Consider the following 287,713-nt stretch of genomic DNA (forward strand, 5'->3'; position numbering starts at 1 on the left):
ATTACTTCCTGATGCGTTACAGACAGCACACATCCCAGCCCAAGGGGAAAAAAAAAAAAAAAAAAAAAAAAAAAAAAAGAGTGAAGAGAGCCGGAGATCAGGAATACAGACAGGCAGAAAGAGCTCATCAGAGAGAAAGCTCCCAGCAATAACATAAGCCAAAATACCTCTGCACCAGAGCCAGCTTGGAAGGTTACTTCACTCGACATTGCAGCACCCCAGGCAGAAATCGGGGCGAGACTGACGTTTTACTGTCAGGCATCTCTTACTCTGACACATACCCCCAAAACCTTGCACTTGGAGACAGGCTCTTCTCATTTGTCCTGAGAAAAGGGGAGCAGAGTGGGTGGGAGCCAGCAAGTTCAATCAGATTGCCTCTGCCATCAGGAGGCTTTTGCTGTGCCAGTCTGGCACTGCCCACCCGGGTTCAGTTCACATGGCTGTCGGGTTTGGACTGGGCAGTGTCCGTGCCGCACGCCTTGCTCAGCCTTAAAGGGCCATTGCTGGTCAAAGTTTCATCAGCATTCTGCCTGCCTCCGTGCCTTGCTGCATCTCGACATGGCAAGCACAGCCCCTGCCCTGCCTCTTAGGCACCAGCTCCTTCTCGGCCACAGCACAGAGATATAGGAACCTGTCACACAGCTCAGGTGAGTCTCTGTTCAGCTCCTGTTTAGTACTCCTGCAGCAAGCTTTTCATTCTGGTTCCCTAAATCCTTGTTCCTCTCTTGAAACCCTCCTTCTCTGCATGGACACAAACTGTCCTCCAGAAGATCCCCCGTCTTGTTTAACTGCCACAGGACAGCACATTAGCATCATACTGTCCTTCCTGCATCCTGCCTTCCCCCAGGATCAGGATTTGGGGAAGAATTGCCTGCATTGCACCTGGTAAAACACCTGGAGTTTTGAGGTATTGTATAACCGATACAGACACATACATGCTGAGGCATCTGCTCCTGTTTTGACCTGTGCCATTGCATGTGCAGTTACTCAGAAGTGACACACTGCAGGCACATGGTGCTTTCTCATTCCCGGAGATTAGAAACCTGGGACGTGCTATAGGCTACACCACAGCACTGGACACAGGCCCACTTAGCTTTATGTGGTCACAGGCGCTTGCAAAGCATCTTAAATAGAGGAAACGCAGACTGCCTGCCTCAGGCTCCCAGGCCACGTATGGTACTAGGGAAATTATAGTTGCAGGTCCGTGATAAAAGTCACTGTTGGTCGCTAAATGAGGGAATCTGCAAACTCAATACTTCATTACTTTCTCTCACCCTGGCTTTGAGTGGCCTTCTGGTCCCAGACAGGACATGTCCCAAGCAGCAGCAAATCCCATCTCAGAGTGACATTAAGGGAGAGGGTGGGGAACAGGGGAGAGCAGCAGACATGCCCGCATCTTACCTGAGCCCCAACTCTTGAACAGAACCCTGCACTGCAGAAGAGAAGTATTAATGCTGTAGTGGCTGTTCCACACATGGCACTGAAAAGAAAATACTTCTCATAACCAGGGTTTCAGGAGAGGGAAATGTTTCCCTGCAATTATGGTGCACAATGGGTAAAAAGGATTCCGGGCCCAACATCACCTGAATTTATAAATACGCAACGAAAAGTCACAGAGCTCCTGTGTAAGGATGAGCCAGTGCCGCTGCCATTGCACTGCGCCAGGGATGCAAAGATGTGACAGCAGTGACCTGCAGTGAGAAAAAGCAGGTTTTCATCCTTTACTTCTTTATTTAATTTTATCTTGCAGAGACCAGGAGAGAAAAGAGGTCTCCAGCTTCAAACATCAAAAATGCAGATATTTTCTCCTCTGGAAACTTCTAGGACAAGCAAGGGACTGAGTAGTCACAGCAAACTCTTCAGAGGGAGAAGCTCCAGGGGAGGGAAAAAGCAACTTGCTTTTGGAAAGTCACCAAGAGTTCAACACAGGCAGGAGTTCTGTAACTGCTGGTGCCTGGACAAAGTAATTTATAATAACTGTGGTTACGCTAACGTTTCCTTTACATGCATACTAATCTAAATAAACTGGGGGCCTGTCTGAAGGAAAGATCAGGAGAGCAACATGACAGGTCTAAGCAACTTGCCTCTCTTCAACTGGCCAGGAAGTTTGAGATCAAAAGAATGCCATCATAAAACCCAGCCACAAGAAAAGGGTCCACCACAGGGTGGGTATGGAGAGCCAGGTCCTGCAGAAGTGCCTTCTCCAACTTCCAGGGGACAGAAATCCTTAGGGAAGCACAAGCGTACTTGGTTTTGCTGTAAGATCTTGGTGAAACCTAACAGCCTAAAAGCATTCAGACAGAGATAATCCATTCATATTAAATCTGGAAGCTCACCATTTAATGAAGGCAGGGGAAAGAGACCCGAGTATATAATACCTTAGCAGGACAATCATGTGACACCAGTGCAAAAAGAAAAACGCAGTCATAGTCTGCATTACAAGTGAAGGCAGACAGAAGCCCTTGTACCAGACCCACATGAGATCCCTTCTGTACGGTTCTGGCCAAACAGATTCCCCAGCCCTGAAGAGATGCAGAGCAGGACTCGAGGGGAGATGGCAGGTATAGCTAACCCATAGTATGGCAGGAAACTAAAAAGTACTTCACTTGTTTAAGTGAGGACAAAGTGGAAAATTTGGCTGCTGTGTAGTTTCCAGCATTCTTTTGCCTCTTAATATATTGGTAAAGGTCGATGCTTGCAATAAAACAAATGGGCCTAAACTGGCCATGAATAAATGAGAAGGTGTGTAACCATCACAGCAGGGGAGCTGTGCAATTGCCTCGCAGTGAGAGCGGCAGGGGCAAAAAGCCATTACTTGGTCGGATCCATTACACGCACAGAAACCTGGCGTGGCCGTACCTGCCAGGGACACAGACTAGGCTCACCCTCTTTCTCTGAAACATTATTCTTCCAGAATAATAGTTTAAAGATTTTAGATGGATGTTTCATTCTTGATGGCTTGTAGGAGAAACACAGCTGTATGTCCTGAAGAGAAAGCACAGGAGCTTTACACAGAAAACCTTCCTGCGGAGAATCAGGGTGCGCTGATACAGGAATTATTTTGCTGATATGTTGTCCCTATTTTTCCTACACATCAAGATGATAAAATTTTGCTCAGAAAAAACTTTTGAAGCAGACAGCAGTGCAAGCTGGCACAGAAGTAACACTCCATCATCACAGGCCACCCTCCAGCTGGAAGATGCTGTCTTTCAGTTTAAGCATGCACATACTGGCTAACCGCAGCCAGTCAGGAGGCTTGTATTTTTTTTTTAATTGAAAAGTTATACCTTTATTTTCTGGGCAGCCTTACAATAGTACTTCACGCAGAAAAGAGCAAACTAATCCTTGGGTTAGGGCCAGGAAACAGATTTGGATCAGAGCTGCTGCAGAGTTGGAAAGATTCAGATCTTGCCTTCCAGTATGGATTCCCTTTCCTCTTACAGCTTCTGATAGGCTCTGTAGCCATTTCCAACCCAGAGAACCATTAGCAATTATGGGAGGTATTAGGTACCTGGAACAATGTGGAGAAATAAAAAGAAAGTCCATCTCCAGCTTAATTTGTGATACATCATTCTTGCAAAGACAACGCGTCACATGTACCTATCAAAATTATGCTCCAGCTTCCCAGACGTACAGTTGTGCGCAGAGACCATTTTAAATAGAACATAAGTGACCACTGTCAATCCATCTCTGTAGTGTGAGACATTGACAGATCATGTTTCTTTTGCACGTGAACAATTTTTTAGTGTTACATGGGAAGTCCAAGCTGTCCCGCAGAGCTCAAAGAAAAGAGTTATTCAGCAAATGGGCATGAAAGTGAAGAACCTTTGTAGATGTACAACCCCACCTGACATCATCCTTGTAGATGCATAACTCCATCTGACATCATCCCTTGGTGAGAATCACATGGTTTCAGTGCCCTGTTCCAGACAAAGCGCTCCAACAGCCCCAGCCCTTCACACCCACCCAGATCCACGTTGGATGGCTCATGAATCATATTAATCAAACTATTAGCTGTGGAAGCACTTACAGGAAGACAGCAGACAAGATGCCAGTTTACTGAAGCAACGGGATTTGCTAGCAAGCAGCCAGCCCAATGGCCTGGACAGCAAGCACTCACAGCCTGGCTTGGGGGGGGTGGGGGGTGGAGCTTGCTCAGGGACTGACACCACAGTCAACGACCATCTCTCCGCATCTAAAGGAGATTTTTTTAAAAAATTTAAATCCTACTAAAAGAACTCTTCTGGAAGTGGACTCATTCACTCTGGTACTTCAAAAAAAAGGTTTCAGCTAAACAGACATTTTCTAGGGACTTTAGAATCCATCAGAGCAGCCAGCTACATTTGAAAAAGCTTCCTCCAGAAGACAGCCTGTAGCCTGCCTGCAATACACCAGTTTTTCCCCCCACCGAGCCTAAACACCACGAAGTGATCACATGGCTTACACAAACAGAAAACGCTAAGTACTGGGATAGTTAAAGAGGCTGCTTCCAACCAGCAGCTTGTTCAACAGCAGTAAATAAATATAACTTTGCTTTCCTGCTTTCTTTTCTTGGATCATGAGCCCACTGGCACATGCTCCCCTCCACTCCTCCCCGGGGAAAGGCAGTGGTGCCACATGCCTGCGCCAAGTGCTGCCTGGCCAGCCGCCAGGCTCGGCCAGGTCCCAGCCCCATTTCCAAGCCTCCACGCACACCGAGAGGCAAGAACAAACCTTTCCCCAAGAGGGTTTTGTGACCGTGCTCGGAGCTGGTGACCTTGCAGCTTCACACGCACGCCACCTGCACGTCTGTTTCCCTTTCCTAGAGCATTTTGTCTTATCCACGTCTCGTCCTTGCGACCAGCGTTACTCAACCCGATCCCAAACATGACAGTAGCAACAGTAGAGTTACCCAGGACGTGGTTTGACCAGGTGACACAGCTTAGCGAGCTCTGCAGCACACATTCTGCACTGAAAACATCCAAGTCAAGTGGAGGACTGCCTACGACACACGCGCAGCTGCGGCGTGAGTAACTCGGGCTACATAAAGGCAGGCCAGCTCAGCAATTTTCAAAGATTTTCTTGCCGTTTGTGCCCTGTGGTGCCAGGACACTCAGATCCAGCAAACAGTTCAGAGGCAAGGTTTAGAGCAGTTGTTCTGGGGGCCAGCACAGGGCCTCAAAGGTGCAGTTGCTTACTCAGTCCTGCTTTTGAGCACAGAAAAAGCGTTGCCTTTGTCATGAGGGCACCAAAGCAGGGTTCATTACACAGGGGCTCAGTCTCCAACCCTGGCAATGTCCCTACCTGATCTGAGCACGTATCTTGATCTCTCTCAGCCACAGTTCCTCGCCTACGACACTGGTACCAAATCCAGAACATCACAACAATACATCCACCAGTGCAGTAGTTTGGAAACAATGACCGGCCACAAAAATTCTGCAACAGAGAAGGAGGATTTGTTGGAGTGTCCTTGGAAGAGTAAGACATGGTAAAAACATAATACCTCTACATAGTAACACAGGCAAACAACTGGGGCACCATAAATATGTTTAAGATCTGACAAAACAGCCCAGCTATAAATAGCACAGCGAATGAGATCCAGGGCTGATGGCTGCCCACGCTGGAGAAGCACGCTCCTTAGCTGTTTCAACACCAGCCAGTAGATCTGAATTCTCCAAATTTCTAATATAGGGTTAGGTGCAGGAATACTTTCTGCGATGCGTTTCTCAATTGCCAAAGTTTAGATACTGATTGCAGTCCACTAATTTCTACCCACTTTGTTCCCTCTGGTCAAAAGAGGGAAGGAAGTTGTGGGCTTAACTTTTAAACCATAAATACTCATCCAGAAAACAGGATTGGCTAAACTGTGTTTTTGTCCATAAAACGCCCAGCACATGCACACAGAGACCATAACTGCCCTTGCGTACACATTCAGCATTCCCTTGACCCCTACCATTATTATGAGCATTGAAGGCAAGGCCTTAAAAAGCTGAGGACACTACAATTAAGACTTCGTTCAGGAGTGGAAACTGCAGGGATCACAGCACCGATGTTCTTCACACCCTTCACCCACACCCCTCAGCTGTAACCCCCAGCCGCCCCCCCTCCTGGTCCTGCTCACAGCCAGTCAGGGCAAGGTCAGGGCTCAGCCTCTGCACATACGCAGGGCGGGAACAAGACAGACTTCTTGCCTCCTTCCAATCCGCATTCTCCAGCGGTTATCTAAATACAGAGGCACACAGATCTACCAGTGCCACCTATCATATCAGGAGACAGGGACAGCTCTAGTACAAACCCTGTATGCCAGGAGAGCCATCAGCTAGATGAAAGATAAACTGCCTGGCAAGGAAGGACACCACTAACATTGCTCTCCACAAAATACAGCAGGCTCAGAGGGCCACCTCCTCCCCCACCCACCTCCCTTTACCCACCCGTGAGTCAAGCTGCCACACAGCTTTTGTAGATGAAGCCTCTTTCATACAGTGCAACAGCAAGTATCTCATTTAAAATGTTTCTTCAGACAGCAGAAGCCCATTAACTTCCACAGACTCCAACATATCTATGACCATATATATATCATTAAGTAATTACCACTTCAGACACTGGATGGGCATGCAGACACAGAACAAGCATTTTTCCCCTTTCTGATAATTTCACCTCACCTTTTAGATTTTCCAAATACAACATGGGTTTGGCGTCAGTCATCACCACACAGCTTACTGTTACTTAGCTCTACAAGTTTTCTGAATGAGGCATTTTTATTAAACCCCCCATACACCATAAAGGTTTGTTAATCTCTAGACACCTCAGACAAGAGGGAGAAGTGCTGGGATAAGGAGGGTGGAACGCTGTGCCATTCCACCTGCAGGGATATTTGGGTAAGGCTTGCACATATCAGTAGGAGAATGGCTCAATTTGTAAGCTGGAACAACAGATGACAGCTCATCATCTTGCTGCTGTGTTCATCCCTAATGAGTCCCCAGTAAAAATGCTGATGAAAAAATTTTTTCCTTAATAAATGAAGGAACACTCTGCAGCCATCATCCAGAAGCCTGCAACGCCACAGCTCCTCAATATTTAAGTTCTGTGTTAACCATTGTAACACAAATGAACCCAAAGCACTTCTTCACATCTGCAAAAGGATTTACAACAGACTGCAGTGGTGAAGTCTCCAGTTACCAAGACGACATTTTTATTAAACACACTAAAGAATGCTAATATACTGCATAATGCTTCAGCATTAAAACTGAATTTTACTTGCCAAAAAACCAAGAGCCTAACTGGCAAAGTACTGGCTTCCCATCCTTCCTGCCTCGCATCTGCCTGTACTAGCTATAATAGCAACACTGTCATTTGTTTCATTCTCCTACTGACTTTACATTACTCATATTCTCTTGTGATTAAGCCAGTATAAAGAGATAACAGCTTTTCCTAACCACTCAAGTCCTACGGGCTACCAAAATAACTTAGAACTAAGGAATTAGCTGAGAAGATTGTTTATTGCTTGAGTGAAATAACTAAAATACTAACTGTTAAAGTGACAGAATCCTGGATAAGTCTGTAGATAGCAACTGCAGGAGAAAAAAATAAATCCTTTTTTTATCTCCATCAAGGGCATCTCTTCAATGGATACATGAAGATTTTGGGAATGTATACATCACCCGTCCTATAACAAATATCTGAAGGGTGGGTGTCAGGAGGATGGGGCCAAGCTCTTTTCAGTGGTGCCCAGTGACAGGACAAGGGGCAATGGGCACAAACTGAGGCACAGGAAGTTCCGTCTGAACATGAGGAAGAACTTCTTCTCTCTGAGGGTGACGGAGCCCTGGAACAGGCTGCCCAGGGAGGTTGTGGAGTCTCCTTCTCTGGAGATATTCAAGACCCGCCTGGACAAGATCCTGTGCAGCCTACTGTAGGTGACCCTGCTTCGGCAGGGGGGTTGGACTAGATGACCCACAGAGGTCCCTTCCAACCCCTACTATTCTGTGATTCTGTGATTCTGTAACAGCATCATTCTCCTTTCTCTTTTCTTAAAATGAGGTCTAAAAACCAATCCTGCTTACAGGGCAGCTAGAGAGTACGGAGAGCAAGAATATCTGTCAACTGTGTCAGTTTGGCAGCTATAGGAGGGATCTCATCAACGTATACAAACACCTGAAGGGAGAGTGCAAACTGGATGGAGCCAGGCTCTTTCCAGCCATGCTCAGTGACAGGACTGAAGGCATTGGGCACACACTGAAACACAGTATGGAAGAGAAAAAGCTTTTCACTCCTGGGGTGACCAAGCACTGGCACAGGCTGCCCAGAGAAGCTGTGGAGTCTACCACCTTCGAGACACTGAAAAGCCGCCTGGACACGGTCCTGGGCAATGTCTGCAGGTGGCCGTGCCTGGGCAGGGGGCTGCTGAGCCAGATGCCCTCCGGAGGCCCCCTCCAGCCACCGCCACTCCACAATCAGCGCTTCAGGCTGCGTTCCCTGAGGGCCTTCCCACCCTGTGCTACAGAGCATAGCACACTGCCAGGTGCCATCCCCCATCAGGGAGGCAAAAGCCAGTCCTTAATTACCTGTCTGCAAGCTGCTTAAGGGGTCACCTGGCTCTCAAAGGTTGCTTCAAGCCATGAACATCTCCTGCATTGCTCCAGCCCATCGGTCAAGTGACAGAGCTGCAGACTGCTTACTTGCGGAACCCACCGATCGACATACAGATCTGAAAAGCCTCCGTGGGCGTTTCCTTAGGGACTGCCTCATGTCAGCTTCCTAGTTATTCCTCAGATATGGCGAGGATCCCAGCTCCGATTCTCATCCTGCCACTAAATCCTGGCAGCAGCCAAAGGATGCTGCAGTGGTAGTAACAACTTTCTTCTACACATCCCCAAAAGCATGCACACATCAGGACAGAAACCATAGCTTACATATGCTTTGGAAAGAGATAAGCACCCGTCTGGTTTTCACACAGCATTTGCTCCTGCAATTTAACCTTTTATTTGTGCCCTACATGTGTCTTAAAATGTTAAATCAGTCCCAGCCAAGTTTGGTAAAGTAACATTTTTAGTCAGAGGTGTCTAGCTGTGGCCATTGTTTTTAAAAAAGAGGAATACAGGGTATTACATGAAAAGTTTGCCTCTTCTACAATCACAGTAGACAATGTGCAACTCATTGCATTTTTGAGAATCTTTTAATAAAACCTGCAAACCCTAAAAATATAGCCTAACGGAAAAAAAAAACCCAACTGTCCTGCAAGTTTTTGTTCAGATAACAAAACAGAATTAATTTTCAAAGCTCTCCTCATATTGCCTGCCCGAATGCCTCAGAGAACACTACTAAAATTTAATTTCCAACTATTCTTTGCGACTCAAAAGTATGTCAGAAGCAAATAAAACCGTTCTGGAGAAATTCAGGAGCCCAAGCAGCAAGAACACAATCCGCTCTCAGTTACAATGACCACCACGACCAGCATTAGAGAAGACTCAGGTAGCTATGGCTTAACACAGGCTTGGGTTTCATCCTACACTGCAGGAAGAAGGTAAGCTGCCTGTGAGAAAAACTGTGTCAGCAGTGAAGACTGAGAGCAATACTGAAGCGCTGTGCCACAGGTAAGCGGCAGCATCACGGGCCAGTCACAAGGAAAGCCAAGCTGTGACTCGGTGCCTGAAAACAGCAAGAAGGTCAGAGGAAAAAACCCAAACTGCAGAACAGGGGCAAGAAAGATTTCACCAGCAGTTTTCCCCCACAAGAACAAAAAGCAGGCTAGGGTTTTCTTAACATCTTTGCATGTGTATTTAAAGTTGACTTTTAATCCGAATCACAGAGAGGTGTTTATACATGGCAAAGGCTACTTCGTCACAAAGCCTCCAAAAAGAACGGAGGGACTTGGTGTTTGCATTTCAGGCTTGGGGCTGACAAGACTGTTTTCAGTTCATCCTGTGCTCTCAACGTTCTTCAGCCCCAACGTGTCCTCCAGCCTTTTAGCAGCGCCCATCGTCTCCCTACAGCTATCCAAAGAGGTCTCTGCCTTGTGAGCTTCAGAGGTTTCCTCGGGGGTGCGGCGGGGGAAGAGCACACCTCAGGGCAATGCCAACTCCTGAACACTCTGTGGGAGACAGCTGTGGTCCAAAGTCCCTCCCAAGCAGAGCTGCCAAATCCCTTCTGTGCTTACACCTCTAAACCCATTCATACCCACGCCCCAGCCAACCTGCTAGCCTGCCTCCCAACATGCCATTTCACACCTGAGGTTTCCAGGAGGTGCTCAGACATTATGAAGAAAAGCAGTGAACTTACTTGTATAAAAACAAAAACGTACTGTCTGCACTGCGTGCATCCCATTTAAGACTGTCACTTCTCTGTCGGAGCTGTCACAAAACCCCATGCCGTAAATGACAAGCCAACTCCGAAGCACTGCACCTAGTAAAAATTTAATATAATAAAACAAATTGAAAACAGCAACATTATTTTAACCATTCACAATTAAAGTGGAAAAATTATAAGGCAGCCATTCATGGAATGATTTTGTGTACAAATGGTTCGGAAAAACAGATACTACAGTTCCATACATGGAGTCAGGTAAACAGCAATGACCACGCAATGTTTTTCCCTGGAAAGCCAAGGCTGCTAAGAGATGTCATAAAAGGACAGTAAGATAAAAAAAGATTTATTTTATTTTAAAAAGATGTTTGAGGTGAACAGGAATCCAAAATTCATCATAAAGAATCTGAAAGTCATCATAAACTTTGCCACCATACCACAACCACTCCTCCTCCTTCCACTCCCAAAAGAATACAAGTACACTTCCCACCTCCCTCCCCAAGTCCCAGCACAGAATGGGAAGGGAGCAGCAGCAACATGTATTCCACAGCATCTCTCTCTTCTTCTGCATAGAGCTGATAGCGCACAGAAACATCTGCTACTGTCAAAAGCTCCTTGAAGGCTCTGACCTAGTCCCCGAACAAACACAGTAGTTTTCCTGGGTCTCCTGGGTACCATTAGCCTTTTACACAATCCACCTGGAAATGGCACTCTGAAGTCCACAGTGGGCTGCTGTATTTAACAGCCAGCCACCTGACACACCACAGCCACCAAAAATTCCTATGTTTGTGTGACAGCTCTGTCATCCTCACAGAAGTTAATGTCAGTGCTTCTGCATCTGTCATCAAGCACTAAAAAAAAGAAATATTTCCCTTCTTTATACAAGGTACAATAAAAGAGAGCAGTGGCAAAGTGCCTGAACACACCGGGATCAATGGAAACAGCTTTAGTCCAATTCCTATTGCCAATTAAGAAATCATCAACTGAAAAAACAGCTGATGAGAAGACTATAGATTTTCTAGAGGGATTTACAGAACGAAAGGTGGACATGGTTACAGCACTTGGTTAAAGCATTACCTGCTAGACCTGCTGCTGCCTACTTCACAGAAGACGACACAGGCAGAAATGGCTATTACAGAGAGAGTGAGCGGCGTTTGTTCGCACCAAGATCCCCTGAGGAGTAGAAAATGATACCAGATGGCCTTGACTACATGCAGTGCTTGGATTTACTGTGACAGATGGGGAGATAGGTAAAAAAGGGGATATGATAAAATGGACCATTTTATTCAACTCATTAAAATACTCTGCCTCAGGAAAATAATCCTCCATGTGGAACTAACAATTTGGAAAGGTTTGATCATTTAGAATTTTATACTCCCCTTATCACAGAACCAAAAGCCTCCTTAGTCACTGCAGTTTCAGCTGCAGAACTGAAAATAATAGTTCAACGCAGAGATGATGGAGGCAGCCAAAGGAAAATGCTGTTGTTACTTCTAAATGGGTAGGGAACAAAAATAAATTACAGAAGTCTATCACTTAATCAAGTGTCAAAATGAAAAGTACGCGTTATCAGAATTTTTGTGCCAATTTTAAGTTGCCGATGTTTTAATTTAAAATCCCTCACCTGCTGCTATAACTTGGCCTCTATAGTTCACGAATTATTGAACTGAGTATTACCATTTCTGGTGCCTGCCCCAGAAACTGGAGACACGATCTGAGGGACAGGAGCAAAGAAAGACAACACGACCTCTCAGCAGTGGCACCTCTTACAATTACTAGGCCAGAGGTTATGTCAGTAGTGAAAAGGCTGGCTGCCACACCCTCATCGATATAATAAAGCACTATCCACATGCTCCAACACTGGAACAAAACACATGAAATGGGACTTACCTATGCCCCTCCCCAAACCACTGCCATTGCTATACACACGAGGCTGAAGTCGAACACAGCCAGGATGCCAGCTCAGCTAGGGCGGTGGGGGGCACGTGCAAGCCACAGGTGACAGTTGAAAGAGAAAAACCTACTGCTTTACAAAATGTAACCATCTGATGCTGCACTAAGCTGTCTCCTGCAGATCTTGCAAACTCTCCAATTTTGGGAAACAGTGCAGTTACGTGGAAAGATTAAGCAAGGTAGAACAGTGAGATTATCAAGGAAGAAGGTAACTGGGGGGCAAATGAGAAGAATACTGGGAACTCTGGTGTAAACATCCCTGTGTATCATTCGCATGTGTTGGTAACCTGTACTTTTTAAACAGGTACTTACTAGCTGCATATGTAAGTTGTAACCAAAAGTTTTAAGAATGTGCAGGAGCAGATCTAATCCACATCACTAATTTTGCAGTGTTTTTTCAGAACACAATTAACTTTTGAAGGTCCAATGTCAAAACGTGCTTGATTAGGCCTGATACACTAATTCTATTTGAAAGTAGTGTCCTGTGGGAAAAGATTATTTCTAATAGTTTTGCACCAATTTTTTAAATTCATCAATTATATAGTAAAACACACACATGAACAAGCACTCCTGGGGATCAATACTAGGTTCAATCCGCAGATACACCTGAATTGTTACAAAGCCAACAGACCAAGCAATCACTAGTCCAAGAGCCAGGCCATACCCGTTATGGAACTAGCAGATGAATAGGACAATGACAAAAATGCAGAGAAGTTAAGAGACATAATGGTCTGTGTAGTATAATAAATGTCATGAAAAACAGACACACTCATTCAAATGGAAACAAGAAGCACTTCAGTTAAGATGGATTTTCAAGGCTTGAAATATCTTTAAAAAAAATCAAAAGAAAAATACATTTGGCAATGTTATCTTTAAAAAGTGCAGACAGAGTACAGCTTAAAAAGGGTATGACATTAAAAAGTTTTCCCCTAAAGAATTTTATGTTGAGTCAAGCATTCCCGACTTTTCAACACACTAGTTATTAGAGTATAACATATTTTGCATAAGAGAAATGGTGCCTGACAAGGGAAGGGAGGGATCTTTCGTCACTCTTCCGCAGTGAGAGGCACCAGCAGTTCTCAATAAACCCTCCAGTAGCTTCACCAAAACTAAAGCTTGTAAGTAACAGGTAAATGCACAATTCCCATCGGAAAAACAAAATGCCTAACAGGTCCACTGGGAACCCACCAGTTTGATTTTTTGTTTGTTGGGTTTTTCTGTTTAGAACTGCTTTAGAAACACTCTATCCGCAGCATAAATATTTAAACATCTGTTTTGTTAGCCTTAATATCATTTATTTAATGAAAAAAGACCCCACACACCTGCTGATTTCAGCAGTTCACTTTTGGAAATGAGCTAGTAAAGTTCTGTGGTCCCTCAACAGCTGTCTCCATCGGATTTCTACTCTTCAGAGCTCAAAACAGCTCGATTTCAAGGGACACTATGGACATCTCTCTCGACAGCAGCAGCGTAATCAGTCCCCAACACCTAATTCCTGCTAACATTTTTGGCGCCTTTGCTTTACTGACTTGGCAGAAGACCAATTCTCAAGAAACACTGCCTTTTTAAAATTTATTAACAGTTGCATAAACAATCAAAACAATATTCTTCTTGCTTCTATCCTCCATCTTCAGTAATGGAATACACTGCAAAATTCATTTGCACTTTCTTAACCATCTGATTTCCTACTCTAATCCTACACTTTGTCTACATCATCTCTTTCCTATCAGTGACACTTCTGTGACAATAGCAGTGCTGTCCACAATTCCGGGTGTAGCCCATTTTTGCAATACAATTAGTGACAAACATTACAAGGAGCAGTCGCGTTGTCAGGACAACACAGAACCGATGGGGGAAAGGCCCCTTCTTCATTAGTAAGACTTCAGCCTCTCACAAGGCAGTCATCCTTTGATTTTGCCCTCAGCTATGCAAGCTGAATTGCAGGATACTTTGGTGATTGCAATTTCATGATGAGTCGCTATGTTCTTCCCTGCTCTCCTTTTCCAAATTCCATCTTCCCTGAGAATAGGGCCAGAAGTAACAATTAAAATAGCAAACGTCTTCAGAAAAGAAAGCTACGTAGAATTTATGTCCGGCTGCCAAAGTACATTTTGCTACACTAAAAACTTTCCCAGTATTCCTCATTTTGCAATCAGCGTTCCCTCTGAACTCCATAAAGTGGATGGGATGGATGATGGGTAAGAGACAATGATAAAGGGAGCAGCTGACATTTACTGCTCATGTCAGATCGAGGAGGAGAACGGTGAAATTCGAGCATTTAGTGATGGTGTCCAATGGACAAGACTAGAGGAATAAGGCACCCTAATACTAGGGCTGCCACCTCCAGACGACTGAGTCCCTTTCCTCCAGTTGATTCAGGTTTGTGGCTGTGAGCAATTCCTCCTACTTCTGGGAGGACATGAACTGTGGCAACGTAAAGAAAAGTCCCCGCAGAAAACAGCATAGCAACTCCGGTGGCATTGACTTCTGAAAGGGCTTCTTTGCTGCTCTGAAATGGGAAAAACAAAAACAAAAACAGAAAGAACAAAAAGTGAGGATTAGCAGAAGTTCTTCAATCAATAATTAAAAAATTCTGTAAGTGTCCAATCATAGCAGGATTTCTATCAACTCTCATTCTCTCACAATGACACACTTTAATGTGTTGGTTTCTGTCCTGCACCCTATGCATAGCAACTGGCACTCTGAAGTTGCTGTGGGGAGCAGAAAGACACCTCACATCCTAGCTAGTTCACTTCAGACTTTAGTAACCCTTACAGAAGAAAACAGTCACAGTCTGTGCAGAAGCATCTTGTCTGACTATCTCACAGCAACATATAAAGTGTCAAAATGACAAAATATGCTTAAAAGAAATAAAATTCAGATTACAAAGCCACAAATTTTAGGAAGGATACTCAAGACTGACTTTTTTATTTTTCCTTTTTCTAAACAGAGAGTTCAAGTAAGATGTTAGCCTTCAAATATCTGGTCCCCTGCTGGTCAGAGCAAGATTTGCTAGATTTAAGTCCCAAATCATCACTTTTTAAATATTTCATTTGTATGTACAAGTAAACACTCAAAACTTATCCAGAATTTCCATGCAAGCTTCATAAAGAAATGCATCTTCTGGATCAAAACTGAGCTCCTCTTCACATTCATACTAGAATGAAGATCATGCTACACATTATTAAATGTAATGAAATACAAACCCACTCATACCAGTTTCAAAACATTTCTTGAACAATTTCCAACTCAAGTATGATGTTAGTTCTCTAGTACACTCTCAGGTTTTTTCCAAAGAGCAGAGATACATCTACTCTGGAACTACACAATCACTGTGACAGCCCCTATGCATTATCAATTCTCTGTTCTTTCTGAAGTACAAAATGCAAAACCAACTCTCAGTGAGCCTACACAAAAAGAATGCTCAAACAGCATTCTCATATCTATTTACAAACCCAACCCTTACTGCTGTCTCCTGTACTGCAATATAAAATGTAAGTCCTTTCTGGCAAGTAAAGGGATTACCCCAGATGATTTAGTTAATTTTTCCTCTCACATCTTGAGTTTCATGAGATCACATTAGATTCTTTATGATACAACACCACAGTGTGTCACCAGTAAGGCCCACAGTTACAATTACAGGAGTGGCATAAGAAATACTACAAGAAGCAGAAACATTTAATTTGGACAGAGATGATAAGCTCATGTGCAGTGGCCCATTTCACAGGCCATTTGTTGTGCAGAGCCAAGACCTGTGCTTCAAGGAGTATAAGAGGCAAAAGGACTGTTCTGAGGATTCGACTTCCAACAGTGTGCAAAAGACTTTGAACATATAGGACCAATTCCGGGATGGCAGAGTAAACGAGCAAAGACTATTTTCTACCTGCATATTAAAATAAGAACACATGCAGCAACACTGAACATTACCCAGTTATACAGTCATCAGATAACAATTTACTCATATACCAGATTTTAAGTTCTCAGCGGGAAGCAGTAGAAAGGATAAAAGACAGAAATCAGCCTTCTAAAAAAAAATCTATACAAAACTCGATAAAGGAGTGGTATCACTGGTTCTGATGGAAAACATGGGTTATTTTTTGTTTCACACATTCATGTTGCTACCTTTTTATCCACTTTTTTTTTTTGATCTCCATTCTGCTAAATTTCTCAAGCTGTTTGGAATTATGTTTTATGAACCTCCTAGAATACTCTTTTCCTCAAACTCCACCACTAATTTACATTTTGGGCAGAACAAAATTGCAGACCTACCTTGCTTAGCCCTAAGTATGTCACCATGGACATAACAGGTGCTGCCAAAGCAAAGACCAGCAAGTGTTTTCTAATTCGATTCCGTTCCAGCCCAGCGTGCATCAGGAAGGAAACCAGTCCAAAGGCAGCTGGTGCCTGCAAAAAACAATATTCACTGGTAATACAATAACTTCTAAAATCTCCTGAAATCTTAGATAAAGTTGAAATAGTACTTACTACATTGAAATGCACTGAACTGGAAGAAATTCAGGGAGAGCACTAGTATGCTGCAGTTCACCCAAGTCAATAGAATTCTGCAGACTGCCCTGTCTTAATAACAGTACCTAAAGGAAATTCATGTTCTGCCTATCAGAGTGCACATATTTGTGTAGTCATTACAAATACTAAAATGCTCATTCTGACTTGAGTCATTGCTAGAATTCCTAAGTCTCCATTAACTTATGTAATTTCTTTTTACATCCTGATACTACTAGGCATCCTTAAATGGACAGTTGCTTTATCTACAGCAGAAAAATTCTACAATTAACATGGAGGGGGAAAAATTCCCAAAGATAGATAATTGTCAGCCTTCGCATGAACAAAGACTTAAGAGCTCTTCTGATTAGTTAATGATTCCGTTTCATTTCTGTTCCCACTGGGAAGCAAACAAATACTTCCTTCTTCTCCCTCTGCTGGCATCCAGTTTCTTATCCACAAGGCACAGCTGTCCTACTACTCACAGAATTCACTGTATTTTTGCTCACATAAAGACAATAGCAGTCCACCCTGACATCTGAGATAAGACATAAACTAAAATACACTGAGTGTTTTTTTTATACATAGAATCCTTTTTTTTTTTTAAACCTAGAAGGAGGAAACCATGAGTGAAGGAAAAAGATGAGAAAGACAAAAGCATCAATCAGGATCAGAAGACTAGAAAAATAAAAAACCACACCAGAGAATACATAAATTTCTTTTCAATACCAAATATTTCTTGATAATCTTTCATTGGAGAAATTTTCCTCATCCAAAATTGTACAATTTCAGAAGTCAGTTAATTTGAACACTAAGAAAAATTAAAAGCAAGTTTCACTTAGCAATAGCCATAAACTAAGCTTCACAGCAAGATGTGACATCGACATTGCCACCTTTGAACAGGGTTATGTAAAACGCAATTTATTGTACCAACAGTGAAGATCTGGATTTCCTAACATTTTGAACATGCCACTATGCAAGCAAGATTTGGATGAATGTATGACTAATTACTGTAATATATGCATGTGCTAACATAGTCAAATGTGCATCTGCACACATATGTTTAGAACCTATATAGCTAATAGATATTTTTGCACAAACATTAAAGAAAAAAGATCTTCCCATCTTCAAGAGCCATTGTTTGCTTGTTACTTACAGAAGAAAGTTTAAATTTTTTTTCCTGCAGAAACGGCATATGACTGATGTTGAAGCTACTACAATAAGAGGTAACCAGAAGCTGTAATTTAGTACTCTGATATAAAGTGTTTTCAAAAGAATAACCCTTTAAACACTAAAACCCTTTATAACAAATATCCTTCCCATTTTCTCAAGAACACCACAGAACCAAACATTTGTTGTAATCAGCATAAACCTGCTTTTCCTCCTTGAATACACTAACATGTACTTCGGTGCATCACCCTCTAGAACTTAGAATCTGAATACATCTTCTGCAGCAGTAAGAATCTTAGGGCTTTATGTTTTGTTTTTTTCTTTTTTAAAGAAAAAAAAAAAAACAAAACAGCACCACACCAGCTTCAGAAAATGTCAGTGTGAAGCTGCCACATTTCTTCACGAGCTATTCTCCTCTCCCTGCTTCTGGGAGACTTTTCCCAACCACTGCAACCAAGGTAGGCAGTCAGAATTGTCTCTCATTCGTAGCCCATTCAGACTTCGCATCCATCACTTGCTAGTCTGTCATACATCACACCAGTGATTTTTGGTCCTTGAAGCTGCACTACTAACCTGTTCATTTCAACAGCATTACATATTTCCAGATTAAATCACTAAGGAAACTTAAGATCTCTAATAATTTCTGTATGCCTTAACAGTCTTTTAAAAACCAACTAAGATTTTTTGGATGATGACTTACCTTGTGTAACATAATCGCAACAAACACTATCAACTGGACACTTGTCTGAGAAGTAGAAGCTGCTGCACCCAACGCAACACCATCAGCTGAAACGGGAATGCAAATTCATGGATTATTTGTCCACATCAGTTTCTGCTTTCCCGCCCTCTCAGTGGCTGACAGTACAAAACATATTAATTTGAGAAGTCCTGTTACTTGAAATGCCACCCACAATACCAACCCAACACATGATTCACTCCTCTTTGCTTCTGAAGCCACAACAATTTCAAGATTTCAGACAACCCTCAACAGGAGTGGCCTTGTATTTCCCAAGACCATAAAAACCATGAGAAGAATCTATTCAGTATTGACACATTCTAACAAATTAGAAACAGGTAACAACTTCAGTTATTTTAGTCTTCTGTAGCAGAAGTGGCTTCCTGTCTAAATTAAAAAATCTGCTTTAGATTCTAAGCATTAAAATAATTATAAATACTACCCTTCAAATTAATTTTGAAATACGAATACTATTGTAAATGCAATTTTTTTACCATTTAACATAAATACATTGTCTAAAAGAAATAGGAAATGGCTACTATATTAATCCCTGATATATAAACACTTCCTTTAGTGAAGAAATATCTTTTTGATCAACATCTTATGACTTATCTAGACAGTAACTTTCAGCAGGAGAGATTAAAAAGCATCATATTTATACTACACATATATAGTGAAGAATTACAACATGAACATGGGTTGACTGCACCACATGCATAACTTTTTCAGTCCTTGCAAGTCAGCTCAAATGTCTTTCAGTCAAATCTTTGCACTCCACCCTATAATGTCCTTTTTTCCACAACATATTTTTTTAAACTTCTTTTTATTTTTTGAAAACAGAGGTCATCCGACAAGCAACCCCAAAGGTGTTTCATACTATTTACAAAACGTGTTAGCACATGTTGAAATTTAGCAGATAAAGCAGACAAAGGCACTGAAGGGGCAGAGAGTGAGCATCGCACAAGTTTTCAGATCAGAAAAATAAAGGAGTGAAAATCCTGTACCCAAATAAAACTCCATGGAACATTCTGAGCACTGGAGTGTATTTGCCCAGTAAGCTTTGGGGAGGTCCTTAGTTCTCTGTGCTCTGCCCTTTCTTTTTTTGTATAAAAAGCCACCTTCAAAAACAAAACCCAAGTGTTTCTATCCCATCTAAAGATGAGCCACACAGCAATCGAAGTCCTTGTCAAGTGCTAACAATAGGTCCCACATTACCTGCAGCATGGACTACTAGTCCCAGTGTCGTGGTGATTTTGGAGTTGCCTGATCTTGCAGCTTCTGGATCTGAAATGGTCATGAGGAAAGTTAGGATGAAGAGAACAAATACGTAAATTACACTGGAAGAAAAACTGGAAGTATCACTGCATGTGTGTCTACCAGCTGCTTAGGCAGTTATATTCAAAACTATCAGCATTAGATTTACTGTAAAATAGTCTGATACCTAACACCTTCAAATCACCTCAAGTTCTGTCAACAAACAAGTGACAAAATCATAAACAATTCTTTGCAATTTAAAGGATCATTGATATAAGCAGAGGCAGTTTTTTTTCTTAACCTCCTGAAACCAAATTTTAAAGTTCTGTGCTACCAAGGGGAAGAAACAATAGTTTTGCATCCCCGGAATCCAGAGCTGCTTCAAGATTCAGGATGATTTTTCCCCACGTAGCCCAATGCTGGTCTTTTCCTTCAGGTGAAAGTCTGGGGCAGTCTCTCTTGCACTGATTCTCTGGCAATTCCAGGTAAGCAATAAATTCTGCAGTAAGCAATAAAATTGCAGTAGCAAAGATTTCCCTCCAACATTACACACTACAGAGGAGAAAGGCAGCCAGTGCTGCTTGAGATCCAGTGTTTTGACTGCAATTGTTTGACAGCTACTCTGAGGACATTTGCAGGTTAGCTCATTACACAGCACAACAGGGCACTACCACCACTGCGCAACCAGCAGTTAAGCTGTTACGAAGAATCACTGCAATGAACTGGGCAGGTAACATGTTTCTGTACTTGTGTAGGACCTACTGTTCAACTGTTTAATTCCAGACAGTTGAACAGCCATTATTTAATTATACTAGTGGTCAGTAAACTGACTGCAAGCACACCAATTAAAGCAGCTGTGCAAGTCTGCACTGCTGCCAAAATGACAAGTCCAGTCCTGTTTCCTTCCTCCTGCTCGTCCACCAGTCTCCTTCTTCGTGCCCAGCCTCCCACGTAGTTACCCAGTGAGTCAGATCAGGGAAGTGAGCTGGCTAAAAACTGATGTATTCTCTTTGGTCAGATTGATCTTCTGAATCAAGGGGAGCCTATTTGAGTAATTAATTGCACTGCATTTGGATGACTGTGATGGTATACTCATGTGAAACAGGAGGAGATATTCACAAAGAACACTTCCTTTAGATTTGTTTTGGACTGACCAGGACTAAATACACTTCAAGAGAGAGTTCACATTTGATTTCATACCTCCATTCTGGCATATAGAATTTTTCTAGTTTAGACAAAGTAAAATCTGGCCAGTTGGAAGACAACAAAACTACATTGGTTCAAACGAGAAAAATGTTTTTCTTCAGTAGCTTTAAAAAACATTACAAAAACACTACTATATTTCCTGCGACAGAAGTACAGACTAGATAAAATTTTACTTAACACTATTTTTTTAGTGTGTATCTCACACAGATCATAGTCAATTTTCTCCTGGTATTTGCTCTGATTAGAGACACGGAAAGGGTCATAACCTGTACAAACCAAGGATTCTCCTGGCAGTTGCTCACCTGCATCCTCTTGCCACACTCACTGACACTGTTTCCTTCAAATAGCTCTGAAAATCGGCTAACCATAGATGTGGCTCCATTACACTTCTCCAGGAGCACAAAGGTGACACAGTCCCTGCACTGGCCTCCCATCTGTCCCACCACACTAACCCATACAAGCATTTGCACAGCTGCACTGTAAACTGCCAAGAACCCAACCAAAACATATGCCCCCTCCTTTGTGTGTGTGTTTTCCTTCAAGATCAATTCCTTAAATTTTGAGGGCCAAATTCCACCATCAGAGGGGAATATGTGGGAGAAAAATCAGCAGCCAAAGGCAATAAAATACCTTTTCAGATGATAAAAGACTTTTGGTGTATTTCACACTACAGTCTGAGCACGAAGCCACAGGCAGGAAACACAGGCTACTGCAGGCATTTTGAGAGTCTTGCAATGAAGCTGAGAAAACTTTGGACTAAGCAGGAAGTATTTTAAAGTGATGCAGGCTCTAGACCAGTGTGGGAGCCCAGCTTCAGTCTGGTAAAGGACCAGAGCTTACATCTAGTCATTTCTGCAGTCTTACTTAAGACAACTTCTTGTTCTTTCCAAATTTTACCTATGTGTACGACAATTAAGTAGGGAAAACAAATGAAGATAAGACTACCCTGAAGTTTTTTGGAAAGTCAAAGAAATCCCCTATGGGTGACACTGTAATCAGGTAACCCTCCACCCCCACACCATACGTGCTCATACAGTTATTTCATGTTAGCAAAGCAATCTCTCAAATTATGCTGAATTCCAGGACAGACTTCCAGCAAAAACATTCCACAGACCTTGCTTTATGCTTGTAAAGCACCTACTGAAACTCTGGACATGCCTGGTCAGCTTAAATCCCAGTAGCATTCAAAAAAAATTACAGCTTTCTAATTAAAACTAATTAGAAAGTCTAATTGAAGTGAATCTTTACTCACCATCTGTAGAGTGCACATGAGAGCTGCCTATCTGATCCACCAACAGCATGAAGACAAAGCCGAGGACAAGGGATACACCAATGTAGGCATGCAATCTGGAATGGTCATGGCCATACTCATGTACAGCCGGGATTTCCGCAGCCTTCTCAGACTCAATCACACGCTGCATCTCGCTCGCCGGGTGATGCTTCCCTGTGGCAGGCAAACACATTAGGAGACAGGGGACTAAACGTGGCATGGTCACTTTTCTACTCCTTTGCTGAAAGCGTTCCTCACATTTTCTTGGACAATGCACAAAAGTCCTCATTTAAGGTCAGTCTTAGACCATTTACTGAGGGAAGCACGCATCTGTCTGGTTGGCCTCTCCCCATACATCATCAGCATCGAAAAGCAAAGGAAGCACTTGACAAGCCAGGCTACCTTGTTCAAGTGCTGCATTTTAAATACAAGTTGATTGATAAAAATTGCTGAATAATTCCTTTTTTAATTTAAGTTGCCAGCTTTGTCAGTATTCAGAGATACTGTCAAGCAGTTAAGTCATAATCTTCCTTTAAGTGAGAAAATACAGGACGAGGAGATAAAATAGGTTCCATCCACTAAGAGATCTCACGCAATCTTTAAGAAGATGAACTTCGTATCTCAAAGCATCAGTCTCTAATTAAACAAGTTAGCATTGACCTAGTCCATATCAATGGAGTGTAACAACAGCTAAGTCAGCACACTGTCCTACAAATGTCAGTACCATCCTAGAAACCCAAAGTCCAAGCCCCAGGGTTGAATGCTGTGTGGTTGTTTCCTCTCCCTACACAAGCTTTGGTTCCATGCTCACCCCAAGATATTTACTTTGTCTCAGTGAGCTACCCTGAAATTAGGTGAGCTTGGAACAACTCCAAAATCTAAGAAGGGGAAAGGAGACAGCCGGACAAATTTTTAGTCAAGTTTCCATGGCATGAAATGCTTTCTTTGGTACACAGTTCACCATTTAAAAACATTTTCAAATATTTCGTAGGTTAGTGACAAATGTCTCTACCTACAATGACTTTTAGAAAGCAGAGACATAATATAACTTTACCAACTGTTACAGGTTGCCATTTGCCCAGCACGTGTCATCTTTATCACAAGCAAATACTTGCCACACACAAAATTCCCACCAATTTCAACAGAAATTACATCAGCCTCACTCTGAATTTACACAGGCTTAAAGAGAAAGGAGCAGGTTTTCCCAGCACATGTATTTAACATTTCTACTAGTCTTAAGCATAGTGGCTCCCAAGACACATCCATGAAATCCTCCGACCTTGCTCATGACCACAGGAAATTACTGCTTCTGCAATCCCATCTGACAGAGGGCAAACAATGTCCAGAAGCACATAGCTTTTTCAGTATTGGCCAAAGGTTGGCAAGAGTTGCCTTCGTATATTTACGCATGAGATTTAACAAAGCTATTTTTTAGCAAAATTCTAGTTTTTGTTTCCAGCTGATATAAGCAAAGAATCACGTCTAAGCCTTCTCCTGCCAACAGCATACAGAAATACACTGTTAGAAAGGCAGAAGCAAAGATTAGGAATCAAGAATTTTAAATTAAGTCCTCAACTACCACACAGAGCACAGTAAACATTTGACCTCTTGGTTTCAGTCTCATTGCTCACCTGAATTGTGTTTTCTCTCTTTTTTCACATTTCCCCTTAAGGTCCATGGCAGAGACAAGATATCAGGCTAGAAAGCACTTTAGGTGATGTAGAAGAGGCATTTAATGATGCTTGGCATATTTGTTACTGTAAACAGTTGTACTTCCACAGCAGGTAAGGTGCTTTACACACAGTAAGTACTACTCAGATGTTTCCAATGGGAGAAGGCAGTAAATCTACTTCCACTTCTGCTACCTCAAGCTAAGTCAGACATTTGAGTTGCATGCTTCAGAGCTCCAGGACTCTGAACTACCTACCACGCAGTACAAACTGCTTCTAGTCCAGAACAGGGAAAATGCTTACAACCGTGTTTGGCAGGTTCAATTAGTATTTGTAAATCTCTTTAATGTTCTACTAGAAAATATTTCTTCATCTATGTTTCTCTGCTAGGCCCAACGATGGTATCAAAATCTCTAATTGTAATTATGTTCGTAAAGTCTCCTGTCCTTCCCCTATGCTTAAAAAACAGTTACTCACAAAAGCAACCTTCCTGTGTTTACACTGGAACTCCAGAGAAATTTGTTTTTTGAATAAGAAATAAAAACCAGAGAACTCATTTGCAAAGCTCTGGTGCCCTACAGAATATATGCATCACAGTTCATCATCAGGAAGCAGGAGACACATTAATTTCTATTCCCTCACAAAGCAACAGTTAGCACTGTAATACAAACCAAGAACATGAAGAGGACTCTCATGTTTAAATGCTTGATCAGGAACTATATTTTCTCTTAATATCTGACTTGACCTTAAGATCTGCACCTGGGGAGGAATAACCCCAGGTACTAGTACATGCTGGGGGCCAACAAAATCAGAAAAGCAGCTTTGCAGGAAAAGGACATTGCAGACATGCAGTTTACTGTGAGCCAGCAGCATGCCCTACAGCAAAAAAAACGGCTAACCAAGGCCTGGCTGCACTAGAAGAGTGTTGCCAGTCGGTCGAGGAAGGTGATCCTTGCACTCTGCTGTGGTGAGGCCACACCTGGAGTGCTGGGTCCAGTTCTGGACTCCCCAGTACAAGAGACACATGGACATACTGGAGAGGCACGAAGATGACTACAGGACTGGAGCATCTCTCCTGTAAAATAAGGCTGAGAGAACTGGGACTGTTCAGCCTGGAGAAGAGCAGGCTCAGAGGGATCTTATCAATGTATATAAATACTTGACCGGAGAGTGTAAAGATGACAGAGCCTTATATATTAATTGCCTGTTCCTACCTATCCCTTTTAATTCTTCCTGAAGTTTGGGAAGAGCTAACTGACCTGGCCATCAGCTGAATTCTCTCTTTTTTCTGAAAAACACTTCTCCCAAAATTACTTGAAACAATAACATGCAGAAACCCCTTCTTGGTTTCACTTTGTATTTCTTGCTATTTCACAGGACAGCAATGCTTTATAGACTAAAAACTACATAAACCAACATTGATCAAGCAAGACGTTCCCATCAGAAATTCTAAAAAAATCTTTACTAGAAACAATGTTACTGATTTTAGATTTTTTTTTTTTAAATCATATTTAATGGTAAGAGAACTAACAGGACTAGTGTATAGCACTTAAAAGAAACTAGGATGTTAACTACATTGTTTCAGGAAGTAATGTTGTCTCAGTATGAGAAAAGACAAGGCTTTTGGAGGAGTCACCATTCAGCATTGGTAAGCTTTTTGATGTCGGAACAGCTGATTCGTTCTCCATGAATCAACGTAGGGTATTCATGTCTGAACTGATTATAATAATTACAATTCAACACAGAATATCTCTCCTGTTTCAACCTTGCATTTTTAAAGTTCTCTAGATAGTTTGGGTTTGTTTTGGTTTTGTTTTTTTTTTTTAAAGTGAGCGACAGTAACTTTCATGCATCTAACTTTATAAAAAAAAAAAAATGGCAATGAACAACATGGAGCACAGCATACATTAGGGCTTTCCCAACATCTGTGGCTTAAGTGACAAAGGTAAACCTTCTCTCATTTTGGGGAGGTCTTTTGGTTGGCAACTACTCTTCAGACATTTTAGACGTTAACAGCAAAACTCGACTTACTCTTGCAAGTCATCTATTTGCTGGAGTATTCATACATCTTCTCGGATGAGACAACTGTACATCCATCCCACTACAAAATGTTGGCACAATGCCATTACTACAGACAAAGCACATCAGAACAGGCTTGGTAGCCCTTGGAAGATTTCACAAACTTATCTTTGCTGAACAAGCTCAATCAATAAAACAATTTTAGACCACGCAAGATTGTTGTCATCTATATCAAAAAGTTAACTTTGCCTCAGATCATTTCAAGCCATAAAACATAGTGGGTAACTCAGGGCAATCTTTCTGACAGCGGTTATGCAGTTTAACCAGTTAAAACACAGGACTGAAGTCGCCAACGGAATTTTATTTGCTGGTAATACTCAAATCAAGGTTTCACTACACACATATATGGGTTTATGATCAAATAATAATCTGAATCATGATATGTTATTTGCTCTCAGCCTACAAGGTCAAAAATTAGAAGTTATTTATTCTGTGGCCTGTGGAAAAATACAAAAGTAAGAGTAAATGACTTGTATCAATGACAAACACTCATTTTGATAACAAGCAACCAGTCTCTGAGGTAAATTACACTTGGAATTGGACAAACAGACACCTCTCACTCCCTTTTTTTTCAGTTATATGAATATACCTCAGTGATTCCTTAGGCGCCTTTATAGGTTTAACTACATAAATGGGTGAAGTTGCAAAAAAAAAAATACTGAAAGCTGTTAAGTTCTCAGAATCATAAGCTTAACTTTGAATATCCTAAATATTAGAAATATTTTTTGTAGTTAAATCTATAGTACCCATTAATTTTGCCTCTCTGCAATACAAAAAAAAAATCTTTACAGACAGACTGGCTTTAGTCACGATACAGTGAGTTAGGAATTGAGTCTGACTTCATTCACAGAACAAATTCTTTTTTCCTAGGTAAACACTTCACATATTACTACTGCAGTAATGGGAAGTGTCTTTTTTCTCCATATACTAAACTTCAATTTATATAGCATTTAGCTCTAAATAGCAGGCGGTAGATTTCATACATGAACAGTATGCCCCATTTAGTGAAAAAAAAAATTTAAAAATGGAAGTGTTCACAGCAATTGTATTTACTGCTAGCCATATCATTACAAAAAAATTTAATCTACTTAGAATTAAAATTGAACAGAGAGCAAACCCACAACTACAGCTCATTAGAGACATCCTACATCAGAGTGCACAAATTACAGTACACTATAAAAGCATAATCAGAGGTTCTTTCACTTCTTGATAAAGGATCATTTTATATATTATCTTCTGTTTATTTTAAATCTAAAAACAACAACATAAATTTAGTGGAAACTAAAACAGGATAAATTAAAGCATATTACTAAAAAGACGTTTAAAACAATGTAGAAACAAGAAAAAAAGGGTAGTACAAGAAAAGCAGAGTATTACTATTATCTCTCAATCCCAAATTAGCAACAACAGTACATCAGAAACTTACAAAGCTCTCTACAGCCTCAACTTTATAGTTCTTTCTCCTGTGACCACTAAGTTGTTGCTTTTTACCCTCAGATAAATTTCTGATTCTGAGCATACTGGAAAAATCTCACACGTGAAACAGTAATGTAATAGCACAAGACTCCTAGCTAAAGCAAGATTTAAAATGCACTCTGAACAGAGGTAATGAGCCCTGACTGTTTAAAATAATGTCATAACCTCAAATTAATGTTTACTAAGACTTCTGGGTATGAGGTGTGCTCCACACTCCTGTTCCTACAAGACACGTAATTGCTCTTAGCTTGGAGCTATGCATTGGAGGCCACGAGGTTTTGAAGACTGGTGACAGCAGACTAGAACCGGATGCTTGAACTTGGAACCACGTGCAGGTATCTATGTGTAACGGACATGACCACTCAAGAAAGAAATGCTTCCTACTCTGTGAATTAGCCCTATATAACCATAAATTTCAGCCATGTATATTATGGCAATTAATTCCAAGATGCTCTTCAGCTTCAAAGCAGGGAATTCTCATGAGGGCAAGTACGTATAGATCTAGAAAACACTTCCTGTGCTTGCTTTAATGAGAATCAATCTCAACTACAAAAAGAAACAGCAATAGTCCACAATTTCATTCTCTGCCAAAGGCATCCTTCACAGAATCGCACAGACATCCTTAGATATCCTTTGAAGTTCCAGTGAAAGTTAAACTCTCCCCAGAATAAGGAACAGTACACACAACCTGGCATAAACGGCTGTGGTTCCATGAACAGTAAAGTACCTGGACCCGCAAATGACTGGATCACTCAGCAAGAGTCAACTGATCCACAGCCTCATCATGTCCCTCTGTCAAACCACCATAAACATATAATACCATGCCTATGGCAGTTCTGTGATTCTGTGCTGGCTTTGTGTCATGCCGCTGTGAAACCCACCCACCAACCTCACATTAAAAGCCCTAGAAACCAGACCCAGTACATCATGATACCACAACCTAAGTTACCCTGAACAAGGCCATCTGGGTTTGACTCTTACCCTCCAAAATGTCTTCATAAAGTGCATGTACTCCTTCTGGCACAATGACAGCCAAGGCAGTTCCACACAGCAGCCCAGCACCCAGAACAGTCACCAGCTTTAATCTCTCCTGCAAGCAAGTACAAAACAAGTATCATCTTTAAGAATGAACATGCTTTCTTTACTCTCCCTCATTAACAGATGTTGGGGCAGGCGAAAGGGAGCCGGGGGGTGGGGTGGGGTGGTAAGGGAAGTAAATGATTCACAAAACCTCTTGCTGATTTCAAGAGCCCCAGTTGCATAGTCCTGTATTTCTAATGATTAACTCTGAGAAGTGAACATATCCAGTGTCCAATGAAAACAACTGAAATAGGAAATGAAAGTTAAAGATTGCCCATTTGACTGTTAACACCAGACAAGAAATGAAACGTAGCATACTTTAAAATAGTAAGAATTGTTATATTTGGCACTAATGGTTATTGGGGTCTAATTCACCCTCTAGAGCCTCAAACTGTAAGGCCTCCAGAGACAAAGAAAAATTGAAAGTGCCTGAATTTTAAAGCATGTTTGCAACTCTACATTTTATCTCATTCTGGTTTGTTTTCAAATATATCCTTCCTACTAGAAATCATACTTGAACATGCAAGTTCCCTATAATCACTGCTAGGTGTGGCACAGCACAAGATAAATTACCTGTTCCCCAAAAAATCCAATCTAAATAATAAAAGAAACTACAAGAAAGAAAACTAATTTACCGAAGCAAAACCAGAAAGAGCAGAGAACCAATAATGTAAATGCATCTACAGATACAAATACATTGGCCAAGTACGAGAATAAACTTTTAAGTCAGCTATATTTATATAACACAGAAAAGGGCTGAGAAAAGTTTTAGGACTACGGAAAAAGAAAAGGAAGATCTTAGAGGAAAAAAAAAAGCAGTAGCTCTGCTTTCACCTACAGGTTTAGAGAGACAGAAGAAATTAAGTTAAGCTGTTCTAAGACCGTTACATGATAGATGAACTACATTTCAGTCTCTAAATTAAGCAGCCACTCTTGTGCATACGCTTGTCCTTAAAACTGCCGTACTTTAATGGCCTGCTATTAACCAGGAACCACCAAAGAATAGACTACCTTTAAAAACATAGAACTGTGGATAGAAAAGTATTTTAAGAGAAAGATACTTTTTTTGTACTTGAAAGATCTGTTGATGTGTTCCATCTATTAAAAAAAAAAATAAGGTGCCAGGCAAAGTTTTAGATCTACAGTATCACAGCACTTGCAGAATGTCATCTAGTAACAAAACATAGCAGAAGGGACTGAAGCCCCAGAATAGGTCCAAAACAAGAATTACATAAAAAAAAAAAAAATCTAAAAAGCCTTACTCACACGAGAGTTTGAATGAGGGAACAGCATCAGTCAAACTGATAATAGTGCTAATACACATTTAATGACATTCTTTTTTTCTTTGTAATCTGATTAGGAGATGCATAAATGCAGACCAATGATTATTGATTTTACAATCATTTCTAAGCCTTACAGTAGCATTTTAAAAGGAGTTAAAGACTGTAAAGGCAACAGAAATTATATTCCACTCTTCACGTAATTACAGACTATGGCAGTTCCCTTTTCCCTCCGTAAAGACAGGTTCTAAAATAGATTTGTTACATAAGCAATGCAAATTTGCAATTAAACTTCAACAAAAAATACATAATGTTTTTATAGTATAGCAAAAAAAAAAAAATAGTTTAGTTCATGTTCCAGGAAGAATTTCTACAAAAACCTTAAAACACACACACATAAAGAGTTTATAAGTACTTGCTACTATGAGTAAGGGTTATCTTCCTAGTTATACTCTAATTTTGGGCAAAAAGCTTAGAGATATCACCCATCCCTCACCTCTCCCAAACTGACTAAATTCTGTTTTACCAATATCAGAACAGTTTACTACTACTTTTTGCTTCCTTGTCACTACAACATTTGACAGGCTAAAGTCAAAGCCATGTACTGAAAATCCAGTTATATAAACTTCTAATAGACTCTAACATACGGCTACTTGCAGAGACTGTTTCTAATCATCTCTGTAATAGCCCTTATCATATCACATGCAGTAATCATGAGAGTTTAGATCCTCCTAACAACTGCACAGCATACATTTTGTGGCAGAACCATCATCTTCCATGCACGACGAGATGTCTGGGTACTACCAAAATACTAACATTAACTACTGAGGACCTGGAGATAGAAGTCAGTGTTTGACTGACGGGAAACCACTTGCCACGTATCCTTATTATGCCATCCATTCTCTTTCATGCACCATAGTGACACGGGCTGTTTAATCTCACCGAAATAGGCAACACTTTCACAGAACAAATAGGAGGCTCAAGATATGCACAGCTAGCTTTCTGAAAGCAAGACAAACATGACCATATGAAAATAATTAGAGCATTACTGGGGAAAACTCAAATGTTAATATGCAAGACATGAAACCACCTGTAAAGTTTCCACAAACATGCACTGTACACTGGTATATATAACAATTATACCTGGCAATCTCCATGAAAAGGTAATCTTCAACACCCACTGTCCATAAAGTCGTTTTGCAAAAATATAGTATTTTAGAAGGAAAAACAAGATTATTTTTATACTGCAGCACTATAATCTCTTTTACATACATACATATATAAACACAGGCAAAAAAGTGTCTAAGTAATACTGGTTTATTACAACTGCAAATATAGAGTATTGCTTGCTTTCATTTGTGCATCTGTGAATTTTAAAGATCAATGAAAATAGTATACACTAACAAGTTGCTGTTTCAAGAGAAGTCTCTGTCTCCTTTTCAGCACAAAATACTTAGACACAGTAAATACAGCAATCTACTAACTGCAACCTACCCAGACAGGGAAAAGTCATCTAGTTTGATCCAAGAAATCTAGTTTGATCCAAGAAATCAAACCATTCCAATAACAAACCCACTTGTCTGTCTCTTGTTAAAAACAAGAGCAACACAGTAAGCAGTGTTAAAAAAATGCACGGGCAAAATCTTAAATTCCTCAAATCAGCAAGCTGTTCCACAGCTCAGCAATTGGTTGAAATCTGCATGGCACTGAAATTCTGACTTGCACCTAGCAAAAACTCACACGTACTTTTCAGCAGCAAGTAGTCCCACTCCAGTCAACACTGCCTGCCTCTGTTACACCAGCAAAAGAGTCAAACTGCTAGAACTTGATTTTTTTTCTCCATAATTCTTTTTTGCATTTAGGCTACAACTTCGGAGATAGCCTAAAGAAATAATATAGTGTTATTTCCAGGTCAAAGTTAGCGCAACAGAGTACTGCAAATCAGGATTAAGCTGATAATGCACACCCGCATACAGAAACAAAGGGAAGTTCTGTTCAATCTGTACCTTTTTACCATCAGTGTTTAGTCATACCTGGCTTTGCTGGAGTTTTATATTTTCATGAATATCCAAAGTTAACTAAAAGAATGGAAACCAATATGAAAACAGAACACAACCAATAGGTTCTGCAGCAAAAAAAAAATCTCATATGAAGAAATGTATTAACACTAATGAATAATTTTATTGTTCTCCAGCATCTTGGGTATGTTATGTGAAGCATTCATTTTTGTTTTCTAACCATTGTAAGTGGCCAGTGGGAGGATGCACATTTCCTCACCAAGACCATGTATAAAACTTTTTGCAAATAACAGAATGCACAGTCCAGTCATTTCAGTTTGAAATTGTCCATGTTGCAATCATTTTAAACAAAACAATTCTAACTTCTGATTACACACTTCCAGGATTAGCTAGTATCTGAACATAATTTGTAAAGAGATTCAGCTCCTCTTCTAAACCATGTGTTTAAAACAGCTAATTTAAGTGTAAGAGTGAATCAAGAATCCCTGACAGTTTAATATACCACAATAAACTTGATTGCACACATGTGTACCACTGGTAAAATACTGCACACACAGGAGGCTAATAAATGTGTGATTACCGCTTATGCAGAGTGCTAAGGTTTTGGATCCGCAACAGATCTGTTTTCCTGAAGCTGCTGGGGGGCAGGGGGGCTCCAAAAGGTTTGGGAATCCCTAATTTGACTATATAAATACAAATAAACACAGATCAAGAATTCTACCTTCAAACAACATTAAATACAAAGACAGAGACAATAGATGACTATCAAGCACATACATGAGTAAATGCAAAATTAAATAAAAAGAGAGCATGCTAGTATGCTAGGCAGTGTTCTTGACAAATTTACAAGAAAATCCTTTGCAGCCTTCAGGGCAAAAGTGAGTTTTGAAGAGTGAACTGGTGGAAACAAGAGCACTGAAGACATACAAGGGAAGCTCCACCAAAGCATCAGATGAAGCACTAGAAAAACAGAACTATGCTAATATTTATGTAAAGACTTCAGAATATATGGTCCTGTTTGAACCTGTTTCGCTCAATGGTACTGTTACCAAAACAAACAGCCTTTCCTTCCATGCTGTTCAGAGTCTGCTGCTCCCAAAACCTCCTTGTATTAATGGGACCAAAGGACAGGTGCAGCCAGCTCCGTGGCCTGACAGAAGAACAAGTCACATCTCTCTTCCAGCACGTCACTTTCCAGAAGCAGTGCTGCTACCAGCATAAATGGGAAACCTCTCCTAAGAGGGCTCTTACTCCTTTCGAACAACTAAACTCTCACTACACTAAGAGGGTACATCCAGATTAGACATAAGAAATTCTTCACTACAAGGGTGGTGAGGCACCGGAACAGGTTGCCCAGAGAAGCTGTGGATGCCCCCTCCCTGGGAGTGTTCCAGGCCAGGTTGGATGGGGCTCTGAGCAGCCTGGTCTAGTGGAAGGTGTCCCTGCTCATGGCAGGGGGATCAGAACTACTACATGATCAATAAGGCCCCTTCCAGCCCAAACCATTCTGTGATTCTATACACCACACCTGTATACAACAATCCTCATTTAGAACCCAAAAAACCCTCAGGCAACAGAGACAGAGGATTATTAGAAGGCTTCCAGAGACTGCAACAATCATTACTTCAACAACCATCTCTTAGAAGCACCCAAATACATTCATTTCTGAACTCCTGTGCTGCTCGGAAACTCATTCAATCCATGACAGGCTCCCGCTCCTGTAACAACACCTTATGCACCCAAGATACTTTCCCGAAAGAACACCTTGAGCTCCACGGGACAGTAACATAACTTGTGTTGTAATCAAATCGCTAAGGTTTAATTTTCAGCAGCACAAGCTGTGAACAAAACTGTAAAACAAAATAATGTTTTCTGAGAACGTTTTCAGAATTGTTTTTAAAAGCCCTAATTTGAGTAGCCCACAGACAGACAACAACAGTTAAACTATGAGTTCAGTAGTTTCTGACACAAGCATCTAAGAAGAACCATGTCCAGCTGCTACCACATCCTTCCACTACATGCTGAGACCTTGTTTCACCCATAGCTGAGATGGTGGATCAAATATGGCACATTTAAATGGCTTTTACACATACTGTAGAACAAGCCTAATTTTACACTGCGATTTTGAATGACAATTAATACCACAATCACAACTTCCTTAGACATTTTTTAAAGGTAAAACATCACCCCCAACAGTGTTGATGTACTTGAAAGGGGACAGCACTAACTCATCCCGGTAGAGCTCTCCATCTCATTTCTGCTATTCTTCCTTAGCAACCAACGAGCGGTTTGGTGAAGCTGTCTTACCTCGGAAAAATTTACTGCCAGGGGGATAATTCCTGCCACATAGCAGGCGACCAGCATGGCCAGAGACAGCAGGCAGATAGAGCGGAAGTCATCCATTTCGCTGCTTTCTGTCCGGTCCCTTAAAGTGAAATTCGACAGCAACTTTTCCACCTCGCCCCGCACGCCTTAACTCGTGCAGACACCGAGCTCCCAGGAAAGGCTTTCAGCCATGTCTATCTTGCCCGGCGGCTCCGGCCCCCACCCCGCCGGGGCCGCCCGACAGCGGTGAGGGGGCGGGCAGGGAGCCCCGGCGCGACCGGGGGGAGGGAGCGGCCAGGCCCCGGGGCAGGCCTGGCCCTCACCTGAGGCAGCGGGACCCTCGCCCACACCCCGCTGCCCCCGGCAGGAGACGGGGGGGGAAACGGCGGGCACCGAGGCGGCTCCTGGTAGAGCGGCAGCCCGACGCGGGCCACGTCCGCAGGGAGAAGGCGGGAGGAACCTGCAGGACCGAAGCGAGCCAGCCCCACCGCTGCCCCGGAGGCCAAGTGGCACCTCGGCGACCCAGCGCTTCCCCTTCCGGGGTACGCCCCGCCCCCGCCGCACTGTCCCCACGCGGTTCCCGGCTTCAAGATGGCGGGCGAGGCCTCGGCCGCCCAACGCCCCGCGCGGGCCGCGGCGTGAAGGGACGGCTCCCTCATCAAAGATGGCCGAGCGCCCCGCCCCCCTCCAGCCTGGCGCCACCGCCCGCTCCCGGCGTCCTCCGCGCCGCGCCGTGTGGCGCCGCGCGCCGGCCTGGGCCTTGCGCGCGTGCGCGAGCGGCTCCCTGGCGCCGCGAGCCCCACGGCCGGCCGTTAGCGCAGCGCTTCCGGCGGGCGCGGGGGGTTGTGGGGGATCGTCGCGCGCCTCTGATCCGCGGCGGTGCTGAGGAGCGGGAGCCGTGATGGTGAGCGGGGCGCGTGGCGGGGCGGGCCCGGCGCCTCCTCCGCGCTCCCCGCGGCCGCCCGGGGGAGGCCGGGGCCGCGGGGGGCCCGGGGCCGGCTGCTCTCCCGCCGCCGGGGTAGGGGGCGGCCGCGGGCGGGAAGGCGCGGCGGGTGGCGGGGAAGGCCGTGAAGGCCGCGGCGGGCCCGGGCGGGTGGCAGCACGTGCTGGCCGGGCAGCGGCCCCGCGCAGTCTCGTCCCCCCCCCCCCCCCCCCCCCCCCCCTCCGCGGCTGGGCCTCCCGGGCACGAAGCCCCGCGGCGTGCGGGGAGGGGGGAGGCTTCCGGCGAGGAGCGGCCTTGCCCGGGAGCTGCGACCCCTTCCCGGGGCGCGCCGCCCCTCCTCCCAAGCGCTGGCTCCGCGGGTCCCCCCGCCTTGGGTGGCCGCTCTGCCTGACGCGAAGCCGCGCCTGTCCCCGCCGCTCGCCCCGCGGTGCCCGGAGCAGGGAAGGGCGGCAGCTTGCGCTGGCGGGGGCCCGCTTGCACGGCTCGGTAACGCGCGGCGGGCCGCCGGTCGTCTGATACATTGGAATGTGCGAGTCGTTGCCCTGCGGTGGAAGCACAGCTGCTTCTGGGTTTGCAGCGGAGTTCTGCGTCTGCCCGGCGCCTGCTCGGAAGCAGTTAGCGGCTGCTGGGGTGAGCAGCTGCCAGCCCCGTCCCTGTTGTCCGAAGTAAAAGGCGACACTTAAACCACTTCTGGTTTAAGCGGGAGTGACTCAAAGGCCTTTAGGTCTGTGCAGTATACTACTTGTATTTACATTGCTGCACATCTTATCCTTACAATGCTAATCTTCCTTTTATTTTTTACTTTGTTGTTGAATAGACTCTGAAGTTGGTGGGAGCCTCTTTGGGTGGATGCTGCCTAGCTCCTAAGTCCTGCTGGCCTGGCTGTCAGCGCTGCCTGCACCATTTTACAGGGTGGCATCTTCAGTAATTGGAGCGCTTTCTGAAGTGCTCTCTAGAAGCTCAGAATTAGTGTAATGTAAACGATGCACTATCTCGTTCAGTGTCCTGCTTAACAGCAGCCAGTACTACTGTGCTTTTAATGAAAATGCAAAAAAACCCAATGGACATATGCATCAGAATAATACGAATCTGTATTAGACTTTTGCAGAAAACCTGATCCTAACACATGAAGGTTATTGTGGCTTCCTTTATTTTGGTTTTCTTTTTCCTAATGGTAAGATTTATACCTGTAGGAAAACATAATAGTTGCTAATCACACTGATTTTTGTGCAGTCACCGGAGCATATATTCAGTAGGGCAGGTAATAGTTGGAGAAAACTTTTCTCAGGCTTCTGAACTCACCACATTTTTGCACTCTGTAGTAGGAGAGGAGGAGCAACTTTGTCAAATAGCACGATTTTTTTTTTCCTGTTAAGGTAAAATAATGGGAAGTTCCTGAGGAAGCACTTGAGATGTAATGCATCAGCTCCACAATACAGATGTTCTCAATGCCATTAATTTCAATAAATTCCAGGCCGGTATCTGATATGGGTATTTTAAAGTGTTTGAAGTGATAAACAGTCGAAAGTCAGAAGCCCAAGTAATTTCTGCCTCAAAGTTCTGCTTTCAGAACTGGCTTACGTGTCTGGCTCACTGATATTTTCTCTACAATCTGATTATTGGGATAATTTCAGAATATATTCATTCATTTAAGACTCAAAGAATGAGAGGAATAGCCTGGGTGTTTATAGGTCAGAAAGCCTAAAATGATTCCTCAGCAAGATTCTGGGAGACTGAATACAGAATTCGCTCAATTATGATACAGTTCTGTAACTCGTAGTCAGTGCGATTTTATCTATGCTCCCTTAGGTTTTGTCAGATAGACCAAACTTTTTTAATACTGAGTTTAGTTGAAAGAGACAAATACGTGTATGTAGTTAGACACCGGAAGAGTAGCTTGCAAGGCATTCGGATGGTAAAGTAACACAGCTTGTTTTAGAACACACGGACTGAACTGGCTGATGCACCTCATCCATTGTTGTTAATAAGGGATCCTTGGTCAAATGCTCCCAGGAAATCAGAATTGCAAGTCCTGGAACCAAGCCTTGTCATCAGTGACCAGCAAATAAAAATGACAGTGCTGGAAAAAGTACTTTATAATAAAGTTTGGCAGAGTCACTTGGACTCCCTGGTGAGACAGGCCTGTTCAAGCACAATGCACATAGGAACAGCCAGAAAGCAGCCCTCCCTTGGGAAATTAATTTCAAATCTGGCGTCCTCTGGCACACATGGAAGTGGATTTAGATGTTCTAGTCTCCTTTGTACAATTTTTGTTTCAGTGTGTAGCTCTGAATTCCTCTCTTTTTCCATTTCTGATTGGGAAAAGTCTCGCTGGTTCTGCTTCTCTGTGTAAGCTGTTTTCTGGGCTTGTCTGAATCTCCTTCTACCATGTTATTTGAGACAGATTTTAAAGAGCTGAAAACTGTATTCCAGGTAAGGGAACACTATCAGTCATGGTATAAAAATTTGTACTCTTTTCTTACACGTTCCCTTTAAATCCTAATATTTGCCATTTTTCTTTTCTGTCACTGCATTTGAACACTGAACTGGTATCTTCACTGATATGTCCAAAGCATGGGTCAGAATTTTTAACAGCAGCTGATCAATTGAAGACCAATATTGTGCTTTGGTGTTTGTTTCCACTGTGTCTTACTCTGCAGTTGCCTCTGAATATTACATGTTGTGTGCTCGCCTCATATATTAGCACTGAAAGTGTTGGATCCAATTATCAGCACTGGAAATGGTGTTTGGTAGTGTGCTTGCAAACTTTCTGTGCTGTATAACCTGTTAATTAGATCACAGGTTGTGTACACTTCAAGAGTCTTGCTTGTTGTTTGCTCAAATAACTTGCTGTAGCCAAGTGAAGAATATTACAGAAATAATGCAAGCCACAGACTGTACAATCATCTAAGTCTTTCCTGCAGAAGAACGAGCATACAGACTTTGACATTTGGAACAGTTATCTGTGCCATGATTGGTGCTTCAGTAGGCTCACTGAAGGGTGAAAAATCAGTGCGAGTAACTCAGAATAGCTATTGTGGTAAAATCTCTAAGGGGGGGCTGGCAGTTAAGTTGTACTCCCTCCTTACTCTGTAATTGGAGTATTTGAAATCATACTAACAGCTTGCATTTGGAATAAGATAAGTAAATGCACTAATGGCATAGCTTTTATACATTGACTTTATTGCTTTGCTCTCCTGTTTAAATAGAAACTACTGTTTCTGTGGGGGGGTTTTTTTCAACACAATAGCTGCTTTACTGGTGATTTTACACATTTTAAACTTCTGTAAGGATTGATAGGACTAATTGGAAACAAAAAATTATTAACACAGCTCATATGAACAGTAAGTAGTATTTGGAAAATGTCTGTGTCCTTGATTGCTGGCTCAGTGTTTTAATATTATGCTTCTTTTTAGTGCTTCATTCAGATAAACAGCTTAATTCAAACAAAAAAAATAATTCAGATTGTGCAAGTAACCTGTTTTCTTTGTGTTTGTTTTGTTTTTTAGTCTCACACAATTCTACTTGTCCAGCCTACCAAGAGGCCAGAAGGCAGAACATACGCTGATTATGAATCGGTGAATGAGTGCATGGAAGGTGGGTGCAGACATGGTAGATAAAAACTGTTGTTGATACCCCATTTTTAACATACTCCCAAACTTAGTAAGAAAATAAGTTGCTGTTCACGTTTTCCCAAGGTAATTCACAAAGTAATGCAAAGGTATCTCATGCTTTTAGTTTACGAATGTTTTAGCAGACTAAGAAAATCTATTCTTCGTTTCTAAAACTTTCTTTTTATATTAAATGTCTCTTTTGGATTTAACTAGATTGAACCACATTCAGCTCATGAGAGCAGGCAATATTCTTGGTGGGGCCGTGCAGCAGTCTTGCCTGAATGCATTTCATTGCAGGATCGGAGCCTGTCTCACTAATTTTTGTGGTAGCCATGTAAAGGAAAGATAGCTCCTGGAAATACTATATAAAATAAAAGTATGTTGCAATTGATACATAATTTGCAGCCTCATGGCATGTGTGCCAGAGAAAAAATCCTGCGTGACTCTAAAAGACACGTAGTAAGCTTGGAAAGAAGCTTGAAATACCACAGCTGTATGATTTAAATGTGGAAGTTCACTTAGCATTAAAAATTCTAATTCCAGGAAGTTTTGCAAAGCAAACAAAAGCATAATAAAGACCATGTACAGCCTCCATGCTCACTTTAATATTATATTCTTCTCAAATGTATCTGAATTATTTATAGGCTAGCTTAAATAAAATTAAATTCATATACAGGTTTGTGCTGTTACTCTTACCTCAGAGATTTGAGTAGCTTTATTTGTCATTAGTTATTCTCTTTCTCAGGTGGTTGTACAGTGGGAATATGCGTTGCAATTGCCATCTTAAAATTATTAGAAGGAATTTCAGGTTTCCATTGGAGCTTACTGCATGGAAAGTTCCATCTTTGATAGAACTAAGACTTTTTCCTCCAGATGATGATAATGCTTCTTTTCATGCATCTTACCTGATTTTATAGTATTATGTTTCAATGCAAATAGCTAGAACAAAAGCATTTCAACTCTGCAAAATCTGAGTAAGAAGTTTCTGTCTCTGTTTCCATGGTGGTCATCTCTAAACTTTCCTGGTATCTGTGGTGCAATATCTGAAGAAGTTTCAGCAGATACAGGTGTTGGTTTTTTAATGTTGCATTGTTAACCTTGTTTCTCTGTAGGAGTCTGTAAAATGTATGAAGAGCATCTGAAGAGAATGAATCCCAACAGTCCGTCCATTACATATGATATCAGCCAATTGTTTGACTTCATTGATGACTTGGCAGACCTCAGCTGTCTCGTGTAAGTGCAGTTGTACAAGTCCACTTCGGTGACTTAGAGACATCAGAAGTCTTCTGTGTAAACTCTGACATTTTTTATGTGAGATCTGGCAAGGTTCTGGCCTTTTTTGCAACAGCTGTGCTAGTAGGACAGCAGTATAGCAGCTGGCATGCCATGTTGCCCACTCCAGTTAACTGGATCGGAATAAAGTATTTCTAAAGAAAGCTTAGAAACTGATGGTTCCACTTGGATTTTAGTCACATTGAAGCTCCCGGCATTTCAGATACTGAAGTCCAGCAGTTTAATACAGCTGCGCGTTTTATTAATGCTAAAATCTGTTTAAATTTGGACTGTATCTGCCTTTGTGCGGTTGGTCTGATTCTCAGGGAGGCAGAATGATCGTGGAATTTTATTCTGCTGAGGGCTGTACTAGTGGTGTGGTAGAAGTCTTTAGAAGTGCATTGCAGCCGACTGTTTATTTTAATCAAGACACAGCAAGATGGAAGTTTCTGTAAAATCCTAATGAAGTGACTGAGGAACAGATCAGCCCTCCAGAGAGCCCTAGCTAATTGTTGAAGTGTTCTTGTGAATACATTTCCAGTTCTCATCTGTGTGTTGGAAGTTGTGGGCGAGCAAAGGTGGTCTTGTGTGCTTCCATTCTGACTGCACTGTGAAATCAAGTGTTAAATTTCACTGTTCAGAACACAACTTAACATTGTAACTAAATCACTTAGTCCAGATCATGACTATTTTCTATGCTATAAATTTAAAGTTAACAGATGACAGTGGTATCAACTTTGCAGAAATTCTGTAGGAATAAGGATACGTATCTCATTCAGATAACAAAAGACAGAGTATTTGGCTTTCTAAGCTCAAAACTCCAGAAATCTTTTTAAGCTGTTGAGTACGTGGTGTGGACATTCCTGCAGCTGTACTGCTCTGTCTGAAATCCCTGTGAAAGCACTTGTGCAGTTGCACAGTGAACAACCTTTGCCAGTTAATTCCAGTTTAAAATAAACTATTTTTGAAAAAAATGAGCATCAGATTGCTTTGCTTTGCATTCTGATGTACACACAGAATCTATGTTACTGATAGTGACTTATTATAAATGCCATTTACCAAAGTTTTCAGTAGAATAAGTAAAACAGGATTACATTTTCTGCAGAGTTACCTTGTTCCTAGACATTCTGCCACATTTGATCTTCAGCTGTCGTAGTGCTGGGCTGATGCAGTTTGAGACACACTTTGTTATACCTTATCTCCCAGGCTGAAGCTAGCTGCTTGCTTTAGGAGGTAGCGACTGTTTTCTGGTACAGTCTTGTGCCTTTCTTAATTAGGCTTGTAAACTCAGTGTTGTGCCAAATTGTACTTCAGCTGACTGTTTTCCACCAGATGGCACACGTAGCCTGTAGTGTAGCAGACATGTCTCGTGTTCATGGAGATTCCTAAAGAACTTGCTGTCTGGTCTCGCAGTGCAAGGTTATGAATGGATTGGGGCGGGGACAGAAATTAGTAATTTTCCCTGAAACTAACATTTCTTATACTGCACTGGAACTACTGTTAACTACTACTATATCAATATATAGTGAAACTCTTTTGTGGCCTTGAACCAGTCATGCTGGGTTTTAAACAACAAGGCTTTCTTACATATAATATGCTTAGGGGGTTTTCCTTAGGTAAGAACTATAAATTATTCTGGATGGAGTTAACTCTGGATTTGTACTTAGCTTCTTACCAATTACCATGTCACTCTGATTAGAAATAAGTGTACCAAGATTTAAAGACTGACTGGGACTTTGGTAGTTCTTGAAGCATTCCCTGAAAGTACCATCTGTATCAGAAAAATTTACTCAACTTTAATAACTAAGGGGGGAAAGGGGGGCGTGAATCTACACCAATAACCACACAATTTGCTTTTGTTTTTCAGTCTAATTCTGCTTCAATTCAACAGTGTCTTGAGTAACTGAGTTCTCTGGCCCTAGCAAGAAATCTTGCTAGCGGACTAGTTCTATCAGCTGTCTCTGAGTAGTGAAGAAAACGTGTCTGTGGGTTCTTGTTTTCTGTTTGCTTTTTATGAAGCATCCTTGTTTGTTAGATGTGAGCTTGCCATCACTGCCAACTGGCAAGAATCCTTTGCCATCCATCTGTGAGTCTACCTTTGCTCCTGGAAAATTGAGCTTTTGTTCATTTTCTAAAAATTCCAAACAGAAGTGGAACACTTGAAAACTCACATGAGCACTTGCTTGAAGTACTGTCAAAGAAGTGTTTGGCTCATTAAGACAAATTAGATTGTTTCTTGGTGGAACTATTCTTCATTCTGAGCTTCAGAATACTAAGGTGCTCCATTTGTCGTCTCCCCTGAGTAATTACATTCATGAATTAAAATGTGAACACACTGATCCAGTCACTCAGTAGTCCTTGCAGCATCTAGTTTTATTTCAGGTTCTTATGATCTGCTGGGTAACTGGTTTTTAGGGAACAGGGGAAATCTCTTTGATAAGTGGCAGTTCCTATCTACTTCTGCTATTACCTGTGTTCTGTACACAACTTTCTGCCTCATACGCTGGAGGACACTTAATTGTTTGTGAAGCTCTTCTGGTGGACGTACTACAGGACAGACTGATGTTACATTAATTCTTTTTTTCTCTCTAGTTACCGTGCTGATACTCAGACATACCAACCATACAATAAAGACTGGATAAAGGAGAAGATCTACGTCCTCCTCCGCAGGCAGGCCCAGCAAGCAAGCAAATAATGGGGGCACCACCGTCACACAGGTTTGGGGGAGGGCTTGGACAACAGGTGTGTACAGAGTGTAGTAGTGAACGTTTTGTATTATAGTCATCCTGTTGCCATCTTGTTAAACTCTTTAGCCAGGACTGAATGTATTGTTAGAGATGCAAGGATTTTGTTGGATTTTACTTTTTTTCCCAGTGTAAATGGAGAAGAAAGTGCAACATCTTCAGCAGAGTTTTAATTTGGTTTTTTCCTCTGGTTAGTTAATGCTCCTACCTTGTTTGAACCCCCAGGGCTGTTCACATTGTACTTCACCACATTCACTGTATGTGCCCTTCTGTGGGGTTTCCAACATTTAGTTATGTCCTTGAGACTGTCTTAATGGGGAATAAAAAACTACCCTTTAGTTAAACTTGAGTGCTGAATTTTGTGGTTTTTTGCCAAACAACAATTTAAATCTTTCTTGCCCATTTGCCAGAGAACAGGGCTTGGAAGGTTGCGTGGATGAACCAACAGTTGTTCGCTGTATTACAGAGCGGCTCAAGTTCTGGCCTGCCAGGTTAACCTCTCTGGCCTAGTCTTCGTTACTGTCTGTCCTGGCGATCTTTGGGAAACACAGCAACCCTCTTGCACTTTAGACTTGATCTTTCTACCAGGCATTTATATTCAGGGAAGTGTATCTATCTGCTCTGGGATAGGTGATGGGTCAGAGCAGGCTGAACGTATCGCATCACAGACCCCCTGGAATTAGTCCGCTTCCAACCTTCGCCTGATGAGGAAATAGGCAAAGCAAATTTTTTTGATGGGAATCTGCCCCAAACTGCATTTTCCCTTTACAAAATGTAAGGACTTAACTGCTTGCACACACTGTAACATTCTGTCTGCCCCTGGATATCTTGAACGCTGACGTCTTTCTAATTTTGCTGTACTGAAAAAGTTTGGATTGGAGGGCACATTAAACCAAAAAAATATTGGGAGAGGATGTTAAACTTTCTCCAACACAAATACAGATTGGAGATCAGACCTGCCAGCTCTACAGTTGTAGTGACCAGGAATCAATTCAATCTGTTAACATGAAAAAATGCTTCCTTTATAATAAATAGTGATATTCTAAACATAGTAGGTCAGAAGTGTGTTAATCCACTTTTGGTTACTTACATCTGTGAATACTTCTGTATGGATAAAGTTTTATATTCAAATGCAGGTTGACACAGCAAGTAAAACTTTAAAAATTCCCTGTTGCCCCGTGTAGCAACATTCAAGTTTAATATAAACAGTGTTATTTAAACAGCATGTATAGCTTGTCCTCCTGTGTAGCAAGTATCAAAAATAACATGTTCATTCCTTTATTTGAGGTTGACTTCTGGTAAATGTTTACAATTTCTTTGGTAAAAATTCCAGTATTCTCATGGTGGATCATTTGAGGTGCTAAGTAGGATGCAATTTTGCGGTTTTAAAAATGAAGGCAAATAAACATCCACTCTCACATTAAAAAAAAAAAAAAAAGATTTAATGTTTTCCTCATTCTGTGAGCTTGTTTTCAATTTAAGGAAAACCAGTCATGTGGGCTCTTACTGTGAAGAGTGCCAAGAGCATGCTAAATCTATACTAATCAGGAACTTGCAACATCACACAGCTCTTCCTTCAAGAATAACCTAACGTTTGGGCTAATACAAAAAAAAAAAATATTTCTTGGTTTTGGTTCTAGCATAGTAACTGTGCAGACTAAGACCAGTAAACACATACAAAACATGAATTTCTCATTTGCTGTATTAGAGCGGAAAATGGGAAGAAGGTGCTTTAAAGCAGGCAGTAATAAATGTTTCTCCTTTATGAAAAGGATGAAAGAGACTTTGTGAAGGTATATTTTTAGGGAAGTAGAAGGTAAACAAGCTTTAAGTTCAAGCCGGACTTGGCCTTCTGCTGATGCATACATACTGCCTGTGGACCACTTTAAGAGAAGGGACCTGGGCATCATCTCTTTTTTCCCCTTGGTCACCCAACTACAAGTCTTCTCCCCACCCACCCCCCCAAATAAGCTACTGGTTAAAACTCTCCATTGCGTAGTTCTTGAGCTGCTGTTCCCCATACGCCTTTAGAGTTGCCTTGCACTTTGTTAACTACTCATGAAAACAGGTTTGTTGCCTAACTGAGCAGCTTACTGAATACACGTGAAGGAAGGAAGTGCTGCAGTGTCTACCTCATACGCAACTGGTTAGCAAGAAGAATCTGGAAAGCTGTCTCCATCTAATAGCTTCCTGCAGATGTGCAGTAAATAGAGTTCTGAGCGTTTGGAAGCTACAACGTGCTAGGAGATGTTCTGCTGGCACTCGCGTAACATAGTCTGCTCTAGCAGGCCAGGTGAAGAATTGCTCTCCCATTTTCTTCTTGGCACCTTTCCAGTAAGGGAGAGCAGTGTGTTTAGGGCTTTCTCCAGTCATACCTGTCCTTCGAGGCGCAAGACAGCATTCTACTAAGAGATACCAAACATCTGCCTGAGTTCAGGTACTTAAAGAGTGAGGTTTGTCAGCAGCGGTTTGCAAGTAAAGCCATGAACAAATTGCATGATTACAGACAGGATGTCAGACAACAATCTGTCACCGCACGTGTGCTCTGTTTGTGGCAGATTGTCTGGATACAGAGGATAGGTACAAGTCGCAGTGTTGGTACAGGCCAAAATCTTGCAGTCAGCTCGAGGACCTGGGTCTGATGTAACCCCACTAGGATCAGAACCCGAGTTGGGTTTGACGTCACAGCAGTAACAGGATCACTCTCTTGCATGAATGCCACTCCGCAGCCTCCTTCATACGCTGAACTGGATTGTGAAAAGCAAAATTGGGTTTGTAGTCCTGCTTTGAGGGTGAAATAAGCTGGGCAGTTGAAGAACTTGTCATGTTCTTCTAAAATAGACTGAAAGCATGACATCCGTCACAATACATCACAAGCACAGCAGGAAAAGTAGGATCCCCGTCGTTACATCAGCCCGTTCTGCTGAACACCACTGTGACGTACAGTGGGGAAAAAGACTAAGCAGTAGCCCAGACCACCTTGTTATCTTTGTTAGTAACTAATATACGCGCTTTAGAAAAACCTTTTTACGGTAAGAGGAGACTTCACCACTCGTCATATTTCTGAGGCTGGAAGAACCACCTGATTTTTCACTTGCATTAGGAAAGAGAGAAGGAAGTTGCGGATCTGCTGGTTGTGATCTCATGAGCAGGTGCCAAGCAGCATGCTGTTGGTGATGCACAGGAAGCGAGGGTGCTTCCAGAGATCACAGAATGGTAGGGGTGAATCCATGCTGACTAATCCCGATAACCTTTTCCTTCACTTGCTTGATGATGACCTCCAGGATAAGCTGCTCCATCACCTTTCCCGGGACGGAGGTGAGGCTGACCGGCCTGTAGTTCCCTGGGTCCTCCTTCTTGCCCTCTTTGAAGGCTGGAGTGACAATGGCCTTTCTCCAGTCCTCGGGCACCTCTCCTGTCCTCCAGGACCTTTCAAAGATGATGGAGAGTGGCTCAGCAATGACATCCGCCACCTCCCTCAGCACTCGTGGGTGCATTCCATCGGGGCCCATGGATTTGTGGGCATTCAGATTGCTTAAGCGATCCCTCACACAGTCCTCCTCGACCAAGGGAAGGTCATCCTCTCTGTAGGCTTCTTCTCTTACCTCCGGGACCTGGGATTCCTGAGTGCCTGCCTTGGCACTGAAGACTGAAGCAAAGAAGGCATTCAGTAGCTCTGCCTTCTCCGCATCCTCCGTCACCAGGACACCCGCCTCATTCAGCAGCGGCCCCACATTGTCCCTAGCCTTCCTTTTGCTGCTGATGTAGTTGAAGAAGCCCTTCTTGTTGTTTTTGACATCCCTTGCCAGCTTCAATTCCAGGTGGGCTTTGGCCTTCCTCGTTGCATCCCTGCATGCTCTCACCACATTTCTGTACTCTTCCCAAGTGGCCTGCCCCTCTTTCCATATTCCATGGACCTTTTTCTTTCACCTGAGCTCCGCTAGAAGCTCCTTGTTCAACCATGCAGGTCTCCTGCCTCCTTTGCTCGATTTCTTTCTCAGGGGGATGCACTGCTCCTGAGCATAGAGGAAATGACATTTAAACAGTGACCACCACTCTTGGACCCCCGTGCCTTCAAGAGCCCTGGCCCATGGGATTCCTCCCAGTAGCTCCTTGAAGAGGCCAAAGTTAGCCTTCTTGAGGTCCAAGGTTTTGATCCTGCTTATCATCCTGCTTCCTCCACGCAGGATCCTGAACTCCACAATGAACTCCACAGATGACTGGCTCTCAGAGGGAGGAGCGGAACGCTCCAGCTACTTTGCTCCAGAGTACATACGTGGTGATGTACATGTGCAATTCCCACTGAGTAACAGCCCGATTGTACTGAAACTCAGTCATGTTGGAAACTCAATCCATCAAGAAAGCAAATAAACAGTGAAAAACCAAGGAAAGGTGGATTACAAGCACAAAGTAATTTCAGGCTCCCGTTTTTTCAACTGCTGTAACACTGTTAAGTGTCTGCTAGACCCTGAAGAGCATTAAAACAAATAAGTTATAAATTCTCTGTCTTACCATTATGATAGGCTGGGGGCGGGGGAGGTATTTGCAGGGCCAGGGAGCAGAATTCAGCAGTTCTCCAGCAGGAGAGGGGTGTGGCCAAGGCACATAACCGAGTCTGAGATTCTCAGCCTCACTGAGCATGGGGGCCACTCGCCTTGGGTAGCCACCTTCCCTCGACATCTGGGAGTGCCGGCTTCAGTGCTTGTCTCAAGATGAAATGCTACATAACTTGTACTAGCTGTACGTAAACTGCAAGAGTAAATCTGTTGAAATAGAAAATGTTTTACAGAGCTGCCATATTAGTCAATTCTCTGGAGGTTCTCTACACTGAGCGTCTTGTCTCCTGTAATGTTACTCAGCGTTGGCAGAATAGAACGTACTATTCACGGAAACAGCCGGGGAATGAATTCACCACTGAAACGCACTGAATGGAGATGTTTGGTTTTGCACGGTACAAGGAGCTCTCTGTTCTGACCCATTAATAAATGCTTCACCCTCACTATGTCCGAGAAGGACTGAAATTAAAGTAAGCCCCATCTGGATTTGTTACAGGGAAACATCGTATTCTAGCAATTAGTTTTCTCATTACTGTAGCGTGAACTATGCCTGTTTGAACAGTTCATCTGGGTGAGGTCTGGGCACAGCTCCGATTTGTAGGTTTTATTTCTACTATTTGTGCTGAGTTCGCATATGACACACAAGTAGAACCTGCACACTGCATGTCCCAGCTCAGTGCCATCCCTGGTGGAGCATTAACAGGGGTTTTGTCGTTAGTTTTGTACACAGCCTTGTCGATCTGCTGCTGCAAGCCCTGCAGTATCTCCACAGTCCTTCCAACTAAGACCAGTACTACGCAGTCACCTTCGCACCAGCTGTCGGTGACATACATGCAGCTGCTGTGGAGCTGCTGCATGCCTTGCCTTGGTGCCATGTAAGTCAACAAGAGCTGGAGCAGAGAAAAAAATGGGCTGTGTACTTAGAGGCCATGTTTCTGGACTCTGCTACTGGCTGAATATGACACTTAATGTGGCCCTGATCCCTAACGCACCGGGACTTCCATCTGGTGTATCTTAATGCCTGTTGGGACAGCTTCTGCATTGCTCTGTTGACTGCAGGGAACAGGCTCCTAAATTTAAACTATTGCCTTCACAGTTACCTTGGGGCTTGGGTTTCACACAAACCCATTGCTCTGAGAGGCCGGGGAATGTCCATCCCTGGGGTTGTGCAAGACCTGACTGGGCACAGCACGGAACCACCTGGCCTGGTGAGACCTGTGCTGAGCGGGATTTGACTAGGTGACTTCTGGAGCTTTCTTCCAACCGAAATCAGCCATCATTCTACTGGGCTCGCTACTGGAACATCCCGTATAATGAAAAATGGGAAACCTAAGCTTTGAATCCCTATTCTGACCAGTTTCATGCAGGCATTTGAACTTGGCATTCCCCAGGCCTCCTAGGGCAGTGCTGCAGATGGCAGACTCTCAAGTACTCCTGCGTGGGATGGTGTGACACAACAGGAGTATTCACTGGGCTACAGAAAGTACAGCAAATTCCCAGTGACAAGACAGGGTGCGGAACAGTCGGATCAGGTCTTGTTCTGATATTCCCTTTGAATGAAGATTCATATGGGACACCGAGAATAACACCTTGTTGTAGAGCTTCAGGCCTGAGGGCTCGTCAGACCTGCCACCCAGGTGCAAGCCCCCACTCGCACCCCTCACACTCGCACACCCCGCAAGCCTTTCCAGCCCTCAACAAATTTAAAAAAAAAAAATCTGTAGAAGAGAAAAAAGGCCTCAGAAATCTGTGAGGTACTGATAGGGAAAGCTCCAGGACATTGCAAAATGCCAGGGGAAGGTAAGGAACAGGCCATGTGTGACCATGCAGAGACAAGCAATCGTACCCATGCCCGTGCCTCCACCCCAATACCCCCGCTAAGCTCATCGGGAGGCAAAAGCATCTTAATGCAGTAACCCAGTAATGTTTTTGTGGGAGGAAGAGGAAAGTCAATGCTACTAGGACTACAAAAAAAATCTTGCTGCACATTTCATTTTTAGCTATGCCTACTCTCAGGTTCTGAGCAGGAAGGAAATGGGGGGGGGGGTGTAATGTCTTCTCTCTCGATACATTAACTTGATCTCTGGGGGAATTCTTAGCTTGTACATCTATTCCACTATAGCACAGAGATGTAACCAGAGTGTAGCAAGCAGCGTCAGCATTCAAGTCTTCTCTTTAAAGAGGTACATTTATCAAATACAGAATTGTTTCTTCTGCATCCCCATCATGTCCAGAAGTTTAGCCCATACCAAACCAATGCAAGTTTTCTTGCCTGGTTTGTCATGCTGAACACACTTCTCAGCTCATTAGTACCCTTCTAGATTCTGGGCCAAGGGAGTTTAATTTCAATTTCTGTCCACTTTGTGCTAGTAGCATTTTTTATCTTCCTTCCTTCTCCAAGTACTTCTCCCCTCGTCTCCCAGGAAAACCATCATTCCTCATCTCAATTTTGCTAAATTAGTGACTTTGAATTGGTAGTTCCTTCTCATACAACAAGTTGCTTTGTCTCCTGCTCATCCTGGCAGTTCTCTGCAGCTTTTCCTAAGTTTGTCTTCGATTGAACATAGTTATCATTCTGGGCACCTGCAGCTCTAAATGAGGTTTACCAATCTTTCATACTGTGGTAATGATACCTCCTTAGTCTTAATCAAGAACAAATCATTTAACACCTACTAGAATTGCATGTGTTGTTTTCGTGTTTACAACAGACTTAATTGTTCAGTGATCACTTAGTGCACCCTCTATCCCTTTCTTCTGTCCTCTCCAAGTAAAAGCACTCATTATTCATACAAAAAGAAACAACTTCAGCTAGAAAACTTGAGAAAGAGACACATAAGGCTAACCAAACAGTTGATCTTAATGAAGGCACTCACCTGGGATATTCTGGAGGACTCAAATCCTGTCTGAAACAAGCAGAACGGGGCCTACATTAACCACAAAACTGCATTGCTCTGTTTCTCAGCAGAAAGGCACCCAAATCAGGTCAGCCATAGCTCCAGGAAGTATTTCACTTCTGAAAATCCCAAGAAAAAACAGGTGCTTCCCTCCATCTCATAATTAATGGACTAATCATCTTGTTAGCACATTGCATAACCGATACGGCTCTCCGCTTGGCACGCAGGCTGCTGTCTGTCTTACTCCGTAACCCCAATCTTCCCTACCTACGGGAAGACTCAGCATCTCATTTGGAGTCCCAGGTTCCTCCTGTGGAGGAACAGCAGCCAGTAGAATTTTTATCAACCCCCTCCTGCCCTACAAGACACCTCAAATAAAACATTTTAAGCTCCATAAGCCCGAGTGCCCCATTTAAACTGTTTGTGTAGAAAATTCATGACTACCTTCAGGCATGCTGTCATTAGAAGTTAGACATTACTTAAGTCTAGTTGCAGGGAGAGTGGAGGCCCAGCCTCAAAGGCGCTTGGCACGTAATTCAGATGGAAAAAAATATTTGTGTGGCTTGCTCAGGCTCTCCTCTAGCCCCTCGGGTTATGTGAAATGCAGGTGTCAGCCCAGCACCAGCTGAGCCAGCTTCATGTTGAGCACCTTCATCCAATTCCCCCTTTCCCTTCTTCACACATGCATTGACCTAACTGATATCTCTTGCCCTGCCTTCCACCAAACACTGACACTCACCCTAACTAGCAATAAGTAGTGCTAATTAGTTAATGCAGAAGATCCTCTAAGAATTGAAATACATCCCTCTTCCTACTTACTTAGACAAGCCCCATAAAGAGAAATCTATTCAATGGTTGGTGCATGCAAGGATGCCGTCCCTGGCTCAGGATGTCAGTGCATCGGAAGTTACTGAGGGCCCCAAGAGTGCTTTGGCAGAGCAGCACCACGCCATTGCCCTCTTCTTACATTTTCCCCCCAGACACTCGCTTTTGGTCACTGACAGAAACAGGTTGATGGACTAGGCAGCACTTTTATCTCACCAAATACACTTAAACAGTTTATGTTGAGGTTTTGGAGGCATTGGGTTTTTTTTTTCACTTGACTAATGTTTTCCACAGACATTTTGCAGTGTAGATGAAAGTGTCTGCACACACCAAAGGTAGACAAGGAGTTGTAATAGGCAGCATTTTTCTCCATTGTGTATTTTCCTCATTGTTTCCACTAGTTTGGTGTTTTGAGCATGCTATGATGAGAATGAGAGGACTGGAGATGACGTCACTCCAGCTGATGTAGTTACTGTTCAGGAGCTGTTTACTCCTGAGCTTCCTGAAGACCCAGAAAACACCCCAGAATGCAAGTGGAGCTACAAATTAGTTGAAATCTCTGCTTCACGCCACCAAGTGTTTTTTAAAGTGACTCTTAACATGGCAGATATAACTTTTTTTGTAAACTTAAATGCAATTAATCATACTGATTTAACCACATCCATGTTTCTTTGAAGTCTAATGCTTCAGCACTCTTGCAATTACTTCACCAGATGAGTTCTAGGGACTTTGGCAATTGCTTGCTGCTGCTATTTTGATCCTATGCCCTAGGAGTATAAAGTCAGTTACAGAAACTCCATCTGAGTCCATTTAATGAACTACATGAATCAGAGCCCTGCAATAAAGCCCAATTAGAAACGAGAGCACACAGACTATTGATCCCCTTAAAACCTTTCGCCTCTTTCACGATCTGCTTGGTCACTCATCCCTACAGCAGGTACTGAGCCCTTCCTGCCAGTTCCCTTTCATTAGCTTGCTAGGATTATGGTCAGATTAAGACATGCTTGAACAGATCAGCAGGTGGGGGCCCTGGGGTATGAGGGAGAGCCCCCAGATAACCCTTCTCACACATGCTCACAGTCCTCTGGGTCAGGTTTTATTACCGTCTAATTCAGAGGAAATTTCTACAGCAGCGCTTGCTTCTCCTCTGAGCAACACCAAAAAAAACCCTTGAGATTTTGTAATCTGGTTTACTAATGAACAATGATGTCTGGAGGCTCTGGGTTCACAGAGGCCAGACTTGACAGCATCACCATGCACAGCACACCCGTGAAAGGGTCCCATGAACTCCACTAACTCCAGACTTTCAGCCGTGTTTGCAGTATAAAGAACCCCTGTGGTAATGAAGCACACATTACCCAAACAAGACATTTGAACAAGACTTTTGGGAAGTGTGATTTAAGAGGAACACATGACATCCTAGCCAGAATATAGGGCTCAAAGACAGATGATTTCAGAATTTTTTTCAGGCCGTACCATGGATGATGTATGGTGTCCAAAAGCCCAGATCCAAAGGGTGTAGGTGGGATTTAAATCATCAGATCTCATACTGGAACCCAAAAAGCCTCTATTCAGCTGTTGTCCAAAGCTGGATTCACCTCATACATGTACATCTCAGTCTTCACAATTCAGGATCTACTTCAACACCTACCCAGAAGAGCTTTAGGCTCAGGGTTGTGAGGCCACCTCTGTGAGTAAGTGCTAAAAGAACAGATAAACAAGGTGTTCCCCCATTTCCCTTGATTTGGTAAGCCTTCTCAGAGCACAACCACTGTGAATAAACACAAAAATAAAAGAACAGTCACTGCTCTCTCCATTTCACCAAGGTGCATAGGCTTGTCTGGGGCTGGCAGGAAGGATTAGAGGGCAAGACACTGAACACCTTATGGTAAGGGTCTTTTGAAATCCTTGGTGTGGACGATCTAAGGGTGACCTGCACTGGAGGGAAAGTAGTCACAGCTTTCTGGCAGCAGCTGGGGCATTTGCATGGCAGGAAGGTCCTGCATTCCAGGCACTGCTCCAAAGGCTGTTATGAACTTGAGATTAAACAGTAACAGAATAAAAACGCGAAGTAATTCCTGAAGCAATCTCAGGCTCCAGGCCTTGCTCCAGAGATGGAAAGCTCTTGAACCACTAGGCTAGAATCATACATCCTTTGCCCAAATTAGGCTTTATTATCATGTGAGGCGTAAAGTAGAGCAGCTTCAGCATGCAGAGCTAAGAACGGCTCCAGCTTGAGCAACTCCAGTTTCCCAGAGGGCCTGTTCCTTTTTTTAATATATTGCACTGGTACAAGAGCGGGAGTGATTCCTGACAGCCATACGAGGTGCAGCGAGCAGACACCTCCTGTTCACAGCTCAGTGTGTGCTAAAAATGCTCCTGGGCAAAGGGGCTGTGTCCGTGCTGGCAGCTGCTGGTCCTGCCACGGGCTCTTGGATGCTGCAAGCAGCCACCAGTGACCCAGCTGTGTCCTGATCTGACCCGGGAAAGAGGAGCTGCAAAATGCATTAAATCCAGCTTTTCTACCACTCTGCCCCTCATGAACTCAGTGCTAAGCTCTTCTCCGACTTGGTGACCCGTTTAGTCAGGTGCCAGGCTGATGTCACTCACTGACACTGTTAATTTTCACTAAGATCAAAATTAAGCTGGGAGGGAGCAGAGAGGGAAGAGTTTCGCAGAAATCCAGGCCCCCGGTCCCTCAGGACAGAGAATTCATACAGAAGAAGAGTCCCTCAGGCTTCAGCAAAGGCTCAGCACTCGCAGACACCTGACAAACTCCTGCCAAAAAAGTTTAGAGTAAACAGCGGTGATGGGTGACAGGTTAAATGTTGGTAATGAGCATCAGGTGTTTGCAGGGGAAAATGGCTCCTCTTCTTGGATAGGGTAATTATTTTAAAGATCTATTTAGCATTTAGATTGCTTTAGGGGGAAAAGAGCTTGGAGCAGCTGATTGCCTTGAAAAATGCTCCGGTATTAAGTGGGTCTCTTTGAACATTGCTTTCTACTCAGACAGAAAGCAGAGGTTACACTTCAGCTCGGGATAATTAGAAGGACTTTGACATCATTTGGTTGTCTTTGTCAACAGCACTATAACGTGTAACCTCTCGCTAAAAAAACGCACACAACAAACCTCGCACAATAGCACTTTCGAGAGTTAAAACACAAAAGACGAAATGTGCTACACTGAAGCCTTGCGAGGAGCCACAGAAGAACCAGCCTGAACATTCATGCTCTGTAATTTAACCCCAAGCATGAGACCCTTTGGTATGCTTTTAGACTTAGCTACGTCTGTTGCATTTTTAATGCCTGTTTTCATCAACAGATATTTATGGCTGCAGCACCATCAGCTCTCACAGGCTGAGTGATTTAGACTAAAAAAAACACACCTCTTGGAGGTAAAGGCTCCGGTGAAAATCCCAGATGCGGCAGGAGGGAAGAGCAATTGCTGAGCGAGGGACCACACTGTCCCACAGCAGCTGGGTATCTCAGCCCGCAGCCAGGCTGCACTGTGCTGGCCTGTGCCCGTAAGCCTGGCCTACAGGATGGTTTAAAACTCTCCAGGGCTGGCCCAAAGGACAAAGCAGCCTGCAAGCCCAGTACACCAGGCTGAGCAAATCCAGGAATTTGGAATTAAGTCTCTGCTACAATTCGCTACTTTTTCTCAAAAACCTGAAAAATTACCTAGAAAAAACAACTTCTGCCTCAGAGAGGTCCCTCCATGCCTGAGTTGCGGAAACACCATTTACGTGCTTCCTGCTCTGCAGTATGCTCAGCAGCAGAGGCAGTCCAGATGATATTATAAAGCCCACATAGTCAAGACTTCGTCTACACTGTAGCTGTCATTAAGCTGAATTTAACACGGAGAAGTATCAGTGTATTGAGCAGTATGGCAGATGAACAACCTGAGCTGGGTAGGGTGTTTCACAGGGGAGGACTGGCGATGCTGGACACAGAGGTAGGATCTGTACAGGGCATCCCCTGAGCAGTGCCAGTAAAAAAGGCAGACCCACTGCAAGCATTACCTGTATTTCTCTCGTTCCTTGTAGCCATTTTGAGATTTAAATGTTATATTACTGGTTTGCCTGTGCCTGTTGCTGAAGAAAAACCAAGCAGGCTAATAACCGAGCTCGCCCCCAGCCCTCAGTCTCACCTGCCTTGGACCAGCTCTCCACTGCTGCAGCTGCCACAAAGCCAGCAGCTGCTGACCAGCGGCGCTCTTCCAGCCACTTGCATTTCTTAAAGCCAACAGTATCGAAACGCACGATCAGAAATTTAATCCAAGCAGGAACAATGGTTTAGAATGAGTGTTTCCCAAATCTGATAAGTGTACACACTAATGACTAACACCCCCCCACAGCCCTGCAAAAAGAGGAGAAATGCAGCAGCGAGGAGAAAGCCCACCATCAATTTCTGCTAAGAAAAATGTTTCCTTGTTCTGTCTCCTCACCCATAAAGTGTTTTAAAACCAGACAGGAGAAAAGACATTGGTCAGACATTGGAACAGGCTGCCCAGGGAGGTGGTTGAGTCCCCATCCCTGGAGGTGTTTAAAAAACGTGCAGCTGTGGCACTTCAGGAAATGGTTTAGTAGGCACGGTGGTGTTGGGCGGATGGTTGGACTTCATGATCTTAGAGGTCTTTTCCAACCTATGATTCTGTGGTTCTATGATTCTAAAAGCAGATGTAAGTGAAGATGATGGCAAAACACACAGAGACTCAATAGCGCAAGAATTTCACCCTTGTCTTCCTGCCCGGCTGGGCAGGCAAAGCAGGATGCATGGGTGCCCACACCAGCTGCAGGGCAGTCGCTGCCCTCGGTCAGCAGAGCAAGGGCATCAGCCCGGGCCAGCTGCCCCAGCGTCAGCGCGGCAGCTCAGGCAGCTTGTGCAGCCCACCCTGAGCCGGTGTCTGAGCAGGGGTTTGCCTTTCTCATGCGACACTGCGTGGGATCGATCCAGCAAAGAGAAAACTCAACAAAGAAACAACTGGCAGGAGAAGAATGATTAGGAAACATCACTAACAAAAACATTTCCTCTTTGCCATGCAGAAAGTGCTTTTCTAAGGTGGCTGAAATAAAGTTCACTTCATGTGGCAGCCAGATGGAACCGTTCCCAGTTCAGAGAAGGGAAGGGAGTACTGGGAGCTGATGTGACCAGTCTGCAGTCACTGAGAATCATGGCTGACAGCAGAACTCATCCTTTTTGCTCTGTCCCTTGGTAAGATGAGGCAAAGCTCAGAATTCACTGTCCGCGTTATGTGTTCTCCACTGAATTTCCAGCTGTAGCACTGGTGGCTCTTGTGTTTATTTTAAAAGAGAAGGAACCACTGGGATGATGAGTGGAAAAGATCTTCTCGTTCAGGCTTGGCCAGCCTTGGACTGTCTGATTCTCACTGAGATCCTGAGAAACAAGGCTCAGGAGACATGTTTCGGAGAGACCTAAGGAGAGAAGCAGGTGGGGTGCAACTGGGTCCAACATCTGGGCTGGGACATCAGCCTCCGCTCACCCTGGTGCCCCACTTTCTGCTGCAGCCTGAGACACAGACACCCTCGTACCAGTGCAGCCCTGCTGCCAGCTGCGTAACGTCCCTCTGGTGGGAGCCAGCCTTAAAAGCCACAGCGTGAGCCCCGTTTTTCCAAGTCCCACCAGCTGCCCGGCACAGGCCAAGCTGTCCCCTGACACAGAATGGGGGCAGCAGGGATTTGAAACAAGAGACAGGTCTACATTGTCCTCAGGGACCGACCCACAGTCTTCGTGTCCTAGAAACACCCCTAGCTATCACAAGAAAACTCCTGTTCCTTTCAAACCCCTTTCTTCTTCACCCTGGTGCTCTACTACTGATTAGGCTCAAAGGCACTTCCAAGCCATCTTCCCATTTTCTCTACTCTGGAAACTATGGCCGTATCTGAGTGCCCTTATACCTGTTTCAATACTCCCCCTTCCACCGCTGTTCTGCTTGCCAGAACACTGGGAACAACATTGCTTCCTTTTAGCAAGGGCAAAATTCAAACCATTGCCTTCAAAATATACCAGCATTGACACGATTTCTGGTTTGCCCTCATTATGTGTTGGGAGGTCTGGGGAACAAGGTGTTTTGGTGGGTAGAGAAATTCACAGAATCACAGAATCACAGAATGGTAGGGGTTGGAAGGGACTTCTGTGGGTCATCTGGTCCAACCCTCCTGCCAAAGCAGGGTCACCTACAGCAGGCTGCACAGGACCTTGTCCAGGCGGGTCTTGAATATCTCCAGAGAAGGAGACTCCATCACCTCCCTGGGCAGCCTGTTCCAGGGCTCCGTCACCCTCAGAGGGAAGAAGTTCTTCCTCATGGTCAGACGGAACTTCCTGTGGTTCAGTTTGTGCCCATTGCCCCTTGTCCTGTCGCTGGGCACCACTGAAAAGAGTCTGGCCCCACCCTCCTGACACCCACCCTTCAGATATTTATAAGCATTTATAAGGTCCCCTCTCAGCCTTCTCTTCTTCAGGCTGAACAAGCCCAGCTCCCTCAGCCTCTCCTCGTAGGAGAGATGCTCCAGTCCCCTCACCATCCTCGTAGCCCTAATTCACAGAGACCTCTTCAAATAAGATGTTTTCTCTACTTTGTATGCAGCTGCCCCACTTCTCTGTGGTCACTTCCAAAACACAGCTGCACTGCAGGGCCGGTTCTGGTCACTCTGTTGCCAAAGGGAAGCCAGTAACAGACAGCAGCAGGTTAGAACTAAGTAACAGTGGCAGCCCCACAGGACAGCGACCTGACATGCCAGGGTGCAAGGTGCAGAGGGATCTCCAGCGCTGAGGTGAAGCCTGTGAGAGCTCACGACTGCCCTAAGAGGCAGCAGTCACCACACTTATGGGCAGGTCAGGCTGCTGCGGAGAAGGCGACACTGGGAGCCACACATCAGCTGAGACCAAGCCGGGGAGAAGGCAAAGCAGGCCTGGGCTCTGACCACAAAATGCAGGGAGAAGAGCCCTTGGGAAAAGGAAGTCAAGACAGATCGGGAGGTGCGGAGGGACCCATGGGCAGCTTTTTGGGTCAGTGACCCCCTTTTGTTCAGTTCATGCTCGCAAATTTGAGCATCCCTCTAGTAACCGGCCAGCTCGTCACCCAGCGCAGCACGACTGTCGTTACTGCCAGGCTCAGCCCCACCGCAGGCAGTGGTGAGCAGCCTTGCTGTACTAGTTTCCATGGAAATCAAAGCCAGCGAAGCTGGTTTCCACCAAAATCACATTAAAACACAATTTTGTCCCAAGTGGATTATTTTGTTATCTTTTCTCTCATTCTTCTTTTTGCACTGTGCAGTATGGATGAAGCTGGATTTATTTGAATGATTCGGATTTGTAAAGCACAAGTTTCATCGACATGTGAAGCAGAGCCGCTATGTCCACTTGGATGGGATGCCCCCGACCCGGAGAGGCAGGTCTGAACACTCACCCAGTGGCATTTTCAGCACAGAAACTCGACCTTGTTCTGGCCTGTTTTTAATCACTGGTCAGTCACAGGTGAGATTTACGCAGCATTTCTCAAACAGATGCAGATCACTCAGAAAAGCACAAGGCTGTTCAGTTCCCCTTGTGCTCAGTCTCCCGCTGCCCAGCAGCACCTCTGCAACGTGCAACGTGCTGCAGCAGGGAAACCCTTGTCAGGCAGCTCTGGAGTGTGTCACAGGTGTTCGCAAAACGCCTCAAAGAAATGAAGCCCGCCAAATGTGGAGGACAGCCCCGCTGCCTTGCGCCCAAGCTGGGAGAGTGGCGGAGGGGCAATGCCTCCTGCCCACGCACGGGCCCAGAGCTCTCCGCTGGAGGAGCAGAGCCGGAAGCCCAGCACGCTGCAAAAACCCCGTTTATTTTCACAGCCCAACGCAGTGCTGATTTTTTGCTCCCATAGCAGCAAAACAAACACACTGAAAACAAGTTTTGTTTCAGGTAGATCTAAACTTCGAATTTCAACATTTGCAGTTCTCTGGGGCATCTTTGCTTCTGTTTAAATGCTCACAAGTCACAACCAAGCAATGAATCTTAGGCCGCCCTAAGAGGGAGGGATACAGGAGCTCTTCAGCTGTGTTGGCCAAGCAGAATAGGAGGAAAGAGAAAGGATACAAGAAGTGTATTAGGATGCTTGCCTGAGGGAAGGGCAGCAGCCAGGTTTCCAGGCGCTTCTGCAATTAGTATGTACTTCTAAAACATTGAAAATGTTCCATTAGAGGGACAGCGATACCCACTGCAACACCCCCTGCAGCCCAACAGCAGAGGGGTTTGAGAACAGACACCGTCTTTCTATCAAGCAAGTCCCTTTTAACAGACTGCAGAAAAAGATCTCCTAGCACCTCTCTTACTGAACGTAGCCTGGAGAACATCTTTGTTTCTAAGAAAATAATCTGCTATGTGAGTGCTAAAATGAACTATTTGAATATGTAAAAAAAACCCAAACCCACAACAAATCCAAACAACACTTGAGACAAAGCATTTATTGGATTTGACCCAACTGCATGACTGCTGTGGATGTGGTGCTTCTACATTTTTAATGTCCTGCAGAGAAATTACTCCCTTACAATTCTCCCCACAGTTGGTTCTAGCCCCCTTTGATGGCAACTGTTTCTACTCCAAAATCTTCTCTACTTCATTTAAGCGCCAGCTCCCTGCATGTCTGACCCTATCCTTCTCAGAGGGGAATCCATCCCTCACTTCCCTTCCTCTCCCCCAGTGCGACTCATCAGAAGATCAATATTTCATTTCCTTAGACAGGACTAATTAAAGCCTTCCCAGCCATCATTACAGCCTGAGAATCTCCTGGTTTCTAGGGCACTACAGTGGTCATTACTCAGGGCATGCACAGCAGGACTCCGGGCACACAGCCCAGCTGATGTCCTGCGACAGAAGCAGCGTGAAGAGAGAAAGCCCCAACTCTTCTCCTTTTTACTGAGTTCCACAGCACTCAAACACCAGGTACGTGACCAGGCAGCACAGGGAAGCACAGGTTCCCCCACACCAGCTAACTTCCAGCCCACCTTCACCCTCCTTCCCTAGAAAGAGGCTCTGGCACAGCTGCTTTCTGCACAGCCAGACCCAGCTGATCCTGGTTTGAAAAAGCCTCTGCAGGTGAACTAGCAGGCAGTTAAACCCTGATTTTAAACTCAAAGCCTCCAAATTGACACTGCTGGCTGAGCTTTTTTTTTTCTTTTAATAAGGTGAGATTAGGAAAGTTTACCAGCCTACCTGGGGGGGGTCACAGTATTTGAGGCCCAGCAAGGCACAGGCTAGGAGGCATCTGCAGGTGGTGATGCTTCCCTGCCCTCAAGCTAGAGGCAGAAGAAAGACCTTTGGGAGGCTCAGTAAGGAATAGGCAGGCTGATAGCCTGAAGAAAAGATCAAGGAGGGAGTTACTGGAAGAATTAATTCCCCCCCACTCCCAGCTATTACTTTCAGCATGTAAAAGCCAGTCCATTAACTGCTCTTAACTTTTGCCAGGAGGGATACCTTCCCGCCTAGCCAGCCCAGGAGGGCTGCTTCAGCTGTTTTCAACTGATAAGCCACTGTATCCTAGAAATCTCTCCGTCAGCTCCCTCAGCATCCCTCTAGAAGCAACCCAGGAACCCATGCAAAGAACTGGGGTAGGTAGGTCTGGGGGGGACAAACCCAGTGAGAGACAGAAGCAGGGATCAGGCAAGAAAGGATAGAGGCTTTTATCCGATGGGAGGTAAGGGGGAATAAGAACAGGCTGAAACACTTGTTTCAAAGTGGATTTTATTCCAGGCATTAAACAGATTCTGGCACATGCTTTCTTCAAGAAAAGGGAAAACAAATCTGGGTTCCACATAAATTACATCTGGCAAAGTGCAACTTACAACTGAGTGGGGAAAATAAACCTTTTGAAATTGATTTCTGTACAACAGTAGTTTCAGCTCCTCTTAAATAAACCCCCATTGGTTCACAGCACACAAAATTACATTGGATGATCTGATACAATAACAGCTTTCTTAGAAGGTATTACCAATGCAAAGTCTGTCTTGACAGTCTAGGGGGCTGTTTAAAGTAAACAGAAAAACAAGGGTGAGCAGCTGCTTGTTCGACTGTCAAAGAACCAAATTGTTGGGCCAAATTTGAGGGATCAGCCAGTTTGCTTTCAAAAACCCCACCGCAGTCCTGTTCCAAAACATGGCACTGTGTGGCCCTTGGGGAAAAAAGCACAGATAACACCGCTCCTCCTTCCTTTCAGTGCAAGGGAAATGGAAGGTACGCCAATAATGAATTCAGACAAGATTTTGTTTATTCTGAGCAGAAGTTGAGTTTTCCCACACTTGAAAGCAGCCTTTTGTAATGCACCTCCTTTTCAGCAATTGCTAAAATCCACTGGAAATCAATGGCTTCCGGAAGATGAGGTGGAGGAAGGACTGCACTGGGCCTACAGGAAGATCCTGTGAGCAGTGCTTTAGCTGACAGCGGAGTAAGCAGCGGGGAGAACATGTCCAAACCCGGGTAGAGTTAGGGCTCTCATAGCCCCTAACTCCAGGGGCAATTTAAGTTATTGACATCTACCACATGCCCATCTTTCCCCTTTTCTCCCCAGGCCGGGGCACCTGAACAAGAAGAGTGTCCAAGCTTCAGATGCCCGAGCTTACAGCCCCACATGGACGCCAGTTCCCCCCTGCCAGGTGGTGAGAAGCGGGAAGGAACCAACACAGCTAGTCCAGGCACCTCTGCTTCGGGAGCCATCAGCAACCTCCACCACTGGAGCCAAGCACAAAGTCAAGGGCAGCAGCCAGTGTGCTAAGAGCCCTCTGAACCAAGGCTGGCCCAAAGCTTGGAGACTGCCTGTGAGCAGGGCTCCTGTGGTCTGCAGCAGTCAGGAGAACTGTTTGTAGAGGAGCTGGGGCCTAGTCCCAGCACGGTTATGAAGCAGGAACTGCAAGAAAGCTGCACACACAGAGTGGGAGCAAGAAGGAAGGTAGCAGTACGTGGTGGAGGAGTGAACATGCTGTTAGCTGCAACCCTTAAGTTGCTGGAGAGTGAAATGGGGGAAGCTCACATGGTCCATTTAGGATACATTTTGATGAAAATACGTAATCCCTTAGCACTTCATTGTATGCAGAGCTTACATACAGTAACTGCTCAACGGCGTTTCATCTGCCTTTGCATCAACTTTTTTCAAGCCAGGTATGTGAGAGCTTGACTGTTCTTGTCTCCTACTGCCTAATGATGCTGTTCTGGTAGTAGCATCTCCCACACAATCTTGTTTATAAAAGCAGTTGCTAGTAGGATGGCATCTCTCCCCTCTGATGAGTCTGCTTGCCCTGCCCTCTTTCTGTTCCTAGGCTATTTTCTTTCCTTCTCTGCTCTCTCCTGGCCTCAGCGGTTCAGGCCCAAAGCACCTCTCTGTAGACAAAGAGAAATCTCTGCAGAGTCAGTGACCCCATTCCCACACAGAAGTGCGGCTGCTCCATGCTGCTGCAAGCTTGGGGCCAAAGGGAACGGCCTCCTGAGTTTTCACAGTGCACACGGGTCATTCATCTGGTTAATCAGTGTCAAGATGGTGAGCTGATGTCAAAGTGAAGGGGGAAACAGGAAAAGAACTCCAGCCCCCTGGCTGATTTCATTTTTTAAATAAATGAACTGAGAACAGAAAACAAATCATCTAGTTCTCACACAAGGACTCACGAGCACATGCAATGTATGAAGAACAGTATCTGTTCTTTTGTCAACTGTTTGGGCTAACACCAACATAGGAGAAAGAATTAAAAAGGGACACAAGCATGATCAACAGCAGCCAGCTGTTCAGAATCCAAACAGACATCCTGTTTCTTTTACACCATATCAGAAAGGATCCGGGTGAGCGATTGCCTGCTGAAGGTAGCCTCACCATCTGGTTTCTTGGAGAGGAAGATTGATTTACAGAACCTAGCTCCAAGAGGAAAATTTAACAGATCTATCAGGAAAAGGTAATGTTGTGGGGATTTTTTTTTATTATTATTATTTTTAAATTTCAATAGGTAAGCTTCCCCTGGCAGGTCTGAAAACCCACACTTGGCTTACAGCTGACTGGTAACGGAGCAGGACTGGGATGCTAGCTAGAGACACCAGTTGTCTTCGCTATTTCCAGAACACAGAGGAGAGATCTCTCAGGACAGGCCTGTACTGTGGCAGCATTTGTGCAGGGGGTAGTTCCAGCTTCACAAGCTAACCTCCCCAAGGTGCCCACTGCGAGGAGAGCCGGGCGTCGCAAATGGAGCAGCCCAGGCCTTTTCACTTCCTGTTTCCGAGGGGGGGGGGGAAAGCACCTAGACAGAGGGACTGGGTGGCTTGTCATGCCAGGCTGTGTTCGCAAGGGCCACGCAGAGCCGGAGAGCCAGCGAGAGGGCTGTGCTCCCGCCCAACCAGCAGCAGGAAGCCTGCGGTGACCTAGGGGCTGTCCCCTTCTGCCTCTCGCAGCAGGGAACGGGGTGGGCTCCTGCCACAGGCCTGAGCCAAGTGCGGTGGCACCATCAGCGTGCGCTGCCCACACAGCTCTGTGTATCACCTTCGGTGTGGGGTGCAGTGGGCAGTGTCCAGCAGCACCAGGAAGAGCAGCCAGAGAACCGTCCCAGCTTCCCCATCATCCCAAGGGGTCGGCCCCTGCCTCTGGGCAGCTCCGCAGGAGTGTGGTACTCTGAACCCAGGTGCAGCTGGGCTGCCTGCGACCTTGCATCGCTCATGGAGGCAGGGCTGGCCTTCCACCTGTAAACATCTGGAAGCAAGAATTCAGCAGGGAGTAGTCCCCAGAACAATCCCTGGTTATGCTGCTAAAACAGACTGTCCCTTTTCCATTTCTCTTGTCAGCATTGTGGCCTATTTCCCAACCTCAGGCCATTTGGCTGTAGGGCAGCTACTGCGGGCAGAGGAGGGAACGGGCCCACCACAAAACGGTTACAAACCTGCCCTCAAGGTCTGCTAGTTCCTTCTCAGCCCCTCCACTCACCACAATGACTCTTCTTCTGGCCAGTCCTCACTGAGAGACACACATGCATAAATGATGCACAATGTTGAGTGAAAAGCCAGGGAAGCCAAAGAGCTATCAAAGTTTGTATAAGCATCATTTAAGCTGTTGGACTGAAGGTCCTGGACTCTGGATGCAGAGAAAGGAACGGGTGGGGAGAGATGTAAGGCAGTTCCAGTCACTCTGAGTATTGGGCTGGGTCCTCCTCCTTCTCTGGGTGCAGCGGTGCACAGACATCAGCTACAAAGGAGAACTTCAGACAACAGACAACAGGAAGATTTCAATAACTCTCCTCATCTCTCTCTCACCCCCAGCTTCTTCTCTGAAAAGCTCAAAAACACCAAGTGCTCAGCTGAAATGGTGGCTTGCTGATGGGCACAATGAAAACATTTAGGGTCAGACATACAAAACCATTCCTTCCTTCCCGATCCCCCTCTGTTCCCAAAGTCTAGTGCACAAAGAAACAAGGACATCTTTGTGCTACCATCATGTTGCTTGTAGCAGCTCCCACTGTTGGCCAGGTACATCTGCCTGGCAAGGGTTGGTCACCACTCTCCCAGTCAGGTTTTCCAGGCAGAGACCGCTGACAAAGTGCTGAATGAAACTGCCTTTCATCTTCCACTTCTGTGAGAAGACAGAGAAGAAATATGCTGTTACTTCCATTACACCAGGGAACTTTGCCTCCAAGCTGAAGGGGAAAGGTTGAGCATAAACCTCAAGTAAACCCCAACAACCAGGAAGACTGAAAATCTGGGTATGGGCAGCATCTCCAAACCACCGATTGCCTGTATTAATCACACCTGGAGTTTTGAGTTTAGCTGAATTACAGGGCTAGATATTCAGAAGCATCTAGAAGGCAACCAACACAAAAATCAGCAAGTAATAGCATTTTCAAAAGCATATTATATTCACAATTTCCCTGCCATTCTTTGTCCTGCATCACCAGGCACCCAGATACCTGTCAAAACCCAAAATTCTTCTGTGGTTTCTTTCCAATCCATAGAAAGCAAAGCATTGAAAGCTCTCCCAACATGGAAAGCAATCCATACACAGAAAGCAACAATCACACTTCTTGCTGCTTGACTAGATCATAGCTCGCTCTCTTCCATGTCTCCTCATCTCTCCTCTCATCAAATTCAAGATTTTTATCAGCACTACACTGAAAGCTCTTCATAACTCTGCACACTTCTCAGCTGTCTCTTCTTCGTAATCTTATCTGTCCTGCCAACATTTCAGTTTATAAGTGTCCATTTGACAGCTTCTCGGTACATATCGCTCTGCTTTCTGCAGTGCTGTCCTCTGGGTCTGCTTCCCTCAGAGCATATCCCCAGGGTCCTATATGCAACCGTTTCCTGAAGGTCCACTTTGGTTGTGCTGCTTTCCAGGAAACAAAACATTATGTCCTAACTTTGAATCGCAAATTCTGCTGGGAAAGGGCTGTACCTTCCATCCCTGCTGGAAAGAACTGGGACCACTGTGGCCGACAGTGAAGAGGAAAAAGTAGAAACACATCTGTGGACTTGGGATCTCCCAGGTGAGGCTCTGCCATTTCCCTCCAGTGGGGCACAGCTGAGATCAGCAGGTTATTGGATTGAGTGCTCCAGGCTTCAGGGGTTTTCCCATTGCTCTCTTCAGTCACACAGATGACCCAGTTAGAATTAGGGTCTGGGTGCTCGGTAAACAGCTTAGGAATACTATGAGGACGTTTTGGCTAACCCACGAGACTGATGAATAAAAAGAAACAGCTAGACAGCACTGACGGATCTCAAGGCTGTTGCAGAAATGATATGCAATGGGAATAAAAAATTTTCTGCAATATCCAGGCAATGTCAAAACCTACCTACGGTTTAATTCTTGGGTAACACAGCAAACAGATTGCCACATGCTGTGTGGCTTCCGATAGCCAGTTATGTTCACATATTGCTGGCAGCTCTCCTCCACGTCTGCGTGCTCATTATGTTTCTTGCAGGGCAGGGCAGTAGCAAAGTCCAGAGTAATCTGTTGCTCCTGTGTCACATATTCCTTCAAGACTAAATATCAGAGGCAGGATCACTTTGCCAGCACTGCTAGCCGTGACTGACAGGATACCACTAAAGGAGAGCTGTTTGTGCAGCAGGATGAAGCTGGTTTAAACAGGCAGGGGGGCAAAGGAATGTAGTGAAGATGGAGAGGAAGATACAATACAGTCTGTGCGCCGCAATGCCCTCAGCAGCTGCTGCAACCCAGTGCCTGTGCAGGTCCCAGAGCCATCTGGCTCTCATCTGGCAGAAGCCTCCCTGCAAACAGCTGAGGAAGAGTTAATACCATAAAGCAGCAGCTGTAATGATGGAGTGGAAAGCAGGAGGTCTTTTTCCCTTGGAAAGCAGCACACTGTGCGTAGCTAGCGCAGTCTCTGCACAATGGCGTCCCCACCTCTGTTTCCCAGGGCCACAGACACCTCAGTGAAGAGCCTGTTGGCCTTCTCCAAAGCACACCTACTGTCCCTGCCCTCCATCCTCCCCCCGCATCTCTGTACTTTTGAATTCCCAGCCTCCTCCTTTGCCTTCCTTTGTGCATGTGCTAGAGAACACCCACCCCATAGCCATCTCTCGCATGCACCCCATAGCTCATAAGAAGACCCTGCTGTAAAGGAGTATGCTGTTATGAGATTTGAGACAGAGGACAAGGGCAATTACCAAGAGACATTGGTTTTCTTCTCCTCTCTGGCCATTCAGGAGAAACCCAGCCCCCCGGGGAAGCTCGCTAATGTTACTCACTGTCATCCCTCCATGCTGAGCAGGTACCCACTGTGATGTCTGCAGAGTCTACAGCAACAGACACAGCAAGACATCAGCAAACACTCACCAGAGCACATTTTCTGCTGCTACCAAACTACACCAATCAATCAGCTTCTCAGTTAACCACATCACTGGAAAGCCTAGTGTTTTAAGTCACCCCAGATCCCTATATTCAACAGAAAATGGGGCAAGGATGTGGGAGGGGGAGGAGAAACACTTAAAAGGTGACAAGAGTTGAAAAGAAGGCTCATCTGGGCTGCAGGGAGGTGCCATGCATGGAACTATTACAAAGCATACTGACAGTAAAAGCCAAAGTAGGGCTCGTCGTCTCACATGGAAGTGGTATTTTCAAAATGATGCATTCTACACTTTCTGGTTAGAAACTGTGCTCTGCTGCCCTCCATGAGATACCAGAGCAACTCCCCTGACTTCACCTGAACATTTCACAAGACCCCCCCCTGTCTGACTGCCAGACCACAGGGTTACCAAGGACAGCCCAACACCTCACCCTGTAGGGACACATCATATCTCAGACCCTCGTGGAGGGTGGGCAGTAGGAATGGGTTGGAAACAGGAGACAGGACGCTCATCTCCCACCCGTCAGCCACTTCAGAGCTGGGCAACGTACTCTAAACTAACCACCTTGTGACATACTTATGGAGGGGTCCAAGGTACAAGCATCTCCTGGGAGGGCCCAGCTTTCTCCACAGACCACAAGGGGAGCCTGGACAGCTAACTTTTAAATGACAGCAATGATGCCCATCTTTAGGAAAAAAAACCCAAAGAAACAGAGCAGACACCTCCAGCATACACAGCCAAACACCACAGGGAGTCCTCTCCCACACCCAGACATTATTACTGGCCTGTGCTTGAAAGGAAAGCTTTTGGAAGATATAAGCATTGCACAATCTGAATAATTTTGGCTTGAAAATCTTCCCTGGTCTCCCTTTCTTGTGCAGATGGAGATAACACAGTTTACTGGTCACAGCAGGTTTGGAGTGGAGATGGAAACATAAGAATCCGTATTTTCTTTTAAATATTGTGTCTTGATCCTCTTTCCCAATATTGACCAAAAATTTCCCCACTCTTTTGTAAAGCTCTCTCCCCATCTTTCTTACCTATATTGTAAAGTACTTTGAGGTGACTAGATAGAAGCACTCCATGTGCAATTACTAAGAGAAAAGTCAGAAATAGCCAGTCCTCTTCTACCCAATATATACAACAGCTGGAAGTGTTTACACTAGTGTAATATTTCAGGGTAATCAAAAGTCAGGGCCTTCAAGAACAGACAGGTTTTCACTCCTCTTTTCTGATAGTCTGTATAAAGTTGCATTTGTCTGCACTCCGGGTAATATGATACACTGAGAAGCAAGGTGGGAAAAAATTCGCAATCACGTCCAAAGGCACACAGGACTTCAAATACTGTTTGTCTCACAAGAAAACTTCGTGTCCTCATTTTCAGGCTGGGGTCACATTCCTTCAGCACATTTTAATGAAACATGGCTGTTAAATAGGATTTCTCAGCATGCTTCTTGTTCTGTTGGGAAATACTGTTCCAGTGCTTCTCATTTTCATTCTCCTGTTTTAGTGTCTGACTCTCACTTTGCCTTCTATTTGTCCTCACTATAATACAAATTAAAACACCACTCTCATCATCAGTCAGAGCCAAAACCAAAGCTAAAGGCAATAATTTATTGTGCATTCAACTAAAAAATGCTATTCTCCAAATAACATTATGGACAACATCCATCTGGTTTCAAATCTAGTTCTGATTATGCAGAATAGCTCTTGGCTGGTCTTCTGCTAGCAGTGCCAGCTGTTGCTGTTGAACGATCAACGGGATCATAATGCCAAATAAATTTTGTTCCTCGTTCCCTTCAACCCAAGGGAGAATAGTCTGACAGAACCAAAAACTATCTAAATTTTGACCATTGTCTCGTAGCCCCCTGTTTGCAAAGTTCTAGACTTACTTTGAAGTAATATTCTAGATACAGCTCATAATACCATAAAGCCTCCGCTAGAGTATTACAGGTATGTTAGCTGGACTGTTGCTAGCAATCAAAAATTACAAAAAAATTATCTGCCCTGTGGACATGCTTAATGCACTACAGCTGCATAGCATGGGCACAGATTTAGTATGGTATTGTCGTAAGGATCTAACCAATCTGCTCTGGTGACACTAAAAAACGCAGGCATCACGTGCCCCATCTTTTGTCAGAAATCTCGCTTTTGCATCACTCAGACAAAGGCATGAAGTCTAGATCCAGAAAAGACCAAATGTCTTCTGCCACAGACCTCCAATGAGAGTGACACCAGAGATGTTCAAAGCTAGGCTTTGATCATGCCACCGTCTCCTCTTAAGATATTGTGGGTGTGATGCACGTTGCCCAGGCTCACCTCTTCCCACTCAGATCACCTACTCTTGCTTGCCACCTCCACCTCTCTGAAGTAGCTCAACTCCCCTTCCTCCACTCCCACTCCGGCCTTCTGACTTTCTGAGAAGCCCACTTGAACTGAGCAGTGGCTACACCCATGTGTAGTTTGAAAACACTGCTCTGCCCCCAGCACTCACGTTTTGGGCTGGGAGTATCCATGGGGAGACGGGCAGGTTGTAGGGCAACTGGAGTTTCTTCCCTCCAGCTTTGCTCTTTCATTTCACACTTTAAAGCTTCTATAGCAGCGGCCATCTCCTTTAAACTCAACCTCCCAAATATCAGGAGCTGGGCTTGGGTGACATCCTAGGCAGTGGTTACTGCAAGCTGCCAATCCAGGAAGAACAAGACTCCCTCCTCTCTGTCCTGGCTCTCTGTTGCCAGAAACATGCCTTGTCAGCCCAGACATACACTCTCAGATGACCCCCATAAAAGTTGTTAGCTTCACTTTCCACTCTAGCTAGGACCCGGCAGAGAAAGAGTCAGTTCCCAAAGTAAGCAGAAAACGTTGCATTAGATGCAGGTGGCCCCTCTAGAAAAGAGATGGAGGAGAGAGAATGGGATAGTTTGCAAAGTTGACTGACTTCGAGCTAATTAAAATCCAATGTCAGTATTAACAATTGCCGTTGTGTTTATGGAAGGAAGGGACCATAACAACATTCCCCAAGAACACAACAAACTTGAGAAATTGCAGGCAGAACTGGCTTTATAAGTAGAAATCTGAAATGGGAGTTTGGGACTTAAAAAAACCCCCAACATTTCAGAGCATTTCAACCCAAATTAGATTAAAAATTCAAATGCACTTCTCTCGCCTCATGCCTGCCTCACCCCTTCAGCCACAAGGTGGTTTCAAATGGCAGCTGTGATTCAAATCAGTCTCTAATTATTTGCAATGCTTAAATAAAACCCTTGCTTACAGTCAGTTGGCTAAATCATCTGCTAGGTCAAGTCCTTGATTTAAGTGCAGTTTGTTCACATAAGGCAATGGAAAACAACAGCTCACATCCTTAAGCGTGTGTGCATGTCTTTATAATGAGCCTCTATATAACCAACACATCAAGGCTCAATAAATCCTGTTCCAGCAGCAGAATGAGCCTTGTTGTGTTAGTGCGGATTAATCTCTCTTCTGACTAATAGGGCTTGCACTCCACCCCCCTTCAGGGGATCCTTGTCCTTCAGTGACAGGGGAGGCGGGGAAAGACAGCTGATTTTGGCAGCTGCTAGGGTCCAATCTGCTGCTAGGGGAGAAAAATGCTGCAAGGCACCTAAGGGGAAGCTAAATGACCTAATTACACAGCAAGGGGGTGAATGGTTAACAACAAGAAAAAGGAGCAGGCAAGCACAGCCCACCTGGGATATCTTTGCAAGGGTAATCCAAACTCAGAGTTTTCCCAGCGTATTCTTGGTGACAACTCTCCAAGACATTTCTGCATTAACCAACCCTCTGGAGGAAAGTCTACACAGGCTTTCCATAAGTGGGCAAGACTGGATTTCAGTGCTTTATTTCAGGAAGAACTAAATTCAGAGAGTCATACAGCATTAAAAAGTACTGACTAAAGAAGATGCTGCTAAGGACTGGTAGCAAGCTGAGCCACCTCCTGCCTTTGGGCTATCAGAACAATAGATGTGTCAGAAAACACAAAGCCAGCATAGTCTTAGATGACAGAAAACGTGTTCTGTCTCGGTGTAGAGGGAAGCACAGGAACTAGTAATGAAACAAGCTCAGTCCACTGTCTGCCAATGCTGTGTCATCACCTGTTGTGTTTTGCCTAGTTCTGACCAAAAGCCACATCACATCTCTGTCAGGCACCCTGGCCATTGCAGAGGCCATCTCTTACCTTGTGCTGTAAGGCAAAATGACTTATGTGCCCTGACAGATCAGGGATGCACATCTCAGAAACAGCGTAAGAGTCACAGAGCTGCATTTTGCTGGGAACATCGCATTTTGCTGGGAACGCTGCTGCTGTGTATTTTTCCTCAGGGAGCAGTTTGGGTAGAACATACGTTGCTTTATGTCAGTCAGTATTTCTCAAATCAGTTGCACACAATCAGTTTTAAAGGTCTGTTCACATGTCCAAAAACATCACAAAAACCATGGTTCTCTCACTTCTGAACAAGTAAACAAATGATAGCATACACCACCCTTTCCTTGGCTATCTCAAAGCATCTGCTGCTTATCTACCCCTCTCTGATGCTGTGCTCCTTCCATTCACTGATCCAGCTGAAGATAAACATACCCAAGGAGCGAGGTCGGGGTGCTCCCGAGCTGGAGCTAACCACGCTGCCAAGGGCCCAGGCAGAGCAGACACCCAAACGCTAGTGCGGTCTGTGCTCCTCGCTTTGGTTGCGGGCAATCTCATACATCCCAGCTTATGAAACACACCAGAGAGGGAGATGCAGAAGATGGAAGGGACTTTTATACACTTTGATAGTACTAGGTTTGCGTCTGCAGGCTGCACTGATGTACGAACACTGGTATGTGGCAACGGAGGGATGAAAAACAGGCGCACAGTTACCTACCTGTCTGCCGTCTTTTTGATTGCAGGCTTCCAGTGTGATTTGAGAGCCAGTAGAGAAGGAGGTAATGGAAAGACACTTGTCCTGCTGTCTAATTAGAGGGTCACTGAATACCCACTCCTTTGGCATAAGAAAAGCAAAGGTTCGGTTAGGATCATAATGGTGATCAGACGTGGGAGAAAGAGTTTTTTCTATCAGGTATTTCAAAAACTTCTGTCCTTTGTTCAGCTCTTACCAAAGGCTCCCTGGGAAGACTATGGCAGCAGTCTTCACCTGATCAGAAGTCTTTGCTCAGGCTTGGTGCATCACGACTATTTCAAAGCCTGAAGCTGGCTCCTCTGACCATCTGAGCTGTCTGATTAACCTTGGATCCCATGCAACTCCCTGCTCTGCAGCTTTACAGACTTAGGCCTACAACGCAGGGAGGACCCTGACCCCTGATTTGCATGACATGCAACTGCTTCTGCATATTTTACAGAGCAGACATGTTCTGTAACAGGTATCTGGGACCTACAGATTGTCAGATGAAGGAAAACACATGCAAGCATATTCATGGGCTAACGTATATCACCAGCACACATAAAGCATAAGCCACTTCATTTTCCCCTCCTCTCACGAGACAGATAACCAACCCTGTCAGCTATTATTATACTCTTCCCAAGGATGAAATAAAAAATGCAGCAAGTTTCAGAGATTTCAAACGGTAATGACGTGGAACAATGAGTCAGATGAAACAGCATGTTGAATGCTAGCTGCAAACTGGTTTCCAACAGTTAACAGATGTGAATATGTATTTGCTGGCATAAAATATCTGACTGTGACCCTTAACTTTCTCAAGCTGCCTCCCTGCCGCTTTTGGTCACCAAAAGAAGAGGCTGGGTGCAGATCCTCAGCTGGTACAAACCAGCACAGCTCCACTGCAGTTAGGAGAGCTGCACCAAATTATGGCAGTTGGGGTCTTGGCTATTTAAACTCTGTTTGGGCTTTATACTGAGATGTAGCTGTAAAACAGCACAACTCAAGCCATCTGCAGCTACAGCTGAACTGGCAGACCAAGGAGTGTTTCTCATCCTGGGAAAATCTCTTACCCACATGCCAGGGTATTAGCTAAGCACATCCCAGGACCAGTTCTCATGGGTTGGACAATGAAGCAGAGCACACCCAAGCAACGGTCTGAGTGGGAACAGCTACATGACTCAAACCCTGGTTGCATGCCCACTGCACAGACTAGTCACACCCCTGAGCATTCAAGCACTACCTGTTGCCTTTCAGTGATGAAAACCTTCTGACTCTACACCTAACTGCTGGGTCTGTTAGAGCCAACAGAGCCCTAAGAGATGGGCAACAACTTCCTTTCCTGCTTACTATTAAAATAATTAACAGGGCCAAGTTCTTCCTTCATTCACCTCTGTACAAACCCACTGAGGCCAGAGATGCTTTCTCATTCATCAGTAATAAAAAGCGCAGAAGCAGGAGCAAAGCACCAAACTGAAGCTTGCCTTACCTGAGTGACAGGTGGATTGCTGACTGTTCCTTTACAGATTCCCATGCCAGCCAACGTATTCCCCGTGGTATCCTGCGCCCGAGACTCCAGGCAGTTTCCTCCTTGTTTTATTATTCCTGGAATCATCTCCTTTTCAGGGACCCTTGAAGTGAAATGATAGTTGCATGACATTTCATACACAGAAATGTCCAAAGCGCGCGCACACACACATTTAGAAGGACATAACTGGCCCCTTACTGAAACATAGTCCCCTTTATTTGGCAGAAGATGAACAATATCCTGCTAGCTATCCACCGGAAATGCCTGGAGGAGGCAAAAGCCAACGGAGAACTTGTTCAGAGGGCTGGTACCCTTTTGTTTCAGAAGGCATCAGGTGCTTTAGGTGCACTGCAAGCAGTTCAGTGTGACGTCTCTTCTGAAAGAGGCCATTGCCAGTACAATTCCATATCCACACTGATTTATCCTGCTTCTGCCTCCCCCTTTTCCAGAGTCTTCCCCCCAGTGTTAGCACATATTCACTGTCCCATTGGTAGTAATACAGGAAAGATCTCTCAAGGCCAGACGACAGCTGGATGTTTTAGCGTCGACCCATGTTAGCTACAGACTTTGCTTGACTGAGATGTAAGGATGTGTTGCCAGGGTGTGTTAGCTAGCAAGCGCCAACGACACAGCTCTCCCCAGGCTACCTCCCAGCAGAGCAGTGCCACAGCACTACTGCATCCTGACCCGGGGCAGGGGAAGCCACAGGCACAGCTGCTTCTGGCATTCACCAGGGCTTTCTCTGAACCACCCGCACCTCTGCACTGAGGCTGCCCAGCTCTACTTGGCTCAACTACCTCCAGGCAGAGCATTGGACAGGCAGAGACCAAGCCTTAACACGGAGGGATGTAGTGCTCTGGCATCTGTCTACATCCCGCACCTCTGAAAATACCACTGCTGCACATCTCTGAGGGACAGCTGTATGGGGTAGAGCAGAGGGCTCCCAGAGGCAGGAGCAACAAATGTTCTGCAGAATTGTTGCGATGATACAAGCCAGAAAATCACAGGAGGTTTCTCACCAAAAGGAAGAACAGAGGAAAACCTTTTCCAAACAGAAGTCTCAATTTTGCCCGCTGCCACCAAGGCTCAGCTTCTCACTGTGACCCACCTCCCAGATCCTTCAGAGATTTCTACAAGCAGAGAACTGACTCACTTGAGCTCGGGGTAGACATTCTCCAGATACCACCGGAAGGATTTACAGTTCAGTTTGCGTCGCTGCTCCACTCGGTCTGCAACACTGGAAACACAGGCAGGTTGTTGAGAATAAGGTAGTGAACAGGAGGGAGGGGAACAACAAAGATGACCCAGGAGGTTTGAGGGAGACTATATGACTTTTCCCCCTTACTCATTCTTCCACCTAGCTGTTGCTGAGATCAGAGCACTAGCAGTGACCTGAGATGAAAAAGAGCAGAGAGGCAGTGGCACTAGGGACTCTCTTCTTCAAGCTATACCACTACACTTGTCTGTTGGGAAGGACTTTTAACTGTATCCGTGCTCCTTGCCATGCTCAGCCCACAGAGGCCACTGTACTGCCCACACCTCAGAAGAATGTACTTAGATCCTATACTCACATCAAAATTGTGGGAAAGGAAGGTCCATTTTAGGCCCAGTTCACAGTGGTGATGTCAGAGGCATTTGCATTCTAAAATCTAGATTTAATGTAGGTTCTCAAGGCTGTTACTACAGGTCTAGAAATTGCCTGAAATCAAATCCTACAGCTCTGCTCCAGCTCTTATTTAGCCAATGCTGCCAGTAAAGCCACTAGGAAGTCTGTGTGAATAAGAACTGCAGGCTTTCACCCTAAACCATAATAGTAATATATCCATGTTCAACGTGCAATAGTCCATTTTCCTTCATAAACAGCAGGGTTACTTGCTATTTGGCCCGAGCCCAGCTGCTGTGGTCAGCTCAAAGACAGATAAATTAGGTAGGCAAAGCTATCTGTACAAAAATATGTAATGCATCAAGACAATAAAGCACAATGCACAACAAAAAACTGTGTGTGGGTCAGACCAAACCTGCTTGTCATCAAATACGCAGGAGACGCATCATTACTCAGTGCATGTAGCTATACATTTGAGATACAACCACATTTGCCAAGTCCTTAAGCTGATACAACACTAGTCACTTGTTCACAGGCAGAAGTAACCCACAGATATAACCCACACATGTACACCACTCCTGGGATTTTTTACATTTATTTGGTAGTTATAGGTGTTCATTAGCACAGAGAGCAAGCTCTCCCCTCTTCCCAGGTTTTCGTGTCCATCACTGACTTCTGGGTCACAAAGAATGCTTAAGCCCATAACAGTGAATCCCATGTGGCCTGGAGACAGCTTTAGCAAAGATGCTGTAAGGAGCACAATTCTGCAGAGAAGTGGGCTCAGCAGGTGCTGGAGATGAGTCACAACCAGATTGTTTTTCTAAATGAGATGTCTCATCACTGGCCATGCTCTCTCCTGCCCTGTAAACCAAGCAAACCACTCATTCACTCATCAGGAAACAGGGGAGTGCACCAAGTGCAACCTGCCCCATGTGCCAGCTAGCTGTGCTTGCCCCAGGATTCTGCATCCATGCAGGAACTTTGTATCAAGCTCTAGTAACTGCACAGCTCACATTTCCAGAGCAGCTGCATGCTGTGTTAGAAAATATTCTTATCTATCCGATTAAAATGTCTGGCCTTTTAATTTCATTACAGATCCCTTTGGCCTTCTGCTAACAAATGATTTATGCAGGGTTACTGGGGGAAAAATAAAGTAAATTAGAAGCAAACCTTGTTAGTCAGACACTCAAGCTGCAACCTCCCTGGCAAGCCAGCCTTCCAGAGCATCTCTTTTTCCCACACTTAGTCACAGAGAAGACCCAAAAACTACTTCTTGCTAGCAAGTGGCTTACCACAGCTCCTCTAACGAGGTTTGGGGGCAGCTTACCTTCCAAATGACTTCCCAATGGCAGATGGTCGGGCTTCATAGTAGTACTGCTTGTATTCATCCATCCACACCTCTGCTGTGCGCTTGGTGTTCCTGCATGGGGATGAGGAGATGCTTTGCTCAGCGCTGCTGGAACATGACCTCCCAGCGAGCAGTCACTGGGTGGGCAGACCCAAGGCCTGTCTGCCGAGAGGGAGTGAGGGACAATCTCAAACATGAAACACAGTGAGCAGTATGGACGGGTATAGATTGAATGTGTTGAGTCTACAAAGCCTTGCAAGGATGCTTCAGTTCAGAAGCTAAAATTTTAACAGCCATAAATCTACCATGATGTTTTCACACATGCTCCCTCTACAGAGACACCTGGACTGACTGTCATCATCACCCTGCTTTACGGTATCCCTTTCCCCAGATCAGAATAACACCATGGAATAATTCAGCTTGGAAAGCACCTCTAGGTATCACCTGGTCCAACCTCCTGCCCAAAGCAGACTAGCTTCGGGTTAGGTCATGTCGTTCAGGGTCTTGTCTGGTTGAGTTTTGAAATCTCCAAAGATGGAGATTTCAACAACTGCTCTGGGGCCCTAAGTCAGTGCTTAACCACTCTCATTATAAAGCACTTTGTCTCATCTCTTTTCTCTTCCCATCTGTCCTGCAGTGGAAGTTGTCCGCAGGGCTCATCTCAGAGCACATACAGCTCTGTAGGATCTCTGGACTCAAAAGCAGCTCAGAGACAACAGATATGACTAGGGACTGCTGATACACAGGCACATGTCATAGGGCAGTATCCACAGATGGCCAGGGCCTCTCTCTGGGGTACTGCTGCCCCCCTCCACCGAAGACTGAGGAAGAACAAGATGCACTAACACAAACAACAGAGAAGCAAACAGGTTTTGCTCACAGAAAACAGCAACTCATCCTTCCCTTGAGAACAGATGCTCAGCCACAAACTGTTCTCCTCTGTAATCAGGCAGAAAGACAACAAAGAATTCAGGCTTATTGAGACATGCCCAACACCAAGGTTACTCGGCTGCTACCAGTAACTACCCAACACCTACTTGATGTATGTCAGTGCATTGCCCTCAGGGAAGTCATAGGGATGGCGCTTCCTGAACACGTGTCCCACTCGACTGCAGGGAACGATCTCCAAGCTGCCACCGCACATCCACACTCGGAAAGAGAGCTCTGGAAGAGACCACAAGAGTCATACAGCTGCAGGCAGATTGGCAGTGTTTCCAAGAAGGGCAGCTTCAGCAGTGTGCCTGAAAACTTTGCCCCTCTGGTCTAGTCGTACTGCCTGCAACAGCAAAACCAGGAAAAGCAATGCCATGGTGAGAGTCAAAAAAAATGTCCTCCCTTTGTTAAAACGGAGGCAACCCTTGTGGTCCAGAGACTTCCTAGCCTTCTCCAGTCCTACTTCTCTTTTTGGTCGCCCGGGCATTTCAGCAAGACACCTTTCCCTTTGACCAGGTCCTTGTGCTTGCTGTCAGGCCTTCAGGATGGCGTTTGGATTCAGACCGACATCACCCCACACCCACCTCGTTTTGGACTTCCGTAACTCTCCAGCCCTGCACACGGATGGAATTAAAAACAGAAGAATTCACTGTGTAAAGCAAATCATGTGAGGAAGAAAGGGAGTTTAGGAGACAAGGAGAAAGAAGAGAGCAAGATGAGGGCATAGGAAGTGAGTCAATGTCTAGAGCAGAGTCCTCTCCTTCACATCTCCATGTTATCCATCCTACAACATCTTCTTCTCGTTCTGTTACTTTAAAAAAAGAAAGAAGTGGATGACTGGGTTACAGTTTGTCACCAGTTTCCTCTGCTGGGGGAGCAACTGAGAGAAGAAATCAGTCTAATAGGGTGACTATAAACATACAGAGAGAACCCTGCTACTTGAAGAAATCCAGCTGGTCCTGAAGCTAAATTCAAAATTTTGTTAAAGGATTAGAAGAACACGGAACTTTGATGTACAGGCACTTGTTTGCATCACAGAAGCAATGCGACCTCGCTCAAGCTTACTGTCTGTCCTCGCAAGTTTAATCACTGCCACACTGCAGGGGTTTTCCACTTGCGTTTCATGTGGTGGTGAGAAGAGAAGAAGGAAAATTAAAATTAGCTGGGTAGTTTGGTAGTTCTTACCAAAAGGGCTTCAGATTGTGTAGACTAATTACTTCAAAAACTTTACTCATTTGGGATCTCCCTCCAGTAATGCCTGAATTATGGGGCTCTGATGTTTAGAAATTAAAAAGAAATTATGTATCCAGATCTAGTGGCTGTTTCAAAGCATGTACACACATCTTCCCAACCTTCATCTTCCTCCATAGCTTTCCTCTCTCTAGCTCCTGGGAAAGGTTATTTAAATAGTGTGTTTTGCAGGGGGGAAGATGGTGTATTTAATCTAGCTTCTAAGTAAAAAACTATTTTATTAGACTAGATTTTGTGGAATTTCTTACTAGCTCTTGTCTCTCCCTGACTGTTTCCTAGAGCTTATTATTTTCAGTCTTTTCAACAGGGAGTTCCAGCTTTGAAGAGAGGAAGGGCTTTAAAAACAACAACAACAAAAAGGCCAAGACATAAGTTTCTGTCTGGTGGTGTGTCCAGCTGGCATTTGCTCTCTTGGAATGAGGTTCTGACTCACTCTGGCCTATAACAGAAACAAAACTCTCAATCTAGCATGTGTAACTTAAAGCCATGTCCATTTCCCAAGAGAGGATTCCTTGTGCCATATTGATGTCCTAGGCACACAGACAGACCGCATGTCCAGGTTTGTAAATCACAGAATTCTTTAAAGAAGGGGTGAAAGAATGCAGATTCTGGATGCAGAAGAGAAAATGGTGACCAAACATAGCTTATTAAGGACTTTCATCCATCCTCTGATGCAAAGCATAGGAGAACTTGTTGCTGTACGTTTTCCAGGATGTGACATAGTCCATATGTGTTTTAAATGACTTAATCACTATGGCTTTTCCTCATCACAGTGGAAAAAATGGGGTTTACCAGCTCACATCCAGCTGGAAGGATATTTAGGCAGCTGGTAATTGCTGCCTGATCATTTCTGTGTACGTGCTGTGTGCATAAAGCTTGTCCAGCTCTGTGTCCTTCCCATACATTCTCTTCTCCTGTTTCCTCACAGGAAAATAGTTTCAGAGAAGAAGCTAATTAAGTTGGCCTTCATGGGCAGGGAATGGCCCATCTCACCCACCCAAATTAGTCAGAACCATTCTCCCACCACCCCTGTAAATGCTGACTTTGTCCAAACAGTTCCTTTCCACTCAGAATTGTAATTTGTAGTACAAATAGCGTTTAGAACATTATCAACATTCTTCCTTGATCACAAAATCTAATTTTCAGTTAAGTACTGAAAACTTTTTCTAAGAGGGTAAATTAAACATTCTGAATACTTGAAGGAAAAGTAATACTTTTTGTTGTCAAATACAGGTTGGTTTTTAACCCTCTGCCATGCAACAGCAACAGGCTCGATACAGAAGCCACTGGTTGATTTGATGCCCTACATTATGCTGAAGAGCTGAACAAAAGTTAGCTTTAAAAAAGAAAAGTATTCTGTTTTGTTTTTAAAATACCTTCCCATTGCCACCATCACCGTGGTGGTGTGGCAATGCAGCCCAGGAACAGGCCCCATTAGACAGAGCATTGTGCACTTAGCTTTGCCCTCTTAAGTGAAGAGCGGAGGTGCAGGATAAGAGACAAGTACCACTAGGCAAAACTGGCAAGCCTTTTATACCCATCCCAGTCCCACACAGCCACTGTCTGGCTTTACAAGAGCAATTTGAAGGAGAATGGAGCAATTCTGTGGAGGTTTTGATCAGGTCTATGCGCAAGAAGGGCTGTGGGTGTGCAGGTAATTCACAGAATCATAGAAAGTTTTGGGTTGGAAGGGACCCCTAGAGGTCATCTAGTCCAACCCCCCCGCAGCAAGCAGGGACACCGCTAACTAGATCAGGTTGCTCAGAGCCCTGTCCAACCTGGTCTTGAATGTTTCCAGGGATGGGGCCTCCACTACCTCTCTGGGCAACCTGTTCCAGTGTTTCACAACCCTCATTGTAAAGAATTTCTTCCTTCTATCTAGCCTAAACCTACCCTGTTTTAGTTTAAAACCATTACCCCTCGTCCTGTCACTGCTGTCTCTACTAAAAAGATTGTCCCCATCTTTCCTATAGGCTGCCTTTAAGTACTGAAAGGCTGCAGTCAGGTCTCCCCGCAGCCTTCTCTTCTCCAGGCTGAACAAGCCCAACTCTCTCAGCCTCTCCTCATAGGAGAGGTGCTCCAGCCCTCGGATCATTTTTGTAGCCCTCCTTTGGACCCGCTCCAACAGTTCCATGTCCTTCTTGTGCTGAGGGCTCCAGAGCTGAACGCAGTACTCCAGGTGAGGTCTCATCAGAGCAGAGTAGAGGGGCAGAATCACCTCTCTCGACCTGCTGGCCACGCTTCTCTTGATGCAGCCCAGGACACGGTTGGCCCTCTGGGCTGCCAGCGCACATTGCCAGCTCATGTCCAGCCTTTCGTCTATCAGTACCCCCAAGTCCCTCTCAGCAGAGCTGCTAAGAATTGGTGGGCTGTACGAGGCCTCTCTGCCACTTATGGCAGAGAGCTCTGCTTAGCATCAAGCTACTGACATATGCAGCAAACAACAACACTGGGCTCTCAGGTGTGCAGAAGCAGACAACCAAAAGCCTAAAGAAATATTGCTTCTCCATCTTTGGGGTTTACAGCCTTCACACAGTTGCAGCTCTGAGGCTGGCAGGATGGCAAGTGTCTGGCTCTGCAGCTGGAGCAGGGCTACTGACAGCAAGGAGCTAAGCTTGGCTCTGCAGAGGAGTCCGAGGGACACAGGAGAGGGGATGCTCATGCCTAGCTAAAGGCTGTCTGTTACTTCTGCCTACAGTGCTTAGCTGATCTACCAGCACTGCTGAGATCCCAATGCAAGCCCCATTTATTATCTCTTTTTAATATCATTCATACCATAAAACTGAAGCAAGACCTCAGAAAACAGAGAACACAAGCACTCATTATTAGACACTTTGTTTTAAAAAAGTAGTACTTTTATTTTTTTTTATCAGCCAAAAATATTTCCTGGTTTCAGAGAGCATTTTAGAAAGAGGCAGCTCTACCAGCTGTGTTCAGAGAAACAAAAGTTTCCTCTTCTTGACTATTTCTTTCTTTCTAATTGATCCTCCAGGTGCTAGTAAACACCACATGAATTCTTCTTTAAAGGGATTTATTTACAAATATGTGACTTTTATGGAAACTGTAGAAATAGAATAATTTTTCTGTCAGTGTTAGCTACAGAAAAGTCTAAGTTGACTGCAAAACAGAGGAAAACTTTCATCTCTTCAACTCCATCTGCGTCATTTCTAAATGAATGCCCCAAATACTTGAGGTGTCTCTGAACCTCGTTTCAATACTCTTCTTCCTTTTGTCACTAACACCTGGTGACATTGCAGCATGACTTCACACGGGGCAAAGAAGTGTCTGGGATAGCTGTGCCACCATTAAGTGCAAGGAGATGGGTTTCAGCACCATGCCCTATAAGGTAACAGCACTCGAGTGTACAGACTACCCTGGGCCTCTGAATTCCTCAGATGTTTATGACACCCTAGTCTTCTTCTAAATGTTTGCATTATGAATCTATTTGCACCCACATTCCACTTACAAAGAGCCTTGTTTTATTAGGAAAAGTATCAAGCTGGGAGAGCAACTCGGACTTCTCTGGGCAAGAGAAGCAGGTATAAGAAGAGAGCATAGGAGTGACTGTCCACTTCAGAGCTGGGGCAACACAGACTGTCATGTGAAGGACTGGAGGAATATTCTCCAAAAACAAGCAACAAATTCAATATCAGGAGGTTCCTCTTTCTTACTTGTACTGTGGAAGCATGTGTATAATAGTACATATGACTGTAAGAGAGTGATAGCTCTGATCACAGAAAGCCTCCATTTACTTTGCACAAAGCGGATAGCGATACAATTCTGACCGACATGGGGATTACCTGACCATGTCCCTAGCCTTACATCGACATGCAGGCTAGGTCTCTCAAAAGGAGAGTTCCGGTAGGCGACGAAGACTGGGAAGTGGTTCTGCATTCGTTTGTCATTCCCCTGAAACACTCTAAACTTACCAAAATTTTCTCCTCCCCAGATGTCCATTTGAGTATCATATTTTCCCAGGTGGTTAAACCAGGACTTGTCAATCACAAAGATGCCTCCTGCTATGACAGGGGTTCTGGAAAAGAAAACACAAGCCCACACAAAATAATCATACGAATATATAGCACCTTCATCTTCATTTTAGAGGGGGGTCAATTTGTCAGGCCTGACAAATGGTATCTCATTTAAAAGAGAAAAATAATAGAGATGGGCCGTGAACCTGCAGCAGGCTTCTGAGATCCCCCTCGCTAGATCATCCTCCTGCCTTTGTTAGATGATCCTGCAAGTACTACATGAGTAATTCTGTGTCTTTTGCATTTGTACAAATAGGCACAGTGTGCAGGAATGACAGGCGCACTGTCTGATGGCTGTGTTCACCAAGTAGACATGGTGTGAGAGACTTTGCTGAATGTCCTGCTCTGCTGTTAGCAAGCTGGTTGCTTCTGGAATACAAAACAGAGGCTTACAAATTACACAGAAAAATTGAACAATCCTTTTATGTTGCAAACAGGGAGCTGTCTGCCTATACAGAAAAGCACTGTGACTTTTTACATCAGGATTTGTCACATTCTACATTCCTCAGAGCCATGTACACAGCAGCAAGGCTGGCAATAACTGTTCCAGCCAACAGTCTGTTTTGTCCACAGACACAAATATTTAGGAGAGGAGGATAATTCTGTGCCCAATTTACAAAGCAAGATTCAGTTCCCAGGTCTACTTTACACTTCCTGGGTGACTATTTAGCTGCTTCATTCCTTAATTCTTCACCTGGAAGACTGAGTAATTAAAACCCCCAGAGGAATTTCTGAGGCATTCAGAGTGTTGAGTGAGACCACAAAAACAAAGATATGGAAGAAGAGGTGACTTGTAGAGGTGGCATGCCTACCGGCCTATGATAGTATATAATTGCTATTCTTACAATATTCAGGGAGTAATACTCTCAGAATTAAGGCACAGACCTCAATGCATTCAGAAAATAAAATGAAGAGTTTGTTAGCATTAAGTGAGCACTGTGGCATTTTGTCCTCAGTGAGGCAGTCCCTGTGCACTCCTTGCCATACAGGTGAAGGCTTAGTAAAAGAATTTGGAGGACTATACACAGTCCATCAGAGACAGTTACCTTATAGACTGAGTTGGGTCTGTTCTGGACATCTTCTGCTCTATAGGAATCTGCTCCCACTTAAAATGAAGGCTCCAGTCAAACCCTGAAAAGGAAAAAAACCCACATCAAACAGGTTTTGTTACTGTTTTTCTACTAACTTCGGTGATAGCCTCCACCTTTACGTCACAGGCTATCCTGACTTCCCTTCCCTGACCTCCTTCATGGTCTACTGACAATGGCAAGAGTCTATCCTAATGTAGCTAAGAATTCACCAGCTTCTGTCTCTTCATCTTTAGCGTTACAGATCTCTGCTCGATTCCACTCCATATCTTCAGGACAGTGTTGTCAGTGTGAGATGTAATTGCATTTTGGCCAGTCTGTATTACACTTCCATGTCTGCCAACGTTAAGACGCTTTAATCAAAGCACTTTGTGGGATGTGATGTATTCAGGGAACAAAGGCCTGCAGATCATTGTAACCATCACCTCTTTCAAGACTACCATTTATTTATGGTTGGCCTGTGGTGTATAGTTGAGCACAGCACAGTCACTGACACTTATACCACTGCTAAGGGTAGCCACAGAACAAATAGCCTTTGGCAGGCAACCAGTGCAGCAGTGAATCCCAGCCACAGAAGAGGGAGAAGAGCACCAGACACTGTGGGTGACCACACGAACAGCTGCACAAGGGTTCAGCTGCCAGGAGAGAGGTGAAAATGCTCTTCAGAAGATGCATGAGATAGCCTGGCAGATAGGAGCAGACTCCAGTGTACACGTAGTGTAGGGAGGGCATGGTGATATGTTTAATCAGTTAACTAAGCCCTGAAATTGCAAAACATTGTGACAGTGATGCAAGCTCAAGAGGAAAACACTAGTTGGGTTTGTTTTAACTCTGCAAAAGATGTGCCTTTACAAGTTTCAGGAAAAAGAGGACAGAGAGACCATCAGGAAAGATCATCACTCTGTTTTCTTAGAAAGCTGAAGAGAACATCAATTATTTTTCATACACCATCCCTCAGGCCTAACTTAGACAAGCCATTCATTATACCCACCTCCCCTCAGATCTGCTGATGCTGCCAGGTAGGCAAAATTATCCAGGCTGATAACATCAATGATTGGACTCACGACTCGGGTATAATCCTGAGGGAGGGAGAGAAAGGGGGGGAGGAAAAAAGAGTCAGGCTTTTCTTGAAAGTCTGGCAAAGCTGCCAGAGATCAGCAAACACAAAGCTGCACATGTAAATCTTTGTCTGGCTTCTCCAGCACAGTTCTGGTAGCTGAACAAGGAATCTGTGGCCACTACAACCTGACATGGAGATGGTGAGTATTAGCCAGCTGCATGCCATGGGTTTGGGGAATGGAGCCTGGGACCCCAACACCCAGGCATGTTGCTAAGAAACAGCTTTTTATTTTCTGCCCAAGTCACAGGGCATGAATCACTGTCCCAAAGGTTTTGTGCTTGTTTTTGATATCTACCGACAGCATACCATCTGCTCAGCAATCCTTAAATTAACTCATTATCATCAGCCTAGAAATGATCAATCCACTAATCAAGCATTTTCCTAACAGGTACTATGAATCAAGACCCCACACTTAAGAATCATAGTGCAAACTGAAAAAAATAATAATGTTCTAATACTAAGGTATTGGGGGTACATTACTGGCATTAAGGGTTACAGATATTTACAGCTTTCCTTTGCAATTCTTTTATTAAGTAGAAGTTAAGACGATAATGATTTTTGAACATCATAAGACAGGGCATTAAAGACATTCTTGCGATAGCTGAAGTATATAATGAAACAGAGAGCTGGCAATGCCAGAAACAGCATCTTGTTATCAGACAGCTGCCAGTCTCCGTGCCTTTCCTATCAAATGTTCATTTTGTGCCTTGCAGTAGTTCCTCCTGCTGTAGTGCACCTGGCCAGGATGGCACATTCTAGGTGAGAGCTATCATTCATGTTTATTCCACTCTGTGCTGCAACAGCTACACAGCGAGAGTATGTCTGCCCAGCCTGAGTCCCCCAACACCACCCAGCAGTCTGCTCCAATCAGCCAATGCTATGACTGGGTAGGACAACACAAATTTGAACTAGGATGCACATCAGAAATGTTGGAAGTAGGTCAGAAATAGGCTGACTTGAAACCTGCTCACTAAATAATACTGGAGTCAGCACTCAAGCTTTTGCAACTCAGATCCTTCCCTGAAGAAACCAGTAAGGTCTTTTCTGCTTAGGGACCCCTATGCTGATGCTGATGCAGCTTGACTCAAACGGTAGTAGTAAAGTAAACATTTATAGGCTTCTGAGATTAAGAATTTATTGAGTAGGAGTAAAAAGCAGAAGCTTTTAAGATATCGATCCTGAAGTTTTACCTTCTGCTCCTTCATATTAAGCCCATCAGATGTGAATAGAAGGCAGCATTAGAGCCTCCACCCCTTCTCCTGGGGCCCATTACTGCATGCAATCCTCCTTTCAGAGGAGTGGATCAATCCCTGCCACTTGCAAGCATGGCTGTGACTTCTCCCATCACCTCTACCCAGTGTGCTCTTACAGCGGAGCCACATGTCTCCCCCTCCAGCCCTACATTACAGCCACGGTGACAGCTGCTAGTATTCCTGTCTCATTTTCACTCTTCCAGCCTCATGTCAATCCTTTCCCAAGTGAGCCAGCAAAGGGACAGCCCTGCACTCACAGGCAGCTCCTCCATGCTAGGAAGCCGCCTGCATGCAGGTGGTGTGCGCTGGCAGCTCAGTGGGAGCGTACATGGAAGGAAAGTTTCGGCAGTGACAAGGCAAAGGGGAGGGTCCAGCAGCAAGAAGGGAGATGGCAACCATGGAAAAGTTGCACAGCGTGTGCTGCTGAAGTGGCTGTCCTATGTACAGGTGGACAAGACTAGGAAGCACAGCACTGCAGGAGACCTAAGGTATAAGTTAGTGGTTCAAGCGTTCACCATTGCATCCCATCACTGAGCACCTCCTGCCCAGCCACATTAGCAGAACATAGGAGCCCATCAGTGATCACTTGCCCCTCTAGCTCAGGCTGTATCTTCCTCTGTGACAGCCTGCCTGAGGAGTACCTGGGAATGCTGCCCTCACTGGCAGTGCTGATGGCATGTGGAGGCAGAGGGTGCACCAGTACAAGACAGATCAGCCCCATCCATTCCAGCAGGGAAGATGGTGCTCACCTCTTTCACTCTCTGAAGCATTGGCTGCAGCCACTCGCTGTTGACTTCACAGTGACTATCCAAGAAGGTGAGGATGTCGGCAGTAGCCACTTCAGCACCTCGCACCCGAGAGCGAATCAGCCCTACAGTGAGGAAAGGACAGCAGAGGAGCAGGAAGGTTAGGAAGCAAAATATCTGAGCCTCCTTCAGAAAATAAAGTACTTTGTGTGGCCATAACAGGAGAAGAGCAGGTGGTTCTCCTATATCACACCTCCATCATGAGCAGAGCAGCTTTAGCAGGGCATCCCCTGGGGGGGACACTGCCAGCTGAGCCCTTCCAGCAGACAAAGAATGACCTCACCTGTCACTTCTGTCCACGCCACTGAGCTTTCATCTGGTTCCTGACTTGACAACGTCCCCTTCACTCCCAGCCCTCCCCGCAGGTACCTTGCTGCTGCCTGCTCAGTGTCTCTCCCATCAAAGCACCCACTGCCTCTCTTACTGCTTCCATGGGACCAAGCTCTACTCTCTGCTTGTTGCCTTTCTTACTGCTTATATGCTTTATTCCCACTTGTCCTTTACTCTGCCCTGCGGTCAGAGAGGTCAACCTGGCTCTCAGGCGTCGCCATACTTTCTTACAGACCATCCAACTACCTGGTATGCCCTTTGTGAACTGAGCAGTGACTCCTGTCTCCCCTGCCAGATCCTCGCTCCAGGCCTGCTGTGCACTGACAGGTTTAGAAATAAGCCAGCACATGTGAGTCAAACCAAAGAGCAGCTGGGAAAGCCAGCATTACCATTTATGCATGTAGGAGATAAATGAGAAATAACTTTCCTTAATTGTATATCTTTATGATAGATATATGATTGTTTTTCCCTCTCCCACGTCTCCTAAATGGCTTTTTATCCTGCACTCTGAGTTAAAAGGATATGACTTATATCTACCTCTATATTCATAAAGGTCCTAAACTGCAGTCCTTGTTCTAGCAGGGCCTCTGGACACCACTTCTCATTATTTAAAGTACGAAATGAGAGCCCTGAAGCCTGAGATAAGCTTGATAAGCCAGGTTCTCCCTCCATAGAGCCTCCAAACTAGGACACCAAACTCTTACACTGAAAAAACAAACTGTAACTATAAGAAACAACATGTAAGCAGCTGGCAAGCGAACAGGGCCATGTGGGAAAATCTGAAAAATCTTTTTACCTACAAAGCTTTACACACTCACCTTCTCTCCGGGTGTTTCGTAGACATTTGACCTTTGGGATCTTGGTAAGGAGCTGGCAGTCCTCAGCTTAGGGAAGGCAAAAAAAAACCACAACCATTTGTATGAATTATTTGGCTTCAACAGAAAGGTGTTATCCTGCTTCTCCATGGGAGGGGAAATTCTGCTTTCACTTAACATCTCATTAATCAGCCTCATGGCCTTAACCCTGTTGTCTAAAGAGCACACAGAAGAGCACTGCTTGCTTGCTGTCCTCCTCAGACAGCTAAGTCTGTGTTTCCTGACACTCCAAGCAGCCAGACCTTCACCCTCCCACACTCAGCGTTTCACAAGAACAACAGGGCATGCACTGGCAATGTGGCACCAAGCTCTGATGAAACAGAGGGACCACAGGGAGCCAGGGCTGCAAATCACCGAAGCGCCAAGGAAAAAAAGAGTCCTGTCATATGAAGCGATCTCATCTGCTCTCTTTGCCGTCAGCAGCTCGCCTGGGCATTTCCCACCATTTGTTCTCGGGGCAGTTTCTGCTTAATTTTATTTAATAAAGGCCACAGGGATGTGACCCACTTCCTTGGAGACGCCATTACATTAACTTGAGGATGCCTAACCCAGGGCTTCGCTGGCAGCTTGACAGAAGCTCATGCCATCTCTCATTTACGTTGCCCAAGGAAGAAGACAGAGAGGAACAGCTACCGGCTCCAGCCCAGCTGTACCAACAAGCACTGGGTCATTAGGTCTCTGTTATCCTCTCTCTAGTCCTGCCATAGCAGAGGTCAGAGGAATAACAATTTCTAACTTGCTCTTTTCCCCTGCCCCACCAAGTTCACCCCATTTTCCATGTTTATTGCTTGTTGCTTTTCACGTCTTGCACCTCCCCTTTCTCGCTGTCATCCTCCCAAGACTGAGTGCTCTGGGGAGAACGCAAAGGCCATTAGCCAAAAAGTGCATCTCTTGGCATATTCCTGCAGGAACATTTCCCTTCTCAAGGACACATGCAATCTGAAATACTGCTCTTGTGTGGGTACTTTGGCAGCTGCTGCATCATCCAAGCGAAGTGGCAGGTGCTCTTAATTACAGAGTACTGAGATTTTGCTGGACATCTGCTAGAAGAGAAGGCAACACTCATCTTGACCAAGTCACAACTTCAGGTAAGTAGGAGAATCCTTACCAAGTAATTCACTCTCCAGGAGTGAAGCACATCACTCTCACTGTGACTACTTGCCAGAGCTTACAAACTCTCTGTATTTTTTGAGAAACCGAGGTTGATATTAAAGCAAAGCATCAGACCTCAAACATGCACTAAAGTGCCTCCATGCAGGTGCCTCAGGGGAGAAGCTGTATCCACAGATATCCAGCTGCCAGTGAGAAAAATGAGAGCTGTCATAGGATGGGGCTTTTAAAAAATCTTTCCATTTACCTGGGAGCCTAAATGTGAGTTTCTGTCTGAGCCCTGTGCAGTACAGGTCCCAGATATCCATCAGTGTTGATCTTGTACACTTTGGCCATTGAGAATTGAATTTCTAGGTGCCAAATATGGGACATTTAGGACTGTTTGTTGGAGGTGCCTAGAAACACCCAACTCCAACAGTTGGGCACAGCTCAGCCTTTATCCAATTCACACTCTAAGGCCCTCAGAAAGTTAAATCCCTAATCCCAGCATCCACCTTTTTTTTTTTTTTTTTTTTTTTGGCTAAAGCTACATAAGTGTCTAGCTGCAAAATCAAAATAGCCAAGCTTCCTTACCTCAGCAGGCCAAGGTGGGCATTCTCAGCTCTGTAAAGTGTTCTGAAGGAGTAATTATCAATTGTTACTGGTGGCACACAACCAGATTGTCCTTGAATCTAGCAGACATCATGGAAGAAGCAAGAAGTCTTCTGTTCCCACCACCTCACCACTAATACACAAGAGCCAGGAGCAAAAGCAACTGTACAGATGGAAAGAGTCTATAGTCTTCAGTCTGCAGGTCTTGTGGGACTCATGCAGAAGACACTCCATTCCTGTGCCAAGCTGCAGGAGAAGGTGTGGTGCTGCCCACAGCAACAAGCCTTCCACGGCCTCCCACAGGGACACCTGGAATCCCAGACACGTGGAGACAGGCAGACAGTCTGCTCCGGTCTGCCTGCAGGACACCAGACAACAATTTTCTGCAGGCTCCATTGCATCCTCTTGCTCTGTCTTGGTTTGTAATTACCCACTCTGCTCATGTACACTATTGCTACATACATATCTGTGCTAAACAGCTCACAAAATGGTGCATAATGAAACGAAACAGAGATGTCTGCCAATCTGGCCAGAATTGCCAGACAGGGAAGACCCAATGGAAAGGAAAAAAAGAGGAAGAACCTCTGGCCTCTGCCATGCATGGACATAAACTAAACACAGAAAGACTCCCTCCCTTTTCTTTTTCTCTTGCATACAGACAAGAGGTAATCTCTGTGAGGGAGGGAGACTGAACAGAGCAAACAAAAAAAGGGAAATCAGAACGGAAGAAACAAGTGCAAGGGAAACAGGTCCATACTTACGATCTGAGCTGAAGTCATCTACCAAAATGATCTCCTGGATGAGGCTGGGAGGGGTGCGGTTCAGGACGCTGCAGGGACCCAGGGAGAAAAAAGACAATGGTAGGACTGATACAAATCTGCTATGCTACGCATTACAGCAGGAACACCAAACTCCAGTAATGTGAAAGCTAAACTGCAACCAGGAATATCCCAGAGAGCTATGGCATCTCAGCTGGACCTTATAAGGACCCAAAGCCAGGAAGCCGACTGCGGGACTTGCCTGGGGGCAGCTAGCAAAGGACACTGCGGCTGCTCTCTGTCTCTAAACAGAGAGGCAAAGGAGAGGGCCACCTGCCTCGAGGCAGCCAGGAGGCTGTTCCCACCTGCCAGACTCTGGGCAAAGCTCATCACCGCCGGGGAGCAGAAAAAGAGCTGCCACCTTCCCCAGCAAGCAGCTCTGTCTCAATGCCACAGATGAGGCCTGCTGGGGCTTTCCCACCAATTGCCTTCTTTGGGAGGAAGGCAATTTTCTTTGGCAATATTCCAGATTTGGGGTTTTTTTCCTCTTTTGCTTGTTACTTGTCTTTCAAACCAATCCCTGCACTTGCTGAGAGGACGTCCCTTTCCTTGGGCTGGTTGCACCAACACCCTTGGGACCACACTAGGTTTGCATCTGCAGACACAGGGTCTTTCACACACAAGGAAGGGGGATAAAAGCTTCTGCCCTCCTCAGAGACTGATGCACTCTGGTACCCTGGAGTCAGAGCAGTCTGATTCTGACCTCTTTGTCCCTCTCATTTATGTAAGATGCTTGAACTAATTTTCCATTACTTTCTTCAAGTTCCGCCCCCCCAGCTCTACTACAACCACACAGCATATTCTCCCTTCGAGCCTCCTTCTCCAATGACTCCACGCACAGGCAGGTCCTCATTGCCTTCAACAAGATTGCTCAACTGCATTTTGTCACCCCAGTGATGAGGACAGCTGTGCAAACTTTAATATTAAAAAACAGAGGTAAACACTGTCCTCTTGGTTCCAGTGGCACCCGCACTTCTGATTTTGAGCAATTCTGCAGAAAGATTGTTGGCTTTTTTCCTTTTTGGCTTTTTTGTTTTATGCAGGAAACAGAAAAGAGTAACCCCATACTCGCAAGAATGGAGCTGTAGAGAAATAAATTATCATCTTGCCAAGTAGCTTCACTGATGGCTTTGCATACAGAGCTGAAGGTTCCTCAGTTCGGGAGAGTTTTCTGCTGTCTCACCCAGGAAAATCCTGACTGGTCTGCTGTTCACTATCACATCCCACTCTCTTTCAGATTTATGCTGCTTCATAAGTCTTTGAGAGTATTTCTATTTTGAGCTTGTATGTCCCTAGATGACTGCGCTTGCATTTTTCAAAGGTGAATCTCATTTGCTTCTCTTGGTTCATACCTCTCTGGATCCTCTAGCATGGTGGGGTGGGAGGTGAGGGATGTTCCTCTTTGCATTTATAAGTGCAGCTTCTCCCAGCATAGCCATCATCTGCATATTTTACAGACGAGGTTGCCCTGTGCTGAAATTGTTATCTGTGCAAACTCAATGCAAAACATAACCAATTCAGACAGATGGCATCCTGCATCCAAGGTATTCTACACCTTCTCCCATTAGCCTGACTATTAACAATGCTCACGTTTTCTCCACAAGTTTCAGGTCTTTCAATTCAACCTAACTGGAGAAAAAAAGCAAACACTTTGTTCCCTCTTCCTCACCTGTCCACTGAATCTCCAGTAGAGACAAAATTCTCCTTGAGGAGTTCACAGCTCATTGTTCAATGCCCAGTTCTGCTCCCATCTCTGCAATAATTTGCTGTGGATCCTTGGGAAAGGCACTGCCGTGGTTTGACCCAGCAGCTGTCAACTAAGCACCAGACAGCCACTCGCTCACCACTCCCCTTCCCCGCAGCTTGACGGGGAGGAGAAATATGGACAAAAGGGGAAACTCATGGGTTGAGATACAGACAGTTTAATAAGACACCAAAATAAATACTACTACTACTAATAATAACAATGAATACGCAAAACAAATTACATACAATACCATTTTCTCACCACCCAATGACCGATCCACAGCCAGTCCCCCAGCAGTGATCATGGAACCCAGAACTTGCGAATTTCGCAAATTTCATGAAACTCCCAAAAAAGACCGAACTCCTGGACAACGAGAGGATTTGAACTCACAGAAAAGAGAATAATCCTGCCCCACCCCCATTTATAAACTGAGCATGATGCCCATGGTATGGAATATTTCCATTGGCCAGCTTGGCTAACTGGCTACGCCCCCTCCCAGCTCCAGCACACCTGCTCATTAGCCGAATACAGGAGACTAGAAGAAGTCCTTGATTTCTCAGCAACAACTAAAAACATCAGTGTTAACGACATTCTTCTTCTACTAAATGAAAACACGGCAGCCACACGGAGGAAAATTAACTCCACCCTAGCTGAAACCAGGACAGGTACTTCATCTTCTTTGCACTTTGTCTTGTCTGTCTTTTTAACAAGAAACACAGTAATCCTAGTATTTCCCTCCAACGAGGTGCAGAGACTGGCACGACAATCGGTTACTTTTAGGCACAAAATGTATTATTAGGATTCCAAAATCCAAATGACAATTGCCTTTCACAGCAGAAACACAAGACTGTTCTCCCCTGAACTCATGGATTGGCTACCTCCTTTGCCTTTTCTCACAGATTCCTTCTTTCAGTATCAGTGTCCTTACTCTGACATGACACAACATCAGCACTGCCAATGAGTTTCTCTCCTCTGCTGATCTGTCTGTCCCTCATCAGCTCACAGATAATCTCGTTTATTCCAGATGTTAGCAGAGGAGCATCTCTTTTTTTTTTCCTTTGCTCTAAAATAATCTTCTCTTTTGCCATTATTTAAATTGTCATTGTAATGAGTTGCTATACCAAACGTTCTAGCATTACATCAGCATCCTTTTAATAAGAATTTATACAGGCTCTCCACATAGGCACTCAGCCACTGACAGCTGTTCAAGTCCATTGACTTAAAGCCTGGCTATTCACCTTTACATTTGGACCAAAGACAAAAATGACCCACAACACTGACTGAAACCAGAAATAAAGAAAGGGACCAGACAACAAAGCAGTTGATTTTCCCTTCTGCAAGAACGGCCACTGCAGCAGAAGTGATGGTATCGCTTAATGACTGATCAGGCGTAGACATCAATCATGCAAAATGCCTTTTGAGTGACAGTTATTTCTGAGGGAGAACAGGATGCCAAGCAAGTAACTGGTTTGAGAGTGACAGCTATGTCCTGCCGAGGAAGAGATATCACGCAGACAAGCAGCTCTTGACTGACACACACATCCTGCAGGACTGGGGAGGCCAGTGACAAGCCATTTGAACTGGCATGTTCACAGGTTTTGATGGATAGCCCATTTCCCTTTTTTTTTTCCCTACTCCCCTTCTTAAATCTCTTTTGCTGGATATTTTTAACCAATTGTCTCCCTCTACACTGAAAAAAACAAATTAAATTTGTCTGAAGGACTCCTTGAATGGGACCAGTAGGATTTGGGGCAGCATGGCCTGTTGATGCGCTGGCCTGGTCCCTCTGGCTGCTTGCAGGCTGGACAGCAGGTCCAGAAGCCTGTTGCCTTTACCTAGGGCAGAGGAGGAAAACAGCTGGAGCCCACAGCAGCAGGCAGGCATGCAGCCCACGCTGCCTCTGGGGATCAGCAGGGACAAGCGACAGGGTCCTGGAGGGAGGAAGTTATTCCTCCCTGCAGGCACTCCTCCATTTCCTCCTTTCCCTCCCACACAAACATTTCTCCCATCCTCAAGTGGCAACAACAGCACGTCACTCCCATTGCTTCCAGCCGGCAGCAGAGATCCCAGGGGCAGCAGGGAGAGCCTAGCAACTGCCGAGCTGCCAGGGGTGCTTGTGCAAGTCCACGTGTGCACATGTGCAGATGTGGTTAGCAAGAAGGGTCTGCAGATCAGGATCTGGCCGCTACAGCTGCCATGTTTAGATCACCCTGAAATAAACTGTAGTGCAGGACTCTCATCCCTGGGTCACTTCCCAAAACCTTTTGGTACCAGCATTGCCACTCAGCTCAGTTACTTTGCACACCTGTCAGAATAACATAGTAAGGCGCTATCTGGCTCAGGGGAGCGCATTTAGGCTCCCTCTGGTTTTAATTTCAGATTAGTTCAATCCCAGTATCCCTTTCGTATATTTCTTCCTAGAATTTCCCAAAGTTTTGCAGCTGATTTTTGAGTGCCCAAACTCAGGTACTCACCACCCAGGCTTGCAAAGATCTCAGGTATGAAAACTTCAACTGGTAGTACATATTCTTGTCATCTCTAAAGATTGGGCCTCTAAACAAGTTTTCAGCCTTAGAAAATTTTGCTCTTAGTGCTGCTCATTTCCATCAGTTGTCCTCTTCCACCCCCATTTCTCTTATAGCATCCCCATAGTGTAATTATGATAACTAAACTTGGGAAAAGGCCCATAATAACAGTCAAATCATATTCAACTTGCACTAGGTGCATCTCAAATTTTTACTTCTAATTACCTAAATAACTATGCTATACCTGGCTTAAAAAAGCTCTTACGGATACAGAAACAATGACAGGCTGCAAGCCTGACTACTCAGCAGGTAAGCAGGCAGTGCAATTTTATGCCTCCTGTTGCTTAATTTCACTGTGGTCCTCTGCAGACTCTCAGGCAGGTCATAAACCAAACAGAACAGAGCAGTGCTGTCCCTTTGATGCTTGACTTACCCCAAAGTGCTGCAAAGTAACAATTACGTAGCATTTGGTGCACTGACTGTGTATGCGAATTGGGCGACAATTATACTCACAGCAGTAACTCAGCGTGGCACATTCAGACACACTTTGCTGCAAGACAGCACTCTCGGGCTACAGAAGAGGCCTTGAAGAGCACTGTGTAATCTTCAACTCCTTGTATAACATCAGCATCAATCTGCAAGCGGGACTCAGCCCCATACCTCTTCCAACCATGCAGCCACAACCTGAGCCTTCACCTCTGTGTATGGCTGTCAAACCTGCCACGCCTCAAAGACAAGGCTACTAGCCAACACTTGGCTGTGTGACACCGCAAATCCTGTAGAGCCCAAGAAGCACTCAGCCTTCACGATACCTCGTCAAACAGGGATAAATCATGGACACTTTTGACATTTGATGTAAGCAAGGAGTAAATCAATCACATGCACTGGCTGGAAACCATCTGGCAATGAAGACTCCAGCTGTAACCAGAGGTCTGTGAGGAAACACCATCCACTCCACCACCCACAGCAGAGTGCAGCCAGTCCCTCCCCACAGCACTCGTCTGGTGGCAACAGGATTGCAGGGACCACTTCGAACAGATGGGTCATCCATTTTTCAAGGTCTTTGTTGGGGGCTCTGAGTTGTAGGAGGCCACATCCGAGGGACTGATAATATCACATCTCAAGATGTCTGTCCAGTTCTGGGCTTCCCAGGACAAGAAAAAGAGGGACATGCTGAAGCAGGTCCAGTGAAGGACCACTAAGACAGTTAAGGGAGTGGAGCATCAGATGTATGAGATGAGGTTCAAAGAGCTGGGGTTGTTTAGCCTTGAGAAGAGAATGTTCAGGGAGGTTGCAGAGTTTCCACCCTTGGAGGTACTAAAAGACCAGGCACAGTCCTGAGCAACCTATTCTAGTTGACTTTGCTTTGAGCAAGCCTGGCCTCTTAATGCATCGGCAACACTCCTCTACTCATTAGCACACAACACCTCCATAGGATCTGGATATCAATTTCTCTCTCTGTGCATTACTGCTGCTCTGAATGTCATCTTCTCTTAATTTTAACTATCATGGCATCTGGTGATTTGATTGGCTACCCTGAGATTTTTCTTAAGGATCCTACTGCCACAGCTTCTGAGTGCCTAGCCATTTATTGTGTGACCTGTGATGTAACTGGCAGAAATCTCCTGCCATTGCCCTAGCAGCACCGTGGTTCCAAACAAATCTGCTCATTTTCTGAACAGTGGCTCTGTAGAACTCATTTTACGGTTCAAACGAAAAGGAAATTATAAGGGTAAAAAGGCAAAATGTGTTAATGCACTAAATGCAAGTCTCTGGAAACAGTAGCACCAAACCTGGCAGACAGAAACCAGCCTCCTAGCCACGAGATCAACTTGAAAAAGCCTGTTATTTATTCACAAAGCCATTTCTCTAAGCCCACAGGATCTGAGAGAGGAAGAAGTGATGATGATGAATAATGCATTCCTGTTAGTGATACCATCAGCTCAACCTTCTACCCAGACAATTCACTCTTCCTTCAGCCTCCACAGCCTGTTCCTGGACCGGCTTGCAGGCTTCAGAGACCCTCTGACAAATTACTTGATAAGTCAGAGAGGGCAGAGGGCAATTTTTGATAAAAACTACAAGGAAAAGAGCCTCCCTGGGTTCTGCAGGGGTGATGGGGAAGGAAAGGAGCAGCTGGAACACTGCTTTGTGGCACACATGCTCCAATCTACTTGGGGATGCTGACAGGCCCTATGCCTTCTGTTTCCTTGGTTAGATTTGGCCACTGCTGACGATACGCAGATATGAGTCAAGTGTCAGACAAGTGTCCTGTAGGTTCAGCGGGGTCTGTGCACAAAGTCCCCAGGGAAGATCTGGTGGGCCATCAGGTTCAGCAGCTGTTTATCAGCAACTGACTCTGAGCACTCGCTGAGACCACAAGGGCTCGGTCTCCACAAGACTTCGAGTTCATCACCTTCCGCTTGCAAGACCTGCGAGCTGTGCCCCCTGCCCTCACTGAGCCAGCCCCAGCTCCTCTAACACGTGCCCTAGCAGGGGGCTGGCTGCTTATTCCCATTTATGAAACCCAGTCCTTCCCAAGCTCCTTCACTCAGCTGCATCTAGCAGCCCACAGTGATCTCAGGTCCCCTCACACTCGTCCAAAACAAGCTCATACAGACTGTTCCCACATGTGGATGCAGGCCCAGCAGCCCCTTTCCTGCTTGTAACGATTCCTCCCACAGGGGCTACTCAGCAGCTAACTGCAGATATGTTCTGTCTTATGAAGATATGCCCACACTGCCAGTCCAAGCCCCTGACCTGTCCTACTGGGCCAGCTCGAGGGCAGATCGCAAGCACTTGGGGGACTGCAGCCACCCTGCTTGTCTAACTGCTGGAAAATGCCCACCCCTCCACCAGTGCCCTTCCAGGCACCATCATCTGGGCCCAGGACCCCTTCCTGAACTCACCTCTTCACCGTGCGGAGCAGGGTGGAGCGCGCCTCGTTGTGGAAGGTGATGATGAGGCTGGTAGCTGGCAAGTCTGTGTCATAGCGTACAGAAGTGCACCTGCAACATGGGAGAGCAGACTTGTAAGCCAAACATCACCCAGTCACAGCCACTGCAGCAGCATACCTAGACTTTCTAAAGGAGAAGAGAATAATATGCTAAAACCAGAAACAGCACAGCTGAGCTGCAGCGAGGGAGGCCTCAGCACCCCCTGCACCAAGGTTGGCAGAGCTTAGAAAGAACTGTGCCTGTTGAAAGGCAAAGTTTGGAGGCTGTGATAACTAAACACATGATGCTGCGATACCTGAACACATGACGCTGCATGCTGAGGAGGGCATGTAGGTTTCACAGGGAACAAAAGTTCAACACTGTGGACTCTAGTCCCTGGATTCACCTGTGATTCATGTAAAATCTTATTTATTCATGCACAGGACATGCACATGCTAAGGATGCATAGAGCTGGTACACCCAGGCATTGCTGTATAAAGCACTTCAAATTCTTTGGACATTGGGCTTTACAGAAAGGAAAGCACTAGCTAGTGCTGTGGTCTGCATCAGGGAGTCGCTGAGGTTCAACACTAATACCTCAGCTGGCAATGGAAAGCAAGTCCTCCCATCTTCTCATCTGACCTTGCAATGTTAGGTACATTCATTCTCATACTCAGAACCAAGGATTAACTCAGGATCAGCTTGCACCCAGACGGCTCATATCCTGTGGAGAACAAGGATTCTTGGAGGAGAACAACTCACAGATGTGAAACCTGGATCCAATTCTGGCAGATACTAGGAATGGCAGATTTTGGCTGATCTGCTCCTCCAGAGTGTGTGCTTTCTTAACTTCCAGCCAGTGCCAAACAGCAGTCAGTTTGCACTTATTCCCTGCCCAATGCAGAGCCCACACCTGAAATTGTGACCTAGTGTTTTTAACAACTCTAGGCCATGCATAGACTGAATCCATCCTGGGAGGGAATACAATTCAATTCTTACAGCCACTACTTGTACCTCCACATTTATTTACTTACTTATTCCTTTATGGCTATTACTAAACTGTTACTGTTTTTATCATCACATCACATTCAATCCTACCGGTTTATGACTTTTTCATTGCAATATTTTGTTAAGGGGACAGCAGCTTCTTATAGCAATTTTCAAACATATAAAGAAACCTTGATAAAGACTAAAATGGAAAACCTGAGACCAGACAGGAGACATACCACATTCATTATTGTTTCAAAGTAACTCCATGATGTAACACATACAAAATGTATTAAGGCATCAGGAAGTGGAAAAGCAGCAGAGATTGGTGTATGTGTTATTTGGGGAAATCTTCCCAAGATCTCAGCATTATTATAGCATCACAGAGGACAAGGACAAAGTTTGTGCTTCAAAGTTGGCCCTCTCTTTGCTTTGGATCAAAAAGACGCTCTGTATGCCAGGTCAAAAGGAGCGTGTAGGATGTGGAGTCAAGTACGTCCAAGCTCTGCTCGGGTGCCTGAAGAAAAAATGATGTTAGTGACCTATTGACCCCCCACACCTTAAACAGGGAGCCAGGTCCATTTGTGACACAAGGATGGGCTTTCCTCAAACCACTATCTAACTTGTATCGGCTGAAACAAGTCCTCATCCTAAGCTGCCATCCCAGAAACCACTCCAATATTGTTACAAGACAAGGTACTCAAACACAGCTACCTCATTCCCAAACTGCCACCTCTGCAAAGGGAAGGAACATGGAAATAGGTTTATCTGCTCTGATTATACACTGATTTGGACTTCCCATTGCTGAAGGGTATCCTTGCAAAACTGGGGTTAAAATGGCGGTACATTTCCAGGGAATCTCACCTATGTTGCTCTTCAGACTGAAGTGCATAGATGTGGCATTTCACAAATAGAATGTTCTGCATGCTACTACTAATCAAAATAAACAATAATTCCCCTTTGAAGTGAGCTGATTTTAGGCCAGAACATGACAGCAAATTAACAGAAAACAGCAATTCTGCATGGCAGGAAGACTTGTCAGTAACACAGGACATGGCACCGCTGCCTCTGAGTCACTAGGAAGCCAATCCTGAGCACTATGCTGGGGAACAGGAGCACAAGACTTTCACCTCACAACCAAGGTCCCAACTGCTTGCATTGACAAAGCACCCTGATGGCTGTCAGTGCTGGCAGGCTCACAAAGCTCCACGTCTCCTGACACCCCTTTCATAGTTTCAATCAAGTTAGACGCCTGGTTTCCCATTCCCAGCAGCTGTGAAGTGCTGCTTTGCAGACCTAGGTATGGTCTAGCTTCCAGCCCAGATAGACAAGCATTTCAGATATAGTTAGTTTGCTTCTATTTTTTCTTCATTGAAGTAGGCTGTTTTACACTATCCTATCACTATCAAGCCTACAGTTTTCAAGGTACAACATTACATTTTTGTACTTCAGAAACTCCAAAATACTTACTTGAGCGCTATTAGTAATTTAAAGGTGAGTTTAGTCAGCGGGATAAATTCACCCCCAGTGAAACAAAGACAGAACAATGAGCACTTTGCAAGCCATGAAACAGTCACTGTATTCACGTTAGTTTCATCCCCACCCCAGCAGCCTTCATCCAAACTGTAATGCTCAGGCTGGAAAAAAGGCACCAAACGAGCTTCAGACAGCCAGGGAACACCAGAGTAAAGCGAGGCTTCAACAATGGCGCACCTTGCAGCCGGGACACAGAATCACAGAATGGTAGGGGTTGGAAGGGACCTCTGTGGGTCACCTAGTCCAATCCCCCTGCCGAAGCAGGGTCACCTACAGCAGGCTGCACAGGACCTTGTCCAGGCGGGTCTTGAATATCTCCAGAGAAGGAGACTCCACAACCTCCCTGGGCAGCCTGTTCCAGTGCTCCGTCACCCTCAGAAGGAAGAAGTTCTTCCTCATGTTCAGACGGAACTTCCTGTGCTTCAGTTTGTGCCCATTGCCCCTTGTCCTGTCACTGGGCACCACTGAAAAGAGTTTGGCCCCATCCTCCTGACCGCCATCCTTAAGATATTTATAAGCATTTATACGGTCCCCTCTCAGCCTTCTCTTCTTCAGTGACAAAGGGCTGCTGAGAGAAGCCATGAATTTGGGGGGAGTCGTGCAGAAAACAACTGTCAGATGAGCAATTTGAGCTCCAATGGAGGGGCTGTGCTGAAACAACAAGACAAGGCTTGGACCTGGGAGAAGAAATGCTAGAAAAGCAACAAGCTAAGGCTGAATTAGTCAAGGGTCTCTGCACATTTGAGGCATTTCCAGATTACCCATGAAATACAGTGAAGTAACGGACCAACGCTGACAAAGAAAAACCCAAACCATCCTTTGTCAACACTGCGGAACATGGGAGGGCAGCGGACTCCCCACGCCAAGCAGCAGCCATGGCTTGGACCGAGGGCTGCATGGTACCTGTAGTGCCTGGTGTCCCGAATGGGCCGATCGCTGCTGAGTTTGTCGCTCTCAAGCTGATTAAAAGCATGCTGGCGGTAGGGGTCTTCTCCGGCCTTCAGCAGCTTTGAGGACAAGTAAGCCTTTTCATCAAAACCTCTCCGGCTGTTCTTCTCTCCTTGGGGAGCCCTTGTCATCTAGAGCAGAGACAAGCATCAGAGCATCAGAGAGAGCAGCCAACTCATGTTTAGACACAGGTAATAGGTTCAGACATGTGTACGCTGAGGCAGGTTGTTTGCCACACATCTGGAAGTGGCTCAGGCATGGGGGAAGGCAGGACAGGCAAGAGCTTGGAAAGGAAAGCAGGAAACCCTCACAGATATGGTGTTATAATTGCCTTCTCTGAGGAACATTGCAGGTGTCACTATCCTTACCGACTGAGCTTCGAATGAAAGCTGCTGTTCCTGATCACACAGGTAGAGCCAAATTCCCTTTAGCACTTGTTACGCAGAACACGTGAGACTGCAGGCATTTGGAAACCCTTCCAGACAATGCGAGTTTGAAAGCAGCCTCCAGCCAATGTGGCTGAAACACAGTATTTTGAGGAAAAACAGTTTCAGCCTTTTGGCAATTGCTATCACACAGAGACAGACAATTTAACAAGTTCCCCGCTGTGCCTTGCCCAGCTTTGCCCAGTCTCACAGAAGTCCATGATAAAGATGGAAGCTGCATGTGACTGTCCCCAGTCCCACGCAAGAGCTAAAACACCTGGGCCATCCCTCTCTCCTAATCTTTTCTCTGGCTTTCCTAGGCCACAGAGTCAGCGCAATGCCAGCACCTGAAGACCATTCACTAGGGCCTCTGGGAGGGAAGACAGGCACAGTTCTAGTCCATGATGAACTCTCAGGTACAAGGTTTTGGTTGGAAACCATGTAGAAACTGTAAAATATCAGCTTATAAAGTAATTGGGATTATCTATACAATTAAAAGCAGTTTAACAAACTGTCTGTGGTAGCCGTCTGATAGACTAAATCATGAAGCAGCCACAAAATGCTGCCAGCCTTGTACAAAGGAGTATTGGAGCTCCCTAAAACTGCTGGAAAAGGCAGATTCTGGCACTTCCACATCTCACCCAAAGTACTGAACAACCCCCAGATCTTGAGATCCTTCTGTGTAAAATAGTTTGGATACCCTCTAATACTAGGCTTGATCATGTTTCTGCCTCTGCTATAAGGCTCCTTTTAGGAGTTTTAGAGGGCAAAAGACCAGGAACTGGTCCCCAATATCACACAACGTTTTGGTTGAACCATCTTAGTGGACTGGGAAACAAGAGACCCAGCACGATGGCAAATTCCTTAAGCAGGAAAACGCTTAGAAGAAAAAACACCTCTGCACCTTTCTCCGAGAAGGGCTACCCTGCAGTGCAGACAGCCCTAGGAGAACCAGACGGTTGGGTAAGATGATGGCAAATGAAATTCAGCATAGACAAGTGCAAGATAATGAACATTAGGAGAAACAAATTGAACTACTCATGCACATTGATGGATTTCAAATGAACCATGACCACTCAGGTTACAGATCTGAGCATCCCCATGGACAGCTCAATGAAACCCTGCACTCAGTCCGCCGAGATGGGAAATACAGCAAATTGAGTGCACTGCAAATGGGACAGAGGAAACTGAAACCACCATGAACACTGGTACATGAAATCAGCGACAGCTCAGCAGCTGTGGCCAGAGTGTAAGTTTCGTGAAACCATTCTTGGGAAGGAAGCTACTGGAGGATGAAGAGAAATTAAAGAACTATTCCACTGGGATGCCATGTCCACCCTGCCGCGCCCACTGCCCCAGCACCAGCTGGGCCCGTTGCTGGGCCGGGGCAACGGCTCAGTTGTCTGTGGGGCTGGTCACACAGCCTGCTGCCTAGACTCTCCCTTGAAACTGTATGTGCAGTATGAGGAGGAAAATAATCACTTTAGCACCTCTAGAAATTGAAATATTTTCCTCCTTTAAGCCATACTAGGCGTTTTGTCAAGCTGAGCTTCCGTTTCTCTTTTTCCTCTTGCCCTAGAAAACAAGACTGACTTGTAGCAAAAGCCCGGCTTATAATGTGCCTTTAAATATTTTGCTGTGACTTTACTACTTATCTCTGTCCTTTACTACTTATCTCTGTCTCCCCAAGGCCTGGAAAAGCAACAGCAAGTTTTGGTCTATATTGCCGTGAACCTTGTGCAAAAAACTGGAAGAAGCAACAGCCTTCAGGAGCCATTTTGTCAGGACACTGCCGGGGCCAAGGCTCCTGGCGGAGGGACTCAGGGCAGGCCCTGGCAGCCAGGGCCCGTCCTACCCCCCAGCCAGGAGCGGGACAGTCGGGGGCACCGGGGCAGCCCTGGGCATCGGGCACCTCCTTGGGGGCAGGGACAGGCCGTGGGCCCATGGCCAGGCAGGGCAGGGCTGGGGGAGCTGGAGATCGGCTCTGCTGCAGCATCGCTGGGGCCTGGGCTGATGGCCCCGGGGGCCCTGGGCAGGGTGGAGGGAGCCCCAGGGGGCTGAAACGTGGTCCAGGGCCACAGGCAGGGTCAGGAGCCCCAGGCAGTGGGCAAGGAGGGGAAGGCCCATTAGTGCCCTCAGGGCCACGACACATTGAAACTTGAACTGTTAGGGTAATTCCTCTAGATATTACGGTTCTCACATTACTTACACATCAAATTTAAGAAGTGGTAAAAGAGCACCGGGAATGAACTATCAGTTAAGAACACTTCTAATTTTTATCTCAGCCAGCATCTCTTCACAGAGGGAAAAGGGAGGATTCGGGGATGACAGCTCAGAGGGCCCAGCTTCAGCTCCCAGACAGACAGCTAATCGACAGGTAATCAACAAGTAATCAAACAACTGACCTGTGAGCACCAAGAAGATAACAAGGTAATAAATACGAGCCAACTGAGATTTGTCAAGACTGCATCAAGTCAGACCAACCTAATTTTCTCCTGTGATGGAGTAATCAGTCTGAAATGTGTGGAGAAGCAGCAGACAGATACATCGTGACTTTGGTAAGGTTTTTGATAGGGGCTAGTAAGATGTTGTCATTAGCAAACCAATAAGAGAAGTAACAGTCTAGATGAAAGTAATGCAGAATGAGTGAAACTGTTTGGAAAGCCACAGTCAGAGTAGAATTACTAGCTGTTCACTGTCAGAGTAGAGGGGCTATGGCGAGAGCAGGTCTTACAGGTTTGTTCTGGATCCAGTGCTATTCAGTATTTTCATAAGTGCCTTGGATATTAAGATAGAGTACATTTGTCAAATGCATAGGTAATCCAGCAAAAGCGTCAGATGTATTGGGAAACAAGATTAGAATCCAAAATTATCTCAACAAATGGGAAAAATAAAAAAGTCTGAAAACAATAAACACAATTCAGCGAGGCCCCATAGACCTCTGCAGTTCATCAGGTCTGAGCTCATACAAAACATGGAAGAAACAGCAAGGTAGCAGCTCCTCAGAAAAGCCCTAGATATTACAGCTCGTTACAAAGCACACAACAGCAAAGCCCAATAAAGAGCAGAGAACAAACACCATGCTGAGTGGAGCCCAGACATCTACAAGCAAGCCTGGCAAAGTGAACACAAAGCTTATCTTTAAGGTCTGACATGCTTTATCAGATTATTTTCGTAGAATATAGATGTTTGACTACATAACATTTTTCACTGTTAATTGAAAAAGTACTTGACAGAAGCAGCACAGGTTCTCTACGAAACAGTAGTCAGTCCCCTGCCAAACCCTCTAAGGAGGGCGGACTGATGTCCACCCCCTCTTTCCTCTCCCTTCACATTAACACCTCTCACTTCAGGAAGAAGTCAATGTACGCACATACGAGCTCTGGGTATATCAAAGGCACAATATATACAGTTGAGTGCAGAGTTAAGACTTTAACCACATCAACAGGACAGTTCATACCTGTAAGTTCTCTAGATAGCTACACACCCTGTATCCCCATGCCTGAGGCTGGAACAAGTGGGAGTTATGGGAGCAGAAGAGCCCAGTTCCTTCTGACTGATGCTCTGTGACAGACAAAAAAAATTTGCTAGATGAAAGCAGAAATAAAGATGAATAGGCACTGGAAATGTGAGTGTCTAGACTAGGGATTAGCAAAGCAGTTTGCACAAATTAAGGTTTGTCCCAAACACTGCTGAGACCTCCAAAACAATTCACGTACCAAAATTTCAGGAAATACTGTAAACCTTCTGATCTCATTTTCACATACACTTTTCCCTTTCAGTGACAGAATGGACTGAGTTGCTCTTCCACTGTTGAAAGCACGTTCTTATTTGTGTTTTGACATGGTTCTAGAGACCAGAAACTATTTAAGTAGTGAAATTAACTTTGTAAGCAAGGGACTGAGGGAAAGGAACTAATGCCATGCATATCTGTGAAAACTTGAGAGGCTCATTTCTGAACTAGCACGGTGATATTCCTCTAGGCTTGATCACTTGTAAAATAGCAAGACTATAAACAGACAGTGCCACTCACCTCTGCACATTGTCATTGTCTGCTGCCAGACACAGGCAAGCCAGTTCCAACAGGGTACAAGCAGTCACTAAAGCCAGAGCAGCTGGGGACTTCAGTGTCCCAAGATATTTTTTTTGTAACAGCAAGCTTGGCCAAATTCAAAAAGGATAACCATACTCCAGGGGTCATGAGGAATCATTACTTAACTAGAGTAAGGTATGCAAAACTCTCAAAGGTAAGTGCAATTAATCATTTTACAGTTACTGTGAAGTTAGTTTAACAGCAGTTTTATATGACAGGACGTATCCTTTGCAGATTTTGCGTGTCCTTCTTGCAAGTGTTTAGCGCTAGTACAACAAACGGAGCAGGGGGCTCCTATGCTTCTCTTCTGTTTTAAGCTCATTTTCATGATTGCGTCAGCTCTGTCAAATCCCAGGACAGCAAAGCATCAATCACAAACCATCCCCAGTAAGTGTCTTTCCCTGGAAGAACTGACTGACCAGGAAGGCCTAATTGATGAATATGGACACTAAGCAAGCCAGGGAGTAACAACCTCACCAAACCTTCCTTCCTCCGGAGGCTCCCTCTTGATTTATCCCGCTCCTGCAGCCTCACATACTGCCACTGCCATGATCCCCAACCCTGCTGGCACGGCCCTCCCACCAGCCCTGCAGATCCAACATCCCCCAACAGAGGTTCCCCCTCTGAACCAGTTTAATTCCAGCTTCAACCCACTGGGTTGAGATACAGCCCTGCTGGGTGAGGAAATCCTCTTCCCTCCCAGCAAAGGCCAGGGCCAAGCCACCCCTGTAAACCACAGTGGAGCTGCTGGGGCCCACACAGTGTGAAATTTTTCTCTGCAGGCTCCCTCCACTTTCTCCATACGCTGTCCCAGTGACCTGAAGGCAAGCCTCAGAGGGGACAGGACAGCACAGCACCACCGCCACCAGCAATCGGATGCTGGGGAGCACAGCAGGGCTTGGGGATGCTACAGAGACAGGCGCTGCTCAGCTCTGTAACCCATATGCTGGCACATGGATGGGCTATGAATGGTACAGAGCACAGGCAGGGCGGGACCGAGAGCTGCAGCAACCCCCACGAAATTCTGAGGAGGTCCTGCTTCCCCAGGGAGCAAGCTACTCTGGATGGGCTGAACCTGCAAGATATCATCTCTTGAATGCTTGTTGCCAAGAGCATTTGTTTTAGAGGGTGTGTTGCATTTCCAGTTGGGTTTAGGAATCCCACTGTGCACATGGCTCTTGTTATGCCTCATGAAATAGTCCGCACACTTCTCCGAAAAATTGCTCAAAATACTTTAAGAGAAAAAACTGTGCCTGACAGCACAGGGCCTATTTTACTCATGCTTTGTTTTAATGTGTAAAGCATTTTAAATGTGGTTTAGGAACCATGCTCTTATGGAAGTTCTGTTATGAAATGTTAATAAAAATTACCACAGTTAAGTAGAACCATCTCTGTTCTTTGAGAAGTGCAAGTGCTGACAGAGGAGCTCAGAGACCGATTTGAATGTTTTGTTTGTAGCTTGCACAAACTGGAGTAACACAATGGAAGCAGTAGTGCAACCTGAATCAATCAGCTCCCACACCAGCTAATTGGTCACAAGAGGTTTTCTACTGCCATCAGTACTGGACAGTCTTGAGGCCAGTGCCAGTTCCAAACTGGGCTGGAAAGACCTGTGGTGGACCCCCAGCAGAGGTTATTTTCAATGCCCTCTGAGAAGAGGCCATGGTTGCCATCTCACGGGATTTCTCCAGGCTGTATGACAGAGCTGTAGTCACTAAGGGATGGTGGGAGTGAGAAGCAGGGAAAGTGTGCTGGGGCTTGCTTTCCAGCACTGCTGCTTGCCCAAGGTGCCCCTCTACCTCCCTATTCTTTTCCAATGTCTCCTGGCATTTATTGCCTTCTGTGCATGCAGAGGCAATTCTCTGCCAGCTCCGCAAGACTGCAACCCTGCTTTCTTCTGTTTTAGCCCTGAGAAATCCTTTTTCTCCACCCCTGCCTCATGGCTAGGAAGTCATGGGATTCCACCAAACATTTTCTATTTTGTTCTTCTCTTCTTCACTCATAGTTTTGCCAGACACTGAGCTGTTGACAAGGAAAGTGTCCTCAAGCATCTGGCCTGAGAAGGTGGAAATCCTGTATAAGGCAAGAAAGCAGAAGCAATTATTTTTCTGTGTTTGGTTTCCACAGCAATGTTCTCCCCACACCCATCAATTTTTGGATGCTACTTTCAGAGCCTCCTCCAAGAGACACAGAAGATGGCACAGTGTTTTCCATGTTATTTTTCTACAGCCTGGATAAGGTGAACATCACACTCTCCTATAATGTCTGTCTGTCACAAGCAGACATGGGTTGTTAGCATGAAGAGTTTAGAAACAGGATGTTGGTGACTTACAAGTCACAACAGCATGTTGACAGATACGGCTTGGCCATTACCTTTCAAGCAGACTTGTCACGGTTTGACAAGCTGGTCTTGTTTTGGGGAAGAAAGCAGGCAACACAAGAGAGGAAAACAGCATGGAGAAAGTTTACAGGGGAAGCAGCAAAAAAACCCCAAGAACAATTAAGTTACTAGCTCTGTCTATCACAAACAGTGGTCCTCTGGTAGTTGCACACACCACCACCCTCATCCAGCTTCTCAGCATATGGAAAGATGGTGTCTGTCCTAGCATGGTCACAACTCCTTGCTTTCATGTCTAAAAACCCGCAATCTTGCTTCTGAGGCAGCCATGAGGCCTCTGCCTAATGATCCCACTTAGCCATCTCGTTAGTGACTCAGTGGAGAAGCATCCCTCTTGTGATATTTCATCCTGATCCTGCATGTCCTTGTTTACAGAAGGCAGGGATGCTGCCAGGAAGCGCATCTGGATCACTTTGCCCAGGTCCCAAAGGTATGCAAAGCAGCATGGGTTGACAACGGGAGGACAGCCAAAAGTAAGATGCAGCGCACAACTGCCAGCACTACAGCACACATCAGTCTCACTCATTTTGCGGACTGCAGCCCTAAGGAGTGTGGGGTACGTGCTGCCACGCTGGTTATACGAGCTCAGCATCATACTGCATGCAAACAAGCATCTTCCACATGCAGTGACTGGTTTCGGCATGAAACAACCCCTCTCCGCCCTCATGTACATTAGCAGTCCATGCATAAATCATGTCTACTTGGATTCTCCTCTGAATACAGTCCTGATATATATTCATTGTAGAATGGCAACCCGAGAAGGCAGAATTTATCACACGTCTTCACATATGACAGGTGCACAATACCATCAGTTATCATGCCCCATTGCTGGTCAAGACAGATATAGCATATACAGATACAACATATAGCAGGAGATGACTTCTATAAAGTACGCCCATCTCTGACCCAGCTATGTAATCCTGGATAGACCTTGGGCTGTTAGCAAGGGCTGGATCCTGCAAAGTTTTCTGGCCCAGCTGCCCAGAGGCAGGAAGGCATTGCCCATAACTGGAGGGAGGGGACATAATGCCCTGGGGCATCCTTCTACTCCTGTTTTTAGGAGTGTTGAATAAAGCAAAGCAGTGGAAGCCAAAGGGGCTTCAAAGATAGATGCCCAAGGGCACCCTCTTCCAAACAGCTCTGAGGAAATGAGCCTGCTCAGAACCGTGGAAAAACAGACCCCAGATGAGGTGGAACAGTTGCCAAGGCCTATTTCTTCCCTCAGTTTGAAGCCTCATGCACACAGATGTCCATTATGCAAAACTGAAAAATTATATTACAATTTTTGTTTTTAACATATTTGTGACATTCACATGCATTGATTTTGTATAAACACCCACATGCACAGACACACGTACATCTGGCTTCTATGCTCATTTGATCTTCATCTCATTTCCTGGAGTAAAGCTATTTTTTCCTTATTTGTCAAATTTTGTTGTGACATGAACACTGTCATTTTTGCTGATGGAAACCTTTATGCTTTTGTATTTCTCTCCAGGAGAAAAACAATGTAGAGAAAACCCTGAAAAGTAGTGAGGGGATGGCCTTCAAAATTACTGAGTACCAGCATGAGAGAGGAGCATGAGGTCCGTGGGGTTGTTTTTCCCTGAAACAGCACTTGTTTTCCAAGCATACCTCTCTCTGTCCATAAATATCCACAACAACATCTGCTGTCAGGCAGAAGACAGGCATGGCAGCACACTCTTTGAATACCTAAGGGACTATGCAGTTCATGCTGGCACCCCCACCAAGACAGCAGCATTGTCAGAAAGAGATCCCGATGGGCACCTGGGGATACAGTGCCTCTGGGAACGAAGGTTTTGTACAGCGGAACGATGGTCACATGGACCTGAAGCTGTCTGCATTCAGACACCCGTTTAGTATCATATAACAAACTTCCTTAGCAAAAGCCATCTAGGTTATTTAATGTATATAGGAGTACTGCTCTGCTAAAGGTAATACGTACACAGTCTGTAAAAGTGTGTTTTGAGGTCCTTCAGAGCGAAAAAAAGGCACTATAAGAAGTTGCACTTGTGCTTCTGGAAAAATATCCTGGTCTCTATACACATTTACATATTTAAATATAAATCATTAAAACAAGGAAGAAAAAGGCACAACATTTCGTTATCTGTCTTGTGTTAGATACTCAGTGGCCATTTAGACATCACCTGCATCCTGATTTATAGCACCTGTATCAAGACAGATTGACATAGCATTCTGTATTAAGACAGATGATGCCCTCATGATTACCTGGCAGCACCTATGAAGCCAATAAAATAGTTCAGATGAGGGTGGTCTAGGTCTTCATTAAACATATCGGTCACGTTAACCGTGTCTCTCTACGCCCACTCCCCCACCTCCACCATCTGCACAGACACAATGTGTGTATGTGCCTCCTGTGCTGATGTACCCAGCTACTACCTCTGAACTCCAGTGACCTACATTCAGCCTTTCCCTCCCAGTAAATCCCAACTGTCTAGAGTGACAGATGCTGCCACAGATATTTTCGCAGAGGGGAAAGCAACTTTAGACCTCATCAGCTGCTGAAGTAGTTAGCAGTGAACTAATTACCTAAGAGATGAGCACAGGTCAGCTAGCACTGAGGAGCGGGCACTGCTCACCCAAAGCATTGAAATATTTAATTATATTAAGCTTGCAGCTCATTTTGCTTGCCTTCAAGGTCACGCTATAAGGGCTTTTTGCTCAGACTAGAGAAAGGAAGCTGAAGTACCTATTTAATCATTCAACCTCAAGAGTTAGGACTTTAAACAGAGATCACAGAATCACAGAATGGTAGGGGTTGGAAGGGACCTCTGTGGGTCATCTAGTCCAACCCCCCTGCCAAAGCAGGGTCACCTACAGCAGGCTGCACAGGACCTTGTCCAGGCGGGTCTTGAACATCTCCAGAGAAGGAGACTCCACAACCTCCCTGGGCAGCCTGTTCCAGTGCTCCGTCACCCTCAGAGTGAAGAAGTTCTTCCTCATGTTCAGACGGAACTTCCTGTGCCTCAGTTTGTGCCCATTGCCCCTTGTCCTGTCGCTGGGCACCACTGAAAAGAGCTTGGCCCCATCCTCCTGACACCCACCCTTCAGATATTTGTAAGTATATATTAGGTCCCCTCGCAGCCTTCTCTTCTTCAGGCTGAACAAGCCCAGATCCCTCAGCCTCTCCTCGTAGGAGAGATGTTCCAGTCCCCTCACCATCCTTGTAGCCCTCCGCTGGACTCTCTCCAGCAGCTCCTCATCTTTCTTGAAGTGGGGAGCCCAGAACTGGACCCAGTACTCCAGATGAGGCCTCACCAGAGCAGTGTAGAGGGGAAGGAGAACCTCCCTCGACCTGCTGGCCACACTCTTCTTGATGCACCCCAGGATCCCATTGGCTTTCTTGGCAGCCAGGGCACACTGCTGGCTCATGGTCAACCTGTCGTCCACCAGGACACCCAGGTCCTTCTCCACACAGCTGCTCTCCAGCAGGTCTGCCCCAAGCCTGTACTGGTGCATGGGGTTGTTCCTCCCCAGGTGCAGGACCCTGCATTTGCCTTTGTTGAACCTCATCAGGTTCCTCTCTGCCCAACTTTCCAGCCTGTCCAGGTCACGGTGAATGGCAGCACAGCCTTCTGGTGTATCTACCACACCTCCCAGTTTGGTGTCATCAGCAAACTTGCGGAGGGTACATTCTAACTCTTCATCCAGGTCGTTGATGAAGAAGTTAAACAAGACTGGGCCCAGTACTGACCCCTGGGGGACACCACTAGTTACCGGCCTCCAACTAGACTCAGCGCCACTGATGACAACCCTCTGAGTTCTGCCATTCAGCCAGTTCTCAATCCACTTCACCGACCACTCATCTAGCCCATACTTCCTGAGCTTCCCTAGGAGGATATCATGGGAGACTGTGTCGAAAGCCTTGCTGAAGTCTAGGTAGACAACATCCACGGCTCTCCCTTCGTCTACCCAGCCAGTCATGCCATCGTAGCAGGCATGATTTCCCCTTGGTGAATCCATGCTGACTACTCCTGATAACCTTCTTTTCCTCCACTTGCTTGATGATGACCTCCAGGATAAGCTGCTCCATCACCTTTCCCGGGATGCAGGTGAGGCTGACCGGCCTGTAGTTCCCTGGGTCCTCCTTCTTGCCCCTTTTGAAGATTGGAGTGACACTGGCCGTCCTCCAGTCCTCGGGCACCTCTCCTGTCCTCCAGGACCTTTCAAAGATGATGGAGAGTGGCTCAGCAATGACATCCGCCACCTCCCTCAGCACTTGGTGCATTCCATCGGGGCCCATGGATTTGTGGACGTCCAGATCGCTTAAGCAATCCCTCACACAGTCCTCCTCGACCAAGGGAAAATCGTCTTCACTGTAGGCTTCTTCTCTTACCTTCGGGCCCTGGGATTCCTGAGGGCCAGTCTTAGCACTGAAGACTGAAGCAAAGAAGGCATTCAGTAGCTCTGCCTTCTCCGCATCCTCCGTCACCAGGACACCTGCCGCATTCAGCAGCGGCCCCACGTTGTCCCTAGCCTTCCTTTTGCTGCTGATGTAGTTGAAGAAGCCCTTCTTGTTATTTTTGACATCCCTTGCCAGCTTCAATTCCAGGTGGGCTTTGGCCTTCCTCGTCGCATCCCTGCATGCTCTGACCACATTCCTGTACTCTTCCCAAGTGGCCTGCCCCTCTTTCCACATTCCATGGACCTTCCTCTTCCACCTGATCTCCGCTAGAAGCTCCTTGTTTAACCATGCAGGTCTCCTGCCTCCTTTGCTCGATTTCTTTCTCAGGGGGACGCACCGCTCCTGAGCATGGAGGAAGTGATGTTTAAAGAGCAACCAGCACTGTTGGACTCCCCTGCCTTCGAGAGCCCTGGCCCATGGGATTCCTCCCAGTAGCTCCTTGAAGAGGCCAAAGTTAGCCTTCCTGAGGTCCAAGGTTTTGATCCTGCTTATCGCCCTGCTTCCTCCACGCAGGATTCTGAACTCGACCATTTCATGGTCACTGCAGCCAAGTCTACCTCCGACCTTCACATCCTCCACCAGTCCCTCCTTGTTTGTCCATACAAGGTCCAGCAGCGCGCCTTTCCTTCTTGGTTCCTCCACCACTTGCATCAGAAAGTTATCATCGATGCTCTGTAGGAACCTCCTGGATTGCACCTGCCTAGCTGTATGGTCTTCCCGGCTGATGTCAGGGTGGTTGAAGTCCCCCATGAGAACCAGGGCCTGTGACTGTGAGGCTGCTTGCAGCTGCCTGTAGAAGGCCTCATCAATTTCCTCCTCCTGGTCAGGTGGCCTGTAGTACACACCCACTGTAATGTCACCCATGTGAGCCTGTCCCTTAATTCTAACCCACAAGCTCTCAACTCCTTCTTCATTTGCCCCCAGGCCACGCTCAATGCATTCCAGTTGCTCCCTCACATATAGAGCAACTCCCCCACCTCTCCTTGTTGGCCTGTCTTTCCTAAAGAGTCTGCAGCCATCCATGACAGCATGCCAGTCATGCGAATTGTCCCACCACGTTTCTGTGATGGCGACCAAGTTGTAGCTGTCCTGCTGTATAATGGCTTCCAGGTCCTCCTGTTTATTGCCCATGCTACGTCCATTGGTATAGACACACTTGAGCTGGGCTGTCAATCTCACCCCTGACCCTGGCACGCCAAGCCTGGGCTCATCCCTAGTGAGCTGGGCTATGTCCCCTTCCCCCTTCGAACCTAGTTTAAAGCCCTCTCAATGAGCCCCGCCAGCTCGTGGCCAAGAATTCTTTTTCCCCTTTGAGATAGCTGCGATCCACCTGTCGCCAGCAGGCCCGGTGCAGTGTACACCTCCCCATGATCAAAGAAGCCAAAATTTGACCGATGGCACCAGTCCCTGAGCCACCTGTTAACCAGGTGAGTTTTCCTGCCCCTTTCAGTGCTGTTCCCTGCCACTGAAGGGATGGAGGAAAACACCACCTGTGCCCCTGATCCCTCAACCAGTCGCCCCAGTGCCCTGAAGTCCCTTTTGATGGCCTTGGGACTTCTCTCCGCTATCTCGTCCCCGCCAACCTGCATTACCAAGAGGGGGTAATAATCAGAAGGCCGCACCAGGCCAGGGAGTTTCTTCGCAACATCCCTAACCCAGGCCCCATGGAGAATGGAAGATTAGAAGATTAAGAATAGAATAGTGTCATTTTGCAAGTAGCCAGCATTCACACTCCACAGAAATACTGTGCACACGCACAGCTCAGCCAGGAAGACAAGCAGACATTTCACACCCCCACCAGGGACAAACTCAGCCCCACAGCAGGAGGTGGGAATTCATCCCCATCTTCCAGCAAGGAAAGATTTTTCCCTAACATGTTTTTTGTTAGCGGGTTTTGCTCAAACAGTCATGATTTTGAATATTATCCAGTTTTGCACTAACCCTCTCCTCTCTCCCCGTGTTAATCACCAGATAGATCGTGCTACAGCCTCTCATGGATAGTGCCCCACACAGGCGGGAAGCACGGCACATCCTGCAGACCAAGCTGGGTGGCAGGCCGGCCCCAGCGTCCGCACCAAGCTTGTCTTCCCAGGAAACAACACCTGGGTAGGACGCGACCTTGGCAAGTCAGGTAATTTATCATGACGCTCCACACAGCTCTTCCTCACATTGGCTTTTGAACATCACACAGAAAGGCTCTTGGCAGGACCTGTTGGTTAGGAGTTAGCCAGGCCCAATACGAAAATGCAACTTGTCTGTAAACCAACAACCAAACTGGCATTTAACAGAGTCATTTAACATAGCTGCTGTTGAATCATGACCTGGTTTCTTGGCAAAGTTCAAGAATGACCTTCAGCTCACAGTGCAGACCTGTATATCAGAGGTTCGGAGCCATCAGATCTATCCCCAGGGACTGTACTGGTACTCTTTCTGTAGTGACAACAGTGATGGTGCATACGCATCCATGATTTATTACAAAAATGAGTCCTTCTGCACAAGACCTTGTTCACTCAGATATGTTCTCTGCCGTGCATTCAGCCCTGCGGCATGCAGCATTGTCTTCTAATAGTGGAAAAACTCATTGTCTATTTTTCAGTGAAGATTCGAGAATATCAGGCCCTTGGCATTTTGTTTAGGAGCCAAATGATATTCCATTTTAATTGATTAATTTTTCAGTTACTGCACTGCTCAAATTCCAGGACTCGGCAATCAATTTGAACTGACAAGACCCTCCGAGCCGCTCTCTGCTCCTGCTTGGGTCTCCATTTGCAAAGGCATTAAATTCACCTCCCCAATAGCAAATTTAATCAAGGATGGTGCATACCAATGAAGAATCATGAAATGGGCTCATATATGCCTGTCAAATATGAAAAACCCTTGTGTTACGCTATGCAGGCCTCCGTCATTCTAAGCTTCAATCGCATTATTAATAGAGGCCTCCTCAACAGCCTCTCTGCTCTGCTGTTTAATCACTGTCAACCAAGAAAGAGCTGGGCATGTAAGGAAGAGCAGAGCCACTGAGGCAGCATCACAAACACGCACGCGTCTGACAGTCCTGAAAGACACTCAGGACAGGTATTGCCAAAACCACTGCTCATGGAAACACAGTTCTCGCTATGCAGAAAGCACCACGGTCCCTCACACGGCCACTCATCGCATTCTGCAGATGCAAACTGTGGCAAAATAAAGTCAATGATTGCAATGACCAGCAAGGACCTTTAAAATCCATTACTCTGTCAAACCCCATCCAGTACAAAGGGCAGCCATCATCTGACTCTGCACACACCGTGCTTACAGTTCTGCTGCAAATCTCATATAAGATCATCTCGTAAAGATGCAACTCCAGGGTTATGTTGTTAGGAGAACTCACAGCTTTTCTTTTGAAGGGATAATTTTTTGCTTTCATCATTGTAGAAGAGAAAAAGGTGGATACCTAGAAATTCAAAACCCAGAAGGTGAAGATAAAGGGCACAAAAGTTGATTTTCAAATCAAGTAATATTTGAATGTTTGTGGTCAGCAATAACACCGCAACAGAAACCTTGGGCTACAGCTGTTTTCTGGCCTGGCTAAATCATATGTCTGATCAGGCAGATTTGGGGACCTGCTGGTTTTGAGTTCATGTATTAAAAGATACGTCTGACATTTTCCTCCACATATTCAACTAGCGAGTTTTGGGCCATATTTCATTTTCAGAAAGCTCCCAGAGCCCTGCAGTCCGGTCCCACTTTCCTCACACCACGCAAAGCCTGCACTCCTGACAGCCTCCCCCCCCCACGGCTGGCTGGCTCACAGCTCAGCCACCAGCTCAGCAGTTTCCCAGCTCTGAGCAAGTTTTCAAACGAAAAGTTCATGCAATGTGTCATAAGAAAAACGTGGGTGTCCGCTTCTGACAGCTGGGGCTGTGCCCCTGACCTTTTGCTTCCCAGAGGAGTGCAGTGACTGATGCTGTCAAGGAAGACAGTTTTCCCTTCTCAAGATCTATCAGATGCATTTTTTAAAATGCTTTTCTTCCAAAGTAGGACAGTTGAGTATAAGCAGTAGGACTGAGAGAACTCGATTCACATCTTTGGCCCAGCCACCTCCCATTGCCTAGGAGCACTGGGCAGGTACACTTCACCACACAGATTTACTTCACCAAGGAGAGAGCACAGCTCCAAAAAGCCACCAATGCTGTGATGGGCAAAGAATCTTGCCTGGGCCTTCAGCAGCCTTCCTAAATATGAACGAAACATAAAAACTAGATGCATTCAGCCCTGTCACAGCTCCACGAAAACCACAGGGTTGCTCACAAGGATGAGCTCTGCTCGGTGAGGTCTGCTTGCTCCTCTCCGCAGAGAGCAGGGTGAAGCACAGAGGCTTTGTTTGTGTTCAGAAGAACACAATGTAAAAACCTAAGTGTGCTGTAAATTACCAGTGAAATCCAGTGGCAAAATTCCCGGTGACATCAGCGGGACAGGATTTCAGCCACAACAAAAATATAAACAGAGAGAAACAAACACAGAGGACTCATCGAGGCCCCAGGTTCCCACTACCTTTCAGTCCTTCGCACTCCTGATTTTATTACGATCTATTGGAAAAATCAAACTGTTTAACACAGTGAACTTCCCCTTCCTCCAAATCCTTATTTGCCCTGGAAAATGGCTTGTGTTTAGATATGATTCTAATACGTTGTTAAATAGCCTTCATCACCCAGAAGAAAAATAATGTATCAATTTCTAGCTGGAGGTTGTGGTGGCGAGGTACAGGTTAAATGCAGTACAGCTTGTTAGAGACACGGAGTCTGTAATGCAATTTATTTTCTCCCAAATAGAAAAAGATGTTGAGACATTCTTCACATTTCTGGCTCGCTCTTGGTGAGTTTTAGCATTTCTGGCTCCAGAAGGGAACACGGAGATGAACAAACACAAAGAAAGGAAATGTGCTGACAGGTTTGTTCAAAGTAGGTTTAAAAAAATTCGTAAAACCAAAAGCAGACCTGTGGTTGCAAGCATGGGGACAGACAGCACCAAAGATATAAAAAAATAAACTTAAAAAAAACTCAAACCAGAAAACCAACCACCAAAAGACCTGAAAGAACTGTTAACGAGGGAACAAGATGCGGGAGGCCGGCCCTTAAATGACAAAAGGTGAAAGAGGAATTAACTTCTAACTTTGCAGTACACAGTCTGGAATAAGCGTTTCTTACTGTCGGTGGCTGGATGTAGAAGGTATGCTGTACAACGAGTCTGAAGGTGGCAGGACTACAGAGCGGCAGCACCCAGGCAGAGCCTTCACCCGCACGCCCTGCGTAGTGGCAGTCTGTCCCTGCCACCACTGAAGGTGGTCTGACCACCAACACACCTAACGCCAGTAAGGACAAAACTCTTCTGCTGAGCAGCACCTCCCACTGAATAAAATGCATTTAATGGTTCAAATCTCATATTTGATTAGCACAAAGGCAGCTCCCCCTGCGACCCCTGCAGCCACAGGCCGTGAGCCAGAGCATGCACAGCAGCTCTCACGTCCATTGAGCAATGTTCACTGCTCAGGATCTAGCTAATTGCCAGGACAGCATTTTTCAGTCTTTCTCTGTAATTAACAGATGCTTAAGCAACATGAGTTGCTCTGGCTCTCTGAAACCAGCGATGAGAGATGTGCCGAACTTCTACAGGAGCACATCCTTCAGGACTTTATCTACCTCAGTGGAAGGGCACTTCACCGCCTGTCAATACTTATATTACTTCATGCAGGTCTCTCCCTTGCCCTCTCCACCCCAAACCAATATTAACAGGCACATTTAAGCTTGTAGAGTCAAGGACTCAACACAGAAGGCAATCTTGAATTACAAGTGTCAGCGCAAAGCTAGTTTTACCATGCATGTCCGCTATCAGCATTGAGTGGCATGACTGCACATAACTACATTCCAATATGTGCCCTCAAGCAGAAGACTGAGCTCCCTGAAGTTCTTCCCTTGCTTCCCTACAATAACATGCAAAGTAGAACAGAAACAAGTGGCACGCCAAAAGTGTCCAGATCAAGTCCCTGGTGGTATCTCACACTCAGTATCTTCAACTAATTTGAAGCCAGAAATGGTAGTCAGGAAGAATCAGCCTGTGACTTGGTCCCAAGGGGAGCTGGAGCAGCAGCAAGCCAGAGAAATCCTTGCATTACAAGAGGCAGCTTCCTTTTCACATGCCAGGATCCTTTCAGGATCATCCCTCAAGGAGAGCTGCAGGGAAATAAGACCTCTTTTAGGAGGCAGCATTTTGAGGTCTTTTCTCCTCTTCAAAGCCAGGCCTTCTCAGGGCAGGTCATATTCTCTCCTACCATAAGCCTCCATGATTACAGCAGGATCCCCTACACCTCTATAATTGCCCTGGTGGATGTTCCTTCCCTTCTTCTCCTGCCCTATTGCCCAGTCCTGCCATATATTTCGGGAGATGCTTGTGGAGGGGAAGATGGCTATCTGAGTTACCAAGGCACCCTGTGCTTTAGGGATGCTTTGGAAGAACCTGTTCCATCTCAGCCAGAAACTCAAAGCTCTCTGCTGCTGGCACCTCCCCTCCTTCACTGATTTTAACACTGCACATAACAGAGTAAAAATGGAAAACAAGAATGAAAACAAAGCAAAACCCAGAACCACTGCACACACAACTAAACACCATGCTCAGGAAGAAGCTGAGCTCCCTTTGCCCTCTCCCAAGCAACGTGCTGCTGGAAGCTGCAAATGATACACTACTTGCAAAATAAATTTCTGTTCTCCAACTAGTAAAACCCCCCCAAAAATGCGATGAGAGGCCAAGGCATTCTTAAACTCTAAGTGCAGGATATTCCAACGCTGATCCCATCATCAGCCATTTCTGCTCAGCCATAACAGCACTGCAAAGTGCATTTAGCCCCTCATCTCATTGCCTGGATGGGTAGTGAACAGGCAATGACAGATGCATACCAACAGCATGCAACTGCTCCTAGCCTGCCTCAGAGGGAGCAGCAGGTCTCATATTTGGAAAGATCCCAAGGTATCATAAACCTGCTGCTGTTTTCCCTTTACAGCATTATTTCTGTCTCTGATTGCATATGCAACCACCAGGGCACAGGCTATAAAGCCCAAGCCTGCAGCTGATACAGAGATCTGTCTGCATTTCTAGATGTTTGTTACCATAGCAATACCATAGTAATTTTTAGTTTGTTTTGTTGCTTTTGGTGTTTTTAAAGCTAGGTTCTTATCCAGTGCAAACAAAGCCAGTTCCCAGTTATGTGAGAAGGAAACGAACGCTTGCAGCGTGCTGCGGACGTGGCAGGGCCAGCCACCTGGGAGCCGGGTGCCGACAGGAGACGCTCAGCTCCTGCCTCACGCCCCACTGCAATTGCAGGGCTCTGCCCACTTCATTCACCAAAGCCATTTCTCATGTCTGCACCCAGCGTGGCGTTGCTACCCACCCACGCTGACAAGTACCACGCTGCTGTGCCTCCTTATCTCCTCGGGGAGCTCCTGTCATTAACTTTTGTCAGAACAACCATCAGATTGTTATGAGCATCCACTTTCAGCTTCTCCCTTAAACAGCTCAGCCAAAAGCAGCTTACAAGATGAGCATAAATAATGTAAAGCCAACTTTTCCTTCAACGCTAGAGTCTACTTCCAGGGCCTGGGAGCGACCTACAGAAGCCTTAATACAGCTGTCATAAGGGTGTTTTCCAGAACTGCCATATCAACACACATTGCTCAACAGCTTGGTTTGCAGCATGTCATTCACGGGTTACTCCAAGGGGTCTGGAAAAAATAAAACAAACTGATTGCCAGACATTTACCCCCCAAATATAATTAACTGTGGTCATGTCCAGAGTCGAGGATACCCAAGGGAGAGTCCTTCCAGAAGCAGAAAGGTATCCTTTTACCAGAAGCTTTTTTTTTTTTTTTTATAAAGCGCCAGACACTTGGTACATTCAGGTAATTCAGGAACGCTGGCTCTAGCAACCAATGCCCCAACTAGGCAAAGCAGAAGAGCTTAGCAGAACACTCTTCATTAGAAACTAGTAGTTAAGTTAAACAACAGAACACTGTATCACAGCATCGTATCTTTGTAAGGTATATCCATCAAAATGAAGTAATTTTTGCAAACCTACCCTCCTGATTTGCAAGGACTGCACACTACCCATTTCTGCATGCCAGTTCGCAGAGGATAACTGCCTGCTGCTGTTCCTGCAAATGAACAAATCAGTCCTTAAACACAGGCAGCAGAGTTTTGTCCTGCGATGCTAAAGGCCTGTGGTTGATATGTATTTGTCAGTCATGTGGAACAACAGAATGAATAATTTTGTTACGGGGAAAGTAGAAAGGTATCTTGCAAAAGTCCACCAATCTTTAACCATAGATTAGGAAAAAAATCATATTTCTTTTTGTAGAAAGTAAGTGATCTTCCTCACCAAAAGTATAATTGTAGCGTGTGATGGACTGCTTCAAAAATGGCTGCCTTGGAGAGAGCCAACTGACACAGACCATGCACCGTGGCAAAGGTGATGCAATGGCAATTTATATCTCTGCGTTAACCAGTGTCACACAGTTCGAATCCTACTGTGCCAGGTCTGAGACATGATGATAGGCGGCAAGAGAAAAGAGATACCTATCTCAAGGAAGCTCCTTAACTTGGGAACACTGCAACACCTAACAAAATCTCATAGGTTGAGGTACTACAACTTCACTTAGCCATCACAAGCAAATGCTCATTTACTATGATTTTAATCAATGGAACTGAAAGTAATTCACCAGTTATTGCTGGTGGAGCCTCTGCTGCAAGGCTCAGACACCACCTCCAACTAAAGAGAGCTCTACCTGCCACAAGTCCCTGCTGCCTTGGTGCCTTCATCAGAGGATGCACACACGAGTCATCTGGTCTTGGGCAAGCTCACCCTCACACGGGAGGGGACTGTAACCTGGCTTGTCCCCAGCTCTTGGATGCCCTAAGTCCTGCTTAGGGATGTCCCAGACAAGAGAAACCTGACAGGAAGGAATGCAGCCTGGTCCTGAAGCCGCCTGCCACCAGCCCTTTCTGCAGGAAGGCTCTGGAGCTTTTAAACCAAAGGTGTCCAAGGTGGACCTTTGCTTGATGGGGACAGAAGTGCACCAGCCAAACTGATCACGTCTTGTCTCTCACTAGGCAGATATGTCAGTTCCCTTGGTACATACAGGGAGGCATCCCTCTGACCTTCAATGGTTTTGTTCAAGAGGTCAAATAGCTTGTCGCTACTTCATTGGTACCACTCAGAGCAGCAGGAGAAACATTAGATCTGAATTACTACTTTAAATAAAACAGGAAAATATGTACGGAGATGATGAAAATCCTCTGTACTGAAAAAAAGGTCTTCAGAAGTTATCACAATTAAAATATCATTACAGTATGCACTCCTAGCTGGGCTGCCACACGAACCTCAAGGATGTCAACACACACCCATGCAAATAATACATACACATCTCCCAGACAACTCAGTTCAGAAACTGTGCGCATAGCCACACCTCAGGTTTCCTAAAAAATTCTTATCCCTTTCTTCCCTCGTCTGAAAGTGAGGAAAGTCTACAGTGACGCTTAAATAGATGCTGTTCTCTGGAGTTCAGAGTGCTGAGAAAAAAGTACAAGGAAACACAGTCGGTCCTAACTTGCCACGTTGCAATGTACTTCCCCTCCAAGTTAACTTTCTTTATTCATCCTGCCTGGGCCCCTGCCAGCTCTCCCCATTCCATGTCGCTTAGATGCGCTGAGTCAGAGGCTGTGAGACTTTTCTATCTCCAGGTTAGTATCCACTCTCCGGGTTATGGAGCCAGCATTTAGGCCAGTGGCTCAAACTGCAAGGATATTTCCAGCAAGGCTGCTCCAGCAGCCTTTAGAGCTGAACTGAGGGCTACAAGTCCAAATGGCACCTTTCCTCCCAGTCCCTCCACTCAGTGCTGAACTGGAGCTGGGGGTCCAGCAACCACCTCAGCAAATGACCATCTTTCACCTGATAACATCTTAACAGATGACAGCTCATACAAGTGCTCCAGCACCCATGCCTTTTACAGTCTCTTTCTATTATAAAGAGCAATATGCCAGAAACAATTCCCAAATTACTGATAAAATTTGGAGGGAAGCAGTGAGTGGGAAAAGCATATACAGAGAACCCATCCTCTGTTTTCCCACACACATTCATCCCTTCGTTCTCTTCCCAGAGCACCGCGTTAGCCTGTGTGAAGCAAGGAGTTTTAAATCACGAGGGAAAGGAACTCCTTCAACTTCTTTTAGTTGAGAATGACTTAATGTCATCTATCACTGCACACTTCCATGATACCAGGCAAGTGACAGAGTTGTCATCCTTCTCACAGCCTCTTGTTAATACCAGGCTAGAATTCCTTTCGCAGTCAACCCATTTGAAGCAAAGCATTCCCAGAATCATAGAATCATAGGTTGGAAAAGACCTCTAAGATCATCAAATCCAACCATCCACCCAACACCACCATGTCTACTAAATGGTGTCTTCACCTCTGCCCAAATGCTTTAACTTTGCGTACAAACATCAGCAGCAACAGAGAAAAAACGCTTTTCCTCAGGGACCACAGCCAGCATCTGGTGGAGACCTACTTGGCTTTTGTTCCTCCTGTTCACCCCCAACTCCTTCCACATACGCCTCGCATCCCTCAGTGTCTCCTCAGTCCAGTTACTGGAAGATGAGCCCTCTGCCCCCAGGCCTTTTGTGACCTAGCAGAGCCCCCATGACCTGCTGCTATGGTGCTGTACTGGCTCAGTCTCTGCCCCTTTCACAGCCCAAAAGAGAGGCAGTACCCAGGGACAAGGACATACAAGCATCATTTGAGACGGATGGAGGGATGTCTTGGCAAGACTAGTTCCTTCTGTGTTTCTTGACCTCTCAAGCACTGTCCCTACTGGCAGCTAGCAAAATCTTGAGCAATGGCACAGTTGTTCATAGTAACCTGCAGAGCAAAATACGAGATTAGTGTCTTAACAGAACAAGCCAAACAGTACTAAGTGCCTGCAGGCTCTTAAATCAAATATTCTTGCTTCTTTCAGCAAGCTACCAGAACTGTCCATCCCTTCTTCCAGCTGCATGGCCCCAGAAAGATCTTTTGGAAGATACGATCAATGATGTTCACCAGACCACAGCAATGTCTTGCAGAACACTTAAGAAGTGATTAACACCTCCTTTCATTTCAGCTCAAAGGGAGAACTGCAAAGCAGGAAACAGCTTCATAAAACTCCTACTTCCTCAGTCCTCCATCTGAAAGACCTTGCAAATCTCACACCCAAACTTCTGTTCACCATAAGGATACAAAAGACTTGGATTCACTTTCCTTTTTTTTAAGGAAAATATTGTCCTATAATTAAAAGCAGATAACAATATTCTTTGCCTGGCAACAGCCACTTTAACCTCCTATTTTTATGCTTTTTGAGCCAGTAAGGCATTACTCACATCTTAAAGAATAACATTTTCTAGAGAAGAGTTTAATCAATTAATCGTCAGTGCTGTACATGGGATTTTACATGAGAAATCCAATAAGCTATGGATTGTCAGTGAATTATTATCTATTTTAACTAAATTCTTATCTGCTCTAAGGGTCTGTAACTTGTCCTCAGACATGTGACAGATCTTAAAACCACTCATGTCTGGGCCCCCAAACTGCAAGCTAGACATTCAAAAAACTGCACATAAACTAGTCTGGAGAGTTTTCTGGACAGAGAAGGCACTGTAACCACAGTGATGGAATTAGTTAATCATAAAGCACGAACAATGCTGCTATGTCCCTTGTACAGCCCTGCCCATCTGGACATTAGGTCTGGGAACAGAGGGTTTAGTCCCTAGGTAATCATTAATGTTAAACAATAATGGTGAAGGGGGATTTTTAATAGAAATAGCGTTACCAAATGATTGCAGGTGTATTTGTGGTACCTATCTATTGTGTGAATTAATTGAAGCAAAAAGTCATACATCTCTCCCCAAAGAAGTTAGTTTTAATTAAAACCAGCAGGTGCCTAGAACTGGTCAAGATGACCCGTGCCGCAGGGACAAGAGCCAGAAGAGGACTGAGTTTGCGCAGAAACTGTGATGAAGAGGATAAGCCTTCATCTTAGGACCCCCGACGACCACCACTAGGAGGCACTGCGCAAGTGCGGGTGGGAGGAGTGTATGAAAATGAACTGATTTGACTATGAAAGAAAGGGCTTATGTAATCAGATGAATATGTATATTTTGATCTATATAAACTGCACGGAAAGGGTATGGGGTATGCACGTTCGGCGGAATTATCCCCCGTGCATCCGACATCGCAATAAAGAATGCCTGCCTTTTAACACTACATTGGTGTTACGAGGTTTTATTCCCGGATTTTCGGTGACAGCACCACAGCCCACAGGTCAGTGACTCTTCAGACACCTTCACAACTCCACAACCGCCTGTTCCTCTTCCGAGAGTGACAGGCACTGCACACTTGAGAACAAGGACAGGCAGAAATGCTTACTCTACCCTCCTTCATTTTGAGATATTTCTTTATTCCAACTTAATGTCCACTTAAACTTGAAAAACCTCACACTCAAATAGATATATCTTCCAGGCAAGACCTCCCATCAGCTGATATTTGGCAGAGGAGGCACTTTCATCCCTAACTCATGACATGAGAGTACGGAAGACAAGGGGATGAAGAAAATTTCTTAACACTTTAATGCCAAAAGAAAAACACAAGAAGTTTGTAGAGCATCTGCAATAAAGCACTCACTGAAGAGCAGGTCGTAACTAAACACATGGACAAACACTTGTCTCCTCCCTAGTAACACCACGGATCTCCTTGCTTTTGTACTTAGAGGACTGAAGCAGCTGAAAATCACAACTTTTACCTTCTATGACAGCCAGAGTGGGATTTGGCCCAGTACACTGTAGGTGCGTACCCAGCTGCTACCACACTGATCTCCTCAAAACACACTTTTCCCATTCTTCCTGTAAGCCATCTTACGTGGGCTTCCATTTCTGCTTCTGCCTGCCACACTGGCATAGCTCCTCAAGGCTTCTGGTGTGAGAGCAAAGCCTTTGCCAAGTTAGAAGAGAACTCAAAACTTGTCTCCTTGAGACAGCTTCCATACGTTCACTTCCTTTCTAGGCAGGAGAAGGAACCAGTTCTCCCCAGCAATCTGCTTATACCATGACATCCATCTGGGGAGGAAGAAAGGAGACAAACCAGCTAAAAGAAAAATTCCCTGAGGAGATAGATGGGGATTATTGGCCAAAAAACCCCACCAAAACCAACTCTCCAGTGGTCTAATTGTTCCTGCTAGCTTCGGAGGTGAGTCCTGCTGCAACCCACTGGCCAGCATTTCAAAGGATGCTTACGTGCTTGGGAGCCAGCAAGCCGTTCCTGCATTGTTCTCTGCCAGAGACACAGACCCTCCAAAACTTGAATGTAAGCAATTAACCCCTGGCGCTGGAAGCCAGGTTTCATAGAGAAGAACCCAATAAGCAATTTTAATCTCCAGTTCTTGAGCTCTGCATAGTTAACAGACTTTCTCTTCGTTGGATGCTTTCAAAATGGCATCCCTTGGCCAGCTGAACTGGAGGGGGAAGGAGGACAGAGGGGAGAGAAGCAGGATGCAAGATCTATCTGTGCCCTAAACTAAGCTGTTAATTTTTAGATTACAATAGTAAGTTATCTCCTTGCACTCTATCCCTTCCTTTGCTAGAGGCAGCATGGGAAAAGAGAACATAGATATTTTAGGAGAGGGCTGCTATTAAAAATATAAACATGCCATAATTCTTCCCCTTTATCACTGCAGATTTAGAAATTTTTGAATATGCAAGTTTTAAACATCTCTTGATCAGCAGATAGCAAGCATTGTGGAGCTACCTCAACTCTAAAGTCAGTAATTCATTAAACAGTTAAAAGCATCATAGTGGCAGCAGAGTAACATCATGCGGAACCTCATCTCTCTCTGCAGACACCAAGGACTGCCACATTTCACAGAAATAGTAAACAACATCAGACACATTTCTGCTGATGTAATTAATCTCTATCCCCTGCCATATTAACAAGAGAAAGATGCACATGTTTATGATGAATTCTTCTAATTAAGAATCCTGTGCAAATGGCATGTGTCCCACCTGAGGGATTTTTATCTTAACCAGAAACCCAGTTCAGCGGCATAGCTAGGTAAGTACAGAGACACTTTCCCTTCTGCTAGGCAGGAGTCAATGAGCCATCCCTCGACAACTCATTACTGTTTGCCTCATTCCACCCACTCATTACCAGGGCCTTCACCCTGCAGCATTGCAAGATGTCACACTTGCAAACAGACAGCTGAACACTCTTGATGCTTCATCCCAAAGACACCTCAAGAGGAGAACCATCATCCTTGCGGGGCAAAGCATGCTGGCGCTGTGGATCAGCGGGGTATATTCACCTCGCTTTTCCTTCATCCTTCTCCCCTCCCTGCGAAACAGCCATAACTATTTGCACATGCACTGAAGCTCTAGCGAAACGGACGTCAGTCAAATGCCTGGTGGGAAAGACATTCAAAGAGAAAGTCAACAGAGCCTGAGCAATCAGTGTAAATCAAGACTTTAACCTTTCTGAGCCTCCCTCAGACTCTTGATCTGTAAAAGAAGATGCTTAAGCACTTACACATTTCTGAAGAGTCAAGTACAGTAGACATGTCAATGAAAAAGATATTTATCACCAAAAATACCAACTGAAGTGTCTTAATCTTATTGTCTCTGGACTGTTTCCCCTGTAAAAATCACTGGGCAGAACAGATGCCACTACAAATCTGTGTAACATAGAAATGCAGATTCACTTTCAGCCTGTACATCTTCAGTAGATCGATCCTTGGCTTGGTGCAATATTTAAGTCCTAACTAATCTGCCACTAGAAACTAAGTCATAAGTATAGCAGCTAGTACCCCAGTTTCTGGTGCATAAAAAAGCAGTTTCTGTTTATTGACCAGCAGAGAGAAATCTGGATGCCTAGCAGCTGAACCAGATGGGAGCAGCCCCTTTTCCACACAGCAAAGAAAACGTTCAAGGAAAATCATCCTCTATCCGCTGCTCTCTGCGGTAACTCCGTAGGCCATGACATACAGCCAGGTCACTTAATGTACTAGGAAAAAATCCACTGATAGCATTTCCCTTGCCTGAATGGCAGGCAGGCTCTTAAATTAGCTCTGGAGGAACAGACAGGCCTCTCTAACAGCACTCCTCTCCCCCCAAATCACACGTCTTCAAAGGAGAGGATGCGGCCGAGCTCCTATAGCAAGGAGCAGCCAGCTCCAGCCCAGTGACACTGAATCCTACTGTATAACCCCAGCATCCTTAGATAATCTTTCCTTCTGGTTTCGGACCCTGAGCATTCAATGGCTCAATACAGACTAAAACCAGCGCTGTGCATCCTGCTGATTATTATCGTCAACCTAACGGGACGGAGGGGAGGAAGACCTGTTGGATGCTTTCTGTACCTCCCCAAACAAGCAAGAGGCTCCAAGAGATAGTGTGGGCCATTACAACAGGAGGCAGTCAGCATCTGCAGGGATGCTGCCTGGATGATACAGTTATTTTAACACCTCCACTTTCTGTGACTGACATAAACACCACCATATGTGTGAAGAGGAAATAAATAAAAAAACCTTCTTCTTTCCTAATAAACTCAAATAGCTGAAGCGACAAGGTAAAAGAAAAACAATATGAAGATTGTACATTTCAGCACACATTTGAATCTTTCAAATATATTTTAATAATTCCACACCACCCCACATTAGAAGCACATACTAAAGACAAAAGTCCTTGCACCCCAAGCCTCTTCATATGCCTTTCTCATCCGTGGGGAGCACCAAGGAAGCTCCTTGAAGTTCACATAAGCTAGTTCAGCAAACCAAAGAGAATACTGCCGATCACCTTCCCACTCTCAGAAATGCGGCAAATCAATTTCACTAAAAGCTAAGAGATATTATTTTAAAACTAACAGGTTTTTGAGAAGCGCGCAGTGACAAGCTCTTTTAGATCAACACTTAACTAAGGCACAGTGTAAGTAAATGCCTTTCTCCTTACTAGGCTTGGTGTCTGTGCAGAGGACAGATAGCTGAGCTGCCCCCAAAATGACACCGAAGACATTCCCATGTGGTTGTTTTCCACATGTGCTTTGGTAATGATGGAGATACTGAACTGGCAGGAGAATTGCAAACAGTTCTTCTGGAAGCACAGCCTACAGGGAGGCTGCGCAGCCCTACCAAGCAGGTGAGGATTTTCCACTCATCCTTCTCAGGAGCAAAGGTATCTCCTTTAGACCATCAGGGTTTTCAGTCTATTTATTTTGGCCACTTTTTTTCCCCCTCAAGTAACTCTGAATAGCCCATTTCTGCTTACAGTGCAAAGCTGCTCTGAAGAACCAATTCTGTCCCAATCACAAAGTGCCGTACGAGGACAGTCAAGAAGCAATAGCAAGTGTATGTCAAACAGGACAGACTTCCCTAGGGACTTTGAGTCACTTGTGGCTGTTAGGAGCTTTCTTGAGGTGGCACATTGCTGCTGCCCCAGAAACATTGCTCCTCACCTCTCTGCTCAGGAGAGATGGTCTCCAGTGTGCCTCGCAGAGGGGGTTATCCACCTCGGGTACGGGCCGTACCCCAGGGACCTCTCGCCTTAGACTGCTAACCTTCCCCTGCCTGTATTACAGAATTAGTAGCAACAAATATTACCCAATCTCACTCACCAAAACAATGGGGGTAAAGGCCTAGTCATCCACTTCTAACTTCTCCTCATCTAGCTGATGTTTTCCAGACTGCCAGAGTCTGAACTAGTGAAGTACCTCTTCTCGTCACAAAATCGGGGTGTGCAGTAGAAGCAGTGGATGTCCTACACTCAGACTCCTGTTTGGGGGGAAACGAGTACAATCAGCTGAATTCACCTTTGTAGAAATCTGCTCCAACAACTGCAGATGCTGCTGTTTGTGCTTGCGTTTGACTATTAATAACTTCTGGCAAAAGGGCCATATACCCAGTCAGACGGCATTGCCCATTACAGCTTGCGCCACGTGCCACCGGACAAGTGTTTCAGTGTGCAGGCACCCACGTTGCTGTTACCTACCCGCTTGAAGACCTTGGGAGCAAGACAAAAAACGAGTACATACTACAAATGCCAGGAGCGGATTCCCAGATGAAAACGCTCTTTTTTCTGCAGAGAGAATGGTTAAAGTGCCTACAGTGTATTTTTCCCCCAGAAGAGCAAATCACACAGGCTACTGGTCTGAGCACAGAATTAGAATCCAGGCGCTGGTTACGGATGTCACTTGGAATTAAAAACAACATAACACAAGGAACCTCACTTTACCCTGATAAATTTGAGAATTTAACTCTCCAAAGACAGAGTTAAGACTGAAGAAGGCGCAGCAGCAGCCCCAGGGAGCCCCACTGCCATATAGGTTGCCACCACGGCCCGCTGAGGAGTGTTTAAACACCGTGCAATACTAGGGCTGAGGTGGGAGAGGCTGAAGTCCAGCTCCCAGAGCTCAGCAAACACCCTGAGATTTATTCCTGTTCAGCCTGGTGGGGCAGCTTATCATGACGAGGCACCAGATTTAACGATTAACATCTGCACATAAAGGAATCATTTAGAGGCTTTTTCTAACCTGTCTCCCCACTCGGCTCCCAGTGGCTTATCCTCAAATGCTGCTTCACGCATGCTTTCTGCTACACACAGAAAAAAATGCACACCAAAACCGGAGCTGGAACTCGGGGTAATTGAGGGGGTGGAAAGTTCCTGACCTCCTCAGACATGAGTCAGATTTACTCCCCCTAAGCTATCTCAGCCCCCACAGGTTATGCAAAGTGCCAAAGCCATTTTTAAGTGGCCAGCCCATCACTGCCCACACACAAATTACAGAGGGTGGGGAGGTGATCCAAATTACCAAGGCAAGAGAAACCCAAACAAGAATGAAGCACGGCCAGTTAAAACAGCAGCTACCACAGGACAAACCGAATTTTAATTGTCTCTGGGTGGTAGCTTGAATCCAGTACCAAGTTCTTTGAATGCATGTTGGTACACAGTTAATATCCAAGCTGTCTTAGCTTCACTGGTATTTTTATCAGAGTTAATAAGCAGAGGTTAGCAGATCTGAACAACAAACATACCTTTTTTTCTTTTTCTTTTTTCTTTTCTTCCTTTCAGCAGAGACTGAGGCTTAATCTCAGCTCTACACCAGGGAAATGGGGGGAAGAATGTTTTCTCTCCACAACCCTTTCTTACTCACCTATGGAGGTTATAAACTCCCCAGGACAGAGGCTGTCTTCTCACTTCACATTTCACCTTGCACAGAAGAGCCACAGAGTCTGGATACCCAAACACCCCGATGCGTAGCGATCTGCAGACTGCCAGGAGGGACCCAGCAGCACGGGCTGGACGTGAGGTCTGGGCTAGGAGCAAGATGTACGGGAGATCTCAGGCTGCGTAACTCTGGTGTGCAAATCACGCAGGAAAGCATGGCAAGGTGACTGGCAACTCCAGGCAGGCTTGTGGCAGCCCCTAACAGTTTATTATCCAACAAGTTGCCCCGTCTCACTCTCCCATCCCAGAAGAGCCCCAAAACAAGTCCCTCACCTACAGAAAGAGCCTGCTATGGACATACACATCCAGCTGTGAGCCGGCCTATGCACTCCCCTGGCATATGGAGTTACAGCCAGGGCAGGGGAAAGGCTGGCAGCTGCTGGGGCCGGATGAGTTTTCATAGGTAACAGCTTCTCTCCACATCTCTGCTTTTACACCTGAACCCTAAGCACATGGCCAGCACTCACCCAGCTCTCGCCAAGCAGAGCCAGGTACTGGCTGGAGCCACCCCGACCGTGACCCAGTGCGGGTCTGAACCCTGCGTTGCAGAGGTGCTGAGCCCACCCCAAGCTAAGCAGCATCTGACTTTCAAAGGCCACCAACTGACAGGCAACGACCAAAATGCATCTAAATTTAGCCACATCAGATACGGGACAATGATATGGGACAACGACATGGGAATTCACCTTGGGCAGAAAAATATTACATTGATAACTTTAAGCAAATTCTGATTTAGATACAGAAAGATCTGCCATTCAGATTCAACTCACCTACTCAAGACTGGAAAGATACGAATCGCCTTTAATGATTCAAAATAACCTTCTGGCAACATGCTTCATGTCTGTTCTTGCCACAGAGAGTGGTGTGGACCACAGTTAAAGCTTCACACAGGGTGAGCAAGTTAAATATAGCAGTAGGAGGTGTGTTTTTAGTGGAAGTAAAAAAGCACTAACAGAAAGTTCGACAAGAAAATTGATAATGTAATGTGGATCCTCAAAATTTACTTAGTCTTGATGAATCTGTCACAAGACTCAGTTTAGCAAATTCCTGGACATTTAATAAATGCTGCGTGCTACATTATTTCCCATTTTCTTAGATTCATTGCTGTATAAACCGGGGAGTTCAAACGGTCACCATTCATTTCTGCTTTCTAACACTTTGAAGTATTGGTGAATAGCACCACTCACCCACGCCTTCAAAAAAGTAAAAATATTTCATTTAAATCTTAGAAGTTACAGTTTTGGATTCTGCTGAAGCCCACCCGAAGGAACCGAGTGCATCTGCACGCTGGGTTTCCTGAGCATGTAACCCATGGGCAGCAACAAGTTCCTTTTGCACACTCATGAGCTGGGGAACTAGAACAACACCTTACAGGGCTCCTAAGGTACAGGCAGCATAGAGGAGAAACAAGGGGATCCCTTCATACACCCAGTACCCGTCAGCACTCTGCCCTCCTGCAGCTGCTGCTCCTGCCCAGCTGACTGCCTGGAGCCCCTGCTCCAGGCCATCTGGGGACACGGACTAAGACCACTGTCGGGAAGCTGCCCCAGCTCAGAAGGTCACAGAGCACCCCGTGCAGACCCTGCAAGAAGGCAGGCGCAAAAGGTTAGGGAGAATTTTCTCATCCCTTCTTCAGCGCTTGCAGTGATGCTAATAACTGTTATCCACTCCTGCCCCTGCTTTATGATGCCTGTTAGGAGATACTGGGCAGAGGCAGAAGAAAGACACAGAGCATTCCAATCCCCTCTAAGCTCAATGCGACAATTCAAATCCTCTAACTAAAAAGAAAGAGGAGGAAAAATGAGATGGGCTGTGACAGGTTGGGAGGACTAAATCCCCGTTAACTAGGGCACCAAGATTTAAAGGGCTCAGCTTTGCACACATCATATGCCCCTAACAAGGTCCCTGCGGCACACTGTCCCTGCCCGTCCCTCACTGAGAAAGTGCAAGCGAGAGTTGGTGACACCCGCTGCCCCAAGGATGCTGGCAGTGGGCGAGAGGACTCTACTGCCAGGGCATCGCCACGCTGGGACCAAGGTGTCCAAAACCGTGGGGGTGGCAGGAGCACCCCTGTAGCCCCCTTGATTCACAGGTGCAAGGGGCAGCAAAGGTCAGAGTGGTACCAAGCACACAGGGCCGAGCTGCACAATTACTGGCTGAACAGCAGCAGACAGGACAACATACCAAACAACCTACTTTTCCTGTTAGCCCCCTGAGCAGAGTCATTTTTATCAGCCCACCATGTTTCTCTTCAACTTCAGCACGTCTTTCCTGAAGGTGATGCTTTGGGTCTAAGAAAATGAATAATTAATTTACAATTAATAATTATTTTTAATAATGCTGTAAGCTAAGTGATGCAAGCAGATCAGCAGATTTTCCCTACTACCCGATGTGACTCAATCTGTATCCTGCACTGTAAGGCCAGCGTTACTTACTTTCACTGTAAACCACCTTCTCCTGGCTCGTCTAACGTAGCACGAGATTTGTGTCTGTTCAAGAACCTGACCCGAGCCAGCAGTCCATCCGCTGACTTCAAACCCTTTCACACGTGGCCAAAGGGAGCTTTCGACAGGTGCTTGGGCCATCTCTCCAAGGCCAGACCTCACCTGACCGCATCTCATCACTGCCTGACCCAACAGCCCCTCTGTGACGACCACTGCACGTTCTGAAGGAACACCAATTTCCCAGACCTTCCTAAAATTTCTTTGGGAGTGCTCAACCAATGTGGTCCAGTTTTCCCAGCACAGACAGGAAACGTCCCACAGGGCTTCTCAGGTAGCAGGCACAGCAATGGGACATCCCAATGCATGGCACTTCGACCACCCGAAAGCAGAGAGCATGCAAACAGACACAAGTTTGCCCAGGTTTGCTCCAACAGATTTTCTGAAAGTGTTACCTCATTGCAGAGCATCCATCCTTCTGCTGCCAACTCAAGCTCAGGGCAAACACCACATTGCACCCCGAGCGAGGGGAGAAACATGCCTGTGCTCACCCCAGCCTTCATCTAGGACTGTCAGGGAGCCGGCTCTGCTGTTCCCAAGCACAAAACCAAAAGCCTTAGCATCACAGAAGCAAGTGCAGTACCAGCGGGGCTGTGACGACTCAGCAGTCCTATGCTGGGGTCAGGGTTATGCCCTGCCTCTTTGCCACTGCCCCTGTCAACCTGCCCAGAGATCACTTTGGGAGGCTCTGCCCTGCCTTTAGGTGTCGAACAGGTACTTCAGCCAAACTGAGACACCCCAGAAGGTTAGGAAACACATACAGCCTACTCCATCAGCAGCCTGGTGTAGCTGGTGATTCCTACCATGCACCTAGACCCAAAATGTCTCCCAGAAAGGTACAAAGAAAAAAAAAACAAACAACAACACATACATGCTGGGAATTACGGCATGACCACATCACTGAGTGATGCAGGAGTCTGCAGTGTGCACTTGCAACAGTCACACTTCCTAACTCCGATACTTTACTATTAATTTTTACAATTCAAAATTACTTTGGAAAACTACATTGGGAGCAGAGAACTTTTTTTAACTTCATTGTGTGGATGTGATGGCTCCCATTTGTACTGCTACTGTGTCCCTGTTCCCACACTCGGAGACTACTCGCCAGTTACCCAAGAAGCTGAGCTGCTTTCTGCAGCTCTTACATGCTCTTCCTCCTTTATTCGGCTTTTTACTGCATACTTGATACCAAAGGCCACAAAGGTAGGGCACGACATTTCTAAGTGTGACACTCTCTGGCACCAAATACTTTGTTCAGGGCACTCAGCACGCGAGCAGATGGAAAGCATCAGTGTTTTCCAATTTTGTCCTGCAGGAAGACTTTTTCAGAGAACCTCTGAAGACACCTTCACTGGGTAAGAGCACTTTTCCAGCCAAGACTGAGCTGTTTCAGGATTCAGACCGTCCACAATAAAAAAGTCAAGAAAAATAGTCCTATTTTTGATTCCTCCGGGGCCCACAAAATGGCTGATGCAGGTTTTAGCACAGTTGCTTTTTCTCTCTCTGCTACTTTAAAACAAAGCCTCCTCACACGGACCACATTTCAGCTTCAAAGATGAAACATTTGGAAAGCGGGAGAAAGAAAACAAGAGGTTAAAGCAGATAATTTTCTGCAGCTTTAGCCAAATGTCATCAGTGCCCGTGCTATAACAGGCTCAGAAGCTGGCGCATCAGCCCAGCCTGACCACAGCAGCCTTGAAGCCTGGACCGCAAAGTCAGCCCTGCAGCTCCATCGTGGCAGGACGACCGACCGAGCATCACCAACCCGACTGGCTAGGACAGCCTCCTCGCCCAGGGGCAGCCCCACGCAGCCGCCTCCATGCCTTGGGGCAGCAGGGAGCTGACATGCTGGGACACCAGGACCCACGCCAACAGTGCTGCTGGACCTCCACTGGGACACCAGGACCCACGCCAACAGTGCTGCTGGACCTCCACTGGAACACCAGGACCCATGTCAACAGTGTTGCCAGACCTCCACTGGGACACCAGGACCCATGCCAACAGTGCTACCGGATCTCCACTGCCACTGAAGAAGGAGCTGGGGCAGGCCTCCGCAGGGACGATGATCCTGAAGCAGCTCCAGAGAGAGGACGCAGCTGCCTATCAAAACTCAGGCTCTGCCAACACTGAGAAATTACCCATATGCTCAAAGCACGTCACAACATGGGTAATTCCTCTGCAAAGACGAGGCCCAAGAGACCACTTTTTTCCTTTTTTTTTTTAAATGTACTCCCATATATCTCACTGTCTCCACAGCCACAAGCACAATTTGGACCTGGAAATCTGACAAGGATTGTCCTTTATCAGGACAGGACCAGCTCTTGTCCTTTATCACTTTTATTAGTTGCAAGAATACATACTTATCAAAATACAGTGAAAGACAGCAGAGGGCAGGACACAGCCTTTCCTCATAAATCCTGTCGTGCTGCGCCTTTAACGTCTTCCTCCTGCAGCAGATCGTCCCTGATCTGCTGCATTTCTGCTAATCCCGTTCTTAGTTCAAACATGTACAAAGGGTGAACTCCACCACATCTTTTGCTGAGGTTATCATCTCATCTCCAGTCCTTCACAAAACTTGCAAGCTAAGCCTCCCAAAAGCCCTGCAAAGCAGAAAAAAAATCTCTGTTTTAGACTTTGGGGAAACTGAGGCACAGAAGCCTGTCAGGAGGATGAGTTTGGAGCTCAGACAGTGAGCCAGCTTCACTCCCATGGGTCTCGCTCTAGTTAAGTCTTCACCTTAATGTAACGCATGGGACGTGTGGTAGATCACGGTCCCTGCACAAGGCGCTGCACAGGCGGAACAGCAGCGGCACCCGACACGACAAGCCCCAGAGAGCCTACAGCCCTACCACAGGAGCTGGCAGCTGGGGCTGGAGGAGCACAAGGGAGTAGTCTTCACCACTGAAACAGGGACAAGGAGACAGAGGCCCTGGGACTGTCACTGATATGCCATGGAACAGGAACCCTGGGGAGAGCCAAGGAAGAGCGAGAGATCCCGCCCAGGCATGCTCTGCGCGGAGCTTTCCCTGCAGAATGGAGGCGACGCTTGGCATGGTGAGCCAGGGTTGCCCGCTGACCCGTTGGTCCATCCCCGGCACCTTCACCTCTCTTTATTTCATTGCCTTTGTGCTACACCGTGTGTTTTTCTAACAGGAATAATTAAGTCAATTTTCAGCGCTCCAACACGGGCAGTCCCAGCCTGCTGCCACTGAAACAAAACCAGATCTTCTCCCCTCGCCTTTCAAGTGACTCCTGACCTCCCTGCCTCGGGATCAAGCGCCTGGGCCAAGTTTCACCACAGCAAAGAGCGACCTGATCTCTCAAAGGCTTCTGTTCCCAGCAAACATGGCTAAATTTTTTAGCTTTTAAATTAGGGCAGTTTTGTATATGCAAAGACAAATCTAACTGGGGAAACAGCTGCATACTGAAAGGACGCTTTAGCTGGCTAAAACTTGCAGCTGCTTCACCCACTTATTTAACAGAAAGGCTCCGGTAAAAAAAAATCATCTCCAGGAGGTCTGTGTTTCACCCTCACACACCTCTACACAGTGTCCCAGGCTGCCCAAACCGCCACGCTCCCTGAGCCCCAGCTACCTGACCGCAGCTACCTCGGCACTTTCATTAACCGCTGAGGCCAGTGCTGCCAACTGGTTCTTATTAATATTATTATTGTGAACCATTTCTTTTATTTTTATCTCATTTTTTAATGTGCCACATGGACCACTGGGACAAATTAAATATAAAATCGTTTTCTGCCATTTAGGCAAACGGCACTCATTCCCACATTTTTAAAACATAAACACCATAAATAAAACATTAAGCTGCCAAACTGTCACTGAATCTTCCTCCCGCAGTAATACCCCCGGAGAAATAGTTACGAAGTCATCCTTTCCCAGGGAGCTGGCACAGGCTTCTCATACGGCGTTTAGAAGAATCCCACAGAGATCCAAAAAAATCAGTGTCGCAGGGGTCTGGCCACAGCAGGAATGTTTGCCGCAAACCCCCAAGTGTTATGGGCCGTCCCCCGTCCCCCCCCCCCCCCCCCCCCCCCCAATTAACTGGGAAGAGCAGAGGCCATACAGGTGCAGGGAAGAGCCGGACGGGTGCTAGATTTCATCAGAGGAACGAGCCAGGCTGAACGGCACGGGCAAACCCAGCGCTTGGAGGGGGCACCTTCCCCCTGCAAAAGCATCAGCACTGAGACCTGCAGCTTCTTTTCCACCTCGTTTCCAGCACCCCAGATATTTGCAGACCCACAGAGAGCATGATGGAGAGCCCAAGTCCCCTTCACTTCTCCTTTAGCTTGCAGGGAAGATGCTTTATGAAAACAAGAGCATTTCACAAGCTGCTGAACACGGAGACTTCACCGGCTCGCTCACAGTGCCTCCACGGACTTGGGTTCCTGCTGCCTGCATCCGAGGTGGTCTGGCTTCTAGGCAGCGCGGCAGCCTCCGGGAGACCACGCAGCCTCCTGACACGTGGCTGCCCAGCATAAGAACAGAAAGAAACCTATATAGCCACACTCCTGATCTTTGCCCCAAAAGGCAGGAGACTCAAGAGTGAGCAAAAGCCCAACGGTAAGGAGGCTGCTGAAATGAGCTGTGGCATCTCATTAAATATTAAGCCTTCTCTCTCCACGGCATAGCAGGACATGAAATCAAACCTGTACTTCATAAGCCAAGCAATAGGTCAATGCAATCAATTTGTGCTCTACCCCCTCTTGTTGTTTTGTTTTGTTTTTTATTTAGGGTCCACCTCGGTTCCCAGAGTTACATCCCCAAGGCTACAAGACCTGCAGGCACACATCCAGAAGCCCCGTGGCATGCAAGTCGCTGAAAAATGGTCTCACTTATTGACCCATGAAAACTGCAGCTCGTCCCAGTTGTGAGGGAAACAGCATCCCCGGAAAGGTGTGCACAAGAGGGAAAGCGATGAAGGGATCGGAACAAAATCATTCACGAATGACCGCTGAACACCAGCCGGCACCTGCCACGCGGGATTCAGATACCCACAGCCAAAGGCACCAGAAACAAACGCAGCAGAGCGCACTGTTTGGCCAAGTTAGTTAAGCCTACCAGGGTCTGAAGAGCATACCTCAAGGCGGTCTTACACGGTGGCAAATACGAGCATGGCTAAAGTCACCAGCCCGGCTGCTCAGAGAAGGAGGTAAACCCCAGCCACCGCCAATTTTCTGGCTAAAACCATTGCCATCTTTCCCCGCCAGCTTACTCCTCCTGTTCTCAGCAGCATGTCCCCAAGGAGCCTCCCGCTCGCTGTCTCACCACAGGCAGGTGACGCCCAGTTCAGTGATGTCTGCAGAGCATTTAGAAACCCTTCGCTACAAGGGAAAAGGACACCTTGATGGTATCTCCTCAGTGCTCATCTTACGTGGCGGAGCACAGGGGTAGGGAGCAGCCAGGAGACCTGAGCCCAGGCAACGTGAGCCAGTATTACAACATCGGGTGTCTGAGCTGCCAAACTGCCTCTAGCAGGGTCACAGACGGGATACACAGGTCACAAAAGTTGGCAGGATGAAGATGAGAGACAACATACCCACTCCAAAGAGCAATTGGGCATCAGCCTAACACGACCCAGAGCATTTAACTAATGATACTCCTCTGTCTCCATTTTCCAGGTGCGCTGCTGCTTTCCTACCATCCCAGAGGAGTCAGCAAGCTGGAGAAGCCCGCGGGCAGCCTCACATCCAGCTTTTGACCGAGGAATGGGAGCAAACACTCCCATCCTCAGTTCACAGCCAGCCCAGAGCAAAATTGCTCTTTCAAAGCTACCTACCAGCCACCCCTCTGACTACCAAGCTTTGCCCACGCGACAGCGACGGCCCTGCTCTCTTCAGAGGGACACCGGTACGCTGGGCAAGCTTCCTGTGCTGCAGTCTTCAGAGGCGGGGGGAAAGAGTCCCGGGCTCTGCCCAGCAGCGCCATGCTAAAGCAGAACTAGCAGCACGTGGTGAATGATTAACCGCCCATACGCAGTGTGGAAATCATGCCAACGCCGCTCCAAAGGACACATCGCACAGCTTCTGTCTCCAGGGAACTTCCAAGGAGCAGGAGGCAACCTGCTGCCTGGGAGGGACAGAAAAGAGCCCAGGGCAGAAATCCGTCCTCCAGAAATGCCCAACACAGAAGCCAACTGCCAGAGGTCCCAGGGCTCCTCCTAACTGATACAAAACTATGCCGTGCTCCGAGGGAAAAATGCATGCCTAGGACTGTGGTACTCACTCAAGTTTCCGCCCTCCGCAATGCATGGAAGGGGAAGCGTGCAGGGGCTCGGCGCGCCACCGAGTCAGCCCTGCCCATTACCAGTTTCTGCATTTTTATTTCAAGCATCTGTAGGACCTGTTTGGGGAGAGCCTATGGCAGAGAGCCCACACGTCAAGATTTCTGGCTATAAAACAGGGCTCCGGAGGATCACTGTTGATGCTTGAGCTATTTCTGGGACAGTGATCTGTGATGGCTGCCCCCCAGCTTTAGTATCCAAAGATTTCTCTTTCTGACTCTAGGAGTCAGACATCCACATTTTAAGTTTAAAGTTGTGCGAATAAACATGAGGTCAACAAATAACAAACCAGTTTCAAGCTGAGACTTGCAATCGACTATATTTTTTACTTGAGGTGATTTCTGTTCTTCGCATTCGGCGAGAATAAAGTAGAAAACCACAAGCCCAGAAAGCACTTAAATTCTTAAAAACCATGCAATTCACCTTAATTTGCCCATGATTTGAAATGTCACAGCATAGATACAAGAGCAGAGCTCCTGGACTCACTCACCCAAAAGACAAGATTTTTTTATCCCAGACAGAAAAGCAGCCAGTTTTAGAAAACTGAAAAAATATTTTCCAGAGGCCCGTAAGTCACATGAGTCACCCTTCTTTGCAGATGAGCCCAAACCTGAACTCCAACACCATCACTCATGCAGAGCAGAGGAAACCAAAAGCTGGATGGAAAAGGGCAGCTTGTCTCGGTGGCTCTGCAGAAGGACAAGGGACACGAGAAGCATGCGGAGCACAGGCACGCCTCCTCTTACACAAGACTGCCATTATACATTAAGTCAAGTATTCTGACTTCGCAGGTCATGAACTCAGGGTTGAGGGCTCTGCACTGCAGAAGGACAGCTAATTCTCTAAATTCATCATTCCTCCAACAGGGCGGTTGAAGGCCGTGACCAGGACGGTTCGTTATTCGCCTCCCATCGCAGCAAAACCCGTCAGGCTCTCTGATAGCCATGCCACTGCGTAGCTACAGCGGTGCACATACCAGACTTTACCAGCTTGCCTCCCACGGCAACCCACCAAATCCTTGGGAAACCGCTCCGCACACACAAGGGGAAGCCCCAACACCAGAGACTCCTCCTTGTCTCCCTTCTCTATGAAAAAAAAAGTCACAGCAGGTCAGGACGTGGTGTTTCCGCCACCACACCGCGCTGTCAGGTGCATCAGGAGAGGGTCCTCCTTCATCCCAGCTGCTGCCTGCCGAGGGGACCAGGACTCACGCTGGGGGGGCTGGCCCATTGTGGGACCCCAGTTGGAGAGGGACAGGAGAGGCAAAGGATGGCTGTTCTTCCCCGCTAAGGGATTTCAGGCGTGGAGCAGAGCTGCGATGCTTTACGTTGTTCTGCGAGCAGGACCAGATTCGGAGCGGCTGTTGCACGGCGCTGTAGCTTGTAAGGGCAGGCTTTGTGGCTAGCCACGAGCGCGTACCACATCCCCAAACAGCAGCAACAGAACAACCCACGGCACTGCCGCAGCATCCTCCGCCCCAGGATTTTAAGGCGCTTGGCAGATGATACGGATTCATGTAACCTCACAAGCCCTCTGAGAAGGAGTAAAGTAAATGCAATAAAAAAAACAGAAGGGATAAGTGGGGGAATGGAGAAATAAAACTGCCAGAGGAGCATGTTCAAGCACGTGCAAGAAATCAGGGGCTCAGGGGCAGCTTTCGCCGCCGCTGAGGTGGAATCCTACAGGCAGCAGCGCTCCAAATCCTCCGGTCCCAGCCAGCCTGAGAGTGCTTCCCAGCACACCCCGAAGGGCCACAGCAGCACAGAGCTCCTTCCCCGGGAGGCACCACATTCATTTCCACAGTCCTGCTCCGCAGAGGGTTTCACAACAGAGCGGCCTGAACTGCTGGCAGCCCCCGGCCCTAATGAGCGGCAAATAACGTCCTCGCTCTGCCCGAGAGCCTCAGTTTTGACTTCTGAATTTCGGCAGCTGCGAGCGATGGCCAAGGGTCTCAGGAGCAGGATTTCCACCCTGCAGCCTAAGGGCTGGGGCTGCTCTGACAGCATTTTCCAAACACCCACACCTGCCACCCCCGGTTTACAGGTGCAGAAGAGAGAGACACAGGCCAAAAAATCTCAGCACCAGTCAAGGAGCGAAGTGCAGAGCCCCGGCACCCGGCCTCTGCTCGGGCTCTGCCCAGGCTGCTGCTTTTGTTCCCTTCCATGTGTGTGTAACCGGCTGACAAATGGATTTACAGCCAAAGAGTGACACACAGTGCAGTTCCCGAACTGCTTCAGCTGGATCACTCCTGGGAATGGCATTGCTGGGCCACTGTTGCTCCAGCGGTTGGTTTATTTTTTACGAAGCTATTGCCTAGAGTTGGGAGAGCTTTATTATGGTATTACACAGGCTGAAGGACAAACCTCCTCCACAGAGAGAGCAGAAAGGTCCTCACCATCCTCCAGCCAGGAGCTCAATTTTATCACCCTGCCGAGCCCGCAGGTCCCCAGGGAGGGCAGAGCGGGGGGCTCTGAAAGCAGTTCTGAAGTAGCACACGGGGGCAGCTCTACCACCCCTTGGGTCAGGAAGGAGCCCCGAGGGCTCCCCCATCTCCTGCCCTGCCCAAACCCCAGCCCCAGCCCGACTCGCAGGCGGCCGTCTCCGGCTGAAAGCGGGCAAACGCGGGGAGCAGAGCGGGGGGAGCGGAGGCAGAGGCCGGCGCCGGCTGCGCAGAGCCCCCGGCTCGATGCCCCGAGCCCCGCTGGCCGGGGGCACGGCTGCTCCCACCCGCTCCTGACGGGGAAAAGCGCCGACCGTACACACACACGCGTGTCTCTGTCCGCACGTATGTGCGAACGCGCCTCCGGAACGCGACCCCACAGCCTCCCAGCTGAGCCCCCCTCCCCACTCCCAGCCGCCGGAGCGCAGCCCGGGCGAGCCGGTGGGCACAGCTCGCACACGCTTCACCCGCTCCCCCGAGGTCTGCCCGCCCCGCTCCCCGATAGCAGCGGCTGCCATGGCGACAGGCACGCACGCTAACACAAACGCAAAGCCACCCGCAGGCGGAGCGGAGTCCCCCACCCCCTCCGCGGGGGGATGCCCGGCGGCCGGGCTCACTCACGGTCAGGGGCACGGTCCGCTCCTCCCGGCGCAGCTCCGGCCCGCCGCCCGCCCGCCGCCCGCCGCCGCCCGCCGCGCGGGGCTTGCTGTCCTGCCATAAGTAGTAGAAAGTGCCCAGGATCCAGGCGGCGGTCAGGATGGCGATGGCATTGGCCCGGATCCTCCTCATGCCGAGCGCCCCGGGGCAGCCTGGGAGAGCTGCCTCGACGGGCAGGGCCGGCTGCGGGAGGGAGGAGGCGAGAGAAGGCGGCGGCGGAGCGGGCGGCGGCTCCCCCCGCACCGCTCCGGCCCCGGCCCCGGCCCCGCACCGCCCAGCCGCCGCCGCCGGGTCCTAACGCCTCCCCCCACCCCCCCCCCGAAGGGGGCGGAGGGCTCCGCGCCGCCGCCTCCGCGGGGGGGGAGCAGCAGCGCCGGGAGAGCGGGCGCTCACGCGCGGCGGCAGGGTGCGGGGCCGCGGCTCAGCCGCCCCACGGAGGTGGGCCCGTCCCGCGCTGGAGCGGGGGTCCGCGGCAGCAAGGCTCCTCGGGGAGGAGGGGGGGGGGCTGCCCGGCATGCCGCCGCTGCGCTCCCTGCCACGCATAAGCGCCCCGTGGTCACGCACGGACGCGGGAGGGCCGGGCGAGCCTGCAGCCGCGGGGCCTTTCGAGCGCTGTGCAAAGGGCAGCAGTGGTGGTACGATGGTACATCACCCGGCACTGGTACGATGGCACATCAGCAAGCACCGGTACGATGGCACATCGGTGGGCACCAGTATGATGGCACATCGCCGGGCACCGGTACGATGGCACATCGGTGGGCGCTGCCAAAGCCGCAGCGAGGAGAAGCCGACCGAAGCCGGCACTGCAGGCAGGTGAGGCGGCCGGCCGGCCCGCTGGCGAAGCCACGCTGCGTTCAGGCACAGCGCCGCTGATGTGCGGCTGGGGCTGCAGGGTCTGAGGGGGCACCGAGAAATCTCTCACCGGTGAAGCTGGGTGCTTAGAGAATGGGGGTGCCTCCGAGGCACCCGACACGGGGATTAGAGGATTTGAATTACAGCACAGAAAATGGCAGCAGGGCTTCGGAATCCCTTTTTGCCTGCCTTCCTCCTGGCCACATACCTTAAACATAATTACAACTCGCCCTGCTAAATTGCCGTTTCAGGTTTACCTGCGCACCACTTGTTTCCTGGAGCACAGCACAGAACTCCTCCATCAGATTTGCACGGCGCTAGCACTCGAGGCAGAAAGCTGTTGGGAGAAGCACCACCTCCCAGGGCTGCAGCACGGCTCCACACCAACCTCCTGGCAAAGCACACTGCGCTCCTGACGCAGAACAGCGTTACAACGCGTCTCGCGTCCTCCCAGGCACCTTTCCCAATAACCCAGCAATGACCCACAGCTTCCTAGGCCAGCCAGTCATCACCAGTGGCAAGGGGCAGTTGCAGACACGCGAGGCTAAAAAAAATTTCCTCCAAGAGGTCAAAAAGAACATAATTACCCCAGGCTGCCCCATCCTCGTCTGTCCCAGTGGTACGAGTAACCTGCGGCAGCTGGGCTCCCACTGGTTTTGGTCTCTTTCACAGTCCTACAGAAACACAGGGTGGCTGCTATCCGAGGTGGGTTTGGATCCAGCAGCTGGCTGGTTGCAGAGGGACGTGAAGAGAGGCAGAGGAGCTGTACCCAGGGCTCAGAAAAGGGAAAGACACGGGGGAGAGACGTGTTCGCGTCCCTGTGTCAGCAGAGCCAGCCCCATACGCTGTCTCCTCTTTCACTGCTGTGCATATCGTGCCAGGCTTCGCTTGGTTACTTCTCAGTCTTCACTCACCATCCTGTGAGATTCACTACACAAAACCAAATACCTCGAACAGTGGTGGAGAATGTGTGTGAAGCAGGACAAAACCCTCCGCCCCAACACTTGAACTATACAGACCGCCTCCTCCCGCCTTCCCAAGCACCCTGCTTCCCCCCTCAACCACAGCCATGCGTTTCCTTCCTCCGCTGCCCTCCCTGCTAGCGCACCCGCTAAGCTGCCGTGCTGTCACCATTGCCGCTCCACACCAGATTTCACCACTTCATCCTGACGGTGATCCCCACCCCACAAGCATCTCAGCCTCAACCAAGCCTTTAACAGCTGAGAAGTCCCCTCCACTGTCAGCCCAGCATCTCCCCTTTTCTGCTCAGAATAATCCCCGCTCCCTGACTCATCAGGTAGAGATTCTCCAGGGATGACATCATTTTGAGCACTCTTCCCTTTCCAGAGCAGATACCACCTTCTGGGCAAAGACGCCTCGCACTTCATTCCCTATGCAGGACGAGGGCTGGAGGAGCCCCGTATTTTCACATTACCGCTTCGCTTCTGCAAGTGCAGTCTAACATTTGCCACCTGCTAATAAACCCGGGCACGTTGCCCACACTGCAGGACAGGCTCACGCTCTCGGGGCCGGCCCCAAGCCCTCCTCTGCCTGGAGCAGCCATCGACCCCTGTGCCAAGCACTGCCAGGTGAGCGAGGGAGTGGAGTAACCCCGTCCCACTCCGCTTCGCAGCTGCGGTCGCTGCCCAGGGGAAGGCAGCAGCAGAGAGCTTGGGCTGTGTTGGCACTTCGCTTTTTTCCTCCTTGCTGTTCTGCCCCCATCGCACCCTCTTATTCCCAGAGCATTGCCAGCAGTCCAGAAAACAGCACAGAAGAACCCTCAGAGTTTACTTGTACTACCTGGGTAATCTGGCCTGCTGACAACTTACACGAGTGACAGGAACCCTCCTGTGCAGAATCACCATTTAATTACAAGAAAACACAAACAAGATAATTTAACCCTTTCATTTGAAGACCCCGAATCCCTTTCACTGGGTGGCCTGTGGGTAAGTGTCAGAAACAAGCAGAGAGCTCTGTAGGCAAGCTCCAGCACAGCCCCAAACAGAAGTCAGCTCTGATGCAGAAAGGACAAGCTGAACTTAAGGGGTCTTTCTCCTAGCAGAAAATTGCTTTCACTCCGCTCTCTCTCCAGGAGTCAGCCCCAAGCGCACGAGTTGTTCCTGCAGAAACGCAGGCGAGCATGGGGTAGGAAAGCTTTGCTCCAGCCCACGACCCCAGCAGCGGGCACAGCAAGAGCACCCAGTCACCCACCCTCAGAGCTGTTGGTCGCGCAGCTCACTCTCGCCCGCAGATACCCAGCTCAGCACAGGCCAGACAGATTTGCAGAGACCCACTATTTGCACTACTTAAGCTTTGGGAACTATTTGAGCTTGGAAAGGGTTAGGGACTAGAGCTGGCAGACCTGCAGGAGACAGAACCTTCAGCACAGCTCCAGCAGAGAAGATGTGTACTTCTGCAGCACCAAGCTTCCACAAGCTTTGAAAGCGTCTTCACAGTGATGTTTCATCTTCAGGGCCCAAATACGTCGCTGCAGGATGATTGTCTCCCAGGTCCAACCTACTTGTACCCAAGGTGTTCTGCAGCCAGAATTTGCAATGATTTCACCTCTGACTGCAGAGCTTTGCTCCAGAATCTCATCTTTCTTTTAAAAGACAGTACGCTTCTAAACTTATGTTTCTACAGGGATCTCTGACAATATAAATTGTTCAAGTATAGCTATACTGTAAGCTGCGATGTTGCATACAAATATTAGAGCCAGCCTCATCAGAGATAACAAGAACACCAGAAGCAGTCTGGCATGCAGATCACTACTCAACACAACCTGCAATGTAGACATACAATGAATATTAACATGTAATACTTTGCTGCTGATCTTTGCAAAAGCATCATCTAATTCAATAAACGCCCTAAGAGAAGTGACCTGAGAAACATAATATAATAAATTAAACAGATCAAGATTATGCAAACCTCACAGCAGAATTATGGGGTCTTACCACCACGCTTGCTGTTTTTCAGTTTCCTGTATAGTTGTTACATCTGTATTAGAGATGTCAAATCTTTTCTTATTTTGTGACAAACTCTGTACAGTAGAATAACATAAGGGATCCCCTGACAGTCTGGGTGGCTGGTTCTTTAATATTAGCATAAGCTAAGTATTTGGTGAGTAATCTAGACACAGAAAGGGGAGAGAGGAATATGACCAGCTACAAGAGGAAATTTATGTAGAATATTGAGAACTTTCTTTTATTTATAATCACCAAGGCCCTAATCAGAATCATCTTCAATGGAAAGAGATCTCCTCGGAAGATGAATACTAAAAAGTGCTCTCAAGAAGCCAGTTTTGTGTCTGTGGTGGACAGCCTTAGCAACAACACTTAGGAGAGCAGATCTGGTGTCCCACATTGCCCCCATAAAATTGAGAAGATGTTTGTTGCAGGGGAAGAAAAGACAAGCATTGTCCCGATTTGGCTTTAGAAAAAGTGAAGTGGGGCTGCTTGATAGTTCTAGTGAGACAAAGCATGTGTTTTCGCAGTCATCTGGCATAAAGTGTAGCTGAGCTTTCAACTATGAAACATCTGGAGAATGCCAAAAGGTTTTTCTTAGCGCTCTCTGGTCTGAGAAATCAGGTCCACCCACTATATTTGTGGCCTCTAGACATGGAAGTGCCATCTGAAACGTGAACATAAGGTCTGTCAAGTTTCTCAAAACAGTTTGAACAGTCATCCAGAGTTTAGCTAAGAACATTAAAAGAGAAGTAGCATCAGGGTTCAGGGGCTGGAGCTGGTCATGCATGGATGGGATGCACAGCTGTACCCTTGCCAGACAGAGAGGCTTCATTTTTTTTAGGCTGGCAAGAGACCCTTCCCTGCCTGGGAACTTCCATCAGCTGTCACCGCGGCAGCAAGGAGAGCAGGCAACTGGGAGAAACAAGAGCGGCATGCTATCCTGCTGGGACAGAAGGACTTGCTCCGGGAAGGGCAGCTCTGCTTGCCCACAGCTGGCCAGGAGCTGAGCTCTGCCTTGCATGAAAGCACTGTGCGCCCAGCTGGGCTCCTGCCTGCTGGCTGCATCTGCTATGGACTGAAGTGTATTTTAAAGCCGTGAGGGACAAGGACATAAACACAGCTTAACCCCTATAGCCCTCCAGCCGCAGGAGTCCCTTCTTTTAATTCTCACTCCAAAGCCTGTCCATACACACAGCTGAGACAGCTCTGGTACTTTTCTCAGCCAAGCCTCTGTCGCGGCTCCTAGCTAGGTTATGCAAGGGAAGAGCAGCCTCTGTTCAGGGCTTTTTTGACAAGAGACCACTCCTCACGGAATTCCTTCTGTGCTGGCAGAGCAGGATGCCTGGGAGAAGACGGCAAGACATCTCAGGATGGTTTTCTCTGAACTTCCTGCCCCTAAGCGACTCCTTCCTCCTCCTCCAGCCCATCCCTGGGCTGGGCACTCACTCTCCCTGATGAAGCTCCTGGTCTCTTCCTGAGCAGGATCAACAGGCTGCTTCCAGGTGCTGGAATAGGTGGGTAGGAGTGGGTGAAAGCAATTTACCTACTAAAAGGAGAAGACTCAGAGCTTGGCCTTGATTTCAATCCAGGAAAGCTCCAGCAAAGGAGGGAGGATGGGAAGTGTTTGTCCTTGTGGGCAGTAAGAGTCGTGAAGTCCTTTCCCCATACTGGGTGAAGGCCCCTCTGGTGGTCTGACCATAGCATCTCACTGTGCTCTTCGTCCAGATCTAAATCCCGCCACTGAAAACCTCCCGGACATGTTTACCTGTATTGTAACACCAAGATGGCAAAGTGTGTGCCACCATCCTCCACTGGCACCGTTGCTGAAAAGGAAAATGTTATCTGCATTACTCAGCTACATTGGACAAATTCCTAAACTGCCTGAAATACTCTCCTTGTCTGAAAAAGCTTTCCCATGCTGGTCAGAGGGCATGGGTATGTGTGTGGGTTTCTGAAAATCCATGTTGCTCAGCCTCAGGTCATACATCACCCTCTGCATCCCTGGCCTCAGTCACCACTAGGAAAATACAAGGTGCGCCAGGAGTCCGACAGCTTGCCTGGATCATGCCCTGCCTAGAGCTAGATCCTGCTCAGGCAGCCTCCAGCCCTTCCCCACCAACGCCAGGGCCACAGGCACCGGAGAAAGGCCAGGCCGACATATCACTCGCCCGGGAGTGGCTACATCCTAAATTCATCCTGATGCCCAGTTGGCATAGGCACAGAAGGTGGATGCCAGTTATTGCTGCATTTAGCAGGAGATAAGCTGCCTTAGGTGGCATACACGCTGACCAGAACAGAAACACCTTCTGGCTCATTGCTTCTGGCCAGCATGCAAACAGCAAGGTGGTGGAGGGGAGTGACTCAGGGCAAAGTTACGGCAGATAGCGTACAGGTAGCCGGGAATCAGGATTTCAGTTGCTTTAAACTGTACAGTTAAACATCCTCATAAATGCTATTTAAGGTCACTGTAACCTCAGTGTTGTTTTCATGAACATGATTTTTCTTAATGAAAATGACAGCATAGAGAAGAATTCCAAATAAGCTGTAATTAACTGTTCCACGTCGTACGTGTACTCTTCAAGTCCGAAGAGAAAATCATCTGCTGAAAGGCCAACAGTGGCAAGATGAATCTCCTTTGACAGCATGGAAGAGCCAGGAAAGCCTTCAGACATGGTTAGCTGGGATTCTGGACACCGCCTTTCTGCCTTGGGAGAAGGTGCCATTAACCCTCTCCAAGCCAGGTAACCCACCCACCCCCGGCCGCAGAAACTGTCCACCAGCACAAGGCTAGGCACAGCCTGAAGGAGGAGTGGAGTTATCAGGCAGCAGGTATCAACAGCACCAAAAAACGCTCTAAATTCACGCACTCATTGTACAACCTTTTAACAGTGTAGAAACAGAGCGAGAATTTAAATAGTAATAATTACATATTAATACAACTTATTAACTAGAAGATCCACTTCTAATCAATCTAATTCACTTTATGAGCCTGATAAAAGTTTTCACTCTCCCTCCTACCACTTTTCTTATCTCCTTTTCTCACCCCAAATCATTTGCTTCTCTTCCTTGCTGCATCTTTTCTAGGACATGGATTTATTTCCCACCTTTATAGCAAAGCACGCAGCATTTTTTCTGCTGTTAAGAATTAGTTAACAATAAAATCTTTTTATTACGATCTGATGACAATTTGCTCTCCTTTATTGGCAGCACGTCACAGCACCGACTGTGACCTGAACCGCGATCTAACCCTCATAGAAATTCGAAGCTTTTACAGCTGAACGTATCTACCAGGTTAGTGCTTATAACAGTCCTCTTGGCTGCGAAGCAGAAGCAGCTTGAAATGCTCATCTGGCAAAATGATGAAACTCCTGTCTTCCACTACAGAGGAATTCCATGTGAAAACACGACAGTCTGGGAAATAACCTGTGAAAAATATCCTACCCAGTTTCTCACACATCTCATCAAAGTGGCTTGCACCCTGCACAGCAGACTGGGCTTGAGTCGAGTACAGTGAAAAATGCTTAACTTTCCTAAAATTCACAGCAATGTATTTGTTTTTGTAACTCTATCACTCAAAATAGCCCAGATAATTAATGGAAAACTTTCCAAAACATTCCAGCCTGGCACTAAGCGTGAGAAACTCGAGGCTGAGGGGAGGCCAGAAATAGGAGCCACAGATCAGTCAGCTCCAGAGGCACTGCAGTGCCCCAGCAGCAAGCCTCACCCAGTAACCTCTGCCTGCCAGAATCGAGATCCATCTCCAGGTGGCAACTAAAGAGTATAAAAAAGCCAGAGAAGGGGTTGGAGTGCAGAGGACATCAGGCATCCCTGTAATGTCTGGAGCAAGATCCAGGCAGATTCAACATGGTATTAAAGATTTATCACTTCCTACCTTTTCCATCTGCGTTATATAGGAACATCTTTATTCCCAGGGAGGTGGGAGAAGGGGATTTCAAGGATGGCAAGAATATTTATTGCAGATATAGCCCCTGTGGAGCTACAACCAATAAAAACTGCTGACCTGTGGCAGGCCAGCAAGCGGTTGCATCAGCCTGGAAGACACCAGGACGCTCCATGGAGCAGCGTGCAAACAACTCCATCAACAAGACACAGTTTCTGATTCAAGAGTAAGGTACACAGTCTGAGCCTGGCAGCACCCCTTTCCATCGCGATTGCTTTAAACAACGATCCAGGTATTGCTAAGCCTCTACAAACACAGCATTAACTTTTTTCAAAGCTCTTGCCGAGACAGAGCTGCTGTCCTCTCCTGGCTTTATAAAGTCATCCAGCGTGGAAAGCCCTTGCACTGGGATCATGCAGGTCCGGTCGTTTCAGATGAGAAACCCTCTGCAGCGACAGCTCTGCCTCGCCAGACTTGGTGATTAAATCCCTGCGCAGCTCCAGCCCCTCGGCCTCTGTCCATGGCAGGACAGGTCAGCAGCCTGTGCGTGCCGTGCCCACCTCTCCTTGCTCAGCCCTTCTCATTCATTTTGTTGGGCTCTCAGCGTTAGCAGGCAGTGTTGCTCTCCCACGTTGGGGTTAAGCACCGAGGCAGCTCAGGAGGATGAGAAAGCCAGGCTGACCTGCGTTGCATCGCAACCCAGAATTAACGAAGCACAAAAAGCACAATGACGGTTGAGGTGGTGAGAGAAGCACCGGCAGGAACCATGTCCCTGAGGGCAGCTGGGATCTCAGCGCTGGCACACGTAACCTCCCTGGCAGCAGGCCTGGCTCAGATTGATGATGCGAGGTGCTGGGAGCCCTTGGTGCTGGCTGAAGGTGATGAGGGTTTGAGGGCATTTGCTTGAGGGAACTGAGGTCACACCATCCCTGTTTGGTATCTCTGCATTTGCAGGCCCTTTCCCGCCCTGATTTGCTGATCAGGTCCCACAGGATCAAAGGAGATTTGGAGGTTCTGGGAGCTCACCAGTGCTGGTGGCCGAGCTGACAGCCTCACCAGGAACACAACTGACACCAGGGGCTGTCTATCACAAGACAGCCCAAAGGACTGCTGGAAAATGTGGCATTTGGGACACAGTTAGCAGGAACAAAAGTTACGCTTTGCTGAGTGAAACCGATGGTTCATTTCTCCCTGCCACCCTGTCTCCAGCGGTAGTCGGAAGAGGTGCTCTCTAGGGAGAGCTCATAAACCTGGCCCCTTCCTGCAGTCCGTGCCCCTCATATTCCCCTGGGATACCTGCCTCTCTGGTATGGGGTGCTGGAGGGTACAGTCCTGCTGTTCCCCATAGGATCTGTTCATGGCAACAGAGCCTATAAATTTACGTAATTATCTTCTTAACCTGTTAACAGCATCTGTTTCCACCACCTCCTGTGACAGCAAGGACAATACTTCACTACTCACCTTGCAACGACACTTTATCTCTTACCCATTGGAAAAGAACCTTCTACACAGGTCACCAGGTGCCCCCTGGACCCAGAGCAAGGGGACGTGGTGCGTGGCAGTTCTCCATCCACCCACTGCTGCCTCCATCATCTCTGTCCTCACAGCCAGCCTTCCCTTCCCCAAACGGAGGAGTCCCTGACTTTTTATCTCTCCTTGAAAGGTGAGGTGCTTCATCATCATTTTGATAACGTGCACTGTACAATAAAGAAATGTAATAGAGATTGCATTTGTAATAGTAATAGGAAAGGTCAGATTCATACTCTTTAAATATTCACATTTTAGGACAAACATTTTTCCCCTCCTAAAGGTGGATGTTTTAGAAGTGCTGAACAAAATGACCTCCACCACTTTTGCATAGGAGAGGGGATGGGAACTGTGAAGTAAGAAATTTCACTATTTTAAAAATGACCCCTCGTTTTTGCTCTTAATTGTCTCCAGTACCTGAATGCACGGCTTGGCAGCGAAGAGCTGTCACCGTGGGAGCACAGCAGCCAGAAAATAGAGTGAGAAATGGGAGAAACTGCTGAAGTTCCTGTGAGTAGAAGCTGTACTCTTGTTTGAACGCTTGCGTGTCTGCAGGGATGCTCTGCACATCACTGCAGCGTTTTCAGATGCAGAGATACACCCTTGTGTGCATATACATGTGTGCAGATGTGTTTCACACGCCTAGACTAGTTTCAGATCCAACTCGAGTTTGCAGCAGACGCTGCTTTCTCTGGTGCTGGCTGAAGACAAGGAAAATATCTCCCACAGGAGTTAAGAGCCATGACAAGCCTGACCATTTCTGTTTGAAGGTCACAGCAAGATCAAAGAAATACGCCATCCCTAGCAAATATATAACTACTTGTGCGTGTAATTCCTCTACAAATATGTCCGCTGAAACATACCTTTCTCCACAGAGGAAGGATGACAAAGGCTTTGCGCAACAATTATAATCATACTGCTTCATGGCATACTGAAGAACATTTACAGCTTATTTTAGCGCAGTAAAATCTATATTGACAAAAATAACCATATCGATAGGCCCGAATTTTAAAGCCTTATGTACAGCTGGGTGCAATCTCAGCTTGCAGACGGTTATGCTACTGTGCGTCAGCGCGATACCGGCCTTTCCTGCCCCATAGCCTGGCTCTTTCGTGATCCAAGCAGCCATGGCAGCATGGGGCAAGCTCGGGTCCCACCATCACAGCACCTCAAGCACACACTGGGCTCTCCTGTGCCGTGTCCCTGCCCCACATGGGCCGCAGCAGCCCCCGTACCCGTGTCTCCAGGGCCAGGATGCAGCTTTTCCCTACCTGGCACCCCAGGGCAGCAGGCACAGAGCAAGGAAGGAGGCACCAGGTTCCCTCTGTCGTCATGTGCAGGGAGGAGCTCGCCGGGAGAGCAGCTGTGGCCAGAGAGGACAACTGTGTGTCTTAGGGCCCTTTGGTCCCTGCCAAGCTCTGAAGGAGGGGTTTGCTCTAACAGGTTTCCAGCCCTCAGGGACTGCTTCAACCCTCTCAAGATAATCTGGGATAAAATAGATCTAGAACAGTTTTTATCTGTTTTGGTTTTTATTGTATTTTATCTCTTCTGCTCTCCAAACATCACATCCTCATTCCCCTCTGAAGGCTGTCATGCAAGCAGCCTCACTGTGTTTGGGATTTGCTCTGTCCAAAGATGAGCAGCTGCTCCGACCTCGGTGGTAGCAGCTGTGCCCTCCAAGCTCTGGCCCACTTGAGGCCAACTGCCACCACCCCTCTGAAAGTCAGCTTTGAAACCTAGCTTAAATACTCAGTTCCCATATCTAGGCTTTACAGCATCTCCCAGGGCATTTCTTTCTCTTCCAGTGTTTGCAGTGAGACCAAGATCCAGATTTAAGATGGCTTGTTGTTCAGGAGCAAAGATCCAATGTCATTAGACTCTGCTTTGAGCAGTGGTGCCAAGAAGAGCCACATTTCATACCTCTCAGCATGGGCAGAGCAGGCTGCAGCTCATTGTTTTCAAAGAATGGCCTGAGCCCTTCTGGTAAAGCCCTTCTGGTATTTGCAAGGAAAAACCAGCTTTTCATTCTTAGAGCATATAAATAACATTTGTTGGAAAGGAAAAATAGAAAGAGATGGAGAAAAAATGAAACATGGACGTTTGCAATGAACGGGAAAGGAGGCTTGTTCCATTTCTCAGAAACCACCCCTGTAAATTGCCATTTTTTAGGTGCTTTACAGCAAAAACGTCCGTAAATCAGAAAGCCAGCTGCTCTCCCCTCCTTTGCTAGCTCTTTTTTCCCTTGCAGAGGAGCTAACACACCAAATCTGGGCCCGCCAGGTACAAGTTTATCAGGGCACTGTAGGGGTTTGGATTTGAGACTGAAGAGGGAGACTGAGGGTTCCACTCAGGACGGAGGCAGGGGTCAGATTTGAAGGTTGAATTGAGATTTCAAAGAGTGGAAGCTTTCCTCCATGTGAGGGATGTGGAGAGATGGTTAAACCTGAGGGGTCAGCACCCATGAGTTCCTCTGGTTTGGGAGCGTACCTGTGACAGCATGGACATTAACTGCACCTTTCCCATGGACATGAACTCTCTGGAAAGGAGAAGCTCAGTCGGCTGTACCCAGGGTGGGTTACATCTTTCATCCGTAGGCAGACCTATCCCGATATTTTAGTCCAGTCATCACATCCCATGCACAAGCTTATTGTGAACCATATCAGGCCTGGCGTTTTACGTATCCAAAGGGATGGAAAATGCTTGCACAGTGATGAATCAGAGAAGGACTGTGCATTACTGCAATACAATGCGCAAGAGCCAGCTTGAAATATCAGGCTTCGTCCACAGCCAGCCTCAGGCTCCCCAGTCTCTCTTTTTGCTGATATCAGCCCCGAAATAGGCAAATATTCCCTTTAAAAGCTTACAAATGGATAAAAAGGATGTATTTGAAAGGATGCTGCCCTCCACGTACAGTTGAAGGCTCTCTCCTGACCACAGGCAGGCCCTCGGCAGCGGCTCGGGGGGCTTCGCCACCATCACTGGGCGCTCTCCTCTCCGGCGGGGGAAGCCCACGTCCCCAGGGCGGAGCAGGGTGAGCCTGCGGCACGGGGCAGGGGGTCGCTTTGCAGGACGAGGGCAGCAGTTCTCAGCAGGGCCTGGGCCAGGGTCCCCTCTCGGCAGCTCCCGGACAGGTCCCCTGCCAGGAGCACCCCTGCGTGTTTGTTATCTGTTCCAGCAGTGCTGCAGAGGATGGACCTTGCACAGGGCGCCAAGAACTGCCCTGGCTCTTGCTTTGAGCTGTGTCTTAAATTGGTTTGAAAGCACCAAACAAAACCAGCTTAAAAGGCTGCCCCGTGACTGAAACAAATGCAGACTTGCGCAGCCATGATCTCACCGCTGCCCTTGCCGCCTGAGCGTTCACCACGCCCGGAGCTGCCCTTTGTCGATCTCTGACTGCCTCACGCAGTGACAAGGCGCAAAAGTGGACGAGACAAACCCATCTCAAGCATCACGAGTAGAGGCGAGACGCTGTCAGAGACACACGGGAGTTCTTCAGCAGGCTGCACGTGCACCAGGGGCACACACGGCAAGGGAAGATGCACCCAGCTGAAAGCAAACAGATGGAGAAGGGTGGAGGTTTGAGGAACAAGATGGAGGACAACAATCACATTCAAGTAAGGAAAAACCCCAATCCTTAATGGGGAAGGAAAAGCAAACGCTCCACTTCTTCCCATCGCCCTCCTCCTGCCTTCTCCTCATTCAGGTTCTTTGCTGCGCCTGGATCAAAACAAGAGAGCTAAGAATAAGGAATGCGAGAGCATAATCAACAGTGAGGGAAGAACAGCATTTTCTGCTCGCTAGCAGAAAATTAGCCCTGTCATTAAATAACACAGGTTGACAGCCTTTTGTGACGTGAGGCAGTGGGGAATGAAAGGCCTGAGCCATTAAAGCTGAGAATGAAGAAGGGGAACCACAGTGAAAGACGTCCTATGGATCTGGAAATAAAAGTCCAGCCTCACGGAGCTGCAGGAGAGACTGCTCTCCAGAGGAGTGATTTTGGGGAATGCCAGGAATTCCTTGGCCGGGCATCCCATGCATCACAAGGAAAAGCCAGGAGGCTGTCCCTCTCATGGGCACACTCAGCACCGCCCTGGCTGCTTCAGGACAAGCCTGCTGGAAAGAGAAGAGCAGCGTTACCAGAACGAGTGAGATTAGGTGTATGGTAAGGAGGAAGAGGGAGAACAGAAGGTGGATTGCTCATACCACAGGTGAAGCAAGAAAAAAAACAAGGGCTGGTGAATCTAGGGTACTGTGGGAGAGGAATAAAGATGATGGAAGATCTGGCTATTATCCGGGATGCCATTAGCACAATATCCATCTGAAAACGAAGTTGTGTGCAGCAGAGATGATTTGTGATGGCATCAGACCATTAGGTCGTTGCCCACTCATGACAAACTGGGGCTCACCCAAATTTCCATGCATAGTTAGGCCACCAGCCACTATGGTATAAATAATAAAAAGTTCATTTTTGGCTCAGATACATTTCTTTCACTAATAAGACACTGGAACCAGTGATCTGGTGCTGCCTTCCATGCACTGAACTGAGGCAGATTCTGCATATGCATCCAGGTGCCCATTTTTTGCCCCTAGGCTGAGCAGAGGTCAATAGATGTGCTACAGCCAGTGCACTGAGATTTAGAAGGGTTTGCAGGTACTTCTGATTTTGTGCATCTGCTGTTTTTGTGATTTCTCGACCTCAGCCCATGTGTCATGTGTTGCTGTGGATTTATTGAAATCAGTGATGCATTTCCTATGTTTGTCTTATGTGTTTGGGGTCTCCTTGATGTGAAATTAGCAGGGAACAGGAGCAAAAGGGGAAATCGTGAAGTTGATAATGACTGAAGGAAGAGAGAAGCGGAGGAGCTTGGTTCCCCAGGACAGCCTCTGACTCCTTTGCTCCTGAGGCAGGCTGGCCCCCGGTGCTGTGACAACCTCCCACCTCGGTTCAGCAGCACTCCAGTGCCCGGCTCCTCAGCAGGCTCCTTTGTACAAGTCTGCTGGGTCGTAGCAGGGGTCCAGGCTGCCAGCAGTGCATAAATGCACCTAAACCAGGAGCCTGAGGCAGGGACACAGATTTAATGCCTTTTATCCTCTGTTGTAGGAAAAAATGTCATTTACTCACTACAGGTTTTCACTGTTAAAAGAAAGAGGAGCTTGTTGATACACAAGTAATACTGCTTTAATATACTGACAGCACTAAACCAGTGCAGCTCCCTCAGGATGGACACAGCTGCTGTATTCGAGGTGTTTATAGCAATGCATTGCCAGGGGAATGAACTACAACCACATAACAGACCTTCGCACACCCTTGACAGCATCGGATCAAATTTCGGTTAGATAAACAGAAAGACCATCCAAAAATAATTAACAGCATGTAATGAAGGTCTAAATTTCTGTCTGTCATTACAGAGAAAGATGCATTCAGAGGGTCCTCTTCTGCAGTAGCTTAGAGAATGAGTCACCTGATGCATTGCAGTGGGCATTAATAGGCATAGCGACTAAGGACCATTGACACTTAAGTACTTCACCGCTGAAGACACAGCCATGGTGTTCCTCAAGCCTGAACAGGCGATATCTGCTCATCTGTCTCCTTGCCACTATTGTCCACCTCCCCACATAGCTCATCGTCAAGTCACCTTACAAGGGTTTTGTTTACACGGTGCAGCTGTTGATGGGCAAGCAGTTTCAGCAGAGGCAACGAGGACCAAAAAAACTTGAATTCCTTCTTTGTCTCCTCTGTGTCAAACTTGCAGGGCAGCAAGGCTAGCACACGTGTAGAGGGAGTTTCTATTCCTCTGCCACACACTGTAGTTGGGAAATCAGATTATGTATCTCTGACACTGCTGCCCGACATCTTTTTATGTCACTATCACCACAATCCACTGGCAAACATAGAAAGAAGGGTGGAGAAGCCTTTTTTTTGCCTATCAAACCAGCACTCCTAGAGCATCGAAGTCTTTGTGGTTAAAACACGCAAAATAGCCTGGCAGCTTACCACCAGACCTGCCTGAACACCAGCGCTTCATTCCACAGACACCCTGACCACATTTACCATTACTCCCTGCATCTCTCATGCTTAAGAGAAACAAAGAGCCAGCTAAAGCACAGAGGACTGCGCAGATCAATCCGTGTGCAGACTTTGAAGATCTTCCTTGTAAAATGCGCTGTTAACCTGTCGACAGTCCCTCCGCGCAGGACCCTTTCTGCAGCAAACTGAAGCGGTGTCGTATCAGTCAGGGTCTTCTTCCCCCCTCTTCAAACCCTAAACGCAGTTTGGGAATCCCTGTCGGTAGAAACACGTGCGGCCACTTTAGCTGGCGTTTTTCAGACACCTGACTCATTGAGAGTCTACTCACTGCTGGGTGTTTAGAGAGGGGAAGGTGAAATTAAACCCTGCTGACCACACAGTTCATCCCCAGCAAGGCAGGCACTGCCACATGTCTTGGTGAGAGCAGACTTGCTAGAAAAATTCTGCCTAGCTCTCCTTAAACTACCACAAGAAATATCAATGGGTTTTCACCCTGAAAATATGACGCGCAAAAAACAAACTGTTTAGGGAGAACCAAGCTCTCACTACTGAACACTAAGGTCAGAGAAATTGTCTTGAACTAACTAGACTTCGGCTTCAGTGCAGCACAGCAACTCCTACACCTCCATCTTTGCCCTCATGGATCATTTCAGGTATTTTTTTGCAGCGTGCCTAATGCACAGCACCCCATGGCTTTTGGAATCCCCTTGAAGCTGATTGTGTCTTCCAGGCTTTCCCCTTCATCTTTGTTTGCAATTTAAGAATCGTCCTGTAAGGACAGAAGTGAGAAAAATCACGCTGGTTTTAAGGGCATGCATTTCCCAGCTTGGTTCCAGCACAATTTGTTTCTTTGTCCGGCATTTCCATTAACTTCCCAGGAAAAAACAAAACAAAGGCAAACACCAAAAAATTCCCCCAACTAAGTCACAGGGATTTATAGAAAAATAAGGCTGGCGAGGTTACTGACTTCCTTGTCTCCCATAAGTGAAGTTCTGAGATTTTAAAAAAACAGTGCTTATTTAGCAAGAGAAAGTTTGTTAAGGTCTGGAGGTCTGTTTTCGTATTTCTTCTCAGGGGAGCAGGGATTTTTGGAAAGCTACTAAGTTGCATTTTTTAAAAAAAACCCCTCAGTTGCCTCACATATCCTTTTATGAAGCATTAGACTGGGAGAGCAAAGCACGGTGCTAACACATGGTGCAAGGAGCAAAGGGGAGGGAACGCGTGCCAAGGTCACCTCCTCGACGGTAGCAACGGCAAGCTTTACAGCAGTGATATAAAGCCTCCCTCTGCTACGAGACACCACTCACGGTTACTTTTTGAGAGCTATAAAAATCCAGAGCAGGCATACGTTAATTAAAGCAGTTCAGAGAGAAGCACTGCGTGTCAGTCTTGGCAGCAGGTGACTGAAGGGCACGTAGCACGTATGGAAGCAGAGTGCCCGTGGACAGAGTTAGCTGAAGTATTTCAGTTTTTATCACCTCCAGGTTTGTCAGTGGGCAGCGCAGGTGGTTTGCAGCTGGGGAGGCAGCCAGCGTACTCATAAGGAAGCAGCGACCTGTATCATGAAGCAGCGTGTACCATAAGGAAGCTTTGCTTCGTGACTAGCCCAAATCTCCTGCGTTAACACTGAAATCCATAACATCCTGTCCTAGCTAGACTAGAAATCAGACCATAAAACCTCCTCTGTATGACAATATTTTTCTTATTTATTTCCTCATCTCTCTGTTCTCTGTTTCCCCTAAGCCAGACAAACTCATTTCTTCTGGGCTGTGCTCATAAGCCACATTTCCACGCTGGTGTCCCCTACAGAGCAAAGGACTCACCCTCCAGAGTGGCAGGTCCCGAGCAAAAGAGGCAGTGAGGAGGACAAGGACCCATCCAGGCTTCCCTCAGCTCCTTTCCCTTCACAGTTAGGGCAAGGCAGGCTGAGATGATTGAGTTTATTGCCAAATGCAAACCTGCTCACTACAGCAATTTCTCTTCCTTGTCCCCTGCTGCAGCCCATCATGAGAAATAAGCTTCTCCTACAAACCCACTGACGAGCCACAGCTGGCAGGAAAACACCTCCAACTAAAGGATGATGGCTAGCAGGAAGCCCTTCTGGTTTTAACTGATGATTATTGCAATTGAGCAAAATAAAGACAACCCACCTTTTTTAGCTCTTACATCTTTCCACATGTACTTATCCCACCTCCTTTGTCCAAAGTTCCAGCAGCAAAGGGCTTCTACACTGTTGGTATGATATTTCATTATTATTGTTATATGCCACTATTAATCCAAAATTTCACTACACACGGGAAACCTGGAAAGCAGCGGAGCAGAACTGGGGGGCATGGAGCTAAGGGGGCTAGAGTCCAGCAGCATTAAGAGCCCCAACACCCATTCACAAAGCAGAGGAGAAAAAAAAAAACCCAACAGATACTTGGGTATTTTGGGGGGTCTAATACTCAGCATCATCTTGTGGTTGTCACCTACAGCTATCGTGCACAGAACACACACTTGAAGGCCTGGTGAATTCTAAGTTTTCTCCCCCATAACCAATTTGTTGAGAGACGGGCAGTCCAGTCTGGTATTTTCCAGGGCTCTGTAAAGATTTCTTAACTTTTAATCTTACAGCTTGGCCTAACTCTTATTCCAGTGCAGGGAAAATATCAGTAAAATGGAGCTGATTTTTAAGACATCAGCACAGCGCTTTCAGATGCGCAGCTGAACAACACCCAGTATCACTACCCATACACCACCGGAGAAACAGAGGGGGAAAGAAGAGGGTGTAACGCTTTCAAAACATATGGAAAGCATTATCTGAATAGCAAAAATCTGACATAAAACTATATACACATACTTCTAGCCCTTGCTAGACAAGTAGGGATAACTGTATTTTATTCATAGCGCATTACTGAGAGGAGGTCCCACTTTGATTTTCACAACTTGCCACCACCAGCAGTCAGTCTCTCTGCTTTTATTTATGGCTGAAAGTCCTGGAGAGAGTCAGGGCACAGAGGAAAAAGAGGAGGGCAACTGGCAAATCTCAGCTGATGCAAAGTACCCTTTGGCACTTTTCAAACGACAATCAATTGGAAAGGACTTGCTGTTAATCAGTGAGAAACAGATACATGTCAGATCCCCAGAGAGCACACTACAATGCCAAGCAGCTTCTTAGAGCAGCAGATTTTTGTGGAGGGAGTTTGGACAGGCAGTTCCTCTCTTCAGCCTGCATTTCTGACAGCTGCCTAGTATCTTTTTCCCAGACTTGTCACATTTGTGCTGAGATATATAAATGTCTTCTCTTTTTTGCCCCTTAACCACTGTGCAATCTTTCAATTTTTTAAGCAAAGAAAGATAGAAGCCATATTTTATATCATCTATAGCTGAAGCTGGAGTTTTTCCTGTACAAGGAAATGGTTTCTTGTTATCTGAAGATGACATCTCCATTTTACAATAAAAGCCTCCATCCTTTTTTTTTTTTCCAGTTCTTTTTATTCCCCCTTCTCAGAAACTGAACTTATCCAATAGCTTGCGAAGAAAAATAATGAAAGAAAGATGTTTTTTCTCTGTTTCCTGGTGACCAACACCACTGAGACCCCAGGTAGTATCACACTGGCTAATTCAAGACAGAAACAAGCACTGTGATGGTGAAGTGGGAAGAGAGGATGCAGCACCAGCCTTGGTGCAGAAAATCCTTGCCACAGCTGTTTGCTGTTCATGATGTTCACAGTGTCAGAGGGATTTGTTTTGAATATGGGAAATTATGCTCCATGCATATTTATTTGGCTTTTGGGTTTTTTTTTTCCCCTTATTAAGCTTAACCATCTTGTCTCTCTTGCATTAACCTCTCTACCTGTAAGGGCATTTAACAAAACCCCCTTGATGCGGGGCTAATACAAGAGGGTGCACCGTGGCTCCCTTAACAACTCACAGAGAAAAGTGAATGTATCTTCTTTGCACTTATCTCGAACTGCCTCTCCCTTTCTCCAGAACGATGTACCCCTGAAGGTGGGGAAAAGCCCTTATTCCAACTACACAGCACGATAAAGAAATGAGAGAAAGGGCTTTAAAATGGCCTTTATTCCCAAAGAACATCAAGGGGATGGCAGTTCGTGTCAGACTGTGGGAATGAAGGCGGCTGTGTAGGTCTGGACCGCTGCGCAGGCCTGAAGGAAGGAGCAGACCAAGGAGCAGCGATGGGAACTGACCTGCTGGTTCAGACTGGAGGTGCCTCTACTTCAGTACAGAACACCGCAGACTGGCGAGGGCTCCTGCTGAGTCCCTACTACAGAGGCTCCCTCTGCAAATGCAGAAGTTCCTCAGAGACATTTAGGCACAGGCCCAGGGCAATGAAGTACTCCTCAAGGCTAGCCATGTTGCCTTCACTGAAAAAAAACCCACCAAAAACATATTACGGATAGCGTGGAGTTCAAACACTCCATTGGGAGCCAGAGCAATAGAAATGCAACAGGAGGAAGACAGCTTCCCATCCCTGCCGTCAGTGAACACCAAACAGAGAAAAATGCAAGAAGCCCACAGGGGTATGCTGTCTTTAGTCCTGTCAGTCACGGATGTGACAGCTGGGACCTTTAACGACTGTCAAAGGAGGGAAACCAAGGCACTGCAAATGCCAAGTCTGTCAGCAGCATAATTAACATGTCATGTACGGTCTGCTCAGAAATGCAGCATTTGCGCCACCTCCAACTGCCAGGCTATCAAAAATGGTTCTCGGCTGGTAATTCCTGCACCTTGCAGTAATCTCTGAGTTACTGCAAAGCCAACAAAAGCGCGAACTGTAGTGTTGGGAAGACAGAATTCAGTCTGTAGCCCATGGGGGAAGGCAAGCTAACCCAAGACAGGGGCTGTTGGTACTCCCACTCCAGAGGAGTGTCTCTGAAAACAGGTACCCAGCCATATAGAGGTTACACATCCCTGCCACATGGGCAAAACACCTGAACCAAATGGGATGGAGGCAAGTTCTGCAGGGAATTCACAAACCAAGACAGGTTTGGGGACCTCAGCAGCCGCACCGTGCTCCCCCCGTTAACCTGCAAGAACCAGTCTGAGGCAGGTGGCACCAAGCACTGGGTAAAAGGGAAAATTTCTTATTCCCCATCTCTGGCAGTGTACTTTGGGCAAACTTACAAATGTAAAGTGACAAGCAACAGAAAGAAAAATCTACTGTCGTGAAAGCCACCCGCACGGGAAGGCACGGCAACTGTCTCCCTCTGCAGACAAAATGGATGTGCACGGTTTAGTGCAGGAGGGTCCTAGTATAGGTGAGATACTTGGCACAACCTGGACGAATGCTCACATTGAGCAAAATCTAAGTTTTTATTTTAAAAAAAGTCAGATCCGTAGCCATCATGACTGACCAACACAGTCAGGCCAAGGACAGCACCTGAATCCACCGAGAGCCTCAGAACAACAATTCAAGTATACCCGAGCAAGCTTGCTAACGCAGCGCTTAGAAGCACGGTATTGCTGCCAGCACGGGCTCTTCCACGGCTGATCTCTGACAGACAGACCAGGGAAGGCACTGGGAAGGGAAACACAGAGAGTGAGGCCCAGGTGTTGCTGTAAGGAATGATGGACTCACAAGGACAGTGTGAGACACAGGGAGAGGGGAAAAAGCAGGCATGCATGCAAAAAAGGAAAACAGAGCTTCAGTACTGGTAAGTCTGGTAAAAGAGCAAATTTTTACTGAATGTAACAATTAGCAATGAAGATAACACACAGAATTTTTATCTACAGACTGGCAGAAAATTTAAAATCATAACAATATAAAAAATAATCTATTTCTGCACAATAAATATACTGCTTCCCCTCCTCTTTGACTTAAAGTGATGCAAGTTAAGGATATCTTACAAACAACAAAGAATCTTAGTTAAGAAAGTATTTATGAAGGAAGTTTTCCAAGCAGCTTTCTATTTCCGAAGAACCGATTTGGAAAAACACCCCACAAAACCCTTCAGTGATATCACTGACTCCTTAAATTTAGAGGACCTGTAGTCCAATTTTTGTCTCAACACCATTTTCTTGTCTCAACAAACAGAAAAGACAGTGGCCCTGTAGTCAGCCCATCAGTTCCATTAAACCAGGACAGCTCTATCAGGAGTTCCTGCATCAGAACACAGGGAGAAAAACCACAGCAGAATGAAGAAGCGAGATGGACACCTTGTTGTGCTGATCGTTGAAAAGGAGTTTCTGAGCCATGCAAAGAGGTCTCCACACCCTGACCAGATGGCACTAAAGACAGGAGACAGCACTGCCTGAACACATGCTCAAAACGCTTTGGAGAGAAGCAGTTACATCCAAGCTGCTGCTGTAGGCAGGAGGTTCTTGCTGAGATTACCATCAGCTGTGCGAATGAGCACAGAGACACAACGCATTTGGCTAGACCATTTTTTGTTAAGACCTGTCAGTGGTACAGGAAAGGAATAAAATTGCCCTTATAATGAAAATGGTCTCATTGCATCTCTGTAATAAGCAGTTTTTATCATGAATCTTTGATTCCTTGTGCTTGGGCTGCTACTGCGGCTCCTCTGGGATGGCATTAATGTACCATTTCTCCATGGCTCCTACTTATCTCAAACAGTCTCTGATACAAACAGACTTTTCACCCCTGGCCTGTGAAATTTCTTGAATTACCTGATAAGGGAGAATTTCAGCCATGATCACAGCAGGTCCATGATTCTGCCCAAACGTTATAAAAAAACATGGGTCAGCTGCACTATATACAGTAGTGTGAGGTATGATTTCAGGGTTTTACTGAAACTTCTTTACAGAGATCTATAAAAGTTGAGCACATCTTCATCATTCAGGAGAAGCATGCTCATCTAACGCAATCAAAATCACCAAAAGATTTCACGGAAAGGGGTATGTATTTTTAAAAAGTTATACTTAAATAAGGTCTAGCACCAGGCAAAACACATGAATATTTAAGAAAGTCAGACAGTAGCACATTTTTAAAAAACAACAGTAATAATTAGCACACACTAGTTTATATTTTCAAGGCATATTACAAAAACATGAATTAATTAAGCCTCACAACACCCTTGTGAGATAGGTAAGTATTATTAGTCCCATTTTAGAGACACGCACTAAGATATTATGACCTGCTCACCATCACACACGTCAAATCCAGGAACAGAACATCGGATTTCCCAGTTTTCTGCCATATGTGGTCTGACCTCTTGGAAGATGCTGGTCTTTAAATAAAATTGTTTCCTCTCATCCTTTTTAAGACACCTGATCCCATTTCAGTCTGATATGAAAAGGTAGCCATGAGGAGCTATTCATCATAAACAAGATGAAGTAGGAAATGACGTTATTTATGGACTGTGTGTTGTAGTCCAACCCCCCTGCCGAAGCAGGGTCACCTAGATCAGGCTGCACAGGACCCTGTCCAGGTGGGTCTTGAACATCTCCAGAGAAGGAGACTCCACACTCTCCCTGGGTAGCCTGTTCCAGGGCTCCGTCACCCTCAGAGGGAAGAAGTTCTTCCTCACGTTCAGACGGAACTTCCTGTGCTTCAGTTTGTGCCCATTGCCCCTTGTCCTGTCGCTGGGCACCACTGAAAAGAGTTTGGCCCACCCTCCTGACACCCACCCTTAAGGTATTTATAAGCATTTATAAGGTCCCCTGCACCAAAAGCAAAGACTTTTGTCAGGAGGCTCAAGGTGCAGCCAAGGGCGCAGACGTATCTGCCAGAAAACCTGGAAACATTCATATATTGTGCTCCATCTTAAGAGAGATGGTCTGGAAGCATCAGCCATCCTGGGGGGTAGAAAATAGCTCTCCATAGTCACTTTGAGAAGACAAGTTCCCTTAGCATATCACTCTTGCACTGAACTAGTCAGTGACAGACTAGGATTAAAAATTCCAAACCACCTGAAAATCCAAGTCAACGGATTTAACGTTATAAATTGCCAAATCTGGCAGATCCACGGCTGCCTGTTCGCAAAACCAGGTCCAGATGTTAGTGGAGACACAGAAATAAAAACAGTCCTTCCACCTTCAGTTACATGTGTCCATTAGACACTGTCTAGAGTCCAGGCAGCTAAGTTTCACGACAGCTCGATCTGAAGATCCTCCCCATACTTTCGAATCAGCTTCATGTGGTTATGGTCCACTGACCATTGCTCTGGGAGGTGCCTGGGCTGCATGTTGTCCAAGAAATGCTGCCGCCAGCGTCTCTCCAACTGCATAAGGGAGCGCAGGCCTCCTTTAGCAAAACACTGCACCACCTTCAGTCCATGTGGCATGTAGCTCTCATTGCAGATCCTGCCAGGACACAAACAGAGTTTACTTCCACACAAGCCCACTGTCAGACTCTAGACCTGTCTACAATGAACAGCAAGACACCAAAGATACTTTCAGCTGCAGAGTCCAATTACAGCCACAAGGTAAGCTAACCAGAAGCGAGAGGTTTAAGCTTTGCTTCAATGCTGGACTGCTTTCTGGAATACAGCTACACCAGGAAGCTGGTTTCTTCGAACTGAGAAAGTGTTCTTCTTTTATAACACTAAATGAAGCTCTCAAGGTCCATTACGAGCTCCTCAGGAGATGGACTGCAAATTTGTCAAGGCAAGAACCATATGCCACTCCAGAGCCTTGATCCTGCCACTGAATCCCCTGCTTGGATAGGTTCTGAGTGATAACACTGGCACATTACAAACAACAGTGAGCATAACAAAGAGGAAATACTGACTTCATGCAGAGACCAGATACTAGTCAAGAAAAGATATATAAGGAGGCTTTGCGAAAGTGAGGAGACTCCCGATACGGCTGTCTTTGAGTCTCCCTCCCTGATCTGTCCTTCAAAAGAAGTATAAAATAGTGGAGCGGAAGATGGAGAGCAAGAAAAGGAGGAGTCTGGTGGAAGAGAAAGGGAAAGAGAGGAAGAAACAAGAGTGGCAGTTCACAGACCGCTGCTGGGTTGAGAGGAGAAAGGGGTAAACAAAACCAAAACACAGCGAAAAATGCAGTGTGCTTGTCTGCTTAGAGCCTTAGGCTACAACACAAACAATTATCTTCTTCCTATCCTTGCTTTCTAGTTAAATGTATCACAGTACTATAAATCCAGACTCTGCAGGCTTATACAAGTAATAAAGTTATGCTTTTAGAGGCTCATTTTTCCTATGCAGATCAACTCCTAGTAGCCTCAAATTCAGACACTCCTTAACTTGATGCCATTATTTTAGGGAAGAAACATCCATATCCCAAGGAGCCCAGCAATGGGTTTTGTCTTATTTTCATTCAAGAGCTGGGGGGGCGGGGGGCAGTCAGCATGTGTAATCCTCAGATCTGCAAATCCTGCTAGATTTTCTTCTAGTTTGCAGCAGTAATATTTACCCAAGGCTCTGAGTGCAGACAACATAAATGACTGAAATGTTACATCTACTGATGGGCTTGTTATACCTGGTTTCCAGACCAGCTGCTTCCTGGAGCATCTCTGGGGTGACTGCCTCTGTGTTAAAGAAGTCCTTGATGCTTTGCAGAAGTTCTGCCCTTCGGGGCTCAGGCAGGCTGTCTGCATTCAGCAGGGCTCGGGCCCCCGAGCGCACTTGCCTGCGCAGAGGGTCCTCCAGCAGACGCACGCCTTCCTCGGAGCCGATGGGGGCACCAAACTCCTCAGCCAGCTGCTGCTTGAGATCGTTGTCGTAGTAATTGGAGATGGCATGGCAGGACGTGCAGAGTAGGAGCACATCATGGGAGTTGTGATCCTTCATCTGGATGGGGAAGTGTCTTCGGTATTCGTGAGGAACAATGTTCTTCCTAGGGAAGACAAACCATCAGATGAGACCAGCTCATCACATTGGCCTGGAGCTGCTACTCCCCAGTTCCTCCTCTTCCTGGCCCACAAAGGGTCAACTAATACTAAATGTCCAGGAAAACAAAGATTACCAGGGTCAGGACCCTCAGAGCAGCAATACGTTCTGCAATTTCTTTTTATTTGTACTTCCCTCCACAGGTTTTCTGCATTTTTCTTTTTTTCCCATCCCAAAAATTCACTGCTTTCAATTAAAAAGTGATTCATACTGTAAAAAAAAAAGCAGCAATGCACTATGACAAGCGTACATCTCAGCCAAACAGCAGTAACTGCAATGACAAAAATCTCACCCTTTGTGACCTCATGGGCTTCAGGCTCACCTATACCTTTAAAAAATGTAAGGATTAAGTAGTGGGAGGAATAGTAAAGCTGTTTTCAGAAGGGGATGCCATCAGAACAGTATGTGCTGGCATACTGCTGCCCCCTGTCATTCAAACTGCAGCACATACATGTTCCTTATGCTTCGTTCTCTCCAGGGACCAATGATGTCTCCTGCCCCTGGAAGAAGACGGAAGGTGGACCTGTTCACAGTCAAACTTACCCAGACACGTACGACCACAGAGCATTCATATAAGTGACAGCCCATCCAGGATGTGAACAAGGGTGATGTTTCAGGCCACTAACCAAGCTTCTGAATGCCAAACTAGACGCAGACCTCAATCCTGTTTTAAAAGATGCATTTTTCCCCTATTCCACTAAACTCACCGGATATAGGACTCCCGCTTGCCACATACAACACACAGGTTCTCTTTCACTGTCAGATAATAATCAACTTGAGACTCTGGACGTCCTGAAGGCTCAAACCGCAGCTTCACAACAAATGGGTCCGTGCTAACTAGCTCTGAAAGGGTAAAGGCAAATAGAGAATATTCAAGACAAATTTGCATTTGAAAGCTAAAATAACAATGCTAAAACATAGGAGTCATCCTAGTGAATGCCCAGCAGTATATCCAGTAAGAAAGGATACAAAAAAATTCATGCCCAGTTACCTAAGAAGCAAGGCAAAAAAACAAAAGAGCACTTAATTTCAAATACCAACAGGAAAACTGGTATGCTCACCACCAATCCCCTTGTCCAGATACCACTGAGCCTTCTTGCGATCGCAAGTGCACAGGGGCTGTCCGTCCGGTGCATGCAGGAAGCAGTTGTCATACAGCGGAGACTTTCTATGAAACAAGGGCAGCATTACAGCAACCATCATAGCATGCCAAAAAACCAGAGCTCTCCACAGCCATGCGTTCCACGCTGCACTTCACGCAGCCTTCTCCAAATGAGAGGAGTGCCCCTAAGCACTGCACAGGCTGCTGCTATGGGAAGCAGAGCATCTGAAAACTTACCCGGGGTTCACCAACTGACTGTAAGGTGTCTTTGCTTTCCTGCTGCCAACAGAATTGTAACTCTGAATCCCGGTTTTCAAGAGATGCCATCAATGATGACAGCATTTAAAAAAAAAATACATTAGAAAACAAAAGAGAATTGAAGTCAAAGACAATGAAATAACAGTAAACTAAAAGAGAGTGTCAACTTACAGGCAAGGCAATTTCACGGATCAGCTGCCTAAGCCTGTATTTTAATGTTTTATTAAGTTGACTTTTCTAAAACTTAGTGTGAACAGCAATTGGTTCATTCATTCAAGAGAAACACTACAAAAAAGCTCATGGAGCACTGGGAACCCAAATACACGAGTTCATGGGAACAATGAAGGTGAGCTGAGGCTCTCTGAAGCACAGGCACCCAACCTTAGCCAGTGGTGGAAAGCCCTGCTTGATTGCAGCAGTGTGTGGAAGGGCTCCATTTCACAGAAAAACATTTCCTTACTCTGCCAGCCTCCTTCAAATGAAACTGAAGAGCAGAGCAGGCAGGGCTCCAGGAGCACCTGGGAGGAACTGGCCAGGGATACAGACATGTCACGACACATTGTGGAAAAGTTTCCTTTCTTCTCTCCACCAAGATCATATAAATAAATACTCAGCATTGCTCCACCAGCTAAAAAAGTTGATTCAAGGGCTATGTAAACTGACAAAAGGATTTCTTCTGAGATCCATGGGAGAGAAAAACCCAACAAAGCCATGATACAGGAGGTCTCCTTCCACTGAGCATTAGCAGTTCAGCTCCGTCTCCATGGTAACCTGAGTACTTCCCAACTCTGAATGAATAAGCATTAAAACCAAACATACTTATACAAAGGAAGAATGGTAAACGACTTTTGAGGTCACATCCAGTCTTATTACAGATCAGATCCAGATTGCTGGAGATACTGTAAAAAACAGTAAGTCTACAGATCTCTCATGAAGTCAAGTGTGGTTAAAAGCTATAAATAAATAAACAAACAAACATGGGGAGATCTCAATTTTTTTTGGAATGCAATTTTGTTTAAATTTTAATCCTGCCATGAGGTGCAGTCCTTCTGTTTTGTATGACACAGGCTCCAACTGAAAAAAAAAATAAAAACTGGAGGGACTTGCTGTATACAACACAATATTGTTAATGACTGCTAATGAAATCAATATTATCGACCGCATTAAAATGCCTCCATTGCCAATCCAATAAACTTGAAAATGAGAAAACAAATACTAAAATGACTGCTTTTGTTTCCAAATAGTAATTACACACAACTTTAGTTTCTACACTATGTGACTAATTTTATTAGATTATATCCAAACAAAACCAAACATACTAGCTCTCCCTGTCTACCACTGAGTTTCAAGAGACTTCTCCAACTCGCTTCATTTTAAAACCAACTGAACTCTTAATATCAAAAGGCCATGAGAATTTAGGATTTGCTCCACAAAACTGCCTGCAGGACAGGGATCCTGAACCCAGCAACAGCTGCCTAGGCAAGGCCAAAGTATACCGTTCCCCCCTCCCTCTCCCTGGCCAACACAGAAGTGCTGTGCTTTGATGCTGCCACAGACTGTTCCTTCCCGCGCCCTCTGGCACCTCACATAACCTCTCTCACCCCTCCTAACCCTAGCTTTCAGCTCTGCTCAGTACCCCAACATCTCTGTGGCCACAGCGACCCTGGGCAGCACAGCACAACCAGCAGTCCACGAGGCAGGTCCTGCTCACAGGACAAGCTCTATGCAGCGGCCACCTTCTCCTGGAGGAGACGGGGCACCGCTGTCCCGACTGTAAATGCTACCCAGACAGCCAACTGCCTCCTGTGGGGACTCTGCTCTCCAGCTAATGCCTCCACAGGAGGAGGAAGGGCAAAAGCTGAAGATAAGCCCTCAACCTGCTCATGACCTTGTACAGATCCAAGTGCTGCCCCCACTTATCAGGAAAACAGAAACAGGATCTGGCCCCCATGACTGTTAGGTCCTGTGTTTTCTTTCCCAGATCATATTATCCACTTTGTTTAATGAACAGAGCATAAGGCATCATTGAAATTTTTTTATCTGCAGTGCAAAGAGTAAAATGTGCTCATAGACTTACCGTGCAGAATATCCCACACCTAGCGGCTTTCGCTTCTGCCTCCGTGAATCTCTCACTTGCTGACTGCCAGAAGGCTGGCCATTCACCAAATATTTCCGATTCTTCATTTTCTGAGGGGATCGTCCCTCTCCACTCTTCTCTCCTGTGCTGCCACTCCCTCTTCCTCTAAATGGGATATCCACCAAGCCCCGGCATTTACCCAGTGCTTTTTCCCAAGCAGCGACAGAGTCTTCAGCTTCAGACGTAGCAGGGCAGCTGGCAACTCCCAGCAAATGGAGGAACAGAGCCACCGAGACCTGGGCATCCCGAGCAGCATAGAGAACCTGCAGAAAAGCGTAGACATGGAGATACTGACAAAGAGCAAACACTCCCAAACGTTATCAGTCTTTAACACTTGGTACAGTAAAGCCAGAAGCTGGACTTATTTCCTTTTGAACTCAGAGTTCTGGAAGTTGAGTGACACTTGCATAACATCACCACGCTCCCCATTTTTAGGGTCAGTCAGATTTGAAATCCTCACGGGTGCTCCCAAGAACCGCAAGGGACTGAAAAAAATTCAGGTCAGCCAGGCCTCAAACACCCTCCTGCCCCACCAAGCCCTTCCCTAACTAATAAAAAGCTCCCTTTCGACACACTTGTCTACAAATATTCAGTGTGGTTATTTATTCTGTCACTCCCTCTACCGGTCACTGATTTTGCAGACATCTGCAGCATGACTGTAAAGAAAGTGAGCCATCGAGGAAACCGTAATTGTCTAAAAGGAAACCATAATCGTCTAAAAGATGGTGAACAAGGTTTCCACGGTTGCTCTCTAATATTGCACTGACTGCTGTAGTTTGGAGGAAAAAAAGTACTAAAAAGTGAGGTTCTGAGTGCACAAACACTTCTTCAAGGGATCTTGCCTTACAGATCTTACAGGATTAAAGGAAAACAACGGGTAGGACTCCAGGGAGAACAGCAGAAAACTGTCTTCATGGAAAAGGAGGGAAATGCAAGCACAGTCTGAAATTAACTTCAGACCACAGTCACACACAAGATTTTGAGGCAGAGCTTGAAGCAGGTTCAGATCTCCCTGTTGTAATGCCTCTTCTCTACCAAGCAGGTTGCTTCTCCTCCCAAAACACTAAGTTGAAGTGGAAGACACACCTGATCTTGTGTCAGTTCTTCTGCCTCCCAGTTGCTGCAACGCACATGAGGAGACTTGTCAAGCGGGCAGTTCAGGACTTTTTCAGCTAAAGACTTAAGGCTAAGGCAGTTGTGAAGTAGATCCTTCCTTCAATTTAACAAAGAAAGTGAAACAAACATATTAAAAATGAAACCATACACCTACACAAATTCAGATGGCCTCGTACACCCTGAACCTGCCAGAACACAAGGCACATGATGCATGACTCCCACTCAAACAGCACACAGCTGCCTGTCAGCTCTACAGGCCCTTTCCCTCCCCTCTGCTAAAATGTCCTTTCGAGATTTAGTAATTATCTAGTGCCTGCAATATGCAAAACAGGCAAGGCTGGGAGTTGGAAACACTTAAGGCTGATGTGTCCGGCTCTGAAGTACCCAATTCTGAAACAAAGAGGTCTATCACAGAGTGATGGACCGCCTGCCCCACGGATTCATGAGGAGCATGAGAGCCAGGAATGACTCAGGGGAATCTTGGCCACTAAACATAAGCAGTCCATCCTCGGCGCTAAAAAAGCACCATGAGGTCAGCAAGCCCATGCCCTAGATCACTAACACCACACCCACGCACACATATACCGTACGTGAAGAATATTCCCGAGTAAAACATTTTATTTCAGGAAGAACGAAGGATGAGAAAAAAGCATCATAATTGTAACCTTTTAATGGAAACATTGTTATTAAAAGACATAATTAGAGCTGGTTAACTTTAGCCATGTTTCAAGAAATCCTGCAATTCTACAGTCCCACTTACGTGCCCCTGGCACATCTACCCCATACTTTCAGGCAGTGTATTCAAACATCTGTTGACACGGTGATCACTCTCACTGTTACATCACTCTCACTGCGTTACATCACTGGGCCTAGACTTCTCATAAGCTGAAGCATGACACTCAGAAAAGTCCATACGGGCAGTGCATGAGACGACTAACAGACACAATTAGCAAATGAAATCTTCATGAAGATTTCACTTCCATTAAGACCACAGAATAGAAACATCACACGTTCTTGGGCTGCAGCTGTCAATGTCCATGCTCTAAAACCACCCTGAGAACTCCAGACCTACCTGCCTGGTATCATTCAGCGTATGCCAAATTACTTTAAAAACATTTCCAACTCAAATGATGCCTCAGACAGAGCCGCCTCTGTCTTCAGACACTCACCGCTGTCTCATGGCTAAATACCGGAGATCCATGCTCCCCTTGACTGGAAGACCGTAATCATGAAGTAACTTGCAAGCATCTTCCCAGCATCCTACCCCAACTTTCAACACAGCACTGTCTGCCATTATGTCCAACAGGGTCTTGGGGATAGTCTGTCCACCGGCAACCAGCCTGGGCAAGCGAACAAGAATGCAGAGGCCACTGGAAGAAGCCATCTGTAAGAGGGACACAGGATTTGCCTTTCCCTCCACGGATACCTGAAATAAAGACGAAAATCAGAGTCTGCGTAACAGTATCACCAGAAGTACTGAAACTGAAACAAATTGCAAAAGAGGCAGCTGAAGACAGGAAATACCTATCAGTTTATACAGTCCAGTATTGTTACGTCTTTAAAGTCTTACTGCAGATCTGTTTTAAAGTCTTTTTAAAGTCTTTTAAAGATCTGTTTTAAAGTCTGTTTAAAGTCTTACTGTGATCTGTTTCACAGCATTACTGTCCCCCAGCTACTTCTTACCACACTCCTACAAGAGAAACTTTCTCCCCTTCACCCTTCCCCCTTACAGCTGAGCTGGTGGAAGAAATCAGACAAACTTCTTAATCCACATCAGCACAAAGCCACCCACTACATAAATGTTTACGGCAAACACGTTATTTAACTGTGGCTTACACTAATGACTGTGAGGTGAACTGATTTCCAGCCAAAATAATGGCAAAGCCAGGCTTTATAAATGACCCAAAGCCTGTTTCGAGGGGTCACACAGGCAAATGTGCAAGCGGAGGAGGAACTTTGCTTTCTGGTAGTTCCAGTGAGTTATATCTACGTATCCATATGCTCCTCCTTCTGGGGTTTCTTACTCTGCAGAAATTTATTCTTAAGCATGTACCTGGATTTAAACCAGTATAAACTCAAACTACTTCTAGTAAATCACCTTTACAGAGACAGTATACAAAAAATATAATGCTATATTCAGCCATACAATTATCACTACATTTAGTATAGTGGATTTATCACAGGACTTCAGCAAACGAATATAACTAGTGAATTAAAAACTTAACAGTCAGCACTTAAATGTGAGAACAATCAAAATTAGCAGCTACTTCACTGCTGTCGTGACAGATAATCACAGAGGCAGTTTCAATAGTCATTCCTGTTGTATCCATTCAAGCAAAGGAATCTCTCCTCCCCAGACGATTTCCCATTGCACCTCGCAATCTAGAGGAGAGGCGCTTCTTGATCACTCACCCACTCACAGTCAATTCCAAGCACTGGCCACTTCTCCAGCTCCTTCTTCAGCAAAGGTTCAACACGATCCCACTCCTCCTGCTCTGAAACTACCACTATGTCTGCACCAAGGTTCCTCTCTATCCAGGAGAAGGTGGGAGATCTGAAGAAGGAAAGCACCTCCTTATCCTCTGCCTTAACCAGCTTCTCATCTCCCGAGTTTATTACTGCTTGCTCCTGCTGACTATTACGGCGCGCCTTTCCTTTCCGACGCTGGGTTGCTTTCCACAAAACCAGGGCCCCCACTGCAACGCCCAGCAGGGTCACCAAAGTGATCGTCACTGCTGTTTGCTTGGGCATGTTGTTTATTCCCCTTTTCCCCCTTCACTTCACCCACTCAAAGCGGCATTGTAGGATCTTATCAGGGCCTGCAAAGACAAAGGAGAGAGGTGGAAATTAAAGACAACTTAAAAGTATTTAGAGGTATTAAATACGTCCCCTGCTATCGTGTCAAGGTTCTGGCCACAACTCTCAGCCCTGGCAGGAGGAGGAGGGGGTCCTGCTTCGACAGGCTAGGGGCCAGGGGACAGACTGCGGCAGCGGTGGGCCGGGCAGTACCAGAACACTGACCGCCGCTGCTCGTCACACCTCCAGGAACCTCAACGGGAATCCGCTGGCAAACACCAGTGCAACTACATGCATCCACAACTCTCGTATTTAAAGCAAAATAGAACAGGGCTACTACCGACACGTTTTAGCTCAGTTTGGAACCAGACCAGCCAAAGCAAGACGAAATTACTGCAGCGTAAGCACGCGCACTCACACACCGGTAAAAATCAGGCACTGCCCATCACGCTGGCGGCCGCGGTGAGGTCAGGCGGCTCCGGGCGCTGCGGGGCCCTCCCGCAGCAGCACCTGCCCGTAACGCTGCCTCCCCTCCGCCGCACCACGGCTCAGCTGCCCCAGCTCACCCTGCCCGCACCCCGTCTCCTCGACCCGCCGCGCTGCTCCCGAAGCGCTGCCCTTCGGCGCCCTCCGGCGCAGGCAGCAGCCGCGGCGCGCGGGCCGCTACAGCCTGCCGCTCCGAGCCGGGCACCGGCCGCTGCCCGACGCTGCCGGGGCGCCCCGAGCGCCGAGCGCCAAGCCGCGGGGCCCACCCGCGGCCTCTGCCCCGGCCCAGCAGCTGCCACCGCCGGGGGGCCGCGGGGTGCGGGCGGGGCCGGAGGAGAGCAGGCAGGCGGGAGGCGCCGAGGGCCCGGCCCGGCAGGCCGCGGGCGCACTGCCCTGCGCAGTCGGGGCACCTGCCGGGGCGGCCCGGCCTGGCCCGGGGGTGCGCGCAGCGTCCGCGCAGCGACCCCCCCCGCCATCCCCCGCCGCCCGGCCCACAGGCGCCCCACCGGGCCACCCACCTGGCCGCCCGCCGCCCGCCTCTCCGCGGAACGGTCGTCTCCGAGAGGCAGGAACGCGCCGCGGGGTAGTCGCCGCGCACACCGGGAGGTTTACAGTGGCGGACGCTTCCTCTTTCCCGGCGGTGCGAGCGTGCGGCGGGCGCCGCCATGTTGTACGGCAGCTGCTGGCCGGGCTGCGGGGGGCACGGCCGAGCCCCGAAGAGCTGGAATTTCTGCCAGTCCCTTTGCAGTGCTCAGCATTTCCCAGCTTTTGTGCTGCTGAACCCCAGCTAGGTGCATCTGTTCGAAGGAGACTCTGACACCACAGAAAACGCTGCTTTAAGTGGCTCTGACAGTTTGATGGTCAGGGTCAAATCTCATTTCGCCTTAACTTTGCCGCCGGTAACGGAACCGTCAGGGCAGGAGGATCTCCCCAGCAGAGACTGGCACTTGCACGTTGTCCTGGGGGTGCGCCGGAGCGGCTGCCATCAGGGAAGATCTTTGCAGAGGCAGTATTTCTTCTGTCTGTGGGTGAACGCTCGCTTTGGGTTTTTTCCTCCCCTTCTGTTTTTTTTTTTTTTTTAACTCAGGGATGAGGTTTTTAACTCAGGGACCAACTGACTGCAAACGAGGAACACGGCTTCTTTCCGGAAGAACACTTCTCTGGGCCGGCAAGGCCCTCTCCCTCTCAGAAATCAGATGACCGGGACATCAGCTCCAACAGCTGCTCGTTCCAAGGACCCAGTCTCAGCCCAGGGTAGCCCCGTCACGTCAGGTCTCACTGGTGCTGGGGTCACATCAGGAAAGTTTGTTTTCCATTGACTTGTGTCTGCACTTTGAGCATAGAAACGCCTTATACCCGAAGTTACAGCTTCTGTACAACCAGTCTTTCTGCAAAGACCCTGGATCTTGTTCTATAGTGAAGACATTTTCACCCATTTTCACATTTACCCACCGGGTGTTACAAAGCAGTGCCATCTCACACACCGCAGTAACTCACACACCTTGTCTCTGGCTCACTCCGCTCCGCAGGGAAGGGCTGCGTCTCCCTTGCAGCCACAACCCGGCCACAGCTTCTCCGTCCATCCCCTACGGCCCGATGCGCCAGGCAGAGCTGACCAGCTGAAATGGAGGTCACGGAGCAGGTCGTGTGACTCATGCTCAGGAGAAAAGTGCATCATGTGCGTGCTCTGGTGGAGAAGCTGGAGGGGCCTGGCTGTAACAGAATTCCCACAGTCAGATGGACTTGTCCCTTCCTCCTTCCCTCCTCCCTTCGCACTCCCCAGGGTATAATGCTTTGTTTTCCATGGTCATTGCAATCTGGCATAAACCTGGATCATGGCTTGGAAGGTCAGTCCTGCGTTTCCTGTTCAACCTGACTGACCGCTCGCTCCCTGCTCCCTTGCTCCAGCACCGGCATTTCTGTAATGACAGGGTCGGAGAATCAGGGAACTCACCCAGCTCCGAACAAGTTCAAGCAAAAAAGTTAACATCTGGGGACACGACAGACTTATTTCAAGGTGCAGGTGACTGGAAGGAGACCCAAGAAGCTGATGTGGCTGGGCTCCAGGATCCAGCTGCCCTGTTATGGGCTAGGCAAGGCATTTGTAAGAGAACTCTGTCAGAGCTCGAGATGGACTCAGAATAGCAACTGAATCTGAACGAATCTGCAAAGTTTGTTCATAGCTGGACCCATTTGTAACAAACTGGCATCCGTCCAGAAATCTGAAACAGGCCAGTTTTTTGCTTTATAAAATGTTTATTTTAGTTTCTAAGGTAATAGGGGCTTAAGTGTAAAGTTACAAAGAGGGAGGAAAACAATAAAATACCTGAGCATTTATTACACAGTGAAAGTCTCACAGAGAAGGTGCTATATAATGGAACCCCCAAGTCTAGCTTTTCTACAGTGACAGGATCATATCCTTGGCTGCATATCAAGCCTTTATTTTTCATGGCATCACTGATATAAACAGAGTCCTGTAAACCACAAGTCTCTTTAACAGCTTGTCTTACTACCTACATAGCCATTTATTCCAGTATAAAGGTTAAATTAAAAATAAATGAAAGCAACTGAAGCACGAGTGCACTCTGGCAAAAAAACAAGTTCCCAAAGCCTGATGGGGACATTGCTGAAGATGAGAAGGTAACCAAGTGAGTAAACACCAACTGCTGGCTTAGCCTTACTTATGAGAAATCTGTTGCAGCAGGTACCTGGAAGCCTTTACACGGTAAACAGGAAGATTTACTTTTCTTTCTCTCTCTGTAGCCTGATCAGAGAGCTCTGCAGAGGTCTCTGTCAAAAGACTCATTTTTAGCCTGATTTCCTAAGGAAAGAAGGCTTATGCAATGACACTGTCTGTTGGTGTCTCTGCCTGCGGGTCCCCTTTCTTCCCCACTTTCCTTGCCAAAAAATCATGTTTAAGCCATTGCCCCATTTCATCTAGATTTGTACAAAGGTAACTTCTGTGCGATGCAAACCAAATCGATGAAACAGGTCCTAATAAAGCTGTCACTGATAAAATGGCAAGTGTGTGCAGACACTGCTTAATACACGTAAGAGAATCCACAGAGCAGTGCCACATCAGCACAAAGTCCATAGGAAACCAGGCTTCACTCGTTCTGCTGATCACAGAAAAAAAAACTATTCTTATAATCACATTAGCTCATCCTTTAACAGGGAGAAGACCAGGGTAAATGACTCAGTGTTCAAAGGAAAATCAGTGATCGTGGAATATCAAAGGAAAGAGGCTGCAGTCAAGACTCAAACTGCTGTTAGCAGACAATGCGCAGAGAGCTGTGTGTAGTCCCCACCAGCTCATTAATGACACTATTTGGGGCCCCATCCCAAGCTACAGAAGAAAGCCAAAACTCACATTTCAACTCCTAATGTGATTTATCTTCCTCATGGCGACGCTAGTAACCCCATCACTACCTATTCAAGCAAGTCATTTTGAGCAGGGTTTGTTTTAACAGGGCTGATACTAGGGAGGCAGTAGGACTGTTTCTTTCATCAAAAAGTCAGAATGAGATCAGTTTCAATCAACTGTGAAGCCACATCCTAGAGCTGGCATTTCACACCGCAACAAGGTGGACAGAAGGTTTAGCTCCTGTTGAAAAGGCAACTCTGCTTCCCCTTTCTACCTGTAGGCTTTCTTCTGCTGCCTCACTTCTGCAAACCCTGGTGCCAGTTTAATTCAAGGAATTAAGCGAGCAGAAAGCTAGTGCAGCAAAAAATAGAGTTTTCTTCTGGTTTAACACCTTGAACTAGCTTACCATAGAGCCAGATCTCAGTGAAACTACATCCTAAGCCAAAAGATGAATCAGTGGTAACTCACTGCAGGCATCTGCCAGAGTTTGCAGGTTTTGCAAAGAATGTGAAAAAACTGCTCTTAGAGGTGTGAACTGCCAGATTGATCCCATGAGAATGAGTTGTATTAACATTCATAATCATCCACATATTTCTTCATTAATTGCCCACTCTTTCAATTTCACAATTCTGTTTCTTGAAGAGCTGCTTAACTTGCCCCAGACATTCAGTTCCAGAAGGCACACTAAGGTGGCCTCACGGTTCGTGGCTCCTGAGAAGGTGACATCCTCCATCTCCCAAAACTCCGCTCCCAGCTGGGCACTCCTGACTAGCCTGTGCTGATTTTGGCACTCAGTAGGACACCCCCATGAGCCACGTGAACTTGGCAGAACAGTAGACAAACAGGTCCAATGAGTAGCAGCATCAGTACAAAGAAAGGGACAGAACACATACTCATCAAGAAGAAAGCCGCCTTTCAGTGGCCATAAGTCATTAGATTGGCTCAGCTGTGCGTTAAAGCAACATCTTTAGCTGAAGAGCCCCAAGGGGAGACGTTTGAGAGAGCAATGCTTGTTCTTCCCACCATTCTGGTCAGTGAAATTAGTAAGCAAAAGCAGAAAAGCCCAGAAGCCATCTAATTTCCACTAGAGGGAATAAACTCCACGAGAAAAATTATTAAAGAAAAAAAATCAAAACACAAAAAACCACTATGGCTAAAATATGAAATCATCTTGGTTCACCCTCCTTTTGTGTCTATTTCTCCTCAAAAATAGAAAATGGTGTAAATAAATAACTGTCTTAACCTGCCCCCACTTTCCTTTCTAATAACTGGCCTCTCTCTATTTCACCTCTAGACTCACTCCATGGACACCTAACTATCAAGGTCCAACCTTCTCCGTTTTCCCCTCTGTATTAACCAAAGCCATTCAAAGGTTCAACAGAGCTCAAAAAAATATATTTAAACCTCATCCTCTCTGACCTGACACAATTAACCACACTTCACTTAAAACGTTTTCCTTTCACATATTTAAGCCTTCCTTCCTAGTGTTCTTTGACAGACTCTCTTCAGGCTCTCTCGCAGAGCTGTATCATTGGTCTTCTCCTTTTATCCTCCCATGTTATCTCCGCGTTATCTCATCTGAAATACAAATACAACTAACATTTCTCTGCAGATGACTTACAGATCTGCTCCTTTCCCCAGAGCTATCTCCCTTTATCCAAACTCAGATCATAGCCTTTTTCTCTCTTCTATGGATGACTAGAAGAAAGTTAAAGCTCAGCAGAGCTACAACATGGTCCTTTCTCTTCCCTGAAAGTCCTCTTACTATCTTCTTTGTGCATATCTGTGGATAACATCATCAGTCTAACTGCCACTCAAGCTTGTATGTCAACTGTCAGCCCTGACTGAAACCTCTTTGTAGATCCTAGCACCCAGGGTACATCTAAATTTTAGACTTCTTCTATATGGCATCTCTAAGACAAAGTCCTTTCATCTATCCGTGCAACTAATATCCTTGTTTAGGTCTCTTGCTTCATACCCAGACTGCCCAAATACCTGTCCCTCCAGCATTAACCAACACAGCTCGTAACACAACAGCCATTAGCTGCTATAAATGCCACGATCTGACAACACAGTAAAGCTGACTGTAGGCCTCCTGTTAATGATCAAATATGCCACAGCCATCAAATGGAAACCGCTAAAGCAATTTAATTCATTCTGCCAATTCAAATTTGTTCAGAAAGTGTTGAAGAGAAAATTTTGTACCACCAGACATTAAAAACAGATCGGTTGTCAGTCCTTCCAGAGGCAGAACAAAACCTCTGTAGCATGGGCAGAAGCTAATGTGAGAGCAATGTGACACCGTGGCCATACCTGATCCAGATCAATTTAGTACTGCTGGGAGACTGGGCTGTGCACAGCCCTGGAATTAGCAACCCTGAAACCACAACCCAAGACTGTTTACACAGATTATTACTCTGACCGCATCACTCCTCTGCTTGAATCATTCTGCTAGTTCCGTCTTCTGTATTTCATCAAACATTATTTACTCATCTTCATTTCCAAGAGCCTCTACAGAAAGTCACCACCCAATTCATTATCTCCTATTTCCTTTCCAGTTGAGTCCTCCTCTCTATTGCCCACTTGTTGAAATTCCAGCCAGAAGAGTTTTTTGTGCTTTATTTCATGCTACTTCTGAGGCATGGAGGAGATATAAACGTCCTACAGAATTAAGCTGCTGAAGCAGTGCGTACAAAGAGACCCTGACTTACTCTGCCCACTGCGCCTGGCCAGACTCAATCCAGTTTGGTCTGTGGCATTCAGACTCAGTACAGCACCCCACGTGCTCAGCTAACGCGCCCAACAGAACAGGAACTTGAAGTCCAATTGGTTTGACTAAGTACTGTCTGTACCTCAATTCCATTCCAAGCTGCGGCAGGTTCCTATTAAAGTAGAAAAAAGATGCTTCGTTGATGCTACTTCAGCATGACTCAGGCCAATAGTGTGTGTGTTTTGCAGATTAAAGCACTCAGGCATTAACACAGCAACACATTATTTTCAAAGGAAAATGTTACCAGTATAGGCCATGATAATTTTCTGAGGTGTCACAATATTTTCAAAATTAATTCAAACGAAGGAACCAGAGAGCAAAAAGAATGCTCACCAACCTTTTTTTTTAAACATATATAGTCACGTGACAGAATATTTAGCAGAAAAGACCGGCAGTCTTCTATTATTTTTCTTTCAAGTTCTGACAACATTGTATCTTCTGACTGCTTACAAACGTGATTTAAAAACCTCTCAGTGAAATCTTTCCTGAAAATCCTAGCAATGGAGGTTTAGAAAATAATTTTATTTCTCTTTGTCCATGTAAGTACCCAGCTTTCCTAGAGACTGGATCCAGACTATGAAGAAAAAGCACTGGGGATTTTATTATGTTGCATTTCAGATGGAAGGCTCCTATGCCTATTTATTTCAATACAGAAACCAAAGATATCCAACTTAAACAATACTTTAGGAGAGAGGAAAAAAATGAATCACATGCTATAAAAGTGACAGCTGCAGTGTTCAAGGCCAGGCTGGACGGGGCTTTGAGCAACTTGGTCTGATGGAAGATGTCCCTGCCCATGGCAGGGGGGATGGAACTAAATCATCTTTAAGGTCACAGAATCACAGAATGGTCAGGGTTGGAAGGGACCTCTGTGGGTCATCTAGTCCAACCCCCCTGCCAAAGCAGGGTCACCTACAGCAGGCTGCACAGGACCTTGTCCAGGCGGGTCTTGAATATCTCCAGAGAAGGAGACTCCACAACCTCCCTGGGCAGCCCGTTCCAGTGCTCCGTCACCCTCAGAGGGAAGAAGTTCTTCCTCATGTTCAGACGGAACTTCCTGTGCCTCAGTTTGTGCCCGTTGCCCCTTGTCCTGTCGCTGGGCACCACTGAAAAGAGTCTGGCCCTACCCTCCTAACACCCACCTTTGAGATATTTATAAACATTTATTAGGTCCCCTCGCAGCCTTCTCTTCTTCAGGCTGAACAAGCCCAGATCCCTCAGCCTCTCCTCGTAGGAGAGATGCTCCAGTCCCCTCATCATCCTCATAGCCCTCCGCTGGACTCTCTCCAGTAGCTCCTCATCTTTCTTGAAGTGGGGAGCCCAGAACTGGACCCAGTACTCCAGATGAGGCCTCACCAGGGCAGTGTAGAGGGGAAGGAGAACCTCCCTCGACCTGCTGGCCACACTCCTCCCATTGGCTTTCTTGGCAGCCAGGGCACACTGCTGGCTCATGGTCAACCTGTCGTCCACCAGGACACCCAGGTCCCTCTCCACAGAGCTGCTCTCCACAGAGCTGCTCTCCAGCAGGTCTGCCCCAAGCCTGTACTGGTGCACGGGGTTGTTCCTCCCCAGGTGCAGGACCCTGCACATGTCCTTGTTGAACCTCATCAGGTTTCTCTCTGCCCAACTTTCCAGCCTGTCCAGATCACGCTGAATGGCAGCACAGCCTTCCGGTGTATCTACCACTCCTCCCAGTTTGGTGTCATCAGCAAACTTGCGGAGGGTACATTCTAACGCTTCATCCAGGTCGTTGATGAAGAAGTTGAACAAGACTGGGCCCAGTACTGACCCCTGAGGGACACCACTAGTTACCAGCCTCCAACTAGACTCAGCGCTGCTGATGACAACCCTCTGAGTTCTGCCATTCAGCCAGTTCTCTATCCACCTCACCGACCACTCATCCAGCCCACACTTCCTGAGCTTCCCTAGGAGGATATTATGGGAGATCATGTTGAAAGCCTTGCTGAAGTCTAGGTAGACAACATCCACTGCTCTCCCCTCATCTACCCAGCCAGTCATGCCATCATAGAAAGCTATCAGATTGGTCAGGCATGATTTCCCCTTGGTGAATCCATGCTGACTACTCCTGATAACCTTCTTTTCCTTCACTTGCTTGATGATGACCTCCAGGATAAGCTGCTCCATCACCTTTCCCGGGATGAAGGTGAGGCTGACCGGCCTGTAGTTCCCTGGGTCGCTTCCCACCCAAACCATTTGATGGTTCCATGATTCCGTAATGTGTTTCTGGAAGGCTCTCAGATCATATGGTGATGTGAGCTGTATGAAGATGATAGAGGATAGAATGGAATACAAACTGATGGAGTCAGGTTAGAGTCTATAAGTAGAAAAATGTAACACCTCTTACTTATGCTGGGAATTCAGAAGCAAGCAACAGTTTCTGATATAATTGTAATGGTGCAGAATTTCATGGCGTGCAAGCAAAAGAGCTATAAAATATGATTTATACCAGTGCAATTTACCTGTGTCTGAAGCTAAGGTAATAAACACAAATCATGATGGACAGGGTCTTTGCCTCTCTATGCTGAAGCTTGCTAGATACATTGCACAGCAATAGTTCGCCATCGACAACTGTAACCAGAAAAAAAAAAATCTTAACATATCTCAGATGCAGAAGAGGTTAAGTGTCCTTGGGTTCCACTTCAACAGTAACATTGTTAATTATCATTCTAACGGAAAACAGTTAACAGACTGTGTCTGGATATTCCTCTCAAATTATTATACCTTTAATTAAGTTCTGATATTTATACCTATTGATAACACATATGGAAAAAAAGTTACACAAAGTTGAAATGTAACAAATGTGGTGTTTTTTTACATCATCTTACATTATTTTATTCTGATTAGAAGAGAAAAGTTTGTTCTTTTGTTAAATGCTAAAAGTAAGGCTATAGTGTTGTCAACTGAAAAACATGGTTTATAGGATTTCATGTTCTTTCTATAATCTTAGCCAGGAAGAATCCCAAAGCACTTAGCTGACTTTTCACAATGAAATAATTTCAGTTTCTACTGCAGAGCTGTCACTGGAACATGGCAGCAGTCTAACAGCACTCCGTAATGCTGCCACACCACAATTTATTCCAGGAAGCGGGTTTTTTGTTTGTTTGTTTTAAAGTTTGGAGACTCCCAATTCCCGGCAGGTGCAGTTCCACACAAAGAAGGCCAGGACTGTCAGGCTAATTCCTCACCTTCCAAAAACCGTACCTTCCCCGGGGACTGGTGCCAGCCCACCCGTGCCTGCGTGGAAATACAGACCTGAAAGGCACGGGACCACTCGCCATGAGCGCAGGGAGTACGTGGCGAGGCAGTGCGAGGCAGGACAGGGGCCACACGCTGCGCCTAGCAGCCGCCGCTCCTCGCTCCACACCCCTGCGCCCTGCGCGACACCAGGCCACGCACCCAAGGGACAGGGTCCTGGGAAAGGGGAGAGGTATTTCAAACACAGGTGTATAACGCACAGGTTAGGGTGTTGCGGAATGGCGAGGGACAACGCAGGTCAGTTCCACCTGTCTGGCCGGCTGCCTTTTGGGGTTTTGTTGATATCGAAAGGTAAGAAGGGAAGAAAATTCATCTGTCTTCCTGAGGGCCCCCTGGGGCTGAGCCCCTGGAGAAGGGGCAGCCCTCCTGCTTTCGGCATTGCTCGAGCGGGAGCAGGGGAGCAAGCAACGAAAGCTCAGAGAGCCCCGCAGAAACCATCTTAAAGGAAAAAAAATACCACGGGGTAGCATTTGGAAATCCCCCCGACACCGCTCACCACCCGGGGTAATTTATCCTCCGTCCGGTGAGCTGCCCGCCGGGCACCCCTCGCACCCCGCGGCGGGCGGGCCGTGGCTCCACGGAGCTCTCCTCCCCTTCCCCTCCACCGCGGACGACGCCCGCCCGCGGCAGCACCTGCCCGCCCGCGGGGCCGGTGGCGGCTGCAGGCCCCTCGGCCGGGCCGGGCCGGGCCGGGCCGCCCCTCAGGCAGCGCGGCGGCGGGAGCCGTCCTGCCGCAGGGCCCTGGAGCCGCGAGCGTCCCCGTCGCACCCCGCGCCCTTACGGCAGCGAGTTAAAAGGCGGCGGCGCGACGTTAGAGCCGGGCCGGGAGCGGCGGGGAGGCGCGGGCTGCAGCTGAGCGGGGATCAGCTGCTGAGGGGAGCGGGGAGGAGCCAGCGGGACCAGGAAGCGGCGGAGTGTCTAACACCTCTCTGCCATGGCTGGCTAAAGAAAAATCATCATAACCATAACAAGGGGGGAAGCGGGGGAGGGGAGGCGGCGGGGAAGGAGCGGCGCGGGCGGCAGGATGAAGAGGAGAGGCGGCCGGGCGGGCAGCATGCGGTCGGTGGTGGGGTTCCTGTCCCGGCGGGGCGTGGAGGGGGACCCCCTGCTCACGCAGGACTTCCAGCGGAGACGCCTGCGGGGCTGCAGGAACCTCTACAAGAAGGACCTCCTGGGCCACTTCGGCTGTGTCAATGCCATTGAATTCTCCAACAATGGAGGCCAGTGGCTGGTCTCAGGTAAAGCGAGCGCTCCCCGTCCCTCGCCCCCTCCCCAGAAAGCACCTTCCTCCTCCTCCTCGTCCGCCTCCCCCGCGGCCCGGGGGGAGGGGAGCCGCGGCGGCGCTCGGAGTCCCTGCTCAGACCCGCCGGTGCCCGGGAGTAATGTTTCCCAAGTAGAGATCTAAAATGGTTGACAGGTTTTAAATTCTGCTATTATTGGGGGGGGGGGGGGGAAAGCCCTGGACAAAGTTTTTCGGAGAGTGTTTCCAGGGCGCGGGGGGTGGAAGCTGGGGAAGCCCCTTTATTTGCTGGCTCGTGTGTTTTGCCCCTTAAAAGAGGATTTTATTAATTTTTTTTTTTTGGGGGGGGGGGGGGAGGGAGGGAAAGCAACCCCGCGGTGGGCATTGTGGGCGCCGTGTGACATTTGTGTGCGCCCTGCCCCGGGCCGGCTCCCCGGGCGACGGGCGGGGGTCGGCGGTCGCTGCCCGGGGGCAGGCCGGAGTTTGGCCGGGGGGGGGGGGGGGGGGGGGGGGGGGGCTGCAGCCCCGTTCGCTGTCGGCCGGAGAACCGGATCGGTTCAATTGAGGGACTGGCCACTCCGGGACCACCCCACCCCCATCTTCTTTTGGGGGAGGGGATCAGGGTTTTGTTTTGTTCCTCCTTCCTCGCCTTGCAGGGCGCGTTTGGGGAGGGGGGGGGTATTATTTTCGTGGTGATGTTTTTGGGTTCAGGTCCCCCCCGTCATCCCCTCGTTGCCTGCCCGGGAGCCGTGGGGGTGGGGGATGCTGTCAGGTAGGAGGGAGGCGAGAGCTTGCCGTCGGCTGCGACACCGGGGACGGGGGAAGGCTCCGCACCCCCTTGCGCCCGCCGGGGAGGGGCTGCGGGGCTCGGCGGCCGGCTGCCCGCCTGCCCCCACCCCGGCAGCGCTCGGCGCAGGTGCCTCTTCCTCCTTCTCCGCCTCCGGGCGCGGAGGGGCGGCGGGGGAAGGAGGCAACTTGAGGCCGGGGCCTGGCCGGGCGCTGCAGGCCGCGCTCTCCTCGGGCAGCTCGGAGCGACAGGCCGGGGAATCGAGGGCCTATCCCGCCCGCGGCGGGGCACGGAGCGGCGCCCCCAGGGCTCGGGCCTCCGGGGGCCGCGGCGCTCCGCTCCCGCCGAGCCGGGGGTCCCCGCGCCCCGCTGCGAGGGGCCAGCGGGGGCGGCGGGAGGGGGCTGCCAGCCCGGGAGCGGCTGCCCCTGCCGCGCCGCGCCGCCCCGGGGACGGCCTGCCCGCTCAGCGCGGCGGCCGCTGCAGGCCGCGGGAGGGGGACGTCGCGTCCCGGCCGCCCCGCGGCTTCCGGGGGAGCGGGCTGGAGGGAGCGGCCCCCCTGCTCCGGTGGGCCGGGGCCGGCGGCAGCGGGGAGGGCCTGTTCCCTGCCGTGGGGGGCAGCGGCCCTCGGGGGAGTTGCAGAGCGGCTTGGCGGCAGGCCGGAGCGGCTTTGTTGAGAGTGGTCTCCCCGCTTGCGAGGGGTGGTGGCCCGGTTACCGGCGGGGGGGAGGCGGAGGGGCCAGAGGGTCTCGGTTTTGCCTGGCCACCGTCGGCTGGGCTGCGAATAGCGACGGGGGCTGCTGGGGACGGGCGTGGGGGCATGGCGGAGCCGGCTGCTTGCTGCCTTACCCCGGTGTCCGGGCAGAGGCGGCTCCGTCGCACAAAGGTGTTGGCAGGAACTCCAGAAAGAACAGCGGGATTCAATAAAATGTTGTTATGACTGTTTCGTTACCTTTAAGTAAGGGCAGAATAAAAACACCTTATAGAGTGGAAGCTGATACATTGGGACCTTCCTAAATTTTAACTTTCGTACGTGAAGAAACTTAAAAGCATCAGTCCAGTGATCTCTGGAATCGGTGTCTGTGAAGGATCTTAAGTGTTACTGTCGGGGATTCTTTTATCTGTATGCACATGCAACTTTTGAGACAGGCACCCATTTATCTTGTGAATATATGTACTTATATTTATACGTGCACATATATATACACGTGTGTGTGTGTTGGAAGGGAATGCTGATTCACCTAAAGTTCCCGGACGTGCCAGAGTTGTACTGATTCGTACTGGTCCTTCTCCAGTAGTAAGTAGAGCTATGTATCTCTACTTACAAAGTGCTACAGAGAGCTGAAGTGCATCTGCTGTTGCTTTTTTATTTTCCACAGTAAGTGAGGAAAACACTGTCAGTATTTTCTGTTATTCTTGCTCAAAAAAGCCTCAGAAGGCACTTCGAGTCTTGTTATATGATCAATGCACTTACCTGTGTCGACATCCATTCTTTAGGTGGAAGCATCAAAAAGTTGAGGGCTGGGAAGGGACTGTTAAGAATTAATTTTGTCCAAACAGCTCGAGTGAAGGTAGGTGGAGTGAGAGAATGGAGGCAGATTTCCCATCAAGTGGACATCTAAAGAAGCATAGATAAAAGGAACACTTTCAAACCACGTCCAGTTTCCAATTTCATAACTTCTCATAAAGCTACAGAACGTTTAAAAGGGGCAAGCTTTTGCTCTGTATGTAGGAGATAATGGTACTGGAGTTCTACCCTCCTAAATTTCATGAAATGACTAGGAAGCAGGTTAAAAAAAAAAAAGGCGGGGGTGGGAAGAGGGTGCTTAAGTTACATGTGTTAGCAGTGCACAAGTTTGGGATAATTAAGAAGACCTTAAGTCTGACCTTGTATTGATGCCCTGAGAAAATGAAGAGCTCTAATTATGGTAACTGTTTTCAACAAAGTTTTACATTATCTGTGACCGTAAGACCTAGAGTGCTTTATGTGACATAGCAACAGCAGGCAGGTGCTTTGTTCTTCAGTCAAGAATAAGAAATTAAAAGGCAAAGGATTTATGGATACTCTGTTAAATTTAATGCCATTATAAGCCCAGGCTTCATTAAAATTACACTCAAAACACTCCTTCTTTTAAGGTCATACTGAATCTTGAAACTCTGAGAAATAGCAAAAGCAGGAAAAAACAGTGAGAAGGAGAGCTCAGATGAAAGATACAGGAAGGGTATAAGCTGCCTCTAATGTGAAGTTTTCTAGAAGAGTTGTTTCAGAAGACTTCCAAATGCAGATAAAGCCTTAGAATAGATGGCATGTGGGTCTCTCCTCCCTCAAAATAGTCAGTGTGCTGAGGTAAGTATGAGATGTTAGATGCTTCCATCTGCACTTATAGCAGCTAAGAGAGTTAACGGGGATATTGGAGTGTGTGAAAAGGGAGAGTGCAAGCCATCTTTTCAGTTGTTCAGTCTTAAGAAATATGTATATTCTTAACCTAGAGAAGTCTGCTTCAGCTAATTGACTTGGTAACAATTTAGACCTTGTTAGAGCTGTTTTAAGTACAGCTGATAGAGTGCATTCGTAGTGGCTGTACGGATGCCGTGTAAATGCTAGCCTGCATCCAAATTAGGGCTGGTCTCATCAGTATTGGCTGGAATGCTTTTTTTGGGTATGTGTCCTGCTTTTTTTTTTTTTTTTTTTTTTTTTTTTTAGTGTATCTCCCAGAAGCAACTCTGTAAGGCTAATGATTACTGTTTCAGTAAACATTTCAGACTGCTTAAACAGGATTTATATTACAGTTCCAGATAGTTTTCCTGTTAGGATTTTGGAGAGAACTTCAGGGTAGACAAGCCTCAGCAGGCCTTTTGAAAACATGCTTGAAACTTTGTGGTATCTTAACTTCCTTAAATCTTGTATTGGAGATTACACATTCAATAGTAATTAATTTGTTCACAACCATGTTTTCAAGTAAAGCGGTTGAGGTCAACAAGTTGGATTGGGGGCCAGTCTGTAGGCTTTTGCTATGACTCTGAAACTCAACAGTGTAACTTTAGAGAGGAGGAGAAAGAAAGAGAGACACACAAATGTTTTGGGGCAGGAGTGCTAGAAGAAGGGAAAGGCACAGGAACGAGAATTAAAGATGATCGAGAGAAGTGGAAGGGGGAGGTGGATGGAGAGATGCAGTGTAACAAGTAGAAAAGACCTGTCTGTACAATGACACAAGGGAAGAGGAAAGCTGAACATTGAAGAAATGTGTAAGTGGGCTGAAATTAGTTAAAACTAGCTGCTGGATGGAGCTGAAAGATTTCATTGGTCAAAATGTGTCTTTGCAACACTTTATATACTACCTGGTAATATTTGTCTGTTAACAGTTTGAGAAATATGTGACTGTCCATGCATGGAAATTAAATTGACCATGCAATGACATGCAACTGACTTCTTCCCTCAGATATGCCAGGCATCTCCTTCTGCAATTTCATCTCTTAAAAATTGTCTTTACTTGTTCTGTGTAATAGGCTTGCTTTCTCCCATCCTCAAGTTTGGTGGATATGTTTTCCTGTTTGTTTATCTGACTGTCATTTTCCATGCCTGCTATCTCTTACAAACATGAGTATCTTTATCGGAACCTCCCACTTTTTTTTTTTTCCCTACTTTAAACTGCACTTTCAAGATAACTTCTGGGAAGTACTGTAATCTGAGGTTTACTTAATCCATGCATATGTTCTTTTTCTCTCGGCTTCTTTTTCCCTCACCAGATAACACAAAAATTAATAGCTCTTCTATGATCGTAAATTTGTAGGGATGTAAGAAAGTACTGGAAATTCACCTGTCATTTGGTTGCTGTATAGATCTGAAGGAGCATGAGTGTAAAACAATGGAATGAGGTGACTTTAGCAAAGGTAGTGGAATATTACTTCTGAGTTAACGGGTTTGTGTATCAGTTGTGTTTTAAAGAGGGGCAGTCTTGATCTTAATCTCTTTGTATAAAGCAGAATTCTGTGTGACAAGGGATCTGAAGTCCAGTTACTAAGTGATGTTTTCATTAATGTCTGAGAAATTATAAAACCTAAAGGTGATGCCAGGAAAGGCAGCAGTAATTTCAGAGGACAGGAGTTGAATTTAAAGCTAATTAAGAGACATTACCTGAAAAAAAAGGCATGTGGTGTGATGGGGACAAGTGTAAACTGCAGCACGTGGATCAAAAATTATCAGCTCTACGAATACACTATGGGGACTAGACCATAACCATGAAGAAGAGGATCCAAATGTGATGGTAAATCACAACATAAGTATCATTAGACAAGATAAAGCATGTGAAGTAATCCTGCTTTATTTGGTGCTGTTGGGGCCTCAAGTGGAGTGCAGTGCTCAGTTTTGGGCACTGTACTTTGAGAGAGATGTGGCTGAACTAGATAAAGTTCAGAAGCGGGTGTGAAGCATGATCAGAGGTCTAGAAAAATGGAAACGTGAAAGACAGGGGTTCCTTTAGTCTACAGAAAGAAAAGCTGAGTGGAGATGCAAGTCTTAAGCTGCATAAAAGTGTTTTTAATTATTATTACATAAAGTTGTAAATTCTTTGTCCACTGGGAGTAGGACAAAGAAGTGGTCTTAAATCACAGGAAGAAAGATTTTAGGATGCTGTTTGATCTTACACTTCCCCTGCATCCTGTAGGTCATTCACTTATTCCCCTCTCCATTGTTTGTAATGTGGCAGTTGTGTAGCTTTAGTCATAAGCTGGTATGATGGAAGCATCTGAACAGGGGAAAGGAACAGGGAGGGAGAGATTGTTTGTCTGACAGTTGATTTTCGGTCAGGTCAATGTCTTTAACCTACTCGTGCTCTGGCTGCATCACCACTGAATTCAATAGGAAGGGAAATAGCAGGACCACATGGCAAGGGGGAGTGGGATTATACCTAACGTCAAACTGCACCCTCGGGCTAGATATTAGGATAATCTGCCTAATGGCAAGGATAATGAATCACTGAAATAGGCTGCCTAAGGAGGGTGTGAAATCTGCCACAGTGGTGTTTTTTTAAGAACAAACTAGACACACATCTACTGGGAGTAATTCTGACACAGTCTGGTCTTTTGCCCACGGCTGGGATCAACTAAGAGATCAACTTCTTGAAATACCGTTCAATCCCACTTTCTGTGATTCGTGCAACTTCCTGAGTAGATACAAGCAGCAAGATCTGTCTTTTGTATTGTGATCTAAAAGTGTTGCCCACTTGCCATGTAGGTTCTTTGGTGACTGGACCTGGCATATGGGAAGCAAAGAGGAGTAGTGGTCTTGAGCTTTGCCCACAATCATCAAGGTTAATGCGCTTCAAAACTGTGTTTTTTAAGTCCTGACTGGTGTGATTTTGCAGTGCTTCTGTTAGCACATGAGTGCAGGTGTGTTTCATGAGCTATGCAGGTACTGTTTAGACTAGATTTGCTTTTGGTAAGGGTATGTTCTGGCCCCCTTTGAACCATTTTTGGACTAATGAGAACAGTCCTGGACTACAGATAGACCACTTTTACTCTGAGGTAGACTGTTCTTCCAAATTTAATTGTGTATAAATTTAGTGATTACCTATTTAGAAGCTAACCAGATCAGGAAACTTTTTTGGGAAGAACGAGTCCAAAAGCAGGGCAAAACTAGAATGCTTTGGTTTAGGAACTGTAAAGGCAGTGTTTGTGCTGAAATACATGCCATGCTGAGTCATTCGGGACCTGTTTGGTTATCTAGAATAGGCATGTTCTACCTATAGTGTTTGTTTGTGCTATTTAAAAATAAAAAAAAAAAAAACAACAAACACACACAAAAATCCCACCAAGCCAAAACAAAAGAGCTTTTTATGGGGAGCCCTTCTCCCCATAAATCTTGGGTGTGCAGCATGCACAAACCATTCTGAAGTGGGCAAACTGTGAAAAAGACAAGGCAGTTTTAATTCTTCTAGGAGGTCCGCTTTGGGTCAATGGGAACTAGAAGATTATCAAGGCTGAACACAAAGTATTTGTCTACTTAAGAATCTGTTTCAGGAGAACTATCCCAAGATTTGAAATGCAAGCTTTCTTTTTCAGGTATGTTGTGTTACCTGTCTTCTGGGTAGAATTCTTTAATCCTGCCTGTGTCTCTCATCAACATTAGTTAGAAGGCCCAAAGCATTAACAAAGTATTTTAGTGACTTGGGGCAGGAGAAGAAATGTGCGTTTATGTATTTTTCATTCATGTGTGCTTGTAAAAAAAGTGGGAATACAGCTCTTCTCTACATCAAGAGTAATATGGGAAGATGATAAAATTTCCAGCCTGTCTGACTGCAAATACCTCTTTGGTCTAACTTCTCTTCCGGTCTGACTTTGAATTTGAATATAGAAGTAGGTTTGACCCATAGTGAATATTGAAGTGCTTGACTAATTACATCTTTTAAAATGCAGCTTATTTCTGAAAGGAAACTGTAGAGTGGCATTGTATGATTCTTAGCTGGGTCACACAAACTTTTGCTTTTCAAATTGTCAGTCATGGAGTCCTAAACAGAATCAGTAAAATAAGATGGAAGTGAAGCTATTTCCACTTTGTAGATGTCAAACTTACTACTTCTAACACCATGAGCTGAAAAATCACAAACTCGAGACTTTATGTGGGCCTTCAATTTCTAGAAAAGCCGCATGTGGAGCCCTGGTGGCTAAGGTATTTTCATATGAGGCCATATATCCAGGTTTCCCAGATGCATGGTAAACCTGTTGCTGTTGGTATGTGCTCTGTATAATGTCAAAAACATACCCTTGCCATACACAGTTACTCTTTTTTGGGGAGTGTTGCAGAGTTATTACAAGTTTGTGAAGTTGGTCCAGTGCTTTTTGAAAAGTGTTGAGTGGCTTCTGCTTCACATGTTGTAGAATTGGTGTATGTGCACAATAAATACACCGTAAATTGAAAGCGTCGTAACTAATCTGCGTTGGCTAATCAACTGTGCAGAACAAATGCTGTAGGCCTGGAGTTTCCAATAATTCTCAGGCTTGTAACTTATGTTGCATGATGTGCACGCACTTTGTGTCTGATGAATCATGATTCCTTTCTAGAGAGTGTAAAAGCTCTATATATTCACATTTTCTTTGCTATCTCCCTGTCCATACATGCGTGGCTCCCTGCTTGCTTCCCTCGTATTCTAAGAGTCAGGTTTTGGTAGTGGAGAATGCATTTGCTGGTTTGCATCTCTCCTGGTTTCAGTCACATAAGACTTACCTTTTCTTGGGTATATTTGCCTGTGGCTTAAAACTTTTTGTTCTGTTGTATGAGGATATGGAGACTGGTAAAATGTCTCTCTGCCACACATCCTCCTCTGTGACTGGACACATTGGTAAGGCTTTTTTGTTTCTGGTGGAACTGGCCTGAAGTCAGAAGTATTTCTGGAATGCCTGAATTGGAGTTAGAAGGGAACACACTTCCAACCCAGTTAACATTATGATTTTATTGGAATTTTCTGTTTCAGTGGGCTATGAGAGGAATAAATCTGAGGCATGAAACAGGGGTGTAGAGGTTCTCAAATACAAGTATGTGCAAGACTGCATGGATGGACAAAGGGCAAAATTACATGAGTGTGGGGAGCATTTAAAAGCTGCTGAAGTGTGACACGTGCCACCACGAAGGCCAGTGTAGTTCTCGGACTGCTGTAGTGCTGGATACTCAATAGTGGGGCACTTTGTACCAAAATCTCATGGAGATCTAGGTGTCTGGGAAGAAAGAGACATTTGGATTCAGCAGGAAGAGTTGTTTCTAAGCTGGAGGTGGAGGAAACAGGCACTAAGGTATAGGAACTTGAAGGTAGTGGCAACTTTTAACACTGTCAAAGATTTTTCTGTCAAGGTTGCACTTTATCCCTTACCATACTATATATGTACTGGAAGCCACAATAGTGTTTGTTGTCTTTGGATATCTTCATTATTTTTGTTCATATCTGGACTAGGTGGGTAGTGGAAATGACTGGGGGTTTGCTGTTAAAGACACCTAGATGGCTGTGCTGTCAGGTAGGAGGATGCTTAGACTGCTGCAGTGGTTTTGCAAATTGGTTTGCTATGGTAACAATTAACAACAATATGTTATTATATTTTGCCCTGAAATGTCTTTTACAAAAGTCTTGAAAGAAAATAGATGTAGTCTGATACAAGCAATGTTTGTGTTCATCAGCTTTAAATGTTGCTTAAATTGTTTACCGGGTAGTGATAACATTAAGTCCTGGCCGTTGGCAGCTTTGAAAAGTCACCACTTCAAGTGTGACAACCACTTCTTGATTCTAGTGTGACTAATGTGGTTGTATGTTTCAGCAGTCGCATATTTCTATGTCTCCTTATTACTAGCTCATCTGCAATCATTAGGGTGCAAATACAACCTTCTTCCCTATTTCTAGACAGAAAGGAATCTAAGCTCCCATTAGTTTAGTTGACCATAAATTACTGTGAGTTTTTTTGGACCCATCACATTTGACTCTTCTTCCCAGTAGTTATCAAATGCATCACAAATCTTTTTATCATGTATTACTTGTTTGGTCTGTAAAGTACAAAATTAGGAGGAGGAATACACAATAATTATTTCATGGAGCATGGGTAAGCATAACATGCAGCTGTACTGTCTGTCAAAGTGATTGTCATAAAATCTGTTAGGAGACTTAAAGTCTGAGACGCTGTGGAAGGGTGTTTGACATAACTCAGTTCCATGGGAAAACTTGTTAATAGCATCATATGATGTGAGAAGTTTTAAGAAATCTGATTAACAGTAGTCATGAATTCTATTTATGCACTTACCTCTTCTTGAAGTAAACTGCAGACCAATTAACTTCAGTTTCCTTTTGTCTCTGTTTGATGCCTTTTTCCTTCTGGATAAGCAGAAGGCACTGAGTTTATGCTTTTGATTGTGCAAAGAAGCAGTCAAACGTTTTAACTGAAATCAGCATCTTCCTAGTGGTACTTTGGACTTGTGATGCATTCTCTTTCGTTTGTTATTACAGACAGATAACCAAAAATATTCTGAGTCTGACTTGAAGAGGCTTTATTCAGATTTTTACAGTCATTCAAAATTGATGTTGAGAGGGCTGTCCAATACAATAGCATCTTGACTTTTTCTCATCCTAACAAACAATAGTTTAATGCAATTAAAGCATAAACAGTGTCTAATGTTTATTTTATACCTGCCTGTTTACCAGACAGAGAAGGAGGCACTTAGATTTATTTGTCTGTAGAGCTCTGAACTGAGAACTGCACCTAGGCAAGCAATTAGAACTACAGCAAGCTGTAAAGCAAGGGAGAGTTGGAACTTTTTTTCTCCAGTTATTCTCTTTGTCAGGAGTTCACCCCAGGTCTCTCTTAACCTTTACAGGTCTAGAAGCATGACAGAACTGTGCATGTTGAAGACTTCTGAATGCTTCAGTAAAATCTTTTAATGGCTACATGTCAATCCTGTAGCCAACCTATGCTATGAAGGCTTTGCAAAGACTTCTAGAGGAGATACAGTTGTCAGTGAAAGGGGAAAAAAGTTCCTGTATGATGAGTAACATAAGTGATGCTGGCAACAAGGAGTTGGTGTCGAAGCATTTTGCCAGCATGCATATGTTAATTTGGCATGTAATGCATCTACAGCTTGCTACAGAATTTTTGCATACCGCTAAAATTCTGAGACTCCAGGTTGCTATAGGTTGTTGCTACGTATTGGCAGAATGGCAGCTGTTTAATCCATACTTCTCCTGCTGATTCCTCTGTTTTCAATAATATTGAATACCTGACTGCGTGACATCTTAATGTAAATGCATGTCTATATATCCAAACTCTTGCGAGGTACGAAATTTTTTATGCTAATTTGGGTTTCAGCAAAGCCTTTTATGAATAACTGCAGAGTGAAATAACACATGGCTTAGGCGGTAATGCACGTTTCCTTTCTTTCTTCTAGGAGGCGATGACCGCCGGGTCTTACTTTGGCATATGGAAGAAGCCATCCACTCAAGAGTCAAGCCAGTTCAGCTGAAAGGGGAGCATCACTCTAATATCTTCTGCCTAGCTTTCAACAGTGGCAATACGAAAGTGTTCTCTGGAGGTAAGGAAGGAAGAGCACCCTGATTTCACAGGAGTTTGCATTGTGAATACCTTAGAGTAGAAGTCATGAGCGAGATCTTGCCCCACATGAAAGGTCTTTTCCACAGTCCGCTAAAGATATGGGAAGTGTCCTTAATCAGCAGCTGAAGGCTCTTTGGGAACAGGGAATTCTTTAGCTAGCACAACATTTTCAATTTTGTCATGCTTCACCTTTTCCCAAACCTTGGCGTTAGCGCATTGTGTCTTGAGCTATCATGAGAATCCTGGGTCCAGTCTGCCCTTGATTGTGTTACAGACTGTGGAACATGGTCTTCGTTATTCCATCTTAGCTATACTGAGAGCAGACCCTGCATCCTCTCTGGCACTCAAACCTGATGCTTGAAAATCTCTGCTGTTACTAGCTTGGTTTAATGCACCGTTAGATGGCTAATGAAGGGCTATTGCCATCTATTGGTGGATCACTTTTTCTCAGGCCTGATTCCAGTGCTTCACTAGATAAGTGTCTGCCTTTTATAACTGTTGGCATATTGGGCTCTAATTTGCCTTGATATTCTTCATCTTTTTTAATATAAAAACCACTTTTTAACAGAAAATGTAATTCAGTCTTAAAACTGATATAAGGAAAATGGACATGTACTTGTTCTGGGGTAATAATCCCTAGAATTTATGTTCATTTCACCACTTGATTTTTGAAGTGTTGAGGTAGGGAGGGAAATTGAATTGAGAAGAAAAAGGCACAAGACTGTCAAAATGCAGTCAGTGTCATTTTCTGCTGTACTTCATTTCCTCTATCTGACATGATAATAGAATGGACAGGAATTTGTATCTTTCATTGGTATGTCTGTTAACTTATTTTAAAATATTATGAGACTACTTGGTCAGAACCCTTCATTATCTTCTTGAACCTAGATTTATGAACTGCAAATCAATGCTGTAAATTGATTCTAAGTGCATGTGAATGGTGGAAGCTTCCCATCCTTCAGTGCTGTGTTAGAACTATTAACATCCCATGGAAAAAAAAGGCATGACAAAGGTTAAGATGGTGTCAGATTTTAAGGATGAAATGATTCAGATGTATTTCTGAGGTGGAGAAAACCTCAAAAATGTCAAATAGGGATGCCTGTCTTCTGATTCTGGGGACTGCTGTTTCTTTTATGAGAAAGACAGCAGTCCATACTGTCTTCAAATGAATGTATCTGCATGAGTGATTCAATGTAATTTTGGGCTGAAGTCTGTTTTACTTTACTGTGAATTCAGACAAATGGAAGGTTACATGAATCTTCAAGGAATGAACAGCGTTAAATCTTGCTGGAGCAGCTGTAATGGTATTTTCTCATTTTCAACTCGACCCTCTGTCCATTGGGCCATGTTGTCAGAGGCTACTGTTTTCACAGCAAGGGCAGCAGTGTGGTGGGACTGTACCTTGCCACTGCAGTTAACACCTGCAGTTAAAGACTTACATCATTGATTATAATGGATTTTTGCTAAGGTGCCAGGTTAGATGAGCTGTGACAGCTGATACACAGACAAACTGGCCGTCTCATCTCTTTTTTCCTCCTCCAGTTTGCATAAACACACTGTGCCTCTGCCAGAAATCATTTCCATTGGAGGAGTCAGGAACTCTTTCAGCTGCTCCACCAAGATTCACAGAGCTCGTCTTCAAGGGCTGTGAGTCTGACTCTTGGATCCCTTGTAAAGAGTCATTTCTCTGCATGGCCTAGATGTACCATCTGTTTTATCTCTGTCAGTAAAATGGGGCTAACTATATTTGTTCACTCAACAATGTTCTGGGAGGTTCTTAAAAGGTCTGAAAGAATTGTGGGTCCTAAGATCTATTGGTCGTCACAACACTGAAGTTGGAGCTGCATTCAGATCACAGAAGTTGAAATACTTTAAAAAAAATTGTAAAAATTAGACTATGGAAACAAGCACAAGGCACACAGAACTCAATTCATTCTGTAAATAAAGCTGCCAATGAGTAATGACTTAGAATCTGACAGTGTTTCCCTGAAGCAGCTCTTGATAGCAGAGGAGAAAGGATTTTCCACTTCAGTACAAACTGAATTGCATCCAAGGAATTTCAAAGCTCTTTGCTTTGAAGGAGTGCAGGTGTAGCATGCATCACATGTGGCCATTACAGAAGTGGAAGGCAGGAGTGGACAGTGTCTTGCGTGAGTGTTTTGCATGTAATCTCTGGAGAAAAAGCTGTCTCAAGACACCAGAGAAGTTTCCATTCCTGAAGAATACTATTGCCCTTCTCTGTCTACACACACTGAGAGTAAAGCAGCATTTGAAATGAAAGATCTTAGTAAACTGCATGGACTTGTTTTGCATTTAAGTCAGGTATATGAAAAGCTGAAATAAACCTACAGGGAACTGAATTTGTTTCTGCAGAGGCCTGATGTGACAGATAGGGGGTTTAGGCCACCTTAACTGTGCTGCTCTGTATGTGCTCTGCAGTGTTTCATCCTCACAGGTATAATTGAAGGGAATGGCAGATACTTCTTGTCTTTTTGATCCTTGTAACTGCAGATTGTAAATGGGAGAGTTGCGTATACAAGTACGACTCAGTTATTCTCAAGAAGGAACTCTCCTTTGTTAAAGTGGAACACTGTAAGTGTGAACCCTACTGGGCTGAACAGCAGTGATGTTTTCTGTGGGGATGAATCCTTACTAGAAGCAACCAAGCAGTTTGTGGTTAGATATTTGTCACTACCTGCTCCTCCTACACACCAAACACAGAGAAGCAGTGGTTATTCCACACACCTCCTCCTTTCATTCTTTCTTTCTTTCCCATTTTAGAGCTTGTGATGAAAGGGAAGGTTGATGACTAGAGGCCTGAAGCCAGGCATCTATAATGACTCTCACGTTTGTACTGTACTACGGAGAGTGAGGAGCAGGAGTGTCTGCTGGAGGAAATTGTCACTGGAGAAACTAGGCTACATTTTTCACTGGTGAAATCCATAGGCACTAGAGTACTTTTACTAGGTATAAACTTTGCCTGTAATGTCTAATGGGCAGTTTCCATTGCAATTAATGATCAAAGGACACTTGCACATAAGTGACTTGTTTATTGTACCACGGAAAAGATGAGCTACTGCAGTAATCTAAGGCTAGCACAATTTAAATAGGAGCCTGTGCAAAGAGCAAGTCAATGTAGAAAAATCTCACACTTCGTTAGTCAAAGAAACTTTCTCATATTTGTTCTGTTGAGACAGAATACAAATTGAAATATGTATGGGATAAATGAAAATGACTCAACTGAACACTTAGGAATCATAATATGAAATCTTGCTCCTTCTGAACTTCTGGCTTTGGTATACATTAGGAAAGCCAACTGCAAAGACATACTGAGCATAAAAATATGACTGTGGGCTTTCTGGTTTTTTTCTTCTGGATTAAATGTAAATGTGTGTCTTAAGTATTTTGAAAGAGGAGGTGCTGAATTAGATAAACTAATATTCAGTGCAGAAACTAAAAAAATATTCTGTTGCTGTAGCTTGAAAAACACTGCATGAGCCAGTGGAATTAGTTTGTAGCTGTGACCCTCTTAGTCTGCATGCATGTGGTTCATTTCCGTAGTGTTCAATGGATGTGATCAAAGAGAAGTGACATGATTGTGTGGTTACTTGGTTTGGTTTTTAATACAAAAGAAATTACATTAGCTGTCACGTTCATGGCTTCTCAATGGTTGGAAAACCCTGAACGCTGACAGTGTGAACTGGTGGCATTTGAGCTGGGAACCCAGTGCATTTTGCTGATGGCATCTCTTTTCACCTTCCATTATCTTTTTATGGAGCATCCTCTGAGCAGGAAGAAAGGCGTATTCGCATGAGACTTAAAGGTGTTCTGCGTTTCATATAATACTGTCTTTACTGCTAGTGTGCCAAAACTCAAGCTCAAACTGAACAAAGAATGATCAGTAACATAGTTAAGTAGAATTATTTTTGAGCAGTAGCAGATGGAATGGTATGGGGCATTTGATCATGACTGGAAATGTCACATGGAGCTTATCACAGAATTGAGCTGAGAGCTGACCACTTTGCATCTGAACTGGTCTTCTCTCTGCTTCAGTTTTGTTTTTGAAATAGAAAATGAAAAAAACCCCACACATTTATTGTTTTCTGTTTTTTTCACTATAATGCGTTTTAACCACTGGAACATGATGTTAAGTATTTGTATTTCTCTTTATAGGCAATGATGAGCAAGTTATACTCCATGATGTTGAAAGGTAAGTACACAGTTTGTGTTTCCACTGCTTCAAGAGCTCCTTTAATGTCAACTTACTGGAGGCACATTTTGTTTTAAATTAGTGGTCTGGGAGAAGAGCCCAGTGTTTTAATCCTGAAATATGCTTTTTATTTATCTGAATTCATATCTGGAATGAAGTATTTCCCATCACCCCATTTTTTTCAGCGCTTCGGTTCTGCATCGTTTTGACATTGGGAATGGTTACTAAATACATATGCTCTCCTGCTGGCTGTATAGTAGGTTCTGAGTAGATTTGGAGCCAGATTATTCTGGCACATATACAAGTATTGTGGCACGTATGGACTTGTGTTTTTGTAGTTGTTTTTTTTTTTCTGAAACACTCACCTGACTTGTGTTTAGTATAGCTAGTGCTTAGCCTACCTAACTACCTTTAAAAACTTTGGGTGCATTTGTCCAATTCTCCACACTAATGCAAAGCATGTTTATTTTGATACTTACTTTTTACCAAAACTGCAAAGCAGTTGGGAATTAGACTTTGTTGTGCCACATCAAGATTAGACTGTTAGTCAAAATATAATTAATACAGTAATGTTAATATATTAGATTGAATTTCTCTAGATACCATGTCTTCTGAGCTTACTGCTTTCAATGTAGAAAAACTAGAAGGTTAAAATTTTGGTCTGTACTAATAACTTCTACAGATTTAAGCAATGATGCTGTAAGTACATGAACTCCAGAAAATCAAGTATAAAGAAAAAGCAGAAAGAGAGATATGTAAGAACAGAGAAATATAAAACCTTAAGTCTTTTGAGTTGCCTGAATCCTGGTTATCATAATTTGGACATATTTCTGGCTAGATTTGTCCAAAGCCTTTTGCACTGAACTGATCAGTATACATCTGCCTTCCATTGTAACTTATATCTACTTCTTGTATAAATCTTACATGAGTGCTGGGCAAAAGTAATTTTGTCTTACTCTTCTAATGCTTTCTCAGGAATATTGTGTTGTTTGGTGGTTGGTTGGTTGGTTTAGTTTGACTTTTGGGGGGTTTGGGCTTTTTTAGGGTGTGTGTTTTTTGTGCGTTTTTCGTTTGGTTTGGAGGATTTGATTTTGGGGGGGTTTGTTTGGTGTTTTGTTTTTTGTTGTTGTTTTTTCAATTGAATGTGGAAGTGTCAAAATTTTAGATGCTGGTGTGCATTGTGTTCTGACTTTTCAAGCTTCTATAAAATCTTTGTCCTTGACGATTTTCTGTAAAACGGATTTTTTACTGCTATGTCTTGCTAAGATGTTTTAAAAAGTCTTTTTGATATGTATGTATTCTTAGTGTGCTTTTGTTGTCAGGGTTTTTTTTAGGTATGCTAAGTCCAGTTGCAATGCATATAGAATTCATTCCTCAGGCTATTTGTGTGATCTTCTGAAAGAAACTGTACTAGTCTGACACACTTAATTCTGACTGATTTCTATAGAAAGTTATTCAGTCTTCTTGGATGATAACACTTGGTCTATCAACTACTTTTTCATACTTTAAAATGGCTTTTTCTGTTACTGCTTTTTTGGCCTTTCTGGTAATGGTCCATGAAACAGAATTAGTAGATCTGTCACTAAGAACACCAATTGCCATGTGAGCAAACAACAGATTTTATGTGGAATGTCTTTGGTGGAGTTTCCATGAGGTATAGGGATTGTACACAATGTACATTCTCTAAAGAAATAAAGGGGTTTTGCCAAAGGAATAAACCAACCCCGGAATCTTCTGTCATAATGTTTTGTCTTTTGGCATCTCCGTGCTGCTCTTTCCTTCTTTTTAAATGGTCTAAAAAGTTGGGAAAAGATCGGAGAACAGGCTTTTTCTCTTTTTTTAATAGTGGTGGCATGGCTGATATCTAGGTACTTTCAGGGGACTTATTTTTATTTTGTTCTTTATTGCTGCTTTTTCTACATGGAAAAAATGCAGGTGTGGTCTATCCTGGAGAAGCAAGAAAACTTATTAAAAAAGCCAGCTGGAAAGTTGCTCTTTTGTGAGCTTCAGTTGAACTTTCAAACGATCCAGAAGCCAATATGAAGGATGAATTTGTGTGTTGTTTTCCTTCTGACATTAAGTAGTAAAAATTTAGTCTACAGGTCCCAAGACCTCTTTCCCGTTCCCATTACCTCCTGCCAAGCTTAATCTAATACAACATGATTTCCATAGTATCTTGTAGTTTCTGAAGTTTCTAATGTGTGGGTTTTGGTCTGAGGGTTTTCTTTTCCTCGTAGCATGACATGTTGGTCACTCTGTGTGGCTTTTTTTTTTGTTTTTTTTACACTACTTAAACACAAAGGTCTTCTTATGAAGTTACGTAAACCTCGTCACTAAATATTACTAGGTAGATAAAGTTGTAAATAGTTTGCTTTTTAAAACAATAGTGAAAGAAAGAAAATCTATAGTATTGTGTGTCTTTTTTACAGCACTGAGACCTTGGATGTGTTCGCCCATGAAGATGCAGTGTACGGCCTTTCAGTGAGCCCAGTAAATGACAACATCTTTGCCAGTTCATCAGATGATGGCCGAGTACTTATCTGGGACATCCGAGAGTCTTCCCATGGAGGTGAGATCTCTAGATGGAAAAGATCATTGATTTGGGAAGAATGTGAGCAAGGCAGGGAAGGGAAGAGTTATGTTTGTCTGGGGCAATTGAGACAGGGAGTGTTGGAGAAGGGTGAGAGTGAGGCATAATTCTTGTGGGTGATGATAGGCAAGCCCTGCTCTTTGCACTTCAGTGTTACTGTCTTAAATGACTTCATAAAGTACCAGCATACAGGGCAGGCTAGCACTTGGTATGAATAGGTTTTAACTTGACTAAAGAAGCAGTGGAGGACATATTTCTTAAATAAAAACATCTTGCTGAACTTGAAAGCAATTAGGAGTGTGGATTTTTTTTTCTTGTCTGTAGCCCGGGATAAAAAAATTTTGGATGTTTAGAAAGCTGTTATTTTTATTTGAATGATTTTCCAAAGCTATTTATATACTTCCCTTTGACACTGAGAATTGTTCTTATGCATAATGTTTTCTGGTTGTATGGAAACTTAGAGCCTTTATGTGATAACAGGGAAGTTGAATTATTACTTCAGTCTTTGTTTTCTAAAACAGAACTGAATACTGTTAATCTATGTAACAAACCTGCAGCTTCTCAAAACACTGCAATCTATGTTTATACAGCTGCAGTTTTAAGGCTGAAGAATCTCAGTTTAGAACTGTAGTTATGTAAATTTGGAGAGGAATACTTCAGTAATTGAATTTCAGTATATGAATACTGAAGTAATACCTCAGTAAATGAAGTTGTGAGTTTGCCCTGTCCTAAAGAACACAAAGCTGAGAATTTAAAACCGAGTAATCTGCAGGAGTACAGAATCTGGTTCCCTTCCTTTATAGCTAAAATAAACTTTCTTCTTCTTTTGTAAGCTGTTTAAATGTAATTGCCTCGACTTGGAGTTTCTACTGGTCTTACAGGAAAGTTGTTTATGGCACTGAAATACAGCTTATGTATTTTGTGGCAGTTTGTACACATTGGGGTTTGGGTCAAAGTTGCTGTTTAACTGAATTAGCTTTTTGCATACCTAGTGAATTTGACAACTTTTCTAGACTGCGATTCTGTCCCTGTTTGACTAGGAAATGAAAGCTGAAGACGTACTTTATATTCTCAGAGGAGTCTTTTAGAGCTGCTTGTATCAAAAGGGCTTTATTGATCGTGAGTAACCAGGATTAGGTCAGTCTTGATAAGCCCCACCAGAATACTTGGAGGAGATTTCTTATTGATGCCCTGCCTACCCCAGACCTATTGCGTTTGTATAAATAAAGATTAAATATACTACCACTGCATTCAGTTTTCAGTAGGCTGATTCTTAGTGTGAATTGACTTGTGCAATTGTGATATCCCTTATCTCTTTCCCATCTGGTGATTTTATTAAAAGATTCTGAAAAACAATGCACACAGTGTATGTATATCACAGATTTTAATAAAAATATCTATAATGTCTATTCTCTGGATCAGTCTTTGAGGAACTTGTTAATAATCTCCCTCGTGCTCAGAAGTCCCATACTAGCACAGTGAACTGTTGTCTTCCCTTCAGCCAGTTTCTTACCCCATGTAACTCCCTTGCTAATCCCTTGCTAAACTTGATACTATACCACATGTGAATTTAGTCCTCATTAGATCTACCACTTTTCCCCTGTATAAAAGGTCAGTTACTTTATCAAAGACAGAGATTAAATTAGTCTGATGTGAATAATTTACCTTTGGTAAATCCAAGTGTCACTTCATCCCTATTTTTCTGTTTTCATATATCCAAGTGATGAGACCAGACACTGAATGTGGCTTCTAAATTGGAATTGGTGAAATGCTCCTTTATTGCCTTCTCCTGAACTCTACTTCATAAAGGTCTGTCTCTGTTAGGAGGACTACCTGTTGCTGACAGTGGATGTCAACAGTTGGTGGGACTGGATGCTTAAATGCATCTGTATGAAGCTGCTTAGTATCATAAGCTAATGTCCGATCTGATCTGTTTTTCTTAAATTGCGTGAAAAGAGGTTTGTCCTTTGCTGTAGTTAAAGCTTGCTACTGCCTTTGCTGTTGCTGAGACTTTGAATGAGAAGGCTGCACCAGTGAAAACGGAGTGAAGAAGTGTTGGCTGTGGTGCATTTTGGGGCTTTTTTGAAATGGTGTCTTAGGTTCTCTGAATTTTTAATAAAGGGCTTTTGCATGCTTAGATAGAAGTCCTGAGTCAGCATCTATATATGAGCCCTGCCAATGTTTGCTACAATATAATGCTTGTCGCTAGGGTAGTCCCCTTGCCTGCAGTGGTATTGTCATGGGAATAGGTGCTATGGCTGCCAGCATTAAGTATAGTTAGTTACCTTGAGTGGCCAGCTCATTAAAATCTTGCAAATAACTTCCTAGTTTAAAATAGTGCATTAAAAGAAGCTGGAAAAGGAATTTCATTCCCCTTCTGTTTCTCCCTGTCTTTCACTGCTGAATGATTTATGCAGTAATTTTTATAAACCCATTTTTAATTTTTGTTAAAGATGGAGTTGAGCTTCTCCTTTGAGAAATGTTTTCGTACTCCAGTGTATAAGAGCTACCATTGTGAATGAGCATAAAGAATGATAAAAAAGTAATCCACCTACTTTTCATTGGAATGACTTAGTGCTTCATTAGTTTAGTTCCTCTAATCGCTCTTTAATTTGACAGGCTGAAGGGCAGCTTTTGATGTCTTGGAAAACTGTGGTGGCAGGCTATTTATAATAAAGGGATGAAGAAAAACACCAGTAATTAGTGACAATGATTTGACCAAACAAACGTACACAAATTAGAAGTTGATTTTTATAAAACAACCCTTTATTTGGCAATCTGATGTTGCTTGTCTCTCCACTCAGCTAATGCAGACCATTGCCTCTCAGTGGGGGCTGCCATGTTAGTAACGCAGCCTTTTATGTCCCAGCAGGGATCTGATTTGATGATGCAAATGTAGAAGGTCAGTTTTGGTGTTAAACCTTATTTGGAACTGCCAGCAGACCAACAGCAATCTCTAAACCCTGTGGGCAGGCAGAAGTTTGCTCCTGCTCTTTTCTTTACCTCCACCTCCTATGACAATTAATAGCACCAGGGAGCTTCAGCCATGGTCAGAGACCTTTGTTTTGATCAGTACTAAATGAATGCGAAAAAGGAAAGTCTCTGTCTCAAAAACCATGTGGTAAAACAGAAGAGGAGGACGCAGATGGGGCAGGACAAGTAAATGCTAGTTCTGTCTCAGTTGAGTGTTGGGCAGTAGTTTCAGAAGGTATTGGGAATTTGGGGGGGTTATCTGTTTAACCATGGTTTATATGTCTTAATGAGGGATATGAGGAAAAAAAATGAAGTATGTTTGGAGGTGCTTGTGGGCTAAAGGTGCTGGCACACAGTGGCTCAAATAAGGGCAGTGAGAGGGTCTTCCAAGCATGTGAGCAACACACTGGTTGCATCAAATCAAACGGTGAATGGAAAAGTCTGGCATAATCCCTGTCTCAAACAGGCGTTGATTCTGGCTTCTCGGTTGAGTGAAAGAGTGGCAGGATGCCACAGAAGATACACACCGAAAAGGGAGTTAGACTGTGCCTAAAGCCGTAACGCTAGCAGAAAGATGTAGAGAAGGATGACAGTCTAGGCTTTTTCTGACTCTGCATGGAGGCAGCATTTTGTCGTAATGAATAGGGTAGAGTAGCAGGCCAAACATTCTTGTTACACTAATCAAGATGAGAGGGAGAGTCTGGATGAGCATGTTTTTAGCTGTGCGTGAACAGTAAAAGCCAGCTGTTTTTATGCAAGAGGAACACTCTTGTCTATGTGTACAGCACTTCACATAATCACAGAATGGTAGGGGTTGGAAGGGACCTCTGTGGGTCATCTAGTCCAACCCTCCTGCCGAAGCAGGGTCGCCTACAGCAGGCTGCACAGGACCTTGTCCAGGCGGGTCTTGAATATCTCCAGAGAAGGAGACTCCATCACCTCCCTGGGCAGCCCGTTCCAGTGCTCCGTCACCCTCAGAGGGAAGAAGTTCTTCCTCATGTTCAGACGGAACTTCCTGTGCCTCAGTTTGTGCCCATTGCCCCTTGTCCTATCGCTGGGCACCACTGAAAAGAGTCTGGCCCCATCCTCCTGACACCCACCCTTCAGATATTTGTAAGTATATATTAGGTCCCCTCGCAGCCTTCTCTTCTTCAGGCTGAACAAGCCCAGATCCCTCAGCCTCTCCTCGTAGGGGAGATGCTCCAGTCCCCTCACCATCCTTGTAGCCCTCCGCTGGACTCTCTCCAGCAGCTCCTCATCTTTCTTGAAGTGGGGAGCCCAGAACTGGACAGAGTACTCCAGATGGGGCCTCACCAGGGCAGAGTAGAGGGGAAGGACAACCTCCCTCGACCTGCTGGCCACATTCCTCCTAATGCACCCCAGGATCCCATTGGCTTTCTTGGCAGCCAGGGCACACTGCTGACTGATGGTCAATCTGTCATCCACCAGGACACCCAGGTCCCTCTCCACAGAGCTGCTAAGCACACTTTAGAGGTGGCAGGCCTCTGTTCCCCAGGGTCAGTAGCTTGCTTTAAGCTGAGTTCCTTACAAACTTATTTCACTTATTCTAATATTATTTTCCCATATAAGCAATTGCTTCTACATTTACAGTTTGGGTGATCATCAGTGGCAGTGGAAGCTTCCAGGTATATACTGCTAAGAAACTTTCAGAAGCTTCACCTGTCTGTAGTCCTTAGTAGATGTTCGTTTGGTCATGAACCTTAACAAGATTCAAATATTTGATTTTTTAAGTGGCTAGTTTTAAACTCTGATAACCTTCCATAAGCAAAATGGTGTCTTGAACTCCAGTATGTGTCCTTTTCCGTATTTAGGCAAAGTTAATGTACACGTGAGTGGATTTTAAAACATCAGTTTTTATATTTCTTTGGATGTGTCAGCTTGAGAAATGGTTTGAACATGTCTCCATATCTTCAGATCTTGTTATGCTGTTTCCATATTAAGCTGCCAAGATCGTTGCATCGAACAGTTGTATGCATTGTTTGTTCTTATGTCTGAAATCTCAATTTTTTCAACAGAGCCCTTCTGCTTGGCACACTACCCATCAGCTTTTCACAGTGTGATGTTTAATCCAGTAGAACCCAGATTACTGGCTACTGCCAACTCTAAGGAAGGTGTGGGGCTCTGGGATATTCGTAAACCTCAGAGGTAAGATTTGGCTGTTCTTGTCTTACAGTGTGCTATTTCTTTTGTTTGAGAGGTGACAGCATGCCTTTGTCTCTTTTTTTAAAGTCAGAATATACAATGGTAAGAGAAGGACAAAGCTAACAGCAATGCTAGTAATGTTGAATTAAATTATTTTGCATAATTAATATTCTTCATACATATGATCCAATTTGATTTAAAATGGAGCTAGATCTTCAATGTTAAGGTACGTGATTTTTTGGAAGCTTGCCTGGTCTCACCACTGCAGGTTAATTTCGATTGATGTGTCAAGTTTACGTCACTGTATTTAGGACTGGCTTGCTGATACTGGAAGAAGACATGGTGGGCACTGCCTGGTTTACCGTTTGTTTTTTTCTACCCAGGTCAGTTTTCAGTGGCTGACTAGAGATTGTGGTCAAGGCAGCTTTTTATTCAACGCTTGAGAGTTTTATATGACTTCCAAGACACCTTGATAATGAGTATGGCTGCATAAAGTGCTTCCAGATTTGCGTAGGATTTTAAACAAATGAAAAGAAGAGAATAGGTTTGCAGTATCAAGTGTAGTTAGACTGGGTTCTAAAGTGGATGTATGCAATGTCTGATAGCAGTTTTGCATGCAGGAGTGATTAAGTTTCGGTCGAAGTCTTTCAGTCTTGCAGATTTTGAAAGTAATTTCCTTTATCATAATAATCAGAAAAAAAAATTTGAACACCTCAAGTAAATGTTTCTCCCTTACCCCCTCAACGTTTATGTTTACATGTTTCCAGTTACAACTGTAAGTGTAGAAAGAATAATTTCAAAAAAGTGAAAAGAGAGAAAAACAGGCAGTACTTGTCTTACAGTGCAGTAGCCTCAGCTATTTAAAATCTTTCCTATCTTACACTTGACTTTCCGCTTACTGGTGAATTTCTTGGAATATGTAGAAGTGCATAGCACTAAAAATTTTTCTTTGCACTGTACAGAGAGAAAAAGCAATCTCATAGGAAGTTAATTATAACTGGCTTTAAAAAAAGTCTAAAATGTTTAGACATCCATTACAATAGCAACCAAATTATGGTTTCAGGAGGGTTTGTTATTCTTAAATTGTAAACATTAATGGTTTGAATTGATTTTTATTTTCAAGCTTGGATCAGAATTTGCATGCTGATGCTGATGGTGCTAGAGCTTGCTTGCATTTGTAAAGTTTGCCAGAGCCCGTGTTGGCAGCTGTTGTACAATCTGCTATTAAATTTAGGTTTGATAAAATTTAACTGTAAGGGAGTTAAGAAGTTGCCTAAGCTATCTTTTCTTATCCTTGTCAAACTCTTTATGTCTAGGTCTTCATAAGTTCCTAACATCAAACTGACTTCAGCATTTACTGGATAGAGGGAGAGAAATAAATGATATTAGGATTATTTTGCTCTTGCAAAACATGTTTCTTGGGTTTTTTTCCCCCCATAAAATTTCTGTCATTTTAACTTCAGTTCATGCCTTTTTTTTTCCCTCATGAACTAATATGGCCAAAGTTGGCTGCTTCTTGCCAAGCCAGCTGGCCTCTTGCTGGTTTTGCAGAATTCTTTGGTTTTCAGCTTCTACCTCAGTTTTATCACTGTAAGAACTTCTGCAGGTTGTGTTGGTCTTGTTTTTGAAAGGGAGTTACACCAAAAGGAATGATGTTGGTAGAGTGATACAGCTTATATCAATAGAAATTCTATATGGATGCAAAATTTGGATGAAGTCTTTCAGTTGGGTAGCAAAGTGAAATGGGATCACCCCTGGAAAGGTTGTACAAGGCTAATGGAGAGGGGAAGACAGGTATCGCTAAGGATACAAGCATTGACCCTGATAAATGCAGGAGCAGATTACTGGAGTAAGGAATTCTCCTCTTACACATTTTAACAGCTGCTTTCTAATAGCAGAAATAATGTCTTTTTCTTAATTTTAGCTATTCTCATTAAGACTTTGATCTCCCAGAGTTTCTCAGCTTTGTATTTAAAAGTTTTGTTGAGCTATTGCTTGAGGTGGTAGCAGCTTTCAGGTCATGGGAACTCAGAAGATCGCCAGTCTAGATGCTATCCTGCCTTCTTCCTCAGTCTTAACCACAAGGCCAAGTGTTTACTGTGAGCTTGTTGGGAGCTACTGTGCGTGTATGGGATAATAATCTGTGCTCACACGTTTAAGGACACACATTTTTAGCTGTATTGTGGCATTGTTCTTTCTAATGCCAAATATAAAATAGCTATAGCAGAATTTAATTGGTAATGCTTCTTGGCAAGTAGTTAGTATTTTTCCAGGTTTAGCGTCAGTATGAAAGTCGTAATAACCTGTGACAAATCTGAATTCTACAGTCTTATTTTGAATGGTGAAAGGAGAGGGGAAAGAATGCCTTGTGTTGTAACCTCTGGGTTGTCTTGAAGGCCTTGCATAAATTAAGTTGCTGGAAGCTTCAGTGCTTACATCTGGTGGACAGGAGCTACCCTTTTCTGGTCCTAGTCTGATCAGAGTAAATCTTTCCAATTAAAAAGCTAGATGGTGATGATTAAGCATCATACCTTGCAACTACAGTGCTGAAATTCCTAGGTGGATAGGTCACACCACTGGTTCTGCGCATAGGGAAGCGTGTGCAACACCCTCATTGTACAGCCGGACGTGCACCGCATACGCCACACAGCTGTTCGCTTAAGCACTGGGAGTAAAGCATTCGCACCCATAGGTGTGGGACATAGTGTGAAATAGGCACATGCTGCCTGCCTGCGGCCTGCTCCTCCCGGAGGACTCGGGGAAACGGTATAGGAAGAGGCAGGCTGCTCCTCACAGAGTAAACGCTGCTGACTGATATCTGAACCCCAGACTTGGGCCGAGCAAGCTGTGACTTAAATGGATGCAAATGATAAGTCTGCTTTCAGCTGCCACTTTTCTGGGACAGCCATCAGCTGTCCTCCTTTGCTTGATCAGAGCATGGTGCCCAGAACATGGTGAGAAGGGTATGTTTGGCTGAGGAGGGAAAGAAAATGGCCTAAAGCACTCGGCTGCTACTGCAGTTTGATCCCAGGAACCTCTCAGGGAAGAGGGCTCTGCAGAGTGAGCTGTGTCCTGCTAGGGGGCTGCCAAAGCCAGAGTCCCTCGTGTTTAAATACATGAGGCTGGATTTTTAGTCTTCATTAAAGTAATAGAGCATTTGCCAAAACTCCCACTGGTCTCTGCAGATCTAGTTTGCTAATCTAGAAACATGGAACTTGATTTTTAACATGTTTGGATCCAATTCACTTTGTCTTATGAGGAAACAATTTTATTAATTTGTAGATCAGTTAAGATACAATTCTCACTCTAGTGAGGAAGTGGAAGCCAGAATTTAGATTTTCTTCTGTGGGTTTTAGTTTGTTACAGTTTCTTCTGGGGAAAACACACTGTGAACTTATTCTCAGGAAAAAAAGTTTTTCGTTAAGGATGAAGTAGCCCACGTAATGCTGTAAGTACTTGTGATAGACTTTAAACAGAACTGAAGTTGGTAAGTGAGGGAGTTTGTGGATATCTTCCGTATTCTTAGTAAGAATAAAGGACACAAAGTGTAGTTTCAGGTGAGATGTGTTCCAAAAGCATTTTGGCTGTTGAATTTTGTAAGCAGAATGGGTTAAACAGCCCTGAAGTTCTCAATAATCTAGGGATAAACAGGAAGCTGCCTGTGTAACTTGCCTGCCAGGCACTAGCACAGCAAAGAAGGGGTACTGCATCAGCTGCTTTCCTCACTGTCAAAAAAAGTCTGCTAATGGTGGAAATCCTGGCTTCTCTACAGGTTTGTAGCTCTCTTTTTTACTGTCATGAGTATCCAAGGAAATCTAACACTGCCTGAGGTATAGGAAGGATGAGGGAATAGAGGCTTTTGGGGGACACAAGATGGAAGTACTAACTTGCTGAGATTGTTGAATAGCACAATATGTTATATATATGTAAAAAATATAAAATTTATGTTTATTAATAGCATAAGTAGTGTAAAATTGCTAGATCTGTCTCTTCCTTCCCTAGCCTACCTTCTTATTTCCGTTGCCGCACACGAAGTTCACTTGTGAGGGACTCTATTTCGTGCCATAAACTGTCAAAGGAAATAATTTGCTGCTAGTGTAACACTTCATGTAAAACTTGTTTCCACCAACTACTGTCCTGTTCTCTGACATTTCTTAGATGAAAGCAGAGTTAAACTGATTCAGCCACTACTTGTTTTGCTCCGTAACTACAAACTATTCTGAGGAATCCTGCTGCTGTTCCTCTGCAAACTCCAGAAAGCAAATGCAACACCTGGAACTCCAAAGATTAGCTGTTTGTGGCCAATAGCAGTACTGTAGGTAGCAATACCTTCACATAACATGTATTATGGCCAACAGCACTGTTGTGGTAATAGTCTCTACAGATACAGGTGAAGTTTGATAAGCCCATAGTATTCAGATGGCCTTCACTCATTTGAAGGGGATCGGGCTTACTGCTGAATTTCTGGTTTTAATCAGCAGAGGCTCCTGAAGTGAGGTATAGTTTTTCTTTAACTTTGTTGAGTTTGATAATGCGCTGTCAGAAAAGGGGTGATTTGCTGTTAACTTCTAAACTTGTATGGCAGTCAGTGGAATATGGCTAATTGTACAGTTTTAAACTAATAGTGCTAAATTTTCAAAATCTTGAATGGAGTAGTGATATCCTGGTGCATTAGAGAATTCTAATATGTAGATTCCACTGCTTGTTAGAAACAAATGAGCTGCATATACTTATTTATCCAGAAAATCTGAGGATTTTTACAACAGAGTATTTTTCTCCAGAATACACAGCTCTTCTCCAATTGGATTATAGGCAAATTTGTTTTCTAGCTTGCTGTTGCATGTCTCCGAGGAGAGTTGGTTTTACCTGCTTCTGTAGTCAGGCAACACTAAACACCTCTACAAATTAAAAATAAATTATTTTTAGGGTTGTTAAAAAAATCCTGAATATGAATAGATTTTATTCATATACTGTGAAATTGGTTAACTTTATGATGGGAAGCTGGGAGTGCTTTATGCTCAGCTACTACTGTGAAGAAGTTAATTGAAAAGTCAGCATTTCTTGGCAAGCATCGGAGATTTAGAGACAGTTGCAGAGCTCTGAATTGTGAAAAGTTTAGCTCACTTGAAATAGTCATAATTCGATTAGTCTTGCTGACTGAGTCAGGATAGAGAGGCGGATTCATTTTGTTTTTTCCCAAAGTTCATTCACAGCTTGATATCTCTTCTGTCTCAGATTTAGTGCAGCAATTGAGATTCCTCTCTTCTCCCCCAGTATACTAATAAAATCTGAATGTGGTGGGCTGGCTCCTCAAAAATAGCATATGAAGCACTGTTAAAATAGAACTAATATAAGTCCAGCATGATTAGAAGTTGACTAGTGATTCTGGATATCTTATTTTTCTATTTTTAGAACGTGTGAGTATTGCCGTTCTTTCAGGTGGACGTTAAACTGAAGCCCACTGTATTGTTTCTTTTTTATAAACGGTGCATTGAAAAGCTTAAATGTGGTCTTGATTAATGAGGCTGTTGCAAGACATTTGCACCACTAGATGGGGCCTGGAAGCTGTGCCTTTTGTAAGGAAATCGAAAAAGGCAAGATTGTGCATCTTAACTGTTTATAATAAAATACGTATTGCAAATATGTATTGTTACAGAATTGCTGGGTGCAACTCAGCAAGTCAGTTTACATATATATGTCAAGCAAAGACTACATAACTCCAGCTATTTTTAGGCACTCGTGTTCTCCCTTCTTCCCCTCTTCCACACAGCCCTGTGCCATCTCCTCCTTTTTACCAAAATCAAAAGGCTACATTTTTCCCTAAGAAAATATGATAATTATCCTCTTAATTCTTTCTTTTCCTATCCTCTCCCCCCCTCCCCCCCAACTAATCTGGAAGTTTTTGAGACATAATGATTATTGGCCTGTCCTGTCAATGACCACCACATACTTATAAACTGGTTTTCATGCTACAGAAAGGCTGTTCCCAGAAGTGTTTTCTGCGTGTGATGGGAGTGTTGAGCCTGTGCTTTTTACACAGCGGGATCCATTTGCATGTCCAGTTCAAGGGTTAAAATGTGAAGTCTTGGGTCAGCATCAGAAATACATATCTCGGGGTATTTTTGTGAGCCTGGGAGGGCTTAACTAAAAGCTCCCAGGCCCTCATTCCTGCTGTATCCATTGCACTAATACTGTGGTTGACCTGTTTTTTGAGCCAACTCGTCATGCTCAGAAGTTAGAAAACTAACCTGGAAAAGGATTTGTAGCTCACTTATGGCCTAGTGAGTTGAACTGAATTCAGGGAGGGCCCAGTGAATAGCATAGATGATGGAGAAGAGAGAGGGAGGCCTGTGAGGCTGAGAACAGGAGATGAGAAGGAAGCAAGACCTTCCTCATTTGAGGAGCAGTGAACCATTAGATATGTTCAGCTGTTTGTGGCATTACTGTTTTACTTGCTTCAGATTCTTTTGCTATACTTGGCTTCCCCTTTTTTGTCTCATCGGCATGTTCCTTACAAGTATTCCTGGTGGCTTTTTACAAAGCAGAAGAGGTGAAACATAACCAAAGTAGAGGGTGATTTACCTTCCAAGGCTGCCTGTTTCATGAGAATAAATTAGAAGCAGAGAGTGTTTCTGTGTGACACTTGAGTTTTTATGTTGCTGCAGTACAACGTCATGTTCCAGGACACTGGTCTTGAGTGTTGAGTTCCGGGAACACTTTTGTCCCCCGAACTCAATTACTGGATTCAAGCTCTTGAGTGAGGTAAACACGCTTACCTGTGATAGACCTTTTTAAGATTCTTCTGAAAATTGAGGGGGTCTATGCTGTTTGTGTGGTTACAAGTCTATGTACTAAAAAAAAAAAAAAGCCCAATGAGGAGTTAAAAAAAATACTTGACTACCAGGGCAAACTTGGTATCCCTTGGTGACTGCAAACTTCAGGGCATATTTTAAAAGCTAACTTCATCATGCAAGTTATAATAAGCCCAAGTTAAAGGAATGTCAGTTTCAGTGTTTTCCGTCAATGCTTCACAGACAAAGCAACATGGGAACATTAATTCAACTTTGATTTCTTTCTTTGTCTTGGCTGAAGAATAACTGCAGTTCAGAGACTTTTTAAGCAAACTTCTTTAGCTCACATTAAATGAATAGTTGTGTCTCAAAAAACACCAATCAAGAAGGCTCTCTTAATGGGCTTCAAGCTAAAGTCGAATTTGCCTCTTGCACTGAGAATTCAGAGGAAGCAAACTCCCAAGCTGTGGATGAGGAATACCTGTTGTTAGATATCAGTGAATCATCTGGTGATTAGCTCATTAAATAGTAAGCAAAATATAGAGATGGAAATTTCTTCTCTGTAACAAACTAGTTAGATTCAGGGGGATCTTGAGGGATCTTGAGGTAGGACTCTTCTTAGTGTGTACATGAATGTTGGGGTATGTTGAACTTGCCAATGTGTGGAGGACTTTGAAGGATGTGGCTGTACTGTGTTGCTGGTCTCCCAGATGACAATGTGTTCTCTAAAGTGTTTGTCTTGAACAGAGCTTTTTCTGCCAAGTGCCAATTACTAGGTGTTCAGCTTAGTCGTTGTGCTGCAAGAAAAAATAATCCAACTCTTAAAACAATGTACTGAGTGTGTAACTTCTGGTCCAAATCTGTTGGAAATCACAGGTACTCAGTACTGAAAATATAGTTCTTGGCTCCCAATTGCTTTGCCTTATAGTTTCATTTGTTTCATTTAGTTCACAACCTTTTAAAGATATAATGAGTATTACTTTCTTGTTTCTGGATTGATGTAATGGTCTCTGGCAAGAAGAAAACATTGCGTATGCTGCATGACTTCTTTCGGTGGGGGGGGTATGGAAGATCTCTGTACTCATGATAATGTAAGGACGTAGACATCTTGCTGGTGGTTTGTGTTAGATTGACATGCTGACATGTAGTTGGAAAAGGTAGATTTCAGGTTTGCAAGTCCTTTGTCGGTTTTGAAACAAAGTGGTAGCTGCCAGAACTACAGGCGATTGGAGAACAGTTCTTCAGAGTTTAATTAGATGCATGTCCAACAGACCATCTTTGCAAGAGAGGGCTGAGTATTACCTCTGAATAGAGGCATGGGTTTTGTTATTATGTTGGTTTGGGTTTTTTGTGGATTTTTTTGATGGGTGGGAGTGCAAGGGAAAGGGGGATAATGAGTATTTGCAGCCCTGTGATATTTATAGCCTGTTGGACAGAGAGGACTTTAGAAAACCTGTATGGTGATGTGGAAGGTATTCTAAGGTCATAAAATCAGCATTGTAACTGAGTCCAAGTCCATAGATTTAGGTCTCCAGCGGTTGCCAATTTTAGTTTCCAGGCTTATACCTTCAAGGTATTTGATCCTTAAAGGTCATACCAGAAGAACAGAGACAGCAGTTATTTTCTGAGAAAAGCTCATGCACATGTTGAGTTTTATCCTTTTCTAGCTTACCTTCCTGGGTTCACTCTAAAAAGTAGCCATTGCCTAGTTTTAGCTGTGTGTTACCAAGTTGTCTGGTTTGTTGGCTGAAATTCTGAGCTTCTGGAAGGTTTTTTTAAGGTTTTTCTTCAACTGTTTTGCATTTTGACACTGGATGTAAAGGAAAAGCTTGTGATTCTAATAGCTTCTAATGTGTGTGCTTTGGGATTGTCAAAGCCCATGCAGATGGAGGAGTTCTACATCATTGAATCGGCAACTACCTGTTTAAATTATTTCAGTGCAATAAAAGTGTGCTGCATGTTTTCTGTTTGGAGGCCTTTGTCAGTCCTGCTGTGAGCAGAGCACTGTATTAATGAGTGCAGGAGAAATGCCTGTATCGTGGTAACCACTTTTCCATTGTGAAATTTATCAGTTCGTTTCTTTCCCTTCCCATTGAGCCATTTGTTGTGAATTTTGACTAACTTTATGCTGCTTAAAGTAATTCATATAGCTAGGTTACAGAATAGCAAATTTTAATCACCAGTATGGGTCAACCACACCACCTCAAAGAGTTCAAATAACTGTTTTCTCTTGTAGTTCATAAATACAACTCATTCCACACATGTACCATTTTCATCTGTTTTCCTTCTGTGCTTCCGAGGCAGCTCAACTATCTGTGTGTCTCAGCCTAGAATTTGAAGCTCTCCTGACCAGGTCCAGCTTGGCATATTTGCCCCAAATAACACAGAGCCTAAACTTTGAATTATTTTTTTCACGTATTTGTTTTCCACTGTTTCTTGAAAGTTCCTTTTAATGTCGTATAAGAGCTGATTCTTGCTTAAGTTCATGGGGATTGAATTATTCTTTTCTGGAAATCTTTGGGATATGTTGAAGGAGCGTTTGAATGATAATGACATCTTGGGGGGTGGTATATTGGGGATGGTTTTTGGCTTTGTTTTCCTCATTGTAACCATAAATAAATCTCCAGACTGTTTGCCACAGGTTTAGAAAAATAAATTTACTTCTTTGGTGTTAGAAACATCTAAGGTAGTCTCCTCTGTCTTTTCTGTAGGGGGCTGCTGAAGAAAAAGTGCGTTCGTGAAAAGAAGCCTTTTTTACTTTGGGCAAAGAGAGATGCTGACAGTCATTAAGGATTTAGTTATGCTGATGGCTTAGGTGTTACTTCTGTTGGGAAGAACACTTTCCTGCATATGGACTCCTTTTTTATGGTTGCCACTTTCAGCCAGTTAATGCTTTTTCTTTTGTTTTCCCCTTTCTTTTCTTTTTATCTTTTAAAGACAGAAATGCTGCGCAAAAGTTGCAAAACATGTAAATCGGTGAATTTATTGCTAGATATTTTTTACGCTGAAGCAAGTGATCTTTTCTGTTGCTGATGTTAGCACCAACTAATAGGTAATCTAGAAATACTTTAAGTGTGCAAGTCTGCCGAATGCTGCCTGGTATTCAAGTGCGTGAAGCAGGTCCTGTAGGCTCTTTTTCCCACCTATATGTCTTGTCCTTATTGCGGAATTAACTAGGACAGTTCCATAGGAAGGGCCCTTTCACTTAGCTTCTCTTTTAAATGTACACATTGCTTACCTCATTTGCAGTCCTGCTTTATGCCTGACCTTGTCAAGCCCCTCTTGGGATGGAGGGTTTAGGTTAGCTTTTTCTACGTTTAGGCTGTTATCCTTCCTGTAGGGAGTGTATTCAGGTTAGTCTGCTGATCTGCAAACTGAAGATCTTTGAAGTTTTTTTTTCAATGATAAAATGAAAGATTTTTGACTTGCCTCTAGAATCCCCAGGATTCTTGATCAGAAACTGAGTTTTGGAGTACTGAGATTCAAATTGGATGATAAAAATGTGTATTGTTAGTAGTTCAGCTTTTAATTCTTTGTTCTCAGATAGGGCTATGGTAACTCTTCTGTTCAGCTTTTCCTGTCTTGATTTAGTAGTTTTCTCAAACTTTCATTAGTTAAAATCACACTATCCGCTGCAGTTGACGTTGTGGTTAAGCCTGGCTGGATGCCAGGTGCCCACCAAAGCTGCTCTATCACTCCCCTGCTCAACCGGACAGGGGAATAAAAAAATACGATGAAAGGCTCGTGCGTCAAGATAAGGGCAGGGAGACATCACTCACCAATTACCATCATGGACAAAACAGATTGAACTTGGGGAAATCAGTTTAATTTGTCACCAATCAAATCGAAGCAGGATAATGAGAAATAAAACCAAATCTCAATAACACCTTCCCCCCCACCCCTCCCTTCTTCCCGGGCTTAACTTCACTCCCGAATTTCTCTGTCTCCTCCCCCCCCCCCCTCACCCCGAGCTGCACAGGGGGACAGGAAATGGGGGTTGCGGTCAGTTCATCACACGTTGTCTCTGCAGCTTACACCCACGGGAGACAGTCCTCCATGAAATGCTCCAGTGTCGGCTTTTGTCTCCAGCACGAGCTCCCCACGGGGTCACAGCCTTCTTTGGGCATCCCCCTGCTCCCGTATGGCGTCCTCCCCAGGCTGCAGGTGGATCTCTGCTCCACTGTGGACCTCCTTGGGCTGCAGGGGACAGCCTGCCTCACCTACGGTCTTCTCCATGGGCTGCAGGGAAATCTCTGCTCCGGCGCCTGGAGCACCTCCTCCCCCTCCTTCTGTGCTGACCTTGGTGTCTGCAGAGTTCTCACTCTTCTCTCCTGCTGCAAAATGCCCTGATGCAGTTGGGGGTTTGCTTTGCTCTCTTCTTAAATATGTTATCCCAGAGGTGCTACCATCTTCACTGATGGGCTCGGCCTTGGCCAGCGGCAGGTCCGACTTGGAGCTGGCTGGCATTTGTTCTATTGGACATGGGGGAAGCTTCCAGAAGCCACCCCTGTAGCCCCCCTACTACCAAAACTTTGCCATGCAAACCCACAACAGCTAGTTAGCCCTCCATGGTATGTATGGGGATTTTCTGATTTGAAGAATAAACTTTTTTCACACCTGCAAACATCCCCACAGTAGCCCTGGTTTGTTTCTGGCCAGGCACTTTAGGTGCTGTCCCTTTGCTCTGTGGGATCCAGCTTGCTCCCAGAAGCAGCGGTGGTATGCAAGTTTATAATTTTTGAGAATATAAGTAGCTTCGTGCAGTAAACAAGAAGTCAGGAAACCTGGATTTGTTTCAGTGTGAATAGGTCTGTTGATTGACCTCTCTTGCCCTCTGTTTTTACTGTATCAAGGAATGGGAATACTGCCTACTTCAAAAGCCTCATGATGCCTAACCTTTGTGTTAGTTTTGAAACTCTCTGACACACAGGTCTTTCTGAAGCAAGAATCTGAAGTGCAAAGTATTGTCCTTGCAATGCAAGTTTAAAAAGTATAAAATAGTAATCTGTTTTTCAAAAGAAACTCAGATTTAATGAGGTTTTGTAGCCTGCTTTCTTAAATAAATAGATCTGTGCTCATATAATCCTTGGCCTAATCGCCTTTATGCCTCATCTCAATGAGAGGGAATTGAAATGAGGAAAGGAATTAGAAGAAATACCATTAAAAAAAAAAAAAAAAAGAAAATAGAATTTTAAAAAACATTATTGGTGACTGGATACAAGGGAGAGATCCTCTTAGTGCATTTGCTGGGAGAACATCTGAAATGTTAATTCTACATTACTATAAGACCAGGGAATTAGTCTTTCAAGCATCAGTCTATGGGAGACTGTGGTGGAACCAGCTTGATGAGACCAAAGTTGTATGTGCAGTTGTATTCAGTTAGCTTTACATGATGATTTCTATTCATCTTGTACCTAGCAGAGGTAAAAGCTTTGCTGATTCAGGGCTGGACTGTGCTTCTGCAGGAGCTTCTTGGATCTCTCTACTGTTCCTATCAAAAAAAGGCCTACTTTCTTGTTGCTGCTCTTTAATCTCAACTTTTGTCGCTTTGGTACATTAAAAATTCATGAAGCTAGAGAAAAGAAGGGAGGTGAGTGTGTATATATTACTGGATGCGAGAACAAGTCTGTGGCTGATGTTACTCAGCTTTCCTAATGCAATACAAGAATCGCAGCACAGAAACTCGCGTAGGCAAAAATGCTTTGTAGGACTGCACTGTTGATACGTGACTGCTTTTGCATGGATACTAAGGAGGAATTACCAGCTTCTACAGTTGGGTTATTTTAATGAGGTAGCATTCTCTGGTATCTGTGGTTTTTGTGTTATACTGACTTGGGTGTGTGCTTCGTTTTAGAAACAGCTGCTGTTCCTTCATTTGGCCTAAAGGTCATCTTCCCATGCCATGTCTGGGTATTTGCATATTCTCTGTCTGGTTATCTGATGGAACCTACTCCTTTGTGTTTTGCTGGATTCAGCTGAACAGTGTTCTCTCTCTGTCTGTACTCCATCTTACATGGTACTGTTTCTGAACAGGCCAAATAATGGACTCTGACGTAGAATTTAGGGATTAGAAAAGGAGGAAAAATGATGAGGTTTGCATGTGGTTGTTGGACAGTTGCTCTTTACTTTGTATTCCATACTGTCTTTTTTTTTTAATCTAGCTAAATGTTTTTTTTCTTTTCCTGCAAAATTATTTTACTGTCTACTAGATCTCATTTATTACTTACATTACAGTAATACCTAGAGGATTCAAGCAGACAGTGAGAATAGGATACTCTTGTGCATGCTGACTCTCAGATGTGTAGTGAGGGTAGTTGTAGGACAGTGAGAATGTTTGGGAACAGGGCTAATAAGACCAAAACAAACCTTGGACAGAGACAGAGGAGGATGTGAAATATTCAAACAAACAGGGTTTTTTTGTTGTTGTAATTTACTACTGTTTAATCACCGTAATGGCAGAGATAAGCCTTAGGTCCTAAAAAGATAAAAGTAATATAGGTGTGGGGGAGAGGTTAGTATACTTTATGCCTCCGCTCTTGTCATCTTCCTCAAAATACTGAAATTCTGTAGGTTTTTTTCCTGTGAATGAAGGCGGAATAAAGGAAAAAATACTTACTGGAGAACTGCCTGAAATCACTGGTGGAGCAACATTAGTGTTCAGTGATTCAGTTAGATCGTGAGGGCCAAACCATGCAAGCCTTTGCTGTTACAAGGTCTGACTGCTCTGGGTACGTAAATCTGGTATGTTTGATGTTCTTAAGGCTCCAGATTCTGAAGTCAGTTGTTAGATAAGAATCTCTCTTAATAAAAAAATTAATAAATGTTTGCCTTCCTGGTTTGGATGGAAAGGTGAAGATTCTGTTCACCTTGGAGCTTGCCATGCACAGAACTTGATTCATGATGAGGGATTCATTTTCAGGGTCCTGCACCTGGGGAGGAACAGCCCCATGCACCAATACAGGCTTGGGGCGGACCTGCTGGAGAGCAGCTCTGCGGAGAGGGACCTGGGAGTGCTGGTGAACGACAAGTTGATCATCAGCCAGCAGTGTGCCCTGGCTGCCAAGAAGGCCAATGGGAACCTGGGGTTCATTAGGAGGAGTGTGGCCAGTAGGTCGAGGGAGGTTCTCCTTCCCCTCTACACTGCTCTGGTGAGGCCTCATCTGGAGTACTGTGTCCAGTTCTGGGCTCCCCAGTTCAAGAAAGATGAGGAGCTACTGGTGAGAGTCCAGCAGAGGGCTGCGAGGATGATGAGGGGACTGGAGCATCTCTCCTACGAGGAGAGGCTGAGGGATCTGGGCTTGTTCAGCTTGAAGAAGAGAAGGCTGCGAGGGGACCTAATAAATGCTTATAAATATCTGAAGGGTGGGTGTCAGGAGGATGGGGCCAAACTCTTTTCAGTGGTGCCCAGCGACAGGACAAGGGGCAACGGGCACAAACTGAAGCATAGGAAGTTCCGTCTGAACACAAGGAAGAACTTCTTCCCTCTGAGGGTGACGGAGCCCTGGAACAGGCTGCCCAGGGAGGTTGTGGAGTCTCCTTCTCTGGAGATGTTTAAGACCCGCCTGGACAAGGTCCTGTGCAGCCTGCTGTAGGTGACCCTGCTTTGGCAGGGGGGTTGGACTAGATGACCCACAGAGGTCCCTTCCAACCCCTACCATTCTGTGATTTTGTGATACTTACTTACGTGTTCCTGACCCTAACAGTAAAGAGCAGAAGGAAAGACGCCTTGCTGAATACGCAGAATCTTCAGCCTAAATTCCCTACTTTTGCAGTCTTGGTGGATGGAGTTGGTTTTACTTGTATGTTTTTTTTGAAGGAAAGCAAAGGTGGTTAGTTTTGCTAACAATACGCAGGCTTTATTTTATTTGGCTATTCTTTAAAGTCCAAGCAAATACCCCTTACTTCCTGTTAAGGATTCTGGGGGATGTAGTTGTTGAAGAGAGTTCTTGTAAAGGTAGTGAGATAACCAGAAGTAGTGATGACAGAAGTTAGAAAAATGAGCATGTTGCTGAGGAATAATAAAATCCTGAGTATGGCTTGTGTACCTTTTTAATGTTAAATCACTGATAGATTTCCTTCACATTTGTTAACACTTCTGAATATGTGTGGAGAAACTCCATACACTTTGACATGACTTACCTGCTTTTCAAAGAAACTATCCTGAGATTTCTGGGAGACTTATAATCTACTTTTTTTAAAAAAAAAAAAAAAAAAAGTGTGCGTGTTAATTGATCTTGTGCTTGCTTTTCTATTATTGGTTAATTTGGCTCTTTCTAAGTGTTTGCTCCAGACTAAGTAAGAATTTTGTGTCTTTTTACACACACAGGATAACTTTCTTCCAAATAAAAACCCAAACGTTCCTGCCGTTTTCCAGGCCAAGATTCTGTTTGCCAAGTTTCATTCTAGTTCTTTTTTGCACAGTTAGAAGTTCCTCAATTTTGTGGTTACAGAAACGCTGACAAACACAGTTATATGCAATTGTGTGTTTTAGTTACGAGCATTCAATTCATTTTTTCCTTTTAAGGTCATTCTTTCATTAAGTTAGTTTCACACACTGCTGTTTATGATATCAACACTTTCTCCCTTCCTTCCTTCCTTCTCCCTCTTAAATGACACTCATTTCCCAAGGACAGTGTCTGTACTGGAGTTCTTTGTCAGATTTGTAGCTTATCAAGAGAAGCTATTCAGTGATTTTTATTTAATGGCTCTATTTAATGCTGTCATGCATGCTGCTTTTATTTTATTTCTACCAAGACGCTGATCTCTGTTTTATCGGCCACTGTCTGTTGCCAGGCTAACTTTTGAATAGCCTGGGTTAAGCTTATGTTACCACTCAGGCAGTTGACTTTTTTTCAGAAAAGGATGAATCAACTTCTTTGTTCAGCAAAGGGGAGAGAGGAGGAGAGGGAAACGCTTGTTTCAGGTGTAGACTTTTCCTGTAAATTCTGAGTGCAGTGAGTCTACTTCTTCCCTCCCCCCGCTAGCTGCCAGTAGAAATGGGTTTTTTTACATGAGTGGTGCTACTCTTGGATTGAAAACCTTCCATTGTTTGGCTGAGCTGGTGTTTAGTTAACACTTGAGTGCTGCTTGTGTGCAGCATATCCAACTACGGAAATGACAACATTGCACATAACTGTCCGTTTGCTCCCTCTTCAGCCTCCCTCTAGCTCTAGCATGTGTGTTTGGATTGTAATGTTCCATACAAGATGACTTTTTAAAAAACTCAGAAGTGCATGTATCTCTCTCTCTCTATTGCTTCCAGACCTGGTAGGCAACATCAGCATTCCATGGCTGGCTGGGTGAGCCAGACTTGGAAGCAGACTAAATCCCAGAGCAGTCTGGGTCTGGATTCATAAAGATAATGCTTCTGGCAGAAAGGGCACCCATCTTGTTCAGAGATGGCTTTTTAGGATTGTCTTCAGATATCTCACTAGCTGTCATGGTCTGTGTCTTCAAGCGGGGAGTAGTGCTTTTGGTCTGATGCATCAGTAAACTTTTTAGTAACTGCAAGAAAGTGCCTCTGAAATTCCTTTGCTGGAGCATGCACTAAGGAGCAGGCAGAAGTGGCAGTTCTAACACGAACAACATATCCAAGCATGTCCACTGCTCCACATAATCCTGTGTGAAAAAATCCAGAAGTAGCACTGACTAAAGGTATAGACCCAGCACCACGATGCAACCGGAAAAGTGGAGATAGTAATTTGAGCACTGAACGTGCTTAAACATAGCTCTTCCCCTCCTCTTCCCTCCCCACCTCAAAAAAAAAAAAGAAAAAGAGCAAAAGCTCTGTTTCTGATTAGTTTGAAGATCTTTAGAGCTTCTTGATTCAGACATTCTCTTTAGCACTAATGAGTATTACTATTGGCTTAATACTGTAAAAAATAGCATAACTTCCCCCAGCTTCTTTCTTGGAGATGGCTGACTGCTTTTTTCCTGCGATTTTGATGGAGATGGAATACTGCAGAAGACATCTTGGGCAATTATTATTTTTTTTTCCTAAAATCAGCATGGTTGTTCTATAATCACCTACATTTTTTAATGAAAGGTACTGAAATTTTGCAGTTCCTCAGTTCTAAGTACTGCTACCATGTGCACTGCCTGCAGTAGGAGGCAGAGGAAGAGAGATTTCTCAAATCATTTGTCCTCTATTTGTGAACTAGATTCCTAGCTTTTCCACCAAGATGGAGCCATGAGCTGCATTCCCTCCATACCCACACACCCCCCTCATATTTCTGACCATATCTCTCAGACATTCTCTCATAGGAGTAGAGAGAGCAAATATTTCTCCTCTGTTTGGGTCAGGAAATGGATGTTTGAAGCTTTTGATGTCAGTTTGTCTCTCTTCATCCCCACCTAAATCCCTGCTGCCTCTTTTCATAGCTTGTTAAAGGAAAACACTGCAGTTAATTTAACAAACCCTTTCAAAGAGGCTGAGAGGAAGCAAGCAGGACACAGCAGGGTGGGGAAAACAGAAAAGCCCTGTCTTGTGATTAGCACAGCAAAATGCTACACTTGGAGCTACAGAGTCTGATTTTTGGGGACAGAATTGAGGCAAGTGGGAAAGTCATCAGCATGTTGCTCTTCTGTATGAACGGCAAATGGCTGTTGTAGCATTTCTTTCTCTGTCAGCCCAGCTCAGCCTACTGCCTTTTTTATTAGTGTGGGGTCTGGGTTTTGGCTTTTTTTTTTTGCACAGGCTATATGTTCATTACACGTGTGGAGTGAGGGTATGAGGTAGGCAAAGCTGTGGATCTTTTGAGGATTCTTAACTATGCAGCTCCTTAATTGTAGACTTCTTATGCGTGTATGCAATCATAATTTCTGAAGTTCTAGCCTTTCTTACTTCATTTAATTTCTGAAGTAAAATATTCTTTCAGAGCTTTGTTACACTAAAGTTACTGAAACACAATACAGAATTCGGCTCCAAGAGGTTATTTCTTTGATAGCTTTGACTGCTATAGGAGCTTAATGAAAACATCTGTAAGCAGAATGGAAGCTAGTTTAATATTACACTACCATTAATATAAAATATAATCTCAAAATATTTCAGGCAGGGCATAATAATAGTAACCATGGAAACTTTGCCTGAAGATTTGAAAGGATGGGGCATCTGGTAGGCTCGCTTACTTGTAGGCAGGAGAGAATTCCGGGTTGCAGTTTAGATTGAGGAGGAGAACTGGTAATGAGGAGAGGGGCTTAGTTTTGGTACAGCAGTGGCTGCACCGTAACATTAAGACTGTTTGGTGCATATGTATGTACTTATCCATGGTCAACTCATATATTTTTATATAAAAAAACGACCTTACATAGAAAAAAAAAAAATCTGGATTTATTTCTTCAGCATGATTCTTGGGTTGGGGTTTAGGTTGTTTTTTTGGGGCTGGGGTTTTTTCCTTTAATGGGGGGGGGGGGAGATTTTTTTTTTTCTAAAGGAAGTGGAAAGTTCCATAGAAAAAAATTTTTGGCTTACACAAACCTATCGGGGGTGGGGGTAATGTGTGTTTTGGCTTTTTTTGTTTTGTTTTTTTTTCTTTTCTTCATGCTTTTTTTTATTGCCTGACTCAGTATTTTGAGCTGGCTAAGTACTTTATTGATTGTGATGAAGAGAAACTAGGGGGGTGATGAGTGGGATCCTAAATCCTCGTCTGTAAGCTTACAGTGTCTAGTATTAAATTTTCTCATGTTTTTATTAAAACCTGTAAACACTATTAAGTGAAGCTCAGCAGCTTTGCCTAGGAGGAGGAGAATGCGCACACATGAGACAGCAGGACTAGGACTCTTCATGCTGGTACAGGCGCTCAGAAGTTTTGGTGCCCAGCTTGAAGTTCTAACTAATTGGCTTTGAAAATATGACTTCTGGTTCCTTTGTAGCACCATGGCTTTGACTGTTCAGTTTGCAAAGTGTATGTGTGTGTGTGTAAGCAGTGTATTTTCTAGTGCATTATAGTGGAGTCTTCTGTTTTGTCTTTGGTTTTGTTTAACTCTGGCTTAGGAACAATAGTTTTTTAACTTTACAGTATCTCATGTAATGGTGCATGCTTCAGCCTGCATGGAATGTGGCTTCCCATCCATGTGGAGTGACTCATGTTTCACAGATGTTGGGACAGAGGGCTACATCAGAAAGTATAACACATTAAAATCTATGAATAAACTTCCGTCTAGAATCTGCAAATTCTGTGCTGGCATGCCTTGTCTGATCCAGAACGTGCATAAAAGTCATAGCTCTTAACAAGATTTGATAGGGATTGCTCAAAACTTGTTAACAAAAGATTGAGCTCTGGTACTGCTTAAGGATGTTTCAGTGATCACTGAACAAAAAAGGGATAAAATGTTCTCCTTTGTCTCCCTTTCCATACACACAGTCATTTCAAGTACAGGGATTGAATTAAGTCTTTGGAAAAAACAGAAAGCCCATACAATGCAAGTTGAATTTCAGGTATGCTTTGGTTATCTTTAGCTTCCTGGATGGAACAGATTCCATATTCAGTTATTGTTTTAAAGAGGGAGCCTGGAAACTTGTGACCCTTCATCTTTGTCTTTTATATGTCAGTAAGAACAGATACAAATACTCCAGCTCTGATCGTGCAGCCTTATATGGGACAAGGAAACCAGCTAATTCAACCATATGAGAGTTTTAAGTAATAGTATCATGTGATAGCATAATTGTCTTGCCTACTTGGCAATATGTTTAGATTAAGCAAGTTTGAGATAAGCTAAGTAACTTATTTTAACATTTCTTGCAAGAACTTGTTAATAAGGTGGCCTTTTATTTAAGACAGCTGGAACTGGTTGTAGAATTCAAACATCCTGATGCCCTGTAGAAATGTAAATAGAAGCAGAAGTGAGATAATGGTCAGAGTGTCTACAATTGGAGAAAATGCCATCCCATGCTATAGAGCAGAAATGAAAAAAGTTTGGACTGGCTGGATTCAGGCACCAGCTGAACAAAAGAGCTGAGTGCTGGTAGGGTCAGTCTCAAATGCAGACATCTCAGAAGTACAAGGCTGAGGCTACTCTGTGAGATGTTGCTGCTATGCAGGAAATGTATTTGACAAAACCACTCGCAGTCTTTAACTTTAGTCTGCTGAAGGCTTTCTAGTCGTAGCATTTTGATTGTCATTCAGGTTTTGAATCAGTTTTGCTCAGGAGTTGATGCTTTGAAGCAGAAACTAAATAAGATTATAGTTTACTGGGCTTGTTTGTTTGAAATGACTCAGTAAGGTTAAAGAGACAGTTTTGTCTTTATGAGTTCAGTTCGTATGCATGGCCCATCTCACTTGGTTCCTCTGTCTTCTCACAGTTCGCTGCTCCGCTATGGTGGAAACCTCTCCCTTCAGAGTGCCATGAGTGTCCGGTTCAACAGCAATGGAACCCAGCTGCTGGCACTGCGTCGGCGCCTTCCCCCGGTCCTCTATGACATCCACTGCCGGCTGCCTGTCTTCCAGTTCGACAACCAAGGGTACTTCAACTCATGTACCATGAAGAGCTGCTGTTTTGCAGGTGATCGTGATCAGGTAATAAGCAAACAATGCTGTCCTGAGTCTCCAGAGTTACCATGAGTGTTTGAAAACATCTCTGCAAGTTTGAAATTTTTTTTTTTTGTTCCTGATTCAGGAGATAAAACAGGAGGCAGGACACGTTTAGGCTTACCTCAGAACTGTTTTGCAACATAAGCTCTGAAAGAAGAAAAGCATATAGGAAAGCACGTGATAAATTTTACCACTTGTTTGATGTGATCTAATACTTACTTGAAAAGTGATATTCACAAGAAAAATATTTGTAGAGTCTTTTTAGGTCCAGTTAATATGAGTTTAGAACTGTGAGTAGACAATATTATCTACATATGATAAGGAAGCATCTTCCTTTCATTTCAATATTGCTGCTTAATGCAGTAGAGGCAATCCCACAAAGCATAAATTTTGTGGATTTATAGAGTTATTGATTCTTATTTCAAATTATAATGTTTCTCCTTTAGTACTATACTACTGGATCAGATTATAGGTCTGTGTAGTTCAGTGTTCTGTCAGTGGTGACGGTGGTTAGGAAGGAGTAGTTTGTTCCTTCACTGAGGCAGGACTCTGTTCCTACTACCAATCACAAGGAAATAAGTCACACATAAAGTGACCAACAGCAGTTTGCATGATTCCAACCCCTACTATTCTGTGATTCTGTACTTAATAAACACTTACACTGTTTAAAGACAAATACATATTTTGAAGGCATGATAGCATAGAACTAAGATCTGAATTTTTTTTTGCTGTCATCAATAGAAATTCTGCGGTCAGATTTTGTTCATAATTCTGTTGCTGCTGCTGCAGGAGGCAGAGTTGAGCTTCCTTCAGACTGCAAGTAGGAAGTATATTTACGTCACTGAACTTGAGCAGTGTCTTTACGTATTTTTTGGCAGAAGGAGTGTGAAAATGCAATAATGAAACCATTGTAAAAAATACGGTGGTTTACTATAAAGAATGGGCAAACACAAGTATTGTTTCAGAAGAAAACTCCTGGTGATATGTGGTCCATTATTTGGGCAGCCTAAAGATGACTATTTTTTTTCCTCTGGAAGTCAGGGTAAGCCTGTGTACACTGACAGATAGTTTAGCTTCTCATCTGTTACTGAAGATCTAGATAAAAGCCTTAGTGTCTGTTGTTGTACTTTCTAAGCCATTTTCTTATGGGTATGGTGTTATTTTAATGGGAAAAATGTGGCTGTTTTGCGTTGGGTTGATGCGGTACTTCAGAAGCCTGCATTTTTTAAAAACTTGGCTTGGCAGACTTGCTGTTCAGATAAGTAGCAGTACATAATGCTACTAACCAGTTAGAAATCAGACCAAAAGACATTTATATTCCCTTAATAATGCTGTAAGAAGCTAACAGGGAAGATGAAGTTGAATGTGGATCCTTGTAGGATCTAAACTTTGTGTGGGCTCATCTGAAGGGATCGAAGGATAGAAAGTTGTGTTCAAATTATGAGTGGCACTTGTGGTAGGAAGGCTTGTTCAGAAATTTTCACTTATTGCACCTCTGATTTTCTGTCTTTGATTTTATTAAAATTTATTAAAATGATGACTTTTTTTTTTCTCTTTTAAGCTGTCTTAAACAGTTAGGTTTTAATACTTCACACAGAGCCTAGTAATTTTAAAATGTGACTATCCTGTGTTCAAAAACTCTTATGTGTTTTCTGCACAGTTAGTTCATCTGATAAAGATGCTTTTCAATTCTATATTTTAACCATAACAAGAAAGGGATATCCTTAACTCGTCAGTGCTTAGAATGTAGTTGCACTGGGGGGGAAAAAAGTGAACTACTGAAAGGCGGAGGCCTTGCTTACCCAGCTGAGGTGATGCAAGACCTTTCACGGATTGAACTTCCTAACCTGGCAGAAGCATTTACTTCTTTTTCTGGATTAATGACTTATATTGACACTCAGAGGGCTCTGGCGTGCATCTGAATGCAATATAAGGAAGGGATTAGAGGGTGAGTGATGGAGAGGTGGTCTTTCAGCATCGTGAGACTCAGCTCCCCACAGAACTACAGCCTTTGCTAATCTTTCTATGAAGTTTATACATGGCAAATGGTTTACTCACAGGAAGTTTTCCTGTAAGTTATGATTATCAGGGTTTAAAAACCCACAACTGTTAGTGTCTCAGTATTTGCCTTTGAAAGTTTGATGTAACACAGTAGTGAAAATATACAGAGAGGGTAAATGACACCATGTTCTATGTGGAGCTATTGGATTCTAGTATGGCAAAAATGAACAGATTCTGAGCTGCAAGCACACAATTTAGGAGTTTGTTTAGAGATCACCCTTATATTTGAAGAAATTAAATACTTAAGTTCCCATAACGATCAGATATGTTATTCTTACTTTGGCAAGGTGTGTGTGTTAAATTAATACAACTTCTTTGCATGAATAAAACACAGACTACTAGTTGGGGAACAGTTTGGTTGGTTTGTCTGTTGATGGCAGTTAGGCTTGCTATACTATATTTTCTCAGTCTTGTCTTTTTAGCGCCCACAGATTGTGACGGGTACTCAACAGGACTCAGATCCAGAAGTCCTGACTTGTCACTCTAGAGGGAAGCCTGCTACCAGCAGGTGTGCAGTGATCTACATACCAGCACACTTCACTGGAGCATCTGTGATGCAAGTAGATTGAAACTTCTTAACAAAGAATGAAATACCGTTATTGCTTCAAGGAACAAAAGTCCGAGAGATTCACCTGTTAACCCCAATTTTTTTTTTCCTTTTTTTTTTTTTAGTTTAACACTTTCTGAAGTGCTTAGATGGTGTTGAGTTGTTGCAGGCATTTTGGAGATGTGGGTTGTAGCACAAGCTAAGTGACAGGGATCTTGGAGAATGAACAGCTTTGCTTCTTTTTGTGTCCTTGCAAACTGCTGTTTTCGTCTAAAACAATTATTGCCCTAGTCCTTGAGAACCTGATACGAAAATCGGCGAACAGTATATGCAAACATTTTTCCTAGAAATGCCACAATCAGACTTTTCTTGTTTCTTAGAACTACCAAAACTTGAGAGGCAATGTTTAGCTGGTGTTTTATTTGTACCCATTTATAATTGCCTTCATTTGCTCCTCTCAGAACTCTGTCTTTTGTCTGTGTCATGAGCATAATGACTGCATTCACATGCCACTGATTTTTCTTTCCTTTGTAGGAGAGCGCTGGTGTTGGTAGGTAAATGCATTCAAAATTGTATGCCATTTGTGTGATCTGGGCGCTCATGTGAGTCATACAGCTGTGGAAGGGACGAAGGACAAGACAGGATAGATGGATCAAGCATACCTTTCATCTGCCCCCTCCCTTTGTTGGCTACAGAGACTTATGTGAGAGCATAATCTATCTGTCCTTCTGGTACAGGTGTCCAGCCCCAGAATTTTAAAGGCAGTTTATTTATGCACCTAACTCCCACTGGCTTTACCCTAGTGTGCACAATTGTTTGTTTACGTACAAATCGTAAAATGTGTGAGAAACTCAAGTTGTGTCAGGATGCTGGGGGAGTTTCCATTCTTCTTGTCAGTGTTAGAATTTGGGAAACGTTGTTTAAATGCTAAGGATTTTTAGTTGCTAGACTAGTAAGGAAAGTATCTTCTTGGATCTGAGTATATGGGAAGTATTAAAGGGCTTCAGGTAACAAATGCATTTTTAAGTGTAGGAGCCTCAGAGGCCATAGGGATGGGCCACAGCAAAAAAAACCACACAAAAACCTACGAAACACGAAAACCCCTCCAAACTAAAATAGACCAAGAGCTTTTCTTGCTGAAGAACTGGTGCCTGTGTCACAGTGATGAATGCTATCAGCTCATTCCTTTTTTCACTGTGCAGATAATGTGAGACTCTATAACGCTTGTAGATTTAAATTCAACTGCTTATTGCCCGCTTTAAAAAAGGCAGGGGTGGGGAGAAATAACTTGTACCCTGTGAATCAAACAAAAAGTGTCTTGACTCTGGCATGCCCTCAGACATTACATCACCACTCAGCCTTTTCTGTTGACATTACGCTGGTATAGGAGAGTTTCAGGAATGCACCACTCACGGTACTGCCGACTGCTCCAACTCCCTATAAAGTTACAGCCTTCATTATGTTGAAGTCTGTGTGCTAAACAGCCCTGGTTAGGGACAACCCACTTTTTAGCAGGACAGAATTATTACATGAATGTAACTCTTCCAAGAACAGGATTAGCTATATAGGTGTCAGGCATCTTGTATGGTTGTGCATTGCCTTTGTAAAGAAATAGAACTTGTCTTCTCTGTTTTTCTTTGTGTCATCTAACTTAAAGGCCATTTATCTTAGGAAATAGTACTTACCAATGTCTAGCTTTAAAAACTGAAAAGAAGAAAGGGAATTATTCTTCTAAAGAATGTATTGTGAGTTTCCTGTGCATAGAAGACTTCTTAAAGAATAGTAGCTTACTGCAGTCAGTATTTCTTACTGTATGAAAAGCACTCAATGTGCAAATATGTTGTTGTGCTTGGAAGAAAAGAAAATCAGTGTCTTACTCTGTCTTAAATTGACTTCTTCCAAGAATTACTGATGAGGTTGTAGTTTGGTTTTTGCATTATCTAAATGGCAGCTTAAATCCCAGCTATATGCACAACATTACATACATGTAAAATAACTACGAGTAGTTTATCTGGCTATGAAATTATTTATGTATTTCTTCCCCATCGCTTTTGGTAATTGACATAGGAGGATCATATTGAAAATGGCTCTTCAGAGTCAGAGTCTTGACAGAAGGTGCTGGGAGTTTTCTTTAACCCGTCTTATTCTGATCACCTCTTCCCTGTTCCCTGGGGCATCCTGCCTGCTGCATTTGCTGTCTCCCTTCTCTTCTGCATTCTGTAAGCCCTTGGGGGAGGTTTTTAGACCTCTGGACAGCGATGCATTAGCCCAAAGGGACCCATACTGAAGCTAAATTCTGGTGGGCTGGAACCCTAACTCAGGAGACTCTGAGGTTTGCAGGCTTTGTGTCACTCATAGGTGCATCACAGGAGATCTGCAGTTTGGTAGTGTCCCTTGCCAGACTGGTAAGAGGTGAAGGGAAGGGAGAGTCAGCAGGAATGCACTGCTAAAGTCACGCACGGTGGGTGTTGCACTGACAGTGTTTCATGTTGAGCAGTTAAAACTGGGCTTTGTCTTGATACAGAAGAAGTGACTATGAAGTCTGGAGGATTTTGACTAATAGAATATTTGATTTAATGCGTATTTGAAAAAATAAAGTAACAGATGGCTGAAGAAAATAAAAGAGAGCAATTGGGGTCCATGCAGTTTCAGCCATGTAGAGAAGAGTCCCCCTCCATATGGTCGGATAAAACTTGTTGCTTTCTTTAGAATGTAATAGGAATATTTTCCCTGCCATAGAAATCCACAATAAGGGTTTCTAAATTGCTTTTGTTCCTGAATAAAATTACTGTTATGGCCTTTCTGCATGGCAAAAAGGCAGCAGTAAAAATGTTGGTGGACTGTTCCTGATGATGCTTCCGTAAGCATTTAAAACTGCCCCACACAGAGTTGGCTGCTTATAAGATTAGGGATTTAGGGAATGGGAATACAAATTTTTGGCTTTGAATTTTATGTACTAGGAAGAACTTGTGTTTCTCCAGTCTGCTGTGTCACAGCTTTTCTTTTTCCAGTTCATGAGATAGGCATGCTTTTTACTGAGGAACAAAGTTTCTGTTGTAAAAAGCCTTTGGACATACCTGCATGATTCTCAGGCCAAGATAGAAAGCTTTTAAGCTCTTTTTTGCGCTGATTTCAACCTTCCTGAAAAGCAGTCTCCAACAGTACAGGTTGCAAGCTGCTGTCCTGGCTAATATGAAGAAAGACGGCTGTTTTCAAAGCAAACGGGTTTCTTAATACCGCACTGCTGTGAGCCCTAGTTGTAGATTACTCTTTAAATTTGTTAAATATTGCACAGAAGATATGATTTGTGTCCCAGAATTCATTACAAAGCAGAAGATAAAAGAATGTGTAGGTCTTCTTTCTGGTAGGTAAATTATTTTCTTAATCACAAGTGTTCCAAAACACCTTTCAGAAATAACTTTCCCAGTTATGTCTCTTCTTACTTTAGGCTTTGTCATTGAGAGACAGCAACAAGAGGTTAAAAGCCTGCAAAAGTGACTGCTCTTTGTGTCTTCCCGACCCTACATCCTGGTTAACTGTCTTTGAGAGAGGAACTTCTTAGTTGGTGGTGACAGTGAGAGCTTCTAAAAGGAGGAGAAGAGGCAGCCACTCTGGCTGGGGTTGCAGTCTGAGGGTACAAAAAGCCAGTATGCTGTTGAGAGGGGAGGTCCTGTGCTTTACTTGGGCTGTACTGGCACCAGCCTGACCAGTATAGAAGCTGGTTGACATACGTAAATGAGAAAAAGTACATTAAATGGTTGATTGTGATTTGTGTGGGATTTTACTGTTCTAGCTACTGAACCAGACCACTTCTGTGCCATGAGCACTGATGTTGGCATAAGGGATGTAGGTGGGAGCGTACCTACTGAGGAGGTTAGCAGATGATTATCATTAGAGCAGCTTTTCAAGCTGTACTCAGTGGGAACTCTATCATAAAAGCCTAGATTCATCAGCATAAAGGTAAGAGCCAGACAGAAACATCAGGAATCTCAGAGATGGAAATATTTGACCAATTGACTGTTGCTTATTTCTTAATTGTTTAAGGAAAGAAAGAGTGCTCTGCTCTGGAATTGCCTATCTCAAACAAGCTGTATTATCTTCCTGATCTCTTGTTTGTTTGCTTCTTCTTGCTTTTTTTAGTAGGAAAAAGCCTTTTCCTCCTCCATAGGTGTTACCTTGTTTCCCCTCTGGTCAGTGGATACTCTAACAATAGAAAGATAATTTGAAAACAAATCTGTGGGGTTTCTATGTGCAGGAAATGCAGACTGAACACCAAATTCTGTTCAAATTGTAAACTAAGTATCAGCCATTTAAAAAAAAAAAGGAGAAAATATCAGGGGAAGTCTCATTTATAAGGAAGATGTGTAGACCGGTCTTGGCATCACAAAAGGCCCAAAAACAGCTGAAAAAAAAATTTGGTTCTCTTCTGTCAAATGTTTTTCATGCAAAATGTGCAATGTATAGCGAGACCTGCATTCATATTTGCAATTTTATATATATACATACAAACACGCACACAAATATATATGTGTGCATGAGGTGACCTTTCTTACTTTTTGCTTTTATTTATTTGTAGTTGCTTCCTTATCCCCTTTGAAGTAGTTCCACGAGAAGCAGATCGTGGTGATTTCACTGGGATTTTGTTGTATTCAAGGATGAGTTCCCATTTGGCTTTCCTGATGTTTGGTAGGGGTGTGTGTGATAATAGCACTGCCTCATTCTCAGTGGCTACTTACATGGTCTCTCACTCTCCTCTGTGTGGCTGCCTATTTGTAAAATAATATTTCTAGGCAGTCTGTAATTCTGAAACCCTCAGGTCCTCTGTCAATTTTGAAATTGGCCATTAGGCTTAAAAGTTCTTGGAGACAGAGAGGTGCCACAAAGAACAAAATAGCATAAGCCCTGTTCCCTTAGGAAACATTTCCTCCTTGGAAAAATACATGTTTTTTATGTTCTTTGTGTAAGTGGATTCCTTCTCCAAAGTGCTGATTGCTGTGAATTTCAGTCTCTTTTGGACAAATAAGCAATGTTCTTGAGACTTCAGTGATGCTTCATGTCAGACTGTGGTTTCCTCAGTGTATATCCCACCACAGAGAAGATGCGCAAGGCAACTATGCTCAAATGCTCAAGAACAATCAAGACTTCAGCCTAGCAGACTGCCATCCATCCAGATTCTTTATCTGTTGTCACAGTAAAAAAACCGAAAACCTACACTCCACCAGTGAGTTACGTTACAGGCGATATATGATGGGACTGTACAACTTGCCTCTTAAAGGAGCTGTGCAAAGCGCCAGCAGAACCGTTTCAAATCTGGATGCCTCTGTGCTTCTTCCTCAGTGTGTGGATTTTGCAGTACTTAAAGAAGCTAAGGGACAGTATGCTAAACAGCTGAGAAAAATTCTGTCTCCTCTGATCTTTTCTGCCTGAAGTTTCATTGGCCCCTCTGAGGAAAGGACAGACATGGTCAAGTGAGTGGGCACTGACATTTAAGAAGTTTAGTCTCTTTCAGAGCTGAGTAAAACTGTAAGCAGCAGCATGGAATTTGAGTCTCTCTAACAAGCATTTTCCTGTTAGTAACTTAGCAGCAATCACTTTTCAAATGGTTGTCATCTCTGTACTGTTACCCATGGTCTCATTCATTCATTATAATTATATGGTGATGATGCTTCTTGGTTTGTGCTTTCAAAACAAATTCTCCTTCGTTCTTCTTGTTCTCCCCTATGTTAGTAGGGCCATTCGAAAGGCTTGCTGATACTTTTGGAAAAAAGATCTGTGTCTGCTGGTCCCTTGTCTAGGGCCAAAAGCTTAAAAATGTCTCTGATATAGGTCATAAGTAAGAGGAAATTTTATGGAAACGGGAAATGTGGATGTTGGAAACTGTAAAATAAGGTTAGATTTAGACACAATTTTATTGAAATACTCTATATTCAGTAGCACCTGAGGAAATGTGGCTTGTGGGATTTTGAAAGCTTTCAAACTGGCAGTGGTAAGAACAAAAATAAATTCCCCAGAGCAGTAGTATTCTGCAAAATGCAATGCCAGGGCTACTGTTACGAGGCTATAGCAGCAGCATGTTAGATCTCCATTTATTTATATCAACTGCTGTAATTTCCTTGGGGAGAACGAAAATGAGAAGAGTTACAGTGGAATGAGTGGGGAGCGCTAGTCCAAGGTAGTTCTGCCAGATTCCTGATGGTAGTTCATTTTAAGCATTTTGTGCGTACTTGAAGCTCAGACTGAATTTGTGTTTTCTTCAGCAGCAGACTAACCACGCCTGAGAGTTTTCTTCCTTCTAAGGCAAACTTCTGAATCAGCAGCTTGTAGTCATCTGGAACCCTTTTCCTGTCATTGTTGCTAACAGCTAGACATAGAAGCCGATTCTTCCCTTCTAAAAAAACCTCTAGTATTAATTATTAGCAACTGTTTTTCTGTCTGATCTCGTGTTCATGTGAATATTGTGAGTGTTGATTTCTGAAGTCCTGGTCAGATACAACAGTAAAACTGCAGACCATGAAACAGGTGGTTTTAATATTAGTCTCTCCCTGCAGACATCTGAGCTCCTTGTGCAGTGTCTGGTCTGACTCAGAATTCAGCACTGCATTGGTTCTTGGAGTTGTGCTCTGCTTGGAGTTTGTCTTTTGGGGAGTGAGTGCTGGAGGAGGGAGAGTGCACACTGTCTTAGCCATGTACTTGTCTCTGTGAATGTGCATGTGTTTGCCTCTCACTGGCTTGCCTCTGTGGTTTGATTATCTGGGTTTTTGTTCTTAAAGTGAGTGAGTAGAAGGTACTCTGCTAGGAATTACGTTTTGCATGTCCCCTCAGGACCAAAAATCCTTGGCCACAATTAAAGTGGAGTCTAAGCATATGCAGCATGGCATTCTTTCATCTACCCCATCCCAACTCCTTCCTTTTCTTTCCTTTCTGTTCCTTGCTTCTAAAAAGTCTACTCATTCCCTCAGGATTTCAGCCTTAGTAACTAGGGCTTGGTGCATTTCATAGCAATTATTTCTTTGAATTTTCTAGTAGTATGGACTAACTTATGTGTTTTCTTAATCCTTCTCCAACTTTGAACTAGTGTGGAAAAATACTGGCTTATTGTTACATAATAATGAATGCATCAAAGAAAAATTTTTACAGATGATCATGTAAATGTCCTAGTAACGTCAGTCCAGCTATACTCTCCAGAGGCCTTGGGTTGCCATTGTCTTGTGCAGAGACTACTAACTGAAATTGAGTTTCTTTTTGAAATGTCATGGAAGAGGCGTGTTTCTGGCTTTAGCAGCTTGGGTGTCTGCTCTTGAAGCTTCAGCTGGCACATCTTTCTTGCAGTAGCTGCAGTCATGAAGTCATTGTGCTCCTGCCAGTCTGTTGGTCTCCTGTCTGAAAAACCACATTCTTTTTCTCAGACCCCAGTCACCTGGTCTTACAAACAGGATGGAGGGAATGCATTTGGGGATTCAGTTCTCTGTGGTGAGAACAGCAGGAAAGCGTGTACCCCAGAGGTATCCTAACAAGGAAAGGGAGTGGAAAACAATTCTGGCTGCTACAGTGGTGGCAGTGGAATGGCAGAGATACCAAATAGTTGGATATTTTGTGGATTATGATCTATTTCTGGTAATTATTGGCAGAGCCGACTATCGAAATAAAATTTTGGATTTATATAAAAAGTTTGGAACTTGTAGCGCATTGCTTGCAACATCAAACTTGTGTAGATGACTATATCAGTTAATGCTTTTTGGCGCTTAGTGATGGCTGTCTCAGTTGCAAGATTAAACCTGTAAGCACTTCTTCAGAACAGCTCAGATCCTGAGCTGAGTTTTGTTCTGTGACTATACATAAATTGCAATACAGATGCTTTATGCTTTCATATTTATTTTCTCTTAATTTACTCCAGAATACTTTAGCTGAGTGCAAATGATTGGTGCAAATGTCGTTAGGCTAGGAAACGGTAATGAAGTGAAGGACTTCATGGTGCTTCTAAGTAGGTAGGAACTGTCTCAGTTGGAGGTAGCCATAGTGACTCTCTCCACCATTGGAGATATTCAGAAGCCATCTGGACATGGTCCTGGGCAGTTGGGTCTAGGTGTCCCTGCCTGAGCAGTGTGGTTGGCCCACATGACCTCTGGAGGTCCCTTCCAGCCTCAGCCATGCTGTGATTCTGTGAACTACTTCAAGATACTTTGCCAGTTTTTTTCTTTAAATTCTCCAAATTTTGACCACTTGAATTTATGCAAGTCCACGTGCTGAACTGCAGCTTATGCTTTTGTCTGTGGCCTAAATTTGTCTTCCCATTGGAGTTTTCATGAAGCTGTGGTGTGTGATGGAGTGTGAAGGTTTCAGGTGGGCATTTTCACACGCTGCCCACCTCTCCTGCCTTCTCCCCTTCCTACCCCCCAACCAAAAAACCAAACCCAATCCACCAAGACAATTATTTCCCTTTTTACTTTGGTAATCTTTCAAAAAAATGAATCAGAAGAGAGCTCTGGAGGACATCTGACTTAAGCTGCTGCTCAGAGCAGAGCATTTTCAAAGTCAGATCAGGTTGCTCAGGGAATTGTCCAGGTAAATTTTGAATTTGCAAGGGTGGAGATTCCACTGCCTTTCTGGGGCAGAGTTGCAGTGTTCCTTATGCTCCTCATGAACATGCTGTTCCTTTGTGCTCAGCTGGAATTTCCCTTGATGTGACTTGTGACTGTTGCTTCCTGAGCGTCCACTGCATGTCTCTGAGAAGGGCCGGTCCTCAGCTGCTCTGTGTTCCTTCAGACAGTGGGAGACTGTTGGGGTCCACTCTGTCCCTTCACTTTCTCTTCTTCTGGCTAAATAAGCCCAGTTCCCTTAGCTTTTCCATAAAGGTCACGTGCCTTTAGCCCCAGCAGTCCTCCTCCACTCTGTCCCTGTATTAGGGGACCCAAACCAGACACAGTACTCCAGGTGTGGCCTCGACAATGCCATGTAAGGGGAATAATCACTTGTCTTGACCTCCTGGTTACACTCTTGATAGTGCAATCAAATTGCCATTAGTCCACGTCACTGCAAGGGCGCTCTAAATTTTGCTGTCTCGAGAGCAAGACAGTGTAGACTCGGGTCAGTGGTCTTGCCAGGTAGTATGTCCTTGTTCGGTGGGCAATAATACACCAGATTTCCTAGACAATTGGCCATTGAGTCTTACGGGATGGACAGGGTGTTCCTCTGCAAATCAGTTTTGAAACCAATGTGGAGAGTCTCACAGACACTTCGTTCACTGCACATACATAATGTGTTTTTTCTGTGTTGTGTGCCTGGTGCAGGATAGCTGAAATCTGTCATTTTGGGGCCTGTCATTGTTGGTAGATTTGTTTAATTTATGACATAAGGTGGTAGGTGACTCTCATATTGAGGAGTTGTTAGAGCTTGTTTGGTTTAAGAAAAAGAAAAAGGTCATTATGGTCATAAACTCAAGGTACTGAGCTTTCTAGCTGTTTTAGAAGTCTCCATTTTTCCCCACGTCCTAGGCAAACCACGTGCTGCTTCACCCACATGATTTGATAATAAATACTAACAATTGGCAACATCTTTATAACTTTAAACAAGACTTTTTTTTTTTTTTTCCAGTGTAGCATTTCTTGTATAACAAAAAATATTAGAGGTGCTGGCTTTCTGATTGCTGGGAGGTTGCCTATATGAGCCCGGATTTGTGTAGTTTTGGCACAGTGGCTCACGCTGCTGTGGGCTAACATTTATGAGCAGTCAAATGAAAGGGAAGCACATATTCCTGGCACCGTCAGGTCAGTTTGGCAGAGGTAAGCTGCCTAAATGCTTGAACATGTTTGCTTGTAGAAAGAACTTTCTGGCTTGGAAAGGATGGGTCTATGAGTGATGCATAACTAGTGTGCACAAGATTTTAAAGGAACTTTTGTTTGATCAGTGCTACTTATCTGTCAGAAAATGAGCTGAATTGCATTCAGGAGTGCTTACCCACATGCTACATCCTTAAAAATAAGAGGGGAAAAAAAGAGTGGATGCATTGTGATAGTAAGAGACCAGAGAAGGGATTTTAGTGGTTGGTTATTGCATTTTTGTGGCTGGAAACATCCAAAGGCTACACAAATGTAGTTAGTACTGCAAAGAGAATATATGCAAATTTATGGCAGCATTCTCCATGTTAGTGTATATTTTTTATTTATGTCTCAGTCCTGTGTTATTCCAGGACTTGTCTCCTCACTGCTTGCTGTTACTTTGCCTGATGAGTTTATGTATCTCTGGAGAATGAAAGACAGAAACGAGTTATACTTGACCCAAACAAAACAGAATTTCTCTCCTATCAAAGGTCAGAAAAGGGACAAACTTGCTCCTTTTCTTTCTTTTTCTCCCTTCCATCTACCCTAATAATAATAATACTAAAATGAAAAACCCAACTTCTTGACTGTATTAATTAAGTAGAAGCCTTAAGTCAGTTGAGGGCTGGAGATTTACACTGTCAACACCAGTATAACTGGAATTGGAATCTGCCCTTGGTTCCACTATGTGTCATCTCATCTCTAATTTGGGAGAGAAATAAATGACAGGGAGTACAGTTTATTGGAAAAGAGGCATTTGGAGACAAGGCAACAGTTTGTGGCCTCTGGTAACTGAGAGGTATAAGCTATTTACCATGTCAAATGTCACCTGTCATTCCAGTGCATGTTTGTAATATATTAAGCCACTTCAAATTACATAGTGCTTAAGCTTCTGTACAGTAAAGAGATTGCTTATCGTTCATGTGCTGTTGAAAAAGGGCAGCCTTCCGTCTTTTCAGAATGGCTGTAAGCAGGGGAAAAAATGAACAGTATGATAAACGTGCTTTTTTAAACCACTTGAGACTTGCTGACAGTGAATGTTTAGCTTTGTTTTTGTTCAGTGTTCAAGATTATCCTTAGTGACTGACTTTTGATGGTCCTCAGTAGCTCTCTTCTTAGGTATGTGTTTGATGGAATTTTCCTCGTTAGGTCAGGAGATGAGAAAAAAGGATGAAAGACTTTAACATTAAAAAAAGACCAGAGTTGCAGGCTGCAAGATACGAGAGTTTGATCTGGACATGCTTGTATTAAAGCCATGCAAAATCCATAGCCTTATTTAGCAAAGAAAACATACACTTTGGGCAGTAGGCATTAAATACATGAAGCATGCTTTTGAATTTTGGTTCGTTTATATGCATGCAACATTTCTGTGCTGGTACCTCACCCCCATTTTAAGGGTAAGTTGATCAGCGAGGTGCAGAGAATGATAAACTTATCTCTTTTTTTTCTCACTTTAGTTTTGGAGAAACTAGATCAGCAATAAAATAACATGATTCAGGTGATACTTTGTGGTAAACTGCTTTTATTTTTATTCCTAACAGTACATCCTGTCGGGCTCTGATGACTTCAATCTGTATATGTGGAGGATTCCTCCAGATCCAGAAGCAGGTAAGTTTTGTTGGTGTGGAATTTGGAGGGAAGGGGGACAGTTGTCTGACAAATACTAGTTTGTTTGGTTTTTTTGAATAATTGCTGTTTTCACTCAGCCTCTGAATAATTCTGATGAAAGCTGGGTGGGAAGAGTTTATAAATGCTTAATCCGGTCTCTGGATAACAATGGACAATGCCATTTGAATCATTTATCGTATTGGTCTTCTTTTTATTTCTCTTCCTATATAGTGGTGATTAAAATCTACTAGATGAGATGATGAAGAAAGAGCTGTGGCTGGAGCAGAGTGTGTCTTTCCTCCCTCTTGTCTACCAGCTGACCTGCTTCTAAGCTGATCTGAGTTCTCTGGAGAACTTAGGATCTGTTACTAAGAAAATTCATTTCGTAATAAAGCTAGCAGCATAAAATGGTGCTGAGTTCACAGGCTGCTCGTTACAGCTCCTGTGCATTGGCCTCTTCCCCTCTTTCTTTCCTCTTGCACCAAAACCCTGCCACTGGTTTCTAATGCAGAGCAGTTATGCTCTTTTACTTTCTGGGTGGAGGAGCACTGTCAGCTGGTGGAAGTGACCACTTTTGACTCATTTCTGACCCTTCTCCTTGGCGGGGCAGACATGCTAAGCAAGCAGCACTAGCTCAGCTCTGTGTGAAAGGACAGGAGAGGGGTACTAAAGAAAAGCAGCAGTGTGTGGGATGTAGCAGTAGTGTTGTAGACGCCACAGTTGGTCAGTGCCAAACTGGATATTCTGGTGTTACGTAGGGTTTGTCAATATGACACCATCTGCAGCCATCTCTGAGCCGTACAATGTCAGCATATCTCTTCTGTTGAAACAAATTGCTATGCTCTTCTAGAATGGTGTTGAATCTTGATGGGAAGACTCAAGACTTCAGGAAAATTTACTAGTTTCTGTTTTTAATGGCTCTGACAGTTTAAACTGTACATTTTAGTGGTATTAAGTACACTTGAGTGCTATCCTGTGGTCTCAGGTGCTTTAGCAATAGTGAGAGCAAATTACAAGCTGTGTTAGAGGTAAAATGAAAATATTTTGTTTCAAAGGCTGTTAATCACAGCTGTGTAATCCACAGCTGAGAGGATGACTAGCCTCTAAAAGGTCTGGTTAACAGCAGAGTTTTGAGGAAAATGCCATTAATTTTGGATTGTCTGCTTAACCAGGATTTGATGTTGCTGTCCAGAAGCCCTGAAGGTGGTCCTGCCAGATATACCGATAGCTTGGCCTTCTGTCTTTGTGTAGAGTTTGTAGAGACTTCTCCCTACTTTCCTTTCAATTTGTATGATTTGCTTTTACATTTGGTGCTGTTTTACTACTGCTTATGTGATTTCCTCTTAGTCAGAACAAAGGTTACATACATTTAAATCACTTATTTATCTGTAAGTTTTATGTGTGGACTGTAGCATTACATTTTATGCATGTTACTTTACTTGCCCTGTCTCCATTTGTAAATTCTGGATTTGGGATTTGTGTGTATCTGGCTGTGATGTTCTTGAAAACTTTTTTCCCAGGCAGGTGCAGATGACAAACTTTTTATCTGGGACCTCTGCACAAAAAGTGATAGCTAAAATTACCATGAAACAATGTCATATGTGTTTTGGTCAGCTTTCTTGTTTCTGGCTCTTGTAACTTGAGGAAGGGTATCAGTAAACTTGCAACATTGCAGTTACAAAATTAATTACTTAATGTGAGTTGCCCTCCATGGTTGCTCAATGGGATCAGAAGGTCGTGTGTAGGAACCTGTATGTGTTAGTCTCTTATGACTTGAGCAGCTCTCTTATTGAAACATTTTAACAAAACTCATGAGCTTTGTTTTGGTAGACCTAAAGTTTGGGCTTCTGTAGCAAGTAACTCATCAGCCATCCAAATCACCTGTGATGGGCTTATTGAAGCTCTTTTCTTCATTCAGCTCTTCTTGAAGGGTTGTGCCTGTTCTGACCGTGATGAAACATCCTTTCTTAAATCTCACCCTGTGGTTTAGAATACTTGTTCAGCTAGAGAGGTTGCTGTGCTTCCATTTTGGAGAAAGTGTCTTGCTGTAGGGATGTGGAGACCTTGGAAATCTTCTGTGTCAATGGAAAACTCCTTGTTCTCATGTTCTAGCTTAAAGTAGGAGTGTCTTTGGGTCTGTGATCTGAGGTGATGGAATGTGGTCTTTCATTTAAAATATTGTACAAGCTAGACAGGTCGTCCTGTACTGTTGGTTGGTATTTTAAATAAAAGTATGTCTCTAACTGATTCCTGCATTCCCGCTGAATTCAGACATTGTGTTGATATAAATATTTATGATACAACTCCCTTAAATTATATCAACTATTTGTAAATAGCAACTTTTCTGCAAGCGTACATCTTTATACAAAGCGGCATCCTTAACAACAGCTCTGAAATAAATTGTTTTGCTTAAGTTCAGGTGCAGCAAGTACTAGCTATCTAATGGTTAGCAGCATATCTACACAAAAGATGAAGAAAAGTGGAAATGGACACACCAGTCAGACAATTGCAAACATATTTCAGGTTGGAGCGATGTGGTTACCTGTGTTGGTATTTTGCCAGAAAAGTGGAACAAATTCTGCTGGTTTTTGCCAATAATCATAATTTAGAGGAGTCCTCCTAGTAGGTTGTATTGAGTCATTCCCCCTCAGCTGGAAACTCTGCCAGCAGTTTTGTTCTGTCCAGTTATTAGACAGGATTTACTTCGGGGCGGGGAGCTCTGTGAAAAAGGGTATTTCCTAAATTGCTTAGAAAGCTATTCTGTTGAAGAGTTTTATTGGCTGTCTCACTCCACTATTGTGGATTACGCTGAATAGGCCAGGATTTCCTGTGCAGAAGGTTGATTGCTTTTTTACCACCTTTTGTCCTTTCTTGAAGATGGAATGGTTTGCTCATTTTTCCACTTTCTTCTCCATCCAGCTACTACCCAGCTTTCCACTGTGCTTCAGAAGTAATCGCTGATTGTTTGGTGAATTTGTTAGGCAATTTCCTCTTCAAAGTATATATCCCAGTTTTCTTCAGAGGCGGAGTTTCTAGCAAAATTAATACATTAGTCTGGCAGAAGAAAAGCAGTCCCGAGTTTCCACAGCTTTTACTTGACTCCAAGGCAAGCTAGAAGAGACATCGGCCCTACGTGGCCTGCCGTGCAAGACTGTTAACTTATAAGCACTTCAGGCAGTATTTAAACCTAACTCCTATAAACATGGTCTTTTAGCTGGTAAAGAATCCCTGTTCAAGACAGAACCTGACATGTCTTGTGGGGTAATAGCGGGCTTGGTAGATCAAATGCTTTGCAAAATGGAATTTACATTCCTCACCCACTACTCTGAATCATCTTTGCAACTCAGAGCTTGTCTCTTGCTTTTGAAATATTGCTCAGAGATGCTATGTGAGGTATATGATATTTATTTACAATGGAGAAGACAGTTGGAGATCCTTCAGTTTACGTGACCAGGCTGTCACCAGACTTCTGAAAAACTTCACTAAATCAGAACAGCAAACTGCATTGCAAAACCTCTTTTTAGTTCTGTCCTTGACTGTAACTGCTAGCAAGAAAGAGCCTGTCATTGTGGTCCAGTTACTAAACTAATTGCACCAATTTTCAGCACAACTGATGCAATTTTTCTTCCCTTTTTTTCTCTCCTCGTTGGTCATTGTAAATGCAGGCACATTTTTAGGCTTGAAGAATTCGGCAACAGATCTTTTCACAACATTTGAATAGGGTTATCTCATTGGAGACAGCTTGTGGTTTAAGAACTTAAAGTTCCAGGCTGACAAGTGAAGATGAATAATATATGATTAAGTGTTTCTTAATGTCTTCAGCTACTTTTGAGATTTTTGTATATGTGCACACTTGCATATATACATACCAGTTGGGCTTGGAGGGGGGAAGCCATCTGGCCCAATGGGGAGTATGCTATGGAAGGTTTGCCTTTTTTAAAACATTGATTTTTCTGCGGTGTGGTCTTGGGATCTCAACTGTTCTACTCTTAGGACTGTAGCTCATCTCTTCCTTCAGGTCAGTGTTGACCGCAGTGTGCTAGGGAACAGTTGTTTGGTTATCACAGCAGGTAAGTGGTGGGGCAGTGTAGAAGAGGTTCTTGTAGTTGGTGGAATTTAGGCTGGTTTCCACGTCATGTGGATTGTCATACCAGAAACCTGTGGAAATGTCCTGGCTAGATGGCAGCTATCAGAAAACAAGACAGTGTTGGGTGCTTTGTAGTGGTGTAGCCAAGTGGAAGCTGATTCAGAATCCGTGAGTGTTTCTCTCATTGGCCTTAGCATGTTTAAAACCTAATTTAGCACTAGAAAGCTGAAGATAACACTGAGCAATGGGAGAGGCTGGAGAAGCCTTTAGTCCCCAGCAACTAGAGTTCTGATTGTACATTTCTATTTATTTTATTGAAAATGTTTGCGGATACCAGTACAAAAACAGGCAAGCAGTTTTCACACCTCCATTTTCAAAGCCAACAGCTATCGGTTGTGCAATAATTTCACTAATTTTATTCCCTTTGTGTTCAGAAAACATAGTTGTTGGCATAAATTTGCATGGTTCCAATAACATTGTAAAAATACACCAAAAGAGCAATCTCTCTTGGATCAGGAGAGGTGACAGAGTGGAAAGGGTGTGCCAAAGTTTATTTCTATAGTAATTTTGTCTTGGCTTTCATATTGTTATCAGCAATAGAACTGAACAACAATGGTGGGGTAAGGCATAGATAGATAATGGCATATATTTAGCAGCAACAAAAGAAGGGAGTAAATATACATCAAAAAATAGCAACTACCACTACTGCTTTCTTCATATTTTCAGATTCTCTACACCAATGCACACAACAAGGGCAACAAACAGGAGGAGTTGGAAACCACCGTGCTGCTAGAAAGCTGTGACCTAGCTGCCATTACTGAAACTTGGTGGGATGAATCCCACGACTGGAGTGTGGCTATTGATGGCTACAGGCTATTCAGAAGGGACAGGTGAGGAAGGAGGGGCAGAGGCATTGCCTTCTACACCAAGAAATGGATAGAGTGTGAAGAGCTGTCTCTGAAGAATAGCCACAAGCAGGTTGAAAGCTTATGAGTAAGAATCAGAGACCGAGGCAACAAAGGGAACCTTGTGGTTGGTGTCTACTACAGGCTGCCTGATCAAGGGGAGCCTGTTGACAAAGCCTTCTTCCTCCAGCTACAGGAGGCTTTGTGCTCCCAGGCTCTCATCCTACTGGGGGACTTCAACCACCCTGACATCTGCTGGGAAAGTATCGTGGTGAGCTGTAGGCAGTCCAGGAAACTCCTGGAGCGTATTGAATATAACTTCTTAAGCCAGGTAATAGACAGCCCTACCAGAGGGGATGTGATACTGGACCTGTTGGTCACCAGTGCAGGTGAGCTGACTGGTGACATCAAGACTGGAGGAAGCCTGGGCTGCAGTGATCATGCCGTGGTGGAGTGCACAGCCCTGAGGGATAAGGGTCAGGTGAAGAATAAAGTCAGGACCCTGAATTTTAGGAAAGCAAAATTCCAGCTGTTGAAGGAGTTAGTTGGTAGGACCCCCTGGGAAACAGTCCTCAGGGACAAGGGAGCACAACAGAGTGGGCAGATCTGTAAGGATGCTTTCCTTAGAGTGCAAGAGCTCTCAGTCCCCAGGTGTAAGAAATCAGGAAAGGAAGGCAGGAGACCAGCACGGCTGAGTCAAGACCTGCTGGTCAAACTAAAGAGCGAGAAGGAAATGCACCGGCAGTGGAAGCAGGGACAGGTGTCCTGGGAAGAGTATAGGGACGCTGCCTGGTTGTGTAGGGATGGTGTCAGGAAGGCCAAGGCACAGCTGGAGCTGAACTTGGCAAGGGATGCAGAGAATAATGAGGAGGACTTCTACAGGTACATCAGCCAGGAGAGGAAGGTCAAAGAAAGCATATGCCCCTGATGAGCAAGACTGGCAAACTGGTAACAACAGGTGAGGAGAAGGCTGAGGTACTCAACAACTCTTTTGCCTCAGTGTTCACAGGCAGTCTCTCTTCCTACACCTCTCAAGCGGATGGACTGCAAGACTGGGGTCCCCGTGGGATCCCTCCCACTATAAGAGAAGATCAGGTTAGTGATGACCTGAGGAACCTGATCATACATAAGTCTATGGGGCCTGATGAAATTGGCCAATGTAGTTGCCAACCCACTCTCTATCACATTTGAAAAGTCAGGGCAGTCAGGTGAAGTCCCGGGTGACTGGAAAAAGGGAAACATTGTGCCCATTTTTGAAAAGGGCAGAAAGGAGGGTCCCAGGAACTACCGACCTATCAGCCTCACCTCTGTGCCTGGGAAGATCATGGAGCAAATCCTCCTAGAAGCCATGCTGAGGCATGTGGAGGACAGGGAGGTGATTAGAGACAGCCAGCATGTCTTCACCCAGGGCAAGTCCTGCCTGACCAACCCAGTGCCCTTCTATGATGGAGTGACTACATCAGTGGACAAGGGAAGAGCTATGGATGTCATCTGTCTGGACTTCTGTAAGGCCTTTGACACGGTCCCCCACAACATCCTTCTCTCTAAATTGAAGAGATGCGGATTGGATGGGTGGACTGTTTGGTGGATGAGGAATTGATTGGGTGGTCGCATCCAGAGGGTAGTGGTCAACAGCTCAATGTCCACATGGAGATCCATGACAAGTGGCATCTCTCAGGGGTCCATATTGGGACCAGTGCTGTTTAATATCTTCATCAATGACATGGACAGAGGGATCGAGTGTACCGTCAGCAGGTTTGCAGATGACACCAAGCTGAGTGGTGTGGTCAACACACCTGAGTGAGGGGATGCCATCCAGAGGGACCTGGACAAGCTCGAGAAGTGGGCCCCTGTGAACCTTGTGAGGTTCAACAAGGCCAAGCGCAAGGTCCTGCATCTGGGTCAGGGCAACCCCTGGTATCAATACAGGCTGGGGCATGAAAGGATTGAGAAGGACTTAGGGGTGCTGGTGGATGAAAAGCTGGACATGAGCTGACAGTGTGCGCTCACAGCCCAGAAGGCCAACTGTATCTTGGGCTGCATCAAAAGCAGCGTGACCAGCAGGTTGAGGGAGGGGATTCTGTCCCTCCACTCTGTTCTGGTGAGAACTCAGCTGGAGTCCTGCATCCAGCTCTGGAGCCCTCAGCACAGGAGAGACATGGACCTGTTGGAGTGGGTCCAGAGGAGGGCTACGAAAATGATCGAAGGGCTGGAGCACCTCTCCTGTGAGGAAAGGCTGAGAGAGTTGGGGCTGGAGAAGAGAAGGCTCCAGGGAGACCTGATTGCAGCCTTTCAGAACTGAAAGGGGTATTTAAGAAAGATGGGGACAAAGTTTTTAGCAGGGCGTGTTGTCTTAGGGGTAATGGTTCTAAACTGAAAGAAGGCAAATTTAGACTGGATATAAGGACAAAATTTTTTTACAGTGAGGGTAGTGAAATACTGGAGCAGGTTGCCCAGAGAGGTGGTAGGTGCCCCATCCCTAGAAACATTCAAAGTTGGGTTGAATGGGTCTCTGAGCAGCGTGACCTAGTTGAAGATGTCCCTGCTCACTGCAGGGGAGTTGGACTAGATGAACTTTAAAGGTCCCTTCCAACCCAAACTATTCTGTAATTCTGTGTTTAAATTTAAATTTTTTATTTGGCTTTTGGAACCTCTGCAGCAGTACAGGACCACCACAGGGCTGGTTCTGGGCCTAGACTAGGCGAAGTGGGTGATTGCCTGGAAGAGCAGGTTGCCTGAGGCAGGTGCTGATGCCAGCCCACTGCTCCCTGTGCTTACACTAAAGCCGTGCAAGGCCGTGCTGATCCTTTCACCTGGCCTGGGAGGTGGAGGGTGGGTTCAAAGGTGGTGGAGGAAGCAGTCTGCAGATGGAGTTGGAGCTGCTTTCTTATGGGGAGACACTCCCTTTCGCTTTCTGTTGTAGTAGCAGAAGTACTAAGACAGAGTCCCCTGGTGCCTCCTCCGAACTGTCTCCCCTGAACCATGCCAGGAGAAAGGATCATGGCCAAGTCAGTTTTGCCTGTGCGGCTGGGACACCTTGAAGCTGCCCTGGCTGCTGCCAGAGCTGGAATCAGATTCCTGATCCCACGAGAAGGGATGCTGCAGGGCCCTGTGCTTGCAGGGCAGGAGTGCTTCTGTTTAAATCTACAGATGGGTCTCTGAGGAGCAAAGCCATCTGCTGGCATGCATTATATGAAACAAGTACGGGTGTGTGAGTGACCAGAGAGAGACTTTTTAAGGAGTCTAATTGTAATCTGCTGCACTGAAGGCAGAGGCCCTATATGCTATGCGTATTTGCTTGCGTTGTGCTGTGCGCTTGCTTTCCAAACTATGGTATCTCTCTACTGTTAGCACATCATGACTACATAGGATTCAAATGCAGAGCAGTGACCTATGGTCTAAATGTGTCCCGGATTATTATTAATGAAAACTGAGTTGATTTTAAATGAGCTTTCTTCTGTAGTGCCAAGTACTATAGTGGAATAGTATGCTATGGCATACTGGCAGAAGCTGCAGATATCTGGTTCTTCTCAGGAGTTTTCAGCACTTTGAGTAATTCACAAGGCTTGTATGAAGTTATGCTTTAGTCTGTGGAACGTCTTTCTACCTTATATGAACAACCAGTGGGGCTTCTTTTTCAGTGTCCTAGATAGAAAGGACTTCTTCTTAATGAGGTCATTTAATTCCTCTGTTACAGAGCCAGTGGAGGATTGTTCCTTATCCCAACAAGTTCTTCATCGCTTTGGCAGGTTAAATGTTTGGAAAAACGCAGCTTCCATTACTTTAGAGACTGTTCTACATTCTTACAGGATTTCTGCACTAGGGCACTTTTTCTAATGATCCATCACTCCTCTTTTTTCCTATTCTTCAAATATTTCATTCTTCTGGGTTTTCTTAAACACTGCCACATGTTGTGGTACCTGTGCATGGGAAGCTGGATTGCTGTCCAAACATCTTGCTCTTCTTCATTATGATTTACTAGTGTTTTTTAAAATGTGTTGGTATGTACCATCCAGCATGTTCTCAATGTGTGAAATGTCAACTCATTTGCATAAATATTTACAGAACTGCATAATTAACAAGGATTTCATTAGCATAATATTTAAAACATAAAATAATGAAGCAAACCGAGAAGTAAACACTTTGGCAACTTAGTAGACATCTACTACTTCAAAGCATTGTGTTATTCCTTCCCTCTGTCTGTATCGGAGCCTGTAGATACGCCGTGTGTTGCCATGGTATTCTTGTCAAATGTGTGTAGGGGAAATCTGTTTTAAAATGCACACATCAGATTTAGTCTTCTGTAACTTATTTCTTCCAGCTGGTCAGATACCATAGTAGGTTATTATTTAAAGAATTTTTTGAGGCTTTGTATTGCTCCTCTTTGGAGCACTAGTTTGCAGGGTGTAGAGGAAAGGGATTTTTCTTCACATTTCACTCTGTGTATCAAATAAAAGCAGACCAGAAAAACGTCAGCCAGCACAGGCAGAACACTAAACCACTACTCAGAACTGTCCTTAAGCATAGCAATTTTTGGAAAGTATTGCAAAACCAGCTAGTATACCTCCATCCCTTCCCTCCGGTAGTTAGAGGCTAGAAAGTTAGAAACCTTCTAAAATTGGCATGATCAGTCCTTGAAGAATTTAAGACACTTTTTAAAATATCATTAATAACATTTATGTAAGCTAATGGCTTCTCTGTAAACACTGCTTATACACTTGGTAACTATCTATGAATATAAAAGCTGCCATGCTAAACCCGTTGCAGGACCTGTGCATGCCACTAAATTCGAAAGCAAACAAACACCACCATCATCCCCTAAAAAAAACCCCAAACCTCAAAAGCAAAATTTGAGTGTTACTGGGATAGCAGAGATCAGTTCTGCTGAAACAATACAAATAAAAAAATACCAATTCAAGTGAAGACAGCAAAAAGAAATAGAAGTTATTACATGCAAAAACGGAAGATGGCCTCAGGAATTTGAGCAGCTTATGGCCAAGCTCAACTCAATGTTTTTTTTTTTTTTTGCCAGCAGACATGAGCAAACTTAGCTCACACTGTGAGATGGCTAGATGCTGTATGGCTGCAGCTAAGCCTCTGCTGAGAAATCAGGGGGATTCCCGACAAGTCTGGACACAGGCGTATGTCTGCCACGTAGATACTCCTGTAACATGATACCAACCTCGCAGGGCTACTGTAAAATGAAGGAACGGCTGTCAGGATAAGGATGTAGAAGGTTCTGCATTAAGCACTTACCTAGAGATGTCGCTTAAGCCTATAGGAGTTGGTAGACTAAAATTGCACCAGGCAAGGGGTTGTCCAAAAATGAGGTTCTGGGGCAGTCTGTTATATTTGACGCAAAAATTATCAGAGTATTGCTGGAGTTAATACTTTTTGTTTTAAATGATTAAACTTTCTTGTACTACTGGAAGAAGCTGACTGCTAAGATTTGTGATTGCAGAAATCTGCTCCTAGGGCACTTTTCCTGTAACTGGGCAGTTAGTTCTTCTGAGAGGCTTTGTACAGAAGTCCACCTTCACTCTAAAAGGAGTGAAGTATGTTCTAATACTATGCTTCCTCTGATTTGACTGTTAACAGCTTAAAAGGAATTTAGTTAATTTCAATATTAAAGCAGAAAGATTTGGAGTTCCTTCATAGAATTATGGAATCACAGAATGGTTTGGGTTGGAAGGGACCATTAAAGACCACCTAGTTCGAATGCCCCTGCCAAGGACAGGGACACCTTCCACTAGACCAGGTTGCTCAAAACCCAATCCAACCTGACCTTGAACTCTTCCAGAGGAGGAATATCCACAGCTTCTCTGGGAAAACTGTTCCAGTGTCTCACCACCCTCATGGTAAAACATTTCTTCATTATATCCAATATAAATCTACACTCTTTCAGCTTAAAGTATTGCCCCTTCTCCTGTCACTACGGGACTTAGTAAAAAGTCACTCTCTGTCTTTCTTCATTGAAACGGCCACAAGCAGGTCTCCCCGGAGCCTTGTCTTCTCCAGGCTGAACAGCCCCGACTCTCTCAGCCTTTCCTCACAGGAGAGGTGCTCCAGCCATTTGATCATTTCTGTGGCCCTCCTCTGGACCCACTCCAATACGTCCATGTCTCTCCTGTGCTGAGGGCTCTAGAGCTGGATGGAGGACTCCAGGTGGGTTCTCCCCAGAGTGGAGCAGAGGGGCAGAATCACCTCTTTTGACCTGCTGGTTACGCTGCTTTTGATGCAGCCCAGGATACGGTTGGCCTTCTGGGCTTAAGACTGGGCCTGACTTTGAGTGCAGCCTAGGGAAAGCTATGTTCTAGACGTGGCATGCTCTGCACCCTTCATACAGTGCTCTTAGTGTATTGATAAACATATAAAGTTTAATGCCAGAAGATGATTCTGACATTAAATAACTGTTTCTCTGTTTTACTAGGATAATAACCATGGGTTAATTTGTACCGATGACAATACCACTAGAGGCCAATGACTGACTTGGAAATGCAGCCCAAGATATTGGTGCCCTAAATTTGTGTTTCTTCTCCATTAGAATTCTTTTTTTGCTCATGGTCTCTCTAACTTCTGACTCTTTTGTAAGTCTTGCTTGGGTAATATTTCTTGATTTGTACTGAGTTCAGGCAGCTAGAGTCCATGGGTAGTTAAAACTTGTTTTAGGCATTACTTAGAGACTTGGAAACATTTCCTAAGCAAATTGTCTCTTCATTCCCGAGGCCCTCTTTCCTGGAACATTTGTCTGCTAGGGCAAGATTAGTGTGTTGAGAACTGGACTTGATGTAACCATCTACTGTTGGCTTGATAGATGCAATTGGATTGACAACTGTGATTTGGCTGGAAGGAATGCTGTGGGAGTAGGGCAGCTTGCCATCAGCCATAAACATGGTCATGAATGTCTAGCAGGGTGAGCAGAATGAAAGGATGTGAGGAACCTCATAAAATGGAATAGAAAATCAGAAAAGCCCTATTTGGCATTTAATAAACTTGCTCTCCGATCAGTTACTTCTCAGTCAACTTTGCTTACACTGGTGGAATCTTGTTCTAATGGCTGAAGGCAGAACTTATCTCTGAACCTGTACAGAAAATGCACGTGTACCTAAAGAAGAGAGCCATTCCAGGTACCTTAGTCTCAGTGCAGTTCTGATGAACATATTTAGAAGTTCACTGGAGCGATAGTCTCCCTTTCAACTTTTCTTAATTTTAAATAAGCCTTCATTCTATATACAAAATCTTTAAAATGGCCATGCATTTTGGTCCTTGGAGTTACTTGCCATCTCTTTTCCCTTCTTCAGGCACTCTATCTTTCTGTCCCAAGGTGCCATGAGACTGCATTTTGGTCTGCAAAAATTGATTTGTGCAAACAGAACACTTTGCAGAAGCAGTAAAAAGATCTGTCTGCGGATTTTTAGGAGTTGGGTAGCTCCTCATTTCTAAATCCTTATCATGGTTTGTACATGATATCTGAATCCTTATCATGGTTTGCACATGTGCAGTCTGGCCTTCACAGTGTAGGTATAGTGAGTGGAAGGGATAGAGTACTTTTTCTAAGAGGAGAGGGGCTGTACACAAGCTCACTAGCTGCAGTTCTTTATGTAACCTAACAAATGGAAGGTGTAACAGGAATGTCTTTTTTTTTTTTTTTTTTCTTAACTCTTCTATCTTGCTACTCCTTAGTGTTAATGAAAGTTTTTCTTTAGGAAACATGCATTGCAGAAGAACTCTAACTCCCTGTTATAGAAAACCAGTTGTTGAACATTTGCCTTAGGGCTTAAACCAGCAGCTATAGCTATTTCAGCTGAAAGAGCTCCTGTTGAGGACAAAGGAGGACTGCAAACATGTGCAGCAAGAAGAACATACAGTTTACTTGTTTAGTGTTAAGATGACTATAAGTAGCACAGAAGCTAATGAAATTGTTTTTACTTTCTGTAAGGTGTGCTTACAACCTTTGAAGCTGTAAATAGCAAGATTGTTTTCCTCTGAAGTGGTTTTCGGTTTTTTACTTCCGCTCTTTTAAAAGTTTTGCGTTCTTTCACTGAGGATGTTAGTCATAGCATGTTGACTGACACTTGTTTATTCAGATACACAGGTGTGCTTTCTAACAAATTTATGGTTTTAATTGTGTGAATCTTAAGAATAAAAAAAATTACTGTGTGACAGTTTCTTGCTTTGGTGTACAGACCTAGTAAGAGTCAATGACCAAGCAGAAAAGTTGTCTTGTTTCTATTTTGAGTTTTACCATTAGCACAAAAGCATCCCACTTCAGCTAATTCCCTGCCTTGTGACAAAGAGTGATATAACCCACTGGTCAGATGTGTTATTTCAGGTCCCTCTCTAAGCTTGATTCACAGAAATGTGAGGTGTTACAGATCCTGGACTAGGGAAGGCTATACTAAGTTCAGCTGTAACATAGTAACTCAGGTTAGTAGCCTTGAAGATTGCCTCCTTTAGATTACTACACCTTAGACTAAAGTCAACTGTGACAGTAATAAAATGATGTAAAAAAAAAGGTTTTTTTTAAAAAAGTGTACAGGCATTTAAAAAGTCAATCTGTTTGTCTCTGCTTCAGATTTACATACTGTGGTAGTGTCATGCCTTAGGCACTGTGGTTTCACTGGTGATTTCATTAAGTATGTATGTTGTTCTTATTCACATACTTGTTGTATTAGGTCAAAAACCTTCGTTGTTTGTTTAGATAGTTGAGCTAGTCTCCAAGTCCTAATTTGCAGGAAGGATGCTTTTCATCAGACTTGGAGCTTTTCAAAGGGACATTTCTCATAAAATTGGAATTCTGCAGCCAACACAAGCCTTAAAACATTGCAAAATAAAACTGAAGCCCGTTGTCAAATATTGTACGACTTTAAATTATTATGGATGAAAGCAGTGTGAAGATTTAATTATTCATTTTAGTGTATGCTTGTTTTCCCCTAGGTGGCATTGGCAGGGTTGTCAATGGTGCTTTTATGGTATTGAAAGGTCATCGGTCAATTGTAAACCAAGTCCGGTTTAATCCTCACACTTACATGATCTGTTCTTCTGGCGTTGAAAAGATTATAAAGGTAAGATTAATTATCAGAAAATGTGTTCTTTCAGTATTTCAGGAAGAAATGCTTTGTTTTGTTCAGCATCATTCCTTTCCACGTCCATCCTCATCTTATTCTTTTGTAAAGCAGTATGTCTCATTTGCTGGCTAAACTGATGCAAATTTTTAATTGGGCATTTAAACTTTAAACTCCATTTCAATTTTAAAGGTTTTAGAGATAAGGGATAAGATCAGAATTTCCTAGATTTGTACCTTGAAAAAGGAATTTTTCTTCCAGTTTCATTCCGTAGATAATTGAAGTCTCATGCAAACAGTCCTTCTCAGGAGAGTTTGGTCACCGCTGTAACGTGATCTCCTAAGACTTCTGATACTTTGGGCTAAAATTTAATAAAAATCTCTCCAGAGAGTATCATTGAGCCTTAGCCTGGCCTGAGCTAGCTGAATTTGGCCCAAATACTGCCTCAGGAGCCCTTCTATAATATTTGGACACACTTCTGCATTGAATCAATTCAACATACCTTTCTGTGGCTTCCAGAGGAAACGGGACTCTTAATACCTTCCACAATATGTCTTTTCTGAATCTTCTAACAATGTACAGTATTTTTAGAAAGCTTGTACCTTTTTTATGCGGAATGTAAAGAGATAACAAACTTTGTTAGGTTCTGAGACTTTTATTTCCTTAAGGAAAGACAGCTGGTATTGTGGGAGCAATGCAGAAACTTTCTAGTCATTTCTAATAGCAGAGGTTGAGGGCGGGGAGGCAGAGGATTATGCTACACTAATGCACTTTGCATTCTGCTGCCATAGAAATTTTGCTATAATTTAGGTCTATCAACAAGATGAAAGAAACCAGAATGATTTAATTTTTAAGTAGGATAATGAGAACTGAGGCTGATTCTACCTTTTTGCTGAATGACTTCATAAGACTTACCTGCATGTGGCTATAAGTGATGTTGTTTGAGTATTAGTAAATGCTTTAGTCAGCTACAAGTTGACTGAATGAATTTGTCCTGCAAAGGAATGTTTTATTGATCTGCAACTTATGGACCAGAACTGGCCCCAAACTCTGGGACCATGGCCCAAAGCCCAGCTGCATCACTTGCATTACAGCTACTATCAATGTTTGGGTTCTGGCTGTAGTTCAGCTTTCCTTCTCTTCTGTCTTCCACTGGTACTTTAGTTTGCTTTTCTACTTTGTTCTTCATCTGTGTCCCTCTGACAGGTTTGATCACAAATCTGTCAAATACAAGCTTTGAACAAAAGTGCATTGAACAGTCTTAGCAGCTCACTGATTTTTCGATTTCCAAACAGTCAAACTGCCACTGTTTTAACAACAATTTTGCCAGAGGCTTTTTTTTTTTTCCACTTTGGGAACTTGATTCATGCAAGCCTGAATTCTCCCTTTTGGGTTTTAGATCTGCTGACCCTTCACCCTATGAATCCTTCCTGCATGAGTGTGCTTAGACTGTTGGATTAGCATTGGTATAAACATCCCCTGTGTTGCTTTTGTGTACTTCTGCTAGGGTTTTGGTGAGGGTTTTTGCTTAGTGATTAAAAGGTTAGTTCGATTAAGGCCCCAGTCACAGGTTGTGTAACTCTTTCAAAGACACCTCTGCTTGAATGCTTCCTTAGAAGAGAACACCTGTTGTGTCGCAGTATGTGCAGTGGAACTCGCGTAGCTGATTTGAAGGAACTGAATTCCCCAAACGTTGCAAGCTAGAAACAAATTAAGGGAAAGGTGTTTAACGTATTAAGTTTGTTAGCGAGCCAGAACTTCTTACCCTTTTGTTGTATGTCCTTTTGTCTCAGCTTGTAATGTGCCTTGTTTGGGGATCAAGTTGGTTTAAGGCTTGTATCTTGTCTGATCTGCACGACTTCACTCTTTAAAGGTACTGTCTTAGTGAACAGTGATTTGTGGGTGACCATACGATGGTGGTTTCTTCTTCTTTCCAGCTACTTCTACAGATAGGCTGGAGGCTAGTAACTGCCACTAGCAGAAGGGCAAAACAGGAAAATCAACAGTTCTAAGAGGTTGTTTACTGCATTAAAAACAGCTGGGAACACAAGTCCTTCCCGTGCATGGCTATCCTTCTTTCCCCAATGTAAATGTTTGATGTGCTTGCTCAGAGAGGTTGAGACGACAAGAGGAAGAGCCTTAAATAAAACTTGTAGTTAGGTTTTTTATGATTTCTTGTTTTGCTGGAGTTGGTTTGTTTGTTTTAATCGGTTCCTTAAGAAGTGTCCTTCCTTTTACTGTCCTTCAGGTGTCTTCTAAAAATCTTTCTGGAATTAAATCACAGAAGATAACTTCACTATGGTTGGCTGGTGTTCCATTCCCTCAATTGTAGAAACTCTGTGATGAATTAAAAATGTGGATGCAAGTAGTTGTTTGTCTGAGCCCTTAATTTTTAGACTAGCCAGCCTAAATTTAGTACTTCTAGAAGTGAGGAATTGATAGCACCAGCATCAAGGCATGATACAGACAAGCTATTCAATAATTCCACGTGCTTCTGCCAACACACTTGCTATTTTAGTGCTGATTGCAAATGAGATACAAATTCATCTCGGGCCTAGCCGTGCTGAAATGAATAGTATTCACAAGAATTATTTTGACCTTTGTGGTTATGGTTGGTTGTTTTTTTTGCTTTAGTGTTATTTTGTTGTAAAGCACCTGCAAGAATGTAATGTGGTAGTTCAGCGGTTTAGGGTTTGCTTTCTGCAAGGACTGAGAATACAATGGATGAGATGGGGTGTGTGTGTGTGAATATTCAAGTGAGGAGGTTTCAGAAACCTAAAGTAAGACTCAATAAGCTCATTAATAAAGGATACTAGAAGCCTTGACTCCAGACAGTGTGTGCTGGACACATGTACCCAGATGAATTGCTCATTGCCGTTCATTTCAGAAACCTGAACCTCAGTGAAATTGTGTGGAAAAGCACAGCTGTGAACTAAAATCATCATTTGCAGCAAGCATTCACCATCAGGGCTAAAGCAATATAAAATAGAAAAAATACTACTTTCTCCTCAATGAAGTGTGTAAGACATTGGGATGTGCTAGCAGGAAAATTAATTGCATTGCAGGAGAAATGAGTGAGGCCTTCCCTCTGATGTGTGGGGTATAGAGGAGGGCCACAGAGAATTATGCAGTTAGAAGACAGATCTAGAAAAGATAAAATAGGTAAAGTACGTAAGGATTTTCAGAAAGAAATACTGTTTTGTATTGTAAATGGAATACTGTGTAACTGAGAACAACTGTTGTAGGGCCCATTTGTTTAAAAATCATCAGTATATCAAAGATAGCAAAGTCTATTTGCCCATGTTGCTATGGTGACAAATTAATGTCATTGTGGCTAGCTGCCTTTGCCTAATCAGATAATCTAATATAGCTGGTTTTAATTATTCTCATGCTACAGGCATAACTACTTTTTTGCTTTAAAATTTGGGGGTTTGCCACCATGGAATAGAAGCAATTCAAAGATGCTCTCTGAAGCATCTCTGCTGAATTGGAGAACCAGTTTTGTGCTCCCCTTTTCCATTACTGTTCCTATTTTTATATCTGTACTCAGGGCATCAGTGAGTAATACTCAGCTCCTTAATCCTCAGACAGAGAAAGAACTTCTTAGTAGATTGTTGCTTTAGTGGCATGATTTGCCAACTTATTTTCTCCAGTTTGCTCACATTCTTCCTCAACATGGCATCAGTCAGAGGATGAGAAAAAGGCAAAGGCATTCCATTTACAAAGAAGCTCATTTCAGATGCCACAGAGAGCACTGCACCAGTTGCTGCCAGTTTAAAGACTTCCCAGTTCTGCCAACTATAGATTCTTAGTCTGATTTCTTTCTGGGACTCTGGCAGGCCCTCGCACTTCCTCATACCAAAATGCCTAAAAAAAGTAGAGATATCAATCTCCAGAGATATCTGATCCTGTACAAACAGGTATTCATCCTGAATTCCCTTGACTTCTCTTTATTATTTACTCCTTCTCTCTGAATATATCTGTCTTGGAAGGGAGAAGCCTAACTATGGACTCTTTGTAGCTATCTTTTCAACATTTAGCACTGCTGTATTTTCCTGATGCTTGTAGAGTGAGCAGAAAGATCTGGTAGTCCTAAAAAGGTTGTGGAATCTCTCTGCACACTTTATGTACCTTTTTAGATGGCTTTTATTTATAAAACAGACCTTTCCCAGAGGGACTTCAGAGCAAACTATCTCTCCTCCATTTATGTTGGTTCATACAGAATCTAAGCATTTTCAGGAGTTCGCTTGCTTAAAAAAAGTTTTATAAAACTTAGTGATCAATCTAACGCTACTAAGACTATTTGAGGAAGGGGCATGCCAGCCTGCTTGTCCAGGCATATAGTGTGAAGCATTTACAAGAAGATATATGCCTTTTAAATACAAAAAGAGCTGATATATTGCTGACATGCTCAGTAGTGGGACAAAGAGGGGAAAAGATCTGATGAACTGTGAGAGAAGGTACTGAACACGTGCTAGTTAAATCGTCAGGAAGGCAGCAACTCGGAAGAGGAGTCCTTTGAGCAAGCGGAAGCAAGCAGACTTCTATTTTTCTATTCAAAAACTTGGTGTGTCCCCAAATCAACAATCTCTCTCATGCATCCAGTAAAAGAAGACTCTTTCCTACCTTGTCTTTAGGAAGCGAAGCATGGAAAATAATTAGAAGATTAAGAGAGGTTCTTTCCGTTCTCTTGAAAAAATTTGAGAAGGTTAGGTGTGGTTGATGGAAGTCTATACGTAGTGGGTTAGGTTGGATTTTGTTATCTTTATCCAAACCTGATGCTTGTCCCTTGAGCAATGTGTCTAGTAAGTGCAGTGCTTGAAGCAAGCAATGGAGACTGTCTTCATTCTGGTTTCAAGTATTATATTAATGAACTGTATTGGAATAGAATTTGCTTAAATACTTCAAATAAGAAAAATGGCAATTGAGTACAAACAGCACATACACCTTGATATTGAGACATGTTCCTAGGAACAGGCTAATGTACTGCAATGAAAAACGCCTTTGCGCTGAAAAGGAGCTTCGTGATTGCCATACAGAATAAGGTGTATCTGCAACCCACTTCAATTTTGGAATAGTGTCTCTTTTATCTACCTAGCCAGATCATAAGTGGAAGCTCTTGTTAACCATGCATTACAGAGGATGCAAAGTAAAGGCATTCCAGTTTCGGAGAATTCCAGAATAAAGATTACATCTTAAAATTGGCTGTGCTAAACAAGTGATAGTAGTTAATTTATTTTGTTTTACTTCCAGTATTAAAGGTGTAAGGTCTTACTGTACACTGTTGAAAATCTCTGTGAATACAGAATTACTGGCATTCTTACGGGCTTTTTTTATAGTGCTTGTCATGGTAGTATCAGATTATGTTGCATGTGTTAACTACGCATCTGTGAGATGAGTGCTGATTATCCCATTTACACAGGCAAAACACTCTTCTTAGCAGTTTTGTCTACTTGGAACAAAACTTGACTAATTTCTATTTGGAAAAGTTTGATATTTTTGCCAAAGTCTATCCCAAAAGACCAACCTAGTATAGACAACTGGCATGGAATTTTTTTTCCCTGAGCTTGTTAGCATGGTAAAACCAAAGCATGACTGAAATGAGATATTTTATAAGCAGAATGTTAAGGCAGTATTGTCGATCAGCTACATACTAGCTCTGTAAGTGTTGTGCATCACATTAACCATCAATCTAGAATAAAGTGATATTGGTTGTCCAAAGAGTGCATTAATCATATTGCCCCCAAATCTGTGAGTAAAACCGAGAAAGGTGAGAAGATCCACCTATTATGTTTGCTATGGATTACCAGTTTCTTAGTGATATTTGTGGATCTTCTTTGGGGCTTTTTTATTTTTTCCTTTTCCCCTCCACACCAGCAAAACTGAGGGAAGGCTAGATGGACAGCACAGTGAAATCATTACACTTGGCAATGTGACTACCTCTCTCCACTTCTAAAGTAGCTTTCAGTAAAACTCTTGTCTTTCATCTTTCCCCACTAACTAAAACTGCTGCTGTGTCTTCAGAGGATGTTGGATGCTTTCTTTCCTTCGCAACTGTTCCCTGAAGGGAGTAGTGCAGGCCTGCTTTTCACCTCCATACTTCCAGCTCCCTGCCTGCTGATCACGTGTGACTGACTGTGCAGCTGGATGAAGTGTCACTCTACATCACTGGCATAAGCAACTCTAGTTTCCTGGGAAACAAGAGCCTTCATTAGAGCTAAGACTGTATTGTAGGCAACAAACTATTCTTACTATTAGTGAGTAAGCATCCCCTATTACATAAAAATAGAGCTTGGCAATTTGGGAGAAATTATTACACACAGAAATATTGAAATGATGGATAATCTGCAGTGTGAGAGCTTTTAAGTTCTGGATGTGTGAAGCAGATGCAGGAAAAATGCCCTCATAAAGGAGGAGAAAAAAACTTGTAAGTATGGGTCTGATGGGGGTAAAAATTAATCAAAACAATCTGAAACTTAGAATTGTTCTTGGTATTTGCAGTACTGTTCTATTTCAAATGCTTGTAATAGTCTATGAATTCAAAGCTGTGTTTTTTTATTTTCTGTTACAGATCTGGAGTCCTTACAAACAGCCTGACTGCACAGGCGATCTGGATGGTCGAATTGAGGATGATTCACGTTGCCTCTACACTCATGAAGAGTACATCAGTCTTGTGTTGAACAGTGGTAGTGGTTTGTCCCATGATTATGCCAACCAGTCAGTCCAGGAAGACCCACGGATGATGGCCTTTTTTGACTCCCTGGTGCGTCGGGAGATTGAGGGCTGGAGTTCTGACTCGGACAGCGACCTCAGTGAGAGCACAATCCTGCAGCTCCATGCAGGAGTAAGTGAACGCTCCGCTTACAGCGAGTCGGAGTCCTCTGCCTCTTTGCATCACTCCCCACCACATGGGGCTGAAGAGTCTGATGAAACTGCCTATAACTTAAGGGCCTTAAGATCAACTGAATCCCCCTCGGCCAGAGAAGACGTGGCTTCCCGTCAGCAGAGGCTCTCTGCACTGAGAAAGTATCAGGATAAACGTCTCCTGGCCCTTTCCAATGAGTCTGATTCTGATGACAATACCTGTGAGGCAGAACTAGATACAGACCTCTTCCCACGGCCACGGTCGCCGAGTCCTGAGGAGAATGAATCCAGCAGTTCTAGCAGCAGCAGCAGTACAGAAGATGAAGAGGAACTGCATGAACGACGCACATCTATGAGGCAACGCAATGCACTGAGGCGCCGACAGAAGGTGCAAAAGGAGGAAAGGACTAGCACTAACACGGAGAATGTGACCCCCTACATAGGTGAGGATATCTATGATTACCCCCAGATCAAAGTAGATGATCTGTCGTCTTCTCCAGCTTCTTCGCCTGAAAGGAGTTCAGCCAACAAAGAAGTTCTCAAAGAAAGGACCTCTCCTTGTTCAGACAGTGAATCAGTGGAGAGAAAGATTTACAAAGCTTACAAATGGCTTCATTATTCTTACATATCATATTCGGCCAGCAAAGATGGTGAGTCCTCCAGAGGAGATGGGGAGAATGACGAAGGGAAACCAGGAACTAGTGGAAGGCACAGTACAGCACACTTGCTAAATAAGGAAGATGGTTGGAACTTGAGTTCAGTAGTTGCTCAAGGTTCCCCAGCTCTTTCTACTGAAAGCCACAACAAAGAAACTTTAACAGAACGTGGTTTGATAGAAAATTCTAGTAATGGTCAAGCTCATGAATGTGACAATCAGCGGCGAATGGACAGTCAAGAGAACACATCTGAAGACACTAGCAGTGGAGGTATAGAGCATTCTTTTGAGACTAAAAAGCTCAATGGAAAAGCTAACTGCAAAGGGCTAAATAGTTGTACTGAAGAACCATGCATTCAGACTGCGGGACTTGTGGAACAGAAAAATAGTCAGAACTGTCAACCAGCCTCAAGCCATCACTCACTGGTCCCTCCGTTCTCCACCGTTGCTGTCTGTAGCATGTCAGGTCACTGCTCCAGAAACCAGACTGATGACAGTGAGGAGAGGAGCCTTGACACCACCTGTATTAACCACAATAACGGCCACTTGCATCTTCGCCCTTCGTGCTTCAACAATGGACAGAGTTTTGGAGAGCAGGAGACACTGACGCAAGGACTACAGGTGCACTCAAATGCTGATAATGGCAGCCTTGTACAGATGATCATGAGCTTGCACAAAGACTGCTGCCTGTCTGAAATGGACTCCAACAGCTGCAGTGTGAGCACAAGAGAGGATACTGCTGACTTGCATCCTACAGGCAGTGAGAGTAGTCAATCTCTTGGAGGACTGAAAAGACACAGAGCGGAGTTCGAAGATGCAGATTCAGAGAGTTCATCCTTAGAAAAGAAGTTAAAAACATGATAAATGCAAATGTCTCTCGTAGTGTGCACTCTCTCTTAAAAAAAAAAAAAAAAAAAGAAAAGAAAAGGAACAAGAAAGTATTAAAGGCACATAGAGCTTGGGTCTGAAACATTGCGTTTGATTCTCTATTCCATTCTTCAGTGGGTCTGTTTTAGATTGCCAATGGTTCATGCTGTATAAAAATCCAACTTACTCCTTAATGAGACTGAGTCTAGTGTACCCATACAAGGTTCTGTTTAAAGTAAATCCTTATTAAGACGGTTGACTGAATTATTCTTGTGTGAACATGTGTCGTTTGTTCAGCCAGCCAACCAGGACTGCTTTAAGTTTTAATTGTTCTTCTAAGAAGGAATTTTTCCATACTGACACTTAGTACACATTGCAGGCTGAAGAATGATTGAATTAGATCACATTGGTGGTAGTTTGGGATGTGTTTCTTGTTGAGGAAAACAGGGAAGAAACCTTTCTGGGCCCTTTGTTCTGCTTCAGAAACTAAAGAAATGCAACCATTAGGGAAGATATTTTCAGAACTGACTGGTGTCTTTAGAGATGATACTTCATAAAGCACTTGCTTCTCATATAGTTCAGTGACGTTATTTTTATGCCAACAGAAGAGCTATAGGAAATGAGCCTCTTTCCAAAATCAACTTTAGACCGTTCCCATGGTGACATTCATTTTTGTGGGTTTTTTTTTTAAAGAAAAGAACTGAATAGCACAGTGTCATCACTATACTAAAATGTGATTGTTTGGCAAGAGGAAAGTATTATGCTGTAGGCCTCACTTTAACCAAGGGCTATTAAAAATCAGGCATTGAAACATACCTTTCTGTGAGCTTAATGCATAGAGATTTGTTGCTACTATTAAGAATATGGCTGTGAGTGTTGGTATGTATCTGGACTGTGGTCTCCCCTTCCCCCAAGTGCTTGCTTTTGGGAGGGTAGCAGGCCAAGGAGAAAATAGCAGAAGGATGGATATTAACAGCAACATTTGGTAAAGTCTGAAAACTGCATTTTTTAGCAGTTTTCTTAGCCCAGAGCTCATAATAGGTTGGCATTGGAGATCAGGGTTGGTGTTCCACCACCATACTGCAGGTATTTAAAACTCTAGATGGGTAGATGGATTCAGCAGAGTTGTGTGTATGAGAGGGCTTCAGAAAAACGTCCCCACGTGTGAGGGTGCCGGGACGCTGAGTCTGGCAATCTGAACCTGAGCAAGAGCGTAGCTCTGGCTGCTGGCTGCCAGGAGCTGCTGTACTGTTCAGGTGGACAGAGTCCCTTCTCGGGGGGCGAGCCTGGGCTCTGTTGTGAGTGGAGTACCTAGTGAGTCCTCTCAGCTCGGGCATGCTGGAATTGGCGAAATTGCACTTGCTTCCCTAGCAACAAGGTGAGAGGAGTCAGTGTGCGAAGGGAAAAGAAACCACCTATAAAAGACAGGAAGACTGTGTGTTCGTGCCTTGCGATGCTGACAACAGACAAAGAGGCTTCTTTTGAACCCCGGTAATTGTCACAGGCTTTCAAGCCCAGTACTGAGGGCTAGATTATTTTAAGAAACGGGAGATTTCTGCTTTCGATAGGACTCTAGCAGTACACTGCTGTAGAGCATTGGTCTCAGAAGAATTATTTCATACATGTAGCTACCTGGTAGCTGGAGAAGGAAGCAAGATGCCCTGTTAAAACATGATGAAAGTAAAGGAGCACTTCTGAAGGGATGCTGGTTGGGAAGGGTATGGGACGGAGAGTAAAGAACACAAGCTGAAAAATTTGCTTACAGCTACTGTGTGGCATAGGCTGTTTGCCCACACTTGGTCAGCTTTGCTAAGTAGGAACTTGGAGTAAATTGATGTAGTATTTAAGAAGCATGTAAGACTGCTAAAAGGGAAAGGGATGTTTTCAAACATGAGTGAAAGTGGCAATAAGAACAAGCTGATACATTTTTACCTTATTGAAAAAATTATTCTGTACTGATTGTGTTTTAGATCACTGCAGTGAAGATTGCTATAAGAGTGTTCTCCTTGGTTGTATAAACACCTTATTGTAAATGCTGGGTTTTAGCCAAAATCTTGAGGTTGCTGAGTCAGAACTACTTTTTTATTTTATTTTTTATAAGTTCTTTACACTGGAAACATTTTCTCAGCTGTCACTTCTTCTGCCCTCCTCTGAGGAACACCCAGATTGCTGATGAATGAGCATCTCCGCTCTCCTTTGACACGGTCATCTTTTCCCAGTATTTTCTCAAATGCCTTGTGGTCTCACTTTCTGGTTCTTTTGTTTGTTTTCAAAAGCAGAATAAAAGCCCCCGGGTTTGGTGTTAATGCTCCTCTGCAGGCTCTGGGCATAAAGGTTTGCTGTGGTTTCCCAAAGACAGCCTCCTGTGCTGTCTGCATGCTTGTTATTTCTAGTTTCTGCTGAGGAGGAGGAGGAAGGTGGGCTGCGATCTTAACCTTTTGTTCACAGGAAATTTCACTGCACGCAAGAACCATAGCTGCCGAACCTGTGGGTTCACCTTCTCCCATAAATAAACGTTATCAGCACTAGGCAGCTGCATTATCTGGAAAAGACCAAAAAAAGGCAAGCAAGCAGCAGCCTGTCTGCTGCAGGTCTCCTTGGCGGTTGCTTTGCTTTGTCACGGCTGCCGTGCATCCGCTCCGTGCCCCTGCGCCAGGCTGCCAACCGTGCTGCGTGGCAGCAGCAGCCCGGGCTGCTGCGCGGGAGCTGTGCCCTGTGTTTGGAATTGTCACTCCCCGCTCCTGGGGAAGGGGAGTCAGCCCTTCAGGGGAAAATCTTGGAAGTTTATCTTAAGAGATTTCACCTTTTCTAATAATCTGTGCTGTGTACTTAGCAACAAAAAGGTTGTGTAAATATTGAACTACCTTGTTAGCCACCATTTACTTATCATGCAACTTGTTATGTCAGGAAATTTGCTAGGCCAGGTTGTACAGTTCATCTCCAGAATCCTTATCAGTGGGAAAGAAAAACTCTCCCTTATGTCTCTTCATAACACACTGGACCGAGAAAGATTGATCTTTAAAGAAATCCATTTTGATATTCGTACAAGCTCACAAGCTGTGGATTTGCTTATTTCACCGTTCTCTGTTTAAAGCATTAATGTCAAACCAACTGGTTTGTGAGAGAGTCAAAGCGAACTCTTCCTCTAAGGCAGGCAAGCATGAGGCTTTTCTGGCCTGGGATATTAACCACTTTCAAAGACGCGGGAGGATAGGAGATCTATCAGCCGAAGTTCTGCTGGGGTTCTCCTGGCTCTCAGTGATCCTCTTACCAAAGCTGGTGAGCCTGCTCCAAGGGGAGTGGCTCAGTGGAGGTCATGCTTCGCTGTTGAGGAGCAGCTCACTCTCGCAGATGAAGCACGGGCAGAAAGATACAGCAGCGTTGAGAAGGGAGGAGCACAGGGTGTTGACCGTGGGCATACCAGCTGATCGCAGTACATTCTGAAATCCAGCCTGTCTCAGTTGGCGTAATAATTGGGAAGAACAACTTACTTCAGAACCTTTTCTTCTCCAAAAATTGCAGTGGATTTTTTTCCCCCCCTAAGTTTCATAATAGAAAAAGTGATTGAAACCTGGTCCTAATCTGTGTTTATAAGCCATGTCACTTGGTAGCTTTAAAATCACTCTTCCTCAAACAGGTAAAGAAGATAAAGAGAATGAGGTCTGCTTCTGAGGTCTTGTGCTTTCCTGCATTGTCATGACTCGCTCACTGTGGCTGTCAGAAGCTGATGTGGCTTGATATTATGAAGGTCTTGGGATGCTTTCGTTTGCAGCTCTAATTTATTTTGCTGTTGGTGAACAAGAGCAAGACAGGATTTTTGTTATTACCTCACTGAGTTAACAGGCTCCATGTTGTTTTCATCTGTTTTCACAGGCAGTGCTATGGAGAGTGGTGCCCTTGACACATCCGATGCTTTCTCATTTTCACCCACTCGGATCCTCCGAATGTCTTTGCCAGACCTGGGAAGCTCAGTGTTTTGCTGCAGGGTCTGCAGAGCACCAGAGAGTAATGCAAATAGCAGCAACAACTGAATTATTATGTGCATATGCACATAGGTCTTCAGGAATTCTTTAATAAGCTAATTCTGGCACATACATAATTTATAAAACACATCAGCGCACTCCTGCAGCTGTGTTGGGGTGCACTAATTAGCCCAGCTAATGCTATACCAGTATGAACAAGAATTCCGTTTACGAACAGCTACTGATAAAATGGCAATTCTTTAGGGGCAAAGAAACCACCCGCCAAAAACCTCAACAAAAAATCCAGCTGGTCATGGCAGGTGTGAGGTCTGCCAAGGTTTTCTTCAGTGGCTGTGCAGGTCAAAAGCAGCGAAATCTCCAAAGAGACATCGGTGTGCTGTGTTGTGGTTGGAAATAAGCAATCCGAATTCGGTGTTTGTGCTCTGCCTGACTCCAGTCAGGGACTTGAACTTGGGTCTCCTGCCTTTCACTTGCATGTCCTAAGCAACAGCCTATTGCTTTATTCAGGAGTGGGATTTGTTTTTCTTTTGTCTGAAATGCAAAGAGGAAGGGAAATGGAAACAGTTCCACAAATACTGCAGCGGGGCCTTGAGCCCAGCTCTGTCAGCTTCCAGTTTGCTGAGAAAATGCTAGAGGATTCTTTCTGTCTTCTCTATCTCATGGGATCTTTGGTCCGGAGAAGATGAGGGAGATGCTGACCCCGCCTTCTGTGCATCCCATTTGTCCTGAACTTGGGAGAATTGTCCTTTCCAAACTGTGCAGAGTGTGTATGGTTTTATTTTTATTATTTTTCTGTAGACACATAATACCTACCAACCTCCTAAATGAGTGCCCAAGCCAGTGAGCTGTTTGTGCTGGGATATGGCTGGCAGGCTCAGCTTTTCTGTCTCATGGCTGTTTTTCTGTTCCGTTCTAGTCTCGATTATTGGCCAGCACCTCTGGAGTTGCTGCATGGATGTAGGTTGGCATCGTCGCTGCTCTGAAAGCCGATCAGAGTTGCCCCTTTCCTGAGGCTGCCGTTTGCACACTGGCTGTTTGGAAGTAGGTGGTGTGAATGAGTGAAATCATTTTGTACGTTCCTATAAATAGGCAAAAAACTGCCTGAGTTTGAACTTTTGATGAGGGACCAGGTCCTTCACAGCCTGACGGTGCCTCTGGCTGTAGGCCTAGCGCTTCCATGATTGGGTGCTACGGGAGTTGCTGGTTTCTAGGCATAATCTGCCCCTAGGACCACACTACTATGAGCCAGTTGTCTGCAGCATTTTACTTCACAAACCACGGCTGCTTATAGCAGCATTAACAGCCGAAACCACCAGCTCCTACGTGCTTACAGGGTTCGCATTCTGGTCGCGTCAGAATGGCCAAACTCTGTGTTCTTTGGGAAAGTCTTGCGTGTAAGCGTCCTGCTTCCAGAGCAAAGACTACAGGGTCAAGTTCTGCTTCTCTGAAAGGAAGCTTGCTTCAAGGAATTCTGATGCGTCCTGTTAAAGAGCTCAGAGCTTTAGCTCAGCAGTTAAGGTTAAACACTCATGAGATACATTTTGAACTCTTTAAAATGAGGATGTAAGGCAGAAAGAGAAACAGCATGAGCTTCAGAACTGAATTCTGTCAGGGAAAGGGAAAGGAGTTGAAATGTGTTTAAAAAAAAGAAAACAAAAAAGAAAACCCTCCATACCCTAAACTACCAGTTAGGTACTGAATAAAAGTTCATCTCCTGCTTCTAAATCCGGCCCTGAAAGCCTAAGCAGGATGTTAACAGGAGAGACTTCTCCCCCTCGAGCGTGGACCGCTGCGGATCACGGCTCTGTAGCAGTGGAGGGGCCGCAGCCGTGCCTGGCAGTGCCCGGTGAAGGGGCCGGAGGGATGGCTGCTGGGGTCGGCAGCCTGCAGGGAACCTGGCAAACGGCGGTGAGCAGCACCAGGGCCGCTCCCGAGTTTGGCCGGCTGATTCTGTCCGGTTCCATACAGCTGTCTGGCTTAGCTTCGTATTGCCTGCTGAGGAAAGATCCCTGGAGGAAAGCATTTTTATTGATGTTTGCCTTAGGACTTGGGAAGGAAATTTTTGAGGCTTCATTTCAGGGTGAGCTTTATGCAGCCTGTTAAAATGAGGAAAGAAAACTAATGCGTCCTTGCAAGAGGAACAGAGAACTTCAAGGCAAGAGCCTCCTCTGACTCGCTTTTCCCCTTCCTGAGGTTTCTGCGTCTCCTCAAGGAGACCCCGTACCATTTTCTTTCCTCTAGGATCTAGAGATGCTTGCAGTGTTGGGTGCCTAGAAAGCAAAAATGAAACTGTCCCCAGTTCAGGATATTGCAATGCTCTTTGCTTCAGTGACATTTCCAGTATATCACAGCCAGATCTGGCATTCCCTGGCTTGGATTATGTCCTCAAATACAGTTTTCTCCAAGCATGAGAAAAGTCTGCTTCCCACCTATCTAAGCTTTGGAGGGAGAGAAAGGAAAGATGATCTAGGCGTGAACAGTCCTGGAGTGAAAGGAGGTTTGTGCTTAGAGCTGTTTACAAGCCCTCTCTCAGTATTCCCAAGGTTTGCCTTTCACGCAGGCCAGCTCCGCTGTCCGATGCGCTTACCTGCGCGCAGGGACGGGAACAGCAGCAGTCCCGTGTCTCCTCTGAATGTGGCACAGGAACCAAGAACTGATTCAGCGTGTCCTTCGGGGCAGATTGCTAGTCTTTCCATAAAGAAGCCTTTCTTTAGCTCATACATGTTTCTGATGATGTGGAAGACTTATTTTTAAGCTGGGAAAGTCTGCAGCAATGTTTGGAATTCCTGAATGGCTGGCCGACTGGGAGAATCGGTTTGAGCAACAGTGGAAGCGATTTGCAGCCTTAGATGGAGATTTTTGTTTACGTACACATACTTTTAAAGTCAAGACTTTTGCAGTTTGTCAGCCAGCACGAGGGCTCCCTGCCTTCCATCTCCCGTGTTTTTGGCCAGGAATGGCGTATTTTCTCATTCCCTCCACTAATGATATAGGTGGAGAAGACACAGATCTTTTGTGGCCCAGCTTCCCAGCAGTTAATGAACATGTTGGGACAGCAGATCACCTTGCTAGAGACACACAAATTGCAGCAGACAGCAGGAGTAATGGCTCATTAATCACTCGGCTATGCTCATAAGTTGAAAATCTGCACAAACATTAGAAGGTTTCAGTCTGAGTGACACATCTTGAGGTCTCCTGCTGCTGGGCCCGAAATCTCTTTGATGTTTCTACAATTTTATCCTGTAGTTTCCAAAGCCAGTGTTTGTTTCCAGCCCAAGGGCAAGCCTGCTTTAGTCATACTCTTGCCAGATGAAAATTATTACAGAATTTAGAGTCAGTGTGTTGCTTAGCTGATCACATTTGTGAAGTTTAAACCAAATGAAATCCTCAGCCGCTCATACTATAAAACAATTACACTGCCTAATAGAAAGGATTTTGTCTGTGTACAGCTGGGGAAAAAAAAACATTAAAACTGCAAACGCGGAGTGAGCAGGAGGCTGATGGCTTCACGAGCAGCTGAGATCTGCTAGCACGAGGCTGCTGTGGAGGGGAGTCCCCTTCCCGGGGACGGGGGCACGCAGTCCTGCACTCCTGGGCTTCCCATGGGAACCAGTTCAGCTTCCAAAGCCGGTGGAAAGCTGACAAGTTTCTCCTGAGTGAGCGTGCTCGTTCACTCGCAAGGAGAACCGCAGGAGCGCTTGGTGGGAGCCGGGCCGGCAGCAGGGTGCTCTGCTCCCACCCTCGGTGGGGAGCGGGGCATCGCCCTGTGGAGGAGTGATTTACTGGCAGGGGGAGAGAGGAGTTGTGAGGACTCCATTTTTCCCTTCTCACCGATACCACTCAATGTGACACCCTTGCTTTTCGTTTCAGGATGTGAAAACCTCGTTGTACTGTTGGCAGCAGGATATGACGTAGCTGTGGCTTCTTTCCCTCCAGCCTTGACTGAAAACAGTTTTAGGACATTTTCCTAGAAAGTCCAAAAGCCACACCACGTGAGCTGCGTACTGGTGGTTTGCAAATCAGCTTGGGTTCAGAGGCAGTAAATGCTGTAATAAAATATGTATTTATAATTAGCAAACAATGAAAAGGGGATGTTCCCTGCGATAAATGTGAATTAGATAAAAGGAAATGTGGGCAAGTAATGAGGGAAACAAAGTTCCTAAGAAAAAGAAAAATGGCATAATGGGCAAGAAGGAGTGTTCAGTTAAATCCAGATGAGAAGTAACCTGCTGTTTGCCCAGGATAAGCTTACTGGTCTGCAGTAAGAGCGGGTGGGCAGCAGTGCGCATTGGGTGGGCAGGTCCCCCGGGTGAGATGCCCCCGCCGCAGGAACGCTGGTAAGCAGCTGCTGCTCTTGCTGGGTATCTTCAAACCACCAGGAGCGGATAATTTGCACTCTGGAGTTTCCAGCTAACCGCACGGAGAGGTCTCTGAACTGCTGATATAGCGGGGGGGTGGTGGGGGTGGGGGTGTGTTATTAATAAGCCTTGGAGCTTAGGGGAGCTCTGGGGGACTGGGAAGCAGCCGTGGAAACGGGATGACCTAATTCCAGTCCTGTCGGCTCCTTTCAGCACCAGCAGAACGATGGAAGCCTTGATATGGGACAAGAGCTAAAAAAGAAGCAAGAAAATAATCGCGGCTAATTAATAGTGCAAACTGAAAGAAATGGCATAGAACAGGGACTGTGCTGAGCTCTGCATATTTTATGAGATTTTAAGATCGGCTGATAAATGTAGAAGTTGCAATAATGCTTTGGCTGCTGGAGAGGTGTGTTCAGTGTGGAAAGGTCCAAGCATTGTCTATTAAACTGGAACAACATATGTTCGGTGCCTCCAGCATTGGCTCAGTGACAGGTTTCCAATGTTAACCCCAAGCAGGGGGGTTAGAGACACTTTTAGTTGACAGCAGGCCCTGAAATGGGTCCTGATGTCTTGATTACTGACACCTGTATGAATGTCTTTGTTAAGAGATAGGCAGCACACACGAGCATAACTGCGTCCTTTGCAGCCTGTATTTCAAGCAGGAAAGGTGCGCAGTGAGAAGAACGGGGCTCTGCAGCCTGTTGCGCCCAGCAGCCCACCCTGGATCAGGCTCTGCTGCCTGGGGCACCCCAGACCTTCTCGGCACCTGTGGGTCCATGCGAGAACTGGGCATTTCTATGTACCACTTGGACACAGATGTTTAACAACCCAAGAGCGTCACCTGAGGAAACCACACTGGGGTGGTGAACCAGTGCTGAACATCCAGAGGTGCCATCACCAGCCAGGTTCAGCCTCGAAAAGGTTTGGTCTCATTAGTCTTGACCCTCAAGTGGCGGCCATCACCACACGTAAATCCCATGATATCTTACAAGGCTGCCCGGGTGGCTCCTCTGGCCACTGCCCTCCCGGCCAGGCTGGGTTTCAGGCCACTGCTGGGGCGCAGGGCTGGATGCCAAGAGCAGGGTGGAGGGACTGACCATGCTCGGGGCACTGTGCCAGGGGCTGCATCGTTGCTGAGACCCCCTGGACCGTGCCTAATGTGAGGGAGCTGTACACAGTCCAGCCTTCAGCCCTCCAGAGAGGAGGCAGAAGCGGAAAAAATGTTTTGCTTATTCAGCAGATTCGGGGGGCTTTCATTTGCCTGTATATGTTTATATTCTATGAAAATATATAGCTATAAACTTACACGCGCCCATGCCACTGTTTAAACAGGCTTGCTGTGGCAGCGTCGGTTCAGCCCCGAAGACGCTGCCTGCCCACAGCGACAAGAGCAGAGCCATCGCGCTGGAAAAGCTTTACTCCTGCCCTCTCAGGGTGTCTCACAGGGTGCAGGAACCCCAATCTTTTACATCCTAGATGAGATAAAAGGATCCGGTATTTGGAAGGCTTGGCCTGTCAAAGACTAAACAGCGGACTTGTAGAACACAGCGGTGAGGCTTGAGGCAGCTCGACTGGGAGCAGCCTCTCGGTGGGTTGGGCAGGGCTGACGAAGGGAAAACAGGACTGATGCTGGCAAAGGGAAGCATCTTTGATGCTGAAGAACCTCCGTGTTGCTTGTTACCAGGGACCAAATAAGTGCTCATTTAGGCCAAACCTGGGTCTGTTTCTCGAGAAAAAGAATGGCTGTTAGATAAATCACAAGGCTTTTTCTCCTTGTGCTCACCTACTGCTTGTGCTGCTTCTTAACAGGCTGCTGCAAGGGAAAAGGTGCGAGTGCCGAGGTGGCCCTGGCTGCGGGGAGCTGGTCGTGGGAAGGCTACCCCTCGCTTCACCCCATCTTCTGGCTCTTGGGGGAAAGGTGCGCTGGCCTTGCCGTGCGGACGGGCCACAGGGATCCCCTCCCCTCAGCCCAGCGGTGCGGGGCCAGGGGTGAGCTGGTGTGGGGAGCTGGCACGTAAGAGGAGACGTAAAACGTGGCTCTGCTGTCACAGCTGGGATAAGCACGGGAAAGGGAAACAGACCTGGGGGACTTGGATATGGGAGGGACGCAGCCAGAAAAGCAGGGATTCCTGTGGTTAAGGGGTGTGAAACAGGCACCTCGACATTACCTTTTCCAAACATCTTTTAGGAAAACTAAATGCAAGTAGACTCCAAGCAGTTTCAGCAGTGCGGGCATTTAGCTGCCGTGCTGTCGATTGCCTTGGCTGCTGCAGCACCACTCAGCCCTGGGGGCTTCACACAAAGCGAAAAGGCCACTTGCAGCACTGTTCCTGGGTGGCTGTGCGATGCTGACTCTGCTGCAGCCTCTGCGGCCGTCCCACGGAGGCGGTAGCAGTACAGACGTTCGTCACTGTAAATCTTGTATTAAACAGCCCAGTTTCCTGCTGGAAGTTAGTGGTGCGATGCACAGCGCTCTGCAGAGGTGGACCTGCACCTGCCTGATGCACTGCAGAGGTGAGGAGAGAGAGGAGCTCCTGAAAAAGCATTTCAAGTGTTGCTGCAGGTAATGAGGCCGCGTGCATCCATCAGAAGCTACGTTAAGCCCACGTGAGCCGTTCCTAAGGTGCTGCAGCTGGCTGGTCCAGTCGCCTGCTTCTTAGGTGAACGTAAAATCCACGTTTGCCTTGTGCACAAAGGCAAAGGGCTCTTTCAGCCCATTTTCTTACTAAGGCAGGTTGTGATTCTTCTCTTTTGCAGTTTCTTTCCACTGTCCCCCCACCCCTTGTGCTGCTCAGCCTGTGCTCTGCCGAGCGGGCAGCTGGAGCCAGCCACGCTGGCAGCACCCTGCCAGACAGCAACAGGAGTTTCACCAGCGCTGAAGGATGACCAGACAAGGAGGTGGGAAAGAGACCAATAATAGTGCAAATTTGACCGTAACATTGTCGAATCCTGTCTCTGAGGGGCCCCTTGTGGCACTGCCCTGGGACCATGCCATTTCTTGTTAATCCAGCCTTTAACTGATGCAAGTGGTAGAGGAACCAACAAAGAAAGGCGCTCTGCTGGACCTTGTATGAACAAACAAGGAGGGACTGGTGGAAGATGTGAAGGCTGGAGGTAGACTCGGCTGCAGTGACCATGAAATGGTTGAGTTCAGGATCCTGCATGGAGGAAGCAGGGCGATAAGTAGGATCAAAACCTTGGACCTCAGGAGGGCTAACTTTGCCCTCTTCAAGGAGCTACTGGGAGGAATCCCGTGGGCCAGGGCTCTCGAAGGCAGGGGGGTCCAAGAGTGCTGGTTGCTCTTTAAACGTCACTTCCTCCTGAGAAGGTGCATCCCCCTGAGAAAAGAAATCTAGCAAAGGAGGCAGGAGACCTGCATGGTTGAACAAGGAGCTCAGGTGGAAGAGAAAGGTCCATGGAATGTGGAAAGAGGGGCAGGCCACTTGGGAAGAGTACAGGAATGTGGTCAGAGCATGCAGGGATGCGACGAGGAAGGCCAAGGCCCACCTGGAATTGAAGCTGGCAAGGGATGTCAAAAACAACAAGGAGGGCTTCTTCAACTACATCAGCAGCAAAAGGAAGGCTAGGGACAATGTGGGGCCACTGCTGAATGAGGCGGGTGTCCTGGTGACGGAGGATGCGGAGAAGGCAGAGCTACTGAATGCCTTCTTTGCTTCAGTCTTCAGTGCTAAGGCCGGCCCTCAGGAATCCCAGGCCCCGGAGGTAAGAGAAGAAGCCCACAGAGAGGATGACCTTCCCTTGGTCAAGGAGGACTGTGTGAGGGATCGCTTAAGCGATCTGGACGTCCACAAATCCATGGGCCCTGATGGAATGCACCCACGAGTGCTGAGGGAGCTGGCGGATGTCATTGCTGAGCCACTCTCTATCATCTTTGAGAGGTCCTGGAGGAGAGGAGAGGTGCCCGAGGACTGGAGAAAGGCCAATGTCACTCCAGCCTTCAAAGAGGGCAGGAAGGAGGACCCAGGGAACTACAGGCCGGTCAGCCTCACCTGCATCCTGGGAAAGGTGATGGAGCAGCTTATCCTGGAGGTCATCATCAAGCAAGTGAAGGAAAAGAAGGTTATCAGGAGTAGTCAGCATGGATTCACCAAGGGGAAATCATGCCTGACAAATCTGATAGCTTTCTATGATGGCATGACTGGCTGGGTAGATAAGGGGAGAACCGTGAATGTTGTCTACCTTGACTTCAGCAAGGCTTTCGACACAGTCTCCCATGATATCCTCCTAGGGAAGCTCAGGAAGTGTGGGCTGGATGAGTGGTCGGTGAGGTGGATAGAGAACTGGCTGAATGGCAGAACTCAGAGGGTTGTCATCAGTGGCACTGAGTCTAGTTGGAGGCCTGTAACCAGTGGTGTCCCCCAGGGGTCAGTACTGGGCCCAGTCTTGTTTAACTTCTTCATCAACGACCTGGATGAAGAGTTAGAATGTACCCTCCGCAAGTTTGCTGATGACACCAAACTGGGAGGTGTGGTAGATACACCAGAAGGCTGTGCCGCCATTCAGCGTGACCTGGACAGGCTGGAGAGTTGGGCAGAGAGGAACTTGATGAGGTTCAACAAGGACATGTGCAGGGTCCTGCACCTGGGGAGGAACAACCCCATGCACCAGTACAGGCTTGGGGCGGACCTGCTGGAGAGCAGCTCTGTGGAGAAGGACCTGGGTGTCCTGGTGGACAACAGGTTGACCATGAGCCAGCAGTGTGCCCTGGCTGCCAAGAAAGCTAATGGGAGGAGTGTGGCCAGCAGGTCGAGGGAGGTTCTCCTTCGCCTCTACACTGCCCTAGTGAGGCCCCATCTGGAGTACTGTGTCCAGTTCTGGGCTCCCCACTTCAAGAAAGATGAGGAGCTACTGGTGAGAGTCCAGCAGAGGGCTGCGAGGATGATGAGGGGACTGGAGCATCTCTCCTACGAGGAGAGGCTGAGGGATCTGGGCTTGTTCAGCCTGAAGAAGAGAAGGCTGAGAGGGAACCTAATAAATGTTTACAAATATCTGAAGGGCGGGTGTCAGGAGGGTGGGGCCAGACTCTTTCTAGTGGTGCCCAGTGACAGGACAAGGGGCAATGGGCACAAACTGAAGCACAGGAAGTTCCGTCTGACCATGAGGAAGAACTTCTTCCCTCTGAGGGTGATGGAGCACTGGAACAGGCTGCCCATGGAGGTTGTGCAGTCTCCTTCTCTGGAGATATTCAAGACCCGCCTGGACAAGGTCCTTTGCAGCCTGCTGTAGGCGACCCTGCTTTGGCAGGGGGGTTGGACTAGGTGACCCACAGAAGTCCCTTCCAACCCCTACCATTCTGTGATTCTGTGACTCTGTGAACTGGTGTTTTCAAATCTATGAGCGCAGACAGGTCTCTGGAGAATAACCCCAATCTGGCTGGTTCTGTATAGTGACAGACTGAGGAAAGACGGGATATACAGATATTTTTACTCCAGAATCTCTTCTGTGTTATACTTACACGGTATTCAAACTCTTTGAGACATAATAAACTAATTCACTAAACAGTTGTGGTGATGTTGGCTAAGTTTATTATATACTTTGTTACCGGATCATCTCTGAAAAGTAGCAGCTTGAGGATCTTTCTCCAAAAACCTGGATTTTGTTTAAGGTGGTACTTGACTACCTTCAACAAACTGAACTGATTTAACTTGCCTTCTCATGAAAAGTATGATGGGGGAGGTGATTTAATCAGTCAGAGAATTCATCATTGCATAAACAGAGGAAGAAGCTGAATTAGCGTTAGTGAGAGATCTGTAAATGTTCCTGGAGAAATTTTATTACTCTCAACTCAAAGAGCTGACTCTGGGGCCTGGCTTTTTCTGCTTAGCTCTGTAACATTTCCCAGTTGAGCGCTCCATGATGAGTAATAACTCAGTTTCTTCTTTTCTTAAATAAATCTAATTATTTTTTTTTCCATGCAGGAAATGGAATCAAGTTATAGGTATCACTCATTCATCCTTTTATATCTCATGTAATATTAACAAGACAAAATCCTGCTGGTGAGGAAAGTGGTGTGCTTGGCCCTGAGCAGTCAGCAGAATGGAAGCGTCTGATGAAATTACTCAGCTTCACAAAGAAATCATTTTTAGATGCTGATGATAATTATCCACTCCTTGCCTTGTTCTGTCCAGAGTTGTTCCTAGCCATGGAAAATCACAGTGGTGGAGGAGCAATGGTGGCCAGGGGGTTATGGCTGGTGCTAAGCACGAGGGTGCCACCGGGGCAGTGGGCTGGGATAACCCATAAGTACTTGGTAATCTCATACGTATCTCGGATTCTTCTATACGGCTTAAAGCACGTCACCATATACATCTTGAATTATATATGAATAGCTGTTTGGACATAGCCTATCTCTGTAACCACAGCGTTATCCATTCGTCTAAGAGCTGTCGGCTCCACCAGATGGGAAACGTCTGCTCCCGCACAGCCCATCTGCAGTCTCTGTCTTCCTCCTGTGTCGGAGATCCTGGTGGCTGCCAAACTGGAGTGGCCTCTGTCCCAGCAGAGGAGCTGGCCCTGTTGTAGGAGGAAGAAAAGCTCAGGTACAAGCATCCCATGGGGAAGAAGGGGCTCCCGTCCCTCCCTCTGTCCCTGGCCGGCTTCCCCGGTGTGTAGCACCGTGCTGGCCCTGGGGGCAGGCAGCACCCCCAGAGCAGCACGGAGCTGCGGCATGGTGGGTCTCAGACCACTGCGGTCGCAGGTAGCTGGGGGGACGGTGCCTGGCTCTCTCAGTTGCCGGGCCCTGCTGAGGAGTGGCTGCATGCGCTTTGATGCAGCTCCAGCAGCGAAAGGGGGGAGAGATGCAGACCACCAGTGCGGCAGAGAGGTGGCAGGGTGGACAGAGCACTCAGCTTGGGGGGACGCACGGACTCTCTTGGGAAATAAAACACCACTGGCCGAAGGTTGAGCCTGGGGACTTTAAAAGTGGGTTTGTGGTGAAGCAAGGCAGGGGTGGCCCTCGTCTCATGGAGGTGGACCCCAGGCCCCAGAACATGGGCCCGGTCCAAGACCCACTTGGTCTGCAGTGGATGCAGTCAAGAATAGAGATCCAAAAAACAACGAACAGAGATCTCCTCTATCTTCATGACTTGTGAAAAGCTATTAGCAGGTCCGTAAAGTTTACGTGCAGGACTAGGGCTGCCCATAGGTAGGTAGGGCACGCGACCAGCACACGGGCTCCGCACCCCCTTCCTGAGCACGGGGCTCTTCTTTCCTAGTCCCCCGCCCCGGGGAGCTGACCCAGGCTGACCCCAGCTCTTTGTTTATTTCAAATTTTACAGTATTATCATCCTAGCTGATGATCTGGATAGACCTACTTACACTCTGCTGCCATGTAGTAAAATTCCACCAGCGCTAAGCAATATTTCAAACAGGGACCAAGCTTGCTGTCTGAGTTCAGCAGCTCTTCACCATTGTGGGAACAGATCTGAAAACCTCTCTCAAATACTTGTCTTTTGTGTCCTGTCCTGAAAATTACATGATCTGGACTTTTGTGGACTAGAGAAGAGTGAAAGGCACTGCCTGTTTCCCTGGCCCTCTTCTCCACATGGGGCTAAATCCTCTACCTGTGTCCCTGGTAGCTCTGGGAAGACTTGGTGATGGTGGTGATGGCCAAGCATTGAGGCTTACTGAGAGAGGACACATAGGGAAGCCAGATATAGGTAGCTCCATAGATTTGCTAACGGAGGGAATGGGGTCCTGGGGCTTTCCAGAGCCAGCTCCTATGGTTGTTCCCATCTCTGACTGGTTTTTGCAGGTACTTTGATGTCTCATCTTAGCCTCTGCTCGACAAATGTCTGCAGTGCTGGGTTCAGGGGGATCTTCCTTTCTGTTTGGGGGGAAAGAATGAAAAGTCTGGGACTGGTAACCTTGGAAGAAGACTGAATACAGCATAGGTCATGGTAGCTTGAGCTTCAGTGTTTATGAGGTTCAGGAAACCTCACAAAAGGCCAAGACTGAGTTAAGGTACGTGACAGTCTCATGTCTGCCTGACCATGTGGTTCTCCATTTCCTTCCGAACCGCCTTGCTGGGCCTGCTGCCAGACGTGGTAGACCTCAGGCTTCAGTCAGCATGGCAATTCGCTTGACCCTTCTACTAACTGTTTCCCACAACCCTCCTACCTCCCCGGCTGTCAGCTGTATCAAAGAGGACAGGCTGGATAGGCTGCAAGGGCAGAGCACCCGCTCCCCGGCTGCTGGTCCTCCCCAACTCCTGCCACCGCAACTCCTCGTTGAATGAAGGCTGAACCAGGGCCACTTCCTAGCTAAAGGGAGAACGCCTGTCTCCGCACCCAGCTTTGACATCTCGTGTCAGCAGCAATTTCAAGTTCACCAGATAACACCAAAAACCAAACCCACGCCTGAACTGCAGCCATGTTTGGCGCGGTCAGATGCGGGGTGAGTCCCTGGGGACGGCCATGGGGCTGGAGGAGGGCAGCGTGTGCCCCATGGGTGGTTGCATGGCTGCTGCTCCCGGTGCCTCCCTGCAGGAGGGACGGCAGCCATGTCCCCCCGTGCTGCCTGTGCCCTGGCCGTGGCTGAGCTGCCAGCCGGCTCCTCAGCCTCCCTCTGTGGAAGGGGAGCGAGTGAGGAAACCACAGAGGCTTTCTGCAACCCACGCCTGAGAGCTCTTTCCCTATCTGACGTTGCCTCCTAATAGGATTTGGCTGGTTGATACCGGCCTGTGTGCATGGGCTGAGAGCATTTTTAAACGGGTGTTGAAAACTCTTTTGTGGAGAATTTCCAGCCTGCTTTATTGCTCCAGGTGGGAGAAGCCTGGAAGAAAGCCACATGCGTGCAACAGTCTAGACATGTTTGATTTCTTTTTGGAATTAAAGAACAGAAGTCCCATAATACCCTTTTTTTTCAGCATTCGTACAAGTAGCCAATATAAACAATTCTCTCACTGCCCTGAAATTTGGAGTGGCTCACAGGATGAAGCAGTGACCTACTGAACCTCTGGGAAGAGTAATATTGGCCTCCGTCTGGTCTGCTGCTGCTTGGCTTGGGTCTGGCGACTGCAGCCCAGCTGCCCCGAGGACCAGCACAGGCACCCTGGGGCAGCGTGTCTCCAGGGCTGCTGAAGTCGAGGACCCCCCCCACATTTAGGCACCTGACAGACTGTCTGCTCCTCCGATGCAACAGATTCCCCAGCTCTGCTTCAATCCACCCACAGGTAACCCGCAGCACTAATCTACCGAGGACTAATCCTGGGGTCTGCGACTGGCATTAGATCCCATGAAATTGTTGACCACAGAGAACAGTTTTCCATCAGACCCAAGAGCTGCTGCTCAGCATGGATTTCAAGGCACCTACAGCCATACATTCATGACGTCAAGTCACCAAGGCAGATGACTGCTACTTAATCAGAGATCACTTCCAAGGTCACCAGAGCCCTTGCTGCAGACTGGCTCTCACGCAGGAGTGATGGAGTTTTTTGTCACAAAATGAAATACTAGGATAAGCGTCAAGGAGACCGGATAAGTAATGCACTTGCTCTCAAGTGAGGGTGGGGGCTGCTGGTTCCTCTCATGTTGGGTGTGCTGCTCCGTAAGCCTTCTTGCTACCATATTGTTGCCTGGAGAACTGCTGCTGTCACTTCTCCAGCTTGTTTCATGCAATTGGATTTCCTTTTCTGGGTCTTCTATGCCTTCAACTTTGGTTCTGCCTGCACACTCAACCATGGTTGGAATTGCAATGAAGAGGCACCCAACAAAGAACGACAAGGAGCAGCTGCCCATATATCCTTCTTGGCTTTGAGTGCAATGGAGGAGATGACAGCTGTCCAGGTTGGACTCCTGAGCATAGAAATGGCCCACAAAAGGGCAAAGCCATAATGAGTGAAAAGGTATCTGCTCGGGAGTCAGCATCCCTGACAGTGCAGGGAGGAAGGCTAGATGCCGGTAGGTTTGCGATGGCTGTATAAGCTGCCCTATGCAATTACGAGACTTATTTTCGATCAACAATTGAAACAGCCAAGAATGGAGAGTCCATAACCTCCCTATAGCGGTAGGATGAGTGTGGGGGACATAAGGAACTGTTAAATGGAGTGAAGGGATTGTTGCCTTTCAGCTAAGCTCTTGTCCTTGCCTCTTAGGACTTCAAGACAAAGAACAGGCCTTTGGATCCAATCAGGACTTAGAGAAGCAGCCAGGCTGATAACACTTTTCAAGGCTTTCAAGCCCTCTGGATTTTGGTCTAATCCCTGTGTAGTCAATTTTACTTCCCAAAGCCCCCTTTTGCAGGCTCTGTCACAGGCTGTGTTCTTACTCATGTCCCACCTCAGGTGTAGGTGGTGCTGTTGGGTAACTTTGCAGAGGTGCTGCAACCCACCACAAGTACCTGGGTCCATCAACTCCCCTGTGCTGTGTGGGTTCAGGAAGGCAACTTGGGGTCCCCTGGCTCCCAAGGTGCAACCCCAATATGAGCAGATACTGCCGTTATCAAGGCTGAAAATTCCTCGGGTATCTCTCATCAAACTTCATTTCCTGCCTCACTCTGGCAAAGCTCCCTGTTTCCATGGCGATGATTTATTCTTTTAAATAGTTCTCATTCAAGAACAATATCATGGGTCCTTCTCTGTTGTTGGTTTAATTAAAAATAACCTACTCTTCTCCTGGCGTCGGTCTTGGCTGAAGCAGTGGAGTTGGACACTAGCCTCCAACTTCTCCGACCCCATTCGCTCCCACTCAGAGACAGCCCTCCTGCCTCTCTGCCGCTCGGTGTAACCCCTGAGGTGTGTCCTTGGCCCTTCCTGACCCGTCCGACAGAGAAATCTCACGCAGGTGAGTCTGGAAGGAAAATGCAGAGAGGAGGAAAGGAGGAACTGGCTGAGTTCTCGCAGGACAGCGCCGCGCAGCCCGACGTCCATCCAGCGCTGGGGAAGGAGCCTGATGCCCTCCGCGGCTCTGCCCTTGAGCTTTCCTTGCTGTGAGTGGGGAGGCTTGTGGGAAGTAGGAAGCCTCGTGAGAACAGCATGGCCAGTGATGAAATGGTCTATGGGGCATCACTCATTGTTCCAGCCTGGATGTTCAAATAAGCTGCCAAAAGGGAGCCTGTCCCATCCTCCCTGGCCCTTGGTTTCCAAAACAGATATTTTTTTCTATGAGTGGAGCAAAGATTCTAACCTGAAAACTGGAAACAAAACAAAAAAAAAAAAGAGAAAGAAACTAAAAGGCTGAACTGCATATTTGGTATATTTTAAGGTGCCATTTTATTGCATAAAAGTCTGAACAGGCAGCCTGGTCTCCATACAACAGGGACCATTCAGTGTTTCTTGGGACACTGACTTCTTGCTTTGCATAAAGAGGGAGACAGAGCATCTGGTTTCTCTGCTTCATTTTAAATGCCAATGCTTATTTTGCTAATACATTTACATTCCAATTTTCCTCACACGTAGTGAAGAAGGAACACTGTGGGGTTCTTCTAGGTACAAGCACATTAGCTTGGTTGTTTTTCAGGCAGCAGTAGCAGAAGTGCGCTGAGAGCCTGGAGTTCAACTGTCAGCAAGGAGAGTGGACTTTGGGGAAAGTGAATTCCCATCTACGAAACGAATTTCTGATTTGCTGCAGAAATTTTCTGACTTGCCGCATTAACTGGAACCAGCACTGGCTTAGGCTGGAAGAGGTACAGAAATCTATCTACAAAACCCAAAACTACATGCTGTAGCTTCCCCAGTGGTTTTTGCTCAGGCACATTAAACAGCATCCCAGGCATGCCAGGTTGCTAATCCAGAAGGGCAGGTACCAGGTACGCTTCCTTCTGCAATACTCAGGCTGCGAAGTCTTTGAAAGTGGCTGCAGCACCTTTCGATTGCAGCACCTTTCGAATGAGCAGTGAAACTCGTCCTTATAAGGTGGAAAAGCTCCACGTTCTGCTGTTAGAAGACTGGAATGTGAGTCAGCAAGGATTGCTTCACGTGAGCCACTTATCTGAGAGACTGGCGATAAAACTGAAGAAGTTCACGTGACACAAGAAGAATTTCTCCTTTATCTCAAGGAAGCCAGAGATGTGCAAGTCAGAGGTTCGACACGCAGGATGAGTTACGAGGAGGAAGTGATGTAAAGGGGCCAGACGGTTTGGAAATCTGCCTGCTTGCTCAAGTGTGTCCTATTTTGTGCTTTGGAGGATTGTGTTTACATCAATACGACACCAATTTTAGAAACACTTGGCTGGAAGCTTGAATCTGCCAACTGTGGGGCAAAGCGACAAAATCCAAACTCTTTAGGGACCCTCAAATTGTGCCAGCCCTAGTTCTGACCTCTCTTTGACACTGAATTGGGAGAAAGCGAGGGAGGATTTTGACATAAGCCTTTCAATCTATCAGTTATTTGTCATTTCCCTCAGGCACTTTTTCGTGAAAGCAGCAGCCTCCACGCCGCTTAAAACACTGTGATATCAAAACAATTCATTTGCCTCTTGCCAGACACCCACAAAGTTTGCCCGGCAGAGATTTTTCAATCATTTAAACCTTTGTTTTAAGATGGCTTGTTTCCTTTACAAGCAAAGAGGAAAAGCCTACTTCTTGGTATAAAACACAGGCATACCAAGTGTTAAATTCCAGCTATTTCCTCTGTACCTTTTTCAAAGCCTGGCTAGAAACTTCTTGCGGGGTTGCAAGAAGCCTGTGTGGTCCTCAGCTTCTCTCAACACATCACTTTAGACAGTGTCTCTCTCTGTGCTCCCTGGTTAATCTTCCCATCAAAGCCCTCCTGCTTCCATCCCTCAAACCACTGCTTCTGCACATTTCCCCTTTTACCTCTTTTCTGTGGTGTGGGATGAGGGCAGTGGGCAGCCCCATCTGCCACCAGCCCCTTTCCCTGCCCGATCTGCCACCAGTCTTGCACCAGTGGGAGATGTTGTCCACCTTTTGGGCATTCAGGGGAGAGACCCACATCCTACTTGTGACATTGAGGATGAGAAACTACCCTTTGAAGAGAGCAGAGATTTTCCACATAGTCATAAGTTTCCATGGAGGAGGCAGGACTTAATTCCTAATACCAGACAGACCCAAACACTGCTAAGTTTCCCACTGGGAGCACATGACCTGATGGCCCCCATATGTCCTTCCTCCTTCCATTTCTCTGGTTCTTTGCAGCCTCTCCTTCTCCACATTTCCTTTTGCTTGGCTGAAACACTGCTTACCCCACCCAGCACTGCATGATGGAGAACCAGCCATCACATCTTCCATTGCCCAGTCCACGGACTACAGCAAAAGTGGTTACAAGGCACAGGGCTCCTGGTGAAACCAGAGGGCTGCAAGGAAAGGACCGTAAGCTCACCTGGCCTCCTGGCAGTGCAGATCCAGCACGTTCTCTGTTTGGCC

At 45.3% G+C, this 287,713-nt stretch overlaps 5 protein-coding genes across 16 annotated transcripts; 2 read left to right on the forward strand and 3 right to left on the reverse strand.

Annotated features, from left to right (window-relative positions):
* Positions 1-10,372: 10,372 nt before the first annotated feature.
* Positions 10,373-34,812, reverse strand: SLC39A9 (solute carrier family 39 member 9). Of its 3 annotated transcripts, none has more exons than XM_075426042.1 (7): positions 34,625-34,812; positions 28,580-28,688; positions 22,356-22,547; positions 19,859-19,927; positions 18,608-18,693; positions 16,504-16,638; positions 10,373-14,743 (listed from the first exon to the last, which is right to left on the reverse strand). In XM_075426042.1, exons 3-7 carry the CDS (start codon positions 22,522-22,524, stop codon positions 14,513-14,515), a joined length of 690 nt encoding a protein of 229 aa, XP_075282157.1. In that variant the 5' UTR covers positions 22,525-22,547; positions 28,580-28,688; positions 34,625-34,812; the 3' UTR covers positions 10,373-14,512. The 3 variants fall into 3 exon arrangements, with proteins under 3 accessions (XP_075282157.1, XP_009930071.1, XP_075282156.1); XM_009931769.2 differs by having other exon boundaries at positions 34,284-34,812; XM_075426041.1 differs by lacking the exon at positions 34,625-34,812 and adding an exon at positions 31,102-31,120.
* A 265-nt stretch (positions 34,813-35,077) lies between these two features.
* ERH (ERH mRNA splicing and mitosis factor) lies at positions 35,078-43,223 on the forward strand. Of its 2 annotated transcripts, none has more exons than XM_075426276.1 (4): positions 35,078-35,205; positions 38,754-38,841; positions 39,971-40,091; positions 42,723-43,223. In XM_075426276.1, the coding sequence occupies exons 1-4, from the start codon at positions 35,203-35,205 to the stop codon at positions 42,823-42,825; spliced, it is 315 nt and encodes a 104-aa protein (XP_075282391.1). In that variant the 5' UTR covers positions 35,078-35,202; the 3' UTR covers positions 42,826-43,223. The 2 variants fall into 2 exon arrangements, with proteins under 2 accessions (XP_075282391.1, XP_075282390.1); XM_075426275.1 differs by lacking the exon at positions 35,078-35,205 and adding an exon at positions 37,603-37,677.
* Positions 43,224-60,869: 17,646 nt separating this feature from the next.
* On the reverse strand, positions 60,870-143,051 carry GALNT16 (polypeptide N-acetylgalactosaminyltransferase 16). Of its 2 annotated transcripts, none has more exons than XM_075425834.1 (15): positions 142,760-143,051; positions 101,174-101,349; positions 97,721-97,819; positions 90,483-90,550; positions 87,964-88,029; positions 86,759-86,880; positions 84,628-84,715; positions 83,595-83,679; positions 82,447-82,550; positions 77,371-77,497; positions 76,313-76,405; positions 74,536-74,619; positions 73,344-73,485; positions 71,843-71,959; positions 60,870-64,737 (listed from the first exon to the last, which is right to left on the reverse strand). In XM_075425834.1, the coding sequence occupies exons 1-15, from the start codon at positions 142,925-142,927 to the stop codon at positions 64,600-64,602; spliced, it is 1,677 nt and encodes a 558-aa protein (XP_075281949.1). In that variant the 5' UTR covers positions 142,928-143,051; the 3' UTR covers positions 60,870-64,599. The 2 variants fall into 2 exon arrangements, with proteins under 2 accessions (XP_075281949.1, XP_075281950.1); XM_075425835.1 differs by lacking the exon at positions 142,760-143,051 and adding an exon at positions 139,195-139,290.
* A 20,653-nt stretch (positions 143,052-163,704) lies between these two features.
* On the reverse strand, positions 163,705-176,403 carry EXD2 (exonuclease 3'-5' domain containing 2). 4 transcript variants are annotated; one of them, XM_075426286.1, is made up of 9 exons: positions 176,301-176,403; positions 174,913-175,319; positions 173,670-173,926; positions 172,471-172,597; positions 171,325-171,647; positions 168,949-169,055; positions 168,595-168,730; positions 167,478-167,834; positions 163,705-166,340 (listed from the first exon to the last, which is right to left on the reverse strand). In XM_075426286.1, the coding sequence occupies exons 2-9, from the start codon at positions 175,249-175,251 to the stop codon at positions 166,124-166,126; spliced, it is 1,863 nt and encodes a 620-aa protein (XP_075282401.1). In that variant the 5' UTR covers positions 175,252-175,319; positions 176,301-176,403; the 3' UTR covers positions 163,705-166,123. The 4 variants fall into 4 exon arrangements, with proteins under 4 accessions (XP_075282401.1, XP_075282403.1, XP_075282400.1 ...); XM_075426288.1 differs by lacking the exon at positions 176,301-176,403 and adding an exon at positions 176,049-176,081; XM_075426285.1 differs by lacking the exon at positions 176,301-176,403 and adding an exon at positions 175,863-175,989.
* A 9,795-nt stretch (positions 176,404-186,198) lies between these two features.
* DCAF5 (DDB1 and CUL4 associated factor 5) lies at positions 186,199-266,291 on the forward strand. 5 transcript variants are annotated; one of them, XM_075426418.1, is made up of 9 exons: positions 186,199-186,430; positions 197,134-197,277; positions 201,471-201,507; positions 203,937-204,076; positions 209,107-209,236; positions 229,325-229,538; positions 243,518-243,584; positions 257,514-257,641; positions 264,213-266,291. In XM_075426418.1, exons 1-9 carry the CDS (start codon positions 186,217-186,219, stop codon positions 266,019-266,021), a joined length of 2,883 nt encoding a protein of 960 aa, XP_075282533.1. In that variant the 5' UTR covers positions 186,199-186,216; the 3' UTR covers positions 266,022-266,291. The 5 variants fall into 5 exon arrangements, with proteins under 5 accessions (XP_075282533.1, XP_075282534.1, XP_075282537.1 ...); XM_075426419.1 differs by lacking the exon at positions 186,199-186,430 and adding an exon at positions 186,550-186,601; XM_075426422.1 differs by lacking the exon at positions 186,199-186,430 and adding an exon at positions 186,567-186,585.
* The last annotated feature ends 21,422 nt before the right edge of the window (positions 266,292-287,713 follow it).

The sequence above is a fragment of the Opisthocomus hoazin genome, chromosome 7, assembly GCF_030867145.1.
Source record: "Opisthocomus hoazin isolate bOpiHoa1 chromosome 7, bOpiHoa1.hap1, whole genome shotgun sequence".
Lineage (NCBI taxonomy): Eukaryota > Metazoa > Chordata > Aves > Opisthocomiformes > Opisthocomidae > Opisthocomus > Opisthocomus hoazin.

Bases quoted from the DNA above. Each gene is read 5' to 3' on its own strand.
- SLC39A9 (XM_009931769.2), bottom strand. From the start codon at position 34,379: ATGGATGACTTCCGCTCTATCTGCCTGCTGTCTCTGGCCATGCTGGTC. The intron at 28,689-34,283 runs GTAAGACAGCTT...ACTTGCTTGCAG, and splicing joins TGGCAGTAAATTTTTCCGAG to GAGAGATTAAAGCTGGTGAC. The intron at 22,548-28,579 runs GTAAGAGTCAAA...TGCCTGCCACAG, and splicing joins TTATGAAGACATTTTGGAGG to GGAAGCATCACCCGGCGAGC.
- ERH (XM_075426275.1), top strand. From the start codon at position 37,633: ATGTTATTTGAGACAGATTTTAAAGAGCTGAAAACTGTATTCCAG. The intron at 37,678-38,753 runs GTAAGGGAACAC...TTTGTTTTTTAG, and splicing joins AGCTGAAAACTGTATTCCAG to TCTCACACAATTCTACTTGT. The intron at 40,092-42,722 runs GTAAGTGCAGTT...TTTTCTCTCTAG, and splicing joins GCAGACCTCAGCTGTCTCGT to TTACCGTGCTGATACTCAGA.
- GALNT16 (XM_075425834.1), bottom strand. From the start codon at position 142,927: ATGAGGAGGATCCGGGCCAATGCCATCGCCATCCTGACCGCCGCCTGG. The intron at 97,820-101,173 runs GTACCATGCAGC...CCCATGTTGCAG, and splicing joins CGGGACACCAGGCACTACAG to GTGCACTTCTGTACGCTATG. The intron at 84,716-86,758 runs GTGAGCACCATC...TCCCTCCCTCAG, and splicing joins TGCTTCAGAGAGTGAAAGAG to GATTATACCCGAGTCGTGAG.
- EXD2 (XM_075426286.1), bottom strand. From the start codon at position 175,251: ATGCCCAAGCAAACAGCAGTGACGATCACTTTGGTGACCCTGCTGGGC. The intron at 169,056-171,324 runs GTAAGTCTATGA...CTTGTTTCATAG, and splicing joins GGTGTGGGATATTCTGCACG to AAAGTCTCCGCTGTATGACA. The intron at 166,341-167,477 runs GTATAACAAGCC...GTGTCCTGGCAG, and splicing joins GCAGCTGGTCTGGAAACCAG to GATCTGCAATGAGAGCTACA.
- DCAF5 (XM_075426418.1), top strand. From the start codon at position 186,217: ATGAAGAGGAGAGGCGGCCGGGCGGGCAGCATGCGGTCGGTGGTGGGG. The intron at 186,431-197,133 runs GTAAAGCGAGCG...TCTTTCTTCTAG, and splicing joins AGGCCAGTGGCTGGTCTCAG to GAGGCGATGACCGCCGGGTC. The intron at 197,278-201,470 runs GTAAGGAAGGAA...TTCTCTTTATAG, and splicing joins TACGAAAGTGTTCTCTGGAG to GCAATGATGAGCAAGTTATA.